Source organism: Triturus cristatus, chromosome 4_1 (genome assembly GCF_964204655.1).
Source record: "Triturus cristatus chromosome 4_1, aTriCri1.1, whole genome shotgun sequence".
NCBI classification, from domain to species: Eukaryota; Metazoa; Chordata; class Amphibia; order Caudata; family Salamandridae; genus Triturus; species Triturus cristatus.
The window spans coordinates 111,483,683-111,727,024 of record NC_140585.1 but is presented as its reverse complement, the minus strand read 5'-3'; the positions used below and the strand labels follow the sequence as shown (position 1 = coordinate 111,727,024).

At 45.6% G+C, this 243,342-nt stretch overlaps 1 long non-coding RNA gene across 1 annotated transcript; it reads left to right on the top strand.

Moving 5' to 3' along the window:
• Nucleotides 1–71,955: 71,955 nt before the first annotated feature.
• Nucleotides 71,956–185,700, top strand: LOC146844056 (uncharacterized). The gene is made up of 4 exons (XR_014981120.1): nucleotides 71,956–72,091; nucleotides 88,283–88,375; nucleotides 168,933–169,034; nucleotides 185,074–185,700. It is a non-coding gene; the product is annotated as an uncharacterized LOC146844056 (long non-coding RNA).
• Nucleotides 185,701–243,342: the final 57,642 nt, after the last annotated feature.

Below are 243,342 nucleotides of genomic sequence, written 5' to 3'. Positions count from 1 at the left end.
CAGTACACATTTAACAACATTGACTCCAACTCTCACATCCATATATGTGTGACTGAAGTACGCAACATCACCAGCTCCAGGTAAAGATTGTAAAATCAGATATGTATCAGTTCAGAAATGGCAATAGTAGTCAATAACAGACACAATGGATGCGTGTCAGAGATTTGTCTACTCAATAGCTAATTGACTCTCCATACTGGTAAAAAATCATCACCTTCATGGCATTGGCACTCCCAAGTATGACACATAGTAAGTGAATCACAGAGGACAGCACACCTGTATGTATAGTACAGTGTCATTCATTTCCAATTCCTACTTGCATCTATGCCACACAATGTCATAGCATGTATATTGCAGTAGGCAAAGTGAATGAGTCAGTCAGGACACATAATAGAATGTACATGAATGTGGGGCCATCCCTTGTCATGAGTCTTAACTAATTGTACCCCTCCTGTTTTTGCATCTGACCAAGGATATGATATGCTCTGCAGCTATTTGTGACGACTCCTCTTAAAACTTCCCAGACAGACGACAAGAGAGGTGCAATCATGTCCTAAGCAGGACCCAGTTCATAGTAGAGCAGACATTCGGCATATTGAAATCCCACTTCAGGAGTCTAGATATGTCTGGGGGCTGATTGCTCTACGCACCACCAATGGTGTGCAAAATAACATTGGTTTGCTGTATAATGCACAGTATTTGTGTGCGGACAAATGTACCATGGGCTGATGCCAATGAGGAGCAGGAACTGCGGTACTGTGAGGATGAGGAAGATGAAAAGCCACATAAAACTGTTCCTTCAGTAGCAGCAACACAACTGAGGAACCATATCATTCACAATTGTTTATCTGATGCATGATTGGCTTCCATCATGTCACAAAATGATGACTGCAGGAAACTGTACATATATATGTAAATATACATGACCACTAACAGTGTGTATGCATTTTCATTTCATAGTCACAGTAAACATCAAAACATTCACATCACAGCTGCTACTAATTGCCTCAAAGAAAATGTATGTAGCTATATGTAACAGACAGCATAGGACAGCACCTGGTACAAACAAAATTGTGTGCATGCCAACTACCTGTAGAAAATAGTCCTCCATTGCCAACAACATTTAACATGGTGTTGTAAAGTAGATATTGTGCTATACCTTTGTGTGTGTGTGTGTGTGTTTCTCTCCTACAGCTAGCCATTTGTATAGCCTCAAATTTGTGGGCAATAGTAGTCACCTTGTAGTATGATGACTGTGAAGTCATCCACATAGAATGTGCATGGGAGCACAGTCCCAAACCTACAGTCTTCAGATGCTACATCAAAAACTGCATCCACCTATGAAATCCATTATGATACCTCATATCACATATGCAAATGCTACATACTATACCAGTGCACAGTGTCTACTGAGAATGTAGCCAGACTTGCCCCACTAGGCTTAGATGCTAATGGGGCATGCAGTGATGTAGCCTACCATGTTGGTGTATTGAACTCAGATACAAACAATGGCTAAGCTCCTATCAGTACAGTCTGAGTGTGAATGTGGAGACACAACACTCAGATTCAGAATATGTAACAATTGAGTATCAGAAATCAAATAAAGCAAGGTCAATACAGCCAAGGTTCCCTGCACCGATGCATCCTAATATATAGTGTTACAATGTGGCTAGGACATCTCAGGTGAACTTCATATCTGAATGCATGGCCTTCTTCAAACTGAAAGTAACCACACAACCTAAAAACTTATTGAGATGGGTCACAATGGCAAACATATTGATAATTGTACTACACCTGACTATTTGTGGATAGACAAGATGGCCTCGTGATCCACAAATAATAGGCTACGCTTGGTGGTAAGGCCAATGTACGACTGCAATGTGCATGGCCCACACATATTTTTCCAGACACAAGGACCCGCAGCAGATGTTTGCGTACCATAACATGATATGCTGGGTTCTCTAAATACTATTGTGCGCATAAACCATTCTTGGAATACTTCTACATACCCAATGTGTGCAACAGTATGCAGGACACATGGAAACAGATGAGGCAAGGTTACATCAATTGATACATCCTTGTTACGGTGCTACTGGGGATGTCTGTCAAGTTTTGGAGTGTGCCAGGTCCATGTGAGTCTCATCTCCTGTCTCAGTATCATACTATATGAGTGTTGCCTGTGAAGACCCATTGCTACGCACAAGCAACCCAGCCTTGAAGCAGAGTGTAGTTATGGTGTGATTTGGATCAACTTACTGTCAGCAATATGTAGGAGGTCATGCCAAGGCATGCATGGTGATCTAGCATAGCACTATCAGCATGAGTGAGAATCATGTGGCCCACAAATGATCACTCTGTTACTTTCCTATGTGGTATGACCCTTGAATATGCATGGCCTAAACTCAACCACTCACATGGCGCCATCCATACCTCTCGTTCCAGGTGGTTGCATCAATTGCAGTACTCGCCTGCAAGGTCAAATGTAACCCTTCCAAGTATCTCCACAGCCTGGTTCCTGCACTGTGGTACACGGCGCAGATTGGCAGTTAGATGTGCTGTCGTAGATGTGGGTGCACTTACTCAATGACAGTGCTTGTTTGTGGCATCCTTGGGGGAAGCTAAAGCAATGCAATAGGGTGCTAATACTAATTTAGCACACAGAGCACCTCTTCTAAGGTGCGCCCTTATGCTACCAGAAAGATTGGGCCATTTGCGCAGTATGGTGCCAGAAAGGCATGAACTCACACATATGTACACTGTTAGAACACATATTAAACACATGCAAAGACAGTAAGCAGATGAACTCCACTATTCACACCCAAAATAGCAATCCCTGCAAAGGATTACATGGATTGCATATTACAATACACCAAAAATTGCACATTTTTCCTAATGCTTAAAAAAATATGATCCATGAGACTAAAGTGTGAATTTTGTAGGTGCAGCTTAATTCGAAAATGACGCTTCCCAGACGACACATCTGAAGGACCACATGGTGTTTTGTCAGTCCTTGTGTGAAGTCGCTGCATTGACTGGCAGCATAAAAAAAATGACGCATCGGCTGAAAATGTGACGCATCAGTCCAGGAAATGATGTCATGGCTCATGCATGCTGCAAACCAGGAAGTGTGAAGGCACTTTCATTTTGACTTTAAGTCACAGTTTTACTGTCTGTGCTTCTGAGTGGTTGTGTGCTGTCTGCGCTGTAGAGTGTTTTGGTGAGTCTGGAGCTTGTTTGTTGTATCTGCTGTTGTGCCCCTCCAGTTGTTTTTGTCCTTTCTTGTTGTGTATAGTTCTGTGTTCAGTCGGTGTTTGTCGTCTGAGGTATTGTTGTTATAGGGCTAGTTGTGGGCTTTTTGAGGTTTCTGTTTTGTTTGGCCATTTGTTGTGTCTGGGTGGTATCATGGCTGAAAAGGATAAGGTTCACCCCATTAACGAAGAGGAGTTTGGGAGCTTTCTGTGGCTGGTGACCATTTACCTGCCCAACATAGTAGCCAGTTGGGCGGCATGGACTCCTGGGCTACCCGTGACGGTGTGGAGGCAATGTTCGGAGAAGGTGCAGGCACAGATGCAAAGGCTGTTTGGAATTTGCCGCACATTTCATCAGCTGAAACATCGCTGGACGGATGTGGTTGGCAGAGAGCCAGACCTGCTAGACTATGATGGCATCCAAGTTGGTGGAGAAATTGGTGAGTGCAGATGACTTCTGTGGCTTCCTATGTGTCTTTACCATTGATGAATAGTGCTAACATTAAGGAGGGCTTACATAACATTTTAGCTCAAAATAACCATGCCCCCATGCAAATGATGGAAATGCCATGGTAGTAGCACTGGCATGATCTGTGCACCAGTGCTATCTGTGAAACTGAGCGGGTCACACAGGTTTTAGTATCCCTTTAACACATGAGTCACAGGGAAGGATTGAGCTGATGCACATACCTGTAACCCATCCAGACAACTCATATGATGACAAACCAGGTAGTGCAGATCAGCTTTCATCTCAAGCATTTGTCAGGTACAGTTTTGATGGTCCATTACAGAACATATGTTACATATAAAGGAGACTATTTGCAAGCCTCTTGTGCCACAGGGACGTCACTTTTTCCTATATTAAAAGTGATGCATTGGTGGCACACGGGCCATGTAAATAAGCCCCACAGTTGTCTGCAAGACTCTGTGGGAGTGCAATTCACAATTAATAGTGCTGCGTAGCACAACTAGGACTAGACCTCGTGTAGAGGCCCGAGTGCAGGAGCAATGGGTTTACACCCCCTGGAAGAGGAGTGAAGTCCTCTCGCTAAAATCACAATTACCCGACCCCCGTAAGAATCCCACGGCTTATTATAAAAAACTCACAGAAGCGGCCTCTTCGGCCGTCGTGACCTTAGCTGACATAGAGCTATATTTTGCATTGTTAGTTCCCGTTGACGTATGGCGTCAGGTGCATGATCAGGACCATGCTCAAGAATTAGGCGGAACATGGGAGCAGATAAAAGATTGGGACAAGGATCGTAAGCCTGGTGTTAAGCCGAAACTTGAATTATTGGCATTACCTGGCCGTATTATCACTTACATGCATTCCTTAATTCCGCCTCGTAAGGTGGATTGGGACAAATTGACTGCATGTAAACAGAAGAAATATGAAAGTGTTTCTGATTTTTTCACTAGATTTGAGGGCGTATTCATTGATTTTAGTGGACAGGATTTATCGTTGGAAGGCGGTATATGATTATTTCTTAATTGTTTTGTGACCAATTTGTTACCAGAAGTCTCTGCATGACTACAACCTGCTGAAAGTACCTGGACCACTTCCACGCCTACGGTAATATGAAGTATGGCCCAATATTACGAACATAGAGAGAATGAGAGTAAGGATAATACGGAAAAGAGAACGAAGGATATTAAAACACGGGTGTTGTTGCAACAAGTTGTTCAAGGATGAGGCAGAGAGAGGAGCGGTAGAGGGTTCGTCCTGAGGGGGGCGGGAACTGGACGAGACAGAGGGCCGGCTGTTGTTTTGGGAATAAATCAGTGTGCTTATTGTAAGGAGGAAGGGCATTAGCGATTTCAGTGTCCGTTGTTGCCGGCCCAGAACGGGGCTATGAGAAGTAGAGGAAGAGGTAGGGGAAGTGTGGATCGCAGTGATATGCGACGAGAAGAGGCGACGCAAGTTGGACAAGAAAAGAATTATGTTGATAATCCAAGAGGTAGGCAGTATTATAATGAGGAGTGTGCAATGGACGCGACCGAAGGGTATGCTTATACATAGGATAGCCATGGACAGAGTGAGGGCCAGGTGTCAGTACCGGTTGATCAGCAAGGACCTTATGTAGAGGCGCATTTAATGGGGACATCTGAAAAGTTTTTAGTTGATACGGGTGCAATGAATAGTTCTATTTCTCGTTCCCTGGTCCCAGGGGCTGCTCTGTCTGGGCACAGTAATGTTTCGGTAGGATTCTCGGGAATTCCGGTGGTGAGCCCCATCTCCAAACCTATTCCTTTTACAATTGGTCCTGTTACAATAGACTCCCCGTTTCTTTTGACTTACCATTGTGGCGAAAATTTGTTGGGCTTGGATTTGTTGAAAAAATTACATGCTAAGATTCATTGTTCGCCTGATGGTGTTTACTTGACTATTAATACCCTTGGGAAGCATACTTTTCAGTGTTTCACTAAAAATGAGCCCCTCCCCCCTGAGTTTGCTGCTATTCCAGCAACATTGTGGGCCGCTGGTGACACAGATGTAGGATTACTAAAGATTCCGCCCGTTTCTATTACTTTAAAGCAAAATGCTCGACTTCCTCGTATACCTCAGTACAAAATATCTCCGGCTGGCGAGAAGGCTTTGCTCTCCATCATACAAGATTTGGTAAAAAGGGGTGTGGTGGAAGAGACAGCTGCTAACGTGTGCAACAGCCCCATTTTGCCTATCTTAAAGAGAGCCCCTGTTGGAAGCGATCCTGACTATGCTGATACCTATCGTTTTGTGATTGATTTGCGTGAAATTAATAAAATAGTGGTGCCACAATACCCTGTGGTTTCAGACATCACTACTATTCTCACTATGATTCCTCCTACTGCTAAATATTTTTCTGTGATTGATTTAAAAAATGCTTTCTTTAGCATTCCGATTCATCCTGATAGCTACCATATTTTTGGCTTCTCATTGTCTGATCGCAGCTTCCGGTTCTGCCGCGCTCCCCAGGGGTACACAGAGAGTCCTAGTCAAGCTTTGAAAACATTGCTGGATGATTTGATCTTGCCCCCTGGTAATGTGCTTTTGCAATACATAGATGATTTGTTAGTGGCCTCTGATACCAAGGAAGGTTGTAAGAAGGCCACTGTACAATTATTGTCTCATTTGGCTGCTAATGGCAATAAAGTATTCCATTCTAAATTTCAATATTGTAGACAGGAGGTGACCTATCTCGGTCATCTTCTGTCGAAGGAGGGGAGGAGACTAACCCCTGAGCATGTGACCACCATTTTTAATATGTCTGTACCTCGTACTCAGCGTGATGTTCGCGCATTTCTCGGCATAACTTCTTACTGTCGCCAATGGATCCCTAATTTTTCCCTTCTTACTAAACCTCTTCTGTGCTTAACCACTAAAGATGTGCATGAACCTTTACCCTGGACTGATGCTTGTCAAGATGCTTTTGACTCTTTGAAATCTGCGCTTTGTTCTGCACCTGTTCTTGGTACTCCTGACTACAGAAAACCTTTTGTGCTTTACGTACACGAGGTGGACGGTTGCTCGCTTTCTGTGTTAACACAAGGATTTGGTGGTAAGCAGAGACCTTGTGCCTATTTCTCGGCGGTGTTGGATAACGTCGCCAGAGCACTCCCTAGCTGTTTAAGAGCTACTGCTGCGGTTGCGGTGGCTATTCGACAGTCGGAAGGGCTCGTTCTGAACACTGACCTCACAGTGATGGTACTGCACGCTGTGGATACATTATTGAACAAAACAAAGACCCAGAACCTTACGAGTGCGTGTCTTACATGTGTCACATCTGAAAAAACTACCCCTCCCGCTTCCATATGATCTGAGGAAATATGAATTTTGTGATCAGTTATGTCCCCTATCTTAGACCCCAACGGCTCCATGTATATGCTATAAGTACATGTATGTTCCCTCCAGTTCCAGTTATGAAGACGCAAACACATGTGCGTCCACCGTCAACATGTCCTCTTTCAGATCCGCCATGAATGGGCCGGATATTCCATTCCTAAGTATGAAAGGCCACCGACTTTATATGGTTCATTCACTCCATTTTGCAGTTCAGGCGAGTAGGCCCTGAATTCTGCCATCAAGTCTTTTCCTGCCTTCTACCTTTGACAGCTCCAGTCTGAGCTCGCATCTGTATCCATGAACTTTGTCCTACTCCCTGCGCGGCTAACGGTGCCTGACTCGGCCTGTTTGCCTGCCAAAAACTGTATTTCACCTTCAAGATTATCTGCTCCGCTCCTCATCCAATGCATTCCTGTCTAGTAGTATAGGTAAACATTCTTCCAGCTACCGAGCAAGGGGCCCTGGCTTCTCTGTCTTCATGCAAGTAATTCATAGCCCTGTTACCATGGAAGATTTCTGCTCCCTCGCATCTCATATAGACACTTAGACGCTTGTACACGCACTAACAGTCAGTATAGAATAGATCTCGTCCGAGAGACCTTTCCTTTTGGATAACACAGTTCTTTAAACATAGGATGTTAGATATGATTTGGGATTAGGTTGACTTGACCCCCCAGACTTCTGTCTCCACATGTAGAGCTAAATGTCAAGTCCCCTTCACCCTCTAGTTGCACGTCAATCACACGTCATGCGGCTGCGCGCGCATCTCTGCCAATTATTTCTGCTGACATTGCAGGATTCTTTTATGGATCCACCCACTTGTGACATCATGTATAATGACGTTTCTAGTTACGCCCAAATGTACGCCTTTTTTTATGACGTATGTGTATTGTTATCTCTATTATCAGCTGTTACGCCTCTTGCATCTGTCTTAATGTAATTCTTTTCATATAAAAACGATTACCTGTCAATAATGTATTGCCTCCCCTTCCTGAACCCCCGTGGTGATGGAATATGATGCCTGCAGTTCGAACTGTAATTCCTTTGTAGAGGAATAAAGCCCTTTCAGAACCTCTAATACCACGGATTCTGCCTCTTATTTTACTGAGTTATTCTTATTAGATTTTACCGCATCAAAAATAGTATAGGTAATTAAATATTTACCACATAAATTGGCGCCCGAACAGGGACACTTTCTCATCTCACGCGCCGGAGGTGCGTTGCAGGCCCGGTCTCCTGCCACAGCTGGACGGACAACAACGCGTACCCGCAGGATTTCCTGTATCTCCCTCCTGTCAAGCGGGGGTGACTGAGGCTGCGATCAACACCCAGACGAGGCGGTGAGAAGTGCGAAGTATCCCGACCAGAGCCTAGCTGAGAGAGCAAGATCCGAGGTATACAGAGGCCCACCAGGTTCCGAAGTTCCGCGTCGAGTCGAGTCCAGTCCGGTCCAGTCCAGTTCAGTTCCGAGGCCTTCCGTTCCGTGCTACCCGGTGAGTACCATTGCCGGGGAGGCATTTACACGTGCACATAGTCTGTGCCGGTCAAGACGGGTTTGGGTACACAAATCCGGTCTGCACTGTTTCAGCAGTGTATCTGTACTGTTTAGCAGTATATCTAGTATGTCTTGTATATAATTCAGTATCATCTAGTGTTAGTATTATGCCAGTAACTAGTTCCCTATAGCTATCATCATTGTTCGTTAAATGTTAAATGTTAAATGTTTTAATACGTTCTACATATTGTGGTGTGAATGACTGTTCATTATTGTGTTTACTGTATTAAGTGTGTTCAAGACTAAGTAACCAGATCTCAAAATGCCGCTCTTTTCAAAATTAAGACAGATCAAAACTAGAAAAGGGGTACTCGAAGAAGCTGTTCCCATTCCTCCTAGGGACACCCCAGGGTACTTCATGTATCATAAACATGGCCTAGACGCCGTATTATTTCTTGATTTATGGGTGGACTACACCAAGGAATTACCAGAAAGTCAGAGGTGGCCCGCAGCTGGGACCTGGGATGCAGATTGCATCATGAGAGTAGAAGAAGAACTATGGAAAAAGAAAGCCAGACAGTCACAGAAAGATGCCATTGAATTATGGCGTAAAGAATCATATAGACGTATGAAAGACACGAAAATGAAAATGCTTGTGGCTCAGTCAGTTCCAGCTGACGGTCATAAAAAGGGTGATTCCACAGGTCCTACAAAAGGGACATGCAACTATTGTAAACAGTCAGGTCATTATATACACGATTGTGCAGTTTTGAAACATAATATCGCCACAGGTAGAACCCAGGAAAGACCACGTCCACCTAGACAGGATCAGAACCAACAACAAATCCCTCAGCATGCACAATCTATGCCAGCTCCACAACAGGCAGCTCCACCACAGAACGTAGTTACAACACAGCAGCAGCCTATTGCTGCCACACACGCAACAACGCAACAAATGTATCAGTATGCACAAACAGATTATCCCGATTATCAACGATACACATGAAACAGCCTAGAGAGGGAAGTTGGCTTACCCCTTATTGAGGTTCCTGTAGACCAAGAGGGACCTTATGTACATAGTGAACTATTAGGCCAAGACAGAAAGTTTTTACTTGATACAGGGGCAAGCAGAACAACCATACGACGCAGTGAAGTTCCAGGGGCACCTCTCTCAGGCTCACAGAACATTTCCCTTGGATTCTCAGGAAAGCCTATCATTAATGAAGAATCGCAACCCCTTCCACTCACGGTTGGTCCATTGACACGAACTACAGATCTATTGCTTACTAAATCATGTCCAGAAAACCTGTTAGGTATAAAAACTTTGAAGGCTCTAGGAGCCATAATATGTTGTTCTCCGGAAGGAGTAAGATTATTTTTACGTGACTTCAAAGGTCACTACGTGTCCAGAGACATGGATCACCGACTGCAGAATTTACCTACACATTTATGGGCACAAGGCCCCACTGATGTTGGTTGCATGAACATTACACCATATCGAGTCACATTAAAAGCAGGAGTGGTACTACCACGAATGCGACAATACAAATTACCACCAGATGCTGTAGTGGCTTTACTGCAAATCATTGACGAGCTCATTGCACAAGGAGTGGTTGTGGAAACTGACTCAAATGTATGTAATTCCCCGATAATTCCGATTTTCAAAAGAACGGATCCAAAAGCTCCGCCAGTATATCGATTAGTTATTGATCTGCGCGAATTAAATAAATGCATTGTACCCCAATATCCCGTGGTCCCAGATATCTCTTCATTACTGACAGCTATCGATTCAGGAGCAACGTTCTTTACTGTAATTGATCTCAAGAATGCTTTCTTTAGCGTCCCAATCGATCCGGAAAGTCAATACTTGTTCGGGTTCAGTTTAAATGGACGAAGTTTTAAATTCACACGCGCACCTCAAGGATTCACAGAAAGCCCCAGCATCTATAGCCAAGCACTCAAACGAGAACTTGACAGTATTCACATGCCAGTCAACACTGCCCTGCTTCAATATGTCGATGATCTGCTGATCACCGCTCGAAGCGAACCTGAATGTGAAAAAGCCTCACTGACGGTTTTACAGTTTCTAGCCGAAAAGGGGCACAAGGTGTCCCCTTCTAAGCTGCAATTTTGTGTCCAGCAAGTTGTTTATCTTGGGCACTCGCTGTCCAAGGAGGGAAGACAGCTTACACCCGATCGCATCCAGTTAATAGCTAACATGCCACCACCCAAGACACAAAAGGAGGTGCGGGCTTTTATAGGCCTCACTTCATACTGTAGGCAGTGGATCCCTCAATATGCATTTCTAGCAAAACCGCTCATTCAGTTGACAACACAGGAGGCAGCCACATCGACTGTCCTCCCTTGGACTCAAGAACATACACAAGCCTTTGAAAGCTTAAAGAAAGCTTTATGTCAAGCACCTGTTTTAGCAACACCATGTTACAATAAACATTTTACACTCTTTGTTACAGAACGCGAAGGTACTGCTTTGTCAGTACTCACTCAGGAACAAGCAGGATCACACAAACCATGTGCTTATTTTTCCAGTACATTAGATCCCGTAGCTCAGGCTCTTCCTGCGTGCCTGAAATCAGTGGCAGCAACAGCTTTAGCAATCAGACAAAGCGATGCCATAGTATTAGGACATCCATTGACAGTACAAGTACCACATGCAGTAGAGGTTCTTCTGAACCGAACGCAAACACAACACTTGACTATAGCAAGACTTACTGGTTACGAATTGACATTGTTTCAGCCACACATAGAAATCAGACGTTGTAATACATTAAATCCTGCCACACTTTTGCCAGTAAACGGAACAGACCCACTAGCACATGATTGTATTGAAGTCATTACTATAACGACGAAACCCAGACAAGACTTGACAGACATCCCATTGTCAGATCCAGACCTGACGTTGTATGTAGATGGTTCATGCATGAGAACAAGTACAGGAGAGTTAGTGGCCGCATATGCAGTCACAACAGACACTGAAGTCATTGAAACAAATTGTATTAACACTTTGTCAGCTCAAGCAGCAGAGCTCATCGCTCTGACACAAGCCTGTATTCAAGCCACAAATAAGAAAGTCAACATATACACAGATTCACGTTATGCATTCGGAGTTGTACATGACTTCGGCGTGCTGTGGCGAGAGAGAGGTTATTTAACTTCTCACGGTGCCCACATCCAGCACGGACCCCTCATTCATGCTTTATTAGATGCAATTCATCTACCCACTGCAATATCGATTATGAAATGCAAAGCCCATACGAAAGTTACCGATATCATTTCTCAGGGTAATGACCTAGCTGACAGAACAGCTAAACAAACTGCTCAAACTCACACAGCTGACACGACAAAGACAATAGCTCCGACACCGACACATTGCATGACAGTTAAGGATCCCACTCTTGATGTAATTGACATACAGACACATGCTACACCAGATGAAATAAAGAAATGGACTGAATTAGGAGGGATCCAAACGGATCAAGGATGGATGACGAAGGAAAAATCTATATGGTTTCTTCCTGACTCCATGGTTCAAGTCATCATTAACACAATACATAGTCCAGCGCACCTAGGAGAAAAAGCTATGCTAGACAGCATTCAACACATCTGGTTCAACAAACATTTGCGAGCAGCAGCTAAACAAAAAGTTCGTACCTGTATGATATGTTGTCAGTTTAACCCAGGTAAAAGCATTCCCGTAGAACAGGGTGGATTTCAGCCTCCTGATCACCCTTTTGAAGTCCTCCAGATGGATTATATCCAGATGGAACGATGTCGAGGATTCAAATATGTTCTCGTAGTTGTCTGTGCTCTTTCCCGTTGGACAGAAGCCTACCCGGTTTCAGATTACACTGCCCCGACTACTGCCAAACAGTTAGTTCGAGAATTCTTCCCACGGTACGGTTTACCACGTGTTGTCTACTCAGATAACGGCCAGCCGTTCTCATCCGAACTGATGAAACACGTTTCACTTTTGTTAGGTTACCAATGGAAATTCCACTGTGTCCGACATCCCGAGGCAGCAGGTCTCGTGGAACGCCATAATCAAACTCTAAAAATTAGATTGTCTAAAATATGTAGAGAGAAAGGTGTCGATTGGGTAGTAGCCTTACCAGTTGCACTCTTTTACATGAGAATGGTAGCACATTCTCGAACAGGGCTATCCCCATATGAGGTGATCTTCGGTAGACCACCAAATATGTGGGGGACGCCTATACCTCGTAAAATCACTGATGTTGACTGTAATATGCTGACAGATTACCTGGCTTCCTTGATGTCTGCACTACAATCTTGTCGTTCACAGGTAGCTGCAGCTTTTCCCGATAACACTGAGGTGAAGCCCCATGACGTGGTTCCAGGTGACCTGGTTCTGGTGCGGAATTTCGACCGGAAGACCCAACTGGAGCCTAGGTGGAAATCACCTAAACTCGTTCTGCTAACAACAAAGACAGCCGTGAAGATCGAGGGACGTAAAGGGTGGTTACACTCGAGTCATATCAAGAAATTTTATGGACTACCGTCCGATGTGAACACTCAGCCTTGCATTCCTTCACAGACTGATTCAAAGCTCCCCTTGGTTGAACCTACAGAAACTGAACTTTATAAACTGAAATTAAGGTCTAGCAAGTCAGACAATTTGATTGTTTAAGTCCTCTCCAAGGTGAATCGGTTGAATTTGTCTCTGACATGTATCCTCTAGACCTGAATAGAGAAAGAAATCGACAGATGCAGCTTAAAAAGCATGCGTATTGTAAATCACTGCGTAGTCACTGCACAGTAACATTATTAATTTTGTTTTTTCTAAGTCTTCTGATCATCATGACTAGTGTATTGCTTCATATGTATTACCCTATTTCTAAACGTGCTTACAATGTTACTGCTGAACATTCTTTTAACGAATTACCCCCGCATGAGTTGTCCTATAGATTTGCGCTGCGCAATAACACTTTCATTAGTATGTTACATCATTCCCATCAGATCAGCAATGCTACCAATTGTTGGATATGTGGCCGACTCCCTCCCTATCAGAACTATAAGGGAGTTCTGCCTCTCTTTCCATATCCGTTTACGCACAATGGCTCCTGTGGAGCATGGTTTAGTTTGATTAATTCCTTAGATTCAAATTCAGTAGTTTATCAAGACAATTGGGTATGGGGAAACCTGAACCTAGTTTTGCTTAAAGTCTGCTACCCTAACAAGGAGGGACTTCCCAAAAGAACAGGAACTGATCTAGAAAATGAAGTATATGGATTAGGTAATTTTACACTTAACCTCATGATCCTGAATGTTGAATCCGAAGCTGCACCAATCTTGCCCGCTATGTCAGTATTTCCAGTTAAAGGTGAATTATGTGTAAGAAAGAATGGTTCAATACATATGGGCCATAGTAAATGCACCACTGTAATAGAATTCAGTGATCAAGGCAAGTCTACATTTAGAGCTTCCCGTCATTCCTACTTCGTATGTGGTCAGACTGCATATATACGTTTGCCTCTAGATTGGGATGGTACCTGTTACATCGCATTCCTTCTGCCACCTGTTTTCCTAGCCCCTCCTGATTATCACAGAAATACCCATTTAGTACACAATAGAGAACGGAGAGATCTTCCAATTGTCGATTACACTGAAACAGCATGGGAAAAATATACAGATTTCAATAAAGGTTTCTTTCCCTATATAGGTACAGTCACCAATAGTAAGCTGATACGTAGATTAACTAGAACCCTTGAAGCAGTAGTAAATGAAACTACTTCCGCCTTAGGCAACTTAACAGAGGAGCAGTCTGCGATGCGGATTGTTGTTCTTCAAAATCGTCTTGTCCTTGACGTCATCCTGGCCGATAGGGGCGGAGCTTGTAGGGTCATCGGATCAAGTTGCTGCGTATTCATACCAGAAAACTCGCCATCTGTATATAAAGCCATAACTCGTCTTCATAAGATTGTAAGCCAGATACACCAGAGTCCAGGCACCTGGACTTGGTCCGGTTGGTTCTGGAGCGTGTTGTCAGCCTGGGGATGGAGGATTCTATCCTTCCTAGGTATTGGCTTTCTCATATTATTCAGTTGCTGCTTATGTCTACAATGTGGGCCAGCGATTTGTGGTCTGTGTGCCACATCGTGTATTCCACATCCAAGTTTTCGCTCAAGATCCCGGAAGAAGAAAGAAGAACAAATGATGCTATATGAACAGATCGATGGATTGATGAAGATTGATATCTCCTGAGGGTCCGTAGGGGACAAGGAGGGAATGAGGAAATATGAATTTTGTGATCAGTTATGTCCCCTATCTTAGACCCCAACGGCTCCATGTATATGCTATAAGTACATGTATGTTCCCTCCAGTTCCAGTTATGAAGACGCAAACACATGTGCGTCCACCGTCAACATGTCCTCTTTCAGATCCGCCATGAATGGGCCGGATATTCCATTCCTAAGTATGAAAGGCCACCGACTTTATATGGTTCATTCACTCCATTTTGCAGTTCAGGCGAGTAGGCCCTGAATTCTGCCATCAAGTATTTTCCTGCCTTCTACCTTTGACAGCTCCAGTCTGAGCTCGCATCTGTATCCATGAACTTTGTCCTACTCCCTGCGCGGCTAACGGTGCCTGACTCGGCCTGTTTGTCTGCCAAAAACTGTATTTCACCTTCAAGATTATCTGCTCCGCTCCTCATCCAATGCATTCCTGTCTAGTAGTATAGGTAAACATTCTTCCAGCTACCGAGCAAGGGGCCCTGGCTTCTCTGTCTTCATGCAAGTAATTCATAGCCCTGTTACCATGGAAGATTTCTGCTCCCTCGCATCTCATGTAGACACTTAGACGCTTGTACACGCACTAACAGTCAGTATAGAATAGATCTCGTCCGAGAGACCTTTCCTTTTGGATAACACAGTTCTTTAAACATAGGATGTTAGATATGATTTGGGATTAGGTTGACTTGACCCCCCAGACTTCTGTCTCCACATGTAGAGCTAAATGTCAAGTCCCCTTCACCCTCTAGTTGCACGTCAATCACACGTCATGCGGCTGCGCGCGCATCTCTGCCAATTATTTCTGCTGACATTGCAGGATTCTTTTATGGATCCACCCACTTGTGACATCATGTATAATGACGTTTCTAGTTACGCCCAAATGTACGCCTTTTTTTATGACGTATGTGTATTGTTATCTCTATTATCAGCTGTTACGCCTCTTGCATCTGTCTTAATGTAATTCTTTTCATATAAAAACGATTACCTGTCAATAATGTATTGCCTCCCCTTCCTGAACCCCCGTGGTGATGGAATATGATGCCTGCAGTTCGAACTGTAATTCCTTTGTAGAGGAATAAAGCCCTTTCAGAACCTCTAATACCACGGATTCTGCCTCTTATTTTACTGAGTTATTCTTATTAGATTTTACCGCATCAAAAATAGTATAGGTAATTAAATATTTACCACAGATCAGCTAATCCAGGACAGGGTTCTGACTCAGGAAAGTGAGCGAGTTCCTCGATTCATCCCTTTTTCTGACGCCCAGGTAATTGGAGAAGGGGAAGGAGAAGGTGAACCGGGCTCGGAAGGGGCTCTGTCATCAGCACAATTAATCGCCCCAGAATCTGTTGTTCCTACAGCTTACCCAGAGGCTCGCAGTACCCCTGTTTCACCGGATTCGTCATCCTCTCTTTTGTTCTCTGATCAAGAAGTGCCTGGCCATACTTGATACAACCTGCGGCACAGAAAACAGCACGGTACACCTGGTGAACATGGTAGGAAATAGGGAGAGACTTGAGTGATAGGGTACAGACCTGTGCTATGAATGTCTGTTAGATACGCTTCTGGTGTACTGAGCAACACACTGGACTGAACGCGCTGAGAGGCTTGAGCATTTGTTTGCTCTGTTCAGAAAGAAAGACTGAATTTCATGTTCAAAGGGCCCCAGGTTGTGTTTTCTTCAAGGGTTGTGTGAGAACATAACTCCAAAGTGAGAAGTTTGTTTTTGTATTATCTGTGATGAACGATAGGAGCTTGCCTGTGAGGCTCTAAACGGACACAGGAAAGAAGTACCCTCTGGCAGGTTGGACTGCATTGCCCTAGTTTATTGTCGGACTTTTAGTTAGCATGTATCCCTTTGCTCGTTTTGTTCCCGAAGAGGAACGCCCTTTTGTACCGCACTATTTTCCTACATATATGCCTGTTTTTTCTAGTTGGACTAATCGTGTTAAAATTGCATTTATACCTACTGTAGCAATATTGCTAATTATATTACTGGGAGTATTCATATATTTAGAATTTCACCACCCTATGCATACTGTTTTAGGAACAACTACCCCACCTCCGGAACATGTGTTTCAAACTTTAGCCCCTTATAAGGAAAGGCATCGTCAAACCTATGTGAAAAATGCATTCATTGAAATGCTTCATCAAGCACACAGTGCCACCAATACTACAAATTGTTGGGTTTGTGGTCTTTTACCATCTTTTATGCACAAGCACAACTTATTTATATCCTTACCTTTGTCTCATCTGGGAAGTTGCGAGGCTTGGTTCAAATTGCTTTCTATGATGTATATGCATTACACTGTGGACGCTCAAAGGTTTTCAGAGAGAGATTACAAAACGATTTTAGCATATATTGAGGTTCATCAAGGATTCAACCCGATGGGAATAATGGAGAGGGAACCTTAGATCCGAATGCCTTTATGAATATGTATATAACGCACGAAAATACCACTTGGTTGAAAAATGAAATTTTGGATTTGTTGAATTCAATTTAACTCAATATTATCGACACTTTCAGGACCGTAATGTTACTGAAGATAGGGCTATTCCAGTGCCTGTATTAAGCAGTACCTCTACGTTTTGTGTTCAAAGAGCAGGGTACATATCAGTAGGAGAAAGCCGATGTAATTACACTTATCATTTGCTTACCTTTAGCAGCCCCCCGTTGTTAACCCCTCCTAATGTATATTCTGTCTGTGGAGGAAGTGCCTATACATGGCTTCCACGAGGTTGGACTGGACGTTGCTACCTGTCCTTCCTGTACCCTCCAGTCTATATTGCCCCTTCTAATTATCACAAGGATCACCGACTAGATAAACGTAGCGTGCTTATTAGAGAAATAAAAGAGTGATAGATACCACTGATATAGATCAGACCGATATTCCACTGCATCATTTCACCGACATTATGAAGGGAGTGTTACCCTTTTGGTACCTATCATTACTAGCCAAGAAGTACGACGTTTGTCTAGAGTAGTTGAAGGGGTAATTAACACTACTGCAGGATTACTGACCAATATAACAGTAGAGCTACAGGCGACCAGACTCGTTTCGCTTCAAAGCCGTATGGTTTTGGATGTTATCTTGGCAGATCGAGGAGGAGCATGCCGTGTGATCGGCAGCTCTTGCTGTGTTTATATTCCTGACTCCGCCCCCTCCGTTCATTTGGCTATACAGAAGCTACATTGTTTAGCTTCCGAGATACATGTAGAAACTGGTACATGATCTCTCTCTGGTTGGTTCTGGGGTTTGCTGTCTACTTGGGGATGGAAAATTTTGATGGTGCTGTCATGTATAGCCGGTATCATATTCACGTGTTGTGTTTGTGTACAATGTGGACCTGCATGTTGCTCTTATTGCACGACAAAACTCACTTCCTCTGTGTCTGGTCCATCCCCAACAGTGGTAAAAGCTCAGCTAGATCAGCAGGAGCTCAAAGACCTAATGCAGATTGAAGGGGGAATATTTGAAGATTGAACTGTTTTAGTTAGCTACATCATGCTAAAAGGGCCGTTCTGAGGGATAAAATAGGTAGATTTCCCGTATATAAGGAGTATCGGACCTATATTATGTTAGCATGATGCATCTATACATACACTCCCTGTTTGATTTATATGCTTTTGCTTGGAGGAAACTCGTTTGTTTCCTCCCTGTATATCTATTGCTAAAAGAGTAGGCCGAGAACCATACGGACGCCATCTTCTGAACATATGCTCGAACACGGGTCGTGATCACACGTTGATCACGTGCAGTTGTCAGGCCCCAATTCATCTGAGTTACTGGTAGCAGCTGAAGGTAGGCTGTTTACTCGACTGTTCTAAGACTCAAGGTCGCATCTGGCTTTGGGGGTGATAAGTGCATTCTTGGAGGCGCCGTGTCTACACTCCCAGGCACCAAGACGAAAGGGAGTCACCCCTCCTGACCTCATCAGTAATAGATAGTGAAGCCTTTGTACTGGTCTTATGTGTGCCATACATGGTCCTTTCCTGGAGCTCGAGGGCCAACTGGTGTTTTTCCTTTTACAGTGATTGTATGTGTTGAACTGAAAAGTATATAACCTCATGTTTGAATACGAGCCAACAGTCTTCTCAGCTCACCTGATGGGTGAGTTTCGGAGAAGCTCCTCTATAGAGTATTTTGTTTAATAAATGATGGAACCTTCTTCACTACCAACTGACTGATTATTTGGTAATGGTATTGGGACTATTGGTAGGTATAGTCCTTTAGTTTATTTTTATGGTACATCAAGGTACATGCTTTGACTCATTGTATGTGTGTACACTTCAGCCTGCCTTATCAATGTGTATTATTCAGACATTAAATGCAACAACGTGGACGGACCCACTAATTAATCCTTTAGTTTTACCAACTCAGTGCCAAGCACGGGAGCCCACAAATCCAATGGATTTGTAAGAAGAGGTCTCACCCACCAACCTAGTTGGTGGCATGCTTCATCATCGGATTCCCAGCTTGGATGCTGCATGCAATCCAGCTGTGCTTAAACGCCTGAGTTACAGCTGAGTGGGTTTTGATTTATCAGTGCGTAGTGTGCTCAAAAAGTGGTGAGGTTAAAAATGTCTCTAGGATGCCCAACGGGGAAAAGATTTATTCATAGGGTCCTAGGACACGTCTAAAAACAAAGCGGGGATATAATGAAGATGAACAATGGGTCTTCAATATCCCCTAAGTACTTGGCGACATGTTTGAGCCTCCCCAATAGTAATGAGGCTTTCTTCAGGACCAAAGGAATGTGAGTTGTGAGGTGGCTACAAAAGTGGAGATAGCCACAGGAGGTTTTGTGAATAATTATCAGCACACACACTAAGGTGTGCTGTGTATGTGGTGGTGTAGCCGTACTTACAGACCCACCTACTGCTTGAAATACCAGCTGAAAATAAAAGATCAAACGGATCCTGGAAGAGGGGATCTCCTGTAGTCATACATTAATCAAGGATGACCACCCGCCTTTCAAACCTACTCCGGTCTTTCCGCCGGGATCTCGCGGTAAAACTAAAGGATTAATTAGTGGGTATGTCCACGTTGTTGGATTTATTGTCAATCAGGGGAAGAGGACGCACCCCGCTGTTCTTCCTCGCTCTCCATTTGATTCCTCTATTATTCAGGTATGTCAACTGTGCCAGTTGATTCCTTAAAACCTGAAGGGTTACATAGCCAATAGCTTTGCATATGTACTGTGCTTCTGTTGCATACAATATATGTGTTCTAAGTTAACTGATATGTTTTTCATGTTATGTCTTTTAGATGGACCAGCATCATAAACAGTTGGTGATGTGGATGGTTTCAAGCACTCAAACATCACCAGTGAGTGCCTCCTTCAATGCTAATTGTGTGGTGCAGGGATTGAGTGTGATGTCAGATGCTATGTAAATTTCGAGGTTCAATGTGCATTTCTAGGACTAAGAAACATTTGTATAATAAATGATAGGTCAGGAAAAGTGAATGGCAATTGTTGCATTTGCGTCAGCCTCTGACAAATGTCAAGCAGAATACATTGCCATTCTAGGATGGATCACATGATAGAGGCTTGACAGGGGATCTATGATCACTGTGGCAGACTATGTGAAAATATATGGTAGTGGATACACATCTGAACATAGCCATGGAGGAGAATAATTTGGAATGTATGTCAGTTACACATGCTATGACACTGGGATCATGTAATGACTGGTGGCATGGTCCACCATGGACTTACAACAGTACAGATAGGAGAGGTTTTATATGTCTCTGTGTGATGTGAGTTGCATGTAATACCTGCCAAGCGTTCAGTAGAGTTAGCAATGTGTCTGATATAGGTCCTTGCCATATCAGATACACTACATGTACTTTGCCGACATTGCACATCTTACTTTGGTGCATGCCAATGGCATAAAGGCCTTTGGAGGATGCAGAAGGCACACTAATGTTCAGTAAAGATGACATGTGTTCCATATCATGGGTACAAAGCAGCATTGTTTCTAAGCATACTATGTACTGACCTGGTCATACCTAGATGTGACAAGGTGGTGCAATTGCATTGTGAGACAATTGCAATGCCCTTGTACTTTGGAATTAGTAAATCTGAAATGAAAGATAATTAATAGGCATGTTTATGCTCACAGTAAGCTGCAAGATGAATTTAGGCTGCAGGGGCTGCTACCTTTGATGTTGCGAAAATGTTATTGGTTCATGATTTTTGTACCCGTTCCCAGTCACCCTGTGACTGACAGTTTTCCTTTTTGCTTAAACAGACAACATGACCCCAGAGCAGGTGAGGAAGCACAACCTCAGGAAGGACCGGTACCACCACAGAAGATGAGTCGCAAAGACTCACAGGGAAATGAGGATGCAACATGAGGAGGAAAAGGCTCTTGGCAAATTCTTCCCACTGGGACCACCGACCTTGTACAAGACAAGCAAGATAAAAGATGTTCAGGCAGGCCAAGGTACCTCCAAGGGACCAGTACCCAGCACCTCCACTAGCAAACTCTCACAATCGCCAGTCCCTACACCTCAAACCACAGGATGGGCTAGCTCATTTGAGCAAGACATTAAGAAGAACCTGTCGGACCTCAAGTTGAGGGTGGTGGTGCTTGAGCACAAGATGGACCATGCTATTACACTGTCCAAGGAAGTCAAGCGGGCACTGGCAAGATCATAGCCGCATTTCAGCCACAAGGAGCCTTTCTGCCCTTCCACCGTACACAATTTTAATGTTGTTCTTAATGGTTTTATAGCTTGGTGTTGGCTAATTAGTGTAGTTATAGTGTATGGGTAGTAGTTCTAGGGGTTTTATAGGGATGAAAAAACGTTAGTGGGTCGGGGTACTTTTTGTTTATTGGGGTGGGGGTTGATTAATATTATTATTGTAGATTTATAGAGCACACAGCTACGCAGCAGGGTCTTCTGGCGCTAGGTAGCTGCCTGGAGACCCCTTTTGCTGGTATGTTCATAAGCACAGGGCAAAGGAGAAACTGGGTATGTGGCACAGACGAATGCCACCGGACTTTTTTTTGTGAAAAAGATGTGCAGTCCAAATTTTCCTCTTCTGGTGCATGTGGGGTCTCCCGTGAGGGGGTTGTTGTAGGTGCAGCAGCCGAGTGAGGCACACACACATCAGGGGCTGAAGATGTGGATCCTGTGTCTGCAGCCGCATTTATCTGTGCCAACACATGAGGCAGCAGAGCAGTGAGGAGGATCTGCTGGTTTTCCAAAACATCAATAGCCTTGCGGGGATAGGCAGGCATGGGAGCCATTGCAGCAAAGTGTGAGTCCTGCTCCCGCTGCATGGACTCAAAGATGGTTCTTATTGCCCACAACTGGGTGGCCACCTCGCTGGTGGCACTTTGGCAGGACATTTGTTCAAACCTCGTTACACCAGCAATGTCAGCAAGGGACTTCTGAAGGATACGGAGTAGAGAGTAAGTGCCTCATATTGGCGCAGTGTTGTCTCTATTAGAACGGGACGGAATGTAGAACAAATCAAAACATTCACCCCCAGTCAAGAGATCTGGGTTAAATCCATCATTCTTTTGCTCACCATGCCACCCCAGTTCAGACCTGGCCATATGCAAATCAGTCTTGACCCTATGCCTCATGGGAACAGTCCAGCCCGAACTGCCAAGCCAGGTCCTCCTTGGACCAGAAACAAGCATCCTAAGACTGGTTTCAGGGTTTCATCCTTCTTCGGACAGGATAGCTTGATTCCAGTGGCACAGTGAGCCCACGACCCATGTCTGGGCAAACCCGGCGCACTTAGGGCGAGAAAGCAGTAGACACACAATTGATGGATGGAATTTAGAACAAATCAAAACATTCACCCCCAGTCAAGAGATCTGGGTTAAATCCATCATTCTTTTACTCACTATGCCACCCCAGTTTGTGCTGAAAGCCCGAAACCAGTGCTAGGATGCTTATTTCTAGTCCAGGGAGGACCTGATCTGGCAGTTCTGGCTGGACTGTTCCCATTGGAGGCAGGATCAAGACTGATTTGCATATGGCTGGGTCCAAACTGGAATGGCATTGTGAGTAAAAGAACGATGGATTTAGGCCCAGATCTCTGTACTGGGGTGAATGTATGACATTGTTCTGCATTCTGTCCATCATTTGTTCTTTTTGCATCTATTTGAACTGAGGCACCCATGGACTCCCTCTTGGGTGGCCGCCACTGTCTCCATCCCTGCCCACACCTACGATACCATCTCCAGCTTTACTCTTACTGCAGTACTTTGGAAAGTGATCTGTGAGTCCTCAGAGTTCAGAGCTCTGAAATGGGTGGCAGGTGATGCCTGTTGATTGGTTGGCGGGGGATATGGAGACCCCACTACGCTGTTGGCCCTCCCTGTGTCCGGAGATGGTGTCTTGATGGAGTTCAGGGATTCTTGGAGGGTGTCCTGGTCAATTGTTTGCATGTTGTCATCCCCATCATCGCTGAAGTCCTGAACCACAAATGCTAGCCACGAGGTGAGGGTTCATCCTCTGCAATGAGATGGAGAAATGCTATTGCTGATCGCGCTTAGAAGTTGACATGAGTAATCCAGTTGACAATCAAGGTTGAAACATAGGACACCTGTTGCGCAAGGGTATGCATTGCATTTTGCACTGGTTCTCAGCATTGTTCTCACTACCACTGTGTGCCTACTCTGAGTGGATGGGCCCTGGCATACTAGTCAAATTACGATCAATGTTGTTCAACGCATTTCATCATCACCACAGTTTGTTAGCTGCAGGGTTTCACACATCGTTTTAGTCAGACCCAAGCACTTGTATGTGTACATGTCTCATCTGGCTGTTCTCAGCTTGGTCCTGGCAGCCGACTTACTGCCACACAATGATGGGACCCAGATCATATATTGACTCTCATGTGCCTACGACACCTACACTATGCATGGCCATGTCCAATGGACTGACATGAAAGGCTGTTATACAGTGATATTGGTCGGGCAGTACCCCACATGTTAGTAGTGCTAGGAATGGTGACGAGTGCCTACCCAGTTTTCTAAGACAACAGGGCCCATCCACCTCAGCTTCTAACCTTCCCAGACTCATGTACTTTGTGGTGGCTAAGTAGATCGCCCTATCCCTTTACAGTTTCCTGAATGACATCCTCCGACTTATGCATGTGGCACAGTGAGACAGTTTTGGACCAAATTCCCTCCTGGCACATACTACAACTTCACCCAGGTCCACGTGACATATAGAATGTAGTACCACAATGGGCTGTTGTCTGTCATCCCTAACCAGCAGCTACATAAGTGTTACCCAGTCAGACACAGCATTGCATGTGTATTTGTGAAGCTGCCTTGCAGAACACATGTTTCTTCTCACCTCCTTGCAATGCAATGTCTCCCCATTTAGACAGAGTGGCAGTTCGACATGCACTACCTACTAAGCACTGCACTAGCAAGAACCCACCAGTGCCACACACCATATTTTCTTTTTAAACGAATGGGGGCATATTTACAAGGGCATTGCGCCACCAGAGCATCACCTCTTACGATGCTCCTTTGACGCAGTGCCCTGCTCCATGTTTACAAGGTGGTGCCACTGCTTTTTGGCACTGCCCCAAATTTACAAAATATTGTAAATCTGAGGCTTCGCAAAAAACAAATGCCTTTCAAAAGGTGGTGTAGAGTGGGCCAATGAGGAGAAATACTTTTATTTCTCCTAGTTTTTTGCTTTTTCTATGTGTGCTGCATTCTGCAAAACGCCATTAATGATTGTTCATGTGCAGGAAGGGATGCATCGTATTTACAGGAATATGAGGCACCCCTATTCTCACCCTAGTGTCGGTGCAAAAAGAAGGTGTGCGCCAATGCAGGCACACTTACATCATGGTGCCCTCCAGAGATGATTGTTTATGTTCAGGAAGGTGGTAACAATGGCTGGTGCTGGGGTTGTTGTCCTGGGCTGTGCTCACTGCTGGTTGCTCCATTGCTGCTTTCAGGTAAGTGTGCAACTTTATTTCCATGTGGCAGTGTTTTTTACTTTTGTTTTTATGGCTTGACCCACAAAAGTCATGCCTGGATGGCTAGAGTCTATTTTCTAGACGCTAATTCGCCAAACGTCACTTTTGCAGCATTGGCGTCGAATTTCCTAATGTCACAGCGCATACAACAGCATCAGTTTTTACGACGCTGACTGCTTCCAAAAGCCATGGTATTCATATTGCAAATATGATGGAGACATGCAGTTGGAATCTGTCATTCCACGGCAGTACTTTTTTTTACGCCCGCTGCAGCAAAACAGAGATGCTCCCGCTCTTGTAAATATACCAGAATTTTTTATTTTTATAATTCCAGTTGTTCAATATCTCTTAGCAGCTTGTCTGTATGCCTTTCAGTTTTATCACTTGTTATTACTTCTCTTGACAAGTTCGATATGACCTTGGTGCACAGTTGAGATCTTTCATGAAGGAGATGGCGCCCTGGGAGGATGAAGATTGTAGGGCTTAAGGTCCTTGTGATGGTGGAGTTATGTAGTGAAAATCTACGCAGCCACTTCTGGGGATAGTATAACTGCCTGGACCCTATTCCAGTGAGAAATTAGAGCCGGTGCTAGAGGTCGGCTGGGAGCCAGGGAAGGAAAGAGTGTGGAGATTGGCATGCCCAAGCTACAGGTAAAGCCTATTTAATAGGTGGGTATAAAATGTTCATGGCAAATGCAGCTATACAGTCTAACAGGCCACGACCCAGAAATGACGCTTTCGCCTAAACCTAGAAGATCACATTTAGAGGAGGAAGTGGTTCTTAACCTTTTGACTTTTGTGGACCTCCACTAAATCATCTCTGGGGACCCAAACCGAATCATTAATAGAATTCCAAGCCCCTCGCCTAAGCAGTTTCCATGATTTGAACCTCAAAATAATACAGAAAAATACAAAAAACAATATGCACATTACAAATGCTTAAATATTTAAAAAGGTTGTTTAATTCAGTACCAAATATAGAACAAGTTTCCAAATTTTATATTTTGCTCCTTTATTTGTGTTAGAACTGGGGGTCTCTAGTTGGCAGAGGTAGTTACCTTTGACCAAGTAGGGAGCCTTGCTTCTAGTCAGGGTAAGGGGTCTACACTCCTAAATACCCCTGCTCACCCCCTTGGTAGCTTGGCACGAGCAGGCAGACTTATCTCAGAAGCAGTGTGTAAAGCATTTGTGAACACATACAGTAATACAGTGAAAACACTACAGATGGACACCATACAGGTTTTATAAAAATAAGTATTCTTTATATAGACTTAACACAAGACCAAAACGACAAAAATCCACAATACTGTAAACAAAAATGGACTCAAATATGGTAGAAATAGCTTAGTTCAAGTTGATGGTAAATACGACACGTTTTTCACAACACCTTAAATGCGTACTGCAAAACAAACAAAAGGGTCACAGGGAGGGTGATGCGTCGGTTCCTTGCTTTGGGGGAGGCAAGGCTTCTGTTCTAAAGTGCTTGTGCAAAGTAGGCGATGCGTCTGTTCCTTATCGCAGAGGAGGTGATGCGTCGATCTCTTACTGCGTTCCGGTTACAATGTGACAAGATGGCGCTTCGATACGTTGCAATGATCTGGTGCAATGCGATAAGATGCCGCCCTTGATGCGATCCAACAATGTGAAGACGATGCATGCACACCTGATGCCCATGCAGCGAACTCTGTAAATTCAGAGCCGCGATAGGCCCTGCGACACGTTTCTCAGGTGATGTGACGACGACCCTTGCAGTGGCGGCAGGCTTCTCCAGTAATGCGACGATTAGCAGATGCGGTGGAGACATGCTTCTCCTGTGATGTGACAGCGACCCTTGCGGTGACTCAACGCTTCTCCGGTGATGCGACGACCAGCAGCTGCGACAGAGACATGCTACTTCAGTGATGCAACGGCGGTCTCTGTGGCGGCAACACGCTTCTCCGGTGATGCGAAGGCCACAGCTGCGGCGGCGACATGCTTCTTCTCGTTTAGTCACGCTTCCAGCTCTCAGCAACACGCAGGCTTCTGCAGAGAGAATCCCCAGCAAGGGAATTCAGGGGGGAGTTGGTGGTGAAGTCTTGTATTCCTGAGACTTCAGTAGGAGGCAAACACAGTTCAAGCCCTTGGACATTCTTCTTCAAGATGATGAAAGTTTCAATAAAAGTCTTTCCCCTTTCCTTGGCAATCAAGAAACCACTGCAGGCCAAATCCAGAAAATAGCACTCTGGCACAGGGGCAGTTCAACTCCTTCAGATTCTCTGGTTCTTCTCCTTGGTAAAGGTCCGTCTTGTTCCCAGAAGTGATCTAAAGTCTTGTGGTCAGGGCACCAATGTTTATACCAGTAAATCCTTTGTCCTCTGAAGGCAGAGGGTGCCTGTACCTATCCAAAACCAGTTATGTGCAGCTTCCTGGCAGGAGGTGGAGACAGCATTGTTTAAGGCCTACCTGGCCCAGGTAGCTGAAAGGAAATCTCCTCCCCCTACTCTCTATTCTTTAAAGGCTGGGGGCACTGAAAGGAAATCTCCACCCCCCCACTCTCTATTCAGCCAAGGTTATATTCAGCCAAGCCCTGACCCATCACACTACGGGAGCCCAAACCCTCCTGTCACTCACAAACCAGACATGCAATACACAACCTAGCAGAGGCAGACTGGATGGTTAGGCAAGAAAATACCCACTTTCTATAAGTGGTATTTTCAAAAACAGAATGTTAAAACCAACTTCACTAAAAGATTAATTTTATCATTCGGAGTTCAGGCATACTAAATTAGTTTTTATACCATGTTCCCTGGTATAGTTATGATTAAAAGATGTTATAATCAAACTGCCTATTCTGGCCTATGGGAACAGGTAGCCTTGCAATAGTGAAAAACGAAAATGGCTGTAATTCACTATCAGGACATGCCACACACACCACATTTACATTTACATCTGCCATGGTGTTTTGTACGCCTGGAACGTGCTGTGCCAGGAGAAAGATGTTTTGGGGAATTGCCCATCTCCATATGCTCTAGGCTAAGCGGGAGAGCTGGGGAGAGTGTGTCCCCCCCTGTTTTTGGATATAATACATTGCAGTCATGTTGTCTGTGCGAATGAGGACTGCTTTGCCCGAAATCTGTTTTTGGAATGATTTTAGGGCTAGAAAGATCGCTAAGAGCTCCAGATGGTTGATGTGGAGCGATTTTTGCTGTGGCGTCCATAGACCTTGCATTGTGAGGTGTAGGAGGTGCGCTCCCCAGCCGGAGAGCGATGCGTCCGCTGTTAGAATCACCTGAGGAACCGGGTCCAGGAACGGCCGCCCTTTGGAAAGGTTTGTGGTGTTCCACCACTGCAGAGAGTGATGTGTGCGGCCGTCCACCAACACCAGATCCGTCAGCTGACCCTGGGCCTGGTTCCACTGCTGTGCTAGGCACTCTTGAAGTGGACGCATGTGGAGTCTTGCATGGGGCACTATGAAAAGGCAAGACGCCATCATTCCTATAAGCTTCATAAACACTCGTGCTGGAAGAGAGTGTTGAGGAAGGAATGTTTTGCGTAAGGCTTGAATGCTTGTGATTCTGGCTGAGTTTGGATAAGCAATACCCTTGGAGGTGTCTATAGTGGCCCCGAGATATTGCTTTGTGTGGGATGGTATGAGGTGGGACTTTTGATAGTTCACCGTGAAGCCTAGCTGGTGGAGCAGTTGGATGGTGCTGTTTGTATGTTGCACACATTGGTGGTAGGACGTGGCTTTCATCAGCCAGTCGTCTAAGTAAGGGAAGACGTGAACATGTTGACGCCTGAGGTGTGCTGCTACTACCGCTAGGCATTTGGTAAACACCCGTGGTGCGGTGGTGACCCCGAAGGGGAGAACCGTGAATTGGTAATTGGTACTTCCTGTGAGAAGGGTGTATTGGAATGTGAAAGTATGCGTCTTTCAGATCCAAGGTAGTGAGAAAGTCTCCCTGACAGAGGAGCGGGAGTACTTGTTGTAGGGTGACCATGTGGAAATGGTCTGAATGTATGTATGCATTTAGAGGCCGGAGGTCCAGAATGGGCCTCAGGGTCCCGTCTTTCTTTGGGATTAGGAAATACAGAGAGTAGACCCCTAGATTTTGCTGATTGACGGGGACCTGCTCTATAGCGTGTTTTTGGAGGAGGGAGAGCACCTCCTGTTTGAGCAGTGTGGAATGTTCTTGAGACATTGGACGGTGCCTTGGTGGGATATTGGGTGGGGTAGATGTTAGCTCGAGACAGTACCCTGACCGAATAATTTGGGTCACCCATTTGTCCGATGTTATGGATTCCCATGTGTGGATAAAGTTTTGTAGTCTGCCCCCGACCGGAGTGGAATGGTCTGGGGGGGAGCGGAGGGAAGTCATTGTGCGGGCGGGGTGGCAGAACGGGGGGTGTTAGTTTTTCCCCTGCCCTTATTGTTGTTGCCTCTGTAACCACCCCTTTGGTTGCCCTTTGAAAAGGTATTTTGAGGAGGGGACTTGTAGGAGGTAGAGGCGCTATCGGTGGAGAAGCCTCTACCTGTGCCATGAAAGGATGAGCGTCGAAAGGAACGTTTAGAGGCTTGTGTTTGGAGTGCCCCCATACACTTTGCTGTGTCTGTGTCCTTTTTCATCTTTTCCAACGCTTCATCTACCTTTGGCCCAAAGAGAGTTTGTTGGTCAAAAGGGTGATTGAGTATGGACGCCTGGACTTCAGGCTTGAACCCTGAGATCCTGAGCCAGGCATGGCGACGAAGCAGGACACTGGTATTTATGGCTCTAGAGGCAGTGTCGGCTGCATCGAGGGCACACTTAATGGAGGTGTTTGTAATTAGTTTACCCTCCTGTATCAGTTCATGAGCCCTGCGCTTGTGTTTTTCGGGAAGGTGTTGTATTAGCAATGCGCCACATGTTTGCAGCTTGAGAGGCAGTGCGTTTGCCAGACGCGTCTAGAAGTTTTGATTCCTTGTCTGGTTGTGGGGCTTCTCCTGAGGACTGGGAGTTAGCCCGCTTTCTAGCTGTGGAGACAACTAGGGAATCTAAGGGAGCAGGGCCCTTAATGTATGCAGGGTCTGTGGGTGCCGCCTTGTACTTTTTCTCTATTCTAGGGTTCAGTACCCTGGCCCTGACAGGGTCTTTGAACACCTCTGCGGCATGCTTGGTGACACCCTTAAGCATGGGCAAAATAGATGTAGATTTGTCCTGTATATCAAATGTGTCCAGTAGGAAGTCGTCTTCCACTGGTTCGTTGTGCATGTCCACCCCATGGTAGTGTGCTGCTCTCTACACTAAATGATGAAACCCTAAGGAGTCCTCTGGAGGAGACGGCCTGGATGGGTATAGGTCGTCCTGAGGCATATCAGGTATATCAGGGTTGTGGTAGTCTTCCCATGGGTCTGGGGTCCCCGGTGGAGTGGGGTCCATTGGGGCGTCCGCCGGGTCATAGTCCGGGTCCCCGTCGTCCGGATCTGGGGACGGGGTCGGAGAGTAATGAGGTAAAGGTGGCGGAGACCTGGGAGGGGGAGGGGGTGGAGGAGGTGGAGGAGGCAGGGGAGGAGGTAGTGGGGAGGGTACTCTGAGGGGAGAAGTAGCAGAGTCCTTCCGCTTGGGTGGTGGAGGAGGAGCCGGAGTATCAAGGCGTCTTTTCTTGATAATTAAAGTCAATAGCCCAGTCTTTGGATCTTTAGACAGAGTCTTTTGTAAAGGGTCTGGTGTGAACAGAGCCAGTGGCGCCGAATCGTCCTCTGGCACCGATGATTTCGGAACCGAGGGCTTCGATGGTTTCTGTGCGCCAAGCTTTTTTGGGGCCTCCGGTTTTTTCGGCGTCGAAGGAGTTTTCGGCGCCGGAGCGTCGGTGCCGACGGATTTGTGTTTGTGTTTGGTCGGCACCGAGAGTCCAGGCTTCGGCACCGGTGGCTTCGGGGTCGAGCTGGGTATTACTTTCTTCGGTGCCGGATGCTGTTTTTCGGCACCAGGCGTCGGCTGGCTCGAGCCCGAGCTGCCGTGAGACTTTGGAGGCTTCGACACCGGGCCCGAAGGTGGGGTGATAGAAGCTTTGGTCTTGGTTTTACCCAGGCCAGCAGGCGAGGGTGTAACCTGTGTCTCTTTGGTTTTGGGCGCGGGGGTGGGAGGGGGTACAGTACTCACGACCCGCTGCGCCGGTGTGATGTCCTCCACGTCGGAGTCGTCGGCCTCGGAAGCGCTGACGATGTCTTCCTCCTGCTCGGTGTGTAGTTGCCCCGAAGCTTCGGCGCCGTCTCCGAAGATGTCCGGTGGAGCTGCGGACGATGAGTGCGCCATGGTGCGTCGAGCTCTTCGATCCCGGATGGTCTTCTTTGATCGAAAAGACTTACAGGCGGGGCAGTCTCTGGCCTCCTGTTCTGGAGAGAGGCAAAGGTTACACACCTGATGGAGGTCGGTGGGGGAAATTTAGACCCACATTTTGGGCACTTTTTGAACGGAGTCCTTTCCATCGGCCGGGACCGGAGTCGAGGAGGGCCCGAAGGCCGGTGCCGATGTACGGGATGGAGAAAAGTGCCGCTTCGAGAGATGAAGATGATGATGAAGAAACTCGAAGAAAACGAGGATTTTCCATCAAGGCTGGAACCGTAGAAGTTCGAAGCCGGAGCACGAAGTATCACATCCGAGCCCGATGGCGGAAAAAAACAATCTGAGGATGGAGCCAAAGCCCATGCGCAGTACGGACCGAAGGAGGAGTCACCGAACTCGTGACTTCCAAAGACTGTCCAAAGAACAAAAACAAACTGCAAACATCCGGGCCCAACACCAGATGGCGATCTATGCAACGTGTACAATCTGCAGCTCATATGCCTCGAACACAACATTTCAGACCTACCCCCCAGAACTGGACGTTCAGTTCAGGAGATGAGAGGAGCGACTCCAGTAGTGACGAGAGCTCAGGACCACACTTTGGGAGACAGCCTGGTTACCAACCTTTGATGCAAATACAACAACAACAACCGCAACCCCCTCCCTTTGGCTATTGGCAACAACCTTATTTTCCACCAGGTTTTGGCTACCCTTCCGGCCCCCCTTCTTTTTTATTCCAGGGCAGGGGCAGAGGGAGAGGCCGACAAAAAAGAAGAAATGCAAGGGTCCAGTGGGAGGACCAACAACAACTACAAGGGGTAACAACCAGGAGCAGAGGGAGAACGGAGATGCCCTCAACAAGCAGAGACTAACGAATATCGTCAACATCAGCACACACACACTCACAGGTGAAGAAGAGACCGTCCTTAACAAAGGTTTGGGTTTCGTTCCCACACCTAGGAACGACCCCTTTAGTCTAAACATGGAACTGGCCCAATTCTTTCGCAAACTCAAACTCCGTGACTTCTTTGGAGACACAACAGAAACCAATGAAGACAACAAGAAATCAACGGGGTTGCGCAAGAAGTCCACCTTCCAACCCCCGAATCAGAGTATCTCGTGCGAAATACTCGCATTCGAACAGGCTGTACTCAGAGATGTTGAGAACATAGACTTCCAAAATATAAAAGGGTTTAATAACCTCACTGGGAGGGAACGCACAGCCCTACAAGCACTTAAAAACAACCACGACATCGTCATAAAACCTGCGGACAAAGGGGGCGCCACAGTCCTCTTGGATTGCACGATGTACCGGGATGAGTGTCTACGACTGTTAGCTGATACCAACAGCTATGCCATACATCAAACGGATCCCACTAAGCAAATCATGATCAAAATAAAGAACATAGTGGAAGAAGCACTCAGTAATGATTGGATTACGAGACAAGAAGCTGAGTTTCTGACCAACGATGAACCAAGGATGCCAAGATTCTATATCCTCCCTAAGATCCACAAAGACCGGATGCCACCACCGGGGAGGCCCATCGTATCGGGCATTGGGTCTGTATTGGAACCTTTGTCGCAATTCTGTGACTGGTTCTTGCGGCCAATTGTAAAAGAGACACCATCCTATCTAAGGGACACTAAAGATGTCCTCTGCCTCCTAAGAGATCTGGAGGTAGATCTCACTAGCGACTGGCTCATAACAATGGACATCGAAGCCCTGTACACAAGTATACCCCAACGACGAACACTGGAAGTCGTAGATCACTCCTCAACACTTTGTCATGGAGTGTGCTGAATTGGCCCTTACGGAAAATTTCTTTCAGTACGAACAGGTCATCTACCATCAGATAACAGGAACTTCGATGGGGAGCACCTTTGCCCCCAATATGGCCTGTTTGTACGTCCAACAATTTGAGGATGACTTCATTAACAATCCGGTGAACCCATTTCTGAGTCAATTTGGAAACGGTACATAGACGATGTACTTATTGTATGGAATGGAACAGAGGAGGATGCAACAGCTTTCGTTCACTGGGTCAACTCACAAGACAGACATCTCAAGTTCACACATACCATCAACAAGGATCAAGCTGTTTTTCTGGACTTAGACATTACACTTACAATGAGGGGATAACAACCAAGGTCCACAACAAACCAACAGACAGGAACAGCTTACTCCTATACAAAAGTTACCACCCAAAAGCCCTCAGACAGAACCTACCGGTTGGTCAGTTCCTCCGAATAAGGAGAAATTGCTCTGAGAAAGATACCTACAAAGAACAGGCGAAAAACCTCAAGAGGAAACTCATTGAACGCCATTACCCAAGAAAAATGGTTAGAAGGGCAAATAAAAGAGCAAGAAACAACCCTAGCGAAGCACTATTGGAGGATGCTGAGCAAGTAAAAACGAATAGACCAGCATGTGTTACCACATTTACACCAGCATCCAATTCAATTAAAAAAATCATCAAAAAGAGATGGCATATACTTAACAGCGCCGGGAAACAATGGGAAACACCTCTTTTTGCGTTCAAACGCAACAGAAACCTACGGGACGAGCTGGTACAGGCACAGATGACCATAAAGGAGGACACTGAACAACCTAGGCTCTGGGACCAACCACGTGTAGTGGGTCATTTCTCCTGTGGTGCGTGCAACTCATGCAACATCACTAAAAACACCAAAGAGGTGGACATAGGCACTGGAAAATCCTGGCAACTCAGAACATTCAGTAATTGCAACACAGAGAACGTTGTGTATCTTCTGACATGCCCTTGCACGCTCTAGTATGTGGGAATGACGACTAGGAAGATAAGAACCCGCATCAATGAACATCGAAGCACGATCAGGTGTAAAAAAAAACCAACACTAAGTTGACTACTGCCTCTTGCTGCTTCTAGTTTGTAGCGCGCGCCCTCTTGCCCCTCACTGCACTTAAAAAAGCGCACTCTGCGCCTCCAAGCACCACCACTTTGGTGGGTCCGGGATCCGGGGATCGATTTTGGGCGCCATTTTGGTTTGGGGCATTACTTTCAGAGGCGGCCGCCATCTTTGAGCGGACTCACGCGCGGAGGGTGACGGGAGAGCCTACTTAAGGCGGCTCCTTGCGTGGCGGTGTTTCTGACCACCTACCACGTTGTATAGCTCGCGCTGCACTAGCGCTGTGTTTTTAACAATTTTCCCTGTTCTGTATCTGGGTTTGTATTTGTTTTGCACTTACCCTCATTTTTAATTCTACTGCCTCTTGCTGCTTCTAGTTTGTAGCGCGCGCCCTCTGGCCCCTCACTGCACTTAAAAAAGCGCACTCTGCGCCTCCAAGCACCACCACTTTGGTGGGTCCGGGATCCGGGGATCGATTTTGGGCGCCATTTTGGTTTGGGGCATTACTTTCAGCGGCGGCCGCCATCTTTGAGCGGACTCGCGCGCGGAGGGTGACGGGAGAGCCTACTTAAGGCGGCTCCTTGCGTGGCGGTGTTTCTGACCACCTACCACTTTGTATAGCTCGCGCTGCACTAGCGCTGTGTTTTTAACAATTTTCCCTGTTCTGTATCTGGGTTTGTATTTGTTTTGCACTTACCCTCGTTTTTAATTCTACTGCCTCTTGCTGCTTCTAGTTTGTAGCGCGCGCCCTCTGGCCCCTCACTGCACTTAAAAAAGTGCACTCTGCGCCTCCAAGCACCACCACTTTGGTGGGTCCGGGATCCGGGGATCGATTTTGGGCGCCATTTTGGTTTGGGGCATTACTTTCAGCGGCGGCCGCCATCTTTGAGCGGACTCGCGCGCGGAGGGTGACGGGAGAGCCTACTTAAGGCGGCTCCTTGCGTGGTGGTGTTTCTGACCACCTACCACTTTGTATAGCTCGCGCTGCACTAGCGCTGTGTTTTTAACAATTTTCCCTGTTCTGTATCTGGGTTTGTATTTGTTTTGCACTTACCCTCGTTTTTAATTCTACTGCCTCTTGCTGCTTCTAGTTTGTAGCGCGCGCCCTCTGGCCCCTCACTGCACTTAAAAAAGCGCACTCTGCGCCTCCAAGCACCACCACTTTGGTGGGTCCGGGATCCGGGGATCGATTTTGGGCGCCATTTTGGTTTGGGGCATTACTTTCAGCGGCGGCCGCCATCTTTGAGCGGACTCATGCGCGGAGGGTGACGGGAGAGCCTACTTAAGGCGGCTCCTTGCGTGGCGGTGTTTCTGACCACCTACCACTTTGTATAGCTCGCGCTGCACTAGCGCTGTGTTTTTAACAATTTTCCCTGTTCTGTATCTGGGTTTGTATTTGTTTTGCACTTACCCTCATTTTTAATTCTACTGCCTCTTGCTGCTTCTAGTTTGTAGCGCGCGCCCTCTGGCCCCTCACTGCACTTAAAAAAGCGCACTCTGCGCCTCTAAGCACCACCACTTTGGTGGGTCCGGGATCCGGGGATCGATTTTGGGCGCCATTTTGGTTTGGGGCATTACTTTCAGCGGCGGCCGCCATCTTTGAGCGGACTCGTGCGCGGAGGGTGACGGGAGAGCCTACTTAAAGTCGCCCCTTCCGCGCAGGTGGAAGCCTTCGCTTAGCCTGAGTCGTGCCAGAGTCCTGCCCGTCTGCGCTCGTCAGCGTCTCGGAGGCGGCGGGGCGGCTGTGGATTCTGATTGGAAGCGGGGAGTATGTTACATTATACCTCTGCTACGCTTCGAGCCTTGCGTATTACATCTAGCCTGTGTCGCTCTGTTTTCCCCGGTCGACAAGGGTAAACGTCGCTGCCCGGCGTGTGGCTGGTCGCCCACTGTGTCACTCTGCTGCGCCCCTAGGGCATCTAAAGTACATGCGAAACATCTCTGTCTGCTGTTGAACACAAGATCGGTAGGAAGACATGCCCAGTACATCTACGATCTTCTTGTCAGGGATAATCCTCTTTGCCTGCTCCTGACCGAAACTTGGTTGGGAGAGGCGTCCAATCCGGACATCTTTACTGCGATCCCTCCAACCTATAATATTTTCCGCCAAGACAGGGCGAAGGGTAGGGGGGGCGGAGTTGCTGTGGTGGTGAGGAAGAACATTTCCTGCTCTGTTCTTCCTGTTAACTCCATTGAGGGCTCTGAATCCCTTGGTTTTACGCTCAGACTGTCTCCAGCTCAAGCACTTAAGGGTCTGTTGGTCTACAGGCCTCCTGGCCCGGTGGGTTCCTTTTGGGAGGACCTACAGACAGCCATTTCGGAGCTGGCGCTGTCTGCACAGCATTGCTTGCTGGCAGGCGATTTCAACTTTCATCTCGATGTCACGGACGATCCGAATGGGGTTAAACTGCTGGATATTACATCTCCGCTTGGCTTGGCACCGTTTTTGTCAGGGCCTACACATGAGAGAGGGCATACCCTCGATCAAGTGTTCTCTTCTGTCCCAATTGTCGACATCGAAATACGGCCAGTGCTCTGGTCGGATCATAGTTTGATTGGGTTTTCCGTGTTGGAAAATGGGCGGTCTGACATCTGCGCCCCCACGGTGCCCAGAACGGCCTCGAGAGCATTGTACAGAGTGACGCCTGATATGTTGGAGCAGGCGCTCACGGAACATCCCTGTCCCCTCTCGGGGGATCCGGAAAGAGACACTGAGGCCCTGCAGCTATGGCTGACTGAGAGATTAGATGATCTTGCACCAAGGGTAACCCCCCGGTCCTCGGTGATACGGCAGTCGGCGCCGTGGTTTACGGAGGCGCTGCGTTTGGCTCGCAGTCAATGCAAGGTTGCTGAGCGGGCCTGGCGCCTTCACTATGATGGGGAGGCCAAACTCGCCTATAGATCGGCGGTGAAGGCCTATCATCGTGACATTCTTGGTGCCAAGCGGGAATATCTTGCCAGGAGGATTGAGGCGGCGGCAAACTCCTGTAAGGAGATCTTCACGATTGTGAAGGAGTTCACGGCCCCTTCCTCCTATTCATCCCCGCCTGTATCATCGGATGCGTGGGCATGGGATCTTGCCACTTTTTTCACCAACAAGATCAAGGCAATTCAGGCCTCCTTCTCGGAGAGCGTGGCGGAGGGTTGCTGTGGCCTCGGGGCAGGACTTGGAACATCGTCTCTGCCTATGGCAATACTGGCTGACTTTCCTCCTGTCTCCAGTGATATGTCCCGGGCTCTGCTGGCCAGTCTCAAATCTGGCTCCCCACTTGACCCCTGCCCTGCCAAATTTTTGGCCGGGATGGCGGCAGTGGTGAATCCCCTGGTCAACCCGATCCTCAATGCCTCCTTGAGGGAGGGGAGTGTCCCTCGCACCTGGAAAAGGGCGATGGTGATCCCCCTTCTGAGAAAGCCTGGTCTTGATGCCGAGGTCTTGGCCAATTATAGGCCAATTTCACTTCTCCCGGCATTGGCTAAGATCACCGAGAAACATGTTCATGGTGTCTTGTCGAGCTTTTTAGAATCTAACAATTTGCTCCATCCATCCCAATCCGGGTTCCGTCCGAACTTCAGTACGGAAACGGCGTTGGTGGAGGTCTCTGAGATCATCAGGGACACCTTGGATGTGGGTGGCAAGGCCATGTTAGTCATGTTGGACCTGTCGGCGGCCTTTGACACCGTCCCCCATGAGGCGCTCCTCGCTAGGCTTCATGACATCGGCCTAAGGGGGACGGTGTTCAGATGGTTTTCATCTTTTCTGGAGGGCCGCCGCCAGATGGTCTGGGTGTCCCAGAGCTCCGCCGAGATGCCGCCATTGGGAGTTGGGGTTCCACAGGGGTCTGTATTGAGCCCGACATTGTTCAACATCTTTATGTCCCCCCTGGCGGCTGCGGTGGAGGCTTACGGAGCCCAGATCGTGTCCTATGCCGACGACACGCAACTCCTTTTCACATGTGCTAAAGATCAGCCATTTGATGGGGAGAGAATACGGGACTGTCTGGATATGGTCTTTGGCTGGTTCCAGCGGAACAGTCTAAAGGCCAACTCCAGTAAGTCGGAGGTGTTATTCTTCGGCTGTGTCATTGATCCCGAGTGGCGGCAGTGGTGGCCGGCCGCCATGTGTCCCCCGGCACAATCTTCCTTGGTGGCCAAAAATCTCGGCGTTAAGCTTGACAACCAGCTTTCTCTCAGATCGCATGTTCTTGGCCTGGCCGGCGCCTGTTTCGGGGTTCTGAAAATGCTCCGCAGGTTTCTTCCACTACTATCTGCGGAGCATAGACGGATTACGGTGCAGGCGCTTATCGGATCCAGGCTAGACTATGCCAATGCCCTTTTTCTGGGTCTTCCAGACTATCTGGTCCAGCGTCTGCAGGTGACACAGAACTCTGCAGCGCGCGCAATCTTTGGTTTGCATAGACGCGCACGGGTTTCTGGTCTTCTGCAGACGCTCCATTGGCTCCCGATCCGAAAGCGGATTATGTTCAAATCCTTGACGCTGGTACATAAAGCTCTGTTTGGCTCAGGCGCAGGTTATCTGCAGAAGAGATTGGCTTTCTAACGTCCTGCCCGCTCACTGCGCTCGGAATCCCTTTTCATGGCTGTGGTTCCACGCGTGAGGAAGGCTCAAATTGGGGGGCGCTCTTTCAGCCACAAGGCCTCCCAGCTGTGGAACTCGCTCCCACTGGCACTGCGCAGTACTCCCAATTTGCTTCAATTCAGAAAGAACTTGAAGACTTGGCTTTTTAATCTCTCTGTTTAGGTGGATTTTCTTCCTTTTCTCTTTTGGGGCTCCTGTTTTTCTTGTTATGTTGTTATACACTGCAGCTGTATGTGGAAAGCGCCGGGACACTCTTTTAGAGTAGCCGAGCGCTATATAAACGCATTTTAACATAACATAACATAACATAACTCGAAATTTTTCTGAAAAAAACCACGCAGAAACAGACCTAAGCTGGACCATACTTGAGGTCATGAAATAAGGCAGATCTGACCTCACCAGAGTACTGCATTTCAGAGAGCAACGATGGGTCTATCGCCTCCGTTCCCATGAGAAGGGCCTTAATGATGACATCCCCTGGCTACAGCTAACACGATGAAAAAGAGCAATGAACTTGATATACACCATTCTTAGACCACGATCTATTTTACCGCCCACACTTACGTGAAAAGCATGGTCGGGATACACACAAATTAATAGATACTACTGCCACCAACACCATAGTTGTCTTCACCAAACAATCTTCAAGTACACCTTTTCATACTTAATACAAACACGATTACACCTCCACCCATGCGCCACTATTCTGTAGTGTCAAGTTGACCACAGACGTTCTGCGCGCACATGACCAGCCCTGTGCCACCTCTTAGAAATGTAGTACAACTACTATTTGCTATACCAGCTACAGTGACCGTACGACCGTCCACACCTCTGGCCGGTTCATGAATGAATTTCAGTTCGTGATCTCATAGGTCACACAGAGGAAAGTTGCGGTTTTTTGTGTGTGTGTGTGTGTGTGCTTATATAAGCATTTTTATATATTAAAGATTTTGCCTTTACTGAGCCGCACACCGCTTTTTGTACGCACCGCTCCCTTTAAATGTTTGTAGCATTTACCATGACATACGCTCCAGCACGCAATCACTACAAACTCTGTTTCCATGCCAACTAGACACGCTCTAGCACGCATTGACATCATCTTGTGATCTCATCGTATGGGCCACCGCCCCTGCCGCAATGCAGCCAACGTACGCAATGCTCCCCTCGATTCCCCGCAACGTTACCACAACATATGCCCCAGAGGGCACTAACAACAGTCTCTGTTCCCATGCCAACAACATAGCCTCAAGCAAGTATTGACAACATCCATTTGCTTTCGTCATTAGGGTCACCACCCCCTGCCACAATGCAACCAATGAGACAAAGCTGAAGAATTCCACACACTCCTCAACCAATGGAACTCCCCCCTTTCTGTTTCCAACTCCTGGTACATACTCGCCTGTACGGGCCTTTCGGCACAGGACTTCCGCGGAGAACGCCCACTAGCCTTTCCACGAATAAGGCTCGTATATTCCAGGAATACAGACGCCTACCACCGACATCTTTTCTCCAGGCGATGTAACTCCGGGACACCGGAAAACGCGCACATGTAATCGCTTTCGGCTAATTGCATCAATTAAGCACCCGCGATCCACCTATAAAGACGACGCCCGCTCCCTGCCATTTCTACATCCGGGAGGACCGGGAGCGGACGTACAGGATTCGGGACGCATCCATCACAAGTCATAGTAAGAGTGTGCATGAACTGAAAGACCAGGGAGTGTGTGTATGTGTGTGTGCCCATTTACCCCATGAGGTATGAATAGATCACTGCTCAGTTCGCTTTGGGAGATTTCTCTCAAACCAAAACGCTTTTATGAAGGTTGTGGCTTTCTATGTTTTCTTTTGCAGAGGAGACAAACTGTGGATTCCCTCCGCCCCTTCCCCCATGGGACAAGTTGTCCATCTAATTAGGGTAAGATTGGTAGCAGCACCACCTGCCACCATCCTCAAAATTTCACACAAGTGTACACAATTAGAGTGCCACCAAGTCACGTACACACATTTTTTCACGCTTAGAAACCAATGCATGTATTGTCTTTCTCCCCCCTTTTTTTCCTTACAGGTACAAGTGACCCAACGAGTTGCATTAATCATTATCTCTCCAATATTTTTATTTTTAGGCTTCACCTTGGGAAGCAGTTAAAAACAGTGAAGTGTGACCAACGCCACACTCACACAGTGGTAACATCTTATCAACATTTGGTAAGAACGGAGCCCCTTTCTCATCTCTAGGTCCTGATGAATGCCATGGACCCGTTTGGGCCGTTTGGGCAGAAACATGTCGACCATTCACTAGACGGTAGGGGACACTAACTACCCCAATCACCGTCACATTTACATTTTAATATCATATAGTTTTCATTTCACATTAAAAACGCCTCTGACTACTATAATGATTTTTAACCCCACTCACATATTCACGGGCCCCCACTTAGTCACTTAGAAGTTCATCCTTGTCGTCAAGTGTATGCCCGCCCTCCATCAAACGAAGGTTTTGGAGGGCGAGGACTGGTCAATGATGAAGCATGACACCAGGTGGTGTGTGAGACCAGTCCGTAACTTTTTGTGAGATGCCCACACTCACGGCGTTCTTGTAACTCGTTTGGGTTATCACACTAGGAGCAGCTCTTTTGTGGTAAATATTTAGTATTGGAGGCTGCTAGCTCCTAGTACCCCACGCCTCTTGTTCCCTCCTCCAAACATCCAGTGGAGTTTTCTTGTGATTAGATTTACGTACAGCTGATGGCTGTGGGAACAAACTAAGGGGTACTCTCCCTATAACAAGGGATTTGTTCTGTTATACAGCTTTTTGTAAATGGAATAACCTCAACAGACAAATTTTGAGTCTGTCCTCGAACACTAAGGTTCGAGTCTAAGATTTGACTAAGTGTCACGTCCGCACCACCATAGTTTTCAATATGGACACTGAACTTTCTTTTGGGGATGAAATTCTAGCAGAGATTTTGAACACACCATCTCTACTAGCAGAAACTATAGTCACGCAAACAGTACAAAACTCAGATGAGTGGGAAGCATTATCCACAAAGAAAAAAGAGCAAATTCGAACAGCTCTTCACGGGGCATTTATGACGGAATACCTCCGGAAGAATACAGCCCCTAGAGGATTGATTGTTACCAACGAGCCCAGACTGTTTCTTAACAACAAAGAATTTAGAATCAATTGGTCCAGCATCGCTTGGAAATGTACAAAAGACTGGCTCATCCTTATTATCAATACTGCAAGACAACTGGCAGATGCTCTCCTAGTAGAGATCCAGCAGAGCGAGTGTAAACTCAAAACCACAGTACAACTATCAGTCTTCAAGAAAAAGTTGGATGAAATCAATAAAGACCATTCAGAATACAGGGAATATCTGACACAATCTAAGCTGCCGAAACTGAAGAAAGATGTACTGAAGTTCCGCAAGGAAACGGTCTATCCATATGTAACGGATGAGCACTACAACAAATCAGCCCCCCAACAAACAGGGAGAAAACAATGTTTCAGACCTACCCCCCAGAACTGGACGTTCAGTTCAGGAGAGGAGAGGAGCGACTCCAGTAGTGATGAGAGCTCAGGACCACACTTTGGGAGACAGCCTGGTTACCAACCTTTGATGCAAATGCAACAACAACAACCGCAACCCTCTACCTTTGGCTATTGGCAACAACCTTATTTTCCACCAGGTTTTGGCTACCCTTCCGGCCCCCCTTTTTTTTTATTCCAGGGCAGGGGCAGAGGGAGAGGCCGACAAAAAAGAAGAAATGCAAGGGTCCAGTGGGAGGACCAACAACAACCACAAGGGGTAACAACCAGGAGCAGAGGGAGAACGGAGATGCACTCAACGAGCAGAGACTAACGAATATCGTCAACATCAGCACACACACACTCACAGGTGAAGAAGAGACCGTCCTTAACAAAGGTTTGGGTTTCGTTCCCACACCTAGGAACAACCCCTTTAGTCTAAACATGGAACTGGCCCAATTCTTTCGCAAACTCAAACTCCGTGACTTCTTTGGAGACACAACAGAAACCAATGAAGACAACAAGAAATCAACGGGGTTGCGCAAGAAGTCCACCTTCCAACCCCCGAATCAGAGTATCTCGTGCGAAATACTCGCATTCGAACAGGCTGTACTCAGAGATGTTGAGAACATAGACTTCCAAAATATAAAAGGGTTTAATAACCTCACTGGGAGGGAACGCACGGCCCTACAAGCACTTAAAAACAACCACGACATCGTCATAAAACCTGCGGACAAAGGGGGCGCCACAGTCCTCTTGGATTGCACGATGTACCGGGATGAGTGTCTACGACTGTTAGCTGATACCAACAGCTATGCCATACATCAAACGGATCCCACTAAGCAAATCATGATCAAAATAAAGAACATAGTGGAAGAAGCACTCAGTAATGATTGCATTACGAGACAAGAAGCTGAGTTTCTGACCAACGATGAACCAAGGATGCCAAGATTCTATATCCTCCCTAAGATCCACAAAGACCGGATGCCACCACCGGGGAGGCCCATCGTATCGGGCATTGGGTCTGTATTGGAACCTTTGTCGCAATTCTGTGACTGGTTCTTGCGGCCAATTGTAAAAGAGACACCATCCTATTTAAGGGACACTAAAGATGTCCTCTGCCTCCTAAGAGATCTGGAGGTAGATCTCACTAGCGACTGGCTCATAACAATGGACATCGAAGCCCTGTACACAAGTATACCCCAACGACGAACACTGGAAGTCGTAGAGAACATCATCCTACGAAGAGAATGGGATTTCATCACTCCTCAACACTTTGTCATGGAGTGTGCTGAATTGGCCCTTACGGAAAATTTCTTTCAGTACGAACAGGTCATCTACCATCAGATAACAGGAACTTCGATGGGGAGCACCTTTGCCCCCAGTATGGCCTGTTTGTACGTCCAACAATTTGAGGATGACTTCATTAACAATCCGGTGAACCCGTTTCTGAGTCACCTCAGAATTTGGAAACAGTACATAGACGATGTACTTATTGCATGGAATGGAACAGAGGAGGATGCAACAGCTTTCGTTCACTGGGTCAACTCACAAGACAGACATCTCAAGTTCACACATACCATCAACAAGGATCACGCTGTTTTTCTGGACATGGACATTACACTTACCAATGAGGGGATAACAACCAAGGTCCACAACAAACCAACAGACAGGAACAGCTTACTCCTATACGAAAGTTACCACCCAAAAGCCCTCAGACAGAACCTACCGGTTGGTCAGTTCCTCCGAATAAGGAGAAATTGCTCTGAGAAATATACCTACAAAGAACAGGCGAAAAACCTAGAGAGGAAACTCATCGAACACCATTACCCAAGAAAAATGGTAAGAAGGGCAAATAAAAGAGCAAGAAATAACCCTAGAGAAGCACTATTGGAGGATGCTGAGCAAGTAAAAACAAATAGACCAGTATGTGTTACCACATTTACACCAGCATCCAATTCAATTAAAAAAATCATCAAAAAGAGATGGCATATACTTAACAGCGCCGGGAAACAATGGGAAACACCTCTTTTTGCGTTCAAACGCAACAGAAACCTACGGGACGAGCTGGTACATGCACAGATGACCATAAAGGAGGACACTGAACAACCTAGGCTCTGGGACCAACCACGTGTAGTGGGTCATTTCTCCTGTGGTGCGTGCAACTCATGCAACCTCACTAAAAACACCAAAGAGGTGGACATAGGCACTGGAAAATCCTGGCAACTCAGAACATTCAGTAATTGCAACACAGAGAACGTTGTGTATCTTCTGACATGTCCTTGCACGCTCCAGTATGTGGGAATGACGACTAGGAAGATAAGAACCCGCATCAATGAACATCGAAGCACGATCAGGTGTAAAAAAAACAACACTAAGTTGACTCGACATTTTTCTGAAAAAAAACACACAGAAACAGACCTAAGCTGGACCATACTTGAGGTCATGAAAAAAGGCAGATCTGACCTCACCAGAGTACTGCATTTCAGAGAGCAACGATGGGTCTATCGCCTCCGTTCCCATGAGAAGGGCCTTAATGATGACATCCCCTGGCTACAGCTAACACGATGAAAAAGAGCAATGAACTTGATATACACCATTCCTAGACCACGATCTATTTTACCGCCCACACTTACGTGAAAAGCATGGTCGGGATACACACAAAAGAATAGATACTACTGCCACCAACACCATAGTTGTCTTCACCAAACAATCTTCAAGTACACCTTTTCATACTTAATACAAACACGATTACACCTCCACCCGCGCGCCACTATTCTGTAGTGTCAAGTTGACCACAGACATTCTACGCGCACATGACCAGCCTTGTGCCACCTCTTAGAAATGTAGTACAGCTACTATTTGCTATACCAGCTACAGTGACCGTACGACCGTCCACACCTCTGGCCGGTTCATGAATGAATTTCAGTTCATGATCTCATAGGTCACACAGAGGAAAGTTGCGGTTTTTTGTGTGTGTGTGTGCTTATATAAGCATTTTTATATATTAAAGATTTTGCCTTTACTGAGCTGCACACCGCTACTTGTACGCACCGCTCCCTTTAAATGTTTGTAGCATTTACCTCGACATACGCTCCAGCACGCAATCACTACAAACTCTGTTTCCATGCCAACTAGACAAGCTCTAGCACGCATTGACATCATCTTGTGATCTCATTGTATGGGCCACCGCCCCTGCCGCAATGCAACCAACGTACGCAATGCTCCCCTCGATTCCCCGCAACGTTACCACAACATATGCCCCAGAGGGCACAAACAACAGTCTCTGTTCCCATGCCAACAACATAGCCTCAAGCAAGTATTGACAACAACCATTTGCTTTCGTCATTAGGGTCACCACCCCCTGCCGCAATGCAACCAATGAGACAAAGCTTAAGAATTCCACACACTCCTCAACCAATGGAACTCCCCCCTTTCTGTTTCCAACTCCTGGTACATACTCGCCTGTACGGGCCTTTCGGCACAGGACTTCCGCGGAGAACGCCCACTAGCCTTTCCACGAATAAGGCTCGTATATTCCAGGAATACACACGCCTACCACCGACATCTTTTCTCCAGGCGATGTAACTCCGGGACACCGGAAAACGCACACATGTAATCGCTTTCGGCTAATTGCATCAATTAAGCACTCGCGATCCACCTATAAAGACGACGCCCACTCCCTGCCATTTCTACATCCGGGAGGACCGGGAGCGGACGTACAGGATTCGGGACGCATCCATCACAAGTCATAGTAAGAGTGTGCATGAACTGAAAGACCAGGGAGTGTGTGTATGTGTGTGTGCCCATTTACCCCATGAGGTATGAATAGATCACTGCTCAGTTCGCTTTGGGAGATTTCTCTCAAACCAAAACGCTTTTATGAAGGTTGTGGCTTTCTATGTTTTCTTTTGCAGAGGAGACAAACTGTGGATTCCCTCCGCCCCTTCCCCCATGGGACAAGTTGTCCATCTAATTAGGGTAAGATTGGTAGCAGCACCGCCTGCCACCATCCTCAAAATTACACACAAGTGTACACAATTAGAGTGTCACCAAGTCACGTACACACATTTTTTCACGCTTAGAAATAAGGGTGGGCATAGTTCGCGAAGTAGCACTTCTCGAAGCTACGCAAAGTGAAGTTCGCACTACGGGAGCTACGCGTAGCACTTCGCGAACTGCGTAGTAACATGTTCGCACTGTGCAAGATGTTGTTTTCAATGATTGCACAGTGCGGACAAGCAACCGGCACTGTGCAATCATTGAAAATGGCATCTTGCACAGTGCGAGCTGTAGTTTTCTGCTGCTCGAGTAGATTTTTACTCGAGCGGCAGCTTTCTCAATGCGAACCCGTAGATTCTCATCGCGAGCGGTCGCGAGCATACGCGACCCCTCGCAATGAGAAACCTGACCTCCTCGCGTTGGGAATCTCGCCGGGAGGTTTATTTTCCATGCTCGCGATCGCCAACTTGCTGTTGCTGCTCCCGAACAAGGAAAAAGTCTCGCCGGGATGTCATTTTGCTTGCTCGCGGTCGCCAACTTGACGTTGAGGACCGCGAGCAAGCAAAAAATGACCGCAGCACTACGCTACGCGTGTTCGCACTGTGCTACGTGCAGTTCGCGTAGTGCGAAGTAGCGCGAACTTCGCAAACTACGCGAGCGTAGCGTAGTGCTTCGCCCAGGCTTACTTAGAAACCAATGCATGTATTGTCTTTCTCCCCCCTTTTTATCCTTACAGGTACAAGTGACCCAACGAGTTGCATTAATCATTATCTCTCCAATATTTTTATTTTTAGGCTTCACCTTGGGAAGCAGTTAAAAACAGTGAAGTGTGACCAACGCCACACTCACACAGTGGTAACATCTTACCAAAATTTGGTAAGAACGGAGCCCCTTTCTCATCTCTAGGTCCTGATGAATGCCATGGACCCGTTTGGGCCATTTGGGCAGAAACATGTCGACCATTCACTAGACGGTAGGGGACACTAACTACCCCAATCACCGTCACATTTACATTTTAATATCATATAGTTTTCATTTCACATTAAAAACGCCTCTGACTACTATAATGATTTTTAACCCCACTCACATATTCAAGGGCCCCCACTTAGTCACTTAGAAGTGCATCCTTGTCGTCAAGTGTATGCCCGCCCTCCAACAAACGAAGGTTTTGGAGGGCGAGGATTGGTCAATGATGAAGCATGACACCAGGTGGTGTGTGAGACCAGTCCGTAACTTTTTGTGAGATGCCCACACTCACGGCGTTCTTGTAACTCGTTTGGGTTATCACACTAGGAGCAGCTCTTTTGGGGTAAATATTTAGTATTGGAGGCTGCTAGCTCATAGAACCCCACGCCTCTTGTTCCCTCCTCCACACATCCAGTGGAGTTTTCTTGTGATTAGATTTACGTACAGCTGATGGCTGTGGGAACAAACTAAGGGGTACTCTCCCTATAACAAGGGATTTGTTCTGTTATACAGCTTTTTGTAAATGGAATAACCTCAACAGACAAATTTTGAGTCTGTCCTCGAACACTAAGGATCGAGTCTAAGATTTGACTAAGTGTCACGTCCGCACCACCCTAGTTTTCAATATGGACACTGAACTTTCTTTTGGGGATGAAATTCTAGCAGAGATTTTGAACACACCATCTCTACTAGCAGACACTATAGTCACGCAAACAGTACAAAACTCAGATGAGTGGGAAGCATTATCCACAAAGAAAAAAGAGCAAATTCGAACAGCTCTTCACGGGGCATTTATGACGGAATACCTCCGGAAGAATACGGCCCCTAGAGGATTGATTGTTACCAACGAGCCCAGACTGTTTCTTAACAACAAAGAGTTTAGAATCAATTGGTCCAGCATCGCTTGGAAATGTACAAAAGACTGGCTCATCCTTATTATCAATACTGCAAGACAACTGGCAGATGCTCTCCTAGTAGAGATCCAGTAGAGCGAGTGTAAACTCAAAACCACAGTACAACTATCAGTCTTCAAGAAAAAGTTGGACGAAATCAATAAAGACCATTCAGAATACAGGGAATATCTGACACAATCTAAGCTGACGAAACTGAAGAAAGATGTACTGAAGTTCAGCAAGGAAACGGTCTATCCATACATAACGGATGAGCACTACAACAAACCAGCCCCCCAACAAACAGGGAGAAAACAACGTTTCAGACCTATCCCCCAGAACTGGACGTTCAGTTCAGGAGAGGAGAGGAGTGACTCCAGTAGTGATGAGAGCTCAGGACCACACTTTGGGAGACAGCCTGGTTACCAACCTTTGATGCAAATACAACAACAACAACCGCAACCCCCTCCCTTTGGCTATTGGCAACAACCTTATTTTCCACCAGGTTTTGGCTACCCTTCCGGCCCCCCTTTTTTTTTATTCCAGGGCAGGGGCAGAGGGAGAGGCCGATAAAAAAGAAGAAATGCAAGGGTCCAGTGGGAGGACCAACAACAACCACAAGGGGTAACAACCAGGAGCAGAGGGAGAACGGAGATGCCCTCAACGAGCAGAGACTAACGAATATCGTCAACATCAGCACACACACACTCACAGGTGAAGAAGAGACCGTCCTTAACAAAGGTTTGGGTTTCGTTCCCACACCTAGGAATGACCCCTTTAGTCTAAACATGGAACTGGCCCAATTCTTTTGCAAACTCAAACTCTGTGACTTCTTTGGAGACACAACAGAAACCAATGAAGACAACAAGAAATCAACGGGGTTGCGCAAGAAGTCCACCTTCCAACCCCCGAATCAGAGTATCTCGTGCGAAATACTCGCATTCGAACAGGCTGTACTCAGAGATGTTGAGAACATAGACTTCCAAAATATAAAAGGGTTTAATAACCTCACTGGGAGGGAACGCACGGCCCTACAAGCACTTAAAATCAACCACGACATCGTCATAAAACCTGCGGACAAAGGGGGCGCCACAGTCCTCTTGGATTGCACGATGTACCGGGATGAGTGTCTACGACTGTTAGCTGATACCAACAGCTATGCCATACATCAAACGGATCCCACTAAGCAAATCATGATCAAAATAAAGAACATAGTGGAAGAAGCACTCAGTAATGATTGGATTACGAGACAAGAAGCTGAGTTTCTGACCAACGATGAACCAAGGATGCCAAGATTCTATATCCTCCCTAAGATCCACAAAGACCGGATGCCACCACCGGGGAGGCCCATCGTATCGGGCATTGGGTCTGTATTGGAACCTTTGTCGCAATTCTGTGACTGGTTCTTGCGGCCAATTGTAAAAGAGACACCATCCTATTTAAGGGACACTAAAGATGTCCTCTGCCTCCTAAGAGATCTGGAGGTAGATCTCACTAGCGACTGGCTCATAACAATGGACATCGAAGCCCTGTACACAAGTATACCCCAACGACGAACACTGGAAGTCGTAGAGAACATCATCCTACGAAGAGAATGGGATTTCATCACTCCTCAACACTTTGTCATGGAGTGTGCTGAATTGGCCCTTACGGAAAATTTCTTTCAGTACGAACAGGTCATCTACCATCAGATAACAGGAACTTCGATGGGGAGCACCTTTGCCCCCAGTATGGCCTGTTTGTACGTCCAACAATTTGAGGATGACTTCATTAACAATCCGGTGAACCCGTTTCTGAGTCACCTCAGAATTTGGAAACAGTACATAGACGATGTACTTATTGTATGGAATGGAACAGAGGAGGATGCAACAGCTTTCGTTCACTGGGTCAACTCACAAGACAGACATCTCAAGTTCACACATACCATCAACAAGGATCACGCTGTTTTTCTGGACATGGACATTACACTTACCAATGAGGGGATAACAACCAAGGTCCACAACAAACCAACAGACAGGAACAGCTTACTCCTATACGAAAGTTACCACCCAAAAGCCCTCAGACAGAACCTACCGGTTGGTCAGTTCCTCCGAATAAGGAGAAATTGCTCTGAGAAATATACCTACAAAGAACAGGCGAAAAACCTAGAGAGGAAACTCATCGAACACCATTACCCAAGAAAAATGGTAAGAAGGGCAAATAAAAGAGCAAGAAATAACCCTAGAGAAGCACTATTGGAGGATGCTGAGCAAGTAAAAACAAATAGACCAGTATGTGTTACCACATTTACACCAGCATCCAATTCAATTAAAAAAATCATCAAAAAGAGATGGCATATACTTAACAGCGCCGGGAAACAATGGGAAACACCTCTTTTTGCGTTCAAAAGCAACAGAAACCTACGGGACGAGCTGGTACATGCACAGATGACCATAAAGGAGGACACTGAACAACCTAGGCTCTGGGACCAACCACGTGTAGTGGGTCATTTCTCCTGTGGTGCGTGCAACTCATGCAACCTCACTAAAAACACCAAAGAGGTGGACATAGGCACTGGAAAATCCTGGCAACTCAGAACATTCAGTAATTGCAACACAGAGAACGTTGTGTATCTTCTGACATGTCCTTGCACGCTCCAGTATGTGGGAATGACGACTAGGAAGATAAGAACCCGCATCAATGAACATCGAAGCACGATCAGGTGTAAAAAAAACAACACTAAGTTGACTCGACATTTTTCTGAAAAAAACCACACAGAAACAGACCTAAGCTGGACCATACTTGAGGTCATGAAAAAAGGCAGATCTGACCTCACCAGAGTACTGCATTTCAGAGAGCAACGATGGGTCTATCGCCTCCGTTCCCATGAGAAGGGCCTTAATGATGACATCCCCTGGCTACAGCTAACACGATGAAAAAGAGCAATGAACTTGATATACACCATTCCTAGACCACGATCTATTTTACCGCCCACACTTACGTGAAAAGCATGGTCGGGATACACACAAAAGAATAGATACTGCTGCCACCAACACCATAGTTGTCTTCACCAAACAATCTTCAAGTACACCTTTTCATACTTAATACAAACACGATTACACCTCCACCCGCGCGCCACTATTCTGTAGTGTCAAGTTGACCACAGACATTCTACGCGCACATGACCAGCCTTGTGCCACCTCTTAGAAATGTAGTACAGCTACTATTTGCTATACCAGCTACAGTGACCGTACGACCGTCCACACCTCTGGCCGGTTCATGAATGAATTTCAGTTCATGATCTCATAGGTCACACAGAGGAAAGTTGCGGTTTTTTGTGTGTGTGTGTGCTTATATAAGCATTTTTATATATTAAAGATTTTGCCTTTACTGAGCTGCACACCGCTACTTGTACGCACCGCTCCCTTTAAATGTTTGTAGCATTTACCTCGACATACGCTCCAGCACGCAATCACTACAAACTCTGTTTCCATGCCAACTAGACAAGCTTTAGCACGCATTGACATCATCTTGTGATCTCATTGTATGGGCCACCGCCCCTGCCGCAATGCAACCAACGTACGCAATGCTCCCCTCGATTCCCCGCAACGTTACCACAACATATGCCCCAGAGGGCACTAACAACAGTCTCTGTTCCCATGCCAACAACATAGCCTCAAGCAAGTATTGACAACATCCATTTGCTTTCGTCATTAGGGTCACCACCCCCTGCCGCAATGCAACCAATGAGACAAAGCTTAAGAATTCCACACACTCCTCAACCAATGGAACTCCCCCCTTTCTGTTTCCAACTCCTGGTACATACTCGCCTGTACGGGCCTTTCGGCACAGGACTTCCGCGGAGAACGCCCACTAGCCTTTCCACGAATAAGGCTCGTATATTCCAGGAATACACACGCCTACCACCGACATCTTTTCTCCAGGCGATGTAACTCCGGGACACCGGAAAACGCACACATGTAATCGCTTTCGGCTAATTGCATCAATTAAGCACTCGCGATCCACCTATAAAGACGACGCCCACTCCCTGCCATTTCTACATCCGGGAGGACCGGGAGCGGACGTACAGGATTCGGGACGCATCCATCACAAGTCATAGTAAGAGTGTGCATGAACTGAAAGACCAGGGAGTGTGTGTATGTGTGTGTGCCCATTTACCCCATGAGGTATGAATAGATCACTGCTCAGTTCGCTTTGGGAGATTTCTCTCAAACCAAAACGCTTTTATGAAGGTTGTGGCTTTCTATGTTTTCTTTTGCAGAGGAGACAAACTGTGGATTCCCTCCGCCCCTTCCCCCATGGGACAAGTTGTCCATCTAATTAGGGTAAGATTGGTAGCAGCACCGCCTGCCACCATCCTCAAAATTACACACAAGTGTACACAATTAGAGTGTCACCAAGTCACGTACACACATTTTTTCACGCTTAGAAATAAGGGTGGGCATAGTTCGCGAAGTAGCACTTCGCGAAGCTACGCAAAGTGAAGTTCGCACTACGGGAGCTACGCGTAGCACTTCGCGAACTGCGTAGTAACATGTTCGCACTGTGCAAGATGTTGTTTTCAATGATTGCACAGTGCGGACAAGCAACCGGCACTGTGCAATCATTGAAAATGGCATCTTGCACAGTGCGAGCTGTAGTTTTCTGCTGCTCGAGTAGATTTTTACTCGAGCGGCAGCTTTCTCAATGCGAACTGGTAGATTCTCATCGCGAGCGGTCGCGAGCATACGCGACCCCTCGCAATGAGAAACCTGACCTCCTCGCGTTGGGAATCTCGCCGGGAGGTTTATTTTCCATGCTCGCGATCGCCAACTTGCTGTTGCTGCTCCCGAACAAGGAAAAAGTCTCGCCGGGATGTCATTTTGCTTGCTCGCGGTCGCCAACTTGACGTTGAGGACCGCGAGCAAGCAAAAAATGACCGCAGCACTACGCTACGCGTGTTCGCACTGTGCTACGTGCAGTTCGCGTAGTGCGAAGTAGCGCGAACTTCGCAAACTACGCGAGCGTAGCGTAGTGCTTCGCCCAGGCTTACTTAGAAACCAATGCATGTATTGTTTTTCTCCCCCCTTTTTTTCCTTACAGGTACAAGTGACCCAACGAGTTGCATTAATCATTATCTCTCCAATATTTTTATTTTTAGGCTTCACCTTGGGAAGCAGTTAAAAACAGTGAAGTGTGACCAACGCCACACTCACACAGTGGTAACATCTTACCAAAATTTGGTAAGAACGGAGCCCCTTTCTCATCTCTAGGTCCTGATGAATGCCATGGACCTGTTTGGGCCATTTGGGCAGAAACATGTCGACCATTCACTAGACGGTAGGGGACACTAACTACCCCAATCACCGTCACATTTACATTTTAATATCATATAGTTTTCATTTCACATTAAAAACGCCTCTGACTACTATAATGATTTTTAACCCCACTCACATATTCAAGGGCCCCCACTTAGTCACTTAGAAGTGCATCCTTGTCGTCAAGTGTATGCCCGCCCTCCAACAAACGAAGGTTTTGGAGGGCGAGGATTGGTCAATGATGAAGCATGACACCAGGTGGTGTGTGAGACCAGTCCGTAACTTTTTGTGAGATGCCCACACTCACGGCGTTCTTGTAACTCGTTTGGGTTATCACACTAGGAGCAGCTCTTTTGTGGTAAATATTTAGTATTGGAGGCTGCTAGCTCATAGAACCCCTCGCCTCTTGTTCCCTCCTCCACACATCCAGTGGAGTTTTCTTGTGATTAGATTTACGTACAGCTGATGGCTGTGGGAACAAACTAAGGGGTACTCTCCCTATAACAAGGGATTTGTTCTGTTATACAGCTTTTTGTAAATGGAATAACCTCAACAGACAAATTTTGAGTCTGTCCTCGAACACTAAGGATCGAGTCTAAGATTTGACTAAGTGTCACGTCCGCACCACCCTAGTTTTCAATATGGACACTGAACTTTCTTTTGGGGATGAAATTCTAGCAGAGATTTTGAACACACCATCTCTACTAGCAGAAACTATAGTCACGCAAACAGTACAAAACTCAGATGAGTGGGAAGCATTATCCACAAAGAAAAAAGAGCAAATTCGAACAGCTCTTCACGGGGCATTTATGACGGAATACCTCCGGAAGAATACGGCCCCTAGAGGATTGATTGTTACCAACGAGCCCAGACTGTTTCTTAACAACAAAGAGTTTAGAATCAATTGGTCCAGCATCGCTTGGAAATGTACAAAAGACTGGCTCATCCTTATTATCAATACTGCAAGACAACTGGCAGATGCTCTCCTAGTAGAGATCCAGTAGAGCGAGTGTAAACTCAAAACCACAGTACAACTATCAGTCTTCAAGAAAAAGTTGGACGAAATCAATAAAGACCATTCAGAATACAGGGAATATCTGACACAATCTAAGCTGACGAAACTGAAGAAAGATGTACTGAAGTTCAGCAAGGAAACGGTCTATCCATACATAACGGATGAGCACTACAACAAACCAGCCCCCCAACAAACAGGGAGAAAACAACGTTTCAGACCTACCCCCCAGAACTGGACGTTCAGTTCAGGAGAGGAGAGGAGTGACTCCAGTAGTGATGAGAGCTCAGGACCACACTTTGGGAGACAGCCTGGTTACCAACCTTTGATGCAAATACAACAACAACAACCGCAACCCCCTCCCTTTGGCTATTGGCAACAACCTTATTTTCCACCAGGTTTTGGCTACCCTTCCGGCCCCCCTTTTTTTTTATTCCAGGGCAGGGGCAGAGGGAGAGGCCGATAAAAAAGAAGAAATGCAAGGGTCCAGTGGGAGGACCAACAACAACCACAAGGGGTAACAACCAGGAGCAGAGGGAGAACGGAGATGCCCTCAACGAGCAGAGACTAACGAATATCGTCAACATCAGCACACACACACTCACAGGTGAAGAAGAGACCGTCCTTAACAAAGGTTTGGGTTTCGTTCCCACACCTAGGAATGACCCCTTTAGTCTAAACATGGAACTGGCCCAATTCTTTTGCAAACTCAAACTCTGTGACTTCTTTGGAGACACAACAGAAACCAATGAAGACAACAAGAAATCAACGGGGTTGCGCAAGAAGTCCACCTTCCAACCCCCGAATCAGAGTATCTCGTGCGAAATACTCGCATTCGAACAGGCTATAGTCAGAGATGTTGAGAACATAGACTTCCAAAATATAAAAGGGTTTAATAACCTCACTGGGAGGGAACGCACGGCCCTACAAGCACTTAAAAACAACCACGACATCGTCATAAAACCTGCGGACAAAGGGGGCGCCACAGTCCTCTTGGATTGCACGATGTACCGGGATGAGTGTCTACGACTGTTAGCTGATACCAACAGCTATGCCATACATCAAACGGATCCCACTAAGCAAATCATGATCAAAATAAAGAACATAGTGGAAGAAGCACTCAGTAATGATTGGATTACGAGACAAGAAGCTGAGTTTCTGACCAACGATGAACCAAGGATGCCAAGATTCTATATCCTCCCTAAGATCCACAAAGACCGGATGCCACCACCGGGGAGGCCCATCGTATCGGGCATTGGGTCTGTATTGGAACCTTTGTCGCAATTCTGTGACTGGTTCTTGCGGCCAATTGTAAAAGAGACACCATCCTATCTAAGGGACACTAAAGATGTCCTCTGCCTCCTAAGAGATCTGGAGGTAGATCTCACTAGCGACTGGCTCATAACAATGGACATCGAAGCGCTGTACACAAGTATACCCCAACGACGAACACTGGAAGTCGTAGAGAACATCATCCTACGAAGAGAATGGGATTTCATCACTCCTCAACACTTTGTCATGGAGTGTGCTGAATTGGCCCTTACGGAAAATTTCTTTCAGTACGAACAGGTCATCTACCATCAGATAACAGGAACTTCGATGGGGAGCACTTTTGACCCCAGTATGGCCTGTTTGTACGTCCAACAATTTGAGGATGACTTCATTAACAATCCGGTGAACCCGTTTCTGAGTCACCTCTGAATTTGGAAACGGTACGTAGACGATGTACTTATTGTATGGAATGGAACAGAGGAGGATGCAACAGCTTTCGTTCACTGGGTCAAATCACAAGACAGACATCTCAAGTTCACACATACCATCAACAAGGATCACGCTGTTTTTCTGGACTTGGACATTACACTAACAATGAGGGGATAACAACCAAGGTCCACAACAAACCAACAGACAGGAACAGCTTACTCCTATACAAAAGTTACCACCCAAAAGCCCTCAGACAGAACCTACCGGTTGGTCAGTTCCTCCGAATAAGGAGAAATTGCTCTGAGAAAGATACCTACAAAGAACAGGCGAAAAACCTCAAGAGGAAACTCATTGAACGCCATTACCCAAGAAAAATGGTTAGAAGGGCAAATAAAAGAGCAAGAAACAACCCTAGCGAAGCACTATTGGAGGATGCTGAGCAAGTAAAAACAAATAGACCAGCATGTGTTAACACATTTACACCAGCATCCAATTCAATTAAAAAAATCATCAAAAAGAGATGGCATATACTTAACAGCGCCGGGAAACAATGGGAAACACCTCTTTTTGCGTTCAAACGCAACAGAAACCTACGGGACGAGCTGGTACATGCACAGATGACCATAAAGGAGGACACTGAACAACCTAGGCTCTGGGACCACCCACGTGTAGTGGGTCTTTTCTCCTGTGGTGCGTGCAACTCATGCAACCTCACTAAAAACACCAAAGAGGTGGACATAGGCACTGGAAAATCCTGGCAACTCAGAACATTCAGTAATTGCAACACAGAGAACGTTGTGTATCTTCTGACATGTCCTTGCACGCTCCAGTATGTGGGAATGACGACTAGGAAGATAAGAACCCGCATCAATGAACATCGAAGCACGATCAGGTGTAAAAAAAACAACACTAAATTGACTCGACATTTTTCTGAAAAAAAACACACAGAAACAGACCTAAGCTGGACCATACTTGAGGTCATGAAAAAAGGCAGATCTGACCTCACCAGAGTACTGTATTTCAGAGAGCAACGATGGGTCTATCGCCTCCGTTCCCATTAGAAGGGCCTTAATGATGACATCCCCTGGCTACAGCTAACACGATGAAAAAGAGCAATGAACTTGATATACACCATTCTTAGACCACGATCTATTTTACCGCCCACACTTACGTGAAAAGCATGGTCGGGATACACACAAAAGAATAGATACTACTGCCACCAACACCATAGTTGTCTTCACCAAACAATCTTCAAGTACACCTTTTCATACTTAATACAAACACGATTACACCTCCACCCGCGCGCCACTATTCTGTAGTGTCAAGTTGACCACAGACGTTCTGCGCGCACATGACCAGCCCTGTGCCACCTCTTAGAAATGTAGTACAACTACTATTTGCTATACCAGCTACAGTGACCGTACGACCGTCCACGCCTCTGGCCGGTTCATGAATGAATTTCAGTTCGTGATCTCATAGGTCACACAGAGGAAAGTTGCGGTTTTTTGTGTGTGTGTGTGCTTATATAAGCATTTTTATATATTAAAGATTTTGGCTTTACTGAGCCGCACACCGCTACTTGTACGCACCGCTCCCTTTAAATGTTTGTAGCATTTACCATGACATACGCTCCAGCACGCAATCACTACAAACTCTGTTTCCATGCCAACTAGACACGCTCTAGCATGCATTGACATCATCTTGTGATCTCATCGTATGGGCCACCGCCCCTGCCGCAATGCAACCAACGTACGCAATGCTCCCCTCGATTCCCCGCAACGTTACCACAACATATGCCCCAGAGGGCACTAACAACAGTCTCTGTTCCCATGCCAACAGCATAGCCTCAAGCAAGTATTGACAAAGTCCATTTGCTTTCGTCATTAGGGTCACCACCCCCTGCCGCAATGCAACCAATGAGACAAAGCTTAAGAATTCCACACACTCCTCAACCAATGGAACTCCCCCCTTTCTGTTTCCAACTCCTGGTACATACTCGCCTGTACGGGCCTTTCGGCACAGGACTTCCGCGGAGAACGCCCACTAGCCTTTCCACGAATAAGGCTCGTATATTCCAGGAATACACACGCCTACCACCGACATCTTTTCTCCAGGCGATGTAACTCCGGGACACCGGAAAACGTGCACATGTAATCGCTTTTGGCTAATTGCATCAATTAAGCACCCGCGATCCACCTATAAAGACGACGCCCGCTCCCTGCCATTTCTACATCCGGGAGGACCGGGAGCGGACGTACAGGATTTGGGACGCATCCATCACAAGTCATAGTAAGAGTGTACATGAACTGAAAGACCAGGGAGTGAGTGTATGTGTGTGTGCCCATTTACCCCATGAGGTTTGAATAGATCACTGCTCAGTTCGCTTTGGGAGATTTCTCTCAAACCAAAACGCTTTTATGAAGGTTGTGGCTTTCTATATTTTCTTTTGCAGAGGAGACAAACTGTGGATTCCCTCCGCCCCTTACCCCATGGGACAAGTTGTCCATCTAATTAGGGTAAGATTGGTAGCAGCACCGCCTGCCACCATCCTCAAAATTTCACACAAGTGTACACAATTAGAGTGCCACCAAGTCACGTACACACATTTTTTCACGCTTAGAAACCAATGCATGTATTGTCTTTCTCCCCCCTTTTTTTCCTTGCAGGTACAAGTGACCCAACGAGTTGCATTAATCATTATCTCTCCAATATTTTTATTTTTAGGCTTCACCTTGGGAAGCAGTTAAAAACAGTGAAGTGTGACCAACGCCACACTCACACAGTGGTAACATCTTACCAACATTTGGTAAGAACGGAGCCCCTTTCTCATCTCTAGGTCCTGATGAATGCCATGGACCCGTTTGGGCCGTTTGGGCAGAAACATGTCGAACATTCACTAGACGGTAGGGGACACTAACTACCCCAATCACCGTCACATTTACATTTTAATATCATATAGTTTTCATTTCACATTAAAAACGCCTCTGACTACTATAATGATTTTTAACCCCACTCACATATTCACGGGCCCCCACTTAGTCACTTAGAAGTGCATCCTTGTCGTCAAGTGTATGCCCGCCCTCCATCAAACGAAGGTTTTGGAGGGCGAGGACTGGTCAATGATGAAGCATGACACCAGGTGGTGTGTGAGACCAGTCCGTAACTTTTTGTGAGATGCCCACACTCACGGCGTTCTTGTAACTCGTTTGGGTTATCACACTAGGACCAGCTCTTTTGTGGTAAATAGTACTAGACTGCATACAGGTCTAGCAATGGCAGGCCTGAGACGCACTTTACAAGCTGCTCTTGTGGGTGGCACAACCAGTGCTGCAAGCCCACCAGCAGCATTTGATTTATTGGCCCTGGGCACACATGGGGCACTGTACTAGGGTCTGACAAGTAAATCAAATAAGCCAATCATGGAGTGCCTAATTCATTACATCAATTTACAAAGGGAGCACTTGCACTGTGGCACTAAATAGCAGTGTCACAGTGCCCAAAGTATCTAAACCAGCAAAACATGTCAAAAACAGAGGAGGCAATCAGTAAATAATTGGAAGGGGGACTCACACCAATGGTACCAGGTCTAACAATTTGTATATCATTTTCTATTTAAATGTATTATTTTTAATAGTATTTCATTTTATAAAACATCTGCGGACTCGCTGAGTAGGGCTTGTGGACCCCCTGGGGTCCTTGAACCAAAGGTTAGAACCACTGTCTTAAGGTCTCCAGATGATTTACATTAGGTGCAGGGTAATTTTGCAGGCCAACAAAGGTTACTGGTGACACAGAAAGCCAGTCATCCCACAGTATAATCCCAGTCATCCCAGTAGTGCCAGAGAAAGTATCCTATGTATTTACCCTTCATGCTTCAGAACTGGCCGCATGAGGTAACTCTCAGGGCCAACAGAGGAACAGGAGAGCAGTGTGCCACCCCTTTTGGACAGATACGTCAATGCTTACATACATAAATCAAGCACACCCCCTTTAAAAGGGAGTTAGTGATGTAAGTGTTGCCCATTGTGCTTGTGGTGCTTGGGGGTCACCTAACTAGGGGAGACAATATAGGACTACCCTCTCTCACAACCATGTGCATACATCTTCAAAGCCTTGGTTGTGTTTGTTCTTTACCCTGTTAATCCAGACCTCAATGTGCACACGCCCAGGCCCTGCCATGCAACCGACAGCAAACAGGAAGCATTGATAAACTTTCTCTACAATGTCAAACCCCATCTCATGTAACATTTGTAGCATTCAGACTTTCACCTCCCCACCCTCGGAATGTCATGCCCTGGCCAACCATGCATCTTTGCGTCTGTTGCTATGTCTATTCTAAAAAGATGTGTATCAAACTCCTCTCCCGGCATCCCCATCACTTTCAAAGCAATCCGCAACACTCCTAGAACCTGAGACTATAACAGTCTGCTTCCTGTCGCATGCCTGAAAACTTCACCTTCCAGAGGCTCTGATCCCTGTGAACCTCTGCTATCAATGCAGCAGGCAAAAACTTTCATCTAAGTAACGCATAAGGGCTATTACACTTTCTTCTCCATTACACATCCATCTTGGGTCGAGGCAGCCATACCATCACTTCCCCCTGAAGCACTTCCCCCTGCAGCATTGTGCCGACCTTCTTCATGGAACCAAATAAACTTTCTCACATGAAAAGCCAGCAAAAATAGCCAAACCATCAGTTCAGAAAAAAGTATCACTCCTGTTCCACCAGACTAACCTGCGGAAGGACTTCCAACAATCTTTTCAGAATATGCAAAGTTACAAGCTTCCTTATCAGTTCCATAGGTCCTCTCTCTTTCTGGACAAACCTCCCAAAATTATTTTGCCCAACTCATTTGCTGATTGCTCATAACCCCAGTACAGCTTGCCAAAAAAAGCCAAATCCACCAGCTTGCCAGCAATTGTCACAGCAGATAGACCTCGTTCAATCAAAAGCATAATGAATGTTACCACATCCGCCCAGGGCCACTCCTCTCCATCCTCTACTCTCCTCCCCTTAGCACAAGATGCATGAACTCTATCGACACCTTAACTGTACTCTTGCCACCAGGAGTTGCACAAGGAACTTCTGACCAGGTGCATCATATGCTCTCTCAAATGGTCCACAGGAGCCCCATTATATGTGTCCTCCTCTCCTCTGCACAGGGTGCTAGACCACGGAATCTCTGCCACTGGAGACGAGAGAGAGCATCTGCAATGCTATTGTCCTCTCTTGCAATATACCGTGCCCTAAAAATAACGTTCGGGCGCAGACATTCTAAAACAAAAACTCTCAACAACCTCCAAACTTGCACTTCTCTGGCTGACTGTCTATTGACAATGTTTACCAACGCATGTTATCTACATGTTGAAGAGAATGTGTACCACAGGCAAACCGCCAACACTACTGAAAAAATCAGAAAATGCAATGCTGCGGCCAACTCCTTTCCATTGCTCTGGCCTGGATTCCGGCACACCAATGCCCTAGTCAGAAAACTCCAAAACCTGATAAGCTAGCTGCATCTGAGAAGATCTCCAAAAACTACTCCCCCCAATCTCTGCCATCAGGACCCAGTCGAACTCATTCAAAAAGGTCTACCAATTACTCAAGTCTGCATTCACAACCACTTTCAACTGAATACTATGATGAGGGAGAGACGCCCCAGACAGGGCCAAGCCCAGTCTCCTACAAAATGTACAGCCTGAGCTGACAGCTCTGCAAGCACAATTTAGATGGCCAAGCAAAACCGGAATCTCATTTACTTTCACCTTGTCTTTATCTAGCATCTTTATTAGCAAGGCCATCAAATTTTCTTTTTTCTCTGAGGGCACCCAAACCTTCATTCTCTTGGAATCCAGCTCTACACTTAGAAAGGTCAAAACCTCCACTGATCCAACTGTCTTCACTGGGTAATAGAGACCCTCAAGCCTTGCATCAACTCCTGAAACCTGGTCAGCATGTCTGCAGACTCTGTAGACTGTGCAGAACCCACATAAAAAAAAATCATCTTAGTAATGTGTCATAGTGTCTGAACTAGTAACCATTTGAAACAAGTTCTGTAAAAATGCACTAAAGGCTTCAAACAATGAACAAGAAACGGAACAGCCCATCAGCAATGCTTTGTCAACAAATATACATCCTGCAAACTGGGTTCCGAGCAACTCAAAATCATCCGAATGAACAGGCAGCAAATGAAAAGCCGAATTAATATCGCATTTCGCCATCAGATCACCTAGCCCAAATGTATTGATCACTGCAGTAGCTGAGTCCCCCAAGGCATAATGCATTATGCTCATCCCTTCAGAAATAAAATAATTTATGGATTAACTCTCTCGCCAACGAAAGATCCTATATCAGTCTAAATTCCCTGGCTTCTTTTTAAAGACAACCCCAATAGGGGATATGGTTATGGCCAATCTACAAAAGGTCCTGCTATTCAAACTTAAAAAAAACAGAAATATTATTTTTATATATTTATTTAAATGTAGAACAATTCAATTAGTTACAGCATTGTTAACTTAATTTTAAAATTAAACAATATTATTTTGAATATATTTATTTAAAATAAAAATATTTTTCTGAAGTTGAAATTACGAAAAGATACTCATCTAAATTTTTTTTTTATATATTTCTTGATGATATATTAACAATAGTTAAAGGGATGTATGAAATTAATTGCAATAAATGTAAGTAAATAAATATTAAAGTTATATTCATTTTTAATTTATTTAGAAACAACCTTAAATAAAATGCATTTATATTTTTGTAATAGTTTACATATTTTAGAATTTATTAACATCATTTTCTGCGTGGTCCCTAACTCCAAATGTTTCATCTGGGGGGTATTGAAGTGCCAGTGATTGGCCATGTCTAGTGCTGGATTCCCTCCAGCCCTGAGCTGGAGTATATTTATGAAAGTTTGGCTCCTTTTTAACTGTAGTAAATTTGGAAGGGCAGGTTGTGAATATTTTAGGGGGCTACTCATTTGAGGGTGGTTGTTTTTTCCTTTCTAAACTCCTCCATAACAATCCATAAACACCTCCCTCAATCCTAACCCATTAGTCTTAAGTATTCCCCAATTTACAGTCATGTAACATGTGCGGAGATGTCCCGATTCGGGACAGAGATCTCCTCAAAGAAAAGATAGGCGAGACGAGGGCTTGGCCGGACTGCCCACAAGATGGCCATCATGGCATGAGTCTCTTGGCACTTCGGAGACACCTGTTGGAGCCTCACCAGAGGGTGCCTCTAAATTTTACCTGAGGCATGCCATGGCGGCAGTGGAGCATCCAGGGAGTGAGTAGGTTCCTTTACAGACCGTTTGACTGGCTTTTTGCATAGTGTTTTCGCTCTACTCCCGCTTCCTCATGTCGGGCAGCCACAGCTGCCATTTTTTATCTTTCCTAGCCTGCCGTAGTGCTTTGAAGGTCACGCTTGCTCGCCCTCACATTAGAATTGTATTAAGGATATTATTTCTGGCTACTGCACAATGCATTTGGAGATGGAGAAGTTGTTTTGTGTCCCTGCTCAGGCAAAATAAGGTACTCCTCTTCCATATGACTTACTGACTGAGAGGTATCGACAGGTAGTTGTAACATTGCTGATTTTCATCAAAAACAGACTGCTATTTATTATTCCTTATCATATATTTATAGTCTTGGCTATTGGCTTGTCAAGAGTCCCCTTACTTGTTTGGGCATCATATTAGAGGCTGCAAAATTCCTTCAGGCCATAATCACACTCTCCTCATGTCTTCGAGTACAGACGATGCTTCTTCCTCTTACATATAAACCAGTGTCATTACTTATGACCATGCCACTTCACTGCAAAGACTCTAACAGTAACATAATAAGAGGCAAAAAAAGGATCCTACCTCTCCGACGAAGACACTCTAACAGTAGAAAACTTCACGGAGGAAAGAAAGAATTTAAAGCCGTTGTTGATGGAAACAAACTCTACACTTCAACGGATTGAGGAGAGATGGTCAAGCCTGGATTCTAGGGTGTCTGAGGCAGAACAATGAATTAGTGACATCCAAGATATGACTGATGAGGTTGAGATGATGTCCAAGGAAATTTACTGAAGACTTGGAAAACCATAATAGACACAACAATCTATACATCTACAGAATTTTCTGAGGACGCAGAGGGTTCTGATATGATTTCCTTTCTCAGGGTTCACATTTCAAAAAACAGTTGGCCTGAAGGATGAAGCCTATCTCAATCTCCAAAGAGCACATTATGTTGACCCTAAAACTTCAACCTCATCTTCATCAGACGACCAAGAGACATTATCGTTCTTTCTTTTTTCAGTACTCTGATCTGATGAGTGTCCTCTCGGTGGCTAAACAAAGAAAGCGAATGCTGTGGTCTGGTCAGAAGGTCTTTTTTCACAGGTTGTTTCCAGAGCAACAGCTGCTCAATGGAAGGAATTTCTTTTACTACGTATTGCTCTACGTTCCATGAATGCTATATATGGCCTGGTGCACAATTGCCAATTGAGGGCTACTTACAAGGAGAAATCCTTGTCTTTTGGATCTCCGGAGGACTTAGACAAATTAATCTGTCTTCATAATAGAGAGGACATGGACCTTGGGAAAACATTATTTAATGTTACTCATGTTCTGATATATCTTTTTCTTGTTATAGGTATAGGAAACATCCTTTATCCCACAGTCACAACAACAACATGCCTTTACAACGCAGTCACTACCCCAACTGCAATGTTACCATGGATTACTTTACCAACATTCAATAATATGTGACTCCCATCTTAAATTTAGTCCTAACTGTAGCAAGGAGAAGATTGAATTTTTGAATATTTGGATTCAAGTGGTTGATTGAGTTATTGAGGTTTCTCTGTACACAAAGCATACTGCACAAAATACTCTCCTTCAATATGAGAGTTATCATCTGCGTATCCAGAAGGACAGCATACCCTTCAGCCAATTTCTGCGCCCCCGCAGAAATTGCACTTCTATCCAGAAATATGACTTTCATGCGGAACAATTGAAAAGGAAACTCCTCAATGGAGGATATCCACATAGATTAATCAAGGAGTCCTACAAGAGGGCCAAATATTACAACAGAGATACCATCCTCCAAAACAAAATCAAGAGGAATGATAACAATCTGGTTTGCATCACCAGACACTCTAACTTTAACTATAAGTTACGCCAGGTTATCAATTCTTCTTGGCACATCCTTAATTCAGGCAGCCATACTATTACTCTACCTAAACCCATTTTTGCCTTCCGTAGTAACAAAAACCTAAGGAATTCTTTGGTCAAATCCATACTACCAGACAGAAAAGAAGCTGTTCAACGTAATATTACTGGAATCAATCCCATCCTTGGCACACACAAATGTGGCAATTGCCATGCATGTGACCTTGCCATAGTTACTACTACACTGGAATGGGGAAAGAAAAAATTCCTGCTAAAAGAAATTACGAATTGTAGAACCACTAATGTGGTGTACCTTATCCTATGTCCCTGTAAAAAGGGCTACGTCGGGGAAACCAGCAGGGAAATAAGGGTGAGATTTAGTGTACATAAATCTGCCATCAATAACAAGCACATTGGAGCACCGTTGGTTACACATTGGCTTGATCACCAACATTCAATAAAGGATCTACAATGGACTATTCTGGAATGAGTACATTTCCCTAATGATGGCAACATTGATGCCCTGAGACGAAAAAGGGAGGTGTTCTTGATCTATACTCTACAGACGGCAGAGACAGACCTTAATGAATCCCTCCACCGGGAGATACCTACTATATGATCTCCTTATCTTTGACATTTTTCCTTTTTTGACCCTGCTGGGTCCCAGGTGCCTACTATGTGCTGGATCTCATTCCTGTTATTGAATACATTTTCTATTCACAGGTCACATTATTTACTTTATGCTTACCTTATTAACTTTTTCCGTTTTTAAAATGTGAGACCTTCTGTGATCATGTCCATTTGCCTGGTTCCAACATGGCCGCCCCCTTATGAACAGTAGCTACCTTACCTAAGTTACTTGTTCTACCCTGAGAGTGAGTTAGTTGTTTTTTGATTGTTGAACCTTTGATATATTTTTTACAGGATTCATTACACTTTGTTCTGAAATATAGGACCACTAACTGGTCTCAACACACGTCATAAGCATGGACTTTCGAATGTATTTATATACGAACTTACACTTGTTCCCGTATAGACTGGTATTATCCCTTCATTATTTTATTATTGTATCATCGCTGTGACCAATCTATAGAAGGAGGATACTTATTTCTCTATAGGATTAGCCTTCTCAGTCCGGGATATTTACCACTCCAATATGGCGGCCATTTGGATACTCTTGTCCTGCGAAGTAGCCGCTGATGTAGTCCATGGAGCAGGTTTTTGTAATTAGAGCCTAATACCACCCCGTGATCCCATTGGGGACCGCATATAAGCCAGATGATAACTTAGCACTTCGATCGTATCCTCGGAGGACACACACCTAGACTCCGTTATACGTATTCTTGGCGGAATCCGCTTGATGTAAGTGATCGTGCCACTTTCTTAGATCTTTAGAGGGTGGAGGGGACACATTTCTATGTGATTCCTTCTATTTGGTTAGAACTATGTGTATATCGGTGTAGAATTAACTGGGTATCTGCCTGTTTCCTACAGCTCCTTCCATTTGTTGTATATATATGATGCTCTGAGTTGGCAGCGTCCACGAAGGAAATCTCTTAAAGTACTATATTTCCCCACACTTGGGATTAGCCAGTTGATCTTATGTAAGTGTGACTTTATATTTAGATTGTGGGTTTCAGTTTTCTGGAGTGTTCAATACATTTGGGTGTATACATAAATATATCTTTAATTTCCCTCAGTCTTTATGAAGCGGGTAATCACCTGAGAACCTTTTTTACGATGTACTACAGCTTATGAGACATGCCCTGAGGCTATTGCTGCTGAATTTTATGTAAGGCCATTGCAGTTGTTTTTTTCTTTTGCATGAACCAAGTAGAATCTCCAATTCATATCTCATTCTTTCCATTCTTGTCCCCTAGTCCTCATCTTTTAACTCCTCATCGTCACGCATTGGACTAGGCGTATCCAGGGCACTCGATGTGACACTAAAGAGATAGTATGTATTATTTTTCTCTACTTCTTTTTTAATAGTGTCCCACCAGGCCCTCAGGTCCTCAACTCATTGCTCTATTTTCTATAGATACCCTAATTCTGATAAGGCAGTCCTGCCTGAGTGGAGGACTCCCTGGTCCATATTTAGTCTCACCTGCCTGAGTCGAGGATTCCGTGTTCCATATTTAGTCTCACTTATACGGACTAGCTCGTTTTTGGAAAGTAGGTCAGTTTCTGTTATATCTCCTTGATTTCCCCTCTGTATTGGGCTCATCTTGGATCTGTTTTCTTCTAAGTATCACTGATTTGGATATTGTCACAATTTGTTTCTATTTATATGGCAGGTTGGGTGATATGGTTTCTCCTGTACTACAATACACAGGCGGTTGTGATGTACCTCTAGTCACCATGGTCCTTTCTCTTTTTAATTATAAAATGTAGACATTATATATAGATTGACTATGTCTGCTTGTTCTCACAGAATATAGTATTTTACATTGAGTAGAGCCCGTAATAATATATTCATGGTGACGAACGGCTCCTTACCACTGAACGAAAATATGAACTCAGCGAGGATGGTTTAACCCCTTGTATGCCCATGACGAGCAGGACTCGTCATGGAGCACAGTCGTGCTGTGCCCATGACGAGTCCAGCTCGTCATGAGGCATTCCCTAGGGAATGCCTCTGGTGCGGGCACCAGAGGGATTCCCTTTCTGCCAAAATAGCCTCGGGAGCTGGGGAAGAGCTTCCCCAGCTCCCGAGGCCCCCCCCCCCTTTCACTGTAATGACACTCTGCGCGCACGTCGAGCCGACGTCATTACAGTGAAAGTGAAACTGAAATGAGCCAAGAGCCAATCCCCCGGGTGTCTAGTTTTCAGAAATGTGTGGGTTTGGTAGGTTCCCCTAGGTGGCCGCCGAGCACCGGGCCAAAAACCCAGGTGACCCCCCTTGCAAAACCAGGTCGTTTTGAGGTAGGCAATTTTCATGTCGCCTCAATACGTTGTGGGCCCTTGCCTGTCGCGGGTACTTGGGCCCCCCACACTAGTGTGGCACCGTTTTTATCGGGAGACCCGGGGGAACGCTGGGTGGTAGAAAATTTGTGTCAGCCCGGTGATGCCTCAACTTTCCCACACAAAAATGTGTGAAAAAGGTGATTTTTTCAGCTAAATTTGAGGTTTGCAGGGCATTCTGGGTAAGGAAACGTTGGGGGATCCATGCAAGCCATACCTCCCTGGAAGCCTCCGGGTGTCTAGTTTTCAGAAATGTATGGGTTTGGTAGGTTTCCCTAGATGGCCGCCGAGCACCGGGCCAAAAACCCAAGTGACCCTCCTTGCAAAACCAGGTGGTTTTGAGATAGGCAATTTTGATGTCGCCTCACTGCGTTTTAGGCGGCCCTTGCCTGTCACGGGTACTTGGGCCTCCCACACAAGTGAGGCACCATTTTTACCGGGAGACCCGGGGGGACGCTGGGTGGTGGGATATTTGAGTGAGCCTGGTGATGCCACAACTTTCCCACACAAAAATGTGTGAAAAATGTGATTTTTTCAGCTAAATTTGTGGTTTGCAGGGGATTCTGGGTAAGGAAACGTTGGGGGATCCACGCAAGCCATGCCTCCCTAGAAGCAAGCGGGTGTCTAGTTTTCAAAAATGTATAGGTTTGCTAGGTTTCCCAAGGTGCCCGCCGAGCTAGGGTTCAAAAACTACAGCTAGATATTTTGCCGAAAAAGGGTCATTTTTCACTGCGAAATTGAGGTGTGACCACGTTGCGTTTTGCGCCGTTTCCTGTTGCGGACACTAGGCCGACCCACACAAGTGAGGTACCGTTTTTCTCGTAAGGCTTTGGGGAACGCGTGGTGGGTAGAAATTTGTGGATCCATGCAGATTCCGGAACTTTCCACCACAGAAATGTGGGGAAAATGTGTTTTTTTTGTCAATTTTTTAGGTTTGCAAGGGATTCTGGGTAACAGACCCTGGTGGGAGGCAGTCAAGTCACCCCATCCTGGATTTCCCTGGGTGTCTAGTTTTGAAAAATGTATAGGTTTGCTAGGTTTCCCAAGGTGCCCGCAGAGCTAGGGTTCAAATACTACAGCTAGACATTTTGCCAAAAAAGGGTCATTTTTCACTGCGAAATTGAGGTGTGACCACGTTGCGTTTTGCGCCATTTTCTGTCGCGGGCACTAGGCCGACCCACAAAAGTGAGGTACCGTTTTTCTCGTAAGACTTTGGGGAACGCGTGGTGGGTAGAAATTTGTGGATCCATGCAGATTCCGGAACTTTCCACCACAGAAATGTGGGGAAAATGTGTTTTTTTTGTCAATTTTTTAGGTTTGCAAGGGATTCTGGGTAACAGACCCTGGTGGGAGGCAGTTAAGTCACCCCATCCTGGATTCCCCTGAGTGTCTAGTTTTAAAAAATGTATAGGTTTACTAGGTTTCCCAAGGTGCCCGCAGAGCTAGGGTTCAAAAACTAGAGCTAGGCACTTTGCCAAAAAAGGGTAAATTTTCACTGCGATATTGAGTTGTAACCACGTTGCGTTTTGCGCCGTTTCCTGTCGCGGGCACTATGCCTACCCACACAAGTGAGGTACCATTTTTATCGGGAGACTTAGGGTAATTCAGATTTGTAAAGGAACTGTTATTATCTATTGACTTTCGATGCATTTCTGCCTTCCAAATGAAAGATATTGTGTAAAAAAGAAGTCATTCTAAAAAATGACTGATATGAGTTTTCCCAATTTCAGAAATGTGCAAATATCTACTGTTTCTAAACTCTATATTTTGTTCCCATTTCAGAAATACATAGGTGTCTTTCATAACGATTTTTCCATGTGCACATTTTTACAGAATAATTACTATATACCCGGTACATAATAAAAAACCATTGCAAGTTACTACTCAGTTTTTGGACCTGGGTTCGTCGGGTTCTTGGTGAACCTACAAGTCCTATATATCCCCACAACCAGTAATGTCCAGCGGATGCAACGGTATATTGCTTTCAAAGAGCTGTCATAATTAGAAGAAGTTACAGGTGAAAACGTTGACACAAAAGGCTGTTTTTTTCAACTAATTTTCAATTTATCCTATATTTAACTGTTAGTTTCTATAAAAAAACCTTAATGGATCTACACAAATGACCCCTTGCTGAATTCAGAATTTTGTCTTCTTCTCGAAAATGCTTAACTGGAAGGAGGTCAAAAGCACAAAAAATAGCAAAATTAGGCTATGTCCCAGAAAAATGCCAAAACTGTGTAAAAAATGTTGTGTTTCTGACAAAAGTCTGGTATCCCCGAAAAGCTGGGAAAATGGTGATTTCAAACCCTTATTTTATAGCATTTGCAGGGAAAAACCCAGATGCTTTCATTTGCAGCCTGTTTTTCCCATTTTTCTGAAAAAAAAGAAAATTTTGCTGTATTTTGGCTCATTTCTTTGACCCCTCTAGGAGAATCCACAAACCCGGAGTACCTTTAGAATCCCCATGATGTTCGAAGAAAAGGACGCAAATTTGGCGTGCATACCTTATGTGGTCAAAAAGTTACAGGGGCCTCAGCGCGCACTACCCCAAATAGCCAAAAAAGTGTGTGTCACAGGAGGGGAAAAGGCCTGGCAGCGAAGGGGTTAAAGTGCATGGTACCCCCGAAACGCGTGTTGGTGCATCTTCGTTGTTTATGTATGTATATTGTGTGTCATTTGTGTTTTCTTTGAAGTTCAATGCGACATTTCTTTGTGTTTTTTCACATTATATGGTTGTTTTCTTTATGTTATGCGTGGAGACATGTACAGACTCTGTATGATTCTTTCTGTACATGTTCGGGGCTCTTATGTAATGTATGTATTTCATCCATACTTGTTTAGTGACACATTAATTGTATATACATTTGTGATGAGATATTTTACAAAATGAAAAAAATATATTATGATAATAAATGAAGTAAACTATATTTCTGTGGGACACTGTTTATTCTTGATGTAAGGGGTCAGATATGTTGTCCAATACGATGGAGTGTGTACGTAGTGAATCAGCGAGTGAGCTTGGGAGTGAGTATGGGAATGAGAAAGTGAGTGAGGGAGGGAGTGGGTGAGTTAATGTGTAAGTTAATGAGTTAGGGACAGAACGTGCCATTGCGTTAGGGAGTGAGCACTAAAGGGACTGCCTGGTTGATTTAGCAAACTTCATTGGACAAGTTTGCAATACCATAGTCAAAGCAGGGCTGGAATGTGGAGGGCTCCCCAGGATCACACTGAAGTGTTTTGTCAGAACTGTATGTGTCACCTCTAGTGCTGTCACACTTCAAGCAAGGCCTGCAAGGTAGGATTAAACTACTTTGTAAAGTATTTGTATGGGCTATATTTCAAAACACCTAACCCAGAGCAGAGATATTATATTCAAACAAAACTTACATATAACAAACTAGAGAAAATGCGTTGAATGTAAAATTATTAGGTTAAGCTTAGGTGTAGGTTTTCAGTTTAGGTGTATAGTAAAGTATAGGTTTTGGTTTAGGTTGTTGGGTTCTAATTTGTAATTCAGCTGGAAAAACTTTACAAATTGTTACTTTATAAGCATTTAATTAGAATATTTCCTATGATGAGCACTGGAAGAAAAACGAGTCCGGATCGTCTTTTCTAGTTTCCAGAAGACATATCGGCATGAACCTATGGTGGTGAGAGCCGCTAAGACACATGGCCATTTCACTGAGCCAGATATGCATATTACAGAAGCGTTGAAAGAACACATGTTCAAACACATGATAGGGAAGCACAAATAGAAGAGGAATGATGATGCATTCAAGCGTCTTTCTAGCGTCCCCACCTGATCAGCTGGGTAGACTGAGATGCCAGTGTGCGTGTTATTGAAAATGTGTGTCTTGTTTATTTGTCACTGGCCCTCATCATCAGTTACAGTCTTATATAAGCAGGGCCCCTGGCACAGTGAGAACTTCAGAGAGAGCCCAGGACAGTAGACGACAACCACAAGACACGCACAGGTGAGCACTAACAGGGGGGCTTTGGCAGCAAGACAGTGTGACTAGAGGTGGGTGAAATTCCCTTGAGGTAAGCAGAACACAGTCATTTAGCCTGTTTTTTCCCACCCGAGTAGAAATGTTGCTGATCCGCTGCTCTGTGGGCAGGAAGAAAATCAAAAAGCACATTTGTATTTCGAAGTACTGTGAGGGGCCTGGCAATGTATCAAACTTAATACTAACTGCCATAATTTACATACATTGCCAAGACTCCAAACAGTCTACTTCAAAGCAAAGCAACTGTCACACAAGAGCTCCCCTGCTGCAATAGTTCCATTGAAGATCACTGTCAGGGGCGACCCACTGTAGTTACCCTAATGTAATTACCATTAAAGCAATTATAATGGCAGGCCCCTGACAGTGAAGGGCTGCATAGGAGTTTCTTATTGCTTGTGACCCTCAATGCCTGAAAAGAGGAATTCCTGTTTAGAAGGACATTTTGCCTCCATTCCTCCTTTTTCAATCCAAGGTTGCCAGATGTGGATACAGATGAAGGGCATGTTTACAATATTTTGGCGTTGGGCAGCACTGCAAGCCTTCTAGCTGCACCACCCCACGGCACAGGAAAAAGGCAGCCATGCACCGAATCTACAAGTTGCAGCACATTCCTGTCCTTTCTGCCGGGGCCCAAACTGTAGCCGAGCGCTAATGCAGGCACCCTTGCACCATGGTGCTAGGGTGTCTGTATTGTTAGCATGATTATTTTTGTGCAGTAAGGGACACCTTCCTGCACAGAAACAATCAAAGGAGGCATTTTCCTACTTCTATGTCTGCTGCAGAATGCAGCACACGTGGAAAGAGCTTAAAATGAGGAGAAATGCTTTGGCAAAACATTAGTTTTGGCACTCCCCAGATTTGCGCTATGTTGTAAATCTGGGGCAGTGTCAAAAGCCAGGGGTTTTGCGTGGAGACACTCACAGCAACATCCATGGAACGCCCCTTCCATGCAGAGCAAGGCATTCCCATAGTCCATATTTACCAGGCCATTAAATATGCCCCAATGCTTGAACTGCACTACCCTATGCATATAATTTCAGCTACCCTTACTGGTGCCCTGGTAAATGTCTTCCCACCATACATTCATCCACAGCCCTCTGTTATCCATGGTCCAGACACACCTTTGATGGAGCCTGTCGGGAATCAACCGCAGGTCACCGAAGCATACATAGCTCCACCTGCATTTGGCATTCATGGCCCAGACCTGCCAACTAAGAACTAAGAAAAAAGTCATTGTGTGAGAAGGCGGTGGGACCTTAGAGTGTGCCAAGAAGTGCCAATGTGCACCCCTTTCCCTCAAACCCTCCTTTTGTAAAAACAAAAAAAAGCTTGTTGAGGCTGGTGCCTGTTCAAAGCCTTGAAAGATGAGCTAGATATCTACGCTTTACAGTGGTTTCCATCTTGTCTTTCCTTTCACAGTGTGATATCCGCTCTTTACCATGAGATCTTGTGAAGGGAGCTGATATTGTCTAACACATTGTGGCACTGTGTGAGCTGGCTGGTATGCATCAACCTCTGGCCACCTGTCATCCTCACACTTTCATGCACCTGCCCCCACGGTCGCTATCCCTAAACTTTCTCTACTTTCACTAGTCCAACATGCCAGAATAGCTGGCACCTTCCCATCATTGGAGGGCCTCAGCTGCGTATCCCAGCCACATATCCATTCCTCTTGCAATATCCCCATCTCAAGGCATTACCTGTGCAGAAGCCTGCTCTATGATGACCAGGTTCCTAATGGACTGCTTTCGCTTAATTTGCGTAGTATCAGTGCTTAACTTGCCCCCGTGTATGCACCCACCCTCCTTCATTTCCTTTGTTCATGGTGTTGCCCTCTCTCACCCGCCTTCTCTTCCATTGTCCTTTTGGTGCCACCCGCACATCTCTCGCCACTGATCTCTTTTGAGATTTCTTGAAGGAAAGTAATTTATACAAAACAGGAAGGTAGCAATTAGCAGCTTTGGCGGCCAGCAGTGATAAAAGTACGATCGCTTGAGAGCCAGCAGGCTCTGGGTAGAGGACTGCCACTGTGAGTAGAGGAAGGGGCCCCCTCAGCTCCTCAGTAGAGAGCTGTGTGTCTCACTCTCTAAAGCAGCTGCAGCAGTCTGCAGTCTGCTCTGAGCTCCTCGCGCTGCTGACCTGGGGGCATAGACGTAGTGAGGGGCATTGGGGAGGGCAGCAGCTGAAAGGCTCTCTTTACTGGCAGGCAGTGGTTATATGGGGACTGACCATCAGTCTTTTTGTCGGTGGTGGACAGGGGAGCAATGTTTGTGAAAGGAGTCTCTCACCGTGTGAGTTGGCAGGTCTGATTGTCCATGGTGTTCGTCTTTCCCACCCTGCTTCTTTTCTGTTGTCTGTGGTGCCACCCACACATCTCTCCTCTCTCTCATAACAGTAGTCACAATCCCCCCTCGATGCCAGCATACTACTCCTCCGTGGCTGTCAGCTGCGTCTTTTACTCCACGACCTTTGCCAAATGAGTAAATCAGACCAAGCTGTGTACCTTATGTGCCTCAGGCATCTGATCTTCCAAAAGTGAAATTTCTTAGCACTCATAAGAAAGCTGTGTTGGTCACTATACAAAGCTAGAAATGTGTACATTTAAATATAAGCTTATGGCTCAGATGTCGGTATGGCTGGGGCAGAATCAGTCAGATGCCAGGTGTAACTGCATGCACTGTCTTACTGAGAGTAGAACCTTTGACCTGCAGTTTGCTAGATTGGCTGTGGGTGAGTTAAACCCATGAGCTATCAAGGAGTAGGTGACCTGCAAGTTCAGCTTCTTTACAAACATACTTTACAACCTGCTGCCAATCGAGGGCGTGACAGCCGGATGTTACTATCTGGCAGGTCCAGTTCAGCCTCATATATGGCTACTGAGGTGGATTTACCACTTCGGATTGCCAATTTTATTCTATCATTCATTCAATATTAGACCAGGACCATATAGCCTTCTCCACTCTTAGTAAGGCGTCCTATGTCATGGAAGTCATTCAGAAACAGAAATACCATTACATGTACTCGTGAACACTAGCTTAGATTTACACAACCCCATTCTCTTGCTGAGCCTAAATATAGTACTGAGCCAGGTGTGGGACCTGAGCACTACTTCCTACTCGTTTTTGCTGGGAACCCTATAATATCTTTGTCATCCTTGTTACCTACTGCTTTCAGTCCAGCCTGCACCTCGTTGATAGGGTTTAAGACACACTGGGTTCTGATCCTAGCTGTCCACACCTCTCTATTTCAGCCCGTTAGTCACCATAATACAGGCAGGGCACTCTCCCCTAATATCCCACGAGTGTAGGGAAATCAAGCTGCTACTTTTCTGTCTCTGCAGCTCTGCATGCCCTGAGATTGCAAACAGCATGGTTCCTTTTAGGCAGGTGTTAATTTTGATCTTTGGGGATGTGCTCTACCATGCCTCTCACCTTTCATTCTATCGCCACTGTTCCTACTGACGACCTCACAGCTCTGTGTTCATGTGGCATTCAGGCTGTGTCTCTCTATCTCTCTCTCTCTCTCTCTCTCTCTCTTTATTTGGCAAGAGGTGTCTTCCACCTTCCACTACACCGTGTCCATCCTTCGCACAGGCAAAAAGGTCCAACACTACTTCTTTTGATATTTTAACATATGGCTGTGCATCTCCTGCGTTTGGCATTTAGTGTTGGCGTTCCAGTGACTATCAAGAATTTCATAAGTGATTTGAAACTAAAGGGCTGTATTTGTTACGGTTAGAGCTTGATGGTAGCTCTCTACAAAATGCATCTGTTGATGTCAAGCACTCTAGCAGTTTCTGCCCCTGTGTATTCTATTGATTGACATCTTTTGCAGGAATGTGCTCTCATCTTCAGAGCACCACAGAACTCTGAGAAAACCTCGAAAAAAGGAGACCACTGAAACCACATGCATGCCCTTGCCACAGCTGTGACTTTTTCAGATTGCTTATGTGTGACATTACCATGGATTCAATGCGTGTATTGTATGAGAAGCATTCTACTGTCAACAAATGTGTGACACTTCAAATGACACTTTTAGCAAGTAAAAACACACAATGAGATTCATGTAAATAGATAAATATCAGAAATTAACCCCTTTGGAAAGAGACACTTTAAAAAAGCCTTGAAACTGCTTCAACACTCCTGAAATGGAAGGTCAATAACATGAGGACACTGTAAACAATTGTGTCACAATAATAGTAAAAAATAAACTGGACTTTCAGAAGAAGTACTTACATTTGTTAAAGTTGTATCAGCAATATGTATATGCCACCTAATTTCATTACACAAAACAGACCTAGATGTGAAATACTACTGCTATAGAAATACACATGACACTGTTAATCCAAGGATATGCAGTAATTACATTCAATCCAGACTAAGTGTAATGTTTGCCCATTGGAGAGAATAGCAAATAAGAAGGCAAGATCTAGGGATAAGAGCACAATCAAAGCTTTCACTGCGATGAGGTACATGCACCAGGGCCTGTTCTATGTTCCTACATTTTTGGCATTTCATACCAGTGACTACATTTATTATAAAATGACACACAAAGCTAACATCTTAATTTGTGCTTCCATGGTTTTTTTTTTTAGGATGGAGAATATCTGTAAAATGCTTCACCGCAAGGCTTGAGACTTTGAAAAATTTACAGAAAATCTTTTCTCTCAGGACAACAGAAGGTGGTGTCTCTGGATCATCTCAGCTCACCCCCTTTTACCCTGCCTTGTGGTGTCCCACATGGCTCGGCTTTAAGCCCTTCCTTGTTTATTAACCTTTATGTGACTCCACACTGGTGACTCTGATCAAATCATATGGCTTCATGCTTGTGTCCTATGCAGATGACACCCAAATTGTGGTGTTGGTGGCTAGAAACCCAGACGACATTGACACCCGATTTTATAACTGCATTCTGTACATAAGGAGATGGATGAGCAAAAACTACTTAAAACAAAACTTCTCTAAACTGAAATCATGATATTTGGTAGGAACTCCTACTTTTGGTTTCTGATATGAGCAAAAGTTAATTGTCCCAATGCTGAAGGATTACCGTAGCACTGCCGCTTTTTAAGTTTGCTTCTTAACCACGAATTTTAAATACGGAAATTCTGTTTTAAATCCTTGCACTTTGCACATTGTAAATTGTACTTACTGAGTCCCGCTAGCACCCCAGTCCATCACAGCAAGTGCCGATTGCACAGAGGGTGTTGAAGGGCTTCAGGTTTTGCTACACTTCCGGTGTTGTTAGGCAGTTACGGATGGTGAGCGGGCTAGTTGCTCATATTGCACACCCTACTTGAGCCTATGACAGAACAGACGCGCAGGGTCGCGCGCAGTGGGTTCGCCAAAGGCAAGCCCGTCTGTGCCCGTCTGCACCTGGCCAGTGCCCAGGGCCAGGACCCATGCGCATAAAGAAGGGAATTCAATAATTAAAACATACACAAGTAAAGAACTGCTCAGACTCAGAGCCAAAGCATGCTGTCCAAAATTAGACTTGCAGAAAGAGACTAAGCAGTGTAAGAATTGCCAGTTGCCGCTTGGTTTCACAAAAATGCTGGTGTTAAAACCACAGCGCAGTCCCTCAAGCAAGAAGGCCATGACAGTCATTAAGGCAGCGTTAATCAATGCACGTTCACTAGTGAAACACAAAACGGAAGTGGCTGAACTGATTGAGGCACACAAACTCGACCTGGCATTTATCACAGAGACATGGGCAGATGGTGCCTCAGACGCTGATATTGCCCTTGCACTACTGGTAGGCTACTCTGTCATTCGAGTTGACAGAACTTGGAAGCAGGGGGACTAGCAATTGTTTTTGGAGAAGAGCTGCAAGCAAGGGGCTCTGGAGTGAGAAGTTCTCATGAATGTGAATTGCTATCCTTTCAGAATTTACTCCCTGAGAATTATACACTAAAAGGTCTTTTGATCTATAGACCACCAAGGCACGGACCCCTCTGTTACAGCTCTTAAGCCCTTTCCTAGAATCCAGTTTGGAGGGATAAAATTTTACTATATTAGGGGATTTTAATTACCACCTAGAGAAGAAATTAGACAATAACATTGCTATAGTGATGGAGGCAATGGCTGGTTTCTCTTTGGACCAGATCATCAAGCAAGATACGCACGTGGCCGGGCATATGCTTGATGGGATTTTCTCTTCCAATCCAAACATCGAAATAGCGGAAATAATGCCCGTTCCTTGGTCAGACCACAAAGCGATAGTATTCACTGCGAAGGTTGATCAGGTAAAATCAGTTCACACAATTGATCACAGGCTTGTCACCTATCAGAACTGGGCTAAGATCGATGCCTCTAGACTACAGGAACTGTTGCTCAGGACTACTCCAGAAATTGGGTCAGATAGCAATTCATCAGTTGATAATGTTTCCTCTTGGATCAAATCAGCGGTCAATATTGCAGCCCCTATTAAAAGTGTTATCCCTATGAGGAAAAACCCCTCAGAACCTTGGTTCACCGAAAAACCTAGGCAGCAAAAGCAAGTGTGTAGAAGGGCAGAAAGAAAATGGAGAGCCAATTATGATCAAAGGTGGAAAAGTGAAAATGCTAGAACATTAGCAGTCTACAAAAAACTAGTTATAGGGGAAAAAAAGTTATTATTTCACAACAAAAATAAGTGAGGCCAAGAATTCCAGCAAGGAGCTCTTCACCATGGTTACAAAATTAGCGAATCTCCCTGCTAAAAACCAAATGGAATGTAGCGCAGAACTATGTAATACACTAGGACAGTTCTTTGTAGATAAAGTCATGTCAGTGTATGACTCTTTTAAGACCATAATCAACACTGACATCCTACATTTGCACCCTACAAGAGGCATGGACATCCTAACCCCCAACATGAGCATCGGTTTTGCTGCCCCTTCAGCAGAACAGATTAGCCAGGTAATGAAGACAATTAGGTCTGGGGACTCAAGAGACCCATGCCCACCTCATGTTATGCATATGTTTCCAGAACTGTTAAGTGAACAACTAAATCTTGTATTCACAAAGATAATCCAGCCAGGCTTTTTTCCAGATGCCTGGAAATCAGCTTCAGACCTCCCTCTCTTAAAAAACCCAATTTGAAGCCTAATGAACCAATTTCAAGAATCCCATTCCCATCCAAAGTGTTCGAAAAATTGTTGAATAAACAATTGACACATTTCTTAGCCTCTAGAAACTTTCTGGATCCATCACAGAATGGATTTATGGAAGAACATGGAACTGAGACAGCCTTGGTTATGGCAGCAGAGGAACTTAGGAGTATACTGGACGCTGGGGGGAAGGCCGCCATGATTCTATTGAATATATCTGCGGCCTTCAACACTGTGAATCACAAGATACTCCTTGACCGTTTAGCAGAACTGGGGGTCCAAGACGATGCACTCAAGTTGCTGTCTTCATTTTTAACGGATAGAACTTTCTCAGTTAAATTAGGAGACTTCACATCCAAACCCTTCAGTTCACCTTGTGGAGTGCCTCAGGGATCCTCCCTGAGTCCTACTCTCTTTAATATTTACGTCACTCCATTGGCATCGATAATCAGAATGTGTGGGTTCTTGCCAGCTTCATATGCAGATGACATCCAAATAGTGGTGTCAGTTGCTATCAATAAGGAGGAAACAGCCGACCGATTTAATGACTGCATGAGGCAGGTCAATAAATGGATGCAGCTTAACTGCCTGAAATTGAACGGTGATAAAACCGAAGTGCTGCTGGGATCCGATGCGTACTTTTGGTCTCCTAAATGGTGGCCAGACAGCGTGGGTGAGCGCCCAACCCCAGTGGACAAAGTCAGAAATTTGAGAGTCACATTTGATAATAAATTGACCTTCAACGCCCAGATAAATAAAGTGTCCTCAACTGTTTGGCACATTTTAAAAACTGATCAGAAGAATACAGCCTCTTATCCCCCATGATTCATGTAAAACATCCAGATTATATTATGGCAACGGCTTGTATGCTGGGATACAAGTCCAACATCTAACTAAACATCGGCGGCTGCAGAATGCAGCAGCGAGGCTGGTGCTGGATATTTCTAGATCAGTGCCAGTTGCCCACAGACTACGAGCCCTCTACTGGCTACCGATAGAGAAGAGGATTATGTTTAAAACAGTCTGCTTGGCCTACAAGGCCCTTTATGGTTCGGGACTGCAGTTTTTAAGAACACAGCTGAAATGGTACGAGCCAGCCAGAAGCCTGAGGTCTGGTAATACAAAACTTTTACAGATACCTAAGTTTAAGCAGATCAGGTGAGAAGCTTCTTGTTACAGGAAACCAAGACCTGGAACCTTCTCTCAATCGGATGTATGACGTTACAACGCATGCTTTTACACCGCATGCCGTTACAACGCATTTTTTACACCGCAAGATCTGTTACAATGCAAGCCTTTACAACGCATGCTTTTACAACGACGTACACTAGATGGAGTGCTGACATTAGAAATGTATAATTTACTATTCTAACTCCAGTCCACGTTGCAGTAGGGAAGGTGTTTGGATAGTAAAACTACACTATTTCTAATGTTAGCACGCCATCTAGTGCATTTCGTTGTAATGGCATGCGTTGTAATGGCATGCGTTGTAACAGATTTCGCGTTGTTACAGTTTCGTTGTAATGGTAGTGCGGTGTAAAAGTTGCGTTGTAAACGTTGTATACCCTACTCAATCACGATAAAAAGCAGCCCTTCGCTTTTGTCCTTTAGAAAAGCCTTAAAACTTGGCTCTTTACCTCTTAAGTCAGCTCATTACCTTTTCGGCAATCTTTCTCACATCGACCCCTAGCGCCAAGACGCCTCCGGGCAATTGCGCGTTCTATAAATTTTAAAATCCAATCAAATCAATTTGAAGGTCAGAATAATCACATCACACCAGCGTCTTTTTACATGTTGAAATTGTTTAGGAACGTTCTCCCTTTTATTCCGGGAAACTACAGAAAACTGCTGTGTCGCTCTCATTGAATCAAAGCTAGACTACTGCAATGCCATCCATATCAACATTCCAAACGCAGGTGTCAGGCTGCTGCTGGTATTGTAGTAACAACAAAAACAGAGTGTGGAGGGTCCAAGGGACTGAATTTAAAGACCTGCAAGGAGGGTGTCCCCTGCTTACAACATACTATAACACAAAAACTCCTTGGGTCTAAGCTTACGATGTGTGTTTGAAGTGACAGATTATGTTAAGGTATCGACTCTCACTAAAGGAGAGAAATCCCTTTAGGACGATTACCCTCACTCACCAAAGGTGACATGCTTCATCATTTGGGAATCTCCTCTCAGTGGAAAAACCTAATTCCACTGAGGGCTACAACCCCCTCACTGTGAGGGAGGAGCTCAGGGATGTTTTAAAGTAGAAGCTGCTACACTCTCTGGGCTCCTAAAGTCCCGTGGTGAATAAGGTAAAATGCAAAAAATCGCAGCGCAAAGTAAAAAATAAATGTGATTTAAAACTACCTAGTGAGTAGCAAATGGATCTAACTTTATTGGCTTGCTCCCACTGGCAGGCATAGAAAAAGCAGTGCAACAGCAGTATGGAAATTAGACTGCTGATTGTGAACACACGGTCAACATGTTTCAGCCCCTCTGATCAGAAAAGTATCCGGGCTTTCGTCAGGACCATAGAAATATACAAAGCTGCTGCTTAAGTGAAAAAACCCATAAAGGTGCGAAAACAAAATATTATTGTGATACTAACCCATTGTCCAGTGTATTCTTCAGTAATACTGGAAATACCTAAAAGAACAGAAATTAGGCATCTGTCAGGTCAATAACCCATAATTTGTGAACAACAACACACAACAAAATAAGTTGATAAAGGGCCTTATTATATGTCCCTTACATCACCACTTTCAAAGGTGGAAAATAACTCACCCAATCTGATGGATATTTATAGCCTCACCTAAACCTGGCGACAGTTCAGGGAAGAGGGCCGCGCTCTACAAAAAGAAAAGTATAGAACTCTGTGTCATGTGTCTGACTCATCAAGTGCCCACAGATTTATACATTAAAAAAAAAAGCAAAAAAACAGAGGAAGACACGTACTGCTCAAGTTCCTGAAACAAAACATTGTCTGCAGACTGAAGATAATGGCATAGAAGTGTATTCTTAAATTTCTGTTCAAATCTCTCTCTTCATATGGCTCATTTTAGGAAGTCATAACTAAGCCTGGGCAAAGCACTACGCTACGCTCGCGTAGTTTGCGAAGTTCGCGCTACTTCGCACTACGCGAACTGCACGTAGCACAGTGCGAACAAGCGTAGCGTAGTGTTGCGTAGTGCTGCGGTAATTTTTTGCTTGCTCGCGGTCCTCAACGTCAAGTTGGCGACCGCGAGCAAGCAAAATGACATCCCGGCGAGACTTTTTCCTTGTTCGCGATCAGCAACTTCAAGTTGGCGAACCCAAACATGGAAAATAAACCTCCCGGCGAGATTCCCAACGCGAGGAGGTCAGGTTTCTCATTGCGAGTGGTCGCGTATGCTCGCGACCGCTCGCGATGAGAAACTACCAGTTCGCGTTGAGAAAGCTGAAGCTCGAGTAAAAATCTACTCGAGCAGCAGAAAACTACAGCTCGCACTGTGCAAGATGCCATTTTCAATGATTGCACAGTGCCGGTTGCTTGTCCGCACTGTGCAATAATTGAAAACGACATCTGGCACAGTGCGAACAAGGTACTACGCAGTTCGCGAAGTGCTACGCGTAGCTTACGTAGTGCGAACTTCACTTTGCGTAGCTTCGCGAAGTGCTACTTCGCGAACTATGCCCAGGCCTAGTCATAACTCCCTTCTTAAGCACGAGGTAAGGTCATGTTGCAATACAAATTGCCACAGGTATCGCTAAACCTATGTAATATCATGCTTGAACCTATTGTAATATCAACTAAATGTACCACTTGTTAAAAAATGACTGAGTGTTCCTAGCGCCGCAAATCAACCATACTTGCACTGTAGTATGTGCTATGAGAACACCTAAACAATTAAGCAACGTGTACTCACCTCTCTGTCGGTACCCTGTTGCAGACTGAGGCTGTGACCGGAGGCACCGATCGGAAGGCGCCGCTCGAATTTAAAGTGTTTGCAAACTACTGCTCCGTCCCCGTAGCTGGTAAAGGACCCCATAGTAGTTTGTGAGGTGCCTGATGAAAAGACGGGGGAAGTTAGACATATATGCGTCTGCGCGGCCTGCTAATGCTGATCATCGCGCGCATGCACAGTCAATTTCAGGGGGAATTTTTTTTTGATCGTGTTGCGTCCAATTGCAAATAGTACAATGGTTTAAAAACATGGATCGCGAGTGAGCTGTCTAAAAAAACATGATTGATCAAAAACATATTAATAAACACTACATATCATGAGCGCAGTTTATGTTTATACCAAACACTGATCTCTACGTGCCTGTGCAGGATTGCTCAATAACCATTAGCACAATTAACATATTGCATGAAGTCCAGAATTCAGTCATAAGATGAAAATGGAGGGATCTCTTTTATGGCCAGACAAGCGTGTTAAACATACCTCAGTTGATTTATAAATTTATAATAAAACACCATGATTTAAAGTGTCACATTTTGTGTTTGTGTTACAAATTTGGCTTCCCTATGCCCCAATAATGAGTACAACCCTAAAAGGCAAGGACCTATATAGCCCTCTATTAGTAGTAGTAACACTTGTTGGCTATAGATAGTAGGCATGTCAAGTCTTGTAAAATGTGTAATTTATAGCAAAAGCCAGGGAATATCATCATTCAGGCCTCTAGTATCAGTATGAAGCCTAAACCCCCAGCGTTGTTCACGAATGAGCAAAAATTTGGAAAAGTCCGTAATATGTGGTGGAATGTAAGGTTGCTTGAGGACTACCCAGCTCAAATCAGTGTCTGAATGATTCAGATCTATAAAGTGATTGGTCATTTTTTTTGACCTTTTCTTGCAGCGCATGGTACTTTAATGCTCAAGAATTCTCGTTTTCACTTTACGTGTAGTCATACCCACGTAGCGCAAGCCACATGGGCATGTGATCATGTAAACCAATTTTTCACTGTTACAATTAGTGTGCTTTGACAGTATCCATGGTCGGTCAGTCCCAATGTGTATTTCAGTAGTGTGTCTAGTTTGTGCACACGTAGCACAGGAACCACAAGGGAAATGCCCCGTACAGGAGGTAAACCCCATAGTGATGTTTGGTATCCTGTCTCTCTCAAGGTGGGTCTTGGGTGTACAATCTGATCCTTAATATTGGAGCTTCTTTTAAAAACAAATAGAGGTGGTGGTGTAGGAGAGACCCCAATATTGAGCATTTTCCAATGTTTCAGGATTCTCTTCTTTATGTCATTGGAATACCCACTATAAGTATTAACACACGTAAGTCTCTATTGCTCTTCTTTAGGTGGAGTAATCTCGATTAGAGCTTGCCTGTTGATATTGGGCGTTCTTTTTTTCGAGTTACGAATGGCTCTTGCCGGATAGTTCCTTTCCTTCAGTTGAAGAACTAGTTGTTTAGAATGTTCCTCATATTTCGTCAAGGACGTGCAGTTGCGTCAAACATGTAAGAATTGCCCAAACGGCAAATTCTCACGGAGAGCTTTTGGATGAAAGCTCCGATATGAAAGTAGTAAATTATGTGCCGTAGGCTTGCGATAAATTTCAGTCCCCAGATTGATTCCTTCTGGGAAGATCCGTACATCTAAAAAGGGTAGACTAGTCCCGGGGAATTCAAAAGTAAATTTAAGAAACTCATTCCTTGTGTTCAACCATTAATGGAATGATTTAACAGAGTCCGGAGGACCCCTCCAGCCCACAAAAATGTCGTCGATATAACGCTTACATATTTGGATATGCTGTACATAGGGATTGTTCTCTTGCAATAACTCTGTTTGTTCAAAATTGTGTAAATAGAGATTAGCCAAACTGGGAGCGAAAACACTGCCCATGGAAGTACCAGAGGCTTGGATAAAACATTCTTCTTCAAATTTGAAGAAATTCTCCTTCATGGCCAGTGTGGCACAGGCCATGATAAAATGTACGAGTGTTATACTATCCATGGTGGTGTTATTGAGCAGTTTCTCAATCGTTGATAGAGTCTCATCTTGTGGTATACAGGTGCATAAAGATTCGACATCGAACGAGACTAAATAGTCCTGTTTAATATCAAAAGATGTTTCTGCCAAAAGGCGTTATAGGTCCTTGGTGTCTTGTACATAAGTAGGCATACTACGTACTATAGGTCTCAAGAAAAAATTTAGAAAAGTTGATAAAGGCTCCAAAATGGAGCCAATCCCAGAGATAATGGGCCTCCCTGGTGGTGGTAGCTGCTCCTTGTGTATTTTAGGAAGAACATAAAAGTAAGGAGTTATAGGATGAGGGGTTACTAAAAATGAAGCCGCTTGATCAGTTACCCACCCTTTTTCTTTTGCCTCATCTACCATTCTCTTGATAGTCAGGGTCAAACGTGCGGTGGGGTCCATTTTCAATGATCGATAAAATCTGGTATTCTCAAGCTGGCTTTTGCACTCAGCTCTGTATGTTACAGTGTCAAGAATGACAGTTGCTCCGCCTTTAGCCGCCGGTTTGATAGTAATAGACTCATCCTCGAACAGTCGTTGTAAGGCATGATGTTCTAGTTTATATGGATTGTGAAATTGTCTCTTGTTATTCTGACACAAATTAGAAACATCCTTCAACACTGCTTTCTCAAAGGTAATAAGTTCTACAGGAACCATGTGTTACTGAGGGTTGAATGTAGAGCGGGGTCTAAGTCCCGTGTTAATACTGTCCTCGTTGGCATTATTCAAAGAATTATTTTGAAAAAAGAATGAAGACGTATTTTGTGAAAGAACAAGGCTAACTACTGCCTCACTTGAAATGTGTCCCCTTTGTAGGTGGGTACATATCCCAAGCCCTTTTCTAAAACCGCCACTTCTATAGGTGTCAACGAGTGACTGCTCAAATTGACATCTAGGCTGTTTGATAGTAACTCACTGGGCCCCGTGGAAAACTCATGTAGTGGTGTAATATTAGAGGTGTTAAAGGTACCTGTCTCAGCTATATCCATAGTTTCCATCTCCGTTTGATCTAAACTGGTTGATTGCTCCTCCCCGGTGGTGGAGGTCTCGTATTGCTGCGTGTTCTGGATGACGGCGGAGGACTCCAGTGCACGCTCATTTGCTGGCTTCTCCTGTTGCGTCCTCTGGATCGCCGGGGGCCTTGTCCTAAAAAAGACGGATTCGGGAATATATTGTTATATGGTTGCATTGGAAACATTGGTGGTTGAAACGAAGGGTGTGTGAAGCCAAATGGACCTGGTTGCCACCATTGTGGAGGTGTTGGACCAAAAAATGCTCCTCTTCTTTGACCCCTGTTCCGTCTATTTGACCCCCTCCAACTCTGTCCATCAGCTACCAAGGAATCATAATCGGTAGATCCGTCCTCGCTCCCTGAGGTGGAGTAGTTTGAACCATACTTTCTACCCCTTTGATTGAATTGAGGAGGTGTGTAGGAGTCCCTGGTGTAAGGATATTCCTTTTCAAAGGCAAACTTAGCCAAGACTTTTTAAAATTTAGTTATTTAGAAAGCTAAGACAGAATCTTTGAACGCTTTGTTATTTTTGTTTGTCTCGTCTGATTGTTTTTTATACACCGTATTGACCAAGTAAGATTTAATTTGATTTTCTATGGTCTGTATTTCAATCAAAATAGTATTTGCAATACGCTTGGCAGTATTGATGATTAATATTAACCAGTCCCTCGTGCACCGCCAGGCCACGAGAGACCAGTCTTTCAAAAAACCTTTATCATCCAAAAACAATCTTGGGACATTGGTCACTATAAGACCTGTCGGTGCACAATTAGCTCGCAAGTATTCCGTCATAATGGCTCCATGGATATATATATACGGGAATGGGATTTCTTTAATGTAAGTAATCTACCCTATTCGTCCATAGTAGTAGAGCCAATACTGGATGTACTGTCTAAAATGCTGGGTGTAGTCAATATATCACGGGCCATAGCCTCCTTGAAAGCTAGGCATTGTATTTCTGCCATGTTAGTATAGCACCACGTCTGCAGTGTAGTGAATTCTAACAAAGAGCAGCAAGTGGACCTATGTCAAAAAGTAGAGCAATAAAAGTTGTATCTCTACCCTAGGTAGATACACAAAGTAAAAGACCCGCGGCCCGACAGCCGCTCAAATATAGTGTCCCCTGCTTACAATATACTGTGTTATAGTATATTGTAAGCAGGGGACACCCTCCTTACTGGTCTTTAAATTCAGTCCCATGGAACCTCCACTCTCTGTTTTTGTTGTTACTATATTTGAGCGGCTGTTGGGACGCAGGTCCTTTACTTTGTGTATCTACCTAGGGTAGAGATACAACTTTTATTGCTCTACTTTTTGACAGAGGTCCACTTGCTGCTCGATTTTGTTAGGATTCACTGCACTGCAGACGTGGTGCTATCTTCACCTATCATCTTCTATTGAGTAGTTTTGCTCTACTCCTTTTTGGTCCAGCGCCTAGACACCCCCGGGTAGTAGTGCGTTTAAAAAATGCTTTTTTCATTTCATTTCATAAAAGACAGTGTTCTACGCGGAGACAAACTGGAATGAGATATGTTTTTATTCTTTGTTGTTCTTGAAAATTCCCATTCCTCATCAACATTGCTGTGCGGCAATGTGAAGAAGAGTATGGCTACTTTTGAAAGAAGGAAAAACATGCTCCTCCGAGTGCCAAGTACAGTGAATTCACTCTCAATGGAATGGCAAAGTACATCCACCCTGCATGACGCAATCTCACCAGTAACACAGTCTATTTAAATTGCAGCCTTTCTCTTTATGGATATGTACTCAAAATTGGTGTCTTGCAATTGTTCTTATTCTTGTTCTGAGCTCCTTAAAAAGTGGAAGACTGTAGCATGCTTGAGCATGTGATCATGACATGGGAGGACTTTCAAAGCATAGTTTACCACATTCTGGTGACTGGGTCTTCCCTTTGTGGCAAGAGGTTACAATTAAGAAACGCAGATAACAGAGTCAGAAAGAATAGGGAGCAGACTTCAGACTGAATGGTCTTGAAATACTGAACAATTCTAATTAATCTGACCCTGCTACCTTTCTTACTATCATTTTTACCAAGAAGTATGCACATAGAGCATTAAAATGTTTGTTACTCTGTTTTCAGGGTTTCAGTTGTGAAGAACCAGAATAAACACCCACAACACAGCAATGAAGCCTGCTATTCTTCTTCTGTTCCTTGGAGTCTATGTGTGCTCATGTAAGTTTGATGCAAAACTATTGTTTTTCAAGTACAGTTTTTATCTGTCAATCGTAAATTCTGTGCTTCCGATAGGGTTTGGGTAATTCCAGCTGTGGGAGTTCAATGGATCATTTGGAAAATACTTGGCCAGTCATTAGAATTTTGACTGTCCAAACACACCTTAATTCAGTGCCTACTTGGTATGGTTTGAGTGTTGTTTTCTGCCCAAACGTCATTGTACAAACATATGTGCAACAGTATTTTAGACACATTGAGGTCAAAGGATAGGGGTGAAGAAGGTGGGTATTGAGTTGGTCCGTAATCCTGTTTGAGTAGCAAGGGGGATTGCTGATGTAAATTATAGCTCATCACTGCACAAAGCCATTATTAATAGAGCTGTACATAACCAGGGCTAATTACAATATTAGGAACTTGAAACACAGTCTCTGTCTTATGTGCATAATGTTTAAGACACATTTAAGAAAACAGTGTACAGGAGGCTTTCTGGCAGATATAGAGTATGCTATTAATTTCAATAAAGGAATCTGTCAAAGAATCAAACGGAAACCACTTTCCATTCCGCCAGGGACATTTTTAATGGCATTTGAATACAAGGACATCATTTATCTTTTAAACCGTTTAATGTGGAGGACATGTTCCCAACAGTATCTCAAATCTGTGGTAAACACACAGGATGAGATGGTTACATCACCTATCTAGCAATACAAAAAGATGATGGTCAGAATGCTGAACATTGTCAAGCATTCACCCCGTCATAGATCTGGGTTTAATCCATCATTCTTTTGCGTGCCACACCATCCAGTTTGAATCCATCCAAATGCAAATCATTCTTGGGCATGCTCACCATGAGAACCATCCAGTCCACCACGAACTACCAGGCCAGGTCCTCCTGGGACTAAAAGCATTCCGGGACCAGTTTAGGACTTTCACCCCTCATCAGCCAGCCTAGCTTGAATCCAGTGGCTTAGCGAGCATGTGACCCACTTCTTGGCACAGCCTTGCCACTGAGGACGACTGGTCCCAGGATGCTTATTTTCTGGTCCAGGAAGGACCTAGCTTGGCAGTTCGGGCTGGACTGTTCGCATGGGGGAGCAGGGTCAAACTGATTTGCATATGGCTGGGTCCAAACTGTGGTGACATGGCGAGCAAAAAAAAAGATGAATTTAATGCAGATCTGTGACTTAGGATGAATGTCTGAAAATGTTCAGCATTCCGTCCATCATTTTATGTTTTGCTACATCACCTATCTCTCTTTCATGGGAACCTCTTGTGCCAGCACCAGGAGATTCCTTGCTACCTATCTATCAGAATCTCTTCCACTCTAGGTGAACAAACATTACGGACTGGCACACAAATTGTTTTCTATGTTCTATCCACTGCAGGACAGCATGAGGTATGTCTGAACTCAAAGCCTCTCTTTTCCTTTCAAATTAAAGTGCTAAATCTATCATTTTCCCTGGTACCTTCACCACATGCAGAATCCAAACAAGAATCACTGCATGGCTATTTCGGCCTGGCTTGACCATGTGATCAAAGAACTAAAATAAGCCTCCTTTTGGAAACATGAGTTTCACGTTACCATTAATCTACCTGAGCAGGAGTTTGAAATGTACTGGAACTTGAACATTTTGCAAAATGTACATTAATAAAGGGAAGAGAAATTCACAACATGGCCTAGAGCCTGATTTCACCTGCAGACAACTCAACACTCCTCTTTGAACTCCCATGGAGTGGTAGAAAGTAGGCTTATTGCTGCATCTCCCTCACCCCCTGCTGTTAATATGAAACACCATAGAACACCAGCAACATTTCTAGATATGCGGCATGTGAATGTGGCAATGTATCCCGGAAAGGAACACTTGATTACGCCGCCCACAAGCTCCCTTCCAGCACTTCTTGAACCTTGGTACGAGACGACTACCAAAGATCTGTCCCGAAGGATGATTAAACCCAATGGCACATAAGGAGCAGGATGGTGCATCCCAAGCAGTATGGTCCCAGAATGTTGAGTCTTTAATTTCGTGCTACCTTAATATTGTATCAAAATTATGAATCACCAAAACACCAAGAGAAGAATAGATGGGTAAGAATATGTGTGCTCATTTTTACTCTGTAAGCATTCCTTGATGATATATCTCTCCAAAGAACACAGATTTAGAGATAAGAATAGTAAATCTAGACTTACCTAAAAAATATTTACCTTCTTTACATTTTGTTTGTAGATATTATTGCTATAGTATTTTAATAGTACAAAAATAAACTCGATATTTTGCCTTACAGTTTTCTCAATCACAGATGGAAGAACTTTAGGCAGAGAGACCCCAACAAGGTGGGGCTCACCTAAATAGGATATGATGTCCTTTGCCAGGGGCATGGAGGTGGAGGCAGGGGAAGGGGGCTCCCCTTCCAGCTCTAAATAATCCCAGCAGTGTGTATGCCATTACCACTACACCTATCTCTGTCTTTCGCCATCAATGATTTAGGATGTATGACGTTACAACGCATACTTTTACAACGCATGCACTTACAACGCAATTTTTACAACGCAACATCAACTACAACGCATTCCATTACATCGCATGACACTACAACGCATTTTTAAAAACTACCTTTACAACGCATTCCATTACATCGCATACTACCTTTACAACGCATACCATTACAACGCATAATGTTAAATTGCATTTAAGGTAAGTATTGGATAGTATAGGGGTAAAAATTACTATTAAAACTCCAGGGGGTGCAACAGTAGGGTAAGTGTTGGATAGTATAGGGGTAAAAATTACTATTCTAACTCCAGGGGGTGCGACAGTAGGGTAAGTGTTGGATAGTATAGGGGTAAAAATTACTATTGTAACTCCAGGGGGTGCAACAGTAGGGTAAGTGTTGGATAGTATAGGGGTAAAAATGACTATTCTAACTCCAGGGGGTGCAACAGTAGGGTAAGTGTTGGATAGTATAGGGGTAAAAATTACTATTATAACTCCAGGGGGTGCAACAGTAGGGTAAGTGTTGGATAGTATAACGGGTAAAAATTACTATTCTAACTCCAGGGGGTGCAACAGTAGGGTAAGTGTTGGATAGTGTAGGGGTTAAAAATTACTATTCTAACTCCAACACTTACCCTACTGTTGCACCCCTATACTATCCAATACTTACCTTAAATACTTACTTACCTTAAATGCAATTTAACATTATGCGTTGTAATGGTATGCGTTGTAAACGTAGTATGCGATGTAATGGAATGCGTTGTAAAGGTAGTTTTTAAAAATGCATTGTAGTGTCATGCGATGTAATGGAATGCGTTGTAGTGGATGTTGCGTTGTAAAAATTGCGTTGTAAGTGTAGTGCGTTGTAAAAGTTGAGTTGTAAAGGTTGTTCCCCATGATTTATGTATCTGCTCCTTCTCACAATTGCTGCAGCTGCACTCAGGTGTTGTACCACACATCCCTACTAGATGTCCCTCGAAAGAGAGCACAAATGGAGCAGTACTCAGGTCCTTACTTCGTGACACTGAATGAAATCGTTCCTGGAGGGTCCTCTAAACTCAACAAAGGGTGTGTAATACCTCAGATTGCTAGAAAGTCAGAGGAAGCAATAATCAGCTACCAGATGCACTTTGAAGCCTGCTGACATCTCACATCAGGATAAATAGCAATATTCTTCCTTTGCGCCTCCTCTATTGTAAAATGTGACAGCATTTTCTATGAGGGGAAAATTACCTCAGCCTCAATCTCTCCTAAGGAGATCTTCCAAATTGCTAAAACCTTAGTAACTCTACCTTAGAAAGCCCAAACCTTAGAGGGGGCACAAACCCGCTGTAACAATCTTGCAGAATTTTTCCATCAATAAATTCTGAATATCTATCTATCTTTTCCAGTTTTTCATAATGACTCAAGTGCCTGTCAAATGGCAGAATTGGTCGAGGAACCTCAGTTTTCATTAGAGCAATTTCCTCTCCTAGATTTCACCTCACTTGACCTGATCATGTCCAAGGTAACTTCAGGCTCTCCCATTGATCCTGCTCGTCCTCAGTCACTTGCCCTGGTCACTAACACTATTCGTCCCGTCATCCTCTATATACTAAATGTATCTATCTCTTCTGGTGTGGTCCCTCCTACTTGGAAATGTGCCCGGGTGAAGGCGCTTTTAAAAAAAACTTCTCTTGATCAGTCCAATCTGAACAATTCCCGTCCCATATCTCTCCTTCCTTGGTTGAGCAGGTTGCTTGAGAAACATGTGAACACCATGTTAGTAGAGTACTTGGAGTCCAATCATCTTCTTCACTGCTCTCAAACTGGCTTTCGTCCTCAGTTGGGGACGGAGACTGCCCTTTTAGCTGTAACTGAGGAGGCGAGGAAGATAGTAGATCGGGGCAGCACGGCAGCAATTATTCTTCTTGACCTTAGTGGAAGAGTTTGGCTCAATGGTTAGAGTGGCAGACCCTGAAGCAGAGTTCTGGCCAGGGTCCAGGGTTCGATTCCCGCCTCGGCGGGGCTCGGGCTCAATTTCCTCGGACCTGTCTATTCTCGCCTCGGCGCCTACTCTAATCACAGGCCCCACGCTGCAACTCTGGGCAATATCTTGCTTAGCCTCCACACCGGCCCCAACAGTGCTAAGGATGCCTGGCTTCACCCTGGGGTGCCCAGGAGTGGACACTTCACAGGGAAAGCCAGGAGGGGTTCCACAGCGGTATGAGTATCAGTGCCAGGAAACAGCATAGGCGACACCGCAAGGTGGCCGTCTGGTGACAGTGTGCTCTATAAGTACCTTTACGTTTACTTAGTGCCGCATTCTACACTGTCAATCATAACATTCTGATGTGCCGCCTTAAACACCTTGGTGTTTCCGGCTCAGCCTTAGCTTGGTTTCGATCATTTTTTCCAGGTGTTTGAAGGAGATGTAGTGTCTAACCAGCTGCCGTTAAGCTGCAGGGTACCTCAGGGCTCGTCCCTGAGCCCCACGTTGTTTAATGTTTATATGAGCCCCCTAGCTGAGATTGTCCATCCTTTCGGCATAAAAATGATCACCTATGCAGATGACACTCAGCTCGTGGTGGCATTAAACCACCCCAAGAGGTCATCGGGCTCTCTGGGTCCATGCCTAGATGCAGTTGCCGGATGGATGGAACTTTCTTACCTCAAGCTCAACGGAGATAAGACCGAGCTCATGTTTCTCGGCAACTCCCTCTCCATCAATCCTGTTTCTTTCTGGCCGGACTGTCTTGGTCCCGCCCCAGATCCTAAACCCCAGATTAAGAGCCTGGGGTTATGGCTTGATAGTGCTCTTAGTTTTGATTTCCAGGCCACTAAGCTTTCAGCCACCTGTTTTGGCCTTATGAGGCTATTGCGTAAGATACTTCCTCTTCTTCCCTTCCACATGAGGAGGATTATGGTCCATGCCCTGATTCTCTCTCGCCTGGACTATGGTAATGCCCTTTACCTGGGATCTCCTCATTTTACCTCACATAAGCTCCAGGTGATCCAGAACTGTGCGGCTCGCCTGCTTCTTCAGATCCCTCGCAGGCAATCGACTGAACCCGTATTGAGGAGCCTTCATTGGCTCCCTGTCAGAGCACGAATACAATTCAAAGCCATATGCTTGGCACACAAAGCCTTTTGGCGTAATTATCCATTATCCATTCTCTCATCACTCCTTACCATCCGTTGCGTAATCTTCGTTCAAGTTCCTCTTTGTTGTCTGTTGCTGTCAAAATACGAAGATCTAGATGGGGTGGTCGTTCTTTCTCTTTCAATGCTTCTAATCTCTGGAATGCCCTTCCGCACAATCTTCGGACGGAGCCAAGTCTATCGACTTTTCAGAAACTTCGGAAAACCTACCTCTTTAAGGACTCCCCTTAAGCTTTCTGACCACTATCCTTATTTGCACGTATGCAGCCGTGGGAAGGCCTCAGGGTAGCCAGGTGTAATTTCATTCATTCATTCATTAAGCTGCACTTTAGCCCAGTACACTCAAATAGATTTATTTGAGATTATCACTAAATGTTTCACTCCTTGTGCTCTAATAATATTATCATTTGACCTTTATTTCCTAATCATCTTAAAAGACAAATCCAACAGGTTTAGTTTAAATGTGATAATTATTTACAGTAAGTTCTCTTTATGAGTGGCTTCCATAGTCCTATTAATGACATGCACGGGCATAGATTTGACTTATGTTGGTGTTGAGTAAACGCAATACTGGCATTTAATGTCTATAACAACCATGTGCAGCAAAGGTAGACGAACACGCTTACAGAGAAGCCACTCTGTCAGTTGAATTTAAATATTTTTTTCATTGTAGGGCAGCTGATGAGGTCTGGCAGGGCAGCTTGACTTCATCAATGCATCACAAAGGTAGAGAAAGATGAGCGAGCGAAAAGGTGCTGCATGCAGCAGATTGGAGACGAGCCTGACAAGGAATGACAGATACCATGCAAAATCAATGCTACTCCTGTTGAATGTGATCTGAAGGCCATCTGCTGTCTTGTGACTTGCATGCTGCCAGCCCACCTGCGGCTGCTCTGTCACTTCCTTGTCAAAGTTAGTTTAAGCTGAATATTAGAAGAGGAAAGAGCATAAAAAGAAATAACATCTCCCTAATGAACATTTTATATAAAACATGTTTACTAGCACTATGATGTAAACGCAACTCACTTACCTTCTATATATAGCTCGGCCTCACTGGCTGGGCCTGAAAAATGCTGCAGGTCACCTTCATCTCTATCGTCCTTCATCTTCTAGTCAGCACCCAGCAGGCCACCTTCATCTCTATCGTCCTCCATCTTCTAGTCAGCACCCAGCAGACCACCTTCATCTCTATCGTCCTCCATCTTCTAGTCAGCACCCAGCAGGCCACCTTCATCTCTATCATCCTCCATCTTCTAGTCAGCACCCAGCAGACCACCTTCATCTCTATCGTCCTCCATGTACTAGTCAGCATCCAGCAGGCCACCTTCATCTCTATTATCCTCTATCTGCTAGTCAGCACTCAGCAGGCCCACCTTCATCTCTATCGTCCTCCATGTACTAGTCAACCTCCAGCAGGCCCACCTTTATCTCTATCATCCTCTATCTGCTAGTCAGCATCCAGCAGGCCCACCTTCATCTCTATCATCCTCCATCTTCGGGTCAGCACCCAGCAGGCCACCTTCATCTCTATCATCCTCCATCTTCTAGTCAGCACCCAGCAGGCCACCTTCATCTCTATCGTCCTCCATCTTCTAGACAGCACCCAGCAGACCACCTTCATCTCTATCGTCCTCCATGTACTAGTCAGCATCCAGCAGGCCCACCTTTATCTCTATTATCCTCTATCTGCTAGTCAGCACTCAGCAGACCCACCTTCATCTCTGTCATCCTTCATCTACCAGACAACATCCAGCAAGCCCCCTTCATCTCTATCGTCCTCCATGTACTAGTCAGCATCCAGCAGGCCCACCTTTATCTCTATTATCCTCTATCTGCTAGTCAGCACTCAGCAGGACCACCTTCATCTCTATCATCCTCCATCATCTAATCAGCACCCAGCAGGCCACCTTCATCTCTATCATCCTCCATCTTCTAGTCAGCACCCAGCAGGCCACCTTCATCTCTATCATCCTCCATGTACTAGTCAGCATCCAGCAGGCCACCTCCATCTCTATCATCCTCCATCTAATAATCAGCACCCAGCTTGTTCTACACTCTGGCATGAACAGTTGAGTGGTGAACTCCGGGGCTAGTTGGAGAACATGCAAAAAGGTCTCTTTCTCTGCAACCTGCAGCTATCTGTTGCTGCAACTACAGCTTGCAGAGTAGCTGTAACAAGCCACCCCTCGCTCTGACCAGAGATAGCCGCCACAAATGAAAGAGATCCCAAGCCATTTCGACCCATCAATGTAAAACCACCTTTCCAAACGCTGCAGAATACCCCTGTGAACTGATACAAACTGTGATGGAACTTGTCAAACAATCAATGGCTGAAGAATGTATATACTGAAGGTTAACAAACAAACCACAATAAATACTATATCCATAATTGCAAGTGATTATGGCCACAGCTCCAGTGATCACATCATACATGTACACAACAAAACCACACTGCAACAGAACAATTCACCATAAACATGTACATTGATAATGATTTGTTTGTCAATTGTAAGTGAATAAAAAGCTAATCTAAAGAATTTTACAATACAGCCATTAAACAGCTATTAACTATTCAAATAGAGCAAAATGGCTTCTAATATTGTTCTACAGACACTTTCCCCAAAAAGTACTGGCAAAAATGTTCTTCTTCAATCAAGCAACTCCACATTTAGACTAACTATGTGCTCCCCTGTTTCACCTGCCCATGAAGGACAGGAAGAAAAGAGTAAGGGGCTTATTTACAAGCCCCTTGCGAAGCCGGGGAGCCACTTTTGACATGGGAAAAAGTGATGTACCGGCGGCGCAAGGGTCTTTTAAATAACCCTCTAAGTTTTCAGACGGCGAAACTGAGATTGCAAAGCAAGACAGAAATAATTGTTGGCTGAGAACAATTGAAAGCCATACAACTAAATAGGAACTAATTAAAAATGAGGAACCACCTTGGTAGGACGAGTTGCTTGTTCACATAATTATTTGATACAGTTTTAATGGCATCATTGACTCACAAACATCTGTTTTTTAATTTAGAGACATTGGTATTCCAACACATTTTGTGATTTATTATATTGCCTAGATATTAATAGTTGATGGCATAATGAGTAGGAGAAGGGTTTATTACCCATTTGAATGCTGGTTTACGGGATCCAAAGGCCATATATTTCTTTTAGGTAATTTGATCTGAAGAACATTAGCAATATTATATTTGCACAAATGATTTAGTTGTTTTGAAGGACAATTTGGGCCATTGATTAAATAATCAGGTCCTCAGAACCTGCCAGGTCTGTGATCCTCACCCCACCAAGCTCCAGAGCAGGATCATCCAATGGATGCAAAGAACCGAGCAAATCTGCGATATAAAAAACCCATAAAACACATTTTGTGTTCTTTTTGTATTTTAGGTGTTAGGCCATTTCCATTTAATAATTTCACTTGCACCCAAGTATCACCATAAAATTCTAATTACAATTGGAACAAGAAATGGTAAATTCCCCATGAGTACAATTTGGCCAGTGGCGGTTCCCGTCAACTTTATAAAAAGCTGTAAACTAGCTGTTATTACAAGCACAAAGCTTGTGGCCACTTCTATCCAGTGCTTTGCTTGCCAAAGCCGTCAGGGCGCTAATCCAATGTTGACCAATTAGCCATGAAGCCCCTTTAAGAACATTTGTAATAGTTTCTAGTGTAAGGCCAGTACGTAACTGGGCTGTTAGTTGAGGAGTGAGAGCCCTACTCAAATAATAAACTCAGTCCTTGTCAGGGTGAACTAAAAAAGTGTCTAAATAAACCTGTGCTTAACACTCTGGTAGCTTGTCACAAACGTAGCTAGGCTAAACTTAGAGGCAATTTGAAAAATATTTATGCAACACTCAAACAGTAATAAAGTGAAAGCACAATACATGCACAAATCCAAACCAATTTAGAAATATAGAGCAGGTTTTAATAAATAAAACCACACCAAAGCCACAAAAATCCAACCAGATTTGTGCATTTTAAACTTTTATGTAAATATAGCACCAAGAAGTAAAAAGTGGCAATCACAGCTATCTGGTCAAGCTAGTCCACGTCCGAGTCAGTAGTTCAGGCCGAGCGTGATCGAGCAGGTTTATCCCAGTGGAAAGATTACCATCTAGTCCACTTCCATGTGAGGAGATTCAGCGAGAGCTTTGCAATGGTGGGGGAGAGCAAGGTAATCGTTCTTGGCGCAATCGGTCACCAGTCAATGTTTGACAGTGAGGGGATCACTTTTGGTGCAAAGAGCTGGTTGCTGGTTAGAGCTTCGGAGTGGTGGGAATCATGAACAGTTGTTGGTAGTGTGAAGAGCACACTGTAAGTGAATTCGGAGGCTGTTGGCCATCATATGCTGGTCCCATATTGGCCTCAGTGAAATCCATCTAAGTTCACGAAGAGACAGGGGATGATTCTTTACCAAACCAATGACTGAAGGACCTCTAGATTTTAAGCTGGAGTCTAGTTTTTGCAGATGTGAGGCAGGAGGAGTACACTCGAAGGCCCTCATTTACAGGGATTTGGCATAGTGCTGCGCAGCAAGTCACCTTGCGTGCTGCCCTACACCAAAGTGAAAGGTCAGGAATGCACTGTATTTTGCACAACAGTGCATTCCTGTCCAGTCTCCAAGTCCTGGGACCATTTCAACCACTTAGCACCAATGTATGCACCCTTGCACCATGGTAATAGAGTGCCTCAACTGCATGCAGGATTGTTTTTGCTCAGGAAGGGGCACCTTCCTGCACGGAAACAATCCTAAGAGACATTTTCCTTTTTCTATGTGTGCTGCAGAATGTAGCTTACATAGAAAGAGGAAAAACAAAGAGAAATAAAGATATTTCTCCTTGTTATGCCTCACCTAAGGAGGCAAAAGAATTCTCCAGGTTTACGTGATTTTGTAATTCTGGGGCAGAGTCAAAATCCATGGGAGTTGTGTGGAAGCAACCACCGCAATGCCCAAGGAACACCTCATGAGTGCAGAGTAAAGCGATGTGGCAATTTGAGCTGCGTCGCCTCACACAAGATATATGAGGCCACTCCAATGCCACACAGGGTGGCTTTGAGTGGCTTTATAAATCTGATTCAGATCCCTGCGTCACACATGTACCACTTTACGTGGTGCAAAAGGCTCTCATAAATAACCCCCCAAGGGTCCAGGAGCGAGGGAGGCACCTCTTGGGGTGATCAGGACTCACTCCAGCAAACGTTAGCAGCAGGGTCCAGGCAGGCTCAGTTGGTGCTGATCATCTGGTCAGTTGCAGGGGAGGCCTCCAGAAGCTTGTTGTGTCACTTTAGCTCAAAAAGAAAGATCAGCCAGCTGACCCTTTGGGGCACTACTGAGATTCCGGGTTCAATGTTCTAATGAGAGGTCCTGAGGGTGCTACTTTTATACCCAGTGCCAGCCTGTGTGTTGTGGGTCACCCCTTATGCCTACCCCTAAATGGTTCTGGTCAGTTCTACCCCTTCAATAGGTTTAATTCTAAGCGGTCTAGGGCAACAAAGGGCAGGCAGGCCCACGTGTGTGTTGCATTTGCCAGTGACAGTACAGGCAGAATCAGAAGCCAGGAAGGGGATGGGCACAGCCCTCAAGCTACACTTTGAATCTCAGGAAGGGCTGAGCATAACCTCCAGGCCATCCAGCTCAGGGAAAGAACACCCCTTAACAAACCCAAGGTCCTCTTGACACCTGTTTTGAAGGAATACACGTCATACTACAGGAAGGCAATTCATAGCACTGTTACCAAGGACACTGGCAAAAAGGCACATTTGGTTAGGGCAGAAAAAGGCAAACTTTCTAAAAGTGGTTGTGAGACTTGATAGCCTTAGGGTGGTCTTCCCCAACGTTTTGCCTGTCTCACTCCAGTTTCTGACCTCGTTTTTGCTAGCTTTAGGACTATGTGTACTTCACCACTACTCACCAGTGCCAAAGTGTTTGAGCTCCCTCCCCTAAACATGGTGATATTAGTTTAACCCCAATTGGCTTATTTAATATACTTATCCGCTCCTAGTAAAGTGCAGTAAATGCTACTAGTGGGCCTACAGCACTGATTGTGCCACACACTTAAGAAGGCCTCTAACAGTGACTCAGGCCTGCCATTGCAGAGCCTGCATGTGCAGTTTTGCACTGCCACTTTGACCCATCAAGATAAAGCACTTCCCAGGCCTAAACCTTCTCTTTTTATAAATATACATCACCCATATGGTAGGCCCTGGATGACTCACTGGGCAGGGTGGAATGTATTGAAAATGCAGGAAATGTACTTTTAAGTTTAAAATGTTCTGGTAATTAAAAACTCCCAATGTCTTTTTTCATTACTGCAAGGACTATATGTCCCATAGAATAACATTGAGGTTACCGTATTGCATCTATTAAGTATAATTCCTAACTGTGAAGAGAGTGATTTTTCGAGTTTGGTGCCTCTAGACTCACAATTTAAAATCACATGATGGTGAAATTTGATTTTCAGTTGCACGTCTGAAAATGGCACTTTAGGAAAGGTTGTGTTTTTACTCACTTTAGCCTGTATTTACCTGCTGCTTGTCTCGGACTACACGTCTAGGGTGGGTTGAAGTTGGGCATTGTGTATTACCTCTAGACAGCCACACACAAATGGAGATTAGGTGTGACTGATGGGCCATCTACATCCTGATTGGCCATTCCGGGCAGGATGGGAGGGAGGAGATGACGCACCTGAATAGGCTGTGTCCTGGCCTCACAAAAAGGGCTACATATCAACTGTAGTGAGTCTGGAGCCATAAAAGGAAGGGAGGACCTCTGTGTACTTTAAAGCTTTCTTTGAAGCCTCCCCCACTTCAAAGGCACAGCTTGATATAGGTACTGGACCTCTGACACTAAGTCTTCAGTACACTTCTGGACCTGTGACCACTCTGCCAGGAAGAATAACTGCTGTGCTTCTGCAAGGACTGCCAATCTGCTAGACTGCTGCTTGCTGTGCTCTTGCCTTCCTGAGCTGCCCTTCCACCTCTTGTTCTCCTGGCTGGGTGAGAAGAACTGGACCTGCATCACTTGAACCTAGAGTGACAACAAGGGCTTGCTGGCTTGCCTCCTGTGCTAAGTCTCAGAGATATCAAATACTTCAACTACCTGCACCTTTAAATGAACTCTACAAGCTGTGAGGCTGTACTCCTTAATGGGTGTAGACCAATCTTACTATGTTTGGAAGGGACAGAACAAGCACTTTACCACTGCATAGCGGGAGTAAACTGAACAGAATCTTAATGCCAACAAAACAAGTTCAGCAAAGAAATACGGTAGTGAAGGTGAAAATCTGGAGGAATACCATGTAAAATGTAGACATTTCTAACAATGCCCATTTTTGCAACATTATATTGGCAAACAACGTGCCACCTGAATCCCCGAATGGCAGTCAATGATAGTTTCTGGGATCAGACAATGAATTTCATTTGTACATAGGTTGTTAAAGTGAGCCATTCCAGGATGATGCAATTATCCTAGTTATAAATATTTTGTAGACAATAAGCTCAATGTTCAACTCCATTCACGGAGATATACTTTTAGGACAGATAAAACAATACCATTAGGACCAGGAGCTTATGAAGGACAGGAGCTTTAAATTAATGCGAAAACATTGTCTATGGAAATTTTAATAAAGATGGGCTCATATCTTAACAATTTAAATGATGGACTGTGACAAGCAGCATATAAATCTGCAATGAGAAAGTACCACCCTTTATAAGAAATATGGCAAGTTCATGAAATTTTTAAATTGTTAGTTACAAATCCAACCAGAGGGAATCTGTGAGAATCCTTGAATGTTTTAGAATCAATTAGATCGCACCAGATTTGATCTGGTTTGTTTCAAATTAAAATAAGGTTTTTACATTTTTCTTCCAACTGCTTTATTTATAGATCTTGTAAATTAGTGGCTTGTAGTATTAAAAATTTTAGAAGTAATCTTGTAGCCAAACATTTCATTGTAAGAAGCATGAAATGATATTTATTGTGAAGTTTATTTCTACTAAGGTGAGATATCAGATAACTTAATACTGACATAAAGTGCTCCAAAAGATGTAGATTTATCATGCAAGTTACTACAATATATTATAATGTGGTCTTATGCAACTTTTTGAGACCACAGATGAACAAATTGTTTTAACAAGTAAGTATTCTAACATTTTCATTTATCTTTAATTACTATGATCGTGTCACGTATGGAACAACATATATTCTGAAGTAATTTGTGTTCCCTAGTTTTTTTGTATTTTGAGGGCAATATTTGATTGCAGCTTGCGGTATTAGTTCAAAATCTTCACATAAACAAAAATCAGTAATGTTTACGTTAATAGTGAACTACTATACTTGAACCAAAGGAAAATGTGTACATTGCACTCAATGGTCAGATTTCAATTTAAGGATCACAACCAATTCATATAAAAACACACAAATGCATTTATTAAAAGGCCTTTTACTTTGATGACAAACAGTTGGAATCTTATATCAATTATCTGGTGAATCGCAATAAACCAAATATAGCTGGTTCATAAAGCATGTATCCAATAAAGTTGCCAGTAATCAACTCAAATGTTTTAGTATACCTCACTACTAGAGTATCAATCTAATTCAAAATTGAATTCAGCATCACGTTACACTTTAAAATAAATGGTGGCATGTACAGATTGGGATCTGTTCACAAACTGCATTTGTAGTATGTTTAGTATGACTACAGTAGTACTACTCACGTTATACAAAATGCCGTTCCCTAACCTATGTTCGGAGGTCTCCGCCTCTCTTATCTTTTCTGTGCAGAGATTAAATCCCCAACTACAGAGAACTATGCACATATACACTTAGGTTTTAGAAGTAAATGTGGGAGGGACAAGGGAAGTAGCTGGAAAATCTACTAAATACGAGGACTTAGGAAAGGTGTAGGTATGGGTTTAGAGACATGTAAGAAGGGTTTTAGGGAGGGACATGCTGTTTTATGAAAACTGGAAATAATATTTTATGTTAAATGTTTTTTAATTTAAAAATAAATGCAATTTTATTTATTCAAACATAACTGAAAATACAGAAGATTTAATAATTTTAAATACATAATGAATAAATATAAACATTTTAATTTAGGTGTGTTTTTTGTTTTATAACTTTTTAGAAATATTTTTAAGTCATGTATTTACATCAATCAAACATGTAATTCAGAAATAAGTTAATAGTGCTGTGACATTTGTTATTTTGTTCTACATTTAAAATAAATATATAAAATTGATTTATATTAATATGCTACATTTCGGGTTTTTTTACGGTTAATAAACGATTTTCAATTTCCCTGCTCTTTATCATATGGAGATCTCTTCCCTGGTGGCCGAGACCTCACCTACATGTAAAAACTTTCCAATAGTAGCTTTGCATTCAGAAATTAGGCTCAACCCTCCTCAGTTCAGGGGGCGGAAACATGTAAATCTACACTTTCTATAGCAGTAATTCTTATCCTATTGTCTGGGGACTCCTTGGGGTCTGTGAAGTCTGCTCAGGGAGATCTGCGCTTGCTTAAAAAAAGTATGAATATTAGCAGATTAATAAAGTGTATATAATTAAAGAAGCATAATGTACAATTGAAAATGTCAAACTGTGCTGTAAATGTGAAGGATGTTTAAAAATTGAGGCTAAAATTAGGTTAGTATCCTCAGATTGATTTGTGGGAGCTGTGCAGGTGCATCAAACAGAATAAAGCATGGACGATGGGTATCCTCAACTTAATTTAGAAAAGCGCCAATCTTCCTAATAAAATTGGAATTTTGTTTTTTTAATGAATTTATTTGTGACTTGAATAAAATATTTAATAATATGTATGTCTGTTTGAGTAAAGCTTGTGTCTGTATTGTGTGCAAATTATTTATGGGTTAGTTCAGATGCACCTGTAGACAGCTAGAGAAGAGACGGAGGAACAACAAAACTCTGGTAGCCCACGCCGCCGTCAAAGCTGATGTCACCGCAAACCACCTCCTTCTCAAAACTGAAAAAAAATGGTCCCTCCACGACAGCATCAACGCCAATGCACACAAAAGCAAAGAACTCTTTGCCATCTTCAAGGAGTTTGCAAAACCCAACAGTCAGACCACAGACGTCCCACCCTCCCAAGACCTCTGAAACAAACTTGGCACCTTTTTCCACCACAAGATCAAGTAGATCTCCGCCAGCTTTGAGACCCAAGAAGCTCCCACCATACCCGCAAGCACTGCACCCAATGACGACACCCTGCTCAACTGGACCCTGCTCACCACGGATGACACCCTCAAAACCAAAAAGATCATCCACTCAGAGGCTCCCTCGGTCCCCTGCCAGCACAAGTTTTTCCACATAGCTGCCACCTCCATCATCCCGAAACTACCCGCAACATCAACTACTCCATTGAGACTTCCACCTTCTCCGACAACCGGAAAAATGCCGAGATCAACCCTCTGCTGAAGAAGCCCTCTGCCGACAGACCATAAGAACTTCAGACCCATCTGCCTGCTCCCCTTCTCAGCCAAGGCCATCGAGAAGGCCATCAACACCCAACACTCCAAGTTCATCGAAGCCATCCACGTCCAGGACATCTCCAAATTTGGATTCCAAAGCAACCATAGCACTGAGATCGCCCTCCTCGCCGCCACCGACGACATCTGTGTCCTCCTCGAATGGGGCGAAGCAGCAGCCCTCATCCTCCTGGACCTTTCAGCTGCCTTTGACACCGTCTCCCACCCACCCTAAGCACAAGATTCCATGACGCCAGCATCCGCCACAAATCCCTGGACTGCCCTCTGCTCCTTCCTTACCGGTCGACCATAGCAAGTCAGACTACCACCATTCCTCTTAGAACCCACAGAGATCAGCTGCATAGTGCCCCAGGGCTCCACTCTCAGCCCTACCCTCTTCAACGTCTCCATGGCCCCACTCAAAGCCCTTGTCAGGAACCACAGACGACAACCAGCCAAATCTCTCCCTCACCAACGAACCCACAGCCGCCAGAAACAACTTCCGCGAAGGTATGAAGGCCGTCGCCACCTGGATGAGAGTTGCCTCAAACTTAACTTGGGCAAGACAGAAGTCCTCCTCCTGGGGCCTATCCGCTCTGCTTGGGATGACTCCTGGTGGCCGACCACACTAGGAACACACCTCACACCCACGGACCACACACAAAACCTCTGCATCACACTGGACTCCTCAAGCACAATGAATTACCAGACCAACTCTGTCTCCTCATCATGCTTCCACACACTTTGCCTGCTTCAAAAGACCTTCAGATGGATCCTCACAGAATCCAGAAAGATGGTCACCACGCACTCGAGCAGCACACTCGTCTACGTCAACACACTCCATGCAGGTGTCACCCAGAAAATACTCAGGAAACTACAGAACGTTCAAACCGCCGCAGCTAGACTGGTCCTCAACATCCCCCGATGCAGCCACACCACTGAATTCCTGCGAGAACTCCACTGGCTCCCAGTCAACAAAAGAGTCACTTTCAACCTCCTCACACACGCCTACAAAGCCACCCAGGACCAGCATATCTGAACCAACGCCTCTCATTCCACATACCCATCAGACACCTCCACTCCACCCAAGTGTCCTTGTCCACAGTCCCACGGATCAGCAAGACCAAGACCAGGACCGGAGGAAGATTTTTCACTTACCATGTAACAAAGACCTAAAACACCCTGCCTCCACTTCAGGTTAGCCCCGTCACTGACCCAATTCAGGAAGGATCTCTAGACCTGGCTCTTTGACTGAACCCCAGAACTCAGAAGGATCAGCAGCCCTCCCCCCTCAGCACCTTGAGACTGTGGATCCATAGACCGTTAAACGGTTAAGAATCACTGTGCTAGTGTCTTTAGACTTAGAAGTGGTGAATAGTTAAAAGTAGTAACGTTACTACAACGTTTAAGAGTAAATGTACACATGAAGATTTACTCAAGTGTTAAACTGCCTTTGTGAATAGGCCAAATTGATTATAAGTAACTATTGTGAAAAGCAATAGGCTTAGTAAAACAGAAGTTAAACCATAAGCAAATATTTGGAATTCATCAATATTTATTTCCCTATTAACCCCTTCGCTGCCAGGCCTTTTCCGCCTCCTGTGCCAGGCCTTTTTTTGGCTATTTGGGGTAGTGCGCGCTTAGGCCCCTGTAACTTTTTGACCGCATTAGGTAGCCACGCCAAATTTGCGTCCTTTTCTTCCAACATCATGGGGATTATAAAGGAACTCAGGGTTTGTGGATTCCCCTGGAGGGGTCACAGAAAAGAGCCAAAATACAGCAAAATTTTGTTTTTTTTTGGAAAACTTGGAAAAACGGGCTGCAAATGAAAGCATCTGGGTTTTTCCCTGCAAATGTTATCAAAAAAGGGTTTGTGGGGTTGAAATCACCATTTTCCCAGCTTTTTGGGGATACTTGACTTTTGTCAGAAACCCAACATTTTTTACACAGTTTTTGCATTTTTCTGGGACATAGCCTATTTTTGCACATTTTTGGGCTTTTGACCTCCTTCCAGTTAGTGGCAGAAATGGGTACAAAAGCAATAGTTGATCCTGGAAAGCTATACATTTTCGAAAAGAAGACAACATTCTGAATTCAGCAAGGGGTCATTTGTGTAGATCCATCAAGGTTTTTTTATAGAAACAAACAGTTAAATGTAGGATAAATTGAAATTTAGTTGAAAAAAACAGCCTTTTGTGTCAACGTTTTCACCTGTAACTTCTTCTAATTATGACAGCCCTTTGAAAGCAATATACCGTTGCATCCGCTGGACATTACTGGTTGTGGAGATATATAGGACTTGTAGGTTCACCAAGAACCCGACGAACCCAGAGCCAAAAACTGAGTAGTAACTTGCAATGGTTTTTTATTATGTACCGGGTATATAGTAATTATTCTGTAAAAAAGTGTACATGGAAAAATCGGTATGAAAGACACCTATGTATTTCTGAAATGGGAACAAAATATAGAGTTTAGAAACAGTAGATATTTGCACATTTCTGAAATTGGGAATACTCATACTAGCATGAGAATTATCAGTCATTTTTTAGAATGACTTCTTTTTTACACAATATCTTTCATTTGGAAAGCATAAATGCATGGAAAGTCAATAGATAATAACAGTTCCTTTACAAATCTGAAATACCCTAAGTCTCCCGAGAAAAATGGTACCTCACTTGTGTGGGTAGGCAAAGTGCCCACGACAGGAAACGGCGCAAAACGCAACCTGGTCACACCTCAATTTCGCAGTGAAAAATGACCCTTTTTTGGAAAAATGACTAGCTGTAGTTTTTGAACCCTAGCTCTGCGGGCACCTTGGGAAACCTAGCAAACCTATACATTTTTGAAAACTAGACACCCAGGGGAATCCAGGATGGGGTGACTTGACTGCCTCCCACCAGGGTCTGTTACCCAGAATCCCTTGCAAACCTAAAAAATTGTCCAAAAAAACACATTTTCCACACATTTCTGTCGTGGAAAGTTCCGGAATCTGCGAGGATCCACAAATTTCCACCCACCCCGCGTTCCCCAAAGTCTTACGAGAAAAACGGTACCTCATTTGTGTGGGTCGGTCGAGTGCCCGCGACAGGAAACGGCGCAAAACGCAACCTGGTCACACCTCAATTTCGCAGTGAAAAATGACCCTTTTTTGGAAAAATGACTAGCTGTAGTTTTTTAACCCTAGCTCTGCGGGCACCTTGGGAAACCTTGCAAAACTATGCATTTTTGAAAACTAGACAACCAGGGGAATCCAGGATGGGGTGACTTGACTGCCTCCCACCAGGGTCTGTTACCCAGAATCCCTTGCAAACCTAAAAAATTGTCAAAAAAAACACATTTTCCACACATTTCTGTCGTGGAAAGTTCCGGAATCTGCGTGGATCCACAAATTTCCACCCACCCCGCGTTCCCCAAAGTCTTACGAGAAAAACGGTACCTCACTTGTGTGGGTCGGCCTAGTGCCCGTGACAGGAAACGGCGCAAAACGCAACCTGGTCACACCTCAATTTCGCAGTGAAAAATGACCCTTTTTTGGAAAAATGACTAGCTGTAGTTTTTTAACCCTAGCTCTGCGGGCACCTTGGGAAACCTAGCAAACCTATACATTTTTAAAAACTAGACACCCAGGGGAATCCAGGATGGGGTGACTTGACTGCCTCCCACCAGGGTCTGTTACCCAGAATCCCTTGCAAACCTAAAAAATTGTCAAAAAAAACACATTTTCCCCACATTTCTGTCGTGGAAAGTTCCGGAATCTGCGTGGATCCACAATTTTCCACGCACCCCGCGTTCCCCAAAGTCTTACGAGAAAAACGGTACCTCACTTGTGTGGGTCGGCCTAGTGCCCGCGACAGGAAACGGCGCAAAACGCAACCTGGTCACACCTCAATTTCGCAGTGAAAAATGACCCTTTTTTGGAAAAATGACTAGCTGTAGTTTTTGAACCCTAGCTCTGCGGGCACCTTGGGAAACCTAGCAAACCTATACATTTTTGAAAACTAGACACCCAGGGGAATCCAGGATGGGGTGACTTGACTGCCTCCCACCAGGGTCTGTTACCCAGAATCCCTTGCAAACCTAAAAAATTGTCAAAAAAAACACATTTTCCACACATTTCTGTCGTGGAAAGTTCCGGAATCTGCGTGGATACACAATTTTCCACCCACCCTGCGTTCCCCAAAGTCTTACGAGAAAAACGGTACCTCACTTGTGTGGGTCCGCCTAGTGCCCGCGACAGGAAATGACGCAAAACGCAACCTGGTCACACCTCAATTTCGCAGTGAAAAATGACCCTTTTTTGGAAAAATGACTAGCTGTAGTTTTTGAACCCTAGCTCTGCGGGCACCTTGGGAAACCTAGCAAACCTATACATTTTTGAAAACTAGACACCCAGGGGAATCCAGGATGGGGTGACTTGACTGCCTCCCACCAGGGTCTGTTACCCAGAATCCCTTGCAAACCTAAAAAATTGTCAAAAAAAACACATTTTTCACCAATTTCTGTCGTGGAAAGTTCCGGAATCTGCGTGGATCCACAAATTTCCACCCACCCCGCCTTCCCCAAAGTCTTACGAGAAAAACGGTACCTCACTTGTGTGGATCGGCCTAGTGCCCGCGACAGGAAACGGCGCAAAACGCAACCTGGTCACACCTCAATTTCGCAGTGAAAAATGACCCTTTTTTGGAAAAATGACTAGCTGTAGTTTTTGAACCCTAGCTCTGCGGGCACCTTGGGAAACCTAGCAAACCTATACATTTTTTAAAACTAGACACCCAGGGGAATCCAGGAAGGGGTGACTTGACTGCCTCCCACCAGGGTCTGTTACCCAGAATCCCTTGCAAACCTAAAAAATTGTCCAAAAAAACACATTTTCCACACATTTCTGTTGTGGAAAGTTCCGGAATCTGCGTGGATCCACAAATTTCCACCCACCCCGCGTTCCCCAAAGTCTTACAAGAAAAACGGTACCTCATTTGTGTGGGTCGGCCTAGTGCCCGCGACAGGAAACGGCGCAAAACGCAACCTGGTCACACCTCAATTTCGCAGTGAAAAATGACCTTTTTTTGGAAAAATGACTAGCTGTAGTTTTTGAACCCTAGCTCTGCGGGCACCTTGGGAAACCTAGCAAACCTATACATTTTTGAAAACTAGACACCCAGGGGAATCCAGGATGGGGTGACTTGACTGCCTCCCACCAGGGTCTGTTACCTAGAATCCCTTGCAAACCAAACAAATTGTCAAAAAAAACACATTTTCACCACATTTCTGTCGTGGAAAGTTCCGGAATCTGCGTGGATCCACAATTTTCCACCCACCCCGCGTTCCCCAAAGTCTTACGAGAAAAACGGTACCTCCCTTGTGTGGGTCGGCCACCTGGTTTTGCAAGGGGGGTCTCTTGGGTTTTTGGCCCGGTGCACGGCGGCCATCTAGGGAAACCTACCAAACCCATGCATTTCTGAAAACTAGACACCCGGGGGCTTCAAGGGAGGTATGGCTTGCGTGGATCCCCCAACGTTTCCTTACCCAGAATCCCCCGCAAACCTCAATTTTAGCTGAAAAAATCACTTTTTCCACACTTTTTTGTGAGGGAAAGTTGTGGCATCACCGGGCTCACTCAAATTTCCCACCTCCCAGCGTTCCCCAGGGTCTCCCGGTAAAAATGGTGCCTCACTTGTGTGGGAGGCCCAAGTACCCGCGACAGGCAAGGGCCCAAAACGTAGTGATGCGACATCAACATTGCCTATCTCAAAACCACCTTGTTTTGCAAGGGGGGTCTCTTGGCTTTTTGGCCCGGGGCACGGCGGCCATCTAGGGAAACCTACCAAACCCATACATTTCTGAAAACAAGACACCCGGGGGCTTCCAGGGAGGTATGGCTTGCATGGATCCCCCAAAGTTTCCTTACCCAGAATCCCCCGCAAACCTCAATTTTAGCTGAAAAAATCACTTTTTCCACACTTTTTTGTGTGGGAAACTTGTGGCATCACTGGGCTCACTCAAATTTCCCACCTCCCAGCGTTCCCCTGGGTCTCCCGGTAAAAATGGTGCCTCACTTGTGTGGGAGGCCCAAGTACCCGCGACAGGCAAGGGCCCAAAACGTAGTGATGCGACATCAACATTGCCTATCTCAAAACCACCTGGTTTTGCAAGAGGGGTCTCTTGGCTTTTTGGCCCGGGGCACGGCGGCCATCTAGGGAAACCTACCAAACCCATACATTTCTGAAAACTAGACACCCGGGGGCTTCCAGGGAGGTATGGCTTGCGTGGATCCCCCAACGTTTCCTTACCCAGAATCCCCCGCAAACCTCAATTTTAGCTGAAAAAATCACTTTTTTCACACTTTTTTGTGTGGGAAACTTGTGGCATCACCGGGCTTACTCAAATTTCCCACCTCCCAGCGTTCCCCTGGGTCTCCCGGTAAAAATGGTGCCTCACTTGTGTGGGAGGCCCAAGTACCCGCGACAGGCAAGGGCCCAAAACGTAGTGATGCGACATCAACATTGCCTATCTCAAAACCACCTGGTTTTGCAAGGGGGGTCTCTTGGCTTTTTGGCCCGGGGCACGGCGGCCATCTAGGGAAACCTACCAAACCCATACATTTCTGAAAACAAGACACCCGGGGGCTTCCAGGGAGGTATGGCTTGCATGGATCCCCAAAAGTTACCTTACCCAGAATCCCCCGCAAACCTCAATTTTAGCTGAAAAAATCACTTTTTCCACACTTTTTTGTGTGGGAAACTTGTGGCATCACTGGGCTCACTCAAATTTCCCACCTCCCAGCTTTCCCCTGGGTCTCCCGGTAAAAATGGTGCCTCACTTGTGTGGGAGGCCCATGTACCCGCGACAGGCAAGGGCCCAAAATGTAGTGATGCGACATCAACATTGCCTATCTCAAAACCACCTGGTTTTGCAAGAGGGGTCTCTTGGCTTTTTGGCCCGGAGCACGGCGGCCATCTAGAGAAACCTACCAAACCCATACATTTCTGAAAACTAGACACCCGGGGGCTTCCAGGGAGGTATGGCTTGCATGGATCCCCCAATGTTTCCTTACCCAGAATCCCCTGCAAACCTCAATTTTAGCTGAAAAAATCACTTTTTTCACACTTTTTTGTGTGGGAAAGTTGTGGCATCACCGGGCTTACTCAAATTTCCCACCTCCCAGCGTTCCCCTGGGTCTCCCGGTAAAAATGGTGCCTCACTTGTGTGGGAGGCCCAAGTACCCGCGACAGGCAAGGGCCCAAAACGTAGTGATGCGACATCAACATTGCCTATCTCAAAACCACCTGGTTTTGCAAGGGGGGTCTCTTGGGTTTTTGGCCCGGGGCACGGCGGCCATCTAGGGAAACCTACCAAACCCATACATTTCTGAAAACTAGACACCCGGGGGCTTCAAGGGAGGTATGGCTTGCGTGGATCCCCCAACGTTTCCTTACCCAGAATCCCCCGCAAACCTCAATTTTAGCTGAAAAAATCACTTTTTCCACACTTTTTTGTGTGGGAAAGTTGTGGCATCACCGGGCTCACTCAAATTTCCCACCTCCCAGCGTTCCCCAGGGTCTCCCGGTAAAAATGGTGCCTCACTTGTGTGGGAGGCCCAAGTACCCGCGACAGGCAAGGGCCCAAAACGTAGTGATGCGACATCAACATTGCCTATCTCAAAACCACCTTGTTTTGCAAGGGGGGTCTCTTGGCTTTTTGGCCCGGGGCACGGCGGCCATCTAGGGAAACCTACCAAACCCATACATTTCTGAAAACAAGACTCCCGGGGGCTTCCAGGGAGGTATGGCTTGCATGGATCCCCAAAGTTTCCTTACCCAGAATCCCCCGCAAACCTCAATTTTAGCTGAAAAAATCACTTTTTCCACACTTTTTTGTGTGGGAAACTTGTGGCATCACTGGGCTCACTCAAATTTCCCACCTCCCAGCGTTCCCCTGGGTCTCCCGGTAAAAATGGTGCCTCACTTGTGTGGGAGGCCCAAGTACCCGCGACAGGCAAGGGCCCAAAACGTAGTGATGCGACATCAACATTGCCTATCTCAAAACCACCTGGTTTTGCAAGAGGGGTCTCTTGGCTTTTTGGCCCGGGGCACGGCGGCCATCTAGGGAAACCTACCAAACCCATACATTTCTGAAAACTAGACACCCGGGGGCTTCCAGGGAGGTATGGCTTGCGTGGATCCCCCAACGTTTCCTTACCCAGAATCCCCCGCAAACCTCAATTTTAGCTGAAAAAATCACTTTTTTCACACTTTTTTGTGTGGGAAACTTGTGGCATCACCGGGCTTACTCAAATTTCCCACCTCCCAGCGTTCCCCTGGGTCTCCCGGTAAAAATGGTGCCTCACTTGTGTGGGAGGCCCAAGTACCCGCGACAGGCAAGGGCCCAAAACGTAGTGATGCGACATCAACATTGCCCATCTCAAAACCACCTGGTTTTGCAAGGGGGGTCTCTTGGCTTTTTGGCCCGGGGCACGGCGGCCATCTAGGGAAACCTACCAAACCCATACATTTCTGAAAACAAGACACCCGGGGGCTTCCAGGGAGGTATGGCTTGCATGGATCCCCCAAAGTTTCCTTACCCAGAATCCCCCGCAAACCTCAATTTTAGCTGAAAAAATCACTTTTTCCACACTTTTTTGTGTGGGAAACTTGTGGCATCACTGGGCTCACTCAAATTTCCCACCTCCCAGCTTTCCCCTGGGTCTCCCGGTAAAAATGGTGCCTCACTTGTGTGGGAGGCCCATGTACCCGCGACAGGCAAGGGCCCAAAACGTAGTGATGCAACATCAACATTGCCTATCTCAAAACCACCTGGTTTTGCAAGAGGGGTCTCTTGGCTTTTTGGCCCGGAGCACGGCGGCCATCTAGAGAAACCTACCAAACCCATACATTTCTGAAAACTAGACACCCGGGGGCTTCCAGGGAGGTATGGCTTGCATGGATCCCCCAACGTTTCCTTACCCAGAATCCCCTGCAAACCTCAATTTTAGCTGAAAAAATCACTTTTTTCACACTTTTTTGTGTGGGAAAGTTGTGGCATCACCGGGCTTACTCAAATTTCCCACCTCCCAGCGTTCCCCTGGGTCTCCCGGTAAAAATGGTGCCTCACTTGTGTGGGAGGCCCAAGTACCCACGACAGGCAAGGGCCCAAAACGTAGTGATGCGACATCAACATTGCCTATCTCAAAACCACCTGGTTTTGCAAGGGGGGTCTCTTGGGTTTTTGGCCCGGGGCACGGCGGCCATCTAGGGAAACCTACCAAACCCATACATTTATGAAAACTAGACACCCGGGGGCTTCCAGGGAGGTATGGCTTGCACGGATCCCCAAACGTTTCCTTACCCAGAATCCCCCGCAAACCTCAATTTTAGCTTAAAAAATCACTTTTTTCACACTTTTTTGTGTGGGAAACTTGTGGCATCACCGGGCTTACTCAAATTTCCCACCTCCCAGCGTTCCCCTGGGTCTCCCGGTAAAAATGGTGCCTCACTTGTGTGGGAGGCCCAAGTACCCGCGACAGGCAAGGGCCCAAAACGTAGTGATGCGACATCAACATTGCCTATCTCAAAACCATCTGGTTTTGCAAGGGGGGTCTCTTGGGTTTTTGGCCCGGGGCACGGCGGCCATCTAGGGAAACCTACCTAACCCATACATTTATAAAAACTAGACACCCGGGGGCTTCCAGGGAGGTATGGCTTGCGCGGATCCCCCAACGTTTCCTTACCCAGAATCCCCCGCAAACCTCAATTTTAGCTGAAAAAATCACTTTTTTCACACTTTTTTGTGTGGGAAAGTTGTGGCATCACCGGGCTTACTCAAATTTCCCACCTCCCAGTGTTCCCCTGGGTCTCCCGGTAAAAATGGTGCCTCACTTGTGTGGGAGGCCCAAGTACCCGCGACAGGCAAGGGCCCAAAAAGTAGTGATGCGACATCAACATTGCCTATCTCAAAACCACCTGGATTTGCAAGGGGGGTCTCTTGGGTTTTTGGCCCGGGGCACGGTGGCCATCTAGGGAAACCTACCAAACCCATACATTTATGAAAACTAGACACTCGGGGGCTTCCAGGGAGGTATGGCTTGCGCGGATCCCCCAACGTTTCCTTACCCAGAATCCCCCGCAAACCTCAATTTTAGCTGAAAAAATCACTTTTTTCACACTTTTTTGTGTGGGAAACTTGTGGCATCACCGGGCTCACTCAAATTTCCCACCTCCCAGCGTTCCCCTGGGTCTCCCGGTAAAAATGGTGCCTCACTTGTGTGGGAGGCCCAAGTACCCGCGACAGGCAAGGGCCCAAAACGTAGTGATGCGACATCAACATTGCCTATCTCAAAACCACCTGGTTTTGCAAGGGGGGTCTCTTGGGTTTTTGGCCCGGGGCACGGCGGCCATCTACGGAAACCTACCAAACCCATACATTTATGAAAACTAGACACCCGGGGGCTTCCAGGGAGGTATGGCTTGCGCGGATCCCCCAACGTTTCCTTACCCAGAATCCCCCGCAAACCTCAATTTTAGCTGAAAAAATCACTTTTTTCACACTTTTTTGTGTGGGAAACTTGTGGCATCACCGGGCTCACTCAAATTTCCCACCTCCCAGCGTTCCCCTGGGTCTCCCGGTAAAAATGGTGCCTCACCTGTGTGGGAGGCCCAAGTACCCGCGACAGGCAAGGGCCCAAACCGTAGTGATGCGACATCAACATTGCCTATCTCAAAACCACCTGGATTTGCAAGGGGGGTCTCTTGGGTTTTTGGCCCGGGGCACGGTGGCCATCTAGGGAAACCTACCAAACCTATACATTTCTGAAAACTAGACACCCGGGGGCTTCCAGGGAGGTATGGCTTGCGCGGATCCCCAAAAGTTTCCTTACCCAGAATCCCCCGCAAACCTCAATTTTAGCTGAAAAAATCACTTTTTTCACACTTTTTTGTGTGGGAAACTTGTGGCATCACCGGGCTTACTCAAATTTCCCACCTACCAGTGTTCCCCTGGGTCTCCCGGTAAAAATGGTGCCTCACTTGTGTGGGAGGCCCAAGTACCCGCGACAGGCAAGGGCCCAAAAAGTAGTGATGCGACATCAACATTGCCTATCTCAAAACCACCTGGTTTTGCAAGGGGGGTCTCTTGGGTTTTTGGCCCGGGGCACTGTGGCCATCTAGGGAAACCTACCAAACCCATACATTTATGAAAACTAAACACTCGGGGGCTTCCAGGGAGGTATGGCTTGCGCGGATCCCCCAACGTTTCCTTACCCAGAATCCCCCGCAAACCTCAATTTTAGCTGAAAAAATCACTTTTTTCACACTTTTTTGTGTGGGAAACTTGTGGCATCACCGGGCTCACTCAAATTTCCCACCTCCCAGCGTTCCCCTGGGTCTCCCGGTAAAAATGGTGCCTCACCTGTGTGGGAGGCCCAAGTACCCGCGACAGGCAAGGGCCCAAAACGTAGTGATGCGACATCAACATTGCCTATCTCAAAACCACCTGGATTTGCAAGGGGGGTCTCTTGGGTTTTTGGCCCGGGGCACGGTGGCCATCTAGGGAAACCTACCAAACCCATACATTTATGAAAACTAGACACTCGGGGGCTTCCAGGGAGGTATGGCTTGCACGGATCCCCCAACGTTTCCTTACCCAGAATCCCCCGCAAACCTCAATTTTAGCTGAAAAAATCACTTTTTTCACACTTTTTTGTGTGGGAAACTTGTGGCATCACCGGGCTCACTCAAATTTCCCACCTCCCAGCGTTCCCCGGGGTCTCCCGGTAAAAATGGTGCCTCACTTGTGTGGGAGGCCCAAGTACCCGCGACAGGCAAGGGCCCAAAACGTAGTGATGCGACATCAACATTGCCTATCTCAAAACCACCTGGTTTTGCAAGGGGGGTCTCTTGGGTTTTTGGCCCGGGGCACGGCGGCCATCTAGGGAAACCTACCAAACCCATACATTTCTGAAAACTAGACACCCGGGGGCTTCCAGGGAGGTATGGCTTGCGCGGATCCCCCAACGTTTCCTTACCCAGAATCCCCCGCAAACCTCAATTTTAGCTGAAAAAATCACTTTTTTCACACTTTTTTGTGTGGGAAAGTTGTGGCATCACCGGGCTCACTCAAATTTCACACCTCCCAGCGTTCCCCTGGGTCTCCCGGTAAAAATGGTGCCTCACTTGTGTGGGAGGCCCAAGTACCCGCGACAGGCAAGGGCCCAAAACGTAGTGATGCGACATCAACAATGCCTATCTCAAAACCACCTGGTTTTGCAAGGGGGGTCTCTTGGGTTTTTTGCCCGGGGCACGGCGGCCATCTAGGGAAACCTACCAAACCCATACATTTCTGAAAACTAGACACCCGGGGGCTTCCAGGGAGGTATGGCTTGCGCGGATCCCCCAACGTTTCCTTACCCAGAATCCCCCGCAAACCTCAATTTTAGCTGAAAAAATCACTTTTTTCACACTTTTTTGTGTGGGAAAGTTGTGGCATCACCGGGCTCACTCAAATTTCACACCTCCCAGCGTTCCCCTGGATCTCCCGGTAAAAATGGTGCCTCACTTGTGTGGGAGGCCCAAGTACCCGCGACAGGCAAGGGCCCAAAACGTAGTGATGCGACATCAACATTGCCTATCTCAAAACCACCTGGTTTTGCAAGGGGGGTCTCTTGGGTTTTTGGCCCGGGACACGGCGGCCATCTAGGGAAACCTACCAAACCCATACATTTCTGAAAACTAGACGCCCGGGGGCTTCCAGGAAGGTATGGCGTGCGCGGATCCCCCAACGTTTCCTTACCCAGAATCCCCCGCAAACCTCAATTTTAGATGAAAAAACACTTTTTTTACACTTTTTTGTGGGGGAAAGTTGTGGCATCACCGGGCTCACTCAAATTTCACACCTCCCAGCCTTCCCCTGGGTCTCCCGGTAAAAATGGTGCCTCACTTGTGTGGGAGGCCCAAGTACCCGCGACAGGCAAGGGCCCAAAACGTAGTGAGGCGACATCAACATTGCCCATCTCAAATGTCGCATCACTACGTTTTGGGCCCTTGCCTGTCGCGGGTACTTGGACCTCCCAAACAAGTGAGGCACCAATTTTTACCGGGAGACCCAGGAGAACGCTGGGAGGTGTGAAATTTGAGTGAGCCCGGTGATGCCACAACTTTCCCACACAAAAAAGTGTGAAAAAAGTGATTTTTTCAGCTAAAAATTGAGGTTTGCAGGGGATTCTGGGTAAGGAAACGTTGGGGGATCCGCGCAAGCCATACCTCCCTGGAAGCCCCCGGGTGTCTAGTTTTCAGAAATGTATGGGTTTGGTAGGTTTCCCTAGATGGCCGCCGTGCCCCGGGCCAAAAACCCAAGAGACCCCCCTTGCAAATCCAGGTGGTTTTGAGATAGGCAATGTTGATGTCGCATCACTACGTTTTGGGCCCTTGCCTGTCGCGGGTACTTGGGCCTCCCACACCAGTGAGGCACCATTTTTACCGGGAGACCCAGGGGAACGCTGGGAGGTGTGAAATTTGAGTGAGCCCGGTGATGCCACAACTTTCCCACACAAAAAAGTGTGAAAAAAGTGATTTTTTTCAGCTAAAATTGAGGTTTGAAGGGGATTCTGGGTAAGGAAACGATGGGGGATCCACGCAAGCCATACCTCCCTGGAAGCCCCCGGGTGTCTAGTTTTCAGAAATTTATGGGTTTGGTAGGTTTCCCTAGATGGCCGCCGTGCCCCGGGCCAAAAACCCAAGAGACCCCCCTTGCACAACCAGGTGGTTTTGAGATAGGCAATGTTGATGTCGCATCACTACGTTTTGGGCCCATGCCTGTCGCGGGTACTTGGGCCTCCCACACAAGTGAGGCACCATTTTTACCGGGAGACCCAGGGGAACGCTGGGAGGTGTGAAATTTGAGTGAGCCCGGTGATGCCACAACTTTCCCACACAAAAAAGTGTGAAAAAAGTGATTTTTTCAGCTAAAATTGAGGTTTGCGGGGGATTCTGGGTAAGGAAACGTTGGGGGATCCACGCAAGCCATACCTCCCTGGAAGCCCCCGGGTGTCTAGTTTTCAGAAATGTATGGGTTTGGTAGGTTTCCCTAGATGGCCGCCGTGCCCCGGGCCAAAAACCCAAGAGACCCCCCTTGCAAAACCAGATGGTTTTGAGATAGGCAATGTTGATGTCGCATCACTACGTTTTGGGCCCTTGCCTGTCGCGGGTACTTGGGCCTCCCACACAAGTGAGGCACCATTTTTACCGGGAGACCCAGGGGAACGCTGGGAGGTGTGAAATTTGAGTGAGCCCGGTGATGCCACAACTTTCCCACACAAAAAAGTGTGAAAAAAGTGATTTTTTCAGCTAAAATTGAGGTTTGCAGGGGATTCTGGGTAAGGAAACGTTGGGGGATCCGCGCAAGCCATACCTCCCTGGAAGCCCCCGGGTGTCGAGTTTTCAGAAATGTATGGGTTTGGTAGGTTTCCTTAGATGGCCACCGTGCCCCGGGCCAAAAACCCAAGAGACCCCCCTTGCAAAACCAGGTGGTTTTGAGATAGGCAATGTTGATGTCGCATCACTACGTTTTGGGCCCTTGCCTGTCGCGGGTTCTTGGGCCTCCCACACAAGTGAGGCACCCTTTTTCCCGGGAGACCCAGGGGAATGCTGGGAGGTGTGAAATTTGAGTGAGCCCGGTGATGCCACAACTTTCCCACACAAAAAAGTGTGAAAAAAGTGATTTTTTCAGCTAAAATTGAGGTTTGCAGGGGATTCTGGGTAAGGAAACGTTGGGGGATCCACGCAAGCCATACCTCCCTGGAAGCCCCCGGGTGTCTAGTTTTCAGAAATGTATGGGTTTGTTAGGTTTCCCTAGATGGCCGCCGTGCCCCGGGCCAAAAACCCAAGAGACCCCCCTTGCAAAACCAGGTGGTTTTGAGATAGGCAATGTTGATGTCGCATCACTACGTTTTGGGCCCTTGCCTGTCGCGGGTACTTGGGCCTCCCACACAAGTGAGGCACCATTTTTACCGGGAGACCCAGGGGAATGCTGGGAGGTGTGAAATTTGAGTGAGCCTGGTGATGCCACAACTTTCCCACACAAAAAAGTGTGAAAAAAGTGATTTTTTCAGCTAAAATTGACGTTTGCAGGGGATTCTGGGTAAGGAAACGTTGGGGGATCCACGCAAGCCATACCTCCCTGGAAGCCCCCGGGTGTCTAGTTTTCAGAAATGTATGGGTTTGGTAGGTTTGCCTAGATGGCCGCCGAGCACAGGCCAAAAAGACAGTTGACCCCCTTGCAAAACCAGAACGTTTTGACATTGTTTCTACAACGTGAGAATTTCGGCACAATATTGCATGGACAATGTGACAGATATTTTGAGGTTTGCAGAACATTGAGGATAAAAAACCTTTTTGTAATGCACAAGAGAGACATCACCATGAACTCCCATGGGTTTACGACAATATCTACAGTTGGTGGGTTATTTTTACATGGAACATACATCTTGGCAGAGAAACTAAAAAGACCAAGAATCCTGCACAGCCACCTATTCCTCAAACGCACACACATACTGTTTGGATTTGGCACGAGGGCGAGTGATGGTTAAGTATATTAAATTTTATTAACAAGAGATTTCACAAAAATGAAATGCACTGTCAATAATTCAATGGAGAAAAAACTGAACCAATGACTCGCAGCTCGTGAGCTGTAAAGCCAAGGCAAGGCACCAACCGCTTTACGGCCATTCACACATCTTTCATACGTGATACACACAAGACCATTCGCACCATCAGGCACAAAAACAACACATTACAAAATTCACAAACGGGACAAGGTACACCCTGCTTCAGAAAGGCAAATATTACTGCACAGCCATCTAATCCTCAAGCACACACACATACTGGTTGGATTTGGCACGAGGGTGAGTGATGGTTCAGAATATACAATTGTATTAGCAAGTGATTTCACAAAAATGAAATGCACTGTTAATAATTGAAAGGGCGAGAAACTGAACCATTGACTCACAGCTCGTGAGCTGTAAAGCCACGACAAGGCACCAACCTCTTTAAAGGCCATTCATACACCTTTCATACGCGTGAGACATCCAAAACCATTCACACCGCCAGCCACGGGCCCATCACATAACAAAACTCACACCAGAACACAGCGCCATTCAAGGGCCCATCACTTTCACACGCCCACATTCCTGACGCAGCAACTACACAAGCAGATGGATTGCGTAGAGTGCCACTCAGCTAGCAGTGTGTGTAGTGACCAGCAGCAAGTCACTACTCACACACAGCCAGCCGAGCGCCAGTCCACGCACACCGCTAGCCGAGCACCAGTCCACGCACACCGCTAGCTAAACACCAGTCCACGCACACCGCTAGCCAAGCGCCAGTCCAGGCACACCACCAGCCAATCGCCAGTCCACGCACACCGCCAGCCAAGCACCAGTCCACGCACACCGCCAGCCAAGCACCAGTCCACCCACACTGCCAGCCAAGCACCAGTTCAACCAACACCGCCAGCCAAGCACCAGTCCACGCACACCGCCAGCCAAGCACCAGTCCATGCACACCGCCAGCCAAGAACCAGTCCACGCACACCACCAGCCAAGCACCAGTCCACGCCCACCGCCAGCCAAGCACCAGTCCACGCACACCGCCAGCCAAGCACCACTCCACGTACACCACCAAAGAAGTGCCAGTCCACACACACTGCCAACACATTTAGGATTTTTTGTTAGACAAAAATAGAAACACAAACAAATCACAAATAGATACAAATCTACAAACACAAAATCAGAAACTAAACACATTGCACTAACGGCAACCTTGAAACTGAATCAAATTTTTCAAAGACTACAAACCAATCAGTTAACTTTACCACTCATGAATGCTCCCAAAAATTCTTTTGCGTATGGTACGCTCTAAAACAAGCAGGGACACACAGCCCAGGTTTAGATGGACAGTCGGGGCAATACATACGAATCTCCTTCCGCGTACCTTTTCGCCAACAGACTCTGCATCTCCTAGTGGGAAAATCTTTTGCCGGTGTGGGAGGGATGAAATCAGGAAAGTGGCGATCTTTCAATCGAACCACATCCTCCACCACTCCAAATCTAGGAACACTTGCCTGTTCCACAACAACAAGGCTAGCTATCACAGAGTGCTGAAACTGAAGAAATGTCAACTTTGACGCAGGAGAACACTCCTTGAACACAATAAAAGCATTGAACATTGCTAATTCGAAGAAATGGATGGCCAACTTCTTATACCAAACATAAGCCTTCCGAATAGCAGAGTAAGGTTCCAACCTCTGACCTACTCTGTCAACACCACCCATGTGCTTATTGTAGTCTAGAATGCACACAGGTTTGCGCACTTCAGCAACCTGACCCCAAACAGTCACAGGTGAAGTTCTCTCATCATGGATGGTAGTCAGCATGTACACATCCCTCCTGTCCACAAATTTTACAGCTAGTAGTTCATTACTACGCAAGGAACTGCACTGCCCCCTCTGAAGTTTTTTGCAAACAAGCTCTTTCGGATAAGCTTTACGGTTAGAGCGGATTGTGCCACATGCAAAAGTGTCCACTTTATACAATTCCTTAAATAATTGCACAGCAGTATAGAAGTTATCAAGGTACAAATGGTGGCCTCTGTTAAACAGTCTCCTAGCAAGATCCCACACAATTTTCTCTGCAACTCCAAAAGTGGACGGACAACCTGGGGGGTCAATAGCAGAATCTCTACCAGTGTGCACACGAAAATTAAAAACATATCCTGTCCTACTCTCAGACAACATATACAGCTTAATTCCATAGCGTGCCCTCTTGCTAGGGATGTACTGCCTAAAAACCAAACGGCCCTTGAACAAGACCAAAGACTCATCAATAGATATTTCTTTCCCTGGAGTATAGATCTCAGAAAATCGATCCACTAAGTGATAAAGAACGGGCCGAATCTTAAAAAGACGGTCACAGTCAGGGTGATCTCGTGGCAACGCCATAGAATTATCAACAAAATGCAGCATACGTAGCAAAAGTAAATACCGATTACGAGTCATAACTGCAGGAAATATGGCAGTTGCCAACAAGGGGCTAGTAGACCAATATGAAGCCAAGGTTGGCTTCCTTACCACACCCATCAATAAAGTCAAACCCAAAAACTTCTTCATCTCTTCCAGATAAGTGGGAGTCCACCGGGTAGCTCTAGACTGGGGCCTAAGTTTGTCGCTGTTGTTCCTCAAAAACTGTTCAGCATACAAATTCGTCTGCTCAACAATCTCACCCAAAAATACATCATCCATAAACAACTGAAAAAACTGTATAGGCAAAAAAAATTCACAATTCACTGTACACCCTGCATCACCGCTAAAGGCAGGCAACACCGGCTGCACCATGTTTGGATCAACCCAAAGTCCAGCACTTCCAGTAGGAAGCCTAGCAGCCTCAGACTGCAATCCAGATGCCTCTTGCACCATCGGCACAGCAGTTTCCTCCTCTAAGACAGGCACTTCATCCGCACTGAGAGTTGCTTCATCCACACCAAGAATACCTTCATCTGCACTGAGAGTACCTTCATCATCCGATGATTCCATGTTGAGAGAAAACTCACTGCCAGAATCTTCCCCTCCCTCCTCTCCCTCAGACGCACTGTCAGTCTCATAATCATGCTCAGAGGAAGATTCAAGAAGCATACCGACCACCTGTTGAGCAGTCATTCTACGGCTAGCCATATTGCTTACTAATAAAGGTAACTTGTCAAACAAGTCAGCAACAACAAACTCTTTGTAAAATAAGTAATAAACAAAAAGCACCTTTATCAAAAACTCAAATATACTCTAAAACAATACCACTCACTTGCCAGAGGCAGCTAAACTACTCACCACCACCAACTCTGTACAGACACAGTATGGATCAACAATATCCCACTAAAAAAGAAAGAGAAAAGCAATTACACATAAGACTATGCAAAACACATCACAAAGAATTTCATGCTCAAACCACTAACTAAATATGCCGCCATTATGACATCACTTACAAAAAAATTCATTCAGACATTATATTATTACTCATTTGGTGTAAATACAACACAATGCAACTACACAAAACTGCAGAACAGCCACCATCGAAAAGATTTAGACTAAAAAGAAAAAAAAAAACTTTATTGTAACATATGCATATAATGCTCTAGACCATCATGTACTGCGCAAAATGTATTGCTTGACCCTCCCACTTTCAAAAAGGAAAGATCGATGGCCCAATCCTTTACAAGCAACGTGGCGAGAATCTGGAACTGAGCGTCAGCTCCGGACCACCCCCTCCCTCTTCCCAGTCCTTCAAAACTAACCTCAAAGTTCTCCTCCTGCAAAGACACTTCCAAACTTAATTCACACCCTCTCTATTGTGTGAAGGAAGTCTTTACATTATAGGAAATTCTGTTCTCCATGCCCGTAGAAGTGCCTACCCAGTGTGTTCCTGTGTTTTGCGTGTCTGCCATTTATTGCACTTTTATACCTCTACTTGTACTCTTTTGTAAGTTGACACCACTACAGTACACCTGCTTGTGCTAAGACATCAAGCCTTCTAAGGTCTAGTGGGGCCTTCTACGGTGTAGCATGGGAATGTGCTCCCTCAGTACAGTGGTGTGGTGGACTGGTCATGAATGCTGACCCGGTTCCCCATTTCCAAATTCAACAGCTCCGGCAATAGTGCCACATCCCCACTGAACGCCATACTTGCCCACTGAGAGAAACTCGCACTGCCTTCAGCTATAACCTAATTGTGCCCGCTATAAACACTTGGATGTGGCTCAATTCAAATTATGCACTTGATAAGAGTAATACGCTGCCTAAAAAAAAAAAAACACTCCTAGGGAATGCAAAGCATGTGAAATGTAAGCAGAAACAACATGGTTACCTAAACGATCTCTCACTAACTATTCAGAAATCAGCGAGTGGTTTCACCGGAAAAGTTATGGACATGACTAGAGGGCCCTGAAGGGAACCGTTTCACTGTCCATTGCTTACATCCTTACAAAACATAAGCAGTATGGTAGACCACATCCATAAACACAGAACCATGGTGCACATTGTGTTTTCCAATTCACCCATCAACCAGGTATTGCAGTACCTCCAGAAATAGTACACTCTCCCACCCTGGAAACAACAATGCTGTTCAAAGGCAGACGAGAAAACGAAAGTAGCAATACACTGGCAAACTCTGATGCTGGTGTACTTGGATGCATATTAAATCAATCTGGCCACTTTGCAACCCCTCTGTCTTACTTTATTTCGCCCCCCCTGGGAACAACAATGCTGTTCAAAGTTAGATGAGAAAACGAAAGAAGCACTTCACTGGCAAACTCTGATGCTGGTGTACTTGGATGCAAATAAAAACAATCTGGCCACTTGGCAACCCCTCTGTCTTACTTTCTTTCGCCCCCCCTGGGAACAACAATACTGTTCAAAGGAAGACGAGAAAACGAAAGTAGAACTTCACTGGCAAACTCTGATGCTGGTGTACTTGGATGCAAATGAAATCAATCTGGTCACTTTGCAACCACTCTGTCTTACTTTCTTTCACCCCCCCTTGGTACAACAATGCTGTTCAAAGTTAGACGAGAAAACGAAAGTAGAACTTCACTGGCAAACTCTGATGCTGGTGTACTTGGATGCTAATAAAATCAATCTGGCCACTTTGCAACCCCTCTGTCTTACTTTATTTCACCCCCCTGGGAACAACAATGCTCTTCAACGTTACACGAGTAAACTAAAGTAGCACTTCACTGGCAAACTCTGTGATGCTGGTGTATTTGCATACTAAAAAAAAAAAACAGGGCACTTTGCAACCCCTCTGACTTATTTTGTTTTCACCCCCCTGCCAGCACCCACCGATCACAAGATGTAAAATAAATCAATCTGGCCACTTTGCAATCCCTCTGTCTAACTTTATTTTGCCCCCGGGGAACAACAATGCTGTTCAAAGGAAGACCAGAAAACGAAAGTAGCACTACACTGGAAAACTAAATGATTCTGGTGTATTTGGATGCACATAAAATCAATCTGGCCACTTTGCAACCCCTAACGCTTACTTTATTTCGCCCCCCACCCCCATCCCACGCTAGCAGCACCCCTAACATAGAAAACGACAAAGAAACGAAAACGAGCGTTTTTTTTTTTTGCCATTTCACATAAAATCACCTGCGCTTGGACGATCCAAGCGCAGGAACAAAGCAGAGTGTACAAAAAAACATTTCCACCCCCCCAACATTGTGCCCCCACCCTACCTACCCCACCGATGCACGAATACCCCCTCCCCAGCCCCAAAACTGACCTTTACTCTCCGACGCGCAGGAAGCAAATGGCTTCCTGCGCCTCGGAGAGCAAAGGGGAAGCCTCCGGTGACGTCAGCGCGGCTCGCGCGCTGACGTCATTGATGACGCGGGCGGGGGGAGCGGGGGGAGGCAGGGGTAGGTCTTCCCCTGCCTCCCCAGTAAAAAAAAAAACAAATCGAGGAATCACGGGGGGAGCGCCAGCGCTTCCCCCAAGGGTGGGTCCCATGACGAGATGGTCTCGTCATGGGCACAGAGCGACTGTGCTCCATGACGAGACCATCTCGTCATGGGCACAGAAGGGGTTAAACCCTAATTTAGTACTTACCAAAAAAAGTAAACCACGACTTGGTCCCCCCTTTTAAACTTTATGAACAGAATTTCTCAAACCATGCAAATTTATTTATATGTGATGTAGTCATTTTCCAAGATTTCTGTATACAATTAATATTGAAATAATTAGGAAATCCAGTAATGAAATGTAAATTTAATTTATAAAGCGCAGCTCATGCCCAGGGGCGTCTTGGCGCTATAGAGTCTGATCTAGGGTAACAGAAACAGCCAATATGGGTAAAGCAAAGGGGTAAAGGTGCTTTTATCGATCCTCTATGAAAAGACAGGTTTTTAAGGTTTTTCTGAAGCTGAGTAGGCAAGTAACTGTTTTTAGAGTCAATGGCAAATTATTCCAGGGCGTTTTGGTGGTCCTGTAAAAACTCCTCCCCCCAGGTGGCCTTTTTAAAGGGGGAGACCAACATGTTCCTGGTGGAGCCTGAGCGTAATGCTCTTGCAGGTATGTACCATTTAAGTGTTTTCTTAAACTGGTCAGACAGAGGGTCTTGAACTTGCAACATTGTCTGACTGTCAACCAGTGCAGTTTTCTAATAGCTTCTCTCGCTGATTCGTATTTGGGAATTTTAAAGATGAAACGGGCAGCAGCATTTTGCAAAATCTGGAGTCTATTCATAAGGCCTGATGTTAGAGTGAGGTAGAGGCTATTACATTAATCAGTTCACGTAAGGACCATAGCCATGGTCACTGTTTTTAAAAGTTCTGGGCACAGGTCTTTTTCAATTTTTCTTATCAACCTTATAGAGCAAAAGAATGCAGATGTAATTTTATTAACTTTGAATGTCAGTTCACTGTCTAACATTACTCCTAGGTTCTTAACCTTGGTTGAGGGTGTAGGTAGTGAGTCCAGCTCAGGCGGCCACCAATCCGGTGTCCAGAGAGAGGGTTTATTGCCGAAGATGATGACCTCAGTCTTTGAGGCATTCCGCTTCAGGCAATTGCAATCCATCCAGTCGCATACCTTGCTCATACATGAGCTGAATGCCTCACCTGAATTGTTATCACTGTTAGTTAGTGACACCACAATTTGGGTGTCATCTGCATACGATGCCAAGATAAAACTGGCATTTTTGATGATTGACATAAGTGGCGTAACATAGAGGTTAATAAGTGTTGGGCTCAGTGCTGATCCCTGTGGAACTCCACACAGTAGAGAAGACTGCCTGGAAACAAAATTGGCCATTGCCATATTTTGTTGTCGATTTGGCAGAAACGATTTCAGGAGATTTATTGCTGTGTCTTTTATCCCCAGGTTCTGGAGCCGGTCTACTAAGACCTCATGGCTAACCGTATCAAAGGCCGCAGAGAGATCAAGCAGAATCATTCTCTTAGCTTTAGCTGTTTGTCAATACCATGAGGATTGAGCATTAGGCTTAGGAGCCAGAAACCTGTTTTAGTCTTAAAAACATATTACCCAGTCACCTCAAAGCCAAAGGTGGTCACAGTCAAAGGAAGCTGATTCTTGCACTTTTTTTGTGCCACTTGATTTGACATACCTTTTTTAGTGTTCTCCATTTTTAAATGTAATTCTTAAATTATAAACCACGTTTGAAGTATAAGTCCATGAAACTTTGAAATTCTTAAACACACTTTCAAATGTTTGTATTGCATTGTGAGATTTATGATTCTGATAATTTTTCTTGGCTGTTTTGATCTTAGAATGCAGGATAGTTTGTCTTGTCTTGGAATACAGGATAATTAAGATTTGAGTACATGGGGGCATGGCTGAGGATGCCAAGATGGCAGACACGAGCTGAATGAGCTCTGCACCGCATTCCCGTCATTCTGACCAATACACATCGGAGGGTGGCCATCTGGACCCCCAACTTCCTACTGTTACTGAAGGAACTGCCAGGTATCCGTCTCAGCTGCTTTGGGGAGCTGCTGGGCTCCAGGGGCCTTACTTTCATTGGTGCCCCATGCTGCGCCACACGGTGCTCGTGCTAAGCCTGCCGCTACCACTGAGCGGAGTCTTTGGACGACGGTGAGCCTGAGTTCGACAATCGGTGGTGAGTCTGTGACACCGCTCAACTGACCTTCATACATTGCTGGGGCCCTATAGATACCTGTTATTGTTTGTTTGCTTTAGTGACTATGATAAAGAATATTGGACCATGAGGTCCTGATCACTGTCTTTCATCATGCGATCATTGAGACAGCTGGCCTTCCATCATCTCTGGGGGCTCTGCTGGGAGCCATCTTGGTCGACTCTGGACACTCCCGGGTCATGGGAGACTTGCCTCCATCAATGCCTCGCTCCAAGTCCTGGGATTTATGGTGCATAAGCCGAACTTGCTGCTGCACGGAGCCCTCGGTCCCCAAAGTGATTGAACCTGACAGGAGGCGTTAAGCTTGTGGGGCTGCCCTCCGGACTTCAGTACACTACTGGCCCCCCGAGGGAGGCCTACCATTAGCGGCCCACCTTGGCTGCTACACTGGAGGACACTGACTCTCTGGGGACCTCATGTCTACTCTGGCATTGCTGCAGACCGGGGTGGATATGCCCATTAGAGAATGTGGTAACTTGATGGATTTGTCTATATGATTAGTTGAGACCTGGGGGCATGCACCCCATACAGCCTGCCTCCCTACTGGAAATCAGCATGGCTCCGAGACGACCAAGCAATCCCTCTGCATGGACTTTCCTACTTCCCTTCCTGCCTTAGTTACCCCCTGCTAGTTGCTGACTCTAGCGCTCTCATTGGTGATGTGTGCCGCATTTTGTTGTCTGCTAAATCACATGCTGGCTGTTTCTGTCACCTACGTGCTTCGACTCCAGTGCCCACATCCTTGGGTTTCTCTTCGGGGAAATAGAACTGCTATATGCTGATTTTGTGCCATGTACAATACCACCACATTCAGGTCTCTGAATTTCCCATGAACTTCATGAGTGCTGTCTCGCCAGTGCGTACAATCCGCTGCTGTGTCCTGTAAAGTATCGCCACACTTTTCTTGACTGCCTGCATTGCTATTCTCAGTCATGAGACTTACCACACCTGGCACTTTCCTTGTTTGACTTTGCCTTCTATTCCTTTCGGGATATGTGGCACCACTCGTGCAAATGTTTACTTACTCTGTGCTCTTCCCTATATCTTGCTGTTTGTCCTTCATACTGGCTGCTCGTTCTATAAACTGTTGTGGTTTGCTTTGGCACTCACAAGTGAGCTCATAATCGTAACATACTGACCCCTTTATTGCACTCCCCCTAAAAGGGAAATGTCATAATGGTGCTCCCTAGAACTGGTGCCTCTGCCGCACGCTCACCCCCAATCCACACCACCACCGGGCTCTCAGCAAGCCACTTACCGTCCAGGCTGCACAGTCAGTTACTGGAAAACTGGATGGGATACTTGCTGCCATTGAACTGTCTTGCATATCTCTGGAGTCGAAGATTGATGCCATCACCACAGACCTCACCCTACTGCAAGACGACCATCGGAAAATATCGGAAAGGCTATGGTCTGTGGAAGTAAGCAGCAGCAACTCTTGAACCGTAAACTTTGGACTTGTAATCCCATCTCGCCACTTTACAGGAGAAGGTCCACATCCTGGACGATTGTGCTAAGGACGTCAAGGGCAGGTCTAGGCATAATATAATTAGAGTGGTGGGCTGTCTTGAGGGAGTTGAGGGCAATGATGTGGAGTCATTTATAGATACCTGGATATTCAGTTTAATTTCTTTGGAACTATTGTTGCTCTTTGTTTTGGTGGAACGTGCTCATAGGGTCCCAAGTGAATTCTCTGTCCTGGCGCCCCACTCCATTCATTGACAGCATACCTGTTTCATTATAGAGACAGACATTGTCTTGAATGAGGCACATAAGCAGGGAAACATGATAGTTGACAGTGTCAGAGTAATGGTGTTCCTGCACTACACTCTAGTAATTCGGCGGAAATGTTGCACTATCCTTGAGGTTGAACACAAGCTGAGGGAACATCACATCCAATATGCACTTCTCTTCCCTGACCATCTCTGTGTCCAGATCGACGGCACAAAGCCATTTTTCACTGACCCTAAAGATGCTTGGTCCTGGATTGACCTCGCACTTTGTCCACTTCCAATGCCCTTATCCTCCCTATATGCTTAAAACACTGGGACTTACTAGATGTATGGCACCTCCGACATCCCAATACCAGAGTGTATTCCTACTATTCACATGCACATGGACTTCATGTCCACCTTGAAAGGTTTTTTTTGACGCAGGGCATTGTTCCACATATAACACGTATAGACTATCTCGGCCAAACACAATGTGGCCATAACCGGCTCCATTTGCAGTTATGCTATGTCTCGACACCTATACCTACTTGGAGACTATAAGCCTCACATTGGAGGACCCTTGTTTCCTGCTTCCGTCACTGATAATATCACAGAATACTTCAATGTTAGCACTGGTTCAGCCTCATCTCCCTTGATAGAATGGGATGTATTCAAAGTATCTATTTGAGGGCAATGTTTAGGTAATGCCCTTAATATGAGTTCTCATCTTACTAAAGACATTTTCCGGTTAATTGGACATGATTGGCCATGAGGAGCTAGCTCGGTCTTATAACACTGCCCTGGCACGATTCCATCAGTCTCAGTGTGAACATCTTACACTATTGGAAAGGTTACGCTGTCTTAATTATGTTGAACACATTAAAAGAACGGATGTTGATGCAAACTATCCGGGTATGCTGCTAGCATTGCTGAGCCATCAGGAAGTGGTCAGACGTTATCTCCTGTGTATTCGTTCAGATGAAGGGTAGTTACTCCACACACAGAGGGATATACTTTCTGATTTTACACGTCATTACACCCTGTTGCATACATCCGTGTCTGTCTTGAGAGCCATAAGCAACTTTTTGACTGATGTGGTCCTGCCACAGATCTCGCTGCAGTGCAGGGAGGAACTCAATGAAGAAATCACTGATACCTGAAGTGATACGTGCACTTGTCACCAGCAAAACCCCGGGGCCTGATGGGTTACAGTCTGAATTTTAAAAAGTATATGCACCATTACTGGCACCACATCTGACAATGTTGTATGACACTGCACTTACTGCAGTAGCCTTGCCACCCTCGCATTGTGATGACCTACTCATCTCATTGCCTAAACCGGGTAGGGATCTGCTTGACCTAGGATCCTACAGACCACTTGCATTGCTAAATACTGATTACAAAATTCTGGCAAAGGTTCTGGTGGATCGTCTAGCCCCCTTGGTTCCGCAGCTGGTTTACTAAGATCAAAATGTTTGTTTACCTACCAGAAATACCTCCATGATGCTCCGCTGTCTTTTTCGGGATCTTGCGCATGCTCCACAGCAATATCCTCTCTCAAGATGCCTAGTCCTGGATTTGCACAAGTCTTTTGATTCTCTGAAATGGCATTTTTCATTTAAAGTGCTTGGCTGATATAGACTGGGACCTCGCTTTCTACGACTGATTAAATTATTTACACTAATCTCATGGGCAGAGTTAAAATTGGTTGCCATATCTCAGATCCCGTTGCAACATAAAGAGGTACCCGACAGGAATGCCCGTTGTCTCCTCTACTTTTTAATTTGGCTCTGGAACATTTGGCACATTGTCTGTGTGCCCTGGGGGATGCTATTATGGAACTGTATACATTCTGTCTACCTTTATGTAGATGACATGCTGCTCTGTCTTAATTATACCTCCCACTACTACTAGCTTGTTGACAGACTTTTTCACCATTTATGGAGCTGGACTAAGCCCTGTCTCTACCCTTTCAGCACTGAAACTCCAAACTCTCTGTTTAGTATGCATGGCTTCCAACTTGAATGGCAGCTATCCATATTTCTTTACTTGGGGATACGTATTTACCACATTCCTGAGGACTCTCTGGAGTATAATTTGGTTTGTGCGATCTCTGTGTTGCATTCACAAATGTTGTTTTGCAAACCACTCCACTGTTTGTGGCATAAAGGGTGATTCTAACGAAAATGGTGGTCTTGTGGAGGCTATTATGTTCTTTTGCCAATCTTCCTCTTTTTATACACTAGCCATTCTTTCACTCTTTTGAACGTACGGTAGGTGATCGCGGTCACTGACAAAACATCGACCCCCAAAATATCCCCATACACAAATATCAAGACATAAATATCGATATTAAAAATATCAACATCCTATATTTATAATTGACTGACTGAATAATTGTAAGTATACATTTTTTTTAAAATATCGATGTAAAAATATAGATGTACAAAATATCGAATTTTTAATTTATATAAAACATAATATTAAATATATTAAATAATAAAATTATGTTAAAAAATTATTTACATTTAGGGGCCGATTCCGATCCTGGAAAAACCGGGTACGAACCGTCGGTCGGAGTGTTTTCTCCGTCCGACTCGTACCCGGTAAAAAAAAACACAAACTTGCAAGTGCGAATCGTACGGGAACAGCATTTCCATACGAGTCGGAAAAAACACCGACCGACTGAAAAATACATACGAATGAGATCCGGACGTGATGTCCGGACGGAGATAGGCATGTTTTCACGTACCAGCAAGTACGATTCGTACCCACAGCAGTCCGGACGGCAATATTTTTACGGCACCCAAAAAGTGCCGGGAAAGCGAAGTACGCCGCAAAGCGAGCGGATTGGGGGGCCCGGTACGCGCCGTACCCCCAGCCCCCCCGCGGAAGTACGTGCCGTACCCCCAGCCCCCCCGCGGAAGTACATGCCATACCCCCAGCCCCCCGCGGAAGTACGCGCCGTACCCCCAGCCCCCCCCGCGGAAGTACACGCCAAACCCCCATCTCACCCATGTATGTACAGCACGAACCCCCACCCGTGTATGTACAGCACGAACCCCCACCCGTGTATGTACGGCGCAAAACCCCCACCCGTGTATGTACGGCGCGCGAACCCCCACCTGTGTATGTACGGCGCGAACCCCCACTCGTGTATGTATGGCGCGAACCCCCACCCATGTATGTACGGCACGAACCCCCACCCGTGTATGTATGGCGTGAACACCCAGCGCGTAGCGCAAGAGGTTCGCCACCCGTACATACACGGGTGGGGGTTCGCGCCGTACATACACGGGTGGGGTGGGGGTTTGCGCCGTACATACACGGGACGGGTGGGGGTTCGTGCCGTACATACATGGGTGGGGTGGGGGTTCGCACCATACATACACGGGTGAGGTGGGGGTTCGCGCCGTACATACACGGGACGGGTGGGGGTTCGCGCCGTACATACACGGGTGGGGTGGGGGTTCGCGCCGTACATACACGGGTGGGGTGGGGGTTTGGCAGGTACTTCCGTGGGGGGGCTGGGGGTACGGCGCGTACATACGGGGGCTGGGGGGGGTTCGGCACGTATGCAGGCACATGTCTCCATGGTTGCAATGGGTGTTCGGTCCGTACGGTATTTTTTCCATACGGTTGTAACATCGGACGCCCGGTACGGATCGTACTTGCGCGCTCGGACTTTAGTTTTCCCATTTGTACGTAAAATAGTCCGGGGACGTGTCGGACACGTTTTCCGACCCGAGGATGTGTGGGGGAATTTTCCCAATGTGATTCGTATGTATTTTTTCCCATACGAATCGTATTTGGCAGTTTGTACGGTACTTGTACGATTCGTACGGAAAAAAATCTGGATACGATTTGTACGGGGACATTTTTTCCAGGATCGGAATCGGCCCCTTAATATACATTTGAACAAATATAAAAAATACATTCAATTAAAAAAAAATGTAAACATACATATATATATACTTTAAAACAATTAATAACTGTTAATTGTAATCTATTTTCAATTCAATTCAAAAAGTCTTTATTGCGATTATTCATCTTAAAAGACAGAACAGTCAGTATATTAAAATTAGATACAACCAAAAATAAATACCTATATTTACATATTAAAACAGTTCCTAATACAAGAATTAATATATCCCACGCACAAGACTTTGAACACATCATAAAAAACCATAAAAATACATAATTCCACGTAGTTCGTTCAATACCCCAAGGGAAAATATCTTAGCTATTAGGGCCCCCCATTTTTCATCCGCACCACCCATGCCCAACTCAGGAACTTAGCTACTCCTATTACTGCGATCTCATTATAGCCAGATTTCAGCAGCCTCTTAGCGGCCATCGCAGAGCTGGTTCCTAAGGACCGACATGCTGGTTTTAGCCACAAGCTACGAGGTTTGTGATAGACCGGACAAACAAATAGGAGATGGTCAATATCCTCAGTATGATCCGGGCAAAATCGGCACTTATCACCAATTCCTGGTTGCCACTTACATGTAAACTTCCGGAGTGGCAATGACCCAACTCTGAATTGGTGGTAAAGCTTGCAGTCTGATGGCATTGCTATAAGGTCCCAATAGCTTTCCAGGCAAGGTTCATCTTTTAGATCTAAAAAATCTCTAGACAGAATGGGGCTAGTGACAGAGGAGAACTTCCTTATTTTAATTAGCAACCAACATGCTGCTCGATAGGATTCTTTGGAAGGAAATTCCACCGATTCAGGGCTCTCCCAAAGATAATAAGGAGAGATTTTATGCCAATCAGCCATGGGATCCTATGCAGCCGATCCAATCCCCTTACTTCGGACAAAGCCCTAGCAAAGAGCTGGAGCTCTGGAGTAATCCAGTGACGCCTCCAAAAGGCCAGCGGCCTATAACGGGCAGTATCCTCAATACTATGACAGCCTAAGTCAAACAACAGTGGAGTACGGGGGGACGATTGGGGCAGGCCCACAACCGATCTCATACATATATTCTGGGCTGTGGACAATTGGGTGCGTGTCACCCCGCATAAATTTCACGTGCACTGTTTATTCACAGCCACATAGAAACACGTGATTTATGGTTTGATACAAATACACCGTTTCGTTGAGCACAAGAACACTATCTAGAAACGTGAGCTCGTTGAAATGTTACAGCTATAATTGTTTTTTGCACCCTTTCCATTCTCTTCTAAGATTCCCTTCACTTACTATCGTAACTACAGTCATTACCCTCATTGTTATTAGATCTCAACACATGACAAAATTATAAAATTGCAAGATGTTTGATTTATTGTTTTATTGCTTCATTATAATATATTTAATGCTTTCAGAATACAAGTCCCCTGATGAAGGGTTCGCCCGAAATGCATAGGGCAGAAACATGAGAAATGAAAAAACATTGTTTGGAATACTATGAGTGCAATAGTATGAATATTCCATGAAAGAATAAAAAGAAATACGCTCAAATCTTGCAAACGGTTTCAGTAAAATTATTGGAAATTTGTCTAAATTCACGGAGTGCTGAGTAAGAGACGTTACTCCCACGGGAGATAACACTTTTTTTTTCTGTGGACAATTGGGTCAGGTTACAAAACCCCCAGATTTCAGCACCATATAAAATAGCGGGAATAATTTTAGTCGTGTAAATTTTGACCACTGGAGCTATTGGCTTAGTTAATGATAGCGTGTGTTCCTTGGTCAATGCTCCCGCTAATTGAGTATGTTTCAGTGCGAGGATCTTAACTTGGGGATCCCAGCTCAACTTATAGCCAAAGGTGACACACAAATAGATGAAGACTTTTGTCTGCTCCAGAGGTTTCCCACCCATAAAGACTCATGCTTTAACGGGCTTGGACCTATGGAGCACGATAAACTTAGTCTTCCCTACGTTAACCACAAGCTCATGTTCGCAGCAAAATTCCTCAAAACGAGACAGAGCTAACTGCAACCCCTGTCTCGTCTTGGATAGTATCAGCGTATCATCCGCGAACATGAGCAGGGGCACCTTTTGGCCGGCGAGCATCGGCACGTCCGTTGGTTGGTCAACAAAATACTGCACTACCCCGTTAATAAATAGAGAAAACAGTGTTGGTGCCAGCACAAACCCTTGCCAGACGCCCTTTCCTACCTCAAATTTCTTTGTAACCTCGCCCGGTTTCCCCCAACAAACCTGAGCATACGTTGATTCGTGGAGTCTAACCACAAGGGAGACTAACTCTTTAGGCATCCCCAGTCTCAATAGGACCTCCCATAATTTTGCTCTTGGCACGAGGTCGAAGGCAGATTTTAGATCCACAAAGGCAGCATTCCCCTACCCAAAACGACCTCCTTCCAATATATAAGGACAAATCTAAAAACCTGATCCAAAGTCCCCATATGACACCGGAACCCCACCTGTAAAGGAGATAAAATGTTGTTTTCAGACATCCAGCCCTGGATCCTACCCAATATTACACGTGCTGTTATCTTTTGAATAGCGTCAATTAAGCTGATGGGCCTATAATTGGCCGGAGCGGAACGATCACCCTTCTTATAGATAGGGATGATTTCCGCTCCGGACCATGATGCAGGAATTGGGGCTCCATCAGCTATCGAATTAATTAAATTTGTAATATAGGGTATCCATAAATCAAAATCCTGTTTCAATAAATCAGCTGGAATGCAGTCATGCCCCGGTGCCTTACCACTTGGGATAGATTTAAGAACTGTCTCTACCTCTTTTGTGTTAAAAGGCAGAGGGACGTCAATTTGGATTTGTGGGACAACCCCTGACCTCTCTGAAACCAGTTGGAATTGTGTTTCGAAGAAGACAACCCATTGCAGCGGTTCGACATTATTATTCGGGATTATTGACCGATGTCCATTCTGTAGTAGGGGATCTCTGTGTATAGTCATAATCTAGTGAATAGTCCCGCCCATGTGCGTGGACCCCGGAGCAATAAAAATAATCTCTAAAGGTGACAAATCATGCAGACCTGCATACACCTTTAAGAGAGAATTTAATTTAAAGACAGATAATGCAGCCTATACCCACAGGCTACACTGTCCAGTACTTCAACTAGAATTCCACCAAAAAACCACAACAGCACTGCCTGTCTAGTTTTTCTCCCCAAGGAAAAAAACCCCGCCTCTACCAGCAAAAGCCTCTGGAATGATAGAGAGGAAGGATAGGACAGACAAGCCCCATAGGCTGCCATTATGTGGCTTAAAACAAGATACTGTGCCTTTAAGAAAACTTTCCAGATTTCCAGAACTTTCCCCAGTATCCCAGAATGCCCAGCAGGTCCCATTTACTTTCAGTTCTTTTTTCCGGCTCCTGCTAGCAGGACCCTGGAGCATTGAGCTCGTCCTTTTTCAAAGGTTTTTCATTGAGATTTGGCAATTTTTTGTCACTTTTGCTTGTGTTTAATAGCTGGTACTGTCGACATGCCTGGCTTGTTCGTCAAGTGCCCTGAATGTGGTCGGAAGAAGGCTAAAACTGACCCACATGAGGTGTGTGTAGGTTGCCTTCCCCAGTCCCACGTGCCTGAAAGCTGTACCATCTGCCACTCGTTTTCAGCGAGGACCCTGAGGGACAGGATGAAAAGCAGGCTTCAAGCTCTGGAGGAGCGAAGACTGAAGGCACCAGGTGGGTCTGGAGGGGCTGATTTGGCCCATACTGAGGCCTCTGGGGGGCTCCCCAGGGGCAGGAAGACCAGTAAACGCTCCCACTCCCCGTCGACGTCGAGGGCGTCGACGACGGCGTCGAGGAGGATGACCACGGTCTGCTCGCCGTCTCCCCAGGGCTCTGTGGAGAAGCGGCGTCGACGATCGCCGTCGAGGGACCTGAATAGACCGCCGTCGACTACATCGGCGTCGTCGGCGACGACGCCGTCGTCGGCCTCGTCCGGCGGTCGCCGTCGAGTGAAGACCCGGCGTCGGCGTTCGGCGTCGAGAGGTCACAGCTCGCCGTCGATGAAGAGAAGGAGATCGACGTCGAGAAGGAGGAGATCGCCGTCGAGGCGAAGGTCGCCGTCGAGGCGAAGGTCGCCGTCGAGGCGAAGGTCGCCGTCGAGGCGAAGGTCGCCGTCGAGGCACCGGTCGCCGTCGAGGCACCGGTCGACGTCGAGGAGAAGGAAGTCGGCGCCGAGGAGGTCGACGTCGACGTCGAGACGGAAGTCGACGCCGAGGAGATCGACGTCGACGTCGAGGAGACGGAAGTCGACGCCGAGGAGATCGACGTCGAGGCACAGGTCGACGTCGAGGAAGAGAGAGTCGCCGGAATCGGTGTACTCGGAGGTGTCGCCTCCACCGCCTCCTCCACCGCCTCCACCACCTCCACCACCGCCTCCACCACCGCCTCCACCACCGCCTCCACCTCCGCCACCGCCTCCTCCACCACCGAGGCCGCGGACGCTGTCTCCTCTGCCCCAGCCGCTGTTGCTGCCAAGCACTCCGGCGGGACCGCCGCCGGTTCCCCCGAGGTCGGTTTCCCTTCCGCGGTACCCGACTCCACCGCAGGGGACCCCGAAACCACGCCGTCCACGGTCGCCTGGACCAGCGAGACCGGCGGAGAGGCCTAAGCCGAAGAGGTCGCGCTCCCGTTCTCATAGGAGGAGACGATCGCGGAGCCGAGGGCGGTCCTCGTCGGACTCTAGACGGCACCGCAGGAGGTATAGATCCAGGTCGCGCACGCGCTCCTCGGACAGGGATCTTTCACCGACGTTGTCGGACTCCCCGGGGACTAGGGTGTCTCCGGTGGACGACCTGGTCTCGTTCCAGGAGGTGCTGCTACGAGGGGCGGCGAAACTGAATATCACGGTGACGGTGCCAACACCTACGACGTCCGTGATATTTGAGACGCTTCATCAACGACATTTGTCTCGACCCCTCCTGCCTCTCGTGCCTGGCCTGGTGGAACCAGCCTTGGAACTGTTCCTCACCCCCGCAACGGCGAAGGCCGCTCCGTCCAGGCTCATGAAGAAGTACAGGGCACCGGAGTCGGATCCGTCCTTTTTGAGAATGGACCCAAAGCCGGATTTGGTTATAGTAACGGCGGCGAGAAAGCAACATGCGACCGCACCGGCCTCCACGGTTCCACCGGACAAGGAAAGCCGCTGGCTGGACTCGGCTGGCAGGAAGGTGTGTGGTACCGCTGCCACAACGATGAAGGCGGCGAGTGCAGGGGCGTTGTTGGGCCGGTACGACCGGGCCCTGTGGGAATCCCTGCAGCAATATGCGGACCTTCTGCCACGAGACAAGAAGGAGGACTTCTTGGAGACGGTGCGCGAGGGCATGCTGGTTTCGAACCAAACGATCAGCGCGGCGGCGGATGTATCACTATTGGCCGCTCACGCCTACTGTCATGGCGTCCACCAACGGCGCCATTCCTGGTTGCGCCTGACATCCTTGAAACCGGAGGCGCAGCAGAGAGTGGCCAACCTGCCCTTCTCGGGGGAAACCCTGTTCGGGAAGCACGCGGACGATGAGATGGCCCGCATGAAGGCCGAGGCGGAAACCCTGACGGCCGTCGGGTTGGAGAAGACCGAGAAAAAGAAACGCCCGTTCCAGAGGAGGTTCGGGTCGTCCGGCCGAGGGCGTGGGCAGGGCTCGGGACAGCAGCAGCAACAACAGCAGCAGTTCCGCAAGCCCTTCCAGAAGCGCCAGAGGGGTAGAGGAGGCCAGCAGGCTACTACCGCAAGCAAGGGCCCGGCCGGGTCTCGGCCCTGAGCTGCTACTTCCCCCTCAACCGTTACCCACTCCAGTGGGGGGAAGCATTCAATTTTTTCCGGCAGAGTGGAGAAAAATTACTCAGGACAAGTGGGTGCTGAATATTGTTTGCAATGGATACAGTCTTCGGTTTATCAGCCCGCCTCCAGCGATCCCGCCGGTCAGCTCTCGCTTCCAGCTGAGGGAGCTCCAGGCGGAGGCAGACATCTTGTTGAGAAAAAAGGCGGTAGAAGACGTACCTTTGTCTCAAAGGGGAAGAGGTCTGTACTCTCGGTTCTTCCTCGTTCGCAAGAAGGACAAGAACGAGTTCAGGCCCATTCTGGATTTGCGACAAGCAAACAAGTGGATTCGCAGAGAGAAGTTTTGCATGCTATCGTTGCACCAGATTTACCCTCAGCTGCAACGGGGAGACTGGCTCTGTGCCATAGATCTACAGGATGCGTACTTCCATGTGCCCATAGCGCGGAAGCACAGGAAGTTCCTGCGGTTCCAAGTCGGCGCCAATCACTATCAATACACAGTACTGCCATTCGGGCTGAAGTCTGCGCCCAGGACCTTTTCGAAGTGCATGGCGGTGGTGGCGGCACACCTGAGGAAGAACAAGGTGTTTGTCTACCCGTATATGGACGATTGGCTGATCAAGGCATCATCCTTCGAGGAAGCGCAGGAACACTTCCGATGGACGTGCGAGCTCTTGAACAAGCTGGGGTTACACGTCAACATGTCCAAATCGGTCCCGACTCCGGTACAGTGCATACAGTACCTGGGGGCCTCCATCGATACACGGTCAGCAAGCGTGTCTCCTTCGGAGGAGAGACGGTTATCGCTCCTTCGGAAGGCTCAGGACCTCAGGACTGCTCCATCAACGACTGTGAGGAAGGTGTCGTCTCTACTGGGATCGATGGCCTCCTGTATCTTCCTCACTCCGCACGCACGGCTACACATGCGACCTCTGCAGGAGTGCTTGGAGGACCAGTGGGATCAGAGGACAGGCTCTTGGGACGACAAGATCCGACTGTCTCTGCATGCTCTTCAGTCTCTGAAGTGGTGGTGTTCGGCGGAAAACCTCCTCAAGGGGGTTCCTTTCCACAAGGACATTCCCACGACGAAGGTGGTGACGGATGCTTCTCTCCAGGGCTGGGGGGCGCACTCCGGGGACCTGCAGATTCAAGGGCAGTGGTCTCTTTTGGAATCGACGTACCACATCAATTTCCTGGAACTCAGAGCTGTCTTCCTGGCACTGAAGGCCTTCCTTCCGTCCTTCCAGACCAACTCGCTCCTGATACAGACGGACAATACAACCACGATGTATTACCTCAACAAGCAGGGGGGGTCGAGATCGCGCACTCTGTCGCAGGAGGCGCAGGCGATCTGGCGCTGGCTGCTGGCCAGAGGACTGACGATTACGGCCACACATCTGCCGGGGGTGCAGAATGCTCAGGCGGACGCCTTGAGCAGGCTGATTCAGGAAAACCACGAATGGGTCATAAACGACGAAGTACTAGGAGAAGTCTTCGCAAGGTGGGGGACGCCAGACGTAGATCTGTTCGCCACCGCCGAAAACAGCAAATGCCGAGACTTCACATCCAGGTACTACCAGCGGGGGACGCTGGGGAATGCGCTATGGATCGACTGGTCGAACAGCTTTCTGTACGCTTTTCCACCCATTCCCCTGATTCCGGCGGTGCTCATCAAGCTGTCCCGGTCCAGGGCGCGGATGATCCTGATCGCCCCGGAGTGGCCCAGGCAGTGGTGGTTCACGGACCTTCTTCACCGGTCTCTCCTTCCTCACATGCGGTTGCCGTGCAGGCCGGACCTTCTCACGAAGTTCGGGGGGCGGATGGTGCACCCCAACCTCTCGTCTTTGAGTTTGGCGGCATGGCTCCTGAAATAGTGCAATATGGTCATCTGAATCTACCAGACGATTGTATGGACATTCTGAAGGAGTCTAAGCGACCTTCCACTAGGACATCCTATGCTTACAAGTGGAAGAGGTTCTGTATCTGGTGTAAGTCCAAGAACTTTGATCCGACGACATGCAAGGAAGATGTCATTCTTCCATACCTTTTACATTTGGCGCAGTCTGGCCTTAATTTCCATTCCATTAAGGTTCATCTGGCTGCTTTGACTGCTTACAGGAAATGCCCTTCACAGACTTCCTTCTTTCAGATCCCTGTGGTCAAGGATTTTTTGGAAGGCTTGAAGAAAGTGTTTCCTCCCGTCAGACTTCCCTCGCCTTCCTGGGACCTGAATGTGGTGCTGTCCAGACTGATGAGGGAGCCTTTTGAACCCATTCACAAGGCTTCGTTGCAGCACCTATCCTGGAAGGCGGCGTTCCTAGTGGCCATTACATCGGCCCGCAGGGTGAGTGAACTTCAGGCATTATGTTGTCAAGAACCTTATACTGTATTTCATGCTGCTAAGGTTGTGATGCGTACTCACCCTAAGTTTCTTCCTAAAGTTATCTCTGATTTTCATGTCAACCAGACTATAACTTTACCCACGTTCTTTCAGAATCCCTCTTCGCCAGCGGAAAGGGCTCTCCATTCCCTGGATGTTCGAAGGGTGTTGAAATTTTATCTGGATAAGACCAAGGATATTCGTAGGTCTGACCAATTGTTTGTTAATTATGGCTCAGTCAGGACTGGTCTTGCGACCTCGAAGCAGTCCATCTCTCGGTGGATTGTGTCCTGCATACAGTTGTGTTATCAAAAAGCTAATAAGACCTTAGGGGGTAAGCCTAAGGCTCATTCCACCAGGGGCAAAGCTGCCACGACGGCTTTGCTGCGTAATGTTCCGATTGCGGAAATCTGCAAGGCGGCCACTTGGAAGTCGGTCCATACCTTTGCTGCGCATTACTGTCTGGACTCGGATGCCAGGGCAGATGCTCAGGTTGGGCAGGCTTCACTGCGAAATTTGTTCGCACAATAGTGGTTGTGTCTTGTATGTTCTCCACCGCTTTTGTTGTGTGGGGATGGGCTTGCCATTCTATTCACTAGATTATGACTATACACAGAGATCCCCTACTACAGAAGGAGTAGTTTCTTTTCTGTAACTCCAGTTCTGTAGTAGGGGTATCTCTGTTATAGTCATAAGCGCCCGCCCTCCTCCCCGGTGGAGAGATACTTATTTATAGATAGAATGCTACAGGTCTGGCGTGCTACGCCTTCAAAAAGAACTGAAAGTAAATGGGACCTGCTGGGCATTCTGGGATACTGGGGAAAGTTCTGGAAATCTGGAAAGTTTTCTTAAAGGCACAGTATCCTGTTTTAAGCCACATAATGGCAGCCTATGGGGCTTGTCTGTCCTATCCTTCCTCTCTATCATTCCAGAGGCTTTTGCTGGGAGAGGCGGGGTTTTTTTCCTTGGGGAGAAAAACTAGACAGGCAGTGCTGTTGTGGTTTTTTGGTGGAAATCTAGTTGAAGTACTGGACAGTGTAGCCTGTGGGTATAGGCTGCATTATCTGTCTTTAAATTAAATTCTCTCTTAAAGGTGTATGCAGGTCTGCATGATTTGTCACCTTTAGAGATTATTTTTATTGCTCCGGGGTCCACGCACATGGGCGGGACTATTCACTAGATTATGACTATAACAGAGATACCCCTACTACAGAACTGGAGTTACAGAAAAGAAACTACTCCTTCTCCCATTTAATAAGATCCCAGAATTGGGTCATATTCCTGCCTCCACATGCTATCAGCAGACAATGACAACGATCCTCATCCCATTCTTTCTTGGCGTGTCTGATAGCCGTTTTATAAATTACTCTACACTGCTTGATAATACCATGGATCCTAGATTTAATGGCTACCACTAGAGCTTTGTGAGCTAGCCTACACGTGTTGTTATACCACGAGTTAGGTTTATACAAACTAATCTTTTTAGCAGGTCCAGCGTTTATCAAAAACCTTTTTAGGCCGCTAAAGAGCCACATTCGGAAAGTTCTCTTAAAGAACCTAACACTAAAGCCCTAATTTCTGCCACGTTCTTTCCATCCATTGCTACCTTAGTCCACCGTACCCTTCTTAAATCATTCGCAATAGTTACTATATTGGGGCAAGTGTCGCCTTCCATCAATACTGGACCACAAAAACTCCTATCATCAAATTTAAGAACCAAGGGGTTGTGGTCACTTTCAGGGCGACATTGCACTTCCATGTCTAAAACTAGTATCCATTTCTCCACATTCACAAGGATATAGTCGATGCGGCTTTGGATCTACCATTATCAAATGTCACCGCACCCTTGGCATCGGTCTTAGTCCTACCGTTAACCACCCTTAGGCCTCGTTCCAGGCATTACCCTTTCATTTGAAGTGCGGCCTCAGTCCATTTTCTAATAGGCTCGATATCCAGTTGCGGGATCCCCCAAAGTGCATCAATCTCTTCACTAAGCCTGCCATCTTCTGAATCTAGTGGTTCAAAGCAGGTATTGAAATCCCCTGCAATAATTAAATCATCATTGGGGGCCAATTGAGACAAATGATTCTCTAAAGCCATTATGAACTGGGAGCACCTCCCACCAGGTTGACCCCTAGCGTAAACATTACACAAAGTTAAGTCAAGGCCGCTCACTGATCTAACCCTTATGGCCAGAATGTCTCGGCTATCAATGCTGACCTCCTCCACCCATATCCCCTCAAATTGTCTCACCCAACAGGTCAGTCCACCAACTGCTCTATCTATTTTATAATTTTATAAATATATAAAAATATACAAAAATAAATACATTTTTACATACACTTAGAACATAACAAAAACAATATATTATAAATTATATTATAAATTAAAACATTAAAATATTTAATAGTCTTCAAAGTAAAATTTTGCACCCGAGTATTAAAAATGTTGGATAGCGGACTAGTAAAATTGACTAATCCCACTCCAGTGAGTGCAAAAGTAAGTAAAGTGTTGGACAGCGGAGGGTTAAAAATTGCTATTCCCACTCCAGTGAATGTAACAGTAGGGAAAGTTTTGGATAGCGGAGGGGTAAACATTACTATTCCCAATACAGTGAGTGCAACAGTAGGGAAAGTGTTGGATAGCAGAGAGGTAAAACTTAATATGCCCATTCCAGTATGTGCAACAGTAGGGAAAATGTTGGATAGCAGAGGGGTAAAAATGACTGTTCCCACTCCAATGGGTTCAACAGTACAGAAAGTGTTGGATAGAGGAGGGGTAAACATTACATTCCCACTCCAGTTAGTGAAACAGTAGGATAAGTGTTGGATAGCGGAGGGGTGGAACTTAATATTCCCACTCCAGTGAGCGCGACAGTAGGGAAAGTGTTGGATAGCGGAGGGGTCAAAATTACTATTCCCACTCCAGTTAGTGCAACAGTAGGGAAAGAGTTGGATAGCAGAGACGTAAAAAATAATATTTCCACTGGAGTCAGTACAAAATGAAAAACAAACAAAATATCAACAACAACACAAACAATTTTTAAAAACAAAAAAATAAAACATATATAGAAAGATAAAATTTACAAAAGATAGAAACATACTATAATGTTAAATAGATATAACAAATACCTACAATGATTATATTGAAACATTTACAAAGTATTTTACAAACAAATAACTATTTTTAAATAGAAATTATTTATAAAGAAAAACATTTATTATTACATAAACGTAATCTTTTTTATTTCCTACACTAAAACACCACACAATTCACAACACACATCTAAATTTTAAAAACTACCTCCGTAATTAACATAAATATCAATTAAAAAATGTATTAATCAAAAAACAAATGAAAACAAATGAAAATTAATTTACTCCCCAAACTTTACCCCTTTAAAACCAAAATCCATGCACAAAATAAAAATAAACAATTGCCCTAATTTATTATCGATTGATGAATTAATATTAATCATCAACTAATTATTAATTAATTAAACATAAACATAAATTACTTTCCACCCTATACCCCAATAAACACCACAAAACACACCTAAAAATCATTACACAATTTCCATATTTGATTTTACATTTATAAATTAATATCAATTAACAAGAACTTATTAATTAATTTAAAAGAATTTACTAGACACCCTTTACCACTATAAACCCCACAATTCACATCTAAAATTAATTACACAATTGCTAAATTTAAATTCTAATTAATTAATTTGCATTAATTAACCCCACCACCCACTCCTAAAACAAATGACTCAATTGACATCATTACCAATCAATTAAAATAACAACAAATTACTAAATAATTATCAATGAATTAATTCCCAAAATTAACATTATAAAATATAAATTAAATAAATTACCAATATTAATAAATGTATTATAATTAAATTACTTCTCACCCTATTCCCCCATAGACCCACAAATCGCTCCTAAAAAATGACACAATTACCAATTAAATAATTAGCAACCAATTAATGAATAGCTATCAATACATGTATTCCCAAAATTAACACTATTAAAACTATAGTCGATTAATATTAATAAATAAGAAATATTAATAAATGTATAGTAATTAAATTACTTCCCAACCTATTCCCCTGTAAACCCACAACCTGCTCTTTAAAAAATTACACAAATAACACAACTAAGCGATTGATTATTAATAATTATCAATTAATAATTAATTAATATTAAATTAATTCCCACAATTAACAATATATAATCTAAATTAAATAAATACTAATAAATAAAACATAATAATTTATTTCTGATAATTAAATTACTTCCCATCCTATTCCCATATAAACCCACAACCTGCTACAGAACTAAAAAACGCAACATTGAATTAAAATAAAATTAATAACTACTAAAAAATTTACACATATATTCAGAAACAAAAGCAATACTTTTACAAAAATACTGTTTTAGAAATCGATATTTTACACAACTATGGGGCCGATTCCGATCCGTTAACAAATTACCCCATACGATTCGTATCCGGATTTTTTCCCGTACGAATCGCACAAGTCCCGCACAAACGGGCAAGTACGATTCGTATGGGAAAAAATACATACGAATGGCATTGGGAACATTTCCCCATACGTCCTCGGGTCGGAAAATGTGTCCGACACTTCCCCGGACGATTTTACGTATGAATTTAAACAATGAAGTCCGAGCGCGCAAGTACGATCCGTACCGTCCGTCCGATTGTACAACCGTATGGAAAAAACACCGTACGGAGCGAACTCCCATAGCAACCATGGAGACATGTGCCCGCATACGCGCCGAACAACCCCCCCCACCCCCCGTATGTATGGAGCCTACCCCCACCTCCGTATGTACGGAGTGTACCCCGACCAGTGTATGTACGGTGCGTACCCCTACCCCAATAGTGTATGTACGGTGCGTACCCCCACCAGTGTATGTACGGAGCGTACCCCCACCCCACCAGTGTACGTACGTTGCGTACCCCCACCCCTCCAGTGTATGTACGGAGCGTACCCCCACCAGTGTATGTACGGTGCGTACCCCCACCCCACCAGTGTATGTACGGTGCGTACCCCCACCAGTGTATGTTCAGAGCATACCCCCACTAGTGTATGTACGGAGCGTACCCCCACCCATGTATGGACGGAGCGTACCCCCACCCCCGTATTTACAGAGCGTACCTCCACCCGTGTATGGACGGAGCGAACCCCCACCCCCGTATGTACGGAGCGTACCCCCACCTGTGTATGTACGGAGCATACCCCCACCCCACCAGTGTATGTACGGTGCGTACCCCCACCAGTGTATGTACGGAGCGTACCCCCACCAGTGTATGTACAGAGCGTACCCCCACCCGTGTATGGACGGAGCGTACCCCCACCCCTGTATGTATGGAGCGTACGTCCACCCGTGTATGGACGGAGCGTACCCCCACGCCCGTATGTATGGAGCGTATCCCCACCCCACCAGTGTATGTACGGTGCATACCCCCACCCCCGTATGTACGGGACGAAACACCACCACCGATGCACGGTGCGGACCAACACCCTGCCCGTGTCTGTACGTGCCCTACCCCAGGCCCCTACACCAGCACCCTCACCCAACATCGCGCATGTACGAGTCGAACTAAGCCATAGCAAAGGTCAGCACTGAACAACAACATGGCCGATGTACGCACCTTACAGACGCCAAAAACACGCGTACTGAACCAGGAGAAAGCAAAACAACACAAGGAGAGTCAATTCCAATCGCCCAACACCACAAAACATGTCCAACAAGCCCAAATACATCCCATACACTGACCTGCAACTGCCTAACTGCTAAACAGAGGCCCAAAACACAACCACTCCTTATAACACACCCACCCAAAGTTCAAACACAGCCACACCCACAAATGGACCAATAAAAAGGCCAAACACACACAAACCATGATCCTTTGCAACAGAACCACCACTGCCAGACCGAGACAATGCACTGCATCATAAGACAACCATCAATACACCATACACTTGCACCCCTTCACACAACCACCATCACAAACACCCCCTCATCACATTCACACACACACCTTAACAACAACACTCACACACCCACAACCATCCACACCTACACCCCACACCATGCCCACTAACAAGAATCCAAAGTTCACAAAGGATGAGCTGGAGATCCTTGTCGACGAAATCATCAGAGTCGAGCCACGGCTCTTTGGAACATTGGTCAGACAGACCAGCATAGCTGACAAATCAGCCATGTAGCAGAGGATCGTCAATAAGGTGAATGCTGTTGGGGCCACCGGAAGGACCAGGCATGAATGCCAAGCCAGGTGGTACGATCTGCGGATGACGGTCCGCCGCAAATTGACCGAAGATCACAACCAGGGGAACATCACTGGAGGAGGGGCGCCCCGCAGACCGGTACACTACCAACCCTGGGAGGAGAAGGTGATGGCCACGCTGCCGCCGGTGGGAGTACACTGAGTAGAAGGAGTCGCCGAGCCTGGTGAGTACACAAACAACTCACCTCACATGGGGGGAACCGCATCCACAAACCAACTCCCAATAATGCAAGCAACCACCCCAAAGCCATCACCGGACACAACCACACTCAAAAATACCTGCACATGCCAATAACACCTCCATGCCCCATGCACCAAGCAAGGCCATGCCAAGTCACAGGCCACACAAAACACCAACACAACACACGAAGTCCTGGATGCCGGGAGGGTGGGCCCCAAAATACACATTGAGCAACTCAGAAGCAGATAACAATGCCCTCCGCCCATATGGCCTAGGGCAGAGACATACAAACAGTGTGACACCACACAGTACTGTGTCGCCTGCAAATGGTGCCTGCATTGCAGGATGACATGGGTATGACGGCGCAAGTTGCACATAACAGCAACCAATGAAGAGGCATCACTCTCAAAGAGTGTCAGCACACACCGCCACACCAGCAGCGCAGACTCAGACACTCCGCCCAATGGGTGCCTGGAGATTAGTAACAAAGCCACATGAACAAGCCAATGGCCTTTGAAAGACCTGCAAACTGTGTGTGCCCAGGAAGCTGGGCTGAGGTGACAGAGGGTTACAGACAGAGGGAGGAGGGTGACAGAGGGAGAGAGAAAGGGAGACAGAGGGAGGAGGCTGACAGAGGGAGGGAGAAAGGGAGACAGAGGGAGGAGGCTGACAGAGGGAGGGAGAAAGGGAGACAGAGGGAGACAGAGTGAGATGGACAGAGGGAGGAGGCTGACACAGGGAGGGAGAGAGGGAGCCAGAGGGAGACAGAGGGAGACGGACAGAGGGAGGAGGCTGACACAGGGAGGGAGAGAGGGAGCCAGAGGGAGACAGAGGGAGACGGACAGAGGGAGGAGGCTGACACAGGGAGGGAGAGAGGGAGCCAGAGGGAGACAGAGGGAGACGGACAGAGGGAGGAGGCTGACACAGGGAGGGAGAAAGGGAGCCAGAGGGAGCCAGAGGGAGACGGACAGAGGGAGGAGGCCAACACAGGGAGGGAGAGAGGGAACCAGAGGGAGACCAAATCACCCGGTGGACTGTGTGCATGTAGAAAATGTTTTGCAGTGCGTGAACCCCCCCTTATTGCTTAGCTAAACACTGGGCCATGTGTCAATCTGTGCACAAGTGGATCCGTGCTGCAGGCACAAACCTAACCTCACACCCAGTATACCCACTCACTGTGTTTGTGACAACCCAGTCACAAATGCTCAAGTAACCTACCTGCCTTCTCCAATGGTATGGAAAAAACATTTGGCAACGTACAGTGCAACACGTAACGCGGCTCTGCATGGCTCACTACGCCCGCTCACTACACTGCTGACTGCGTTCCTAAAATATGCATCAACTAAGAGTGTGTCACACATAGGTAAAGTGTCAAAAGCTGTGTCCAAGGGACATACACATGCACAAGTGCACAGTGAGAGGAATGCGACACATATCCAACTACCCAGAGGAACTGTGCCAACTGTAATATGAATGAAACATGGATGTCGCATGTAACACAATTAACATTGTCCCTCCCACACACAGGTCAACGTGGTCGATCCCCTCCTCAACACTGGGGGGGAAGAATCGCAGGACCAGGCTCCGCGTGAAGAGGATCCCACCGGCAGCGACGACTCTCACCTCTCCATGGATGACCCCGACCAACCTGGCCCCTCTGGTGCCCAAGCCCCTGCAGCACCTGCGTCAGGTACAACAGTGCCAACCCCAACCCCCATGCCTGCCACATCCCAGGATACAGCCAGGAGCCCTGCCCGCACACAACAACGCAGCCAGTCTGACCTGGAGGGACAAGGTACTCCGGCCACCCAGGAGGAGGCAGGCGACACCGCAAATGCCATCCCTCAGGGGTCCCGGAGACCTGATGTGCCCACAAAGGCCAGGCGCAAGTGGGCAGGGGTGGTGGGAGTGGAGGACGGCGGAGGCGCGAACCTGACCAGTTAGCTCAGGAACCGGTAATGTCACACGTCCGCAACATCCTCGACACATACCGGCATGACACCAGGGGCATCAGCCAGGTAGTGGAGGCCCTCAACGAGTTAAAGAACATGCAGGCCGAGCAATATGCCAGTCAACAGCGACACCAAGGACGGATGGAGGCAAGACTGGCTGAGCTCCTGGCGGTGCACACGGACATGAACCGTTCACTCCGTCGGATTGCCGACAACATGGGCAACCCTCCCTGTGCCACCAGGCGAACATCACCACCAGCCACAGGGAGGGATCAGGAGGAGGAGGATTCATCCGACGGAGCGTCACAAGCATTGTCACGGCCTGCTTCTGAGGGTCCCCGCAGGAAGGTGGGTCGTCCACGCAAAAGACCGTGAGAGTCAGCGCCACATCACCATCTCCCAGGTCACCTGGCCTGGCACCTGGCCCTCTGGCCCAACAGCAGCACATCATCAAATGACATTCTCTGCCACATGGACTTGCTGGTCACTGTCTGACCTATGTTGACAAAGACCGTGGCATGGACTCTGATGATTTCCAATGGCAAGGACAACAACTCCCCCAGTGAACTTTGGATTCTACACACCCGGAAAGCACCTCTTGTCATCCCCCCCAACACGTACCCCGCCACCAATAAAAATTCATCTCAATCAAGAGAAGATTCTGTCATTTTGCATTATTCCATCACATGTGTGTGTCTTAAAGTCTAACCATGGATGAGTTGTGAAATAACTACAACCATCCATGCACAGGGGTCTGAGTCTGGCACAGGACAAACATGGCTCACAATGTATCATCCAAAACAGACCTGGAGCACCATACTCACGTGTGATGGGCCCAACCAGCTGAGGGGGTTTCCACACAACTGTGCCGACAGACATATTGAGACGAACAACAGTCTTGCGCAGAGGTCAGGGATCATGTGGAGTGTCCTGGGGTGATACTCCCAGGTATGTGTAGACAGGTGGCAGAACCATGTCCTGCATGCTTGGGGCAGGTGGATGTGGCGAATGCTGGCCAGGCCAAGGTAGGATGCATGGAGATGGCACAATGGGGTCTTGGATGACAGTGCCACAAGGTTGTGTTGTTGTCTTGGCCTGCATCCTGAGTGTGTGCGAGGATTGAGAAGGCCACCCTGCAGCTGGCAGTGATCCATTCCCAGCATGTTGGTTGGACGTTGATGTGGCTTGGTCGCCGGATGTACAAGCAGAGCTGTGCAGATGCACCCTGGATGTGGACAAGTATCATGTGAGTTGTAACGAACATGTCCGTAGAGTGCAGGGTAGAATTACACACGGATGTCGTCGTTGACCTGGGGGATGGTCTGTCTTGCCTTGAGGTGGATGGAACTGGGGATCTTGTGCATGATGCAGAGTGTGCTGCAGCATGAGGCACAGATGCTGCTGATCAGCATAGCACATGTGAGCAAGCAATCCATGATGAACACCAGCTCGTGTGTGTGGTCACTGTGTGCCCTAGCTGCAGTGCCTGCAGCAGCATGCGCCATGTGAAGAAAAGAATGGCACAAGTTGCACACAAAGACAAGGATGTCAAGAAGGAACAATGCAAAAGGTCTATGTAAAGGAAGGAATGTCTCGATGGACATGGCACACACACACACAATGGATGCACATGCAGCACAGTGGCCGTCGTGGAGACTGACATGCCACAATACCCACGCAGACATGTACATCATGCACTATACTGATTCTAAGCCCTGAATAACTGCTTGCATCTTGCTACTCTACACATAGACTCATAGGCACTATCTTTGACAACTATGCCAGACATGCCGCATGCACAGTGGCAACAGACCAGCATTGACAGAGATGAGGCACCTTGGAGGCAGAGGGACACCTTTATTAGTCATGTGTGTCGGACTGCAAATGCATCTCTGTTAACACATACACAGGTCATGTGGATGAACATGTGGGAACGACACTGGCACCCCCCTTTGCACCACAGATGCTGCAAATCCATAGAACTGGCACACTAGTGACGGGTAACAGCTAAACAGCCCATGCTGCTCATGGAGGGCTGCCATACACCATTGAGCCTCTAATGGGGAAGTCCCACAACATGTCAACCCGGGGCAACCCATATGTTTCTGAGGGCAGTGTTACACACATTGATGCCTTCATCACAATCCACTATACCAATACAGATGACTGTCACCAAGTCTGACCATCAATTCAGGTGAATCCAGCTCCATGTCATGTGGCCCACGGCGATTGTACATGTATGCAAAGTAAACAAACATGAACAGGAGCAGTGCACACACATTCAAGAAAAATACCACACCCAAAGAGCCGTGCTGCATCCCTTACCCTAAGGAGATGTACAAACTTGTCCGTGCATGTTACGCTGCTTCATCACACGTTGCTGTGTTCATGAGGAATAGCAGGACCACAACAATGCCACCAGCAGACAGCATGCGCAAATACCTGGGGATGAGAGACACACAAGAAGTCAGCCACAAGAAGCACATCCGCATGCGTGCGCATGTACTCGACACGTATAAGGTTGACAACATGCTAGGTGACAATGATGACTCAGGGAAAACATCCTTCTATTGCACCATCACTCAAGTGACACATCCAAACACACCTTTGACTCACACAGCATACATGCAGATGGACACACACATTGCAACACATGCCACACAAGGCCCAATGCGTGCACACTCAGACACTGGAACTCACCACTAAGCAAAGAAGTTGCGTATGAGCCCACTCCGGATGTCCTCTTCCTCCTCCTCCTCCTCCACATCACTTGCCTCATCACCAAGGCCTTCATCCTCCACGGGTGGATGGTCCTGCTCATCCGGATCCAGGAGGAGTGGCTCAGCTTTCTCCACTGCCATGTTGTGCAGCATGCAGCACACGATGAAGATTTTGCAGACCTTCACCGGTGCATATGGGAGTGCGCCGCCGGTTTTGTGTAGGCAACGGAATCGGCTCTTCAGGAGGCCAAACGTCCCCTCTATCACTCGCCTGGTCCGCCCATGGGCGTTGTTGTAGCGGTGCTCGGCAGCCGTGCTGGGGTTGCGGAGAGGCGTGATCAGCCATGGCATGTTGGGATAGCCAGCGTCCCCTACATGGAAACATCATGGACAAAAGTGGGTCAGGAGAAGCAGGAAGACATGAATATGACGCTAAATACAGGACTGACAGAGTATACCCACCAACAATACATGTTCGTTCGTTGCGCAGCTGTAGCATCATTTCAGGCACCCTGCTACGTCTCATGATGTAGGCATCGTGTGCTGATCCTGGAAAACGAGCACAGACATGTGTAATAACCATGTTGGCAAGACACACCACAAGGGCATTAATGGAGTGGTAATGCTTGCGGTTCCTATACGCTACCTCCTGTGCCTGTGGTGGTACCAAAGCCACATGTGTACCATCTATGGACCCAATGACATGGGGCATCCCTCCCAGGGCATAGAAATCACCCTTGACACCTCTCAACTGCTCAGGAGTTGGGAACTTGATGTACTCATCCAGGTGAACCAACATGGCCTCTAAAACATCATGCAGTACACGGCTGAACATGGTTTGGGACATGCCACCAACATCAGCTATGGTATGTTGAAAGGTACCCGTGGGAAAGACATGTAGGGCTGCCATCACCTTCATCTTGGGTATCAGTGCTGTAGGATACCTGTGTAGCGGTTAGAGGTGTGGTGCCAGCCTTGCCGTCAAGTTCTCAATCAACGGTCGGGGGAAGCGGTAGCGGCGTATACAGTCATGTTCCCTCAGGTCAGCCAAGTCTGGAATTGGTCGGGGGAGAGGCGGGGCCCTGCAGTAATTTCTAAGGGACAACGAAGAGTGAGTACAGTACACCAACAATGTCAATGTACTGAGCACATGTTCAACAGCCAATACACATATGCTACATACAGAGTCAGGTCTGTGCAATTTGCCCTGGAAACGTGGATTCTGAACCTCCACATGCCATGCCATGAAACTAGCTGTGGCCCACTGTAAGTGAACAGGCAGACGCATTACAGGAGTCACAGACATCCACATATGTGCAGAAGAAGGATGTGTGTCATGCAGACAGGTTGCGTAACACTAGAGGCACAGGTCACATGTCATAGTAAAAGGACAGACCACACACCTTGCCATGAAGGAGTACATGTCAAGACTGATCACACATACATTGAGACTACGCATATATGTCCTTGTCTCGCAAGTCCCTGTTTGATGCATACATACAGACGTCACGTCATATTCCACATGTGGCCTGGTGTGCGTAATAGTGTCCCATGCCCATCTACACAAAGCCACCTCTTGGTTGCAGGACCTGCAGATGCATTGAACTGTACACCAACAGCAAGCTTATGGGAACACATGTCACACACATGACATAGTCACATCGTGCAACGCGGGTAGTCACATGTCAGGTGTAATTATCCATGTACCTGCCATCAGGGGACAGTTGCAGGTGTTGGTGACTGTGCCATGCCTTTGACGCATCGCACAACAAGTCTGTACTACATGCACACATGTCAAAGGAGTGAAGGGGATGTGTGGCACATTGTGCACCATCACACATGACATGTGTACACAGGTCATCACACATCTTTATGCTTCACACCTCATGAGTCATGTGCCACATCACAGCCTGACACACATATGCCCCACACATGTAGAACTGCACAGACAATGCCTTGATGTGCAGCCTTGGCAAAGTATGACAGCTCAATTCCTTTCTGTGTGCTGCCTGTCACCAGTGTGAGGTGTGATATGCACCGTACATACGCTCTGACTGCGTGTGCAGAGTCCCTATCACTATGGGAGTGCTGCCGTAGGCGTACGCCATAGTAATACGGACCGTACACGCTTGTGCAGGGTCCCTATTACTATGGGAGTGCTGCCGTAGGCGTACGCCATAATAATACGGACCGTACACGCTTGTGCAGGGTCCCTATCACTATGGGAGTGCTGCCGTAGGCATACGCCATAGTAATACGGACCGTACACGCTTGTGCAGGGTCCCTATCACTATGGGAGTGCTGCCGTAGGAGTACTCCATAGTGTTAGAGACCGTACACGCGTGTACGGTCCGTATCACCATGGCATACGCATACGCGAGCAGTCCCATAGTGTTAGGGACCGTACACGCGTGTACGGTCCGTATCACTGGAGTAGTGGTGCCCTACGGCCGTGGAACGCACCATACCTGTGTGTGACTCATGAAATTACATTGGGGACACATGAGGGACAAGTCTAAGGGCCTAAATGCATGCTGGCTGTCATGGAGACCCAGTTTCAAGTTTAAATTTTGCATCAGGTGGCCAGCAATAGTCGGTTGGAGACATATACATTGTTGCAAAGTGGTTGTTGACTTGACATCATGCTCAATTTTGAAACCATGCAAAGGCACTCAGTGGGGTAGGTTTAAAGGGATTGGAGGAAACGTAGGATGCAAATGTGAGTGACCAATCACTCTGTACTCCTGTAAATGAAACAGCCCAGAAAGGCAGATATAAGGCTGCCAGGACCCATGAGAGAGCACTTGCCTGCACAACCTTTCATTCCACAACACTGCTGCTGCTCGTGATTCCTCTGGCACCATGTCCAGGTCTGCGGAGAGGGCCCAGCCATTCACCCTGAAGGAGAATGTTGCATTGCTGGATGTGATCCTCCCACAGTACACCATGCTGTATGGTCGACCAGGGGAGCAGGTGAGTGCTGAGTCAACTAGCTTAGACTGTGTCCCTTTTTAGTGGCTGTGACTTCTGGCATTGTGTCCAGGTGTGACTGACATGCAATGTTATTTAGAGTGGGTCCCAGGGGGGGGATGCCTCATATCTCCCATGCAGGCAATGCTGTAGTGCATGTCTGCACTCCTCACTTGCATAGTGTTTACTGTGACAATCACTGCATGGTGCATGCCACATTCAGCCTGCCTAATCCTCATGCCAATGTAGTTTCTACAGTCCTGTTGTGATTCTGTGGTCCCCCCAGTGTGACAGGTGACTGTACCCTCAGATGTGTGTGACTGTAGTGTACCTGTGGTGAGAGTGTCCAAATGATGTGTTTGTCCCCTGGACAATGGTGTGTGTGTAAGTCCCCTGGCATGTGGGTGAGTGTATATGTGGAGTGTTGCACCCCAGCTGCATGAGGGATGCATGAACCCTATCCATCTAATGTTAGCAGGGAGCTGTGCTGTGTGTCTGCCGTGCTGAGCCAGCGTCACACCTGTGACACCACCCAGTCTAGTGGCACATGTGCAGAGTGAGGTTTGTACCCGCTGTTGCCAATGGCAGGTGATTGTCCTGTGCCTGTGTGTGTCTGTGTACTCTGCTGAGGTAGTGTCAGTGGCCTGGGGCATGTGAGTGCTTTGAGGTGCTGTACATAATCCTGGTGTAGCTTTTGTAGCACAGTGTGATCCTGGACCATTGATTGTGTTGTAGCCCTCATGCCACCTGTGTACTTTCAATGCCACGTACTGCATTTGGCCTTCCCCAGAGGATAATGTCCCTATGACAAAGGTGCAATGATTTGGATGCATACTATGCCCTCTTCTAAACTGCTAAATTGTCATTATGTGTGTCTCTGTGACATTTATCATGTGTATTGATGTATTCTCACTTTTGCCACCTCACAGGTAGGCGTCCATGCCAAGGCTGAGATCTGGAAGCAAGCCGTCAGTGCCGTGAGGTCGGTGGAGGGTTGGAAGCGTCGCCTAGCCCAGGTGAGGAAATGCTGGCAGGATATCCGGTGCTGGACGAGGAGGATTGCACGGGTCCTGCTGGGGGACTCACCTGAGAGCCATAAAAACCGTGGGCGCAGGCGCCTGACCCACATCCAGAAGCGTGTGCTGGCGGTGGTCTTCCCTGACCTTGAGAGGCGCCTACAGGAGAAGCAGCAGCAGGAAGGGGGTAGGTACATGTGTTTGTGTTGTGTGTCACCAGCTTTTGGAAGTGCGCAGTCGCATGGATGCACTGCCAGGGTTTAAATGTGCAGTGCAGATCCAGTTCCACAGAGTAAAGCGGTGCTGTTTTTCCTCCCTTCCCCTCCTTGACATGTGTTCCCTGGTCTGTGGGTAGTCACTCTTGCACAAGGTTATCTAGCCTGCCAGTTTATCCATGTGCCCATTGCTTGCAGCATCATTTGTGGGGGTGGTGTGTAACAGGTTTTGGGACCCTGCCTGTGCCCTGTCCAGTTCAGTAATTGTGGGGTCCATGTTAGTTGGCACTTATGCGGATTCCCAACATAGGAGTGTGTCTTAACAGTGTACTGCCTTACAGCATGCATCTCCGATGTTGTGCCCTCTGACATGATGTGCATGAGTGTGAGAGATGCATGGTGCAGGGACGGTTGCTTCAGTTGCAGTCATATCCATCCAGGAGCATGGAGGAGTGTGACCACTACAGTCCCCTGGGGCACCTTTTCCTAGGTATCATGTGTGTCATCCACCAATGTGGACATTCTCTGTGTCTTCAGCATAGGTTGGGCTCTGTGGCATTGTACCCTGGCCTCATTTGTATTTACGTGAACTGTGCTACATGTCTCCACTGTACAGGGTGACCCAATTTTGCTTGTGCAAACTCACAGTGGCCAGTGCCTGTGTGTGCTGGTACAACTATCTGAAGAGGGTAGTTTGTCAATGATATCTGTGGACAGGCGCACGAGGGGTAGTTTGTGTACAATCAGGATTTATTGCAGGCCATGTGTTTTTATCCCACAATAAGAGGTGTAAGTACTTCCTCTGTCTCACTCACATTGTCTCAGGTGGGGGGGGGGGTTTAAGCGGGCAAGGCCTAAATGTCAATACCTGAAGTCTCCTTGCCAGGTCTGGCCTGTGTGTGATGTTTGTCTGGACATACACTCAAGGTGTAGTGACCCAGTCATGTTGGGCATGGTTTAATGTATTACCTTTGCAGCATGTGTCAATATTTGAATTCCATGGTTCCTGCTCATCCCTTTTTTGGCAACGCTGTGTGGTGCAGATGCTGTGGTTGAGTGTCCCCAGAGCCTGACTCCTCTGTCTAATTTGATATCAAGTTATTTGCTGTTGTGTCATGCTCGCCATTGTTTCTCAGTGGCATGGTGGGTCAACCAACTGTGTGTTGCAGGGCCTACATATATGCCTTGTATTGTAGATGTTATTCATGTTGCTTTTCAGGCTATGCACTGTGGCCTATGTAGATTTGACTCATGAGACATATGTATACGGGTGTCTGATTATTTTCTGTCTCTTCACCTTGCCCACAGCATCGTCGGGGGACTCCGAGGGAGACACTGGCACGGACCGTGAGGAGGGCTCGAGCACCAGTGCCAGCAGTGCCGTCTTGTCTGGTGCATCGCGTGGCACGGAGGCTAAGGGGAGTGAGGCGGAGGACCTGTCCAGTGTCACCACCGACTATGAAGCTGACGGGTCCGAGGCTGAGCTCTCAGAGGGGGCGGAGGCTGCTCCCACAGATGAAAGCAGCACTCCATCTCTACCCGCCCCCTCCATTCCCATCACCGGCCTCCCACTTGCTTGTGTCCCTTCCCGCCGTGCTAGGCCAACACGTGTCTCCTTCTTGCCAGGCACCGCACCCCCTGCCCCTGTCTCCACTGCTGCCGTGAATGCCGAGTCTGTGGACATCCTGCGCCAGTTGCAGGTTGGTCAGACATCGATGCTTAATGTCCTCCATGGCCACACACGAGTGCTGACCCAGATGGAGTCATACATGGAGGGCATGTCAGCTGCGATGTCTGACCAACGCATGTTGCTGAGGTCCATAGACTCGACACTGACTGCAGCAGTGGGTCTCCTGCAGCGCCGCGTCCCCCCCTACCCCTGCCCCATCCACAATTCCCACTCCCATGCCTGTCCCAAGCACACCCAGACGTCCCCATGCACACACCCCACCAGACACAGGCACCACACCACCAGGGAAGGCCAAGCGCACACCTCCAGTCACGCACACACAGGGTGAAGTAGGCAAACCCACTGGGTCGGGGGGCAAATGGAAGACACGCAGCCACAGTGGGAGTCCACATTCCTCACAACCCACTCCCTCCAGCTCTCCTGGACAAGATTCAAGCAAAGATTCCTTCATGGCCGCTCTGTCCCTGAGCCCCAGTGTGACACCACCCCGCAAGCGGTCCAAGGAGTCCCCGGTCAGGGTAGTTGAGTCCCCCACCCTGTCCACACCCTCCCCCAGTAGCGCTGCGACCCATCCCTCTGACCTCCCCCCTCCTTGGGGCCTGTGGTTTCTTCGGGTGCAGGGGAGATGCTGGGGGACCTTGCAAATGTCTGCAGCGCCATTCTCACCACCACCTTTGGCGCTGCCCCACCCCCTGTGGTGGAGTCCTCCGTCCCTGCACCCACAACACCTTCCCTTGGCCCCCCTGTCCCTGCGGTGCCTGGTCCTTCCACCCCACATGATGCCCCCCCCCCCTGTGGAAGACAAGGGACTCTGAACTGTGCAGGCAAGCCAGGGGACACGTGTCCCAATGTGTCCCCCACCAGGATGTAAAATATGGACTGCCCTATGGGCTTGTAAATAGTGTGCATTTTCACAAAAATATTGTTTCATGCTAAATAAAGCCAATTTTGTTTCCTTTGCACACTACTGCTCTTCTGGTATTGCTGTTGGTGGTGCTGTTCCAGGATTTGGGGTGGTGATAATGTGTTAGGTGTCTGGGAAATGTAGTAGTGTGCTGGTCATGGGGTGGACCCTGGTATCTGTCAGTCATCACAAGGTATTTGCTAACAATCTTTGGTAATGTAAGCTGTTACTGCATGGTGCCATTGTCCCAAGGTGTGTTCCTTCCTCTGTGGACCCTGACATCTTCCCTGCAGGGTGTTTTCAATATGTTGTGCTGAGCTGTGTCTACATTTGCTGGGTGTGTGACGGACCCCTTCAACTTTGGGCATGCATGCTGAGCAATGTCTCCTCCTGCATCATTAGTGGCATCCTTGGTGGTCACTGTACTTGTGTGTGGAGTATATTGACATGGCTTCATGTGGACATGTTACCTTTTCGCAATATGCATGTGTGTACTCCCAGCCTCGCACACATGTGTTACATGTTATGCAGGGTCTTTGAGCACCTGACAGCCAATTGTGGGCATTGTGATTGTGGGTACTCCACCCTTTTCTTTCCATGGGCACTGCTGGGGGGACTCTGCACACACCCCTCCTATGTCTGGGCACTGCTGGGGGGACTCTGCACCCACCCCTCCCATGTCTGGGCACTGCTGGGGGGACTCTGCACCCACCCCTCCCATGTCTGGGCACTGCTGGGAGTGATAGGCACCCACCCCTCCTATGTCTGGGCACTGCTGGGAGTGATAGGCACCCACCCCTCCTATGTCTGGGCACTGCTGAGGGGACTCTGCACCCACCCTCCTATGTCTGGGCACTGCTGGGAGTGATAGGCACCCACCCCTCATATGTCTGGGCACTGCTGGGAGTAATAGGCACCCACCCCTCCTATGTCTGGGCACTGCTGGGAGTGATAGGCACCCACCCCTCCTATGTCTGGGCACTGCTGGGAGTGATAGGCACCCACCCCTCCTATGTCTGGGCACTGCTGGGGGGATTCTGCACCCACCCCTCCTATGTCTGGGCACTGCTGGGAGTGATAGGCACCCACCCCTCCTATGTCTGGGCACTGCTGGGAGTGATAGGCACCCACCCCTCCTATATCTGGGCACTGCTGGGGGGACTCTGCACCCACCCCTCCCATGTCTGGGCACTGCTGGGAGTGTTGCACATCCACCCCTATGTCACTGTCCACTGTTGTGGATCGTTGCACGACACCCACTCACCCGCCTGCACCCTTGGTGCGGTACACTGCTCACCTGGCCATCAACCCCCCATCTACTGGTCAGATGCTGCACCAGGCACTATGGCATCATTCGTGGCAGGTGTACGCCATGTATCAATGATGTACTGGTGCCCTAGGGGTAGGCATGGTACGACCCTTACCCACGCTCTGGGGGCCTGGGTACGGCCCATTGACAGGCCTTTAGTAGGTGGGTACGGTGCGTACCCCCATTGTTGGTGTGCCGTAGGGGTACGCACCATACCCAGGCCTCCAGAGCGTGGGTACGGGTCGTACCACGCGTACCCCTACATCACCCCGACAATGGCAGTACGGGCCGTACCCACGTTCTATAGGCCTGGGTACGGGCCGTACCGGCATTGTTGCGGTGACGTTGGGGTACGCGTGGTACGACCCGTACCCACGTTCCAAAGGCCTGGGTATGGGCCGTAGCAGCATTGTTGGGGTGATGTAGGGGTACGCGTGGTACGACCCGTACCCACGCTCTGGAGGCCTGGGTACGGGCCGTACCAGCATTGTTGGGGTGATGTAGGGGTGCGCGTGGTACGACCCGTACCCACGCTCTGGAGGCCTTGGTACGGTGCGTACCCCTACAGAACCCCAACAATGCTGCTACGGCCCGTGGCCAGGCCTTTGGAACGTGGGTACGGGTCGTACCACGCGTACCCCTACATCACCCCAACAATGCTGGTACGGGCTGTACCCAGGCCTTTAGAACGTGGGTATGGGCCGTACCCACATTCTATAGGCCTGGGTATGGGCCGTACCGGCATTGTTGCGGTGACGTTGGGGTACGCGTGGTACGACCCGTACCCACATTCCAAAGGCTTGGGTACGGGCCGTACCAGCATTGTTGGGGTGATGTAGGGGTATGCGTGGTACGACCCGTACCCACGCTCTGGAGGCCTGGGTACGGGCCGTACCAGCATTGTTGGGGTGATGTAGGGGTACGCATGGTACGACCCGTACCCACGCTCTGGAGGCCTGGGTACGGTGCGTACCCCTACGGAACCCCAACAATGCTGGTACGGCCCGTGGCCAGGCCTTTGGAACGTGGGTATGGGTTGTACCACGCGTACCCCTACATCACCCCAACAATGCTGGTACGGGCTGTACCCAGGCCTTTAGAATATGGGTACGGGCCGTACCACCATTGTTGGGGTGACGTAGGGGTGGGCGTGGTACGACGCGTACCCACGCTCTTAAGGCGTGGGTACGGTACGTACCAGAATTGTTGTGTTGCCGGTTCGCGTCAACATCCGCTTCCGTTGTGGCGGACGCAGGCGTTGCTGGACACGCCCCCACCCCCTCGAAGTGACTAGGCCCTGACGGTCAGGTATGTCCAGGGCATATATGAATTGTGACTTGGGTGGGGGTTATGTGTCCTGCCCCTGCCCCCCCTTTGCCCCAGGGTGTTGTTCTGACCTTCTGCGGCATCTGCGTCGGTTCCTGTAGAGCAGGTGGACAGCTATGAGGGCCGGGATGACACGTAGGTTTGGGTCCATGGCTGTCTGTCGCGTTCAGGTGCTCCTTGTGCGCGTCGTCCTGATTTCCCGGCAATTTATGGCAGCCGGAAATTATAATCCGTGCGGGGTGACGTCGGTATGGATCGTACTTGCTGGTTCGTGAAACGCAGCCTGAATGCGTCCCGATGTCACGTCGGCGCTTTCCCCGATCACATTTGTATGTGTATTTTCGACGGTCGGTGTTTTGTACGATTCGTACGGAAATAGTGTTTCCATACGAATCGTACTTGCATATTTGTAATGTTTTTTAACCGGGTACGAGTCGGACGGAGAAAATGCTCCGTCCGACGGTTCGTACCCGGTTTCTCCAGGATCGGAATCTACACCTATATTTTTGCAAATGATATTAATGAACGGTATTTTTTCAAACGATATTTCTTACCTGAAAGTTGATATTCTTGACCACGATATTCTTGCTGTTGATATTTCTGTGTCACGATATTTCCAACTCGATATTAGTGCAAGTCGACATTTCCAACTCGATATTAGTGCAAATCGACATTTCCAACTCGATATTCTGTCTCTGCACCGGTGATCGTATCTGGTGCAATACAAATCGCAGAGTAGCGCTGCTCAATCTTTATCTTCCAACAGAGAGTCGAGAGCTCAATGTTCCCAATCTTGAAAATTAATATTTGGTTTCCCAACTCCAATGGGTGTCACACTGGTTTGCGTGTGGCAATTTAACTAATACATCAACACTTCTCCCTTCTTGGGACTTTGACCAGATACGTGCCACTTTCCATCCCCTCGCTAAGGCTTTGCAGCTGAGGGCATCTCTTTTCCAGGTTGCTTACCGATGCATTAATCGGGCCTTGTTTATTACCTCATCGATGCTACTCTACGCTCCACCATTTCCACTTCTTGTGAATGCGTGTCTACTTCCCTTCAGGAATTAACATCCTGGTGTGCAGCGGCTTTACACAGTGTGGACGACCTATATCCTGATGGAACCCTCCTCTCAATGGAGGACTTACTAGTTGACTTTAAGCTCTCGCCTAGACAGTTTTTATTACATGCCTCTGTTTTTTTTTTTATATCTTTTTATTAAACCACGCCTCTGTTATTGGTGTACTGAGCCAGTCATGTGGTGAGATACAGCTGGAATCCCCGCAGCATCTTGTCATTCAATATTTACATGTTTTAGGTATGAATGTCCTTCCGACCCATTGGTTGGCCAGTGCCTTATGCACACACACAGCCCTTCCTCTCACTGCAATGCATAGACATTGGGACACGGAGCTTGGCCTCGCTTGCACTGACAGCGAATGGTAAATTTTGTCAATTTACCCTTCCTTAGTGTTTGACAACGCCTGTTTCAAATTAATACAACTCTATATCTTACACCGCGCCAACTTAACGCCTGATAAAATAAATCATATTTCCATTGCACTGATGCTGTTTGTTCCTGTACCCTAGCCACAGACATGGAACTATTACACATGCTCAAGTCATCAGGAGAAATCGAAACGGTGTGGATTCGAAGCGCACACGCTGAGAAACCTACAACAGGAGACCACCTGCGGCCATTCTTTGAAACTTAGAAAATGATGACCGAATAGAAGAATTCACCATCACACTGGGGAACGAGATTTCAAACAGAACAAGGACAGATTTAAGACAGACGGGACGGAAGTAAAACCGGCGGGGAGAACAATAGAAAAGGTCTTCACTTGCTAGACAGCCCTAAAGAAGTCGAGCGGGCACTCACCCACGATGAAACACGTGTTGGCTGGGCAAACCATCAAAATAAAAGAACAAAAGAACAAACTCCAAGACTACGACTTGTAATATAAACCTGTTTTGTCTGCATGTCTGATACCATAACCAGCTTATTTACTATAGAACTAACTAAAGGTAGAATAATAAGAACGTGTGCATAGGATTGTGTTAACCAGGACTGGCATGTGTTATACACTAGTCTTAAATCTCTGCTTGAAACTTCCTTTATCCTTCTATTTGAGCGCACAGGTGCGCTTGAGAAAGAATTGGCTGAACTTTCTACCCTAGGGGAGGACCTCATGGGTTTAGAGAGGCGTTTAAAAATAATTCCCACTCCATTTGTTCGTCCTGGTTGTCCTGCCCCACTTGTTTCCCTTATTGTGGTCTGGCTGTTGAGGGGGTTCAGTAGAGGCTGTTCTTCATACAGAGCTCCCACTTCTGCCCCTGCCAAATGATGTGCACAGAGTTTTCAAGCTGGAGGCAAAAACTAACCTAGCAGTAGCATTAGCAATCAGATAGGGAATGCTGGTAAGGGGTGACTTTGAGAAACCGCTATAAAAGTTAGGCCCTTAAGGAATAAGTCTTGTGAAACCATTAAGTTGCCTTCCGATGCTTACACATGTGTAGTTATACTTGCAATGCTCCATCCTTGTGTACCAATGTGAGCGAGTCACCTGCACAACTTAAAAATAGATATGACATTGGCTAATTCATCTTGCCAACTTTAACAAAAGGGATTGGAATGACATTTGATGGCCAGGAGTGTGCGGTGGATTGGGTATGCCAAAAATAGTGTTCCTGGAGATTGTGTTAGTATAATTTGTAAACATCATGATTTGGTACGTTACATTGTAAACCAATGTAGGAATAAGATCAAATAATGGTGTCCTACTGCTTGTTTTTTTGTATCGGACCTCCTGCATAGAGAGAGGAAATTAATCCAGAGTCTGAAAGAAGATTAAAATTGTTCAGCACCGCTGGTAGGCTTAAACAATATTGATTGGCTTGTCAATGTTAACATAAGGAGACACAGCAGCGAGGATTGTCTTGTCCAAGCAGCCGATTCTACCACCAGCCAGATAAACACATAAACACATTCTGCCCCACTATGTTTTTTTAATTTTTTTATCTACAGCTGAGCTTTTCACCTCTGGCAGAGGGTCTGGAGGATTATTGATCTGGGCTTAGATCTTTTCAAAATTTAACTTTAAATAACTATCACTTATTAGTAAGGACATTTTGGGTATATCACTAGTGCGGATTGGGCAAGAAACTTTACATAAATGTAATCTGTACAATTGTCCCCCAGTGAGCCATAAGACATCTCCTGTTCTTGTAACCTTGGATTATTATTTAACGGATAGTGTAATTAAGCCCACTTACCTTACAGGGGTTGATTTTACTATAACTTTCAAACCCCTTGAATGTATGTAACTAATACTAGACGAGGAAGATGAACAGAGGGGCATTACTATTATTAACTCCAACTCATGCATTCCCCATACCTTCAAAGCCAGTCAATTACTTTATTTAACTTTGCAACATGGCCTATGTGCCTATAAAGGAAGGTCATTGTCTGACCATGAAGGATAACATATTTATCAGAGGATTGTATTTTAGTCTGCAAGATTATATTTCATTTGATATTTCTATCTTGCATGAATTGATTGATTTTAAAGTCGATGTTAGGTCCGACAGTGATCATTATCCGTTTGAACTTGCAGTTGTCTTACCCCATGCTAGAAAGATAATTAGATTCCTCTAGGATTGGTCACCCTGTCACTCAGGTTGAGAATAACCTTACATTTGTCAAGTGGCCTAGAATTGTAGGAAATCAGAACACAGCAGCTTTAATGTACCAAAGCTTTTACAATCTTTTTGAACCTTATATTAATTGTCCAGTTGACCAGATCCAATTAGTTAAGCTTAACAAGCAAATATTTGATGAATTAAAGGAACATTTGTGGAAATTATTTTATCCAAAGATCTCCAGAAACATAATCTTGGTTAGGGACTGAAATAATTCCAGTCGATAAAAAAAGGGGCATAGGGCATCCCTTGAACCATAAGACCATAAGCCTTCTTGATAACCTTCTTCGCTCACCAGATCCTTAATGAATTGGAGGATTGGATATTTCAAAACAGCACATTGTCACTTTTTTAAGGAGACTTTAGAGTAACAATATTGACGATCGTCCAGGTCTTCGCTCTACATTAATTTTATGGAAGCACACTAAACTAACTAATGATCATTTATACATTGCCCTCATGGACCTGAGATCAGCATTCGATCTTGTACCGAGAACTCTCCAATGGGAAACACTTCAGTCTATGGTAGTTCCACCTTGCCTTTTTAACATCATAGTGAGGCTTCACGTGGAAAATGATGCCCAGGACAGATGGGGCAGCAATGGTGAACTTTCGGGATACATCCCTTTTAGAAGAAGGGTGAGAAAAGGGTGTGTTCTGGCCCCTACGCTTTTTTACATTATATAAAAATGATGTCTTTGACCAGCATAATGGCTGCGTCAATGATTCACCTAAGTTAAATGGGCTAACTGTTCCGGTGTTATTGTTCGCCGGTGATACAATCCTGATCTCCAGATCCCCTAGTAACCTGGACATATGTATTGGCCTCTTTTCAATCCCATTGTATAATTAAGGGTTTGAAAAAAAACATCTCTAATTCAAGGATAATGATCTTCAACCCCCATATGAGCTGGAAGGGGTAAATGAGACTGAGAGATAAGATGCTAGACAATGCTGCTAAGTCAAAGTATCTGGTAACCAAGCTTGATGACAGACTTTGTTGGCGATAACATCAAGAGAGGAGCAAGGCCACACTCACACATAGGTAAGCTGCTATTTTACATTTTTTAAGGCAGCCACATCTAGGGCCATTTACTGGCCGTTAAGGTCTAATGAGCCAAAGGCCAAATATTTGTGGGACTGAAATCTAGGGGTACTTATCTGTAAACCATCTAGCTGTTCAAAAAAATAATTTCATGCGGTCATTAAGTAATCTTCCCCAGAAAACACTTTTAATTCCCTATTTCATGGACATCCCCCTTAAACATTGGCAAGGTCCTGGTTTATAAAGTTTTGTTTTGGAGTCCTTAAATCAATATGCATACAGCCAAGTAGAAAAAGGGGAACGATAATGGGGCCTTATGTGAACTGTGGACTAATTACGCTATTGAAAATATCAAAGATGTTTTATTTTCCTATCCGATGTATGACGCAAATAAATTGGACCTCTGTGTCTTACCTTGGGTTTCCACAATTTTCAACCAGCTCCTGGAATATTTTTGACCAATTCTTCCCCTTATATTGTTTTTGGCCTTAGCAGATTTTTGCATATTGTATTCTAAATTAGAAAGAGGAAAGGTAAAACGTTTTAAATCTTTTTAGCATATGCTGGTGCCATTGAAGTGATATTTTATTTAATTTATTTTTTGTTATGTGCATATTAGTTTAGATTGTGAATGCACTGTCTGATGTTCATCATTGTATTTTATTTGTGCTGTGTGCAGCTCGATGCATCATTACTGACTGCCTATTATACACAAATGTTTGTGCACGCGAGTGGTGGCCTCCACAACACTAGATCTACAGGTTCTATCGGTAGATTTTTAAACTCAGTCAGATGACTAGTGGACCGATTTTAGGTTTTTATCACTGGACTGTGCTCTGAACCAATTTTATGTGGAGTTTCTCTTCTTCTGACCCCATGCTATGGTGCACTTTATTAATACTACAAAAACAAATTATGTGTTATTGTATGTTTCATTTATGAATAACTTTTTAAGGTTTATGACCAAAATAATGTATTTTTGGATGATGATCATTGTAGCTAATTCAGAAGGGTGTTTGATATGTTAATCAACCACTCCATCTCCCAACATAGTTTATCCTGGTTCATCAGTGAAAGGAAAGTGGAGAGGTGAAGAGTATGTTAAAGAAGGAGCTAAAAATTCTGGATGAAAAATGTATTTATTAATCATTTCTCTTTTATTTGCCATACCCTTTTTTGTAATTCCTACTTTTCAGTTCATAGATCTGGATATTTAATGTCTTCTTCATATGTTACTTTCTCTGTCTCTATTTCTCTCACAATCAAAAATGTTCTTGACATCTTTCAGCTTTCCTTCTCCTTACACTGTAGGGAATCCTTCTTTGTCGCACTTCCTTTATGTCTTCCCATTTCTCACACTCATTCGAGGTTGACATATGTCTCATTTTGGTCTCCTTCTCCGCTCCAATCCACTCCACTGCCCTGCTATGCCATCCTGTCCCATGCCCTTCCCTCCCCCTCTCCCTCTCCCTCTCCTCTCCTCTCCTCTCCTCACCTCTTCTCCCCTCACATCACCCCTGTAGGTGGAGCCCTCAGATGTAACTCTTACAACCAGGGAGAAGAGGAGAAGATCGTGGATTGTGATCCTGGGATGGATAGGTGTTTACACATGATTTTTGGTGGTTGTGAGTATTTATGTATTTTATTTATTTGAAAAGTTTATAAAGCACAAACAGCGACAGAAGGGCCTCTTGACACTGATTGATACAAGATAAGACAGCTGATAATGCTGCAAAGACAAAAATTCCCCAAATACTCAAATGCAAGGATATTGTTTGAATAGCCCCATTTTTAAGTGTCCTAAATTTAGTATGGATGGTTTGAGACCTAACCAGCAGAGGGAGTTGGTTAAAGACTTTAGCTGTGTGATCAGAAAGAGCTCCGCAATACACTTTTGCTTAAGAAATAAACTTATTAAGTACACCTTGACATAGACTTCCTCACTATCAGATCGTCAGCATCAGTTCAAAACAATGTCAGAAGTGACATCCTGCTCCCTTTGCAGGATTGGCCACATGTCCCACCCACAGCTACAACACATATTACAATTTGTTGCTAGGAGGGCAAGGACTTGAACCTCTTCCATTGCCCCAAGAAAGAATTACCAATGGCAGTAACATGGATATAAAAGGTAGGGTGAGGGGTAGGAGTTGCTAACATGAACTACCCCTAATTGACATCTGTGTATCTAACAATTACACTACGGCTCTCATTCCAAGAGGTCTGGAGGAGTATGACTCAATTAGGTCCATTCTGAGTACCCTGGTGGTTCGGAGCTTAATATTACTGAATCTGAAAATACTGGGCCTGTAAATTCCTGGATCCACTGGAATCAGAGCCTTATGTGATGCTATAGGGGCTGCAAAAACTCCTGCCCCCAGCCCTTGTCCTCCCATGTCATGGTGCATGCAACACACAGCAAAATAAAAAAGAAGTCTAAGAATACTAAATAATGTTTGAGAGGCAGAGGTCACTAGAAAATACAAATGTGGCCTTGGTTAATTTGCCTGCAAAGCCAGGAAGAGATGAATTGTGAAACACACACACTCCTTCTCCTTCCCATGCAATGTAGTGCTCAAATTATTTACTGGTAATCTTCATTACTCCAATTCTTTCCTACTCCTCCCAGTACTTATATAACGTGCCTGTTCTCCAGTACTGCTAACTACTTCCTAAAGATGTTTTCTCTTTCTATCCTTGGAATAAGGATTTACCCATAAATCCCCTTTCTCCTCCCAGTATAGCCTGTTTGCCATTAAGCCCTCAGCAAAAAAGGCAGATGAAGTACACCAGGGTAGGATGAAGGTTTTGTAAGCAATAGGATGAGTAAGGGAGAATCATAGTAATGAAGGTTACTCATAAGTAATTCGAGTATTACTCCTTCTTTTCCTTCTTTGTCCCATTCCTTACCTAATGAGGTTTGACCAAGCTTACCCCCTCCCTTCATCAGTCAAAAGAAGAAACAAAAGAATAAAAGCTGAATAAAGCTGGAAGAATCTTACATAGGAGCCTATTAGGATGGCCGTCCGCCACCCTAGCAGTGCTGGGACTGGCCACCAGTGGTGCGGCGGTCCCGCACCAGCAATTAGGATGCGACCGCCACGGTGGCAGTGGCATCCCCCATCCACATCATTGTGGCAGGCGGTGCACACCCCACCACAAAGTTTTGCTTGCACATTGTGCATTTGCAGGCACAACGTGGTAGGCACAGCGCGGTGCCGGCAATGCCATCCATGCAAGTGCAGGGGGGTACCTATACAGGGGGGTACCATAGGTACCCCCATGTGCCCCCCCACCACCCCAACATCCTGGGGGCCCTCAACGGGCCCCCAACTGTGGAATCCGCATGCCGTTTCCGCCACGGAAAGGCTGCCTCCCGCTCACATTGTAATATGGATGGCTGTGTCTAGCAGACACCTCCACCATATTCAACCCTTTTCCACCCGGTCGACTCGTCGACGGGGCGGAAAAGCGGTGGACGGTCTTCCCGTCCGCCGTGGTACCCCCCGCCATCATAATATGGTGGGGGGAAATGAGAGGCGGGCGGGGGATGATGTCTGGTAGATCGCCACTGCCATGCGGGCGGTGGCCATCTGCCCAAGGGGTCATAATAGACCCCTTAATATCCATTCCATACTCCTGATTTAAGTCATACATAAATTTGTGTCGAGTACAAATATTTATCTGATCTCTGGTACCATAACAAGCATAAAAAAGGAAGGCAAAACATGTCAACAAGCTGACATCGATCCCAAAATAAGCTTTAACCCAAAGTGTAACTCAGAGTCGCAATTAACATGCAATCTATCATGAAAAATATATGTTGAAGGTGAGGCCTACGTTGCAGCCTCATGAATCTCTCTAAAATAAACCTCTGCCCATTCAGCCCAGGAAGATATCATTCCTCTAGATGATTGAGTCTTCATTTTCTCAGTGATACCCTTCCCACAACCCAGATAAGCTGTGGAGCAAACTGATCATATCAATTGTGCTTTAGTGGAAGAAGTTGTTTTTCCCCTCTCTTAACAGGTTTGAAATTTACAAAGTGGGCATCAGAGAGCCCATATTCTATCTCTTAAGGTAGTTCTTATAGCACTTAAACACCCAGGAGATGCATCCAAGGTCCTTATTGGTGTTATCTGGAGGTAAGTAATGGAGAAAAATCTCTTGATTCCTATGGAAGTTAAAATTCACTGTGAGAATGATATGCTCAGTTTGGGTGCACCACCTGTTGTGGTAAGCTCTTAGCATTAAGATTTTCTCCCTCCCCAGCTGACACAGTTCCCCTTAACCATCTCCTCTCTCACAACCACAACATTTTGGTATGTAGAAGTCTAATGGTTCCCAGGGCTCGGACCTGGCAATTCTGGGGCTAACTATAGGCACCCCGTGCTCACACCACCTGCGCATCAATATGGCTCACAGCACTGACATCCGATCCCTCACCTTAAACATCCATGACATACACACCACTAGAAAATGCTATGCTGTCTGCTCCTTAATCAAAAGCTAGCAGGCGCAGGGTATTTTACTCGAGAGACACATGTCACGGCCGGGGAGTTAGACCATTTGAGCAGGCACTGAAGGGGCTTTTTTCCACCACAACCTATTCAGCGTATCCATGTGGATTCATCCTGAGGTCCCCTATCAGGAAACCGGTAGGACAGTAGACAGGGATTGGCATTACGCCCTTCTCAAGGACCACCTAGATTGCCGGCCAGTTCTAATTGGAAGTGTTTATGCGCCCAAGGCCGAGCAGGGGCCATCTGGGATACTCTCTCCTCTGCACTTGCCCATACCACTGAGTCACCATGGTTGTTAGGCAGAGATTATAACTGCATTCTTGACCTAGCACTAGATAGATCCCATCCTCCCCGGCTGCATCCCCTCCACACGCACAGGTGGATAATATTCAAACCTGGATACTACACTGGGTGCTTCCAGATGCATAGCGTTCCCGACTTCCTACATCCTGGCTTTACTCCTTCCATTCCATTCCGCATAGCCGGCACATGCACCTTTACCGTTTCCTTGGCTCTCCTTGGCTCCTGCCCCTTATTCAGCATGCAGACTATCTGGGAAGAAAAGTCTCTGATCATTACGTGCATGTCATGGACCTCAAATGGCCCTCCCGCCTCCCACACCCACTTGAAACTGCTGTGAGACTGTCTTAATGACCCGGTTTTCCAGGAAGAGCAGGGTGTATGCATCAGGCAGTACTCTGCTGAAAACCACAATTACAGCGTTCACTAGTCCAGAATGGGGCGCCTTCAAGGTGGTCGTGTGTGGAGCCTGTATCCAGCATATAGCAGTAATCCACAGGACCTTGGAGAGTGGCATAGGGGCAGCTGAGTGGGCCCTAGCTGATCAAGGTTAATCAATAGACACTGATCCCATGCTAGTAGACGTGAAAATTGCATACGCTGCTCTCCTTGAAAACGTACAGCACTATAACTTCACAGCACATGCAGGTAAAGTCCATCGGGAAGGCAATACACCTGGCAGACTCCTAGCTTCGCTAGTCCGACAGGTGTCAGTGACTCATCCCATAACCGAAGTGGTCGATCTTTCAGGTGTTACAGTCCGCAACCAGGCTGGTACGCTGCCAGCATTCTATGAGTATTACTCATCCATTTACCGGGAACCCCCAGCGCTTCCGGCAGAACATGTGGACATGTTGCTGGTGGGCATTGTTCTCCTCGCATCTCGATCCTCAAAAGACTCTCTTTGGACATGGCTATCACAACAAAGGCTGAAAAAAAGGGATCTCTGACCTTGCCTGGAACAAAGGACCTGGCTTAGATAGCCTCCCCCTTGAGTATTACCATATTTTCTCATCACTCCTGGCACCCGGGCTGATGGATATGTGCAGGGCTGTGCTAGGGGGTGAGGAGCTTCCTCTATCGCTTTGTGAGTCCATCCTTTTGTCCCTCCCCAAGCCAGACAGGGAACCCACACAGTTAGCTTCTTTCAGCCCATTGCGATTCTCGGGTGGATTCTAAATTCCTATGCCAAATTTTAGCTGAACGATATGCTCAGATCCTCCAGGAGCTGGTGGGCCCCAGTCAAAACTGCTTTGCTCCGGGCCTTAGCACTTCTCAGAATATCCGCCGCTTCTCAATTTGAAGGACCAGGTGAGGGGGTAGTTCCCATGGGGGACTTGCCTCATTGTTGATTTAAAAAAGGCATTCGATACCATGGCCTGGCATTACCTGTTTGCAGTGTTCACTCACAATCGAATCAGACCCTAGCTTTTAGCTTACACAAAACTATTGTACCCCAACCAACGTCCAAGATCCGCCTAGTTCATTTTGTATCGGCTTGCTTCCCTGGGGTTGAGGGACGAGGTAGTGATGTCTGCCTTCCCCCTGCTATTTGTGCTGGTATTGGAGTCTCTGGCTGTGCAGTTAAATGAGAGAGGTCAGGAATTGGGCATTCCGTTGGCTGGTAGGACACATGCAGTGTCCTTATATGCAGATGATCTACTCGTATACCTGAGGATCTAACAGCCAACTTAATTTCCCACTAAGATACGCTAGTGGCCTATGCCACCACAGCTGGACTTTGAGTTAACTGGGTGAAGTCAGCTATATACCTGCACAGCCATGGGCAACCGCCTCAGGACATATACCTTGGTGACACCTGCCTAAATTTGTACACACAGACGATGCAGTACTTGGGGGTCTGCCACTATCACACTCTCCTGGACCCTTAATAGGGGAACCTCCACAAGGCCTTGTGGGTATCCGGTACTAATTGCACTTCTGGCGGTCCCTTCCAAAAGGCACCTATTGGTAAAATCGTCCTGGCGAAAATAGATATGCTGCCCTGTCCTCTGTACTACTTTGTGAATCTCCAGGTTAGACTCCCCGGCTCCTTCTTCAGGGAACGGGCACTCTCCTCTGTACAGTAACATGGGGATCCAGGCATTGGCATGTTGCCCTGACCAAATTGCAGCTGCCAGTGGACCAAAACGCCTTTGGGGTCCAGTGCCTTGAAGCATACTTCCAGGAGGCACAGCTCCAATGGATGTCCTTTTGGACAGCTTGACTATACCTGGATGAGGCCAGCTCAGGCCTCAGGCCCTTACCGGTAGCAGCGATCCTACATCTCCTTTTACGGAAGGCATGTTCCATAGCCCCCTGGCCCTTGCAGGTGGTTGTCGCCTCTCCGGTAAGACTCCGCTCTATATGGGTTTCAAAGTCTTGTCTTATGACATCAACGTCTTTTGAAAGCCTAGATACTAAAGGTTTAGCTGCAAACAGCTCATTCCACGGGCATCTGAATGACTTTATTGTAGATCATTGCAATCTGAGGGTGGCCAAAGACATTCCTCATCAAATCACTCTAGGAACTGGAGGAGAATAGGAACTGAAGTCTTAACTGGAGAGAAACATCTGTCTCTCTGCATGAAAAATCAACTTCTGGCAGCTTGTACTGATCTCGGAATAGAACAAGAGAGGCCCTAATCGAATAACACTCCCTCTCCTTATCCAGAAAAAACTGAATTAGGCCAGAGAATTCAGGGGTAGTTGTGGCTGCAACAGGGGAGCAGTGCTCAATGGCATTATACATTAATGCCCCAATGCCAACCTCCTCAAGAGCGGAAACAGCCGTCGCCTTGTCCGAAATGGCAGAACGAACATCATTCCCTCTGGAGTCTTGTCAGCTGGCTTGGAAACAATGGATTGGACAGAAGGGCCAAGGGCTGTCCAGTGCATCTATTGCCATAGTTGGATGATTCTGAAACATTGACAGGCAATTTAGGTGTTGAGAATTGTGATGAGTTGCGAATAGGTGACTTATATGACACCTTCACCTTCTGAAATCTGCCAGAAGATTATGGTGCTGAGGACAAAGTCCCGGGAGCTTGGAAACATTCTGTACAGGTAATCCACCTGAGTGTTTATGGACATCCCATGATGTAAATGGCTCTGAGATCAAGTAGATTAAACTCCTTCCATGTGCAAATCTATTGCACCACCTGTTTCAGAGAGATGAAACCCAAACCGAACTGACCGTTCAAGTAGGATATTGCCACTCTATTGGCAGTATGAGCCACCAGAGCTCTTCCCTTCGACACACGTGCAAAGCACTGAACTGCTCTGCAGACATCTGTTAATTCCCCCTGTGGCAGCATCTTTCCAGTTCTGAACCCTGCCAAAGACTATAGGTTTTTCAGCCTGCACCACTGTTGACCATCCCCTGCTGCTGGTATAAAAAAATAAACATAGTCCGGTATTTGTAAAGCACAAAACTAATCACCCCTAAGGGTCCCAAGGCGATGGGGGGTATAGGGGGAAATTAAGTGAACTATTGCCCAGGGTCACATGGTGCAGGGCTGCTGTCGGTGATCGAACCGTGAGCCCTGTGCTCCAGAGTCAGCCATACTGGCTGCTGCGCCACACTTCTCCTTAGCTCAAAAGTGCAGCAGGTTCAGTCTTCTTGATGGTGCAGCCTTTCTTTGTAAGGTTCTAGGGCAGCAGGGTAGTCTTTCTTCACTCCTCTCTTCTTCTCCAATGTAAATGAGGAGCAGGGCACCAGGGGTGCCATATTTATTCCAGAAACAAGCACCTAGAAGACCACATGGTCACTTGCCAATGGGTTACTTGTTCCCCTCCTTTCTAGTAACCAAGTTACTGTGATGTGTGGCACCTGGCAATCTCCGAGTACCCCATTATGGACCATTTCAAAATGGCATGACCCTTCCTTTGTCATGGGTCACAGGGAAGCCCACCCTAGGGGTGTGGCTGCCAGAAGGCTGCAAGCTCCGGAGCAAAACTGGTTTGAACACATGTTTCCCTTACTTAGCTTTGTCTCCTAATTCTCTGTAAGATCAAAAGGAATCCTGGTCAGGGATGTTGTTACCAGCTGCCCTTCAAAGGCGCATTCACCTTTTAAACCTGTTTTGTGGGTTAGCACCCTGAGTGGCCATACTGGGAGAGGAGGTAACACCTCACTCTGCAGCAGCTTCCTTTGTTCCCAGGCCTGAGAGTCCTTCACACATCTCCCCAGGTGGTCAGTAATGTGTTTAAATGTCAGAGCCGTTGTGAGGTCACTGAACTAGCTGGAGTGAAAAGCAAAAGGACAATTGAAAAATGTTGCTGTTAAGACATATTAAAACTCATATGTCTTACTTAAATATATATGGCTCCCTGCCATGGGCTTCATATGCCTACTTTACGGGAGGCAACATATACTCTTAAGGGTAGTGGTGGCTTTGTCATGAGGTGTAATGGCATTGTGAAACACTGAAAAATAAGAACAACAAGAGAGCGAGGAAAAGTAAAACTTGTCCTCTTCCCCAGAACAATATGATCAAACAAAATGGACAAGTTTCATGACTTAAAGCAAACTTTTTTCGCTGTCATTATAGGAAACAATCTTGAAAGGAGAGAGAGCACAACTGCTGTGTAGGAAACCCCTCACCCACCTACCTAGTAGGTGGCATGCTTCATCATCGGGGCCCAACTGGATTGTCTAGCACAATCCAGTTGTGCTACAACGCCTGAGATACAGCGGAGCAGGGTTATGAGCAGTGAGTGAAGTGCTATGTGAAGTGGTTTAAGAGTTAAAAAAGTCTCTGGGAAATGCCCTTTGAAAAAACTTTAATTTTAAGGGTCCCAGGACTAGTGTAAAAAAGAAGGGGATATATTTAGGAATGTTATTTTCCTTGTATCCCTAGAACTAAGGTCAACTAGTTTCAGCCTTCATTATAGTTCTAGAGGCTTTCGTCAGGACCAACCAAAATTGAAGTAAAAATAATTTTGGTGAATGTAGTATTGGGGCACATGGTGCGCATAATCGTTATCCATTTTTTTGCGTGCCTATAGCGCGGTCATACACATGTTGTGTTTGTGAAGTTGTGACTGTGCAAGTATTGAGGACACTGGTAGCTGATGTGCCCCAATACTACAATAATCACTCACCTACGGATCTCGTGGGGCACATTGTAGCCACGCAAGCCTCTATAGTGTTCGTACACCCTCACCAAAGTAGTCTAGTTCGATATCACTAGCCTTCTAATCGAAAGGAGCATGCATTTAGTATATATGCATGATTTACAACTGCTCCCCACTTCTAAATTAATTCTTCATTTACAGGTAACCTCGAACGGAGTTACTGTGAGTACCTCATCACCACACTCACAGCACACTTTAGGGCGTGTGCTGATAATTACACTTGGCCTATATATTATTTTTACGGCCATTCACCAAAATTATTTTTACTTCAATTTTGGTTGGTCCTGACGAAAGCCTCTAGAACTATAATGAAGGCTGAAACTAGTTGACCTTAGTTCTAGGGATACAAGGAAAATAACATTCCTAAATATATCCCCTTCTTTTTTACACTAGTCCTGGGACCCTTAAAATTAAAGTTTTTTCAAAGGGCATTTCCCAGAGACTTTTTTAACTCTTAAACCACTTCACATAGCACTTCACTCACTGCTCATAACCCTGCTCCGCTGTATCTCAGGCGTTGTAGCACAACTGGATTGTGCTAGACAATCCAGTTGGGCCCCGATGATGAAGCATGCCACCTACTAGGTAGGTGGGTGAGGGGTTTCCTACACAGCAGTTGTGCTCTCTCTCCTTTCAAGATTGTTTCCTATAATGACAGCGAAAAAAGTTTGCTTTAAGTCATCATTGTGAAACACTGCCCATTCAGTCTGCAGTGAAAGTCTGGGGTCCATTTTAATATGTTACGTGCAGGGTGGTACAGAAAATGCTGCAGCCCTGGGTGAACACTCTGCCTTACATGCCCTTGGTACCCTGGTTACCACATACTAGGGACTTATAAGTAAGTCAGTACTATCCAATTGGGTGTAGCAAATTTAACATATCTTTGGTATAGAGTTAGAATACTGGCACTGAGGTCTGGTTAGCAGGCCTCAGTGCAGTCTCATATAAAAAACAAGCAGCTAATAGTCCAAATGGGGGCAAAAAGTGGGGAGAACTTGGAAAAAGCTGTTTCCTTGCACCTTGTTGAAACCACTGGATTGGAGTATGCAAAAAGAGATCCCCTGTTCGAAGCTGCGGACTTTCTCTAAGTGCGCCGGGTATGCCCAGACCTGGGACCCAGGCTCACTATGGCACTCAATTCAAACTAGCCTGGCTGATGAGGGGTGATGCCCCAAAACATGTCCCAAGATGCTTGTTTCCAGGCCAGGGAGGACCTGGCTTGGCAGTTTGGAGTTTGGGATGGACTGTTCCCATGAGGCACAAGGTCAAGACTCATTTGCATATGGCTGGGTCTAAACTGGGGTGGTATGGTGAGCAAAAAAACAATGGATTTAACCCAGATTCTCTTGACTGTGGGTGTATGTTTGATTTGCTCTGCATTCCGTCCCTCATCTGTGTGTCTTTTCCTTTCTCGCCCTAAGTGGGCCTGGTATGCCCATTCGCGGTTCCCTGGCTCACTGTGCCACTGCATTCAAGCTAGCCTGGCTGATATGGGGTGATGCCCTGAAACCGGTCCCAAGATGCTTGTTTCCAGGCCAGGGAGGACCTGGCTTGGCAGTTTGGAGTTTGGGCTGGACTGTTCCCATGAGGCACAAGGTCAAGACTGATTTGCATATGGCTGGGTCTAAACTGGGGTGGTATGGTGAGCAAAAAAACAATGGATTTAACCCAGATTCTCTTGACTGTGGGTGTATGTTTGATTTGCTCTGCATTCCGTCCCTCATCTGTGTGTCTTTTCCTTTCTCGCCCTAAGTGGGCCTGGTATGCCCATTCGCGGTTCCCTAGCTCACTGTGCCACTGCATTCAAGCTAGCCTGGCTGATATGGGGTGATGCCCTGAAACTGGTCCCAGGATGTTGTTTCCTGTCCAGGGTGGACCTGGGTTGGCAGTTCGGGCTGGACTGTTCCCATGAGGCACAGGGTCAAGACTGTTTTGCATATGGCTGGGTCTAAACTGCGGTGGCATGGTGAGCAAAAGAACGATGGATTTAACCCAGATCTCTTGACTGAGGGAGAATGTTTGATTTGCTCTGCATTCCATCCATCATCTGTGTGTATTTCGCTTTCTTGCCCATATGTGGGCCTCCGGCTCACTGTGCCACTGGATTCAAGTTAGCCTGACTGATGAGAGATGCCCCAAAACCGGTCGCAGGATGCTTGTTTTTGGTCCAGGGAGGACGTGGCCTAGCAGTTCGAGCTGGACTATTCCCATTAGCACAGGGTCAAGACTGATTTGTATATGGCTGGATCTAAACTGGGGTGACATGGTGAGCAAAAGAACAATGGATTTAACCCAGATCTCTTGACTGGGGGTGAGTGTTTGATTTGCTTTGAATTCCGTACATCATCTGTTTGTCTTTTGCTTTCTCGCCCTAAGTACGCCTGGTATGCCGAGACATGGGTCCAGCGCTAACTGTGCCACTGAATTCAAGCTAGCCTGGATGATGATGGGTGAAGCCCTGAATCCGGTCCCAGGATGCTTGTTTTCGGTCCAGGGAGGAGCTGGGTTGGCCGTTCAGGCTGGACTGTTCCCATGAGACACAGGGTCAAGACTGATTTGAATATGGCTGGGTCTAAACTGGGATGGCATGGTGGGCAAAAGAACAATGGATTTAACGCATAGCTCTTAACTGGGGGTTGCTGTTTTATTTGTTTGCATTCCGTCCATCATCTGTGTGTCCTTTGACATTATCCACCATGCAACACTCTCCTGGACAGCAGGAGGTACTGGAATTAGGTCCCTGGAGAGGCAACCATTGATTGAGAATGTGAAGCACCACCAACCTGAGTTGTTGTGCCTAAGGAGCAACACTTCGAGTTGCTGCCTGTGAAAGTAAAAAAGAAAAGAAAGAAATACATAACTCTACTTTCCTGAAAATCACAAAAAAGAAAATTACAGTTTACTATATTTCCTTGTACTTGAAACCACTCTCTCGCTGAGGCTTTTTGTCTCTTCAACAACATCTGTAGCAGGCTCCTGAGTTTGACTTTCCTGGACTACTTAAGACATGCCATCCTGTGGATCATGTCGAATAAGATCCCTATATTCACCAACCTCTGAGATGGCCAGAGGGACATCTTCTGCCAGTTTATTAGGAACCCAAAGTTGTCCAGCATCTGGCCTTTTAACTCTGTGTCCCTTATTGACTGGCTCTGAGTTGGAGATTAGATTAAAAGAGCATCTAGATATGGGTGGGCTACCACCCCAGGGCAAGGGGAAGACATAAGACAGGATCCAACGTCTGTAAAACCTCTGGGACAGGTTTTCAGCCCAAAACTTAACACTTGAAACTGCCAGTGATGGCTCCCGACAGCAAACCTGAGGAACATTATTTGGGGCAGAGCTATGGAAATGTGCAGGTTGGCATCTTGTAAGTTGATTTGTATAGGAACATTATCCCAGGATATGAGAGTACTGACCTGTTTCAGTGTGTTCGTCTTGAAATTCATAGTTAGGATATACTGGTTCAGCAATGTCAAGCTTATAATCATTCTGAATTCTCCTGAAGCCTTCTGAACAAGCAAAACCCTGTGGGAGCAACCCAGATCCAGAGACAGAGTGAATCGCTTCCGTTGACCTGTACAAAGGATATACTGTCCCAGAGGGCTTCCATCTTTATCATATTCCTGGGCCAAACCGTCTGAACAAAATGGGGGACTTAAAAATCTAGAAGTAATTCTATGAAGTATCACTAAGAAACAAGCTGCTGAATATGCATATATGATATTAAATCTCCTGATATTTGATAACAAAACTGCAGATGACCTCCCACTGGCCCCGTAGATGTTACAGAATAGTCAGAACCTCAGTGTTTTTTTTTGCCTCTCCCGGCTGATTGATTTTCCTTAGGCTGAAAACAGTTCTTATTGTGGTAGAAGTCAGTCTTTTGACTCATGCTCATATTTCTTCCTGCCTCTTTTCCAAGATTTCTGTTTGTGACAAAAAGGTGTAATTTGCTTCTGACTCTTAAATGATTTAAGCTGAAGTTCCTAGTACTTACCATCAGAGAGTTTAGTCCCCAAGAAGGGCATTCTCAACAGACAGGTTTTTTGGGCTGCTACCAGTTCCTAAGGTGCAATCGATGCCTGGCAGCAACTGAGCTTGCTAAAGCCATGACCGATGCTCATAGGTTGTCAAGCATAACATCCAACAATAAATGAAACTGGTTCTCAATTTTTCCCAATAGATTTGAGAAATCCTTACAAGCTGGAATGCAGCATGAGCGAGAGAAACTAAAAGTCCTTGCTTAAGGATTAAGAGACATATATCCAACTGATCCCTACACTTAAAGCAAGACTAAGACCTTTATGAAGTCTCTTGCCTGCGCCCTCAGCCTTTGAATCTGCAGGGCTTGAAAGGCCACAATTCTCAGTGAGTAGGGATGATTTACCCAATACATACGCTAGAAGGAGGTCCACCACCCATCATTGAGGCAGTACAGCCTCTCCTTTTGCCAAAGGATCAGGTTTCCCCCATGAATATGGGAACTGAGACTCTGGCAGGGTCCTTCCATTCTCTCTTCAAGATATTTTAAAAACTAGTGATCACAGGCACCCTGGGAGAAGAGGGCCTTTGGAATTGATGAAGCTGCTCCCCACTTGTGCTTCACTTATCCTCCTCCACAGGCAGCTGAAGATTGTGAGAGAGGTAGGAGACCACCGACTTCAGCTTCTCTATCAAAATACATTTCCATCTAGGATCAGACAGATCAACCAGAAAACCTGCCACTTCTTCATCATTCTCTGGAGAAGCCCAGAAGGAACAGGAGAACAGACCTAGAAGCAGGATCTCCAAGGAGACAGGAGAATCCCGAGGCAATTAAATCTTGCAGCAGCGTTTATGTGTCTCAAAAAGGCACCTCAAAATCTTCTGCAGATCCTTATCAGACACAGAGGAAACCCCAGATCCCTCGCCCCTGTTCTTGACTCAATGTAGGTATCTCTCAGTGACAGGAGACTTCCTGAGATGCTTCCCCATTATAACCACAAGCAGGCACCGGTGAGACGGTCCACTTCAATACCCACCTGGGTCCATAACTGAGAAGCCCACCAAGTGCTCGATCAATATTAAATGACACGCAAACATCCAGACCCCTAAGGTTTCTCTTAAAAGAGAGACTCTGTAAGTTCCCAAGGGGCAGGGTTTACTCTGATGCATATATTCTGCCCAGCACTCAAAGCCAAGGTTTCACCCTTTAACAGTTTTTACTTGCAAAAAGGCAATCTATATTGTTTTAGCTGCCAAGATGCCACTTTCTTTATGATGTATTCTGTATATTGTACTGGTTTAATGGTGTTACTGTATTGATATAATTTTATGTCACCTTAGAACTTGATCTTGTAGAATAACTCATCCTGTTTAGCTCACTATAGTTTTCATGCACTGTCACTTTCTAGTGCCATATATCACCCTTGCTCTTGCAATGTAGCTGCTCAATGGTTCAAATCGTGATTATTTCTTTTATTTTTTTAACTTTAAATTTTTTGATGTACTTTTATGATTGTGCATGTAACCGAAATAAAGCTTATTTGTATTTGAACTGTCTTTACTCGTGCCCTCCCTTTCCTTCTTTACTTTTTCTTTTCAAGAGGAGCATATTAGAACTCTAACAGAGTAGAAAGGAAGCTACATCAACCATAGGGACCACATATTCAGACACTACCCCTCTGCTCACTGCACCGAGAAGTATGTTTTAACTACGTGGCACCCCTGGCTATCAAGAAACTATCTAGAATGCAGCACCACTATACAACTCCCAAAAGAACGAAGGCTGTATTTGACATGGATGTATGTCGTTACAACGCACACTTTTACAACGCATGCACTTACAACGCATTTTTTACAACGCAACATCCACTACAACGCATTCCATTACATAGCATGACACTACAACGCATTTTTAAAAACTACCTTTACAACGCATTCCATTACATCGCATACTACCTTTACAACGCATACCATTACAACGCATAATATTACATTGCATTTAAGGTAAGTATTGGATAGTATAGGGGTAAAAATTACTATTCTAACTCCAGGGGGTGCAACAGTAGGGTAAGTGTTGGATAGTATAGGGGTAAAAATTACTATTCTAACTCCAGGGGGTGCAACAGTAGGGTAAGTGTTGGAAAGTATAGGGGTAAAAATTACTATTCTAACTCCAGGGGGTGCAACAGTAGGGTAAGTGTTGGATAGTATAGGGGTAAAAATTACTATTCTAACTCCAGGGGGTGCAACAGTAGGGTAAGTGTTGGATAGTATAGGGGTAAAAATTACTATTCTAACTCCAGGGGGTGCAACAGTAGGGTAAGTGTTGGATAGTATAGGGGTAAAAATTACTATTCTAACTCCAGGGGGTGCAACAGTAGGGTAAGTGTTGGATAGTTAGGTGTAATATTATGCGTTGTAATGGTATGCGTTGTAAAGGTAGTATGCGATGTAATGGAATGCGTTGTAAAGGTAGTTTTTAAAAATGCGTTGTAGTGTCATGCTATGTAATGGAATGCGTTGTAGTGGATGTTGCGTTGTAAAAAATGCGTTGTAAGTGTAGTGCGTTGTAAAAGTTGCGTTGTAAAGGTTGTTCCCCATTTGACATAAGTAAGAGAAGCGGATTGTAGCCCACCATCCCCTCAAAGCCACAACAGGGGAGCGAAGAGGACTCTTGAACCCCGAGCCGGTGTACTGCCACCGCGGGTAGATTTAAACCAGCCCTTAACAAACATTAGGAGCAAAGTTTAACAACATAAAATAGAACATTCTAACCACTAAACAGTGTCAGCGATATAGGGGACTCAGGGGCTCTTTAGAATGGCGGACGGACTTGAGTCCATCCGCCATCCTTTGGTAAACTGGGACCGTCCGCAATACATGCGGCGGTCCCGCATACCAAATCAGGATGCGACTGCCACCATGGCAGTCGCATTTTGGTTTTTAACATTGCGGCGGATGCTGCTCACAGCAGGACCCGCCGCAAAGTGAAAAACCATGTTGTGCATTTCATTGCACTATGTGACAGGCACCACACGGTGCCTGACAAGTAGTGTTGTGAAATGTAGGGGGTACCATGTGTACCCCCCAAGTGCACCCTCACCTCCCCCAACACATGGTGGCCCGCAATGGCCCCCCCTAAGTAATCCCTACATGCCTTTCAAGAAAGACCTTCAATTGCCACCATCATAATTTGGTGGACGGTGCCTGCTAGGCACTGCCACCATTTTATGGTCCCTGGACCGTCCGCCAGGCAATTCGAATGATTGCTTATGGCAGACAAGTGGCGGACGGTCTTTCCGTCCGCCGCGGTCAGGAGACGATTCCCCCCGCCATCCTAATGCGGCAGGGGGAAACTCACAGATGGGAGGACCGCCACCGCATGGCTGGCGGTGACGGTCCTTCCACCATCCTAATCGACCCCTCAGTACCCCCTTGCAAAGCCCCACAGCTGATAAGGGCACAACAAAAGAACAGGTAGTTCTGGGAAAAGCCGTGAATTTATGGGTAAATCCCTATTCCAGGGATAGAAAGAGAAAACAGCTGTAGGAAGTGTGAGCAGCACTTGAGAATGGGCACATTCTCTCATTAAGGGAGCAATGGGAGGAGGGAGGAGAAGAGGAGGAAATACCACATTTCATTCCCAATTCATGTCCTTTCCTTGTTGAAGCAAATGAAAATAGAATTAACTAATTAGATTGTTATTTTTTTACAGCTGAAGTGAAGAAATGCACAACGAGGGAAGATTGTAGAAGCGCCCGCGCAATCTTGATATTTCACTACAACTGTTGTTCTCGTGACTTGTGCAACGATAAACCGGTGATGCAATGAGGAACTTCCAAGTAACAGCCATCATAGATTCGGAGCAAACGACAACAGTTAAACAACTTGGTCTCCGAGTTTAACTCAAGCGTGCGATATATTTCTGCCCTCATGTCACGAATACAATTGTCTATTTTTCTTTGTCACAGAAATTACGTTATTGAATAAGTATTCCCTTGTTTTTTCTGGTAATTATTATTATTCCTGGCATTTCCTTTTCAGTGGGATAGAAAGCCTTATAATGCTGATAAAGCTGATGTCAACAATATATCTAGCATGTTTCTTCAAAGACCCCTCAGCTTGTTTTCTTGAAATTTGCAGATTCCAATTCTATCATTTTAAATGATTATTTTTCTGCACTTCTTTTCTGCTTCTTCTCTGTAACAGTTTTAACTCTTGAAAGTTCTTTCTGACTGCGCAGTTGCTTAGACAATGTAGGACTTGTATTTTTCCCCAAATTATATTTTCTCCAAAAACTTAGCTTTTGTGATTAAACTCTCATTATTAACCTGCAAAGAAAGTCATTGTCTTGATTCAGACTATATGAGCATGGTAGCATGGTTGAATGAATGGATGAGTGGGAAATGTAAGAATGTGTCAAAGGATAAGTATCTAACTGAGAGCCTGTGAGTGAGTGCATGAATTAATTCATAGATAAATTCTCGAAGAAGTGACTGCATGGATGCATGGTGGATGAAACTGGTGACCATAAATTGATCGATGGATTAGTGAGTATAAGCATAGCCTCTCCCAGCAGTTTATTATAAAATACTACAAATTACCAATATTATGTTAGTTCAATAATCATAGCAGGACAGGTCACCAAAGTGCCAAGAATGCCCACAGTATATAAAGACTGACTACCATGATGCATGTGCAAGCATATGTTAGAGGTGAGCAACACTGCCAAGAATGCCCACAGTTTGCCAAGAATTATCACAATTACATGTTCAGATTTGTCCCATCACTCAGGAATCCTTCATGTATGGTCAGGCCTGCTCCATCACTCATTATTCATAACAACGTACTTAGATTCCCCCGTTACTCAGTAAATAGCATGTTGATGTTTGTCCCACATGTGTGTCCCACACCTAATTAACCTTGACTGAATGCTGCGATTTGGACTCGCAAACCTAGAGCATCTGTTCAGATTCACACCAACATTAGTGCTATTGGAAGTGTCATTATCTTGTACACATTGTTAATCCCTGAGTTAAATAATGGGCAAGGATAGGATGTGTGTGATAGTTAAGGTTTGGAGGAGTTGGAGATTTGCCATAAATTGGCAGGACTCAAGCCCAACAACCTGTGGCTCCCTTGCCTCACTTTAAGGTGAGAGAACAATCGGGGGCTTATTTATGAGAGCCCTGCTTCATGTGTGCACATAGTAAAGTGGTACATGTGTGATGCATGGCTCTCATAAAGATATGGAAGCCATGGAAAGCCACCCTCATAAATCATGAGTAAGTTGACACAGCGCAAATCGCAGAGTTGTCTTACTCTGCGCCCAGAAGGCGTTCCATGGGCGTCGCGTTGGGTTTTCCTGTGCAACACCCAAGGAATTTGATGCTGCCCTAGATTTACAAAGTGATGTAAACCTCCAGAAGCGTCAAATCCATACGCCTTGCAAGGTGAGGTGTAACAAGGAGAAATATGTTAATTTCGCCTCATTTTTTCCTCTTTCTATGTGCGCTGCATTATGCAGCACACACAGAAAGAGGAATGCGCCTCTTAGGATTGTGTTTGTGGGGGAAGGTACCCCTTCAGGCACAAAAACAATGCTCCCTGCAACAGAGACACCTTGCACCATGGTGCAAGAGTGCTGTCATGTGTCCTAGGGGCCGATTACGATGGCATAACACGGCGGTGGCGACCGTCACGCCATCGTAACCAGATTTACCCACCGCCAGATTACAATGGCGGGGGCAACGCAGCAGACAGAAAGTCCGTCCGCCGCTTTTCCGCCAGTCGGCAATCGTCCCGATTGTCGGCTGGGCGGACCTGGGCCTCAAAATGGTGGCGGTGCCGAGCAGGCGCCGCCATCCATATTAGGAAGCTGGGTTTGTCAGGACTTTCCATGAATTTCTGGCAGAGAATTGCTTTGGGGGCCTGTTATAGGGCTCCTGGCCGGCTGGGGGGTGGACGACTGCACTTGGGGGGTACCTATGGTACCCCCTACATTGCCATGCCCAAGATGGCAGTCACCGCCTGGTGCCATCCACGTTGTGCATGGGAATGCACAACAAGGCACTTTGGCATTGCGGCGGTTGCTGCTCACAGCAGCACCCGCTGCAATGTCAAATATGCGGAATGCGACCACCAGGGCGGCGGTCGCATCCTAATTAGCGGTGCAGGACCGCCAGATGTCTGGTGGCCGGTTCCAGCACCGCGAGGATGGCAGGTGGACTAAAGTCCGCCCGCCATCCTTATCAGCCCCCTAGTTAGGCCTGGAAGGAAATACTGCCATTTTACATATAGACGGGTCGTTCCTGAAATTTCCTTCACTTTTACACCATGATTTCTGACACAAATTTGCATCCATGAAATTCTGAATTAGTTTTTCGGAAACTATACTTGCTTACAGAATCAACTTCGCAAGAGCACTATCATGCTACCTTGACACCATGTACAAGGTTTATACACACATTGTATGAATGTTCTTAATGTTTTTGAACATTTGGCGACATACCTATCTATAACACTCAAACAATGACAGCCTGATCAATATCTCAGTCCAAGGCAAAGATGCCTTTTGTTATAAAAAACATCAATTTCCGGGTGTTGACAGAGGAGCATTCTGTAGTCATTTGCAGGGTCTCTACACATTTATGCTTTGGCCCAGCAGTCTGCTGATAAGTCCAGCTCGTGACCAAGACAGGGTCTATATTCATTCCTATCAGATAATGGGGTTGGATCATCCAGTATGGGGATTCATGGCAGAACACACACACACACACTATAAACGCTTAGGTTAGGTACAGATAGTAGGAATATGCTAGATTGCGATATATTTTTTTATATGCTTGCATATATATGTTGTTTAGGCACAATGGTGGAATTTTTTATTCTGTTTACTGTCCTGAAACTTTAATTTGCTGCTGTCTATTGATCATTGCAGCAGATATATTTTATACAAGAATCACGTTGGTTCAATAAACATTGACAACGTCCCTCTGTGTACTCTGTATATATTTCTCTGAGAGAAAGAGAGCACGAGTGACTGAGCAAAAGGGCTCTAGATCTGTTACCAGGAATCCTGAGGGATCAAGGTTGTTATGTTCAGTGGAGGCCAGAACCATTTGCTACCTGTCTAGGTTTGGGGGTGCTCATGGTGGCACTGTGAACTAGCTGGCCTATAGGACAACAAATCCTGAGGGGGTGCTTGGAATCATTCTGGCACCATCTCAACATTTATGCTGTCTACAAATGCGCAATTCCTACTGTATAATAGAAACTACACAACAGTGCCTACTGCCACAACGGCGCCAGCAAAAGCAGAAAGGACAGGAATGCACTGTATTGCTTAAATACGGTGCATTTCTGCCCTTTCATTGGTGTAGATCAGTGCAGCAAGGTGCCTTGTGGCACTACAATAATACTACTAACTTACAACAAAAAGCAATTCACAAACCTACATGTGAAGGTCAATGCCTCTGCCTCTTTTACATGTAAAAGTTATACATTTTAGCAGTAAATGCGGGAAGGACAGGGGGAAGTGGCTGGTAAATGGGGAAAACGTACTACTAAATAGGAGGAATTAGAAGAAGTTTAGGAAAGATTAATAAGGAATTTAGAGTTGGACATGCAACCAAACCCACAAAAGAGTAAGCCTATTGCTATTTACAAACTGCACTTCTATAATTACTAAGAGTTAAAAACAACCAGAAACAGTAGTACTCCTGCTCAGACCTGGTGTAAGGCCAGCACCACACACGGCCAACCACTGGTACGGCAACACCTTCCCTCAAAAATAATGGACAGGGACTTAAAATAAAAACCGATAGGAACTCATGTTAAATGAAATTACCTTATTTTAACCTTTTAAAAATACAAATACATGTAATTTAATATGATATGAAAAACTATACATATATATTAAAAATAATTATTAGTTAATAATAAAGTATTAATAACTAATAACTTTTTAAAATTAATATAACTTTAATTACAAATAATTAAAAACACTTTATCAATATTTTGTAGTGATTTTTATTACACCATACGTCCATATAAATGTTATACTGTCAGTGGGCTTTTTTGCATATTTAACATTATTTTAATTTAATTTAATGCATTCAAAAGAATTATAAACTTTGATTAAGAAGTATGTTAATGTTTAATAGACTTTTATTTTGTTTTACATGTAAAATTCATATGTTAAATTAATTTCAACTTATATTGTAATCAAAATATTTTTACTATTTTTCTTTTTTATATTTAATAAATTTCAAATCGTTCCCCTAAAATTTATAACAGGGACATTTCCATCCTGATGGCAGATATCTATGTCTACATGTGAAGAGTTGCAAGGAGTAACTTTGCGCTTGTAAATTAGGCTCTATCCTCTTCACTTTTGAGTAACTTTACACTTGCAAATGTTGACTTGCCAAAAGTGTCAAAGTTATTCAAATGTGTATGTTTAACCTTACACAATTAGATTTACTCATGTGTAAATTTACCTTTATGAATAGCCCTCTAGCAATCCAATGCTGCAGCCAAAGCAATCAGGTAAGCGAAGTTCCGAAGTGTGCCATGGGACTTGAATCACAAGTAGAGGTCTATGCGGCCAAGGCTCCAGGCAGAGAGACAGGTGAAGTGGAAAAAGGATAACTACTTATCCAACGGAGGATACTATCCCAGGCACCTCATACACTGAACCAAATTAACTAGTGTCATTTCCATGTGATGCAGTGCATCCCTCACCAGTCTGCCTTTCAAGGCTGAAGGGATGCAATGATCTGAGTATTGTTGTCGATTGACGTCCATTTTGTATTTGACTCGTGGCAGAATGTTTTCCACAAGAGAGGAAGTAAGCAAGCACTTTCATATATGTGTTAGCCCACACTGGACAAGCTGATTTTAGGTACAAGTGTGGCCTGCTTTCTAATCCCTGGGTGACCACTTGGGCCTGACATCACCCGTCTCCCCAAAGTGATGTAGGAAAGACATCTTCTGGTCACAGGAATCAAAGTTTTGCACTAATTACGTTGTCATGACTTGTGGTGCACCGTCCCATGTCCTATATTTGAGGTCATAACCTTTCCAATTGATAACGTAATAAAGGACTCCCTTTCTTACCTTGGATTGAAGCATATCATATAGTTCATGTTCATTCCCACTGATTGTTAATGACTCATTTTAGACTGAAACCTGTGTTTATATGAGTAGGTTTTAGTAAAGCTAAATGATAGGATGAAAAATTAGAGTGTTAAGTATGGACTGCAACTTAAATGATTATCTCATCAATGTAATCGGGTCTCCTGAAGCGAGGCTGTAACTCTCAGTTTCTCTTCAACTGACTTTATTTGTTAATAACCTGACCTTATCTTTGATGCAACACCAGGGACATTAGAGGCCTGATTTAGAGTCTGTGGATGTGGTTACACTGTCAAAAAACAACTGTTCAACCATCCCCTGCATTGGTGGTTCACACACCCAATTTAGAGTTTGGCAGTTTGATGAACGGAAATCACCAGTCTGTCACCTTACCTCATTACTTACTATTCATCTGTTGACTTGGGTATATGCATGAAATGGTGGGTGGTCCAACAGAAAACCAATATGCCGCCTGCCATATTTACACTATCATTTCTGTCGATGGAAACATGGCAGTTTAACCTGCGCACTTGAGCAGGAGGAAGAAAAGGATAAATAACCAAGCCCAGCCCACAACCCTGATACTACCTACTTTACAAAAAAGTGGCATACCTGTGGTAACAATCTTTCTGGCGAATACTCTACCTGCAGATTCCTCACCTGTAGAACATCAGTTGTTAGAATGGAACCATAATACTTGAAAGCCCTCAGATCGCTGGTAGGGGATGCTGACTTCGAAATGATGCCAGAAGTGGTATCAGGTGGCATCTCTAAACCTATCTCATGCCCATCCCAGCAGAGCAATGTCAGTTTTGATCCATTTTTTCCCTGCCTTCGAGGGGAAAGGCTGGAGTGACATAGACAGAGTAGTAAATAACCAAAACATAAACTAGGATCTTAGTAATTTTACCTATAACACATCAAACAAAGAGGTAGGCAGATCGGTGAAGAATCTGCAGGTAGAAAGAGGATCTACCAGAAAGATTGTTACCGCAGGTAAGCAACTTTTACATCTGATGAATACTTCTACCTGCAGATCCCACACCTGAAGAGTGGATTTCAATGCAATACCTTTCTCCTGGAGGAGGGATAAAGAATGGTTAAACATGGAAATCCTGTATTTGGACACCCATATCGCTGCCTTGCAGATCTCATAGAAACGCCTCGACAAGCACAGATTGGAGGATTTGGGCCTTGTAGGATGCTCACTGATCTCGTCTAGAGAGTCCTTCTTGGCCAAAGCATAGCAGGTCTTCATGCAGACAATAATCCATCCCGAAAGCATTCTTTTGAGCACAGCTTTACCTTTTTTGGCATGATAGTCCCCAACAAACCAAATACAAGGAGATGGACAGAGCGCTGAAACTTTTCAGACACTCACCCCCAGTCACAGATCTGAGCTGAATCCATCATCATTCTTTAGCTCACTTTGCCACCTCAGTTCAAACCCAGCTATACGCAAATCAGTCTTGACACTGTGCCTCATGGGAACAGTCCAGGCTGAACTGCCAAGCCAGGTTTCTGGGTAACACCCTTCATCAGCCAGGCTACCTTGAATCCAGTGGCAAAGTGAGCAAGGTACCCACATGTGGAGAAGTGTGGCTCAATGGTTAGAGCGGCAGACCCTGATGCAGAGGTCTGGCCCGGGACCAGGGTTCAATTCGCGGGCCTTGGATTCAATTTCCCTGTACCTGATAATTCTCGCCTCAGTGCCTATTCTAATCATGGGTCCCACTCTGCAACTCTGGGCAATAGCTTGCTTAATCTCCACAACGGCCCCCACAGCGCTTGGATGCCTGGCTTCGCCTTGGGGGTACCCGGGAGTGGACATCTCACAGGAAAACCAGGAAGGGTTCCACAGCGGTATGAATAAAGCGCCACAAGACCCCTGGGTAGAAGTGCGCTATATAAGTACAAACACATTTACATCTGGGCATACCCTGCCAACTTAGGGCGAAAAGTGTAACTGCAACAAATGATGGACGGAATGCTGAATGATTCAAAAATTCTCCCCCAGTCAAGAGATCTGGGTTAATTCCATCTCTCTTTTGCCCACTACCCCACCCCAGTTTGGACCTAGACATATGCAAATCATTCTTGACGCTGTGCCTCATGGGAACAATCCAGACCGAACTGCCAAGCCAGGTTCTCCCTGGATCGGAAACAAGTGTCCTGGGACCGGTTTCGGGGTATGTCATCCTTCCTCAGCCAGGCTAGCTTGAATCCAGTGGCACAGTGAGCAAGGGACCCATGTCTGGGCATACCCATCCCACCTAGTGACCGTTACACATTGTGTGGAATAAAGTTGTAACATAAGAGCAAATGCACGACCCTCGGGAGGGGATGGCAAACTGAAAAGTGAACCAACTGCCCTAGATAGCTTGATTCTCCGCTTTACTATGTTGGGTCTCTAAAAACCAGTTGAGCTGAAAACCACCCCCAAATAAGAGACTGCGTTAGTAGTTGGGAGACTTTTTGTTTCTTCCAATATAGATATTATTGGGATACTCTTGGGGCCACAAGCCAAGACAAAAGATTTGGAAAAAATAGTCAACATGTCAAGTGTGCCCAAAAATTTCACAAAAGAGTGGACCGATAAACGCAAAGCTCTGGGCATGCGTGCTAATAACACCACATTGTCTACATATAACAAAACTGGGCATGGCTTGCCAAGCACTGACGGAGCATCTGATGTAAATGCTGTTAAATTTATGCCAAGCTTATTTATGTACATGATGAGCAGCAAAGGAGCCAGCACACACCTTGTTGCACCCCTCACCCAATATGGATCTCCCTTATAAGTTCTCCACTCCGTCCGAACCTCACTCTAGCCAGTGTATTTGTGTGTTTGAATCTAAAAATATGTACAAGTGACAAATCCATCCCCACCTCTAATACAATTTGCCATAGCCTTTACCAATTCACGCAGTCAATGGCCAAGGGGATGTCCATGAACACTAAATACTTGGTGTTGCATTTTGCCATGGTACATTTACCCAGAATAAAGCTAAGTTCAGGCACTGCTCATGTGTTCCCATGTGTTTTTGAAAGCTGTATTGACATGGATCAAAAAATCTTATTGTCTTCTACCCACTCAATAATCTTATTAGATAGGGCTCTTACAAAGACTTTGGCTTGTATGTCTATGACGGAAATTGGGTGATAGCAACTGGGTGAAGATCGATTGTCCTTCTTGAATATTGGTACTATTGTTGATGAGGCCCATGAGTCTGGTAAGGATGCACAATTTAAATTATTGAACACGTTAGTCAATGTGAATGTCCATAAACTGGTGTCACACTTTATTAGGTTGATGAGTATGCCATCTGGACCAGGTGGCTTTCCGCCTGCGCTTTGTTGTATTGCAACTAAAACTTGTAGGGTCCCATCCACAGCAGGATTTGGCTCTGGTGTCTTGCTTGCACATGTGTCCAGACTCCATGTGGAATAAATTGGGGGAAATGTGCCTTTCGATGCTTCACTGCTTATGTTGTAGGCAATCAGCTTCCAAGTTCTGTTGACTGATGTCAAAGCTGAGGCCGAATCCTAAATAGATTTGCGACTATTTGGTTGCTGCTGACTTCGCCAGTGTGAGAAGTTGGCTCGGTATATGATGTCCACCAATTAAAGTGGGCACCTTGCACCAGTCCAAACAACCCTTATGATGTATGAGGTCAAAGATAAACTTTAGAAAGCTATTCTAGTGGTAACTGTGGAGAGCAGCCTTCAGGCTTAATCTTGAAGGAATGTAAAGCAGCTTGTTTTACCAGAATATCACCCCCTGAATGACTAAATGAAAGGAGAACCACACAGTAGTTATATAAAAATATGTATTTATTAATATACCAGTCTCTACTATCCTCTACACGAGGATAGAACACAAAGCACACAAAACTGGATCAATAGAATAGTCGTAATTAGCACAATAAACAGTGGGCTCCAGAGGAGACTGAACAATATACTAAAATCTGGTATAACAATGACGACCTGAATAGACACAGGTCCTAGAGCACATAGAATTGCTGGGACCCCAAGGACCAACCCAAAGTAGTGAATCAATGCCAGTTAAATTTTCTTTGTTGGCCATCTGCCTTCTCCAATGATACCGCAAAGGTAGCATTCATTTTGTCACATCTTGGTGGCACAGCGGCCACATGGTCAATTCTATTTGTGGAACAAAAAGACCTGATACTACATGATTTTCATAGATTCGAAGAAACAATGCGGAAGTTATTCGCTAAACATCAGCTCGTACAAGTAAGTGATAACAAACTGTTGAACTTACGCCAGGCTAACAAGGATTTGTTGTCCTATATTACATCTTTTCAAAGATTAATAGCAGAAACAGAATGGCCCAACGAAAAAAGAAGGTCATTGTGCTATTGCGGTCTTCGGGGCAAGCTAAAGGATGTGCTTGCTCGGATTGTTGATCCTCCCACTGACTATGCAGAATTAGTTGATTTGATGGTCCGATTCGACCACCGTCTTGGCAAACAAAGAGGTGAAAAAAACGTGTGGAGAATCAACACGATTAGTCATAGTAAATCATGAAAAGAAAGAGGCTACTTGTTCTAGTTCTGCTTCTGACTCCATGGAACCTATCCAAATCGGTAGTATCAGGGGACTCCTATCCAAGGATGAAAAAGACCGGAGACGTTGGTTGAAACTTTGTCTCTATTGCGGTCGATCTGGGCATTTCGCTCGAGAGTGTTCTTTTAAAAGGTCCCCTAGAAAAGCAATAGGTCTTACTGAAGGTTTACCTTCTGTTGAGGACAATGACCAGTCAGGAAACTCCCTGGCCCGGTAAGGACAGAGGCCTCCCTATCAAGCATATTCAGCAATATGGCCTTTTGTCATTATTTGGCTAATACTACGACACCCACACCATGACATCTAACCTTGACTGTGACATTGCTTTTTTGCCACCCAATTAGGAAAGTTATCCCTATTTTGTTAGACTCAGGGGCTACAGTGAATTTTGTAGGCATAGGACTGGAAAAAACTCTTAATATCCCCACCATCCAAAAGGCCACTCCTGAGCAATTACGGGCTATTGATAGGTCCAAATGGTCCTCCGTCTAATTTTTCATCAGACAGAACCATTGACTATGATTTGTGCTGACGGGCACACCAAACAGATCCAGTTTGACACCCTATTTTTAGAGTCATATTGGTAATTCCATGGCTTCAATGACATAATCCAAAAATTGACTGGACGAAATGCACGTTCACACTAGATTCCCCACTTTGAGGTGCATGCTTGTTACACAAATAGACAACAACCCATCACCCCGTTGCAGTGTGCCTCTACGCTTAGGGCTATGGAGTCAGAGGCTGAGAAGACTGAACCAGTTTCTCTACCAACATTATATGAGGATTTCCATGATGTTTTCTCAGAAAAACAGGAGACCCAATTACCACCCCACCGGTCTTACGCATCGATTTACTGCCTGGAGCAACCTTGCCCTGCAGTCGGGTGTATGCTATATCTGAAACAGAAACGTGTTATTTTTTAGAATACCTGGATGATTTATTAATGAAAAGCTTCATAAGACAATCCACCTCCCCTGTTAGTTCACCTCTCTCCTTTGTCCCAAAGAAGAATCATGAACTCCATGCCTGTATAGATTAACCCGTGATGAACAAAGTCACAATCAAAAACATGTATCCTCTTCCCCTAATACCATTATTATTGGACCAGGTGCGCAATTCAACCATTTTCACAAAACTAGATCTTCGTGGTGCATATCACCTTATGCAAGTAAAAGATGAAGATGAATGGAAGACTGCCTTCTGGACCAAGTTTGGTCTCTTTGAATGTATAGTGATGCCCTTCGGCTTGTGCAATGTTCCTACAGCATTTCAATTCTTCATCAATGAAGTGCTGCAGGATTTCGAGGACATCTTTGTAATTGTTTACATAGATGACATCCTCATTTACTCATCTTCCTCTGAGGAACACATAGGGCATGTTCAGGCTCTCCTACAGTGCATGAGAGAACATCACCTGTTTGCCAAATTAGACAAATGTGTCTTTCATGTGACGAGCATTGAATTCCTGGGGTATGTGATCTCACCCAATGGTATTGCTATGGATCAAACTAAAGTGTAAGCTATACTGAAACGGGAAACACCTCGATCCCTACGAGATATCCGACAATTTCTGGGTTTCGCAAATTTTTATCTGCGTTTCATTCCCAAGTTTTCCATGACTGTCTCTCCAATAAACCATCTGTTAAAAAAAGGGGTTGAATTTCATTGGTATAGAACAGCAGAAGATGTGTTTCAGAAGTTGAACAAGGCTTTTACTGAGGCTTCTATTCTACATCACCTGGATCCTTCTCACCCTTTCTATTTTGAGGCAGACGCATCACAAATAGCCACAGGAGGAGTCTTATCCCACAGAGACTCTGATTCTAGTCACCTGCATTCAGTGGCTCATTTTTCAAAAAAACCTTTGCTTGCCAAACAAAATTACACAGTGGCAGAACGCGAGTTGTTAGCCATCAAACTTGCCTTTCAAGAGTGGTGACATCACTTATTGGGAGCTCGTCCTATGGTTACCATTTATTCCGATTGCCGTAGCTTACAATTCGATCGGAATGTAAAGGCCTTAACACCACGTCAGCTTCGTTGGCTTTTGTTGTTTAACAAATTTGATTTTGTTATCACATACAGACCTAGTAAAGAACAACAAAAGGCTGACACTCTATCACGACTAAGTTAGCCCAGTCCTGATGTTACCTCAGTTCCGCCCATTCCTATAATTCCGGATCATAAAATTGTTGCTCTCTGTGCCCCTCAAGACTTCTTAGCACAAGTACAGAAAGCACAGCACAAGGAGCCTGCTCCCCCTGAGACCACCCACAAGGGAGAGTTAGTGTATTACAAAAACATTCTATGCATCCCCACACAAGACCTACGTGACACTGTGTTGTATTGTAATCATGATGCCATACTAGCTGGACATCCTGGTTTTAAAAAGACCCTAGAATTATGTCAGAGGTTTTTTGGTGGTCTACATTGGTGTTTGATGTCAAAAACTACATCCAAACCAGCTCAACCTGTATGCAATTAAAATCTTCACATGTGGCACCCACTGGTTTATTACAACCTATGCCTATGCCACCTGCACCATGGCATACTATAAGTATGGATTTTGTCACAATCCTGCCCATGTCCAATGGATCTTCTATCATATGCGTGGCAGTATTCTATTTAACCAGAATGGCACTTTTTTTCCCCTTAAAACATACACCTTCCGCAAAAGAGTTATCTGAGTTATTCTTATAACAAGTAGTCAGAGAACATAGTTTACCAACTACCATTGTCTCTGACTAAGATCCACAATTTATCTCCAGGTTCTGGCATAGTTTTTGTTTGCCTATGCGTGTTGACGTCCATCTGTTCTCTGCTTATCATCCGCAGACAGACCGACAGACGGAACGACTCAACCAAACACTGGCACAAACCTTATGTTGTTATGCAACTACTTGGACCACAGAATGGGACATGGCGTTACCTATGGTAGAGTTTGTCTATAACAACATTGCCCATTCTGCTACTGGAGTGCATGTGGAGGGGAGCGCGGCAGGGAAGGATGTGAACTATCTACTGCTAAGTCAAGAATGCAGTTATAATCTCCACCTAACAGCCATAGTAATGCAGTGCTATGGGCAAGTGCAGTGGAGAGGGTATCCCAGATTCCCCTCCTCAGCCTTGGGTGCATAAACACTTCGCTAAGACAATAAAGACTCAATCAACTAGAAGAATGATATTTTCCTGGGCTGAATGGGCAGGGGTTGATTTTAGAGAGATTTGTAAGGCTGCAACATGGACCTCACCTCCGACATATATTTTACATTATAGATTACATGTTGCTCGGGACTCTGAGTTACCATTTGGGTTAGAGCTTATTTTGGGATCGATGTCGGATTGTAGACATTTTTTGCTCTCTTTTTCATGTTTGTTGGGGTACCAGAGATCAGATAAATATTTGTACCTGACACAACTTTATGTATGATTTAAATTCATCAGGAGTATGGAATGGATATTAATTAAGATTTTTCCAGCTTTATTCAGTTTATATTCTTTTGTATGTTACTTTGGCTGCTGAAGGGAGGATGTTAGCTTGGTTATACCTCATTAAGTAATGAATGGGATGAAGAAGGAAAAGAAAAAGTAATACTCTAATTACTTCTGAATAATATTCATTACTATGATTCTTCCTTACTCATCCCATTACTTACAAAACCTTCCTCCCAACCTGGTGTATTTCATCAGCCTTATTTGCAGAGGGCTTGATGGAAAACAGGCTGTCCAGGGAGAAGGAAGGGGATCTATGGTTAAATCCATTTTCAAGGGATACAAAGAGAAAACAGCCTTAGAAAGTGGTGAGCAGTACTGGAGTATAGGCACATTCACTCATTTTGTAAGTATTGAGATGAGTAGGAAAGAATTGGAGTAAAGAACATTTCAAGTAAGTAATTCGAGCACAACATTGCATGGGAAGGGGAAGGAGTGTGTTTCTTTCACAATTCATCTCTTCATACTTCACACTGCCTGGCTTTGAAGGCAAATTAACACGGGCCACAGTTGTATTTTTGAGTGTCCTCCATCTCTCAGCAATTATTTAGTATTCTTACACTTATTTAAATTTTTGTGTGTGTTGCATGCACCATGAATTGAGAGGACAAGCTCTGGGTGCAGAAGCTGTGGCAGCCCCTATAGCATCCCACACGGCTCCGGTTCCAGTGGATTCAGGAATTTACAGGCCCAGTATTTTCACAGTCAAGTAATCTGAGGCTCAGAACTACCAGGGTCCTCAGAATGGCCGGAGTGGTATCTAATTCAGTCATACTCCTTCAGACCTTTTGGAAAGAGGGCCTTAGTGTAATTGTTAGATACACAGATGTCAATTAGGGGTAGTCCACGGTAGTAACTCCTACCCCTCGTCCTACCTTTCATATCCATGTTACTGCCATTGATAATTCTAGCTTGGGGTAATGGAAGAGGTTCAAGTCCTTGCCCTCCTAGCAACAAATTGGAGTATTTGATGTAGCTGTGGGTGTGACATGTGGCCAATCTTGCAAAGGGAGCAGGATGTCACTTCCGACATTGTTTTGAACTGGCGCCCATGATTTTATACTGAGGAAGGCTATGTCAAGGTGCACTTAATACGTTTATTTCTTCGCAAGTGTATGTTGCAGAGCTCTTTCTGATCACATAGCTAAAGGCTTGAACCAACTTTATCTGCTGGTTAGGTCCCAAACCAACCATACTAAAACATTATCCTTGCATTTGAGTATTTAGGGAATTTTAATCTTTGCAGCATTGTCAGCTGCCTTAACTTGTCAGTGCCAAGAGGCTCTTTGGTCGATGTTTGTGCTTTATAAACTTTTCAAATAAATAAAACACATAAATACTTACTTCCACGATAACTGAAGTGTATACACACATTCATATTAGGACCACAATCCATGATCTCATCAGATCCTAGCTCCTTCACGTGACATCTGATGGCTCCACCTACAGAGGTGATGAGGGTGGAGGAGAGATGAATTAGGCAAGAAGAAGATAGGAAGGAGAGGAAAAAAGAGGAGAAGAGAAAAGAGGAGAGGAGTGGATAGGAGAGGAGTGGGGAAGAGGGGAGAGGAGAGTAGATGAGGGGAGAGGAGATGAGTGTAGAGGAGAGGAGAGAAGAGGAGAAGAGAAGAGAGCAGAGAGAAGAGGAGAGGGGAGGAGAGGGGAAGAGATGAGAGGAGAGGAGAATAGATGAGAAGAGATGAGAGGAGAGCAAAGGAGAGGAGAGGAGAGGAGAGGAGAGGAGAGGAGAGGAGAGGAGAGGAGAGGAGAGGAGAGGAGAGGAGAGGAGAGGAGAGGAGAGGAGAGGAGAGGAGAGGAGAGGAGAGGAGAGGAGAGGAGAGGAGAGGAGAGGAGAGGAGAGGAGAGGAGAGGAGTAATGGGAAGGCTTAAAGGAAGTGCCACAAATAAGAATGCCCTGGAGGGTAAGGAGAAGGAAGGCGTGAAAGACGTCAAGAACATTTTTGAACTTTAGAGAAAGAGAGACAGAGAAAGTAACATATGAAGAAGGCATTAAAATCCGGATATATGAATTGAAAAGTAGGAATTACAAAAACAGTGGGGGATGTAAAAGAGAGTATGGCAAATGAAAGAGATATAATTAAGAAATCAATTTTTCATCCAGAATGTTAAGCCCATTCTTTACCATGCTCTTCACCTCTCCACTTTGCTTTGCCTGATTTATCTATTTATTCAGTGATTTGGAAAGTGCCCGAATTACCCCCAAAGGGGTATCTATGCGCCAGGATAAACTAGGTTGGGAGACATGGTGGTTGATTAACACATAAAAGACCCTTCTGAACTAGCTGCAATCATCATCATCCAAATACACATTATTTTGTTCATAAACCTTAAAAAGTTGTTCATAAATAAAACATACAATATCACAAAATCTGTTGTTGTAGTATTATTACAGTGCATCATGACATGGGGTCAGAAGAAGAGAATTCCACATAGAATTTGATTGGTCCACTAGTCACCTGATTGTGCTTAAAAATTTACTGATAGAACCTGTAGATCTAGTGTTGTAGAGGGCACCACCCTCATGCGAAACATAAGTGTATAATAGTCAGTAATGATGCATTGAGCTGCACACAGCACAAATAAAATACAATAAGGGACATCAGAAAGTGCATTAATAGGTTATACTGATATATGTACATAGCAAAAAAGGAATACAAATACATTAAATAAAATACCCATTCAATGGCCCCACTATATGCTAAAAAGATGTAAAACTCCTGTACCTTTCAACTTTTTAATCACGCATACAATGTGCAAAAATCTGCTCAGGCCAAAAACAATATGAGGCGAAGTATTGTTTAAAAATAATCTTAGCGCTGATTGAAAAGTGCAGAAACCCAAGGTAAAACACAGAGGTCCAATCTATTTGCGTCTAGGTTTCATATAGACAGAAAAATAAAACATGTTCGATATTTTCAACAGCATAATTAGTGCACAGTAGACATATGGACCCATTATCAAAGCCCTTTTTCCACTCCGCTGTATGCATATTGATTTTAAGGACTCCACAACAAAAATTCATAAACAAGGACCTAGCCAACGTTTAAGAGGGATGTCAATGAATTATCTAATTAAAAGTATTCTCTGGGGAAGATTACTTTATGACCGTATGATATTATTTTCTTGCACACCTAGATGAGTTACAGATGAGCACTCCCAGATTTCAGTCCCACAAAGTGCCGCTGTTTGGCCTTTGGCCCTAGATGTGGCTCCCTTAAAAATTAAAAATAGCAGCTGACCTATGTGTGAGTGTGGCTTTGCTCTTCTCTAGATGTGGTCACCAACAAAGTCTGATTACCAGATACTCGGAACTAGATGCATTGCCCAGCTTCTTATCTCCAAGTTTCATTTTCCCCTTCTAGCTCATACGTGGGTTGAAGATCATTTCCTTTGACTTGTAGATGTTTGTTTCCAAACCCTTAATTATACAAGGGGATTGAAAAGAGGCCAATACATTTTCTAGGTTACTAGGGGCCCTGAAGATCAGGATAGTATCATTGGCAAACAACAAAACCAGAACAGTTAACCCATTTAACTTAGGTGAATCATTGACACAGTCAATGACTTCATTTTTATTAATGTAAAAAGTGTAGGAACCAGAATACACCCTTGTCTCATCTCCCTCCTAAAAGGAATGCATTCCATATGTTCACCATTACTGCCCCATCTGACCTGGATGTAATTTTCTACGTGAAGCCTCACTATGATGTTAAGAAGGCAAGGTGGAACTCCCATGGACTGAAGTGTTTCCTATCGGAGAGTTCCTGGAACAAGATAGAATGCTGATCTCAGGACCATGAGGGTAATGTATAAATTATGTATAAATCATGATTACTTAGTTTAGAATACTTCCATAAAATTAATGTAAAACAGAAGACCTGATCGACTGTCCATATTTTTGTCCAAAAGTCTGCTTAAAAGGGTGACAATGTGCTGTTTTAAAACATTCGATCCCCTAAATGTATTAAGGATCTGGCGAGCTAAGACTTTTTGAAAGTTTTCAAGAAGGATTATTGGCTTATAGTTCGAGGGATGTCCTTTCTCCCTTTTTTGTTATTTGGAATTGTTTTAGCCACTAACCTGGTAGATGGAACTTGAGCTCCTGTAACAATAACATTAGACAACAAATTGATGTAAGATACCCAAACTGTTGGTGATGACTGGAATAAGTCTCCTAGTATTTTATCAGGCCCGGAGGCGTACATGATTTAATCTCTCCATAGCAACCAGAGTTTCAGCCATGGAAAAAAAAACAATGTGCAAAGGATGTAAAATTGTACTGCCCTCTACTGGATGGACAATGCCCGGCGGGTAGGGGGTGTAGCTAACCTTACTTCTTCCACAGAGTATAGTTGTGAAGAATGATGCTACAACTTTGGCGGTTCAATGTGACATACAGTTGTGGTAAAATCCTTTGTACTTCCATGGGCAATAATGTATGAAAATAATGCTTGCCCCTACATTCCTGGGCCTCAAGTAAGTCCAACCAGTTATCTTCCTCCCAGTTGGTTTTGCTAGAGTGCAGTATGTTGTAAATATTGGTTCTAGCAGGTTTCATTCCTTCAAGGACTGCCACGCTTAACTGCTTTAATTGATGTAGATTTCATCTTGGGAACTCCTGGGTGAACCATCTAGAGAAGACTATATTTCTTGAGATCTTTGGATAAAATATTTCCAACAATGTTCCTTTAATTCAGCAAATATTTGATTGTGAAGCTTAACTAATTGGATCTGGTCGGCTGCACAATTAATATAAGGTTCAAAAAGATTGTAAAAGCTTTGGTACATTAATGCTACTGTGTTCTGATTTCCTACAATTCTAGGCCACTTGACAAACGTATGGTTATTTCCAACCTGAATGACAGGGTGAACAGTTCTGGAGGAAACTAATGATCCTTCTAGCATGGGATAAGACAATGGCAAGTTCAACGGATAATGATCACTGTTGGACCTAGCGTCAACTTTTAAATTATTCAATTTATGCCAGCTAGAACTATCCAATAAAATATAATCTTACAGACTATAATACAAGCCTCTGTTAAATGTAGGTTATCTTTGTTGGTCAGACAATGACCTTCCATTACAAGCGCACAGACTATGTAGCAAAGTTAAAGAAAGTATTTGGGTGCGAAGGTATGGGGACGCATGAGGTGGAGTTAATAATAGGAACGCCCCTGTGTTTATCTTCCTCGTCTGTTATTAGTTTCATACAATAAAGGGGTTTGAAGGTTAATATAAAATTATCCCCCATAAGGCAAGTGGGCTTAATGACACTATTGGCAAATTAATGATCAAGGTTTCAAGAACAGGAGACATCTTATAGTTCACTAGGGGGTAATTGTACAGATTACATATATGTAAAGTTTCTTGCCCAATCCCCACTAGTGATTTAACCTAAATATCCTTACAGAAAAGTGATAGTTATTTATAATTACATTTTGCAAAGATCTAAGCCCAGATCAATAATCCTCCAGACCCTCTACCAGAGGTGAAAAGCTCAGCTATAGATTAAGAAAAAAGTAACGTAGGTTGGGCAGAATGCTGAATGAGTTAGCCAAGTCTCTTGAACAAGTCATGTGTGGAAATCATTCACATAGGTGAGCCAGCCCGGGTCATTCAATTTAGTTTGAAGACCAACCATGTCCAAGCAAAGAACACTTAAAGGGAGAGATTTGCCCACCTTTGTAACAGCAGTAAAACTTGTATTCTGGGCAGGTTGTAAAGTTACTCTGGATGGAGTTGGACACATCTGCAATTTGAAGTCCTGTTCGAGTACTGCACTAGATTCATGGTCAGGCAAATGGGAAAGGGTATTGTGTTTATCTGTCTTGTGGAAGGAGATAGAATCAGCTACTTGGCAAGGCATCCTAGCTGCTGTGTCCACTGATTTTAACCTTGACAAGTCAATCAATATCGTCTAAGCCTACCAGCGGTCCAAAACTATTTTAATACTCTTTCAGGCTGTCTGGACTAATTTCCACTCTCTATGCAGGAGTTTGGATGAAAAAACAAGCGGTAGGACACCAATGTTTGATCCAAGGTGCGTGCTACTCCTACATTGGTTGAAAATGTTACGTACCAACTCAGGTTGTTTACAAATTATAATAACACAATCTTCAGGAAACCTCTTCTTGGCATACTCAATCCACCCCACTCTCCCTACCATCAAGATGTCATTCCAATCCCTTTTGTTAAAGTTAGCAAGTTTAATTATCCAATGACATGCCTATTTTTAAGTTGTGCAGGTGACTCGCCCACATTGGTACACAAGAATAGGACATTGCAAGGATGACTACATATGGGTAAGCATCAGGTGACAACTTAATGATGGCAGATGTCTTTTTCCTTAGAGATCTAACTTTAATAGTGGAATTCTCAACATCCCCCCTTACCAGCGTTCCATCTCTGATTGCTAACGCTAATGAAGGTTTGTTCTTGTCTGTACCTTGGAAACTCTGTGTACATCATTTGGCATTGGCAGAAGTGGGAGCTCAGTATGAAGAACAGCCTCTACGGAAGCCCCCTCAACAGCCAGACCAGAATAAGGGAAACAAGTGGGGCAGGACAAACAGGAAGAAGAAATGGAGTGGGAAGGGTTTGATAAACCCCTCTCTATGAGGTCCTCCCCTCGGGTAGAAAGTTTAGCCAATTCTTTCTCAAGCACACCTTTGCGCTCAAATAGGAGGCTGAAGGAAGTTTCAAGCAGAGATTTAAGACCAGCATATGACACATGCCAGTCCTGGTCCATGTCCATGTTAGACATGCCTGCAGTACTAGATGGAATGCTTGATGTTAGCTGGGTGGCGGTCACGTGATGTAGATTAAAAGCTGCACTTCAGGTTCCTCTGTCCCCTCTTCTCTTTCTCTTAGCTGGTGACTGACTGCCCGCCCTACCGACTGTCGTCAGAATACTGGGAGGGTCACAGGCTTCAGCTAGATGCCTATCACGCTGGGTATCATGCTGGGTACTAACACACTGAGCAGCGGGGCTGCGGGTGTCTGTAATCACAGCCAGTGAGGAAGGAACAGCCGGCATCAGAGTGACATCAGGCTTGCATGACTCTGAGAGGTTAGCAGGGGTGAGATGGGCCAAGGAAATTCTGCTAAGTCCAATGACAATCGTCTCTCAGCCAAGTCAATTATTTAGTGACTACTCCGATGGCTCAGACGAGAAATGTATCCAACATGGTCCCCTGGGAATCTAAGGGTTTATCGTGGGATACGGGTTTCCTTTTGCCCATTTTGCCAGAGGGAGATGACGAATCATCCGGGTTCCAAGTACCAGGTGGGGCAAACCTCCATATAATTAAAGGGGGTTTTTGACAGACAAATAGTATAGTGATCAGCCATTTCGCCCAAAAAACGGCTAGGCCCGCTGTGCCGTGGTCCTGTATTTCTTGCTGTAATGGTAGAGCCCAAAAATGCAAACCTCCCACGTGTAGGACGCAACAGTTCCCATTCAATTTACCAAGTGTGTAGTGGTGACATTTCTCCTTAAATCGGTTAGCGAGGGGCAGGACCAGAGCGTGTGAAGTAGTCTGGGGTTCGGCAATGGGACAAACAGCCTCAGTATGGAAATAATTTATTTTACCAGGTGTTAAGTAGGCGCGATGTAAGATATAGAGATATATTAATTTGAAACAGGTGTTGTCAGACACTAAGGAAGGGAAAATTAATATAATATGCCATTTGCTGTCCGTACAAGTGCGGCCAAGCTCCGTGTCCCAATGTCCATGCATTGCAGTGAGAGGAAGAGTTGTGTGTGTGCATAAGGCACTGGCCTGCCAAGGGGTCTGAAGGCCACTCGTACCTAAAACATGTAAATATTGAATGACAAGATGCTGCGGGGGTTCCAGCTGTATCTAACCCCATGACTGGCTCAGCACACCAATACAAGAGGTGTGTAATAAAACCTGTCCAGGCGGGAGCTCAAAGTCAGCTAGTAAGTCCTCCATTGAGAGGAGGGTTCCATCAGGATATACCTCAACCACACTGTGAAACCCGCTGCACGCCAGGATGTTAGTTCCTGCAGGGAAGTAGACACGCATCCACGCGGCATACCAACCAGTGGACATGGTGGAGCGTAGAGTAGCATCGCTGAGGTAATAAAGAAGGCCCTATGAAAGCATCAGTAAGCAGCCTGAAGAAGAGACACCCACAGCTGCAAAGCCTTAGCAAGGGAACGGAAGGTGGCAAGTATTCGCTCAAAGTCCCAAGGGGGGAAGTGTTGCTGTATCCATTAAATTGCCACCTGCAAACCAGCGTGACACCCATTGGAGTTGGGAAGCCAAATAATAATGTTGGGAACATTGAGCCCTCCCCTGTCTGCTGGAGGATAAAGTTTGAGCAGCGCTACTCTGCAATGCATATTGCCAGATAAGACCATCTACTGTGAAAAAAGGGCCAGTGCATAAAAAGAGAAACATTGGCAAAATAATATAACATCCTCATCAATACCACCATTTTCATTGGTGCCACCCTTTGCACCACCTACAGAGGCAGGATTTGCAAAATAACATCTGTGCATGCAACACTGGGATTGTATTAACCAGATTACCCTCCAGAAGGTCCGCAGGTGTTTGCTAAATACGTATCCCCAGGTAACGAAATATGGATGACTGCCATGCAGGTTGGAAGCAATGCTCACTATACAGCGAGAGTGGAGTGCCAGTGCTGAAAGGGAAGAGGCACAAGTTAGTCCAGCTGACTCTGAGCCCAGAAACGCTGACAAAGTCAGTCAAGAAGCTAGAATAGTGGGCAGTATAGACCGAACATCATTAAGATAGAGCAGCAAGTCATCTGCATAAAGGTAGACCAAGTTTATACTGTCTCTTAAGAGGATCCCCCAACGCTGGCTCTGGGCACGCAGACAATGAGCCAAAGGCTCTAAAGCCAAATTAAAAAGACGGCGGGTACCTCTTTATATTGCAATGGGGTCTGAGAACCAATTTTAACTCTGACTGTGGGATTAATATGTCACATTTTCATCAGTCGGAGAAAGCGATGCCCCAGTCCATATCAGGCAAGCACGTCAAAGAAAAAGACCTTTTGAGAGAATCAAAAGTCTTTTGCAAGTCCAGGACGAGGGGTATATTACTGCGGGGCATGTGCACGTACCCAAAAAAAAAGCAGAAAATGAAGGAAGTGTTTCTGGCAGGTAAAAAAACATTTTGATCTGAGTGAATCAGATGTCGAACCAAAGAAGCCAGACGATCCACCAGAACCCTTGCCAGAATTTTGTGATCAGTATTTAGCAATGCAAGAGGTCTCTAGGATTCCAGGTCAAGCACATCTCTACCCGGTTTAGACAGTGAGATTAGTAGGGCATCACACAATGAGGGCTGCTGCAGTAAATGCTGTGTCATATAATGTTTTCAGATGGGGAGAAGTAATGGTGCATATACTTTATAAAAATTCGGACTGTAACCCATTGGGCCCCAGGGTTTTGCTGATGACAAGTGCACGAATCGCTTAATTTTTTTTGTAAACAAACTTTATTGGGGTTTACAGACTTTTCCAGCGAGCATCAATACTTAACATTTATCATGTAATCTGATATGCAGTTACTAGTTTCTGCTACGTACAGAGCCATAGAGCAACAACATAAAAGAGACTCAGGTCCTTGCTGTACTCACGAGACCTTCCATCTCCCACATGTATTCCATGGTCAAGGTTCATATATGCCCAGTTCTTGGGTTATTACCCACTGCAACATATTCAACTTCAAAACTCCCACTGTCAACTAGCCCCTCTCCCTTCCCTCCCCCCAGGCATGTCACTTATAAATAGATTGCACATTTGAGATAGACTTCTGGTACAGGATGTGCTTTGCGATTGACAGAGGTACCATTTTAGGAACCTTTGGCCTATGAGGACAGAGGTACACCACGGGTGTTAACCGACGTTCTAGAGCTTCTTAGTAGCCAGGGGTGTATAGGGCCTAATTAACCCCTCTCTGAAGTTCCCCAATCGATTCTTCATCATCAGCCTCATCTGGGAGCCGACGCAAGACCACCAGGGTTTCCCATGCTCTTGCTGCTTCAAGCGCCTTCTCACTTTTTGTTCATTTTCCTATCTGCATCCTAACTATCCCTTTACACTCTGCCCATTTACTTAGTTCTTTCTTCCATCTGGCCGAATTTGGACCTTGTCTTTCCAGTGCATGGTTATAACTCTCTTGGCCAGAACTAAGCCTATGTCTGTGAATTTGCTCGTGATTTTGTTTTTCGTTGTGTGTGGGAACCAATGAAACAGACAATAACCCTGTGATGTCTCAACTTCCCTGTCAGTGATATCTGCCAGTAGCATAGTTACCTCTTCCCAGAAGCGACCCAGAGCATATGACTAATACCAGCTCTCTCCCTGTTGCATCGCGGGCAAGCCGCCTCCTGAGAATCAAAATACTGATTGATTTTCTTCTGGTAAGGTATGCCCTGTTTAAGATATACAAATATATCAGTTGGAATCTGGCATTTCTGGTGCTCTTCCAAGCCCTCTCTACTATCTCCCCCCACGCTTTTTCCGGGATATCCTTGCTGATGTCCGCTTCCCATTTTAATCACAGCTCCGTTAAGGGCCACAGCGTTTCCCTCATTATTCGCCTGCATATAAATGTGACTGCTTTAATCTTCTATCCCACCATTACCAGATACTGATACCCTAATGACATTGGTGGCTCAGTGAGTCCTTCCCCCAATGTTTTCGTATGGCCGCGGTAAGGGCGGTGTGCAATAGGAAGCCCACCTTGGGTAGGTCTTATCGGTCTTGCAGAACGTTGATCGGGATCATGGTTCCCTCTTCATATAAGTCACCTAAAGTATCCAACCCCATCTCCGACCAAGTCTCCAGCCTCTGCCAACTACCTCAATGCGGTAAGGCCTCACACATAAGTAGTGGGATTTCCGGAGCTTAGGGGCATCTAATTTTGGCATGTCTCAGGTATCGATGCCAACACCTGCGGGCCGTGCGTAGTTCCAGGGGGAGGGCTGAAGGCCGAACATTTGTGCAGAAATCGCTTCAAATCAGTGATTTCTTCATTGGGTTCATCCCTGCACTTGAGCGAGATACGTGGCAGGATTGTGTTGGTCAAGAAGTCACTTATGGATTAAATCTGTTTATTGATATATAACAGAGCAAGCAGTTCCAACAGCAATTTGCTTACCACCCCAACTGGGCCAATTTGCAAACACAAATGCATGGTAATTAATTGATTTTGGAATGTTAGCTAGGGGAGCAGTGGGGGAGGGCATGGTACACAGTGGTGCACCTACAAACCTTCATGGGCCGGCCGCGTTAGGAAGCCCCCCCAGCAGGCAAGCAATTTACAGCAGTTACATGTACCCAGTGGAGGATACTAGTTCAAATGTCCCCAAAGTAATGAGCGCAGTACATGCATAGCTTCGCTCGATCACGTAACAACATATTAACTTAAAATAACTTTACAAAATTAGACAGAAATCCCACCCTCACCCACCCCCCACCCTCTCTCCTTCCGAGAATGCCCATTTGAATGTGAGCCTATGATAGGAAAGCACAAATATTGCAAGGTGCCACCCTACAGTGGCCCGACTACTCCCTAAGCAGGTGGGACCAGTTTGAGGGTACGTAACTATGCTGTACAAGACAGTTCTCTGAATTCTTTAGACAAGATGGAACTGAATGGGGTCCATATTTTCACGTATGTTGCGGGGTCGGTGCTGGCCGGCATGGACAACCATTCCATGCCCAACAGTGTCCAAAATTGGGGGAGCCATTGGCGGTGATCTGGGACCCTACTCCCCAATGTGCCAGGAGAATCCTGTGAGCAGCGTTAAGGGCCAAGGCCATCTTCGGCCCCTAATGGACCGTAGTGGGTAGGTAAGGGCATTGGGAGACGAGGGATCTCTGTCTGAAAGGCGCCATCCAGGTCGACAAGCTCCTGCTCCCAGAGCCTCGTTGCATTGGGGCAGTTCCACAGCAGATGTGTTAATGACCCCGGGTTTCCACATCCCCTCCAGCTCGAGCCATCATAGAGTGCATTCCATTGTTGTATGTGTGTAGGAGTATAATACCAATAGGAGGTAATTTGATATGCTGTCTCAGTCTGGCCTACATTGAACATTGTGTGTTGAGCCCTGTAAAATATGTCATCCCATTTCTTGTCAGAGAGGTTGCGCCCCAGTTCTACCTCCCACCGTCTTGGACCCGGTGTCCTTTGGGCATGTGATGTTTTCAATAAAAAGCGGTAGAGTTCAGAGATGAGTATCTTATTGTCTGATTTTAAAAACAGCCATTTCTCATAAGGAGTCATGGTCTACCTGCCCGAGGGTGTACGTTAGTGCCAAGAACCCAGTGGGTAAGTTGAGTGTGTGTGAACCTCTCTTGTTCCGAAAGTGAGTATTCGGACTTAAGCTCATCAAAAGGGATAAGGTCCTCCTGATCGAAAGGGCAGCCCACACTCTTACACCCACCTGCCAACCACCACTTAGCTATCCAAGGTGACAAGCCAGGTGGGAAATCTGTATTGGTAAACAATGGGGTCAGAGGTGAGGGGAACGACGAAAGGCCTGCTGGGTTCACAAAAATGTCCCACACCTTGAAAGTTGTGCTCATTACCGGGGAAGAGTATAAACCCCAGGATATATGGGCTTGAGGGAGCCAGGCTTCTCTCCAGATGTGTGAGCCCACAATGGTTTGGTCCAGAAAGACCCAGTGCTTTTCATCATGGTATGGTTCCATTTTACCAGAAATCCAAATTGGGTGGCCTGGATGTTCCGTGTTACATCCAGCCCACCTGAGGAACTTCGATTTCTGATCCCGATCGAATCGACCCGCCATTTTGTGCTCCGCCGCCATTTTGTGTTGCCATCACTCAGGCAGCAGGGCGAGCAAAGTCTATTCTGCTTTTTCTGCAACCTGGTGTCGAAATACGCTTTCTGCCTCTATTTACAAAGCTGGTGTTAGGACTGGCCGAGTACACTAATCCCTGTCTGGCTTTCCTAATCCCTGTCTCAACTATCTATTGATTCACACCTTTCTTTTCTGACTTTATCTTGTCCCCTGGCCTTCACTGCCTTCTGCTAGCATTCTCTCGCTTCACAACTGTCCTCCAACACACACAAACGTATCTCGACACCTGCAAGTTAGTTATGAATCTGTTAATGAATTAGCTTGAGGGAGGGGTGACAAACCTAGTTGGAGAAGAGGTTTCTTCGAGTCATCAGACACTTTTGTTTTCCAATCTCTCCTATTGGTTCTATCCTGTTTTCCAACTCTCCTTATTGGTTCTTTCTTGTGTGTTCTGGGAGTGCTTTTGGTAAATGTTTCTGAACCTTGTATAGTATAAAACCCTGTGCGCCACAGAGTGAAGTGGCAGTCTCCTGAGAACCTACTTTGTGCACTTCTAGGATAACTGTACTAGCTGCAGCTAAATAAATCTGATCTTCTAACGCCGACAGAGTGTCCCGTGTCTCTGTGTAGCTGAGCAGGAGAAACCCAGGAGATTAAGGCGTACCCTGCGCCGCCAGGCCCAATTGGTTCTGGTTCTCCACACCCTCCAGTTTTGTGTCTTGCAGTAATTGTTTCTGGAGTCTTGGCTTCGACACGTCCCAGAGGAAGCGATCTATGCTCTGTTGAAGTAGTCGTATTTCTCCGGGCGGATGGGAGAGAGGAAGCGCTTGGAAAATATATAGAACCCTTGGTAGTACATTCATTTTGACCGTGGCAATTCTGCCCAGCCAAGACAGCAGCAGCAATCACCAACGATCTTTACGCATCGTAGTTCCTAAGTTGGGGGAATTGGATTGTACCTTTTTAGGAAGGTTCTTATCAAGCGTGATACCTAGGTATGGGAGCGCAGCATCCACCCATTGGAACTCACATTTTGCGTGGAGAGCTTGCTCAGTGTCTGTCTGCACGGTGAGGTTCAATATTTGCAATTTAGACAGGTTCATCTTGAAGCCTGACACTGCCCCAAAAAACTCCAGTTCAGAGATGATCATCTCCAGCTTGGATAGCAGCTGTGCGATGATAAAAATGATATCATCCACGTAGAGGCTGATGAGATGACGCTCCACACCGAACATAATGCCCACTGCCCCAGGGTTGTCCCTTAGCCTCTGGGAAAAGGGTTCTAGGTAAATGGCAAACAGAAGCAGGGAGAGCGGACAACCCTGCCGGGTGCCCTGCTCTACCCGCAACACCTTCAAACTTACCCCATTCACCCGCACCGAAGTTCTGGGTGTGTTATAAATGCTACACGTCCAGTTCAGGAACTGGTGTCCCAGCCCAAAGTGCTTAAGGGTGACGAACAGATGAGGCAAATGCACCCTTTCAAACGCCTTCTCTGCATCCACTACCAGCAAGAGGGCTTCTTCCCGGGACTGAATGACTTTGTGAATGAGATGGCACATACGTTTGGTGTTGTCCCCGCATTGGCGTGAGAGGATAAATCCTGCTTGATCGGGGTCGATCAAGCCCGGCATCAGTAGGTTAAGGCGGTGTGCCAAAATACCTGTGAACAGCTTCGCATCGATGTTGAGCAGAGAGATTGTGTGATAGGAGCTGCTGAGCTCGGGGTCTTTCCCTGGTTTCGGGATCACCGAGATGGACGCCTGCAGCATTGTTTCGGTCTGTGACCTCTGCATTATAAGGGAAACAGGGGTGTTTTATACTAGGAGTGGTCACTCCGGGGGTTCTCCTATAATCAATCTGTTTTGCAAAACAAATGCTGGTGTTTACAAAACAAGTACAATAATGAACAGCTGTCCTGTTGTCCAAAGATGATGAAATGAAGATGCAAGCAGTGACCCTTATACAGATTAATTATTTAGTGTGTCAATGCATTGGTATGTAAGTCAAATGGAGGACTAAGATATGATACTGAGCATCCTCATGCATAATAAATGAGCCGAGCTTCAGAGAAACTCAGCGACATTTGTTCTGGCATATGACTAGGTGAAAGCTCAGTGCTAAGAACCGTTATGTCCATGTAAGGTAGGATGAAATATAGGTGAAAAGGTGAACATACATGTCAGGCCTAGCCTATGAAATTTAAGTCGGTGTAGAGCCATGCAATGGGTGAGATGCATTGAGATTCTCCACATACTGGTGGTGATGCGTCAGTTCCGAGTGCAAGGCACCAGTTCTGAAGGCAATGTGTGGACTACTGCTCCCGCAGCATATGAAGCATCAATTCCGAATGCGATGGGCTGGTTCCGATTCTGATACACCAGCTCCCTTCCACGCTTCAATGAGGATTAGCTGGTTTCCACCCACACAAAGGCAAAGCTATGCCGGTTCCAATGAGGATGCGTGGATTCTGATTGTAGTAGCACTGTAGGCCTCAATTCCAAGGGTCCAGGGCAGGGGGTGGCACCACTTAGCAAGCCAGACTCACAGCTTGTAGTTTCCAGATGCTGCTGCAGGTAGTTGAAGTCTTTGATATCCCTGAGACTAAGAACAGGAGGCAAGCCAGCAAGCCCTTGGAGTCACTTGGGTTCAAGTGATGCAGGTCCAGTCCTTCTCACCCAGGCAGTAGAACAGGATGCAGCAGGGCAGGTCAGCTAGGCAAGAGCACAGCAAGCAGCAGTCCAGTAGAGTGGCAGTCCATCCAGCAGCACAGCAGTTCTTCTTCCTGACGGAGTGGTCACAGATCCAGAAGGGTACTGATGTCTTGGTGTCAGAGGTCCTGTACTTAATGCCAGCTGTGCCTTTGAAGTGGGGGAGGCTTCAAAAAAAGCTTTGAAGTGCTCAGAGGCTCTCCCTTCCTGCCCTGGCTCAAAACTCACTACACAGGATATGCAGCCCTTTGTGCGAGGAACTGGACACAGCCAATGCAGGTGTGTCCGCCCCTCCCTCCCATCCTGCCCAGAATGGCCAATCAGGATGGAGATGGGCCATCAGTCACACCTAAGATCCATTTGCATGTGGCTGTCTAGAGGTAATGCACAAAGTCCAGCTGTCACCCACTCCAGAAGTGTATTCAGACACAGGCAGCTCGCAAAGAATGGCTAAAGTATGAAAACGTCATCTTTCTAAAAGTTGCATTTTCAGAATTGCAACTTAGAATCCAACTTCACCACCAGTTGTGATTTTAAATCATGAGTCCAGAGACACCTAACTTAAAAGATCTATCTCTTCACAGTTGGGAATATCACTTAAAAAGGTAATCCCAATGTTATCCTACGGGGGAGATAGATCTTGCAGTAGTGAAACAAAAAATACATTGGGAGTTTTTAACTACCAGAACATGTAGAACTTAAAAGTACATGTCCTGCCTTTTCAATAATTTGCACCATGCCCTGCGGGTCATACAAGGCCTACCTTAGGGGTGACGTATATGTATAAAAAGTGAAGGTTTAGGCCTGGGAAGTGGTTAATCTTGTCAGTCGAAATGGCAGTGTAAAATTGCCCATGCAGGATTTGCAATGGCAGGCCTGAGTCATGGTTAGAGTACTACTTAAGTGGGATGCACAATGAGTGCTGAGGGCACTAGTAGCATGTAATTTACAGGCCCTGGGCACATGTAGTGCACTTTACTAGGGGCTTCTAAGTAAATTAAATATGCCAATTGGGGTTTAACCAATATAACTATGTTTAGGGGAGCGCGCACACACACTTTAGCCCTGATCAGTAGTGGTAAAGTGCACATAGTCCTAAATCCAGCAAAAACAAGGCCAAAAAATTGTGTGAGGCAGAAACAAGTTGGGGAAGAACACCCTAAGGCTGTCAGGTCTAACAAAAACTTTTACGTTAACCAAATGTGCCTTTCTGCTAATGTCCTTGGTCACATATCTGTTAATTGCTGTCCTTTTTTGTGATGTGTATTCCTTCCAAACAGGTTACAAAAGGACCTTGGATGTGATGAAGAAATGTAACCCCTGAGCAGGATGGCCTGTGGTTGTGCTCAGCCTTTCCTGAGCTTCAAAGTTTAGCCTGATGGCTGTGCCCACCCCCTTCCCGGCTATTGAATCTGCCCGTACTGTCACTGGCATATGCAACCCACACCTGGGCTTGCCTGCCCTTTTTTACACTAGACAGATAGGAGCTAAGCTAGGGAAGGGGTAGAACTTACCGAAACTATTTTAGGGTTAGCTAAAAGGAGTGACCCCCAACACACAGGCTGACACTGGGTATAAAAGTAGCACCCTCATTATCTCTCATTAAAATACTCCTAGACCAGTGGAGGATCAGAAGAAGGACTACCCTGCTTTCTGAAGCCTGAAGGAAGACTGGACCTGCTTGCCTTGAACCCGGGATCTCAGAATTGTCTCTACGGGTCAGCTGGCTGATCTTTCTTTTTGAGCTAAAAGGCCACAACAAGCTTCTAGAGGCCTCCTTTGCAACTGACCAGTTTTCAGCAGCAATTGGACCTGCCTGGGCATTGCGGTGGGTGTTTCCATGCAACACCCATGTATTTTGACGCTCCCCTAGATTTACAAAATCATGTAAACCTGGGCAATCCTTACACCTCCCAAGGTGAGGCGTAACAAGGAGAAAAATCTCTATTTCACCTAGTTCTTTCCTCTTTCTATACATTCTGCAGCACACATAGAAAGAGGAAAACACCTCTTAGGATTGTTTCTGCACAAGGAATGTGCCCTTTCCTGCACAAAAAGAATCCTGCACGCAATGGAGGCACCAGTGCACCATGCTACAAGGGTGCCTTCTTAGGTGCTAGGCTGCCGAAACGGCACTAGCGCTGGGAGACAGGACAGGAATTCACCGTATTGCATAAATACAATTACTTGATGTGCAACCCCATGCCAAAATCCCATAAATGAGGGCCTTGGAGTATACTCCTCCTGCTTCACAATTGCAAAAACTGGACTGCAGCTGAAAATCCAGAGGTCCTTGAGTCTTTGGATTGGAAAAGAACAATCCCCTGTCCTCTCGCGAACACAAGCGGAATTCACTGAGGCCAATATGGCACCGGCATACAGTGCCCCACAGATTCTGGAATTCACTCGATCTGTGCTCTTCACATCAGGCCCCTTTGGGCCCCCTCTCACCTCCAACCAGTGCCAGGATGCTCCTTTCAGAGTAGCAGTCAGCGCTTTACAAATACCGCATTACATCACTAACAACCACCCATGTTTCCCACCAGTCTGAAGCTCCAACCGGCAACTGGCTCTTTGCACCAACAGTGATCTCCTCACAGTCTAACATCGACCGGCGTCCGACTCTGCACGCACAATGATTTTATTGCTTTCCACCACCATTGCAAAGCTCTTACTGAGTCTCCTCACGTGGAACTGGACCAAGAAGAAGGTGAACTTTCCACTGCGATAAAACTAGTCTGTTTATCAGACTCACACTCCATCGCGCTCGGCCGGAACATTTTACTTGGACCTGGACTAGTGTGATCAGATAACCGTGATTGGCACTTTGGACTTCTTGGTGCTATTTTTACCTAAAAATTTAAATTGCACAATTCTGGTTCTATTTATTTGATTTTTGTTGTTTTTCTATGAAAATGTGCTGTGCTTTCACTTTATCACTGTGAGTGTTGCACAAATAGTTTACAAATTGCCTCTAAGTTTAGCCTGGCTACTTTTATGACATGCTACCAGAGGGTTAATCACAGGTTTATTTAGCAACTGTTGTGGTTCACCCTGACAAGGACTGTGTTTATTATTTAAGTGGAGATTTCACCCCTCAACTAACAACCCAGTTACTTACAGCACTGCACTAGAAACTAATCCAAATGCTCTCAATAGGGCTTCTGGGCTAATCGGTCCGCATCGGATTAACGCCCTGACTACACTGGCAAACAAACACTGGATAGAAGTGGCCACAAGCTGTGTGCTTGTAATATTAGCTATTCCACAGCTTCCAATAAAGTAGCCAGGAACCGCCACTGGCCTAAATGTACTCATGGGGAATTGACCATATCTTGCTTCAATTGTAATTAAAATCTTATGCTGATACTTGGGTGCAAGTGAGGTTATCAAATGGAAATGGCCTAACGCCTAAAATAAAAGAAACACCGAATGAAGTGAAACAGAGATATATGATACATTTCTTGGCTGTGTTTTCTGGGTTTTTTATATGGCAGATATTCTGGGTTCTTTGCATCCCTTGGATGATCCTGCTCTGGAGCTAGGTGGGATCACAGACCTGGCAGGTTCTGAGGACCTGATTATATCATCAATGGCCCAAATTGTACTTCAAAACAACTAAATGATTTCTACAAATATTATATTGCTAATGTTCTTCAGATCAAATTACCTGAAAGACAAATATGGCCTTTAGATCCTATAAACCAGCATTCAAATGGGTAATAAACCCTTCTACTGAGTATGTCACTAACTATTAATATCTAGGCAGTATAATAAATCACAAAATGTATTGGAATGCCAATGTCTCTAAATTAAATAGCAGATGTTTGTGTGTCACTGATGCTAATAAAACTGTATCAAATAAATATGGGGGAAGAGCAAGTGGTCCTACCAAGGTGGTTCCCCATTTTAGTCGTATGACTTTCAATTGTTCTCAACCAAAATAATCGTATTTGTATTTTGTATTTGTTAAACAAATTTTGTATAACATGTTTTTGGTGTCTTTTAAATCTCAGTTCCTCCTTTTATTCCTCTCCTACGCGGGCAGGTGAAACCTGGGAAAAAACTCACCCGATGTGAGGGCCATTCTTTTTTGATGTCCAGAAACAAACTACTGTTTTGAGAGCTTGTTTCTATAAAACAAAAAGGTTTGGTCAAGGCTGTTAGAAACTTGACAGACGTGCCCCAAACCTTTGTGTGCCTTTCACAGCAGCTACAATTGCGGTGGCTCCTGCGAAGAGACAGAGATCGCCGCAGGGCCAACTGTGACCTTTCGATATGGTGGGCAGGCGTCCGGCCAGTGTGACGGAGGTTCTACTGACCACCACCATTCTGGTAGTCAGTGGCCTGCCTGCATGCCATAACTTAAATGATGCCCAGGGATTTTGTCCATCTCAATCTTACAGTTTACAGGAGCTTGGTTTGAGTTGGAGGAGACTCAGAGATCTTGTTGAACACATAGGGGCATATTTACAAGGCGGCGATAATTATTGCCGCTTTTGCGGCCGTTTTCGGCCGAAAAGCGGCGATAATTTTATCACCTAATTAGCAAGGTCACGCTAACGCGTGAAACCTTGCTTTAGCGTACGAAATCTTAACGCCCAGCTTTGCATCTCTAATGAGATGCAAAGTGGGCTTTCCTGACCTAACATGACAGGAGAAATGTCGCTAAGCGACATTTCTCCTATCATCAAGGCCCACGCTATGAAGCATAGCGGCAAGAAAAGTAGCGATAACCCCTGTTATCGCTACTTTCCATACGCCTGCTTCAGGACTGACTTAGCCATGATATCCTATGGAAGGTGGATATCATGGCTAAGTTTGTGGGGCCCTATCAACAAGCTAACGCCACATTTCGTGAGATTATAGCTGGGTTTCCAGCGATAATCTCACGTTAGGCAGTTAGCGCTAGGATTTTTATCGCTTTTGAGATAAGCGTTGCTAATAGCACGCTATCTCAGCGATAAAATCCACGCTAGCCGGCGATAATTATCCTAGCACTAAGTACGTTTAGCGATAATTATCGCCGGTTGTTGTTGATATGCCCCATAGTTTGTCTATATGCAGAGCTGCTAGATCGAAGAAGAACATTTTTGCGCCTACACTAATAGGAAGGAGTGTGTTGAACAATATGAGAAGGTATGTTGCTCTCTTTTAATTTTTAATCAAGTACATTTAATGGCTGTATTGTAAAATTCTTAAGATTCACATTTATTCACCTACAATTTGCAAACAAATCACTCTGAAGGTATATATTGATGGTGATTTGTTCTGTTGAAGTGTGGTTTTTTTGTGTAAATGTAGGATGTGATTACTGGAGCATAACCATTATCATTTGTAATTATGGATATATTAGTTTTTTTTAATTTTTTTGTTAACGTTTAGAATGAACTTTGACCACTACATTCTTCAGCCATTACTCATTTGACAAGTTCCATCCCAGTTTGTGTCAGCCCACAGGGGTATTCTCCAGTGTTTGCAATGGTGGTTTTACATTGATGGGTCCAAATGGCTTGGGATCTGTTTCATTTGTGGCTATCTCCCGTCAGAGCGAGGGGTGGCTTGTTACAGCTGCTCTGCAAGCTGTAGGTGCAGCACCAGACAGTGGCAGGTTGCAGAGAAAGATACCTTTTTGTACGTACTCCAACAAGCCCCGGTGTTCACCACCCTGCTGTCCATGTCAGAGCTTGGAACAGCACTGCACCTCGGCTCACTCATTCTGGCTCACGCTACTGTCAGAGCCACTGCAGAACGTGAGAACATCTGCCTACCGTCTTGTAAGGGGCACCCACAAAAAGGGTTTTTATTTAGTCTTGAATATTTCAAGCAACTGTACTTTCTTCTCCATTTTATTCAGTGAGAAGAGGAAGGAATGGCACGGCCTGGTGGGTGATAGTAGATCAAGGACTGCATGAGACGACAGAGACGAGGGTGAGCCTGATGGGTGCTGACTAGTAGATGGAGGACTGCAAGAGATGAAAGAGATGATCGTGGGGCTTCTACATGCTGACTAGTAGATGAAGGACGATAGAGATGAAGGTGGGCCTGCTGGGTGATGGCCAGTAGATCGAGGAGGGCACGAGATGACAGAGATGAGGGTGGGCCTGCTGGGTGAAGACTAGTAGATGGAGGCTGCATGAGACGACAGAGATGAATGAGGCCTGCAGGGTGAAGACTGGTAGATGGAGGCTGCATGAGACAATAGAGATGAGGGTGAGCCTGCTAGGTGCTGACTAGTAGATGGAGGCTGCATGAGACGACCGGGATGAGGGTGGGCCTGCTGGGTGAATACTGGTAGATGGAGGCTGCATGAGATGATAGAGATGAGGGTGAGTCTGCTGGGTGCTGACTAGTAGATGGAGGCTGCATGAGATGACAGAGATGAGGGTGAGTCTGCGGGGTGCTGACTAGTAGATGGAGGCTGCATGAGACAACAGAGATAAAGGAGGCCTGCTGGATGAAGACTGGTAGATGGAGGCTGCATGAGACGATAGAGACGAGGGGGAGCCTGCTGGGTGCTGACTAGTAGATGGAGCCTGCATGAGACAATAGAGATGAGGGTGAGCCTGCTAGGTGCTGACTAGTAGATGGAGGCTGCATGAGACGACCGGGATGAGGGTGGGCCTGCTGGGTGAATACTGGTAGATGGAGGCTGCATGAGACGATAGAGATGAGGGTGAGTCTGCTGGGTGAATACTGGTAGATGGAGGCTGCATGAGACGATAGAGATGAGGGTGAGTCTGCTGGATGAAGACTGGTAGATGGAGGCTGCATGAGACGATAGAGACGAGGGTGAGCCTGCTGGGTGCTGACTAGTAAATGGAGGCTGCATGAGACAATAGAGATGAGGGTGGGTCTGCTGGCTGAAGACTAGTAGATGGAGGCTGCATTAGACGACAGAGATGAGGGTGGGCCTACTGGGTGAAGACTAGTAGATGGAGGCTGCATGAGACGAAAGAGAGGAGGGTGGGCATGCTGGGTGCTGACTAGTAGATGGAGGCTGCATGAGACAACAGAGATGAGGGTGGGCCTGCTGGGTGAAGACTAGTAGATGGAGGCTGCATGAGACGGCAGAGATGAGGGTGGGCCTGCTGGGTGAAGACTAGCAGATGGAGGCTGCATGAGACGATAGAGATGAGGGTGGACCTGCTGGGTGAAGACTAGCAGATGGAGGCTGCATGAGACGATAGAGATGAGGGTGAGCCTGCTGGGTGCTAACTAGTAGATGGAGGCTGCATGAGATGACAGAGATGAGGATGGGCCTGCAGAACTTTTCATGCCCAGCCACTGAGGTCAAGCTCTTGATGAGGCAAGTGAATTGCTAATACATCATAGTGCTACTAAACTTGTTTTATATAAAATCTTCTTAGGCACTAGAAAATGTTATTGGTTTTTATGCTCATTCCTTTCTAATATTCTACTTAATCTAACCTTGACCAGGAAGTGAAAGAGCAGCCACAGGGGGGAGGCTGGCAGCATGCATATCACAAGACATCAGATGATCTTCAGCTCTCATACCACAGAAGATTTATTGATTTTGCATGTGTTTTTTCTTTCCATGCCAGCCTCATCTCCAACCTGCTGCATGCACCACCTTTTCGCTTGTTCAGTTTTCTCTATCTTTGTGTTGCATTAATAAAGTCAAGCTGCCTTGCCAGACCTCATCAGCTGCCCTACGAGGAAAAAATAATTCAGTCCCACTGATAGAGTGGCATTACTGTACGTGTTTTTGTCTACTTTTGCTGCACATGCTTGTAACAGACATTTCATGCCAGTATTGTGTTTACTCAGCACCAAGAGGAATCTAATCTGTGCCCGTTCATGTCATTAATAAGACTTTGGAAGTCACTAATAAAAAGGGCTCACTGTAAATAATTATTACATTCGAGCTAAACCTGTTGGATTTGCCTCTTCTGAAGAATTTGGTAATAAAGTTCAAATAATAATATTATTAGTGAACAAGGAGTAAAACATTTAGGGCATCATTCTAGATCGGGCAACAGACAACAAGTCGGTGGTCCCGATACCTTTATTACAATGCAACTGCCTTCACAGCGGTCGCAAAGTGTATATTTTCTGTTGCGGCTTTTGCTGTGGGCTACAGCACAAGCCACAATAGAACATATACACTTTTAAAACATTCCTGCTGGAGCCTGCCACACGGTGCAAGGATGTTAGGGGAGCACCATAGGTGCCCCCATGCCTCATAGCGGAGGGCACACCGTCATGAAAGGGCAGGTGGAAAGAGACATTGCAATGCCTATGACTTGAGGTACTGCTCCATGTGTGCTCTTTTTAAAGCGACATCCAGCATAGATGAATGGTACAGCACCTGTGTACAGCTGCAGCAATTGTGTCAATGAGTAGGTACACAAATCACTGATGGCCAAAGACGGGGATGGATGGAATGCCTTCGGCATACACACTGCTGGGATCATATAGAGCTGGAATGGAAACCCTCTGCCCTCGCACCCACCACCATGCCCCTGGCAAAGGGCATCCCATCCCATTTAGGTGATTCCCATCTGGTTGGGATCTCTCTGCCAAAAGCGCTTCCATCGGCGATTGAGATCACTGTATGCCAAAATATCGAGTTTATTATTGCACTATTAAAATTATGTAGCAATAATATGGTCAAACAAGATGTAAAGAAGGTAAATATGTTTAGGTAATTCTAGATTTATTATTCTTCACTCTAAATCTGCGTACTTTGGAGATATATGAATCATCTGTGGTAAATAATTTAATTACCGGGACTTAATTTGATACAGAAACATAATAAAATAGCTCAGTAAATAAGAGGCAGAATCCGTGGTATTAGAGGTTCGGAATGGGCTTTATTCCAATGGTCGATTATAATCGGTTGCTCCAAGTTCCATCACCACGAAGGTTCAGGAAGTGAAGTACATACATTATTGACAATCAATTACTTTTATACAATAGGCATTACAGTGAGGCAAATACAAGAGGCGTAACAATTGATAGTGGTGATAATATATTCGTACGTAGCAAAAATAGGCGTAACTGGGAGTGATTTAAAGAACGTCATCAGATGTGATGTCATAAGAGGGTGGTTACATGAAAGAATTTCGCAATGTTAGCAGAAATACTTGACAGATATGCGCGCGCAGCAGCATGACGTGTGATTGACGTGTAACTAGGGGGTGAAGGGGACTTGACATTTAGCTCTACATGTGGCGACAAAAGTCTGGAGGGTCAAGTCAACCTAATCCCAAATCATATCTAACATCCTATGTTTAAAGAACTAAGTTATCCAAAAGAAAGGTCTCTTAGAGTAGAATCTTATTCTATACTGACTATACTGACTGTTAGTGCGTGTACAAGCGTCTAAGTGTCTACACTAGATGCGAGGGCGGAAATCTTCCATAGTAATAGGGCTATGAATTACTTGCGTAAAGACAGAGAAACCGAGCCTTTGCTCGGTAGCTGGAAGAATGTTTACTTAAACTACTAGACAGGAATGCATCGGGCAGGGAACGGAGTAGATAATTTCGAAGGTGAAATACAGTTTTTTGGCAGACAGCAGGCTGATGTCAGGCTTCGTGAGCCGCGCAGAGAATGAGACAAAGTTCATGGTCACAGATGCAGGCTCAGACTGGAGTTTTCAGAGGCAGAAGGCAAGAAGAGTCTGATGACAGAATCAGGGCCTACTTGCCTGGACTGTAAAATGGCATAAGTGAACCATATAAAGGCGGTGGCCTTTCGTGCTTAGGAATGGAATATCCGGCCCATTCATGGCGGATCAACAGAGGACATGTTAACGGTGGACGCACATGTGTTTGCGTCTTCATAACTGGAACTGGAGGGAACATACATGTATTTGTAACATGCACATAGAACCGTTGGGGTCCAAGATAGGGGACATAACTGATCAGAAAAATCCATATTTCCACATTCCCTCCTTGTCCCCTACTTGCCCGTCAAGAGATATCAATCTTCATTAATCCATTGATCTGTTCATATAGCATCATTTGTTCTTCTTTCTTCTTCCGGGATCTTGAATGAAAATCTTGATGTGGAATACACGATGTGGCACACAGACCACAAATCGCTGGTCCACATTGTAGGCATAAGCAGCAACTGAATAGTATGAGAAAGCCAATACCTAGGAAGGATAGGACCTTCCATCCAAAGGTAGATAATACATTCCAAAACCAACCGGACCAAGTCCAGGTGCCTGGATTCTGGTGTATCTGGCTTACAATCTTATGAAGGCGAGTTATGGCTTTATATACAGATGGCGAATTTTCTGGTATGAAAATGCAACAGCTTGATCCGATGACCCTACAAGCTCCGCCCCTATCGGCCAGGATGACGTCAAGGACAAGACGATTTTGAAGCACAACAATCCGCATAGCAGACTGCTCTTCTGTTAAATTGCCTAAGGCGGAAATAGTTTCGTTCACTACTGCTTCAAGGGTTCTGGTTAATCTACGTATCAGCTTACTATTAGTAACTGTACCTATATAGGGAAAGAGACCTTTATTGAAATCTGTGTATTTTTCCCATGCTGTTTCAGTATAATCGACTATTGGGAGATCTCTCCTTACTCTATTATATACTAAATGAGTATTTCTGTGATAATCAGGAGGAGCTAGAAAAACAGGTGGCAAAAGAAATCCAATGTAGCAGGTACCATCCCAGTCTAGAGGCAAACGTACATATGCCGTCTGACCACATATGAAGTAGGAATGGCGGGAAGCTCTAAATGTAGACTTGCCTTGATCACTAAATTCTACTACAGTGGTGCATCTACTATGGCCCATATGTATGGAACCATTTTTTCTTACACATAATTCACCTTTTACTGGAAATATTGACATAACGGGCAAAATTGGAGTAGCTTCGGATTCGACATTTAGGATCATAAGATTAAGCGTAAAATTACCTAATCCATACACTTCATTTTCGAGATCAGTTCCTGTTCTCTGGGGAAATCCCTCCTTGTTAGGATAGCAGACCTCAAGTAAAACTAAATTCAAATTTCCCCATACCCAGTTATCTTGATAAACTGTAGAATTCGAATCTAGAGAATTAAGTAGACTAAACCATGCTCCACAGGAGCCGTTGTGTGTGAACGTGTATGGAAAGAGAGGTAGAATTCCTTTATAATTCTGGTAGGGAGGGAGTCGGCCACATATCCAACAATTTGTAGCATTGCTGACCTGATGGGAATGATGTAACATATTAATAAACGTGTTATTGCGCAGTGCAAATCTATAAGACAACTCAAGCGGAGGTAATTCACTAAAAGAATGTTCGGCAGTAACATTGTAAACATGTCTAGAAACAGGATAATATATGTGCAACAATATACTTGCAGTAATTATTTAAAGACTTGAGAAAAACAAAATTAATAACGTCACTATGCAATGACTACGCAGTGATTTACAGTACGCCTGTCGTTTCAACATTTTTCGGGTGCTTTCTCTATTCAGGTCCAAGGGATACATGTCAGAGACAATTCAACCGCTTCACCTTGGAGAGGACTTAAACAATCAAATTGCTCGACTGATTGGGCCTGAGCTTTAATTTATAATGTTCGGAATCACTTTTTTCCACAAAAGGAAGTTTTGAGTCAATGGGTGAAGACACACAAGGTGTGGTATTCACTTCTGATTGTGGTCCATGAAATTTCTTGATATGACTTGAATGAATCCAGCCTTTCCTGCCCTCGATCTTCACGGCTGTTCTTGTGGTGAGCAACACCAGCTGGGGCGTCCTCCACCTAGGTTCCAGCTGAGTCTTTCGATCAAAGTTCCTCACGAGGACCAAGTCTCCCGGAACTACGTCATGGGGTTTCACCTCAGTATTGTCAGGAAAGGCTGCAGCTACCTGTGAACGACAAGATTGTAGTGCAGACATCAAGGAAGCCAAATAATCTGTCAGCATATTACAGTCAATATCAGTTATTTTGCGTGGTATGGGCGTCCCCCACATATTTGGTGGTCTGCCGAAGATCACTTCATACGGGGATAGCCCTGTTCGAGAGTGTGCTACCATTCTCATGTAAAAGAGTGCAACTGGTAATGCTACTACCCAGTCAACACCTTTCTCTCTGCATATTTTGGACAATCTTATTTTCAGAGTCTGATTATGTCTTTCTACGAGACCCGCTGCCTCGGGGTGTCGGACACAGTGGAATTTCCACTGATAGCCTAACAGGAGCGAAACGTGTTTCATTAATTCGGACGAGAACGGCTGGCCGTTATCTGAGTGAACAACACGTGGTAAACCGTATCGTGGGAAGAATTCTCGAACCAACTGTTTGGCAGTAGTCGGGGCAGTGTAATCTGAAACCGGGTATGCCTCCGTCCAACGGGAAAGAGCACACACAACTACGAGAACATATTTAAATCCTCTACATCGTTCCATCTGGATATAATCCATCTGGAGGACTTCAAAAGGATGATCAGGAGGCTGAAATCCACCCTGTTCTACGGGGACGCTTTTTCCTGGGTTAAACTGGCAACAAATCATACAGGTACGAACCTTTTGTTTGGCTGCTGCTCGTAAATGTTTATTGAACCAAATGTGTTGAATGCTATCTAGCATAGCTTTTTCTCCTAGATGTGCTGGACTATGTACAGTGTTAATTATAACTTGGACCATTGAATCAGGAAGGAACCACACAGACTTTTCCTTCATCAACCATCCTTGATCCGTTTGGATCCCTCCTAATTCAGTCCATTTCTTTATTTCGTCTGGTGTAGCATGTGTCTGTATGTCAATTACGTCAAGAGCGGGATCTTTAACCTTCATACAATGTGTTGGCGTCAGGACTATTGTCTTTGTCATGTCGGATGTTTGAGTTTGAGCAGTCTGTTTAGCTGTTCTGTCAGCTAAATCATTGCCTTGAGAAATGATATCAGTAACTTTTGTATGAGCTTTACATTTCATAATTGATATTGCAGTGGGTAGATGTATTGCATCTAATAAAGCATGAATGAGGGGTCCGTGCTGAATGTGGGCACCGTGAGAAGTTAAATAACCTCTCTCTCGCCACAGCACGCCGAAGTCATGTACAACTCCGAATGCATAACGTGAATCAGTGTATATGTTGACTTTTTTATTTGTGGCTTGAATACAGGCTTGTGTCAGAGCGACGAGCTCTGCTGCTTGAGCGGACAAGGTATTTATGCAATTTGTTTCAATGATTTCAGTGTCTGTTGTGACTGCGTAAGCGGCCACTAGTTCTCCTGTACTAGTTCTCATACATGAACCATCTACATACAACGTCAGGTCTGGGTCTGACAATGGGACATCTGTCAAGTCTTGTCTGGGTTTCGTCGTGATTGTAATAACATCAATACAGTCATGGGCTAGTGGGTCTGTTCCGATTACAGGTAAAAGTGTGGCAGGATTCAATGTGTTACAACGTCTGATTTCTATATGTGGCTGAAACAGTGTTAGTTCGTACCCTGTAAGTCTTGCTATAGTCAAATGTTGTGTTTGCGTTCGATTCACAAGAACCTCCACTGCATGTGGTACTTGTACTGTCAATGGATGTCCTAACACTATGGCATCGCTTTGTCTAATTGCTAAAGCTGTCGCTGCCACTGATTTCAGACACGCAGGCAAAGCCTGAGCTACGGGATCTAATGTACTAGAAAAATAAGCACATGGTTTGTGTGCTCCTGCTTGTTCCTGTGTGAGTACTGACAAGGCAGTACCTTCTCGTTCTGTAACAAAGAGTGTAAAATGTTTTCTGTAACATGGTGTTGCTAAAACAGGTGCTTGGCATAGAGCTTTCTTTAAGCCTTCAAAAGCTTGTGTATGTTCCTGAGTCCAAGGGAGAACAGTCGATGTGGCTGCCTCCTGTGTTGTCAACTGAATGAGTGGTTTTGCTAGAAATGCATACTGAGGGATCCACTGTCTACAATATGAAGTGAGGCCTATGAAAGCCCGCACCTCCTTTTGTGTCTTGGGTATTGGCATGTTAGCTATTAACTGAATGCGGTCGGGTGTAAGCTGCCTCCCCTCCTTGGACAGCGAGTGTCCAAGATAAACAACTCGCTGGACACAGAATTGCAGCTTAGAAGGGGACACCTTGTGCCCCTTTTCGGCTAGAAATTGTAAAACTGTCAGTGATGCTTTCTCACATTCGGGTTCGCTTCTAGCGGTGATCAGCAGATCATCGACATATTGAAGCAAGGCAGTGTTAACTGGCATGTGGATACTGTCGAGTTCTCGTTTCAGTGCTTGGCTATAGATGCTGGGGCTTTCTGTAAATCCTTGAGGTGCGCGTGAGAATTTAAAGCTACGTCCATTTAAACTAAATCCGAACAAATATTGGCTTTCCGGATCTATTGGGACGCTGAAAAAAGCATTCTTGAGATCAATTACAGTAAAGAATGTTGCTTCGGAATCAATAGCTGTCAGTAATGATGAGATATCGGGGACTACAGGGAATTGTGGCACAATGCACTTGTTTAATTCGCGCAGATCAATAACCAATCGATATACTGGCGGGGCCTTCGGATCTGTTCGTTTAAGAATCGGAATTATCGGTGAATTACATACATTGGAGTCTGTTTCTACAACCACTCCTTGGGCAATGAGCTCGTCAATGATTTGTAGTAAAGCCACTACAGCATCTGGTGGTAACTTGTATTGTCGCATTCGTGGTAGTACCACTCCTGCCTTTAGTGTAACTCGATATGGTGTAATATTCATGCAACCAACATCAGTAGGGCCTTGTGCCCATAGATGTGTGGGTAAAGTCTGCAGTCGGGGATCCATGTCTCTAGACACATAATGACCTTTAAAATCACGTAAAAACAATCTTACTCCTTCCGGAGAACAACATATTATAGCTCCTAGAGCTTTCAGTGTTTTTATTCCTAACAGGTTTTCTGGACATGATTTAGTAAGCAATAAATCTGTAGTTCGGGTCAAAGGTCCTATCGTAAGTGGAAGAGGCTGTGACACTTCATTAACAATAGGTTTTCCTGAAAAACCAAGGGAAATATTCTGTGAGCCTGAGAGGGGTGCCCCTGGAACTTCACTACGTTTTATAGTTGTTCGACTTGCCCCTGTATCGAGTAAAAATTTTCTGTCTTGGCCTAATAATTCACTATGTACATAAGGTCCTTCTTGATCTACAGGGATCTCGATAAGGGGTAAGTCAACTTCCCTCTCTAGGCTTGTTCATGCGTATCGTTGATAATCAGGATAGTCATACTGTGCGGTCTGGTACAGTTGTCTTGTCGTGGTTTGCGTGGCAGCAACAGGCAGCGCCGGTGCAGCTGGCACAAACTGTATAGACTGTTGTGGAGCTGGCATGGACTGTGCATGCTGCAAGGCTCCTTGTTCATTCTGATCCTGTCTAAGTGGCCGTGTTCTTTCTTTTGTAATACCTGTGGCGATATTACGCTTCAGGACTGGACAATCGTGTACATAATGACCTGGTTGTTTACAATAGTTGCATGTCCCTTTTACAGGTCCTGCTGAATCACCGGAATGTGTCGTACCCTTTTTATGTCCTTCAGTTGGAACTGTCTGGGAGACTAGCATTTTCATTTTCGTGTCTTTCATGCGTCTTTGTTCATGATCTTGTTCCTCTCTAATTCTATTGTGATGATACTGTAACATTTGTAACATTTGTGATGGGGTGTTACCTTGCCAGGTACTCTCGAATTTTAATACTCTATTCTTCACTTGGGGCAAGGAATTTTCAACTAATTTTGTCACAAACAGATGTGGGTATGATTCGCTACTTGCTTTTATGCCACTATTTATACCAAAACATTTTTCAAATCGTGCATAGAAATCACTAGTGTCTTCATCTTGCTTTTGTTTACAGGCTGAAATTGCACCCCAGTCTTCCTTTTTCGTAGTTAATAAGCGTGGCAGTACCTGTACTAGTAGACCTGGTAGTGCTTTAGTTTTGTCCCCAAGCCCCGAACCTGGACCTCGGGCCTTTTCTTCATTTTCTAATGCTGTCCAATCTATCTTTTGGTCTCCCACCTCCCACTCTTTTTCCTTGAGTTTTTCATAAATGCCAGCAGGCATCAATACCTTTAATATGGTCATAATGTCGGGATAGGTATACTCTCCCATGAGTAACATGTCTTTAATTTCTCGGTGGAAGCCCGCTGGGTCTTTGTCATGACTGGGTACCACTTTCTTCATTTCTAACAATTCTATTTTCGATATGGGCGTATATACAAATACGCGTTTAAACTCATTGTCCTCGCCTTTTATTGGGTGTACTTCTCGTAAGGGATTCTGTCTGTCCATGTAATACGTCGTTCTTTCCTTAATGGGCAGTGAGACATGTTCTGGGCATATAAAAAGAATGTACTGCTTTCTTGATTCTAGTATTTCTTTAATTAGCTTAGTACCTGAACCTCTCCATCTATTCGTGAGTAATTCGGTCAATATATCAGGTAAGGGACCAGGATCTGAATGTTGGCTTTTATATAGTATAAGAAGTTGTTGAATCATATAAATCCCAGCTAAACGCTGTTCATCTGGGGTGAGATTCAAAAATGTGTGTGCTACTGTATCATCATCATACTTTCCGGGACTGTCAACCCAATGCACAGCTGACCTGGCTAATTCTTGTTCATCCATAGAATCGAGAAAATGATAACCCCTTCGTTCTCGGAGTAATTTGTCAGCTGCTTGGAATGAATGCTCGTTAGACCTTATATTTATTATTGGTGTTTGAAAATTCCTGTTATTTTCTAGACATATCGGACGTATCGGATCAGTAAGACATCTAGTACTATTACAAGATCTTCCTCTACCTACATAGGCTATAGTTTCTGACTGTCCTGTGGGCAGTCCTGATCCTTCTTCCTCGCTTTGTTCGAACTGGTCTACCGCTAATCTTTCTTCGTGTAGGCGTTCTATTTCTTTACGGATCTTTCGGCACATGGCTATTATACAGTTTTGCTTATCATGTCTCCCTTCTGATATATTCTGGCTCCATCTGGTAAGAATTTGCATTGCTTCCGGGTCTACCCCCGGTCGGTCTTGATTTCGGATCACACAATTTATAAGGAAACGTAACAGTTCCCCCTGTATTTCCACTTTCTGGTATTCCATAGCTCTGTTAATACATTCAGAATCTCGCCCTGTTTGGACAAAATGGTATATATTATCTAGATGCGCAGTCATTCCTGGTAACTTCCCTAAATACACCGCGGCTTGTCTGATACGTAATGATGCCAGGGTCATTTCGTCCTCTTTTCCGGGCACAGGGTCATATCTACAATCTACAAGAAGTTCCTTAAGCGTACGGGCATTTATGAGTTTGGGGGTATGTGAATGTGCAGATTCTTGAAAAGTAAGTTTATTTATTCTGGGTGGTGTAGAAAAAATATTGGTAGCACCTCCGGTAGCCCCGTCTGGGGTATCGGGTGTGAAAGGATTCGTTGACCGAGATACAGCAACTATAGGTGTGGATACAGCTATAGAAGTAGCTGTAGGAACAGATGCAGAAACAGATGTGCTTGCCGGAACTTGTGTCAGAACTTGTTGCTGTAGGGATACGGGTACTGGATCTTGGCGTTGAACCTCCCTGGCAGGCGGTCTATGTGGGGCGGGATTAGCATACTCGGGAGCTGCGTCATCTAAATAAGAGGAAAGAAAAACATCTTCTGCGGTTCTAGGATGCCCCTTAGGATGTACCTTTATTGGAAATAGTGGGGGTGGCAAGTCTTTTGGTATCCCCGGAGTAGCCTTAGGTAATCCTTCGGCCAGAAGGGGATACATACCCTTCATAAGGGCATGTCTTTGTCTGTCTGCTTGTTCTGATTTCACTCGTGCACCTTCTTCAATTAATAGATTTTCTCGGACTTCATTTGAATTCTCTTTACTCTTCTCTTCCTGTCTACGTGCTTTTTCTGTACGTCTATACGATTCTTTACGCCATAATTCAATGGCGTCTTTCTGTGATTGTCTAGCTTTCTTTTTCCATAATTCTTCCTCTACTTTCACGATGCACTCTGCATCCCAGGTCCCAGCCGCGGGCCACCTCTGACTTTCTGGTAATTCCTTAGTGTAGTCTACCCATAAATCAAGAAATAATATAGCGTCTAAGCCATGTTTATGATACATGAAGTACCCTGGAGTGTCCCTAGGAGGAATAGGAACGGCTTCTTCGAGTACCCCTTTTCTTGTTGTGATCTGTCTTAATTTCGAAAAGAGCGGCATATTGAAAACTGATCTGATACTTGATCTTGAACAAACTTAATACAGTAATCACAATAATGAACAGTCATTCATACCACAATATGCAGAACGTACTAAAAACATTTAACATTTAACATTTAACTGAGCAACAATGATGATGACGATCTAAGGAAAACTTAATCACTAAACATAATACTCGACTTGAACTGAATTATTCTGAATTTATATACTTGATATACTAGATATACTGCTAAACAGTACAGATACACTGCTGAAACAGTGCAGACCGGATTTGTGTACCCAAACCCGTCTGGACCGGCACAACTTATGTGCACGCCAGAACGCCTCCCCAGTAATGGTACTCACCGGGTAGCTCGGAACGGAAGGCCTCGGAAACTGGACTGAACTTGAACCGGACTGGACTCGACTCGAATGCTTCGGACACTGGACTCGACTTGGGACTTCGGAAACTGGTGGGCCTCTGTATACCTCGGATCTTGTTCTCTCAGCTAGGCTCTGGTCGGGATACTTCGCACTTCTCACCGCCTCGTCTGGGTGTTGATCGCAGCCTCAGTCGCCCCCGCTTGACCGGAGGGAGATACAGGAAATCCTGCTGGTACGCGTTATTGTCCGTCCAGCTGTGGCAGGAGACCGGGCCTGCAACGCACCGCCGGCGCGTGAGATGAGAAAGTGTCCCTGTTCGGGCGCCATTCATGTGGTAAATAATTTAATTACCGGGACTTAATTTGATACAGAAACATAATAAAATAGCTCAGTAAATAAGAGGCAGAATCCGTGGTATTAGAGGTTCGGAATGGGCTTTATTCCAATGGTCGATTATAATCGGTTGCTCCAAGTTCCATCACCACGAAGGTTCAGGAAGTGAAGTACATACATTATTGACAATCAATTACTTTTATACAATAGGCATTACAGTGAGGCAAATACAAGAGGCGTAACAATTGATAGTGGTGATAATATATTCGTACGTAGCAAAAATAGGCGTAACTGGGAGTGATTTAAAGAACGTCATCAGATGTGATGTCATAAGAGGGTGGTTACATGAAAGAATTTCGCAATGTTAGCAGAAATACTTGACAGATATGCGCGCGCAGCAGCATGACGTGTGATTGACGTGTAACTAGGGGGTGAAGGGGACTTGACATTTAGCTCTACATGTGGCGACAAAAGTCTGGAGGGTCAAGTCAACCTAATCCCAAATCATATCTAACATCCTATGTTTAAAGAACTAAGTTATCCAAAAGAAAGGTCTCTTAGAGTAGAATCTTATTCTATACTGACTATACTGACTGTTAGTGCGTGTACAAGCGTCTAAGTGTCTACACTAGATGCGAGGGCGGAAATCTTCCATAGTAATAGGGCTATGAATTACTTGCGTAAAGACAGAGAAACCGAGCCTTTGCTCGGTAGCTGGAAGAATGTTTACTTAAACTACTAGACAGGAATGCATCGGGCAGGGAACGGAGTAGATAATTTCGAAGGTGAAATACAGTTTTTTGGCAGACAGCAGGCTGATGTCAGGCTTCGTGAGCCGCGCAGAGAATGAGACAAAGTTCATGGTCACAGATGCAGGCTCAGACTGGAGTTTTCAGAGGCAGAAGGCAAGAAGAGTCTGATGACAGAATCAGGGCCTACTTGCCTGGACTGTAAAATGGCATAAGTGAACCATATAAAGGCGGTGGCCTTTCGTGCTTAGGAATGGAATATCCGGCCCATTCATGGCGGATCAACAGAGGACATGTTAACGGTGGACGCACATGTGTTTGCGTCTTCATAACTGGAACTGGAGGGAACATACATGTATTTGTAACATGCACATAGAACCGTTGGGGTCCAAGATAGGGGACATAACTGATCAGAAAAATCCATATTTCCACACATCAAGGAATATGTATGTAGACTAAAGTCTAACAAACATATTCTTACCCATCTATTCTTCTCTTGTTGCTGTTTTGGTGATACATAGTTTTGCACTGAATTAAAGACTCAATATTCTGGGCCCATACCACTTGGGATGCACCAACCTGCTCCTTAATCTATGCTTTTTTCTGTGACAAATAAGGTCACTGCTTGTTGGCCAGTGGGTTTCATCATCCTTCCGTAGTCCTCTTGTGCCAGAGTTCAAGAAGTGCTGGAATTGAGTTTGTGGTAGGCATCATCAAGTGTTCCTATCCGGGAAGCAATGCTGTATTCAAATGCAGCATATCTAGAAATGTTGCTGGTGTTCTATGGTTTTTCATATTAACAGCAGGGGGGGTGAGGGAGATTTAGTTTCCACCACCCCGTGGGAGTTAAAATAAGAGTGTTGAGTTGTCTGCAGGTGAAATCAGGCCCTGGGCCATGTGCTGAAGTTCCTGGAGAGCCAGCACATTTCAACCCCCTGCCCAGGCAGAATAGTGGTAAAGTAAAACTTGTGTTTCCGAGAGGACGCTTATTCTGGTTCTTTGATCAGACGGTCAAGCAAGGCTGAACCAATCATGCCATAATTCTTGTCTGCAATTTGCTGGGGATTTAGCACTTTCATTTGAAAGAAAAAGAGAAGCTTTGAGTTCAGACATACCTCATACTGCCTTGCAATGGATAGAACATATCAAGATACAATTTGGTTGCCACTCTGTAATGTGTGTCTACCTAGAGTGGAAGAGTTTCTGTGATAGATACGCAGCAAGGGATCTCCTGGTGCTGGCACAAGAGGTCCCCATGAAAGAGAGCTAGTTGATTTAGCAACACAAAAAGATGATGGCTGGAATGCTGAACATTGTCAAACATTCACCCCAGTCACAGATCTGGGTTAAATCCATTGTTTTCTGCTCACCATGCCACCCCAGTTAGGACCCAGCCATATGCAAACCAGTATTGACCCTGCTCATGCTCATGTGAACATTCCAGCCCAAACAGCCAAGCCAGGTCCTTCCTGGACCGGAAACAAGCATCCTGGGACTGGTTTGTTGAATCACCCCTCATCAGCAAGGCTAGCCTGAATCCAGTGGCATAGTGAGCACTGGGCCAACATCTAGGCATACCCTTCCCACTTAAGGCGACTATTACAACACAAAATATGGTGGATGGAATGCTGAACATTGTCAGAAATTCCTCCCTAATCACAGATCTGGGTTAAATCCATCGTTATTTTTGCTCACCACACCACCTCAGTTTGGAATTTCTCCCCAGAAAACAAGCATCCAGGGACCGCTCACCCTTTGTGGGAAGGGTATGGCAAGATGTGGGTCCTGTGATCGCTCTGCCACTGGATTCAAGCTAGTCTGGCTGATGAGGGGTAATACCCCAAAACGGTCCCAGGATGCTCATTTTTCGGCCCTGAAGGACCTGGCATCGCAGTTTGGGTTGGACTGTTCCCATGGTGAGAAGGGTCAAGAATGATTTGCATAATGCGGAGTCCAAAATTAGGTGGTGTGACAGACACAAGAACGATGGATTAAACCCACATCTGTGACTGGGGTTGAATGCTTGACAATATTCAGCATTCCGTCCATCATATTTTTGTGTTAATAGATAGGTGATGTAACCATCTCATCCTGTGTATTCACCAAAAATTGAAGATACAGTTTGGCACATGTCCTCCACATTAAATGGGTTAAAAGATTAATGATGCCCTTGTATTTAAATGCTGTTAAGAATGTCCCTTGAGAAATGGAAAGTGGTTTTCATTTGATTCTTTGACAGATGTCTTTGTAGACATTAATAGAATACTCTACATATGCCAGAAAGCCCCCTATACGCTGTTTTAATACATTTGTTTAAAATGTCATACACATATGACAGAGACAGTGGTTCAAGTTCCTAATACTGTAATGGACCCAGGTTATGTACAGCTGCATTGATAATGGCATTCCGCAATGATGAACTATAATTCGTATCAGCAATCCCCCTTGCTACTCAAACAGGATTATGGGCCAACTCACTCTCACACATTCTTCACCCCTAACCTTTGACCTCCTTGTGTCCAAAATACTATTGCACATATGTTTATACAATGACGTCTCAGCAGCAAAATTGACACCAACACTCAAAACATCCAAAGTAAGCATTACATTAATCTGTGCTTGGACTTTCCAAATTCTAATGACTGGTTAAGTATTTTAAATGCAATCCAACAAACCAGTACCATTTCCATTGAATGCCTACAGCTGGAATTACCCAAACCCTATCGGAAACACACATTTTTTGATTGATTGATAAAAAATCAACCTCCCCCATTTCACCCTTCCTTTTCCCCCCTTTTCTTCAATCCCCTTCTCTTTCTCTCCTTTTCTTTCTCCGGTCCCTTCTTCCCCTCTCTTCATCTCATTGCGCACACGTCTTTCCCCTCCCCATCTTCCCTCCCTTTCCCCTCCCTTCCACCACATACCACCTTCCCCCATCCCTCCTTTTCTTCCTCGACCCCATTCCTCCCTTTCTTTGGTTCTTTCTTTTTTCGGGTAAGGAGATGGCAACCTTACTTATCCATGACCACCCCGCAACTTCAATAGTCACCCCCCTTACATATCCAATATTCTGTAAGTATGTCCAACTCTTTTTCTCACACCCATGATCCATTCTGTCTAATTTGTCCCGTGACTATGAACAATGAAGGGTGTGGGTTACTATACATAGTATGCACAACACCCTTTTCTTCTGCCATTTGCTCCTCGTCCTTTATACGACTCCTTCTTTTCCTTCCCTCCCTTCTCTTATATGCAGTTTTCCTCCTTAATAGCACACTTATACCTGTATTGTCAATAGACTCCTGTGAGTCCATCACGTTATGCAGTACTTATATGTATATGGTTGCCTTTAATATTTCAATAAAGAATTATGAAACAAACTTACATGAGCACACATAGACTCCAAGGAACAGAAGAAGAATAGCAGGCTTCATTGCTGTGTTGTGGGTGGTTATTCAGGTTCTTCACAACTGAAACCCTGGAAACAGAGTAACAAACATTTTGATGCTCTATGTGCGTACTTCTTGGCAACATCTGATAGTAAGAAAGCTAGCATGGTCAGATTAATTAGAATTGTTCAGTATTTTAAGAACATTAAGGCTGAAGTCTACTGTCGATTCTTTCTGACTCTGAGGTTCTTAATTTTCACCGCTCGCCTCAAAGGGAAGATCCAGTCATTCACCTTCTTTACAACAGCATGATCATGCTTATTGTTGTACTGTTAAGTAGAGCATTCCATGTTGATGTTGTGTAATTATTTTTTAGGTCTCTCAGTGCCAGTGTACCCGATCTCACATCAGAAGAATGACAGTCCCTTATTCTTGTGCTCTTGAAGTTGAGGTAAATGGTTGAAATTGGGCCTTCATCAGAATGGAGTAAATTATGCTTTGAAAGACCTGCCATGTCATGATCACATGCTCAAGCATGCTACAGTCTTCCACTTTTTAGGAGATAAGAACAAGAATATGCACAATTCAAAATCACCAATTTTGAGTACTATCCTAAAAGGGAAAGGGTTGCAATCAAAATAAACTCTGCTACTGCTGAGATTGTGTCGTAATGGATGGATGTACTTTGACATTCCTTTGAGAGTGAATTCACTCTACTTGGCACTCAGAGGAGCATGTTCTTCCTTCTTTCAAAAGTAGTCATGCTCTTCTTTTCATTGCCTCACAGCAATGTTGTTGAGCACTGTGAATTTTCAAGAAGAACAAAGAATAAAAACATGTTTTATTATAGTTTGTCTCCGCATAGAGCCCTGTCTTTTTCAAAGTCTCAAGTCTTGTGGTGAAGCATCTTACAGATATTCTCCATCCTGAAAGAGTTACATGGAGGCACATATTAAGATGTTAGCTTTGTGTGCTATTTTCTTAAACATTTAGTCACGGGTTTGAAGTGCCCAAAATGTAGTGACATGCAACAGTCCCTCCTTCATGTACCTCATCACAGTGAACGCTTTGATTGTGCTATTATCCCAATATTCTTTGTGTGTCTTCTTATGTGCTACTCTCTCCAATGGGCAAATGTTACACTTAGTCTGGATTGATTTCAATTATTGCATATACTTGGGTTAAGTGTCTCATCTTTTTATATAGGAGTTGAATTTCACATCTAGGTCTGTGTTGTGTATTTACATTAGGTGGCATATACATATTGCTGATACAACTTTAACAAATGGAACTACTTCCTCCGAAAGTCCAGTACATTTTTTACTATCATTGTGCCATAATTATTTACAGTGTACTCACGTTAGTGACCTTCCATTTCAGGAGTGTGGAAGCAGTTTCAAGGCTTTTTAGTGTGTCTCATTGCCCAAAAGGGGTAATTTCTGATATTTATCTATTTACTTGAATCTCATTGTTTTTTTTTACTTGCGATAAGTATCGATAAAGTATCATTTGAAGTGTCACAAATTTTTAACAGTAGAATGCTACTCATACAGCACATACACTGAATACAGGGAAATTTCACACATAGGCAATCTGAAAAAGTCACAGTTATGTCAAGGTCATGCATGTGGTTTCAGTGGTCTCTTTTTTCTAGGTTCCCTCGCAATTCTGTGGTGCTCTGAAGATGAGAGCACATCCCCATGAAAGATGTCTATCAATTAAATACACAGGGGCAGAAACGGCTAGAGTGTTTGACATCAACAGATGCATTCTGGTGGGAGCTACCACCAGGCAAACGAATGCAACCCTCCAGTTTCAAATCACTGATGAAATGATTGATGTTCGCTGAGCAAGATGGTGTCAGCGTGAATCCACGCCACACAGCCGCATACTCCGTGCATCTCGACCATCGGCTATGCAGACTGAATCCAAGAGGGAGCCGGGCACGAGCGCAGCAGCTCCGCTTTCAAGCCCGGGGAAGCACGTAAATCATCTTGTTTGTGGGAAATATGCCGCGCTAGGAAGAGAGCTACATTTTTTCTTCTGCTACCTGATACTGTGCTACTTTGTTTCTTTGTGCTCGTGCTCACTCCGGGATTTCTGCTATCTACGCTGAATCAAAGAGGGAGCAGGACGCGAGTGCAGCAGCTTCGCTTTCAAGCCCGGGAAGCACAAAAATCATCATTGTTTGAGGGAAATATGCCGCGCTAGGAAGAGCGGTACATGTTTTCTTCTGCCACCTGATACTGTTATGTTATGTTATATCTGACTTATATAGCGCACGTACACCAGATTGGTTTCTTGGCGCTGCTTGGGTAGGTGAAGGGTAGTGAGATGCATCAAGTGATTACTCGAACGCCTGTTTAAAGAGCCATGTTTTTTGCAGTTTGCGGAAGGTTGTGAGATCTGAACAGTATTTGATCTCTAGGGGCATAGAGTTTCAGTACCTAGGACCCAATGTGGTGAACCTGGAGTCGCCAAATGGTTTCTGTTTAAAGGAGGGTGTTGCCAGGAGGTGCATGTGGGTGGTTCTCAGGTTCCGGTTTGGGATATATCTGTTAATCAAGCTGTTGATAAATTTGGGGTTTTTGCCGTTCAGAGATTTAAAGATGATGCAGCCCATCTTAAAGGCGCATCTTTGTGATATAGGAAGCTAGTGTAGCCTCCTCAGAAGGGGGGAGACGTGTTGGCGTTTGTTTTCCTGTAGAATCAGCCTGGCCGCCTGGTTTTGTATCAGTTGAAGACGGTAGGTAAGATAGGCCGGGATACCAAAGTATAAGGAGTTAGCATAATCAATGTGCGAGATCACCATGGCGAGGATTGCTTGCAATTTTGCTTCCTGAGTCAGGAACCGGCTGATTTTCTTTATTTTTCTTAGTTGGAAAAAACATGTAGAAGATACCAATCCTATTTGGGTTTTCATGGATAGGTCGTTACTGACTGTGACTCCCAAAGTTTTGGCATGCTTGGAGGGAATCGGTGGTTGTCCCAGTTTATTAGGCCAGAATTGGGGGCTCCAGGGGTTCAGTGAGCCTCCCGTGAGGATCAGTTCTGTTTTATCCGGGTTTAATTTCAGTTGGTTGCTGTTCATCCAGTCGCGGATGAAAGCATTGTAGATTGACATTCGAGGATGGAGGCCGGAGAGTTTTTTATAGGGAATATCAGTTGGAAATCGTCTGCCTAGTTGAAGGTTTGAATATTCCTTTCTTTTAATGCATGGATCAAGGGAAGTAGATATAAGTTGAATAGATGAGGGGATAGAGAGGATCCCTGGGGGACTCCACAGGTATTTTTAATCATGGGGGTTGAGAAGCCACCAAGGTGTACTGCCTGTGATCGGTTTGTTAAGAAGGATCTGGTCCACTCAAGGGCTGTTCCTTCGATGCCCGCATCTCTGACACGGTCGATCAAGATGTTATGGTCGACCGTGTCAAAGGCAGCAGAGAGATCCAACAGTACCAGGGCTTGGGGGAGACCTTTGTCCGCCTTTTCTCTCAGTGTGTCCAATACAGATAGTATCACTGATTCTGTGGAGTGAGCTGGGCGGAAGCCTGCTCGATGGGCATCCAGGTATTCAGATTGCTCCAAAAAGGCAGACAGACTTTTGGCTACACGTGCTTCGAGCAGTTTGGCTAGATAAGGGAGCAGTGAGATCGGTCGGTAATTAGTTAAGGTTTTTGGGTCGGCTCCTGGCTTTTTTAGGAGAGGAATGATAATGGCTTCCTTAAAGGTCTCTGGTACCTGACCCTGAAGTAGTGAGTCATGGCTGGGCTAGGGCAAGCAGTAAATGCTTCCCTTAGGATCCAGGGGGGACAGCAGTCCCTTGGAGATCCAGACATAACTTTTGCCAGTAGGTCATTGAAGGTTTCCTGATTTATTATTGGAAGTTGTTCCAGCCTGTGCGGGTTCTGCGGTTTTATGGGGCATGCAGGGCTCGGACAACTGGGGATACCCGATTTAATGATTTTGATTTTTTCAATAAAGGAATTGTTTAAGGAATCACATAAGGATTGGGAGGGAGTGGGTTTTAGTGTTACTCTGTCTGGGTTGGATAATTCATTAATGATTGAGAAGATGTCTTTGGAGCGATTTGTGGAGTTGATGATTTTGGACGAAAAGTATTCAGCTTTGGTAGCCAATATAGCCTTTTTATAAGTTCCGCGTGCATCTAGGTAGATGCTTTTGTCATCAGTTGAGTATTTATTTCTCCACTTCCTTTCTGCATGTCGCAGAGCAAGTTTTAAGTTCTTTAACTCAGGGGAAAACCATCTCTGGGCATCATGGCGACGAGTACGCAATGGTTTTTTGAGGGGGGCATGTTTATTACTGGCTGTCATCAGCCAGTTCGAGAGGGCTTTCTCGCTTAGCTCAATGAAAGGTTGACCAGTGGGAATAGTATTGGTCAGTGACTCACGTAGGAGCTGGAATACTATTGACTATCTTTGTCAATAGTATTCCAGCTCCTACGTGATTCAAGATCGTATGGTGTTGTTTTAGTCGGGGTGGGGATATTTATGGTAAATTAATAAGATAGTGGTCAGACCATATGCAGGCGGTGACTTCTAGATTGACTAAAGATAGGTTGCTAGACCATACCTGATCTAGTGTGTGACCTTTGATGTGTGTGGCAGTGGAAATATGCTGACTTAGGTTGAGCCCGGAGAGTAGGTCCGTTAGTTCCACTGAGTGTGGTCCCTCTGCTGGGTCATTGGCCACCTAGTTGAAATCGCCGGCCATCAGTACTTTGGCATGGTTTGTTACAAGGTGTGTCATTTGTTCACTCAGCGATTTCGGGAACTGTGGCATGTTCTGTGGCAGTCTGCAGAGTAGTACACAGACCAAAGGGGTAAGAGCAGATTCTAATTTTAATACTAGGTTGTCTATTTGAGGTATGACTAGGGAGGTGAGTGCCGTGAATTTGAGATTTTGGTGTATTATAGCTACTGTGCTACTTTGTTTCTGCGGTGCTCGCCTTCAATCCAGGATTTCTGCTATCAACGCGAAGATAGCAACGGAAATCGAAGATGTCGTCCAGGGGCTCCAAAGCGGGGAAAAGCAACAAGCTAAAGGCACCCAGACTACGTCAAGTAGCACCGCTCCTGGGGAAACAGTTGCACCAGACAATTCACTCAGAGGTAAATGAGAAGTTAATTGTCCTAAACGGGCCACGGGGAAAATCTGGGGCGGCGGGGGCTCTGGGGGAGCTAAGGAGGGCTCTCAACCAACGATTGTAGAAATGCTCACTGGACCCAAGGCATTACCTTCTAATCTTGCCACTGCTTTGGACGGCGCTCCAAACCCTACACACCCTGCAGTGCCCGAACCAGATCACCCACTCGCAGAGGCACCGGTGAGCCTGTACCCTGAACCAAAGCTGGTTGGGTCCCAAGAAAACTGCACGATTGTACAAAAGGAGGCATTTCAACCTCTTAGTGAGAAGCCGGTAGATCAAAGTAGCACAGAGGGACTAGTGGATTTGGTAATCTCACCCACCAACCTGCTTAATATTACTCCTCCATCTGAAGATGCTGCCAGATCCACACTAATCACAGCAAAAGACAGGGGAACCCTACTCACAACGCAACCAGGGTACTAGTTATATATGGGAAAACAGTGGTTCCAGTGGATAATAGGAAAATCATTTAAGCAATAAATATGCACAATCGCAATAAGTATGTAAAGGACCTGATAATGTCAGAGGGCAAAATGAAATTTCTACACAGTTTGCTCAATATAGAATTTTATAAAAAACACAGCGAATAGTATATACACTTCTTTAAGTTAAAAGCGCAAAACTTTCTGCATAGTGTCCCCAAGTGAAAATTGGAACCAAAAAGTGACTGTACAAGGTGAATCAGTTTTTAAAGGGTTTCCATAAGTTGTAAGAAAAGACCATTCAAATACACTTTTTCAACTGCCTAGGTATACAGTGATACAAGCTAGGTAATGGTGCGTTCTGTGTGCTTGTCACAGCTTCTGTGAATGTTGGGTCTCTTCAGGACTAAATTAAGGTTAGCATAAGGCCCATGTACCGGCAGAGAGGCGAGAAACTATGGCGAAGGACTTAAATTGAAGGTGGTTACCTGGATTGTGAAAAAGGGTGCAGCCTTTGTGAACGTGATGTGCCACAGTGGAAAGTGAAAAAAATAACTCACGTGAGGACCCTGCCGGGTTCTTCAGT